Below are 288,358 nucleotides of genomic sequence, written 5' to 3'. Positions count from 1 at the left end.
GGCAATTAACACTCACATCAGTCACCACTTCACCACGTTGCCCCTGCTTCCACACTGGCAGGTCATGGCAACAGATGTTCACATCAGCCTTCAATCTACCTCCTCAAGACTGCTTCCATCCTTTCCCAGTTCCTGCCTGTAGACACTCACATCAACCACCACTTCACCTCCTCGCACCTGCTGTCACCCTGTTCCAGATCCTGGGAGTAGATGCTCACATTAGCCACCACTCCATCTCGTTGTGCCTGCTGCCACCCTTTCCCCGAGTGTTGGCAATATACGGACACATCTGCCACCACGCCACCTCCTCACACCTGCTTCCACGCAGGCTGAGGTCCTGGCAATGGACACTCACATCAGCCACCGCTTCACCTCCTCATGCCTGCTGCTACCCTGACCCCAAGTCCTGGCAATAGACGCTCATATCGACCACCGTGCCATCTCTACACAACTGCTACAACTCTGCCCCGGTACTCTCAAATCGGCCTCCACTCTAGCTCCTCGCACCTGCTGCTGCCCTGTTCCAGATCCTCTCAGTAGACGCTCACATCAGCCACCACTCCATCTTGTTGTGCCTGCTGCCAACCTGTCCCCAAGTACTGGCAATAGACGCTCACATCTGCCACCAAGCCACCTCCCCACACCTGCATCCACGCAGGACCAGATCCTGGCAATAGACAATCACATCCGCTACCGATCCAGCACCTCGCGCTTGTTGCTACCCTTGAACAGGTCCCAGAAATAGACGCTCACATTGTCCACTGCTCCACCTCCTAGTGCCTGATGACATCCTGGCCCTGGTCCTGGAAACTGACAGTCAGATCAGAAACTACTCCATCTCGTCGTGCCTACTGTAAATCTGGCCCCAAGTCATTGCAATAGATGCTCACATGAGCCACCGTGCCATCTCCACACAACTGCTGCCATCCTGCACAGGTCCTCACAATACATGCTCAAATTGGCAAGTGCTCCACCTGCTCGTGCCAGCTGCCACCCTGACCCAGGTCCAGGCAATAGATGCTCACATCGGCCACTGTGGCACCTCCTCACACCAGCTGCCATCATGGTCCAGAACCTCAATGTAGACGCTTATATCGGCAATCACGCAACCTCCTTGCGCCTGCTGCCACCCTGGCTGAGGTGCTGGCAATAGATGTTCCCATCAGCCATTGCTGTACCTCCTTGTGCCTTTTTCTACCCTGGCCCAGGTCAAGGCAATAGACACTCGTAGTGGCGACTCCTCTACCTCCCCACACCTGCTACCACCCTAGCCCAGGCAATTGATGCTCACAACTCCCACCACACAACATTCCCCACCGGCTGCCACCCTGGTCGAGTTGGTGGGAATAATAACTCACATCAGCCACCGTGCTACCTCCTTGCTATTGCTGTAACCCTGGCATATGTCCCAGCAATAAATGCTCAAATCTGCCACCATGCCACCTCCTCACACCTGCTTCCACGCAGGCCCAGGTCCTGGCAATAGACACTCACATCAGCCACCGCTAGACCTCCTCGCGCCTGCTGCTTCCAGAGCCCAGAGTCCTGGCAGTAGACGCTCCCATCGAACACTGTGCCACCTGCACACAACTGCTACCACCCTTCCCAGGTCCCCACAATAGATGCTCACATCGGCCATTGCTCCACTTGCTCGTGCAGGCTGCCACCCTAACTCAGGTCCTGGCAATAGGTGCACACATCGGCCACTGCGCACCGTGCCACCTCCACTCACCTGCTGCAGCTCTACCCAGGTCCTCGCAAATAGACGCTGACATTGGCGACTGCTCCGCCTCCTAGCGCCTGAATCCATCGTGGCTCTGGTACTGGCAACAGAGAGTGACATCAGTCACTGCTCCACCTCATCACGACTGTTTCCACTGTGGCCCTGAGTCCTGGCAATAGCTGCTCGCATCGGGCACCGCGCATCTCTCTTCCACGTAGGCCCAGGTCCTGGTAATAGACAGTCACATCGGCCACGCTGTGCCTCCTCGTTCCTTCTGCCTCCCTGGACCAGGTCCTGACAATAGACGCTCACATCGGCCACCAGGCCACCTACACTTGCCTCCTGCCACCCTGGCCAAGGACTTGGCGATAGACACATACATCAGCAACCACGCAACCTCCTCGCCCCTCCTGCTACTCTGTACCAGGTCCAGGCGATCATCGGCCACAGCGACACCTCCTCCCACCTGGCCCAGGTCCTGGCAATAAACATTCTCATGAACCACCGCTCCACCTCGTCGCCCTGCTGCGATACTGGCCCACCCTCACATCGGCCTCCACTCTACTTCCTCAAGCCTGCTGCTACCCTCGCCCAGATCCTGGCTGAAGATGCTCACATCAGCCACCGCTCCACCTCATTGTGCCTGCTGCCATCCTGTCTCCGAGTACTAGCAATAGACGCTCACATCGGCCACTGTGCCACCTCAGCACAACTGCTGCAATCCTGCCCAGGTCCACACAACAGATGCTCACATCGGCCACCAAGCTTGCTTTTGATCTGGCCCAGGTCCTGGAAATAGACACCCACATCAGCTACCGCTCTAGCAGCTGACGCTGGTTGCTACCCTTGACCAGGTCCTGGCAATAGACGCTCACATTGGTCACTGCTCCACCTCCTAACGCCTGATGCCGTCCTGTCCCAGGTCTTGGCAGTCGACAGTCAGATCAGAAACTGCTCCACCTCGTCGTGGCTGCTGCCAACATGGCCCTGAGCCCTGGCAATAGATGCTCACATCAGCCACCGTGCCATCTCCACACAACTGCTGCTATCCTTCACATGTCCTCACAATACATGCTCACATTGGCCACTGCTCCACCTGTTCGTGCTAGCTGCCACCCTAACCTAGGGCCAGACAATACATGCTCACATCGGCCACCGCGCCACTTCCTCACACCTGCTTCCATCCTGGGACAGAACCTCGATTGTTGTTGTTGTGGTCTTCAGTCCTGAGACTGGTTTGATGCAGCTCTCCATGCTACTCTATCCTGTGCAAGCTTCTTCATCTCCCAGTACCTACTGCAACCTACATCTTTCTGAATCTGCTTAGTGTATTCATCTCTTGGTCTCCCCCTACGATTTTTACCCTCCACGCTGCCCTCCAATACTAAATTGGTGATCCCTTGATGCCTCAGAACATGTCCTACCAACCGATCCCTTCTTCTGGTCAAGTTGTGCCACAAACTTCTCTTCTCCCCAATCCTATTCAATACTTCCTCGTTAGTTATGTGATCTACCCATCTAATCTTCAGCATTCTTCTGTAGCACCACATTTCGAAAGCTTCTATTCTCTTCTTGTCCAAACTATTTACCGTCCATGTTTCACTTCCATACATGGCTACACTCCATACAAATACTTTCAGAAATGACTTCCTGACACTTAAATCTATACTCGATGTTAACAAATTTCTCTTCTTCAGAAACACTTTCCTTGCCATTGCCAGTCTATATTTCATACCCTCTCTACTTCGACCATCATCAGTTACTTTGCTCCCCAAATAGAAAAACTCCTTTACTACTTTAAGTGTCTCATTTCCTAATCTAATTCCGTCAGCATCACCCAACTTAATTAGACTACATTCCATTATCCTCGTTTTGCTTTCATTGATGTTCATCTTATATCCTCCTTTCGAGAGGCTATCAATTCCGTTCAGCTACTCCTCCAGGTCCTTTGCTGTCTCTGACAGAATTACAATGTCAGCGGCGAACCTCAAAATTTTTATTTCTTCTCCATGGATTTTAATACCTACTCCGAATTTTTCTTTTGTTTCCTTTACTGCTTGCTCAACATACAGATTGAATAGCATCGGGGAGAGGCTACAACCCTGTCTCACTCCCTTCCCAACCACTGCTTCTCTTTCATGCCCCTCGACTCTTATAACTGCCATCTGGTTTCTATACAAATTGTAAATAGCCTTTCGCTCCCTGTATTTTACCCCTGCCACCTTCAGAATTTGAAAGAGAGTATTCCAGTCAACATTGTCAAAAGCTTTCTCTAAGTCTACAAATGCTAGGAACGTAGGTTTGCCTTCCTTAATCTTTCTTCTAAGATAAGTCGTAAGGTCAGTATTGCCTCACGTGTTCCAGTATTTCTATGGAATCCAAACTGATCTTCCCCGAGGTCGGCTTCTACTAGTTTTTCCATTCGTCTGTAAAGAATTCGTGTTAGTATTTTGCAGCTGTGGCTTATTAAACTGATTGTTCGGTAATTTTCACATCTGTCCACACCTGCTTTCTTTGGGATTGGAATTATTATATTCTTCTTGACGTGTGAGGGTATTTCACCTGTCTCATACATCTTGCTCACCAGATGGTAGAGTTTTGTCAGGACTGGCTCTCCCAAGGCCGTCAGTAGTTCCAATGGAATGTTGTCTACTCCGGGGGCCTTGTTTCGACTCAGGTCTTTCAGTGCTCTGTCAAACTCTTCACGCAGTATCATATCTCCCATTTCATCTTCATCTACATCCTCTTCCATTTCCATAATATTGTCCTCAAGTGCATCGCCCTTGTATAGACCCTCTATATATACTCCTTCCACCTTTCTGCTTTCCCTTCTTTGCTTAGAACTGGGTTTCCATCTGAGCTCTTGATGTTCATACAAGTGGTTCTCTTATCTCCAAAGGTCTCTTTAATTTTCCTGTAAGCAGTATCTATCTTACCCCTAGTGAGATAAGCCTCCACATCCTTACATTTGTCCTCTAGCCATGCCTGCTTAGCCATTTTGCACTTCCTGTCGATCTCGTTTTTGAGACGTTTGTATTCCTTTTTGCCTGCTTCACTTACTGCATTTTTATATTCTCTCCTTTCATCAATTAAATTCAATATTTCTTCTGTTACCCAAGGATTTCTACTAGCCCTCATCTTTTTACCTACTTGATCCTCTGCTGCCTTTACTACTTCATCCCTCAAATCTACCCATTCTTCTTCTACTGTATTTCTTTCCCCCATTCCTGTCAATTGTTCCCTTATGCTCTCCCTGAAACTCTCTACAACCTCTGGTTCTTTCAGTTTATCCAGGTCCCATCTCCTTACATTCCCACCTTTTTGCAGTTTCTTCAGTTTTAATCTACAGGTCATAACCAATAAATTGTGGTCAGAGTCCACATCTGCCCCTGGAAATGTCTTACAATTTAAAACCTGGTTCCTAAATCTCTGTCTTACCATTATATAATCTATGTGAAATCTGTCAGTATCTCCAGACTTCTTCCATGTATACAGCCTTCTTTTATGATTCTTAAACCAAGTGTTAGCTATGATTAAGTTGTGCTCTGTGCAAAATTCTACCAGGCGGCTTCCTCTTTCATTTCTTAGCCCCAATCCATATTCAACTACTACGTTTCCTTCTCTCCCTTTTCATACACTCGAATTCCAGTCACTCATGACTATTAAATTTTCGTCTCCCTTCACTATCTGAATAATTTCTTTTATTTCATCATACATTTCTTCAATTTCTTCGTCATCTGCAGAGCTAGTTGGCATATAAACTTGTACTACTGTAGTAGGTGTGGGCTTCGTATCTATCTTGGCCACAATAATGCGTTCACTATGCTGTTTGTAGTAGCTTACCCGCATTCCTATTTTCCTATTCATTATTAAACCTACTCCTGCAGTACCCCTATTTGACTTTGTGTTTATAACCCTGTAGTCGTCTGACCAGAAGTCTTGTTCCTCCTGCCACCGAACTTCACTAATTCGCACTATATCTAACTTTAACCTATCCATTTCCCTTTTTAAATTTTCTAACCTACCTAAGGGATCTGACATTCCACGCTCCGATCCGTAGAATGCCAGTTTTCTTTCTCCTGATAACGACACCCTCTTACGTAGTCCCCGCCCGGAGATCCGAATGGGGGACTATTTTACCTCCGGAATATTTTACCCAAGAGGACGCCATCATCATTTAATCATACAGTAAAGCTGCATGCCCTCGGGAAAAATTACGGCCGTAGTTTCCCCTTGCTTTCAGCCGTTCGCAGTACCAGCACAGCAAGGCCGTTTTGGTTATTGTTACAAGGCCAGATCAGTCAATCATCCAGACTGTTGCCCTTGCAACTACTGAAAAGGCTGCTGCCCCTCTTCAGGAACCACACGTTTGTCCGGCCTCTCAACAGATACCCCTCCATTATGGTTGTACCTACGGTACGGCTATCTGTATCGCTGAGGCACACAAGCCTCCCCACCAACGACAAGGTCCATGGTTCATGGATATAGATGGATATGCATATAGACGCTTATATCGGCAATCACGCAACGTCCTCGCGCTTGCTGCCACTCTGGCTGAGGTCCTTGCAATAGACGCTCACACATGCCACTGCTCCACTTGCTCGTGCCAGCTGCCACACAAAACCAGGTCCAGGCAACAGATGCTCACATCGGCCACCGCACGACTTCCTTGCTCGTGCTGGCACTCTGACCCAGATCCTGGCAATAGACACTCCCATCAGCAACTGCTACACCTCCCATGCCTACTGCTACCTTGGGCCAGATCCTGGCACTAGACGCTCACACCAGCCACCGCTCCATCTCATAGTGCTTGCTGCAATCCTGGTCACGAGTCCTGGCAATAGACGCTCGCATAGGCCACTGTGACAACTCCACACAACTTTGAACATGTCATTTGAAAAAATAATGAATTACTTTGCTGATAAACCTCTACGTTATTTGAGTTTCAAACAGCTAAGCAAAACTGAACATACTCAGTCATTACTCCCTTTATTTATTATGATGAACACTAAACTGACACACAATTTTTTTTAGCGCAACGCAATGTGACTTTCAAAAATACATACAAAAGAATGGCTCTGACTAACAATAACCTATACCTTTCATGAATCACTTACCTCACACAATACTTCGTTACTCGAACTACTGCAATACAGCGAGCGCCACAACTTCCAGCTAAATAAAAGATTCTAGTACTGAAGGAAGTAACTACTGATAGGCATAGACAGCAAATGATAGATTTTGATATAGAAGAATCAATGTATTTACCTTAATAATGTTCTAAAGTCATAATATATATATCAGTTCATGATATCCAGCATTACAAATCTCTTTGTGGCATTCACACGTCCAGGTGGTCCGCTTTTAAAATTCTGCCATCTCTCCCCCCACATCCACCACTGTGCAACGCTATGCACTGTTCATATTCCGTTGCCCAACAATACAATAGCAAATATTCTAACAATACAAACCAGCCGCAGGCTGCACACAGCTCAGTCAGTGATTTTCATTCAGAGCGCTACATGGCGTTACCAACATAAAAACCTAAACAGCCTACTTCCATACCCCCATGCTCCACACAAAAACTTTTATAACTTGTTTTGGGCAGTGGCCAATAATGATTTGATAAAATTTTTCATAATTACAATAACAAAGATATCAAATACACACACTTATTGATGCAATGTTGGTCAAAAGCAAAAATTGTTCCCATAAAGACAGTCCAGATCATTCATCACAATAGTAATTACAGTTTTTTTTCTCTCGAAGTCTGAGCAGTAAAAGAAAATGTACACAGAAGTAGTGGATTTCCATGCAGTCTTGAAGAAGTAGTGTTGTCCTTCCAACGGAAAGACAGTGCTGTCTCTTGACATGCAGACAAACGGTTCAAATGGCTCGAGGACTATGGGACTTAACATCTATGGTCATCAGTCCCCTAGAACTTAGAACTACTTAAACCTAACTAACCTAAGGACACCACACACATCCATGCCCGAGGCAGGATTCGAACCTGCGACCGTAGTGGTCACGCGGGTCCAGACTGAAGCGCCTAGAACCGCACAGCCAGACATGTAGAAAGGTAATGGGCCACAACAGAGCAAAGCCCCAACAGAGTCATTCGAATTTTGAAGAGTATTGTTATGTAGTCCATCACAGAGCAGACCCACTGTAGTCCGTGTAGCGAGTATGGTATTGGTGGGCCATTAAAGGTGCAGACCCACTGCAGTCCTTGTAGAGACGGCCAGCAGCCACCTGTTGCGGCTGTGCAGGAACATAATCACCATCGAAGAGTCTTGCGGACAATATAGCAAGTCCATAAACCACTACTTATGCGCTCACAAAGTTTTTGGAATTGTCCTTAGAATCAGCAATGCTGTTAAACAGTCCCTTGCTGAATTATTAACACATGTGCAATCAATAACACTACCAACTTCTCACATATTGTGCATATACTAACAGAAATGTGTGACTGAAATGAATGCTTACAAGTTACTTAATTTTCTGAACTGGTGTCAATTACAATTTTATGACATGAGAATACAATTACAAAGGTATAGAAAACATCATTTAAAACATAATAAAACATAACATTTGTAGTAATACAGGCTTTACAAAAGAATAGAAATAAACATACACATCAGTGTTACTGGAATTATGACATAAGTTTATACATTAAAGATATGAATAGCTTTTCAAAACAATGTCTATCCATCTTTACAAAGTAAATAACATGTTATTAATGCAAATTATATTTGAGGATAGCAGTATTCCTCATCATTGTGAATGTAGCTTAGTATTAGAAAAATTCTACAACATAAATCTTGTTAGCTAAACACATATAGACCTGTCCCCGAGTCCTGGCAATAGATTATCACATCGGCAACCGTGCCTCCTCTACACAACTGCTGCCGTCTTGCCCAAGTCCTCACAATAGACGCTCGCATCGGCCACCATTCAACCAGTCCGCCCCTGCTGCCACACTGGCCCAGATACTGGCAATAGACTTTCACATCAGCCACCACTCCATCTCTTTGTGCCTGTTCACATCAGAATCTCCTCGCACCTGCTGAAACCCTGGCCCAGATCCTGGCACGAGACGCTCACATCAGCCACCACTCCATCTCGTTGAGCCTGTTGCCATCCTGGCCCCAAGTCCTGGTAATAGGCGCTCACATCGGCCACCGTGCCACCACCACACACCTGCTACATCTGTACCCAGGTACTCGCAGTAGACGCTCACATTGGCCACGGCTCCACTGGCTCACGCCTGTCGCTACCCTGGACCAGGTCCTGGCAATAGACGCTCACATCAGCCACTGCTCCACCTCATTGTGCCTGATTCCAACCTGGCCCTGAGTCCTGACAATAGCCAGTCACATTGGCCACTAGGCCACCTCCTCTTGCCTGCTACCACCCTGGCAAAGGACCTGGCGATAGACACATACATCGGCAACCACTCAACATTCTCGCACCTACTGCAACCCTGTCCCAGATCCTGGCAATAAACACTTACATTAGCTAACACTCCACCTTCTTGCGCCTTCTGCGAAGCTGGCCCAAGTCCTGGCAATAGACGCTGACATTGGCCACTGCTCCACCTCCCCACACCTGCTATCACCCCAGCCCAGACTCTGGCAACTGACGCTCACATCTGACAGCACGCCACCTCCTGACACCTGCTTCCTCCCGTGCCCAGGCCCTGGCAATAAACACTAACATCGGCCACCATGCCACCTCCTCCTGCCACCCTGGCCATGGATCTGGCAATAGACACACACACACATCGAAGTCCACGCAACCTCCTCACGCCTGCTTCCACCCTGGCCCAGATCCTGGCAATATACACTCACATCGGCCACTGATGCACCGTGTCGCCCCTGGCAGGCTGGCAGCAGGCATGACGAGTTGGAGCAGAGGCAGATGCGAGTGTCTAGAGCGAGGATCTGGGCAAGGGTGGCGTGCACATGGGGGTGTTTTAGGCTAGACCGCAGTAGTGCGAGGTGTCCTGATCAGTCGATGTGCAGGCAGAGAAATCAGGACGCGCTCAGTGTAAAGACACTTCAGCTATCAAGATATTTGCAGTAAATTTTCAGTGTGTTTGGAATAAAGTTCCTGAATTTACTGCCCTCCAGGAAGCGTGTGGCGCGCAAATTATTCTCGGGACTGAGACCTGGCTGAGATAGGAAGTTCTGAAACATTTGGTGAGGTTTGGAACGTGTATCGGAAAGACAGATGAGACACCGTAGGAGGTGGTGTCTTCATTGCTGTTGACAAAAATATTGTGTCTACTGAGGTCGAAGTTGAGTGTGATTGTGAAGTTTTCTGGACATGTTTAACAGGGCTAGGGGCAATAAAGTTAATTGTGCGGTATTCTTACCGGCCACCTGGTTTCACCGTGATAGTTCTAGAATCATTCAAAGGGAGTCTACATTCTGTATCGTTGAAGTACCCGAATCATGCTATATTAGTCAGAGGCGACTTCAATCTACCTAGTATAGACTGGGATGTCTATGGATTCATTATAGCTGGTACAGACAAGCCGTCATGTGAATTACTTTTGAACAAATTATCCGAAAACTGTCTTGAGCAGCTAAATCGACAGCCAACGCGTAATAGAAATATTTTAGATCTGGTAGCCACGAACAGACCAGACCTCATCGACGGTGTCAGTGTTGAGACAGGTATTAGTGATCATGATGTTGTCATTACGACTATGGTTACGGAAGTTCAAAAGTTGGTCAAGAAGGCTAGGAGAGTATTCTTACTAGTAAGAGTAGATAAGCAGTTGTTAGCATCCCACATAGTAAATGAATCGACTTCATTTACTTCCGGTACGATGGATGTGGAAGAATTATGGGCAAATTTTAAACACATTGTAAATCACACATTGGACAAGTATGTGCCAAAAAAGTTGGTTACGGACGGAAAAGACCCACTGTGGTTTAGCAGCACAATTCGGAGAATGCTCAGGAAGCAAAGGCAGTTGCACTCGCGGTACAAGAAAGATCGGGAGAATGAGGACAGGCAAAAGTTAGTAAAGATTCGTGCTGCTGTAAAAAGAGCGATGCGCGAAGCATTCAACCATTACCACCGTCATACCTTAGCAAAAGATCTTGCTGAAAACCCAAGGAAATTCTGGTCTTACGTAAAATTGGTAAGCGGGTCGAAGGCTTCCATCCAGTCACTCACTGATCAGTCTGGCCTGGTAACGGAAGACAGCAAAACGAAAGCTGAAATTTTAAATTTAGCATATGAGAAATCTTTCACGCAGGAGGATCGTACAAACATATCGCCGTTTGAGTCTCGTACAGATTCCCGTATGGAGGACATAGTGATAGGCATCCCTGGGTTTGTGAAAGCAGCTGAATGGGTTGAAAATAAATAAATCGCCAGGTCCTGGTGGGATTCCAATTCGGTTTTACAGAGAGTACTCTACTGCATTGGCTCCTTACTTAGCTTGCATTTGTCGCGAATCTCTTGCCCAACGTAAATTCCGAGCGACTGGAAAAAAGCGCAGGTGATGCCTGTATATAAGAAGGGTAGAAGGACGGATCCTCAAAATTACAGACCAATATCCTTAACATCGGTTCGTTGCAGGATTCTCGAACATATTCTCAGTTCGAATATAATGAATTTCCTTGAGACAGAGAAGTTGCTGTCCATGCATCAGCACGGCTTTAGAAAGCATAGCTCCTGCGAAACGCAACTCGTCCATTTTTCACATGATATCTTGCAAACCATGGATGAAGGGTGTCAGACGGATGCCATATTCCTTGACTTCCAGAAAGCGTTTGACTCGGTTCCCCACTGCAGACTCCTAACTAAGGTACGAGCATATGGGATTGGTTCCCAAGTGTGTGAGTGGCTCGAAGACTTCTTAAGTAATAGAACCCAGTACGTTGTCCTCGATGTGAGTGTTCATCGGATGTGAGGGTATCGTCTGGAGTGCCCCAGGAAAGTGTGGTAGGTCCGCTGTTGTTTTCTATCTACATAAATCATCTTTTGGATAGAGTGGATAGCAATGTGCGGCTGTTTGCTGATGATGCTGTGGTGTACCGGAAGGTGTCGTCATTGAGTGACTGTAGGAGGATACAAGATGACTTGGACAGGCTTTGTGAAGAATGGCAGCTAACTAAATGTAGATAAATGTAAATTAATGCACATGAATAGGAAAAAGAATCCTGTAATGTTTGAATACTCCATTAGTAGTGTAGCACTAATGTGTAGTGTAGCAGTCACGTCGATTAAATATTTGGGCGTAACATTGCAGAGAGATATGAACTGGGACAAGCATGTAATGTCAGTTGTGTGGAAAGCGGATAGTCGTCTTCGGTACATTGGTAGAATTTTTGGAAGATGTGGTTCATCTGTAAAGGAGACCGCTTATAAAACATTAATACGACCTATTCTTGAGTACTGCTCGAGCGTTTGGGATCCCTATCAGGTCGGATTGAGGGAGGACATAGAAGCATTCAGAGGTGGGCTGCTAGATTTGTCACTGGTAGGTTTGATCATCAAGCGAGTGTTATGGAAATGCTTCTGGAACTCGGGTGGGAGTCTCTAGAGGAAAGGAGGCGTTCTTTTCGTGAATCACTAATGAGGAAAATTAGAGAACCAGCATTTGAGGATGGCTGCAGTACAGTTTTACAGCCACCAACTTACATTTCGCCGAAAGACCACAAAGATAAGATAAGAGAGATTATGGCTTGTTCTGTTTAGGAGTGGAACAGGGAGAGAAGATGCTAGTTGTGGTACGAGGTACCCTCCGCCACGCACCGTATGGTGAATTGCGGAGTATGTATTTAGATGTAGATGTATAGGTAGAGTGGAGGCCGATGTGAGCGACTATTGCCAGGTCCTCGGCCAGGGTGGCAGCAAGGATAAAGAGGTGGCTCGGTTGACGATGTTACCATTTATTGCCAGGACCTGGGTCTGGGTTGCAATAGGCGAAAGGAGGTTGCCTGGTTTCCGAGGTGTTTGTCTATCGCCCGGTCCTGGGCCAGGGTGGCCGCAGGTGGGAGGAGGTGGTGCGTTGGCTGATGAGAGTGTTTATCTCCTGGACCGGAAACAGGGTGGCAGGAGGCCCAGGACATGGCGATAGACGCTCACATCAGTCACCACTCCACCTAATTATGTCTGCTGCCACCCTGGCCCAGGTAATGGCAAGAGACACTCACATCAGACACAGTGCCACCTCCTCACATATGCTGTCGCCCTAGCCCAGGTCTTGGCAGTAGACACTTAACTCAGCCCCCGCTCCCCCTCCACTCACCTGCGATCGCCCTGACCCATGTCTTGGCAATAGGTGCACAAATTGGGCTCCACTGCAACTCTTCGTGCCTGCTTCCAAGGTGGCCCAGGTCCTGACAATAGATGCTCACATCAGCCACTGCTCCACCTCTTCGAGCCTGCTGCCACCTTGGCCCAGGTACTGGCAATAGACGATCAAATCAACCACTGTGCCACCTCGTCGTGCTTGCTGCCACCCTGACCCAGGTCCTGAATTGACGCTCTCATCTGCCACCACACCACCACCCCACACCCGCTTCCACCAAGGCCCAGATCCTGGAAATAAATACCAACATTGGCCACCGAGCCCCCTCTTCATGCTGGCTGTCACCCTGGCCCTCGGACCTGGCAATAGTCGCTCACAATGGAGACCACACAAACTACTCACACCTGCTCCGCCATGGCCAGGATCCTTCCAATAAACAATCACATTAGCCACCACTCCACCACGTCGCCACTGCTGCAATACTGGCCCAGGTCCGGACAATAGACGCTCACATCGGCCTCCACTCAACTTCCTCGAACCTGATGCCACCTTTGCCCAGATCCTGGCTGTAGATGCTCACATCACCTACCACTCCACCTCGTTGTGCCTGCTGCCAACCTGGCACCGAGTCCTGGCAATAGACGCTCACATTTGGCCACTGTGCCACCTCCACCCAACTGTTGACACCCTGCCCAGGTCCTCACAATAGATGCTCCCATTAGCCACTGCTTGAACTGTATGTGCCAGCTGCCACCCTAAACCAGGTCTTGGCAATAGATGCTCACATCGACCACCGCGCCACCTCTTTGGGCCTGCTGCCAACCAGTCCCAGGAGCTGGCGATAGATGCTTAAATCGGCAAACACGCAACCTCCTTGCGTCTGCTGCCGCCCTGTCCCAGGTCCTGGAAACAGACCCATCAGCTACCGCTCCACCTCCTTGCGCCTTGTGCTAAACTGGCCCAGGTACTGGCAATAGATGCTGACATTGGCCACCACTCCACCTCCCCTCACCTGCGGCCACACAGACCCAGACTCTGGCAATTGACGCTCACATGTGCCAACACAACACCTCCAGACACCTGCTTCCACCCATGCCCAGGTCCTGGCAATAAACACTAACATCGGAAACCGTGACACCTCCTGCTGCCTGCTGTCACCCTGGCCATGGACCTGGCGATAGACACACTGATCGGCTTGCATGCAAAGTCCTCAAGCCTGCTGCTACCCTGGGAAAGGTCTTGGCTATAGAAACTCGCATCAGCCACCACTACACCTGATCACGGCTGCTGCTAACCTGGCCCAGGTCCTGGCTATAGACACTCACATTGGCCACCACTCTACCTCCCCACACCTGCTGAAACCCTGGCCCAGGTACTGGTAATGGTCGCTCAAATCTCCCATCATGCAACCTCCCCACACCTGCTTCCACCCTGGCCTAGGTTCTGGCAACAAACACACACATCGGCCACCGACCCTCTGCGTCGCCCCTGCCAGCTTGGCAGCAGACATCATGAGGTGGAGCAGTGGCTGCTGTGAGTGCAGCTAGGATCTGGGCAAGGGTGGAAGCAGGCTAGAGGAGGTTGTGTGGATGCTGATGTGAGTGACTATCACAAAGTCCTCGGTGAGGTGGGGAGCAGGCATGAAGAGGTGTCTCAGTGGGCGATGTGAGTGTATACTGCTTGGAACTGGTACAGGGTGTCAGTAGGCCCAGGACATGGTGATGAACGCTCACATCAGTCACCTACCCACCTAATCATGACTATAGCCACCCTGGCCCACATCATGGCAAGAGACGTTCATATCGGACACAGCGCCACCTCCTTACACATGCTGTCGCCCTAGCACATGTCTTGGCAGTAGTCACTTAAATAAGCCACAAATCCACCTCCTTGCGCCTCCTGTCTCCCTGGCTTAGGTCCTGGCGATAGACACATCAGCCACTGCTCCACCTCCCCACACCATCTTCCACCCAGGCCCAGGCCCTGGCGATAAACAACGCACCGGCCACCACGCCACCTCCTACCACTTGCTGCCATCCTGGTCCAGAACCTCGCGATATACGCTCACATCACGCATTGCTCCACCTCCTCGTGCATTCTGATATTCTGGCCCAGGTCCTGGCAATAGACGCTGACATTGGCCACTGCTGTGCCTCCCCACACTTGCAGCCTTGCTGGCCAGGCCCTGGCAATTGACGCTTACATCTGCCACAACGCAACCTTCCCACACCTGCTTCCACCCAGGCCCAGGTCCAGGCAATAAACACTAAAATTGACCACTGCGCCATCTCCTCCTGCCTGCCAGCTACATGGCCAATGACTTGTTGATACACACACACATCGTCAACCACACAACCTCCCCGTGCGTGCTGCTACCCTGGCCCAGATCCTGGCTATAGACACTCACATCAGCCACCGCTACACCTCCTCATACCTGCTGCCACCTTAACCCAGGTTCTGGCAATTGATTCTCACAACGGCCAACGAGCCACCTCCTAACGCCTGCTGCCGCCCTTGCCCAGGTCCTGGCAATAGATACTAACATCAGCAACCGCTACACCTCCTTACACCTCCCAGATCCTGGCAGTAGACGCTCACAGCAGCAACCTTTCCATCTCTTTGTGCCTGCTGCCATCTTGGCGTCTAACGCTCACATCGGCCACTGTGTCACCTCCACACAACGTGAAATATACCCTTTGAAAAATTAATGAATTATTGTGCTGATAAACCTCTACGTCATTTTATTTTCAAACAGCTGCGCAAACCTGAACGTACTCATTCATTGCTCTCTTTACTTATTCTGATCAACACTAAACTGACACACAATATTTTTGCGCAGAGCAATCTGACTGTCAAAATTCCCTAAAAAAGAATGGCCCTGTCTAACAATAACCTATACCTTTCATGAATCATTTACCTCACAAAAATCTTCGTTACTCGAACTACTGCAATATGACGAGCGCAACTTCTGTCAGCTAAATAAAAGATTCTATCTACAGAAGGCACTAACTACTGATAGGCATTGTCAGCAAATGAAAGATGTTCATAGAGAACAATCAATGTATTTACCTTAATAATGTTCAAACGTCGAAATATATATATACATATATATATGTTCATGATATCCAGTATTACAAATTTGCACTTTCTGGTGGACACACTTCCAGATCGTCCACTCTTAAAATTCTGCCATCTCTCTCCCCACATCCACCACTGCTGGTGATTCACCTCCAACTGCGCAACGCTACACACTGTTCACATTCCACTTCCCAATACTACAATAGCAAATATTCCAACAATACAAGCCAGCCACAGGCTGCACACTGCACAATCAGCGATTTTCATACAGAGCGCTACGGGGTGTTATGAACATAAAAACCTAAACAGCCTACTTACATAGCCCCCATGCTCCCCACAAAAAATTTTACAAATTGTTTTGGGCAGTGGCCCACAATGATTTGATAAAATTTTTCATAATTACAATAACAAAAATATCAAATGCGCACACTTATTAATGCAATGTTGGTCAAAAGCTAAAATTGCTCTCATAAACACAGTCCTGATCATTCATCACAATAGTAATTACAGTTTTCTTTTTTTCTCTCAAAGTCTGAGCAGTAAAAGAAAATGCACACCTACGTAGTGGATTTCCATTCAGTCTTGAAGAAGTAGTATTGACCTTCCAACGGAAAGACAGTGCTGACTCTTGATATGCAGACAGGTAATGGGCCAGAACAGAGCGAACCCACAACAGTCATTCGAATTTTTGAAGTATATTGGTAGGTAGGTCATCAAAGAGCACACTCACTGTAGCCCTGGTAGAGAGTCTGATATTGGTGGGCCATCAAAGATGCAGACCCACTGCAGTCCTTGTAGAGACGGCCAGCAGCCATCTGTTGCGCCTGTGCGGGTGTACAATCACCATCGAAGAGTCTTGCGGACAATATAGCAAGTCCATAAACCACTACTTATGCACTCACAAAGTTTTTGGAATTGTCCTTAGAACCAGCAATGCTGTTAACCTGTCCCTTGCTGAATTATTAGCACACTTGCAAACAATAACAGTCCCAAGTTCTCACATATTGTGCATATACTATGACCAACAGAAACGTGTGCACTGAAATGAATGCTCACAAGTTACTTAATTTGCTGAGCTGGTGTCAATTACAATTTTATAACGTGAGAATACAATTACAAAGGTACAGAAAACGTCATGAAAACATAAAAATACAGATAACACTTGTAATAATACAGGCTTTACAAAAGAATAGAAATAAACATACTCATCAGTGTTACAGGAATTATGACATAAGTTTATACATAAAAGATCAGAATAGCTTTCGAATACAATGTCTATCCATCTTTACAAAGTAAATAACATGTTATTAATCCAAATTATATTTCAGGATAACAGTATTCCTCATCATTGTGAATGTAGCCTAGTATTAGAAAAATTCTACAATATAAATCTTGTTAGATAAACATATAAACACAGGAAAAACAGAAATACACAAGGGTACACAAACACATAGCGGAATAACACAAAAGGAAAGGACAGGGTGTGTTTTCAGTGTAACATTTGGTACTGCAGTCCTAACCAAAACTTCATTGCATAGATTTTTCCTCTTACTTCAACATTTGTTCACACACAAAAAATTCTATTAAGGCATGCTTTCTGCATTTATATGTTCACATATTTCTTAACTCATAATTTATTTTCCATTATCTTACCTCATTATTTATTTCCAAGAAAATCCTACCAAAGCCTGGGAATAGACAATCACATCAGCCATTGTCCACATCCTCACGCGATCTGCTGCTCTGGCCCAGGTCCTGGCAATAGCCACTCTCATTGGCCACGGCTCCACCTCCGCACACCTGCTGCTGCCCTGCCCCAGGTCCTCGCAATAGCCGCTCACTTCTCCTACCAAGCCACTTCCTCACACAGGGTGCCACCATGTCATGGCAACAGAAATTCACAACGGCCTCCGTGCCACCTCCTGGCTCCTGCTGCCACCCTGGCCTAGGTCCTGGGTATAAACACTCACATCAGCTACGCTACACCTCCTCGCTCCCACTGCCGCCCTGGACCAGATCTTGACATTAGACTTTTACATCGGCCACCAGGCCACATCCTCCTGTCTGCTGGCACCCTGGCCCAGATCATGGCAATAGATGCTCACATTAGCCACCGCTGCACCCCCACTCGCTTTCTGCTACCCTGGCCTGGGTCATGGCAATGGAACCTCAATTTGGCCAGCGCTTCACTTCACCACACCTGCTACCACCCAGGCCCAGACCTTGACAATTGATGCACACATCTGCCACCACACCACCTCCCCTCAGCTGCTTCCACCAACGCCCAGATACTGGCAATTAACGCTGACATCTGCCACCACATCACCTCGTCATGCCTGCTGCCACCATGGCCCAGGACTGGGCGATAGAAGCTCACATCATCACCACTCCACCTAATCATGACTGTTGCCACCCTGGCCCATGTAATAGCAAGAGACGCTCAAATTGGCCTCTACTGCAGCTCTTCATACCTGCTTCCACCCTGGCCCAGGTGCTCACAATAGATGTACACATCAGCCATCACACCACCTCCTCGAGCCTCCTGGTCCCCTGGCTAAAGTCCTGGCAATTGGCGATCATATCAACCACTGTGACAGCACCTCGAGTGTTCTGCCACCTTGGCCCAGGTCCTGACAATAACAGCTCATATCAACCACTGTGCTACCTTCCCACAATTGCTGTCTCCCCGGCCCAGGCCTAGGCAATAGACACTTACTTCAGCCACTGAGCCACCTCCTCACTCCTACAACCTCCGTGGCCCAGGTCATGGCAATAGACGCTCACATAAGCCTCCACTCTATCTCCTCGAGCCTGCTGCCATCCTGGCCCAGATCCTGGCAGTAGACTCTCACATCAGGAACTGCTCCACCTCATCGTGCCTGCTGCCAACCGGGCCACGAGTCCTGGCAATAGATGCTAATATCAGTCACTGTGCCACCTCCACACAACTGCTGCCACCCTGGCATGTCCTCACAATAGACACTCACATTGCTCACTGCTCCACCTGCTAGTGCCGGCTGCAACCCTAACCCCATTCTGGCTGTAGATTCTTACATAGGCCATTGCACCACCTCATCATACGTGCTGCTGCCCTGGCCCAGGACTTGGCAATAGATGCTCACATCAGCAACCACGCAACTGTTTCGCACCTGCTGCTACCTTGGCCCAGGGCCTGGCAATAGACACTCACAAAACCTACCGTTCCATCTACTTGCACCTTCTGCTACTCTGGATCAGGTCCTGGCAATGGACGGTATCTTTGGCTACCGCTCCAGCTCCCTACACTGGCTGACGTCCAGGCCCTAGTATTCGGAGTAGGCGGTAACATCACCTTCTGTGCCTCCTCCCTATACTGGCTGTCACCCTGGGCCAGGTCATGGCAATAGAAACTCACATCGACCTCCGTGCCACCTCCTTCCTCCTGCTGCCACCCTGGCCCAGGCCCTGGCACTCGACGTTCACATCTGCTGCAGCGCCATCTACACACATCTGCTTCCAAACAGATCCAGGTTCTGGCAATAAACACTAACATCGGTCACCGCGCCACCTGCTCATGCCTGCTTCCACCCTGGCCAAGGACCTAGCAAAACACACACACATCGGCAACCACACAACCTCCTCGCACCTGCTGCCACCCTGACCCAGGTCCTGGCTATAGACACTCACATCAGCCTCCGCTACACCTCCTCACACCTGCTGCTACCCTTGTCCAGGTCTTAGCAGTAAATGCTGACATTGGCAACAGCTCCAACTCACAACACCTGCTGCCACCGTGGCCCATGACCTGGCAATTTACGCTCACATCGGCCACCGTGCCATCTCCACACAACTGCTGCCACCCTGCCCAGGTCCTAGGCCAATGCACCAGTTCTTTGAGCTTGCTATCGCCCTGGCTCAGGTCCTGCCTATAGACACTCACATCAGCCTTCGCTACACCTTCTCGCACCTGCTGCTATTAGGGCCCTGAGTCCTAGTAGTAGACACTCACATCGGCCACTACTCAACCTGCTCGTGAAAACTGCCACCCTAACCCAGGTCCTGGCAATAAATTCTCACATCGGCCACCGTGCTACTTCCTGACATGTGCCGCACTTCTGGCCCAGGACTTGGCAACAGACGCTCACATTGGCAACCAAGCCATTCTGCCTGATGCCACCCTGGCCCAGGTCATGGCAAAAGATTTTCACATTGGCCACCACTCCACCTCGCCACACCTGCTGCCATCCTAGCTGAGGTCTGGCATTAAACACTCACATCGGCCCCCACTCCACCTCGTCCCCCCTGGATCCACACTAGCCCAGGTCCTGGCAATAGACGCTCATTTCGGCCTCCACTCTACCTCCTCGAGTCATCTGCCACCGTGGCCCAGATCTTGGCAGTAGACACTAACATTAGCTACTGCTACACCTCCTCACGCCTACTGCTACCCTGGCCCAGATCCTGGCACTAGACACTCACATCAGCTACTGCCCTGTCTCGTTGTGCCTGCTGCCATCCTGGCCCCGAGTCCTGGCGATAGACGCTCACATTGCCCTCCGTGCCACCCCCTTGCTGCTGCTCCCAACTTGGCCCAGGGCATCTCAATAGACACTCACATCAGCCACCGCTCCACCTCCTTGCACCTTCTGCTACCCAGGCCCTTGTCCTGCGAATAGACACTCACTCACATTGGCCACTGCTCCAACTTCTTCCTGGTCAAGGTCCTCGGAATAGGCGCTAACATGAGCCACCTCCCCATACCGGCTGCCGACTCGGCCCAGGTCGTGGCAATAGAAACTCATATTGGCCTCCACTCTACCTCCTCGCTCCTGCTGCCAACCTGACCCAGATCCTGGCAGTAGATACTCACATCAGCCACCGCTCCACCCCGTCGTGCCTGCTGCCAACCTGGCGCCGAGTCCTGGCAATAGACGCTCATTTGGCACCCTCGCTACCTCCACACAACTGCTGCCAACCTGCCGAGGTCCTCGCAGTAGACACTGACATTGGCCACTGCTCCACCTGCAAGTGAAAGCTGCCACCCTGGCCCAGGTCTCGACAATGGAAACTCACATCGGCCTCTGTGCCACCTCCTTGCTCCTGCTGCCATCCTGTCCAGGTATGGAGGACAAGTGGTTATTTTTGGAAATAAGATGTGAAATTGTGTTTTAGCGTGTTTCAGTGCGCGATGCGCCAGCGTCACGGCAAACGGCGGACAAAGGCCGGCCAGCGCGTCATGCAGGTGACACAGTTTTGCGACGAGCGTCGGTATGTGATTACGTGCGCGGCAGCCATCAGAACGTAGCATTAGCAGAATTACGCAGGCGCGGGCCGCATGTCATGCAGGTGCGTTAGAGAACTGATCGAGAACTTTCTAATAGACGTGCCACCGTGTAACCGATGGATTCAGCAGCGGCCTGCACTATTTAATGGCATCAGAGGTGGGCGTCGGCATTCGGTTCGACCGATTGGAGGTCCGGTCGGTGTCACGTCGTCGTCATCAGTGACCCTGCCTCGTAGGACCGCCCGGTGTTGGGCGTTGCCCGCTGCTGCACTGGCGTCTGCCACCCTGTCCAGGTATGGAGGACAAGTGGTTATTTTTGGAAATAAGATGTGAAATTGTGTTTTAGCGTGTTTCAGTGCGCGATGCGCCAGCGTCACGGCAAACGGCGGACAAAGGCCGGCCAGCGCGTCATGCAGGTGACACAGTTTTGCGACGAGCGTCGGTATGTGATTACGTGCGCGGCAGCCATCAGAACGTAGCATTAGCAGAATTACGCAGGCGCGGGCCGCATGTCATGCAGGTGCGTTAGAGAACTGATCGAGAACTTTCTAATAGACGTGCCACCGTGTAACCGATGGATTCAGCAGCGGCCTGCACTATTTAATGGCATCAGAGATGGGCGTCGGCATTCGGTTCGACCGATTGGAGGTCCGGTCGGTGTCACGTCGTCGTCATCAGTGACCCTGCCTCGTAGGACCGCCCGGTGTTGGGCGTTGCCCGCTGCTGCACTGGCGATTCTCGGCGTCGTCACGAGCCAGAGAGGAGGCGAGCTGGGCCGTGCCTCGCGTCGCTAACCTCCTTCCACCGGCGCAGCCGCTGACTGAGCTCGGCGTTGCGTTCCCTGGTCTGCGTGCATCAGCACGTCTCCACCACGACACGATCGATGGGGCTGAGCCACCGGAAAATGTGTTGGAAGAACCAACAATAAAGAGGAAGTTTGCTAAAAACAGCCACCTTCTTCTACCCAGCCACGCCTTACAACCTCGACCACGTCACCCGCTGCAGTCATCCTATTACACGTGGTTTCAGTCGGGAAACCTGTGCATCACATACTCCTGTTACAATTAGTGACAGTAGTGGTCTTCTCCCAGCATGTGGATGAAATTGTGGCTGGTAATCGACAAGGATATGTGGCACCTGAAAAGGGCAACAATGGATCAGCAACTCCTGCCACATGACAAGTAAGTGTCCATTGTTAGTTTGGTGGTTTGTCTGAACGTATAGCATAGTCCGTCTTCCGTTCCTGTTCTTCTTTCTCGACTTATGTAGTCTCGATTCGGTAGCTGGTAGTGGTAGCTGGTAGTAATGGAGCAGTCTGTGTCATCCGAGGTGGCTATTCAGCAGCTACTTGAGTGATTGTCGGAATTAGAGATAGAGCTTGCTCGGTCTAACGAAGCGAGCAAAGAACGGTTTCCTGTTAATGCAGTAATTCTTGACACTAACGCTGCGTCTTTAGTCACCCCTTATTCGGGAGAAGCTGGGGAGGATGTTATGATTTTTTTTGAGAACCTTAGCACGGCCGCTAAATTGGGAAATTGGGGTACAGAAACACTTTTGGATGTGGCTAAGTTGAAAGTAACTGGGGATGCCAGAGCGTACGTTACATGCCATGAAGAATTAAGGGATGCTCGGACATTTGAAGTGTTGCTGGAAAGATATCGGAGGAAAAATACGTCTAGATATTATCGTGAACAATTGAATAGAATGTATCAAATGAATGGGGAATCAATATAAGCTTTTGTAGATCGAATTCGAAAAATTAATGTTAATACCTATGAGCTAACGGATTCAGATAGGGTTAATGAAGCCATTCTGCAGGAAGCTGAGCAGAGGGCAGTAGACATTTTTTCGGGGAATACAACCCGAAACCTTCCGCAAGATTAGGATGGAATTCCCTAAGACTCTCAATGAGGCAGTCGGAATCGCTGTGGCGTTAGAGGAAGTTGAATCAGTAACAAAGAAGCGGGACAGGAAAGTAGTATTTAATGCAGAAATAAAAGGTTTCAGATGTGGTCGGATGGGACACATTTGACGCGATTGCAGCGCAGGAAATGCAGACGTTGGGGTCATATGGAGCGTAATTGCAATGGATCCTCACAGAAACATGATAAGAAACCGTAAGGTAGGCCTCACACCCCCCCACCCCCCAGTTAAAGGGGGCAGGGGGTGGTGTGTCCACTGTGCAACACCGCCGGTAAGGATTAATGCTAGTGCAGAATCAGTGGCAGACTCTCTTCTGACCGGCTTGGTGAGGGGCAGAACTTGCAAATTTTTATTGGATACCAGGTCTCAGGTATCCGTGGCGAGTAGAAATGTACTCGGCAAAGTAGAATTAAAACCACCTCGCTGGGCGTCAAGTGGCGTGGGTGGGGTAGAGGTGAAGGCACTCGAATCAGCGGTGTTGAACTTCCGAGTGGATATGAAGAACTTCCAGGTGGAGGTAGAAGTTCTTCCAGTTGTTGGCAGCAGCTTTGATGTCATACTCGGATTGGATTTCCTGGTTGCGCATTACGCAAAAGTTAATCTGGAACGACGTACAGTAGAACTGGACAGAATACAATTTCGCCTAGGTTCTGTGGCCGAAAAACCATTACCGTCGCAAGGAACCGGCCAGACGTCGCGTGGGCCACATAAACTGCGTACAAGGTCCCTTAGGGTTAACTCGTGGTATACTATACCGAAGGGTACAGGGAAAATAATCTGGGCAGATGTTGGAGCTAGCGTGCCGGTAAATTCGTTGTGTGTCGTTGAACCTTGGTCTGAGAATGAGCCGCTGGATAAAATGAAGTGTTTTACGGGCCGTAGCGTGTCCCACGTGCGAGAGATAGAAGGAAGGAAGATTGTGCCTGTCAGTATTGATAATTTTGGCCTTGAAGAGGTGCAGTTAGCACGGGGTACCGTAATAGCGACTCTGGAGATAATAGGGGAAGATGAAGTGGATAAGGATATCGCAGCAGATTACACAATGCCGGGAGAGTCTGTCAGCTGGTCCGCACTGAGGGGTAAAGTAGCACATTTAGAAGGGCAAGACAGAGAAGTCAAGGAGTACCTTTTGACGGAATATAAAGAGTTATTTAATTCTCATGGTCCACTGCCCGCCACACTCTTAGATCAGCATTACATCCCCACTGGGAATGAAGCTCCGGTGTATAAACGTCCGTATCGTGTTCCGAAAAGTTTACAGCCTGTCATGCAAGAATTCATTAATCAACAGCTTAGGGACTAGATAATAGAAACCAGTAGAAGTTCTTGGTCCGCTCCTGTCGTAATAGTGGGTAAAAAATCATCTGATGGGGCAAGGCATATCGTTTTTGTTGTGATTATCGTTTCCTGAATCAAAGAACTGAATCGGATGCATACCCAGTGCCTAATACCACTGAAACTCTGGATAATTTGGATCAGTGTCGGTACTTCACGACCTTGGATCTTCGAAGCGGGTACCACCAGTTGGAGGTCGCTCCGGAAGACCGAACGAAGACAGCTTTTTCAACACCTACAGGTCATTTTCAGTATCGGCGAATTCCTTTCGGACTCAAAAATGCTTCGGCAACCTTCCAACGGTTACTAGATTGCGTGTTACGTGGGCTGGAACCTAATCAGTGTATGGTATATTTGGACTACATAATTGTTTTCTCAAAGGACGTGGAAGAACACGTACGCCGTTTGCGCGAAGTTTTCGATCGTCTGAAAGCAGCGCGGTCAACTCTTCATATGGAAAAATGTCCTTTTTTGTTGCAAGAAGTCCGTTATTTAGGTCATATTATAGGACAAGAAGGTGTCCGTGCGGATCCAAAACTTGTAGAGGCGGTAATGAATTCTCCGACACATACAAAAGTAAAAGAGTTGCAGTCTTCTTTGGGCCTCGCCAATTTTTGCAGGAGGTATATTCCAAAATTTGCGGAAATTGCTTGGCTCCTCATGCAGTTGTTGCAGAAGGGAGCAAAATTTCACTGGTCAGCAGAACGCGAAGAGGGTTTTCAAAAGTTAAAAAATTTGTTAACATCTAATCCGGTTTTGGCTTTTACAGATTTTAGTAAACAGCTTATATTATCTTGTGAGTCTAGCAATTTTGCTTTGGGCATTGTATTATCTCAGGAAATAGATGGGCAGGAACACCCTTTAGCATATGCTTCCAGACAGCTAAACAAAGCAGAAAAAAATTACTCAACAACCGAGAAGGAGTCATTGGCATTAATTTTTGGAATAACCTATTTCTGGTGTTATTTGTATGGACGACGTTTCAAGGTGATTACTGACCATGTAGCACTTAAGTGGTTGTTAGAACTTAAAGACCCAACGACTAGATTAACTAAGTGGGTTTTGCGTCTTAGTGAGTTCGATTTTGAAGTGATTCATCGGCGGGTAAATCGCAGGGAAACGCGGACGGTATGAGTCGTAAAGCACGCGTCATGGAATGCACGGGAATAAATGAGAACGAATGGGTGGAGGCACAAACCGACGACACAGATTGTCAACGATTTACCTCGCAGCAACAGTTCGTCTTGGAAGACGGGATATTGTACCGTAAAACCTGGAACGGTCCACGCATAGCCGTACCAGAAAAACTGCGAAGCGAAATTTTAAGGCAAGCACATGATTCAATGTTTTCTGGTCATTCGGTCGAAGAGCAACGGAAAGGAGGGTAGCACAGAGTTATCGCTGGTCAAAGGGTAGGCAAGATGTCGATCAGTACGTAAATAATTGCATTCCGTGTGCTCAACGGGCGGAATTGAGTCATCAGAAAATTGTGTTGCAACGACTACCGGAAGCGGATAGATCTCTCCAATTACTGGGCGTAGACGTATTGGGACCGTTTGTGGAAACACCAGCGGATAATCGCTATTTTTTAATAATAATGGATCATTTTTCGCGCTGTGTGTCTATGACAGCTATTCCAGACCAGCGAGCCAAAACAGTGGCTCACGCCATGGATATTGAAATTCGGAACACCTGAAACTATAATTACAAATCAAGGGTCAAAGTTTATGTCCGATTTGATGAAACAGTTATGCAAGTTGTTGCATGTAAAGAAATTGAGAACGAGCGCGTTACACCCGCAGGCTAATGGTCGGACCGAGAGAGATCATTGTACAATAGCTAAGATGTTAAGTTATTATGTAAATTCGCAACACAACAATTGGGATACCCTAATGGCGTCTGTAACCGCGGCGTATAACACAAAAGTGCATGAAAGTACAGGACTGTCTCCGTATAAAGTACTGTTCGGTCGGAAGACGCCATCTCCGTTTGAATTGCTCAAGACCCCACCAGGAACCGATATTTCGGCTGTTAAAGATTTACCCACAAAGTTGAAAACAGTCTGGCAGCAGGTGAAAAAAATGAACACTGAAGTATTAGAGAGATAGGACAAAGTTCACAATAGAATGGCGGCTTTACCCAAATATTCATGTAGGATATTGGGTGATGATGTCTAATCCGTATGTATCAAAAGGCAAAACGAAAAAATTTGTATCCTGTTATCAAGGTCCTTTCCAGGTGATAGAGATGACATCACCGGTGAATGTAAAATTACAGCTTCCATCTCGCCCTACTGTTGTGCATGTGAGCCGAATTAGGTCTTTCAAGGCGAATTTGAGGAACTTCCTTCATTGTCTGCAGTAACTTCTAGTAGAGAGAAAGATGAATCAAGGAATCTAAGAAAAAGAATAAGAAAGGAGTAGATAAACAAGAGAACCAAGTTAATTGTGGAAGCGATCAGACGTGTTATTATGCTCTTAGGCCACGCGTAAAAAGGAAGAACTAATGTGAGTTGTTTTTCTTTTGTTTCTCAGGAGACGTGACGTTCTGGTAAGAACATCAGTTCCAGCGTCATGGGTTGCGCTGAAGAGGGAAGAGGGAAGGTGTGCACTATCTCTCAGGATAGTTATTCTGTTTTGCTGTTGCAACTTAGCTGAAGCCTTGAAGGTATGGCCTATATCAAGTGGTGTTTTGTTCTCGCGACAAGCGGACGTAATTATGTCCGGATATCAATGGACCTTAAGGGTGGACTGTAATATTTGGGCGGTTGAAGAAGAAATCGGTAAATTAGAGGATACATTTAATGAACTTCATTCCATGGTGGCTAATCAGTCGAGGTTTAATGACACATGGGGTGTTGGGTTGTTTGGGGAAGGAGACCAGACAGCGAGATCATCGGTCTCATTGGATTAGGCAAGGAAGGGGAAAGAAGTCGGCCGTGCCCTTTCAGAGGAACCATCCTGGCATTTGCCTGGAGTGATTTAGGGAAATCACGGAAAACCTAAATCAGGATGGCCGGACGCGGGTTTGAACCGTCGTCCTCCCGAATGCGAGTCCAGTGTCTAACCACTGCGCCACCTTGCTTGGTGACACATGGGGGAATCTCAGCTACTACGATCACTTTTGCATGCATACAAGCTCAGTTGTGGCAAACTGCACGGTTAATGCTAGATGTTCACACTAGCCAATTAGAGAGTTTGGAGAAAGATGTAGTTAATAATACGCGCCAATTGTGAGCTTTGGCCGCGACCTTGATGTCCCACATTAAGGTCACAGCCGACACAACCAATCACGACTTGGGTATAATCAAGTACTGGTTGGATAACATCGATTCACAGCTGATAATCGCTAAGCTGCTCCGTTTTCTTGCTGACAGTATTATGGAAGCACGCATAGAAGCCACGGAACTACAGGAGGCTTTGTTGCACGCAATGCGCGGGCGCCTAATCCCGGTAGTGTTACCTTCGGAACAACTTCGGGAAGGATTACGGAAAGTTCAATCGGAACTGCCCGCATCCCTGAAGCTACTGACGACATTAACAGACGAACACTGATATCTGTACCACAAAATGGCCACTGTTACCAGTACGCGGACGGGTACCCTGCTGAGAATTCATATCATAATACCACTAACATGTAAGGATTGTAAATTTGAATTTTACGCCTTGCATACGTATCCAGTGAAGTGGGAAAATTTGCAGAAATTCGTACAGTTAACTGTATGGGAAATACTGTTAGTGGCACGTAACAGACAAGCTCATGCGTTCCGCACTGCACAAGACTTGTTGCGTTGTCGAACAGCTACAGTTACCATCTGCCCTAGGAAATTGTTGCACACTGTTCCCAAATCTTGTGAGTATTCTCTATTTCGCTCTCAAGAACCAGCCGCGGAGTGCCTTAAAGAAATTATAGCAGGCACGGTGCAGTTCTTTCAGCAAGTGGATCCACATTGGGTATTTTCAGTAATGGAAAACACAGTCGTTATTTGCGTTTGTTACGAGGAGGGTAGGCAAGGGAGTGCACAAAGAATAGAATTGCAGGGGCTGGGACTGTTAATTAACGGCACACAGTGTGACATTTCAGGGTCAACGTTCCGTTTACCAGCCGTGATTACTGGAGCTACAATCACGATCATAACACGCACATTGACCAACCGTTGCAATTCGTCACGAAAGAAAATCTCACTCTTTTGAATAGCACATTAGACCCGACTTTTCTCGCTTCTTAGGACCGGATGCTGGCAGCTCAGGATCGACGTATAACTGTGGAACATCTATTTCGACGAGTACACGAGTACTGTAGCGAGCATGAGCAACGCTTACTAGTTACTGGATCATCAACCACTCCCACCCGTATTTTCATCTTTGTCGTAGGATTATTGTACTATCGGCTCAAGAGGAAGGCAGCCCAAATCCCGCCCCTTCCAACCTTTAACCTAAGGATCCAGACAAAATCAGTGAACAGTTGTGAGGCACTGCAGCGGAACACTGAGTAGTGTTTATGGACAAAGATTAGACTGAGGATAGAAATGAATGAACACAGTGTAAATAGTGCATCAATCGGATTTTGTGGTGTTTGTGAAGTGAACTGTAGTTGTTTTGACTTTTTGGTTGAATTCGGGGACGAATTCTTTTCGTACGAGGGACGAATTGTAGAGGACAATGCGTTATTTTTAGGAAATACGGTGCGAAATTGTGATTTAGTGTGTTTCACTGCGTGATGCGCCGGCCTCACGGCAAACGGCGGACGAAGGCCGGCCAGCGCGCTATGCAGGTGACACAGTTTTGCAACGAGCGTCGGTACGTGTGTCCGTGCGCGGCAGCAGTCAGAACGCAGCATTAGCAGATTACGCAGGCGCGGGCCGCGTGTGGGGCGGGTGCGTTAGCGAACTCGTCGAGTACGTTCTAATGGACACGGCGCCGTGTAACCGGCGGATTCGGCAGCGGCCTGCACTGTTTAAGGGCGTCAGAGGCGGGCGTCGGTATTCAGGCGACCGAGTAAGCATCCGGTCGCTGTCACGCCGTCGTCAGTGGCGCTGCCTCCGATGACCGGCAGGCGGTGGCCTCGTGCGCGGCTGCCGGCCGAGCCCGTCTCCACCACGACACCAGCGCTGGGGCTGAGCCACCGGAAAATGTACTGGGAGAACCGACAGTAAAGAGGAAGGTTGCTACGATAAGCCACCTTCTTCTGCCCAGCCACGCCTTACAACCCCGACCACGTCACCCGCTCCGGTCATCCTGTTACACAGCTACTGGCATTTACACTCACATCAGCCACCGCTCCATCTCGTTGTGAGTGCTGCCGTCTCGGTCCCGAGTCCTGGCAATAGACGCTCACATCGGCCGCTGTGCCACCTCCGTACAACGTGAAACACACCCTTTGAAAAATTAATGAATTACTGTGCTGATAAACCTCTATGTTTTTTTTTTTTTCAAACAGCTGAGCAACACTGAATGTACTCAGTTATTTCTCTCTTTACTTATTCTGCTCAACACTAAACTGACACACAATGTTTTTAGCGCAACACAATCTGACCTTCAAAAACCCCTACAAAAGAATGGTCCCGACTAACTATAACCTGTACCTTTCATGAATCACTTATCTCATAAAAATCTTCGTTACTCGAACCATTGCAATACAGCGAGCGCCACTACTACCACCTAAATAAAAGGTTCTCGCTACTGAAGGCACTAACTACTGATAGGCATTGTCAGCAAATGAAAGATGTTCATAGAGAACAATAAATGTATTTACCTTAATAATGCTCAATCGTCGAAATATATATATACATATATATATATATATATATGTTCGTATTATCCAGTATTACAAATTTACACTTTCTGGCGGACACACTTCCAGATCGTCCGCTCTTAAAATTCTGCCATCTCTCTCCCCACATCCAACACTGCTGCTCGTGGCTCACCTCCAACTGCGCAATGCTACACACTGTTCACATTCCGCTGCCCAACACTGCAATAGCAAATATTCCAACAATACAAACCAGCCACAGGCAGCACGCAGAACAATCAGTGATTTTCATACAGAGCGCTACGTGCCGTTACCAACATATAAACCTAAACAGCCTACTTCCATAGCCCCCATACTCCCCACAAAAAATTATACAAATTGCTTTGGGCAGTGGCCAAAAATAATTGATAAAATTTTTCATAACTACAATAACAAAGATATCAAATGCACACACTTATTGATGCAATCTTGGTCAAAAGCAAAAATTGTTCTGATAAAGACAGTCCAGATCATTAATCACAATAATAATTATAGTTTCCTTTTTTTCCTCAAAGTCTGAGCAGTAAAAGAAAATGCACATGGAAGTAGTGGATTTCCATGCAGTTTTGAAGAAGTAGTGTTGTCTTTCCAACAGAAAGACACTGCTGACTCTTGAAATGCAAGCCGGCCGGAGTGGCCGTGCGGTTCAAGGCGCTACAGTCTGGAACCGAGCGACCACTACAGTCGCAGGTTCGAATCCTGCGTCGGGCATGGATGTGTGTGATGTCCCTAGGTTAGTTAGATTTAAGTAGTTCTAAGTTCTAGGCGACTGATGACCTCAGAAGTTAAGTCGCATAGTGCTCAGAGCCATTTGAACCATTCTTGACTTGCAGACAGGTAATGGGCCACAACAGAGCAAACGCACAACAGATTCATTCGATATTTTGAAGAATATTGGTAGGGAGGTCATCACAGAGCAGACCCACTGTAGTGCTGGTAGAGAGTATGGTATTGGTGGACCATCAAAGGTGCAGACCCACTGCAGTCCTTGCAGAGACGGTCAGCATCCATCTGTTGCGGCTTTGCAGGTGCACACCATTGGAGAGTCTTGTCGACAATATAGCAAGTCCCTTGCTGAATTATTAACACACGTGGAATCACTAACAGTCCCAACTTCTCCCATATTGTATATATACTACGACCAACAGAAATGAGTGCACTGAAATGAATGCTTACAAGTTACTTAATTTGCTGAACTGGTGTCAATTACAATTTTATAACATGAGAATACAATAACAAAGGTGCAGAAAAGATCATTTAAAACAAATAATACAGTTAACATTTGTAGTAATACAGGCTTCACAAAAGATTAGAAATAAACATACACATCAGTGTTACAGGAATAATGACATAAGTAAATTCATAAAAGATCAGAATAGCTTTCGAAAGTAATGTCTAACGCTATTTACAAAGCAAGTAGCATATTATTAAAGCAAATTATATTTGAGAATAACAGTATTTCTCATCATAGTGAATGTAGGTTAGTATTAGAAAAATTCTACAAGATAAATCTTGTTAGCTAAACATATAAAGACAGGAAAACCACAAATACACAAGGGTACACAAACACATAGCGGAATAACACAAAAGGAAAGGACAGGATTTGATTTCAGTGTAACATTTGGTACTGCAGTCCTAACCAAAACTTCATTCCTATAGATCTTTCCTCTTACTTCAACATTTGTTCACACACAAAAAAATCCCATTAAAGCATGCTTTCTGTATTTATATGTTCACATATTTCTTACCTCATAATTTGTTTTCCATTATCTTACCTCATTATTTATTTCCAAGAAAATTCTACCTAAGCCTGGCAATAGACAATCACATCAGCCATTGTCCACATCCTCACGCGATCTGCCACTCTGGCCCACGTCCTGGCAATAGCCACTCTCATTGGCCACGGCTCCACCTCCACACACCTGCTGCTGCCCTGCCCCAGGTCCTCGCAATAGGCGCTCACTTCTTCTACCAAGCCACCTCCTCACACAGGGTGCCACCATGTCATGGCAACAGAAATTCACAACGGCCTCCGTGCCACCTCCTGGCTCCTGCTGCCACCCTGGCCCAGGTCCTGGGTATAAACACTCACATCAGCTACGCTACACCTCCTCGCTCCCACTGCAACCCTGGACCAGGTCTTGGCATTAGATTTTTACATCGGCCACCAGGCCACATCCTCCTGTCTGCTGTCACCCTGGCCCAGATCATGGCAATAGACACTCACATTAGCTACCCTACACCTCCGGGCTCCTGCTGCCACCCTGGACCATGTCCTGGCATTAGATGCTCACATAGGCCACCGCGCCAGCTCTTCCTGCCTACTGCCACCCTGGCCCAGGTCATGGCGTTAGATGCTCACTTCGGCAATAGCGCCACCTCCTAGCACCTGATGCCATCCTGGCCCAGGTCCTTTCAATAGACAGTCACATCAGCCACTGCTCCACCCCCTCTCAGCTTCTGCCACCCTGGCCCATCTCCTTGCAATAGACACTCAAATTGGCCTCCCCTCCAACTCTTTGTGCCTGCTTCCACCCTGGCCCAGGTCCTCACAATGTATGCACACATCAGACACCACTCCACCTCATCGAGCCTGCTGCCACCCTGGCTCAGGTCTTGGCAATAGACGATCATATCAACCACAGTGCCAACTCCTCGTGCATTCTGCCACCTTTGTTCAGGTCCTGTCAGTTATCGCTCACAACAGCCACTGAGCCACCTCCCCACAACCGCTGTCTCCTTGGGCCAGGCCCTGGCAATAGACGCTTACATCAGTCACCGAGACACCACCTCATGCCTGCAACCACCCTGGTACAGGTCCTGGCAATAGAGGCTCACATTCGCCTCCACTTCGCCTCCTTGTACCTGCTGCCACACTGGCCAAAATACTGAGATAGGCGCTAATCTTGGCCACCGCACCACCTCCTCCATCCTGCTGAAACCCTTGGCTAGGTAATGGCAATATTCACTCACATCAGCCATCACTCCAGCTCATCATGACTGCTGCCGCCCTGGCCCAGGTCACATCGGCTAACGCGCCACCTCCCCACACCGGCTGCCACCCAGGCCCAGGTCATGGCAATCGAAACTCACATCGGCCCCTGTGCCACCTCCATGCTCCTGCTGATACACAGGTCAAGGACCTGGAGATAGACACACACATTGGCAATCACGCACCCTCCTCACACCTGCTACCACACTGGCCCATTTTCTGGCAATAAATACTTACTATGACCACCGTGCCACCTCTTCACACCAGCTGCGACCCTGGCCCAGGACCTGGCGTTATACACTCACAACAGCAACCACGCAATCTCCTCCCGCCTACTGCCACCCCGGACCAGGTCCTGGCAATAAACACTCATTTCGGCCACCGCTCCTTCACGTCGCCCCTACTGCCACACTCTACCTCCACTCTACCTTCTCGAGCCTGCTGCCACCCTGGCCCAGACCCTGGCAGTAGACGCTCACATCAGGAACCGCTTCACCTCATTGTGCCTGCTGCCAACCTGGCCACAAGTCCAGGCAGTAGATGCTCACATCGGCCACCGCGCCACCTTTACACGCCTGCTGCGATCACCACTCCACCTCTTCATGCCTCCTGCTACCCTTGCCCCAAGTACCGGCAGTTGACACTCACATCGGCCATGATGCAACCTCCACACAACTGCTACAACACTGCCCAGATCCTCGCAATAGATGCTCGCATTGGCCACTGCTCCACATGCTCGTGCCGGCTGCTACCCTAAACCAGGTCCTGGCAATAGATGCTCAAATCAGCCACTGTGCAAGCCTCTCACGACTGCTGCCAACCAAGCCCAAGATAGGGAGATAGACTCTCACATCAGCAACCAAGCAACCTCCTTCCGCCTGCTACCACCCTGGCCCAGGACATGGCAAAAAACACTCACTTCGACTAAGGCTCTACCTCCTCGTGTCTGCTGCTACCACTGCCCAGCTCCAGGCAATAGACGCAGACAAAAGGCACGATGCCAACATTTGTCAAGGGCGAGTAACGCTTCAGACAGTCTGTGCTTGGAAACTTTCCTGGGAGTCCAGTAGAACATTCCGATGTAACACTGCAGGTGTAATGTAACCCTTGGACCTTGACATTGATGATGAAACACAGGAATTGCATCCATATTCAATACAAAAGGCACGATGCCAACTTCTGTCCAGGGGGAGGAACGCTTCAAATGGTCTGTGTTTTGAACCATTCTTTGGAGTCCAGCTGAAGTTTTAATGTAACCCTTGGACCTTCACATTGATGATGAAATACGGGAATAACATCGGGATTCAATACAAAAGGCACAATGCCAACTTGTGCCCAGGAGTGTAACGCTTCAAACAGTCTGTGCTTTGAATCATTCCTGGAGGCTTAGTAGCAGATTCCGATGCACCACTGCAGGTTTAATGTAAGCCGTGGACCTTCACATTGACGATGAAACACAGAAATTGAATCGGGATTGAATACAAATGGCACGATGCCAACTTCTGTCAACGGGGAGTAACGCTTCAAACGGTCTGTCTTTTGAACCTTTCTTGGCAGTCCAGCAGTAGTTTCCGATGCAACACTGCAAGTTCAATGTAATCCTTGGACGTTCACATTGATGATGTAACGCAGGAATTGCATTGGAATACAATAAAAAATCCAGGGGGAGTAACGCTTCAAACTGTCCGTGTTTTGAACCTTTCTTGGGAGTCCAGTTGTAGTTTCCGATTGCAACACTGCAGGTTTAATGTTACCGTTGGACCTTCACATTGCTGATAAAATACAATAATTGCATCAGGATTCAATAGAAAAGGCGCAATGCCGACTTCTGTAGAAGGGAAGTAACGCTTCAAACAGTCCTTGCTTCAACCTTTCCAGGTTTACTGCAAACCATGGTCCTTCACATTGACGATCAAACACGGAAATTGCATCGCGTTTAAATAATCATGCACAATGCAGACTTCTGTCGAGATGGAGAAAGGTTTCAACAGTCATTGTTGGAAACTTTCCTGAGAGTCCAGTATTAGATTGCGATGCACCACTGCTGGCCTAATGTAACCCTCGGAACTTCACATTGACGACGAAACACAGAAATTTTATCGGAATTAAATACAAAAGGCACCATTCCGACTTCTGTCCAGGGGGATTAATGCTGCAAACAGTCTGTGCTTTGAAACTTAACTGGGAGTCCAGTATATTTTTTCCAATGCACCACTCCACGTATACTGTATCCCATAGAACTTCACATTGACTATGAAACACAGAAATTACATCGGGATTGGATACAAAATGCACAATGGTGACTTCTGTCCTGGGTGAGTAGCGCTTCAAACACTCTGTGCTTTGAACTTTCCTGGGAGTCCAGTAGGAGATTGCGATGCACCACGGCAGGTTTACCGTAACCCTTGGACCTTCACATTGACGATGAAACACAGAAATTGCATCGGGATTAAATACAAAAGCCACAATGCCAACCTCTGTAAAGGGAGAGTAAAGTTTCAAGCAGATCTGTGCTTAAATCCATTCCTGGTAGCCCAGTGGTAGTTTCCGATGCACCACTGCAGGTTTAATGTATAACTTGGACATTCACATTGACGATGAAAGACAGAAAAACGCTGTAAACAGTCAGTGTTTCAACCTTTCTTGGGAGACCCGTAGTTCGTTCCGATGCAAAAAAATGGTTCAAATGGCTCTGAGCACTATGGGACTCAACTGCTGTGGTCATAAGTCCCCTAGAACTTAGAACTACTTAAACCTAACTAACCTAAGGACATCACACACACATCCATGCCCGAGGCAGGATTTGAACCTGCGACCGTAGCGGTCGTGCGGTTCCAGACTGTAGCGCCTTTAACCGCTCGGCCACACCGGCCGGCGTTCCGATGCACCACTGCAGGTTTACTGTGAACCTAGGACCTTCACATTGACGATGAAACATAGGAACTGCATCGGGTTTGAATACAAAAGGCGCAATTCCGACTTCTCTCCAGGTAGAGTATCGCCTCAAACGGTCTGAGCTTTGAACCTTTCCTGGCAGTACAGTAGTAGATTCCGATGAACCACTTCAAGGTTTGCTGTAACCCTTGGAACTTCACATTGACGATGAAACTCAGAAATGGCATAGGGATTGAATACAAAAGGCACAATGCCGACTTCTGTCCATGGGGAATAAAGTTTCAAACAGTGTGTGCTTTAAACCGTTCCTGGAAGTCCAGTAGTAGATTCCGATGAACCATTGCAGGTTTATTGTAAACCTTGGACTTTCACATTGAAACAGAAATCCCATCGGGAATGAATACAAAAGGCACAATGCCAACTGCTGTTCAGGAGGACAGTGTTGGAAACTTTCCTGAAAGACCAGTAGGAGATTGCGATGCACCACTGCAGGTTTCAGTAACCCTTGGACCTTCTCATTGACGATGAAACACAGAAACGTAATCGGCATTCAATACAAAAGGCACATGACCAACTTCTGTCCAGGGGGAAAAAGGTTTCAAGCAGGTCTGTGTTTCGAACCTTCCCTGGCAGTCCAATAGTTGATTCCAATGAACCACTGCCGTTTTACTATATCCCTTCGACCTTCACATTGACGATGAAACACAGAAATTGCATAGGGATTGAATACAAAAGGCACAATGATAACCTCTATTCACTGGGAGTAACGCCTCAAGCGGAATGTGTTTCAAACCTTCCTGGGAGACAAGAATGAGGTTCCGATGCACCACTTCAGGTTTACCGTAACCGTTGGACTTTCATGTAGACGATGACACACAGAAATTGCATCGAGATTGATTACAAGAGGTACAATTCCGACTTCTCTCCACTGTTACTAACGCTTCAGACAGTCTGTATTGGAACCTTTCCGGGTAGCCCAGTAGTAGATTCCCATGCACCACTGCAGGCTTACTGTAGCCCTCGGACCTTCACATTGACGATGAAACACAGAGATTGCATCGGGATTAAATACGAAAGGCACAATGCCGACTTGTGTCCAGCGGATGTAACGCTTCAAACAGTCTGTGTTTCAACCTTTGCTGGGAGTCCAGTAGCAGATTCCGGTACAACACGCCATATTATCTGTAATCTTTGGACCTTCTAATTGACGATGAAACACAGAAATTGCATCGGGATTGAATACAACAGGCACAATCCCGACTTTTGTCCAGGGGGAGTAACGCATCATACAATCTCTGTTGGAAACTTTCCTGGGAGTCCAGTAGAAAATTCCGATGCACCACTGCAGGTTTACTGTAACCATTGGACCTTCAAATTGACAATAAAACAAAGAAAATGCATCGGGATTGAATACAAAATGCACAGTGCCGACTTCTGTCCAGGGGGAGCAATTTTTAAACAGTCTGTGTTGGAACCTTTCCTGGGTCTCCAGTAGTAGATTCCAATGCACCACTGCTGGTTTACTGTAACCCTTGGACTTCCACATTGACGATGAAACAGAGAAATTGCATCGGGCATGAATACAAAAGGCACAATGCCGACTTCTGTCCATGGGGAGTAACGTATCAAACACCCACTGTTGGAACTTTCCTGGGAGACCAGTAGTAGGTTTCGATGCACCACTGCTGGTTTACTGTAAACCTTGGATCACCACATTGACGATGAAAGATATAAGTTGCTTCGGGTTTGAGTTCCAAAGGCACAATGCCGACTTCTGTCCAGGTGGAGTAACGCCTCAAACCGTCTGTGCTTTGAACCTTTCCTCAGAGTCCAGTAGTACGAGGTGCATTCAAGTTCTAAGGCCTCCGATTTTTTTCCTCCGGACTGGAAAGAGATAGAAACATGTGCATTGTTTTAAAATGAGGCCACGTTCATTGTCTATACGTCCCAGAGATGGCAGCACAGTATGGCAGATGGAATTTTACCGCCAGCGGCGAGAATGAGAACTGTTTTAAATACTTAAAATGGCGACGTTTTCCTTACTTGAACAGCGTGCAATCATTCGTTTTCTGAATTTGCGTGGTGTGAAACCAATTGAAATTCATCAACAGTTGAAGGAGACATGTGGTGATGGAGTTATGGATGTGTCGAAAGTGCGTTTGTGGGTGCGACAGTTTAATGAAGGCAGAACATCGTGTGACAACAAACCGAAACAACCTCGGGCTCGCACAAGCCGGTCTGACGACATGATCGAGAAAGTGGAGAGAATTGTTTTGGGGGATCGCCGAATGACTGTTGAACAGATCGCCTCCAGAGTTGGCATTTCTGTGGGTTCTGTGCACACAATCCTGCATGACGACCTGAAAATGCGAAAAGTGTCATCCAGGTGGGTGCCACGAATGCTGACGGACGACCACATGGCTGCCCGTGTGGCATGTTGCCAAGCAATGTTGACGCGCAACGACAGCATGAATGGGACTTTCGTTTCGTCGGTTGAGACAATGGATGAGACGTGGATGTCATTTTTCAACCCAGAAACAAAGCGCCAGTCAGCTCAATGGAAGCACACAGATTCACCACCACCAAAAAAATTTCGGGTAACCGCCAGTGCTGAAAAAATGATGGTGTCCATGTTTTGGTACAGCGAGGGCGTAATCCTTACCCATTGCGTTCCAAACGACATTACGGTAACAGGTGCATCCTACGAAAATGTTTTGAAGAACAAATTCCTTCCTGCACTGCAACAAAAACGTCCGGGAAGGGCTGCGCGTGTGGTGTTTCACCAAGACAACGCACCCGCACATCGAGCTAACGTTATGCAACAGTTTATACGTGATAACAACTTTGAAGTGATTCCTCATGCTCCCTACTCACCTGACCTGGCTCCTAGTGAATTTTGGCTTTTTCCAACAATGAAAGACACTCTCCGTGGCCGCACATTCACCAGCCGTGCTGCTATTGCCTCAGCGATTTTCCAGTGGTCAAAACAGACTCCTAAAGAAGCCTTCGCCGCTGCCATGGAATCATGGCGTCAGCGTTGTGAAAAATGTGTACGTCTGCAGGGCGATTACGTGGAGAAGTAACGCCAGTTTCATCGCTTTCGGGTGAGTAGTTAATTAGAAAAAAAATCGAAGGCCTTAGAACTTGAATGCACCTCGTACGTTCCGATGTAGCACTGCCGTTTTACTGTAACCCTTGGAATTTCACATTGACGATGACACACAGAAATTGCATCGGGATTAATTACAAGAGGCACAATTCCGACTTCTGTCCACAGGTACTAAACCTTCAAACAGTCTGTATTGAAACCTTTACTGTTAGTCCAGTAGTAGATTCCGATGCACCACTGCAGTCTTACTGTAACCGTCCGACCTTCACATTGACGATGAAACACCGGAATTCTATCGGGATTAAATGCAAAAGTCACAATGTCGACTTGCGTCCAGGGGAAGTAACGCTTCAAACAGTCTGTGTTTCAACCTTTCCTGGGAGTCCAGTAGAAGATTCCGATGCAACACGGCATATTATCTGTAACCCTTGAACATTCACATTGACGATGAAACACAGATATTGCATTGAGATTTAATACAAAGGCACATTGCCGACTTCTGTCCAGGGTAAGTAACACTTTATCAGTCTGTGCTTGGAACCTTTCCTGGGACTCCAGTAGTATATTCCAATGAACCACGGAAGGTTTTCTGTAACCCTTGGCCCTTCTCACTGACGATGAAACACAGAAATTGCATCGGGATTTAATACAAAGGGCACAATGCCGACTTCTGTCCAGGGGGAATAACGCTTCAAACATTGTGCGCTTTGAACCGTTCCTGGAAGTACAGTAGTAGATTCCGATGGAGCGCTGCAGGTTCACCGAACTACCCCGTGGACTTTCACGTTGACGATGGAACACAGAAATCGCATCCCGATTGAATACAAATGGCACAATGCCGACTTCTGTCCAGGGGGAGTAACGCTTCAAACAATCTGTGTTGGAAACTTTACTGGGAGATCGCTATTAGATTTCAATGCAGCACGAAAGGTTTACTGGAATCCTTGGACCTTCATACAGACATTGAAGCACAGAAATTGCATCGAGATTGAATACAAAACGTACAATTAAGACTTCTGTAAGAAGGGAGAAACGCCTAAAACTGTCTGTGCTTTCAACCTTTCTTGGGAGACCATTAGTAGGTTCCGATGCACCACTGCGTGTTTTCGTAACCCTTGGACTTTCACGTTGACGACGAAACACAGAAATACCATCAGGATTGAGTACAAATGGAGAATGCCGACTTCTGTCCAGGGGGAGTAACGCTTCACACAGTCTGTGTTTCAGCCTTTCCTGGGAGACCATTACTAGATTCCTATGAACCACTGCAGGTTTACTGTAACCCTTGGACCTTCACATTGACGATGAAACACAGAAATTGCATCGGAATTGAATAAAAAGGCACAATACCATCTTCTGTCCAGGGGGAGTAACGCTTCAACACTCTGTGCTTTGAACCCTTCCTGGGAATGCAGTGGTATAATCCGATGCACCACGGCAGGTTTACTGTAACTCTTTCTACTTCACATTGACGATGAAACACAGAATTTGCACCGTGACTGAATGTAAAATGCACAGTGGGACTTCTGTCCAGGGGGAGTAGCGCTTCAAGCAGTCAATGTTGGACCTTTCCTGTGAGTCCTGTAGTAGATTAGGATGCAACACTGCATGTTTACTGTAACCCCTGGACCTTCACATTGACGATGAAACACAGAAATTGCATCGTGATTGAATACAAAAGGCACAATGACGACTTTTGTCCCGGTGGAGAAACGCTTCAAACATTTTGGGCTTTGAAACTTTATGGGAGGCCAGTATTAAATTCCGAATCACCACTGGAGGTTTACTTGTACCCTTCGACCATCAAATTGCCGATGAAACACAGAAATTGAATCGGGATTGAATACAAAAGACCCAATGGGGCTTCTGTCCAGGTTTAGTAACGCATCATACAGTCTGTGATTTAAACCTTCTAATGGTCTGTGTTTTGAACCATTCATGGGAGTATTGTAATAGTTTTCGATGCACCACTGCATGTTTACTGTAGCCCCTTGACCTTCAGATTCACGATGAAACATAGAAATTGCATCGGGATTGAATACGAAAGGTCCAATGGGACTTCTGTCCGGGGGGGGGGGGGGGGGGGACAACGCCTCCAACAATTTGTGTTGGAAGCTTTCCAGGGAGACCAGTATTAGAAATCAACATCCACTGCAGGCTTATTGTATCCCTTGGACTTTCACATTGACGAAGAAACACAGAAATTGCATCGGGATTGAATGCAAAAGGCACAATGCCGACTTCTGTCCAGGTGGAGTAATGCTTTAAACAGTTTGGGCTTTGAAACTCTATGGGAGATTCCGATGCACCTCTGGAGGTTTACTGTAACCCTTGGGCCATCAAATTGACGATGAAATACAGAAATTGCATCGAGATTGAATACAAAAGGCACAGAGCCGACTTCTGTCCAGGGGGAATAGTGCTTTAAACAGTGTGTGTTGGAACATTTCCTGGGAGTCACGTAATAGATTCCGATGCACAACTGCAGGTTTACTGTAACCCTTGGACCTTCATATTGACGATGAAACACAGAAATTGTATCGGGATTAAATACAAAATGAACAATGCCGACTTCTGTCCTGGTTGAGTAACACTTCGTACTGTCAATGTTGGAAAGTTTCCTGGGAGTCAAGTAGTAGATTTCCATGCACCACATAAGGCTTACTGTAACCCTTGGACGTTCACATTGACGATGAAACAAAGAAATTGCATCGCGATTGAATACAAAATGCCCATTCGGACTTCCGTCCAGTGGGAGTAACGCTTCAAACAGTATGGGCTTGGAACCTTTCCTGGGAGATTAGTAGTAGAGTCCGGTGCACCACGGCAGGTTTACTGTAACCCATGGATCTTCACATTGACGATGAGACACAGAAATTGCATTTGTATCGAATACAAAATGCACAATGCCGACTTCTGTCCAGGGTGAGTAACGCTTCAGACAGTTTGAGATTTACTCTTTCTTGGGAGTTCTGTATTAGGAATTTACAACCACTGCCGGTTTACTGTAACCTTTGTACCTTCACATTGACGTTAAAACACAGAAATTGCATTGAGATGGAATACAAAATGCACTATGCCGACTTCTGTACAGGGGGAGTAACGCTTCAAACCGTCTGTGCTTGGAATCTTTCCTAGGTGTCCAGTAGTAGATACCAGTGCACCACTGTAGGTTTACTGTAACCCTAGGACTTTCACATTGGCGAAGAAATACAGAAATGGCTTTGGGATTGAATACAAAAGGCACAATGCCGTCTTCTGTCAAGGGCTAGTAACTCTTCAAACAGTCTGTGCTTCAAACTTTTCTGATAGTAAACTAGTAGATGCCGATGCACAACTGCTGGGTTACTGTAACCCTTGGACCTTCACAATGACGATGAAACACTGAAGTTGCATCAGGATTCAATACATAAGGCACAGTGCCGAATTCTACGCTCTGTGGTTGAAACCTTTCCTGGGAGTCCAGTAGTATATTCCGATGCACCGCTCCAGGTTCACTGTAACCCTTAGACCTTCACATTGACAATGAAACACAGAAATTGAATCGGGATTGAAACAAAAGGCCCAATGGGACGTATGTCCAAGGGGGTTACGCTTCAAACAGTATACGCTTGCAACCTTTCCTTGGAGATCAGTAGTTCCTTCCGATGCACCACGGCAGGTTGACTGTAACCCTTGAACTTTCACATTGACGAAGAAACACAGAAATTGCGTCGGTATTGAATAAAAAAGGCATAATGCCGACTTCTGTGCAGGGGGAGTAACGCTTCAGACAGTTTGTGATTTTACCCTTTCCTGGGAGTCCTGTAATAGGAATTTACAACCACTGCCGGTTTACTGTAACCTTTGAACCTTCACATTGACGATAAAACACAGAAATTACATCGGGACTGTATACAAAATGCACTATGCCGACTTCTGTCTGAAAGACTTCAAACGGTCTGTGCTTGAAACCTATCGTGGGAGTCAAGTAGTAGATTCCGATGCACCACTGCAGACTAACTGTAACCCCTCGACCTCCACATTGACGATGAAACACAGATATTGCATCGGGTTTGAATACACAGTCACAATGCTAACTTCTGTCCACATGGAGTAACGGTACATCAGTCTGTGCTTCGACCCCTTCTTGGGAGCCCAGTAGTATATTCCGTTTCATCACGGCAGATTAACAGTAACTCTTGGACCTTCACATTGACAATGTAAATAAGAAATTGCATCGGGATTGAATACAAGAGGTACAATGCTGACTTCTGTCCAGGATTAGTAACTCTTCAAACAGCCTGTGGTTCGAACCTTTCCTGATACGAAAGTAATACGTTCCGATACACCACTGCTGCGTTACTGTAACCCTTGACCTTCACATTGACGATGAAACACAGAAATTGCATCGGGATTCAATACATAAGTCACAATGCCCAATTCTGCCCAGGAAGAGTAACGTTTCAAACGCTCTGTGCTTAGAACCTTATCTAGGAGTCCAGTAGTAGATTCCGATGCACCACTCCAGGTTCACTGTAACCCTTGGTCCTTCACATTCACAATGAAACACAGAAATTGCATCGGGAGTGAGTACAAAAGGCACAATGCCGACTTCCGTCCAGGAAGAATAACGCTTCAAATGGTCGATGTTTGAACCTTTCCCGATAGTCCAGTAGTAGATTCCGATGCACCACTGCTGGTTAACTGTATACCTAGTACCTTCACATTGACGATGAAATACAAAAATTGCTTCGGGATTGAATACAAATGGAACTATGCCGACTTCTGTCAAGGGTGAGTAACGCCTCAAACAGTCTGTGCTTTGAACCTTTCCTGGGATTCCAGTAGTAGATTCCGATGCACCACGGCAGGTTTACTGTAACACTTGGACCTCCACATTGACGATGAAACACGGAAATTGCATCGGGATTGAATACAAAAGGCACAATGCCAATTTCTGTCCAGGGAGAGTAACGCTTGAAATTGTCTGTGTTTGAACCTTTACCGATGCTCCAGTGGTAGATTCCGATGCACCACTGCTGGTTAACTGTATCCCCAGGAGCTTCACATTGACGTTAAAATATAGAAATTGCATTGGGATTGAATACAAATGGGACTATGCTGACTTCTCTCCAGGGAGAGTAATGCTTCAAATGGTCTGTATTTGAACCTTTCCCGATAGTCTAGTAGTAGATTCCGATGCACCACTGCTGATTAACTGTATCCCTAGGACCCTCACATTGACGATGATATACAGATATTGAATCGGGATTGAATACAAATGGAACTATGCCGACTTCTGTCCAGGGTGTGTAACGCTTCAAACAGTCTGTGCTTCGAACCTTTCTGGGGAGTCAAGTAGTAGATTCCGAGGCACCACTGCATGTTTATTGCAACCCTTGACGCTTCACATTGACGACGAAACACAGAAATTGCATCGGGATTAAATACAAAAGGCACAATGCCGACACGATGCCCGTGCCGTACCACTGACACTTCCGAGGCCTGTTCGGACGGAGAATTATTTAGGTCCAGCGAAGGAAAGAAATACATTATAGCTGTTGTAGGAGCTACCGCTGGAATCGACGAGCAGCGTCTTTGACCCGTGGCTATGTAGAAGAATGAAATGTACGTTTAGCATTTTTGGCCAGGATACCAGTTCTGGGGAGTTCTGTGTCCTGCTGGAAGTCTATTTATTTGACATTATTTTGGCGACTTCCGCGTCGATAACGATAAAATGGCGTTGGAGACAACACACACACACACATACGGGGACGAGAGTGGAGAGAATCCCCGACCAGGGTAGGAATCGGACCCATGGCCCCTTGATCGAGAGGCAACAGCGCTGACCACAACATGACGAGCTGCAGGCAGTGGCCCGGTAAGCCCTGCGCACCAAGCTGGAGGAAGCAGTCAGGCGGACGACAATCGAGGAAGCCACACTGTGGCTCTGCCCCCCCTCCCTCATCACTCTCTCTTTCTCTCTCTCTCTCTCCTCTCTCTCTCTGTCTCTCTAGCGCTGGGTGGTGTACCACGGACATCACGCTGCCTTGAGCTACGGTGGTTGCTTTCGATAATGGTCCGTGCAGAAGCGACAGCTACGCCTAGAGGGAATAGTGGCTGGTTCAAGTAGACATAGCTGCTTGCAGAGGCCGAAGTGAGCTTCCTGGCAAGTGACTGGCTCTGTGGAATACAAATATTGGCACAGCCATTTATGAAGGGTTCCATTTTACTACGATGAGGTACAAGAGTGTGTTGAAACAGTGTTCAGACTGCATCATTTTGCAGATTTTTGGTTTGGTCACAAACTGGCTGGGCTGATAACAGGAAATTTAAAGGGGGGAGGAACTACATCTCATGGTGGAAACTCTTTTTTAGTGTAAGATCAGTGTCCAGTGGGAAACTCAGCCAGGCAAGAACTAAAGATGTTAAAAAAATTCAAGATACTCACAAAAGTAAGGTGCAAAATAATGTTAGTATATTTCATCAAAATATTGGGGGATTGAAGAATAAAATTGATGAGCTTCTGCTTTGTTTAGAAGATATAGAAACTGAGAATGTAATAGATGTACTATGCCTGTCTGAGCATCACATTGTCACTGATATGCAAAAGGTTAGCATCAATGGGTACAAATTAGCTGCACATGTAAGTAGAGATAATATGATGAGAGGAGGAGTTGCCATATATGTCAAAAACTTCCACAGTGTAAAAAATTTAGAAACTAAAAAATTTTGTGTAGAGCAACATATGGAAGCATGTGCCACTGAACTTAAACTAAATGATGGCACTTTCATAATTGTAACAGTGTATAGGTCCCCCTCAGGGAATTTCCAGCTATTTCTAGAAAACTTGGATGCTTTGTTGTGCTATCTGTCAGACAGGGGGAAGAAAATGATCATTTGTGGGGATTTCAATGTTGATTCCCTGAAAGAGTGTAATAGGAAGAATGACCTTGTAGTATTACTCAGTTCTTTCAATTTGAGCTCCATCATTGATTTTCCTACTCGTATAACAAAGAACAGCAGTACATTGATAGATAACTTTTTTATAGACCAAGATAAGTTTAAGGACATAAATGCTTATCCTGTTGAGAATGGTCTTTCAGATCATGGTGCACAGCTAGTTACAGTACATGACATAGCTCCATGCAGTATATCAAATCAGACTTTCAAAGCAGTGTGTTCAATTAACAACATAAATACTGCAAACTTTAGGGAAAGCCTACAGCAACTAGACTGGGAAGAAGTGTATAAGGAACCTGATACAAACTTGAAATATAATTTATTTCACGATACATTTTTAAGGGTATTTGGAAATTGTTTTCCCAAGAAAATACTTAAACATAATTCCAAGAAAACATATAAAAAACCATGGCTAACTAAAGGAATAAGAATATCTTGCAACCATAAAAGATAACTGTATCTAACAGCAAGAAGGAGTACTGACCCCAAAATTGTTCAATATTACAAAAACTATTGTGCGGTACTAAGAAAAGTTATTAAAAAGTCCAGAAGCATATGTATCATGTCTGAGATCAGTAACTCTGATAATAAAATTAAAGCAATTTGGAACATTATTGAAAGGGAAACAGGGCAACCAAGAGCACAGGAAGACTTTAGTGCCATAAAACTGAATGACAAGTGTACTAACAAACAATCAGAAATTGAAAATATTTTCAATAATCATTTTTTAAATGTTGTGGAGAAAATAGGGTCTAGATCTTCTCCAGAAGAGGCAAGGCTACTAATAGAAGAGGCCATACCTGTGCAGTTTGAAACAACTGTAATTCCACCAACCTCTCCCTCTGAAATCAGTAAAATAATAAACTCACTGAAAAGTAAAAGCTCTTACGGGATTGATGGCATTTCCAGCAAGGTACTTAAAGCTTGTTCCCCACAGATAAGTAGGATTCTCAGCCACGTATGTAATAGCTCTTTGGAGCAGGGTGTTTTCCACGATAGACTGAAATATGCCATTGTAAAACCATTGCATAAAAAGGGGGATACGTCAGATGTCAACAACTACCGCCCAGTCTCTCTTCTGATAGCTCTATCAAAAATTTTTGAGAAAGTAATGTATTCAAGAGTATCCTCCCATATTTGTAAAAATAAAGTACTAACAAAACGTCAGTTTGGTTTTCAGAAAGGCTTTTCAACAGAAAATGCTATATACACTTTCACTGATCAAATATTAAATGCTCTGAATAACCAGACATCACCCATTGGTATTTTTTGTGATCTCTCGAAGGCTTTTGATTGTGTAAATCATGGAATTCTTTTAGATAAGCTAAATCATTATGTAAATAAATTATACATTAATTACATTAATATACAGTCACGGTTCTAAAATATCTGTAATGGATAAGCATAATCTAAATCATTATGGTTTGAGGGGGGCAGTGCACAAATGGTTTAATTCATACTTAACTGGAAGAATGCAGAAAGTTGAAATAAGTGGTTCATGTAATGTTAAAAAATCAGCTGATTCCTCAAACTGGGGGGGTGGGGGGGTGGGGAGGGCTATCAAGTACGGGGTCCCACAGGGTTCGGTCTTAGGTCCTTTACTGTTCTTGATATACATTAATGACTTACCATTTCACATTGATGAAGATGCAAAGTTAGTTCTTTTTGCTGATGATACAAGTATAGTAATAACATCCAAAAACCAAGAACTAAGTGATGTAATTGTAAATGATGTTTTTCACAAAATTATTCAGTGGTTCTCAGCAAACGGACTCTCTTTAAATTTTGATAAAACGCAGTATATACAGTTCCGTACAATAAATGGCACAACTCCAGTAATAAATATAGACTTTGAACAGAAGTCTGTAGCTAAGGTAGAATTTTCAAAATTTTAGGTGTGTCCATTGATGAGAGGTTAAACTGGAAGCAACACATTTATGGTCTACTGAAATGTCTGAGTTCAGCTACGTATGCTGTTAGGGTTACTGCAAATTTTGGTGATAAGAATCTCAGTAAATTAGCTTACTATGCCTACTTTCATTCACTGCTTTCGTATGGCATCATATTCTGGGGTAATTCACCGTTGAGTAGAAAAGTATTCATTGCTCAAAAACGTGTAATCAGAATAATTGCTGGAACCCACCCACGGTCATCCTGCAGACATCTATTTAAGGATTTAGGGATCCTCACAGTATATATATATTCACTTGTGAAATTTGTTGTTAATAATCCATCCCAGTTCAAAAGTAATAGCAGTGTGCATAGCTATAACACCAGGAGAAAGGATGATCTTCACTATGCAGGGTTAAATCTGACTTTGGCACAGAAAGGGGTAAATTATGCTGCCACAAAAGTCTTTGGTCACCTACCAAACAGCATCAAAAGCCTGATAGATAGCCAACTAACATTTAAAAATAAATTAAAAGAACTTCTAGATGACAACTCCTTCTACTCATTGGCTGAATTTTTAGATATAAATTAAGGGGGGCAAAAAAAACTTAAACATTAGTGTCATGCAATATTTTGTGTAATGTAATATCTTGTACAGACATCTTTTATTAACCTGACACGTTCCACATCATTACGAAGTGTCGTATTCATGATCTATGGAACAAGTATTTAATCTAATCTAACCTAATCTAATCTGTTGAGTCTTTTAGCTGCAGTTCCGAGACGCACTCCTTGCTGAAGCTTACGGTAGTGGGTTGTGTCCTAGAACAGATTTTTACTTTCCATTTGTTTCGGTAATTTGATTTTCTGATTCTCTGGTTTGCTGAGACTAAGAGCTTCTGCCCGGTTCTGATTTCTGCTAGTGGCATTGAAATGTAATTAATTGGTTACTATATAAATATTTAATCCGCCGCATTGTTTTATTAAAAATGACCAAATAAAACTGTTACGTGAAAGCAGATAATGCATCGTTGGTGCTGCATTTATTTCAGTTAAGATTTTATCATTTTGTTCGTGTTGTTTTAAGAAAATAAGTTTTCTTTATGTCAGGATATTGAACTCCAAAATGTGTAAATATCTTGACGTCAAGTATGTCTCTGAAGAGTACGTTATTGAGATTCAGTTTTTATGTAGACTGGAAATGCCGTAAGTTTTGAGTAAGGTAAAATGCAATTGCTAGGTTGTGTGCTTAGTAGTCTGGTTTTTAATTTTTCTGTACTGAACATCGTAAAAGTGCTCTTGGAGGAAGGTGTAATATTTCAGATCTGTTTTCTATTTTAAATAAATTTTAAAAAGTGTATCTTGTCAGGCTGACTCCTATACATTTCAGTTCTTATTCGCATACTCACTACTGTCCCAGAAACTTTGGAGTATTAATTTGGTAGCATTTGTTCAAGATGTAAGTGTAACACCGAGTTTTCATCAATGTTGATGGGTCACCATAAACTATGTCATACCATACCATCTGCGAGCCAATAATCAATCTGGATCCATCTTAAAGATTTTCCTGTAATAATACGAAATTCCTAATATTACCCATTAATTGTAATGGATATTAAAGTGTACTCTTCATCTGGAACACAAAACAAATTTATTACTTGTCGCTACCTCTTTTGGCTTCTTGCCATAACCTGATGCTCGAATATGGAAAAGACGAAATAATCCGAGACCGCCTGATCGGCACAGAAGTTGTTTGACAAATGGCAGCTACTCACTCGTTCTCAGACGTATAAAGAAGTCAAATGAGTGACCATGCACAATCTCAATAAAAAAACTGACAATACAGCCGAAGAATTCACATGAAATAAACTGTCCGGTTTTATTAGCTAGAGACAGAATTATAGGCTGCGTTTAGTCACACTATTGATAGCATCAGGAGATGACATTAACCAAATAATGTAACCAAGAGTAGCAAATTTATTTTGCGGACCATGGGGAATATAAAATTCGAAGAAAGTAATTTCGGAATGTAATTTACCCGACGATTACAGTAAGAAGCAGCGGCAAACAATTACCTATCAAAAAGTCGTTACGCTATTTGAGAGGTAAAAACTATGGATTATTCTTGACGTTTTTCTTGGTAAACGTAGATTTGCCGATGGCGATTGACAATCATCATTAGACGAGATCCTTATGGCTCGCTTACTGCTTACTGGTAAGATAATGATTGCATATATTATGAACTCGGCATTGAGGTCTCTAGCATATACAGAAAATTGTGTCATTGCGTATAAATAGGAACGCCTGTACGCGATTTTCTGACAAGGGAAGTAGTGCAAGACTGGTAGTGGAAGCATTAGTACTGCTGCATCGGTGTAAGAACGTCAAGAACTTATTTATTTGTGGGGACACCACACAGTTTCTGTTTACTTCATATTAATTTTGTTTAAAGCCAGTTTGGTATTCCATTTTCTGTAATACATATTCAAAAGAAAGTTCTGTCATATTAACTACAGAAGCAATATTCGTGGTGGCTCAAAGGCATACATTTAAAACGAAATAGAGCACTGATGTTCGACTAGGGAAATGACCACTGTGAGAAAACCCCGAAAAATCTGAGCTAACATTACCAACATTATTCTTCCCACATGCTATTCACGAATGCAGCAAAGAAGGGGATTCGGATAGTGGTACCAGATGTCCTTCTCTCCACACACTGTAAATTGGCTTGCCTACTATAGATGTAGATGTAGATGTAGATATATGTAGAGGCTATCGAGCTCATAAATTTGGTCCAGTAAAACGCAATCCCACTGCTCGAATCTTATGGAGTTTCTAATCACTTCAGTGTGATTTTACAATGCAAATGGTTAAATGCTAGCGAAAGAATAACACCTGTAACACGCGTTAGCTTAAAACGTCGCGGTTTACGAAAACAAATACTGTATATTGTTGCACCGAGAAATGAAGATATCGCAGATAAAAGATGGAAGAGAGTAGAGGATCTCAGAAGTAATAAAACAGGTGAAGAAGGGGGTAAGTACGGATTGGCTAAATCCCTTTTACGTCGATTTACGTTAAGGATGTCAGACACGTATTGTATATAAGTATGGAAGGTAGGAGACGAGGTACTGGCGGAATTAAAGCTGTGAGGAGGGGGCGTGAGTTGTGCCTGGGTAGCTCAGTTGGTAGAGCACTTGCCCGCGAAAGGCAAAGGTCCCGAGTTCGAGTCTCGGCCTGGCACACAGTTTTAATCTGCCAGGAAGTTTCATACGAGCGCACACTCCACTGTAGAGTGAAAATTTCATTCTACAGTACACTCTTAATTCGAAAAAACGTGTCATATGCAGCCGATGTCAAATGAATTCACCACAGCGAGGTCTAGACAACCTAATTTACACACGTACACTGAGTTATTTAGTTAGGAAATGTTAAGTGAAGTAATAAATTTCAATACTTGTCGCCTAGTAATCTGAATGGTAGCACTGAGACACAGTCTGTTAAAACTTTTGGAGAAAAAATAAAGTTTCTGATGTTGCTGTCCAGTATATTTTACTGATGCGAAGTTACTTTTAGTGTAGGAGTACAATACTTAGCATTATGTAATTCCCGTTCAGGGTAGAGGACATTTTAACTGAAATTCGCCGCCTGGTATATCGCAGTGCCTGGCACGCGCGCAAGTGTGAAGAAACACTGCATCGTTCTTGTTAACAACACAGGCAGTACAATATCATTCTTATTAGTGTCTGATGACCAGCGCAGGACACATTTGGAGACCCTGTCAATCAATCGTAGTTGCAGTTTACACTCACGCGCAACTTAATTTCACATCTATCCAGTAGCGTGGTGTTCTAATTTGAGATTAATGATTTAGCTAACTGTCTTTCTTAAGGTGCAGTTCAACATTAGTCCGCTAGATGGGAACAAAGCAAGTCCTCCAAATCAGAGAATTTGCCTAAACATTGTAAGGTGGCATGGTCTCCTGACCATTTCTTACATATTCCGTCCTCACAATCGTATTCTACACATCAAGACACTTCATTCTAACCGAAAGTCGATAAGGTAGACTCAGTTTTGTATTGATTCATGTAAGCGATATGCAAATCTGTTAAGTAAATCGCAAGTGCGCACCAAGGATGAAAAAGTCGAGGCTGGCGTACACAACATGACAGCCACAGGAATTTTCGTTCTAAAGAGGCAACCAGCATGTTGGGAGGCCTGTCCCTTCAGAGGCGTGAGTCAGCACACCTACTTTGGCCTGAATGGACGCCCAGAGAGAGGACAGCTTTTGCCAGAGCGAAGGGATAGCGACCCCCATGTTCGATTTAAAAGCAAATTCCGCTACATTGTGTGGAAGCACCCAGAAGATGCATTTTTTGACGGACCCACTGTGTAGTTGCAGAGTTCTCACAGGAGGACAGTATACGCCTAATGGAGATGCTACATATTTCCGCATTGGTCGGCTTAGACGAAACGTCACTCTCCCGTTTTAAAGAGCAACGCTGATTGGCGGAATATTTCTGATGCAAAGAGCCAGAGGAGTAAGGGAAGACAGCGAATGATATACCTTTATAATTTTTCCAGAAAAAGGAGCTGTTCCGTGGTCGCTCTTGGAGCAGGAACACATAACGAGAGTGAGTGCACTCGTGCGTGTACGCAAAGAGTGAGGAACAAAGTCTCTCCTCAGTACTTCACTGGGAGAGCCCCTCTGTCATTAACGAATCGGAGTTATACTCCATATTGAGTCACTCACGATTAAGTGTTGTGCACTGTGTTGGTCACCACACTTACTGTGCTGTGTGAACACGGACAGAGTACTAGTTAAATGCCTGCGAGCGAATATTGAGTGGCATCGTGGTGGACTGGTTATCTGACCAGTGTACCTCACCAATAGTTAGACTAGGGACTTCATCAAGGTGAAGGGAGAGTTTGATTGGCGAAGGTTAATCCAGATAGAAAGAGGTAGTTGAGTTATTTGTCAGCAGCGAGTGACGCAGGCAGCAGTCATTAAAGCTCACGATATTATGCACTACAGTGTATGCGAGCCCCGTCTGTCCTCCATAACAGAACACTCCATTACATTCCTCACGCGACAGCCTTGACTGTACCTAGAAAAGTTATTCAAGTTGTGTAGGCGCAGCTCTCAGCCATTCTGCCGAATAAATAACATTCTTAAAGAAAAGGGAGAAAAGAACATTTCCATACTTTGTAAAATAATAGCATTCCTATCCATAAGAGGCAATCTATTTATTAATTTATAAGGAAAAGTATCACTTGATTTCACAGAATTTTTTTGCAATAAGTAATATTTTTCGTTCGTTTAATGTTTTTCTTACACTAACTACCAATAATCCATTACCCAAGTATTCCATTAGTTACATAAGAATATAGAATATTTTTGTGTCTTTTCCTTACAGCAGACGACTTCAGAAGATATTTGTTGCTGCATGTTTTTCAAAGAGTTCTTGTTGATACATTAAGAGCGTCTGTCTGACTTCTGTAGTAGTGTGAGGTGGAAATTGTTTCTTGCAGGAGCCAAAGGGTACTTGTCGGATCAATCCATTTCGCAACTTGAGAAAATAAAACTCACACACTCACAACATTGCCCACTGACAAGCAGAATGTGCCGTCAGAAGCAGTCTGACCACTGAACCAGAGTCTCAGGTATATACAACAACTCAACAGAGCGCTGGATTTTTTCGAAAGTCTATACTGAGGGATAATTAAATGCTGTCATTGAAGCCATGTGTGCGGCTGTGGAGTACCTCATATCAGCCACTCCAGTGGCATGATGTAATCCTAATAGGTCTCTGTGTGGCTCTCTGGTGATAGGATACACCCGCCCCTCACCCCTCTCCCATCCTCTCAGAAGTCTGTGATGCCAATAGCATACAAACCACTGCACGCCAAATCTTAATGGTCGGCGTTTTATCTCGATGAGGCGGTAGAACCGATTGTATATGGGTAGCTGGTTTTAGGTAACAGTGAGGCGAGTGCGGTAAGGATTTCAATAATTTATTGGGTACTGTCAAGGCTGTAGCCTGAGCTAGTAGCATGTAGGATATAGTGTGTCTCACAGAGGGTGGTTCAACCTTCTTTACTCCAGCGATCAAACTGCCACGCTATATCATATAATATTCTAGATAACTCCGCTGAACTTTTCTTTTTTCTTCAAAGGCTTAGATCCGAATTTTACTTTTAGTATTTCCGTATATGAGCGTATGCGTGTGCACGCGTGCATGCCAAAGTCTTGCACAGACGCCCGGCCGACGGCTGCTGCCGCACTGGACTGTTAAGCCTACTTTACACGCATTCGGGAGGATGACGGTTCAATCCCGCGTCCGGCCATCCTGATTTAGGTTTTCCGTGATTTCCCTAAATCCCTCCAGGCAAATGCCGGGATGGTTCCTGTCAAAGGGCACGGCCGACTTCGTTCCCCGTCCTTCCCTAATCCGATGAGACCGATGACCTCGCTGTCTGGTCTCCTTCCCCAAAGCAACCCAACCCAACCCTACTTTACACGACGACACTAGGTTGCATGCAACTGCGCCGCCGGCCACTGCGCATGCGCGCCGCGCGTTTGCGCAACTCGACGGTGATACTAAACACTTTCGGCGTGTTCCATCTTTGGCGACACTAGTTGCATGAGTTTTGAAATTATGTGTGTTCGTAGAGTGTAGATAAATTGAAATATGAAGTGGGGAGCGGAGAATAATATTCGCTTTTTAGATATCAATGCTTCTATGCTTTGCAAAGATGTTTGTGGGATTTCAGTGATGCTGATTACAAAAAAAAGCAACATATTGTTGCCGCTGAGACCGTCATGTGCGATCATGACATAGATGGTTTGACAATATCTGAGCTGCAGGGCAAAATTTGTTGAGTTAGAAGCACATATACAACGGAATTAAGAAAAATACAAATAAGTGTAATTCTAGCTGTGATAATGCTCTCATCTACAAGACTAAAATCCCATCGTTCGAGTTGGCCAACTCTTTGTTAAGGAATATTGTTGACAGGAGGGAAGGCTATACAAATTCAAGAAGCTGCATTCTTCATTAGATATTCATCTATTTAAAACGTCGCTGCAGTGCCCCCCATTCACATATGTTAGAATTTTGAAATATTGCCACTGTACAGATCTATCTTCAAGGGAGTAGTTTGCAAACCATTCTCTTCTTAATGCGGCCTGCTTCGAATAATTACTGCTTCTAATGTTAATAATTATTACTGTTAATAATTATTGGTGTTAATGAAAAATGGTCATCACCAACTAAAACCGCATCTTATAGCATGTCGAGTGTTCTCTATTGTAATGCATGCAATTTCAGTTCTGGCGACTGTGTTTCATGCATTGCGATATCTTTATTCCTTATCGCGTAGTTAACTCTATTCAGAAGGAACGGTAACAGTTCTGGTGACATTCTAAGACAATTAAAAGAACTTCTTGGATCTATCGTTATAAATTATTTCAGCAAGGATGCTGAGCTGCCGATCTGACGTCTTTTCTTCATTCAGTCACGAATAGAAACACGTTTCTTAACGTTTTATTATGCAGCAATTCCACGCTACAAGATTCATCTCTATCACAACTCGTGCGACTTGCAGCTGCCAAAACTTTCATTTCAAACACGACTCAGGATCCCAAAAAACGACGAAACTGAAGTGTATACACGTTTCGCCATGTCTACAGTCAAATATGAAACCATTTGCGTGCAACTCATTCCACGCAGTGAGTGGCGCAACCCAATCACGTCGTGTCGTCGTGTAAACTAGGCTTAAGAGTCAGGGAGGAGCGAGCCCACGACGTCATCACACAGGCTGAGCAGAGGCCGCTGTGCGCTGCGGCCTCAGGAGGGTCGCGCAGGCGGCGGCCCGTGGCACACACACGGCAGCAGGCAGCACACGTGGAGCACAGCGCCTGCACGACGCCGGAGGCAAGGTGTTTCTCGTGTCGGGCGTCCAAAAGCTGGACACAATCGAGTCTTACGTATTCTGCTCTCAGCCGTGGCGCCAGAGATAAGTCCCGGTTGTGACGACATCGCGGCCATGCGACGTATCCAACTCTAGCGTTCCCTTTGACGAAATGGCAGGGAGCGCTCTCCTTTCAAAACAGCTGAGCAGTTCTGAGAGAAGGAACATTTTATTGTGCGATATTTCAAAGTTTCTTCTCGTGTTATTCACTGTTGGTGGGTGAGAAGCGTAAAATTTTGTACATCCCTGTTTGAGTTGCCATTTGCGAAATGTTATCTATACGACTTATGTGAGATGTATATGTCAGGACTGAGGAATATTCGTTATTTATGCCCTAAGAGGCTAACCTAGAAATGTTGTAACCAGATTCCCTCGAGTTTTGCGCCGTCTTCCTTTTTCAATGTTTTTCAGCACCGTTTGCTACATCTCTTTGCCAGTTAAACGAGCCGGTAACAAGTCGAACCGCCCTTGGATGTCCTCCTCTTAGTCCAACATGATCAGGGTCGACACAAAGAATCCGTATTACCGCCATCATCATCATCATCATCATTACCATCATCATCTTCCTTCCAAGTATTAGGGATCTTGTCCTGTCAGTCTCGTACAGGTGTTCTGCTGCCATGTTTTCATTGGTCGACCTAGAGGTCTTACACAATTGGACCGGCACTGTAGGATGGATTTTCGGACCCTCTTTCAGCTCATTCTTTGTATATGATTTCTCCAGTTGCTTTGTTAGTTCTTGGTACATGGTTTACATTTTAAGTTCCTTCAACAATCTTCGTTCCTTTCATGATCCTATTTGATTTAAACAATTATTCTTCTCAAGAACTTCATTTCGCATCTTCCGTCTTTATTGCTGAGGCTTCAGTACCACAGCACAGCACAGGATTTCCTTAAGTCTCATAAAGGCGTATTCTGGTATCCTTCTGGAGTAGGGAATGTTTAGTTAGATTATTAATTGCTCTCGTTGTTATTGTATACCTAGCGGCTTTTCTAGATAGGTCTGTTTCTTCCAGATAGATTAGTTTATAGCCTAAAGATGTGAATATGTTCATTCATTCTAGAGTCTTGTTCATCAAACAGAAATTATTTTATACCAGTGCCAGGCATTTTTTCGCAGAAGGCCACAGTTTTTTTTTCTCGATGTTTATTTCCTTGCTGTATTTGTCAGACATAATCTGTAAACTGTGTACATAACGCTGCAGGACATCCTCTGAAGACGCTACAAGAGCTGAATCACCTGAAAAACGTAAAACACGTAGCTCTGTGTTCCTGTTGGTGTGAATGGAGCCGTATATCATTTGTGTCCACTCTTGGCTGATTTTATTCGCATACTATTGATAATATACAAGATGGTGAAAGAACGCATCCCTGTCGTACTCCAGAACTGATTCCGCCCCACTCACATGATTTGCCCTCTTTCTCGATGTACCAATTTAAATGAGAATGGCTATTACAAAAGCATCGATCATATAAATATTTCTACAAAACCCCTTCCGCAAGCAAGATGTAGTTTTTCACAGTGCTTCAATAAATGTTAGCCTTTTATCCACCGAATCTATGTGGTCGTTCCACATCATATCTATGTACTTAATTTCTCCCCAATGATTCTATGACACCACTGCCTATAGTTATGCACAACTTTGAGCCTCTCTACATTTATAGCTGCCCACCAATCGTTGGCTGCACAACTTTGAGCCTGTCTACAGTAACAGCTGCCCGCCAATCATTGCACCAAGCGAATGTTTTGGCTATCACTGGGTATTAATGAAGTTCTTAATAGACAGAATTTTTCTAATAGATAACTGTATTTCTAATGAAAATACCAAAATTGTCGCTGGTGTAGTACACAGAAAGGCATTAAGCAAGAACAAGAAATGGAAGTCAGGTTTGATTCCAAAGGGAAACAGTTGTGCCCAGCAACTGTAGTCATCTCAATTAGTAAAGGGTACAGCAATCAGTAGTAATGATGTTTATTTCATATCTGGATTTTGCTACTGTGATGCTATCTTCATTACAGACAATATAAGTTAAAACAGTGAAAATACTTGTATATTCACTGTAGCCATCACTGCCAAATGTGCAGTGGAGGAATGTTGGACATGGAGTGAAACTGTCAAGATGTACCATAATAAAACAAGGCCGTGTCCTTCAAGTGTTTTATTATTCGCAGCTACAGTGCTGTGTTCCTCTCTGTCTATGCCACAGGGTCGCGGGATGCTGAGGACACCACTTTGCTGTTTACAAACCAACTTGGCGCGAAAAGGCTATCTCAGCGACCCGTGCAACAAACTGTGGCATGCCAGCCTTGTACAGCCGTGGTGTTTTGACGACATCAGGATGCGCCGGAAGCCGACTCAGCGGCCTCCGTCCCTGTTGTCTTAGAGTCACTCGATGGGAGCTGCAGGGCGGCCCGCAGTGTGCTTCATTGCCATCGTGGTTAAGATTGAGATGACAACAAGCGCCTGCGATCCGACAGCCAAATCTGTGGCCCTCACCTCGGGATGGCTCCGGCATGTGTTGGGAGCCAACAACACTGCCCGTGATAGCTTTCTTACCTCTCTACCGAATCCTCTCCACCACTCTCCTGTTCGTCGTTCTACTCCCACTGTGACCATTTAACAGGTGATAATGTGCTTCTTTTAAAACCTCATCTCTCAGCTTCACTGGCACTACTACCCTTTGGCCTGACTTCGTTTCCCTCCAGACAAGACCATCGTACATATTAAATTGTGACTGTGTCCGATACAATTTACAATCGTTGTCAGCGTCCTGCAATTCTTGCCATACTGTTAGGTCATAACCTATGACTTCAACTTTTGCCACCTTTCTACTCAGTGCATCCGCATTGCCATGTTTCTTCCCAGCTTTGTGCACCACCTCTTACTCGAATTCACTGAGCCTCACAGCTCTTCTAGCGAGTCTAGTGGACAGATCCATCAACTCCAACAACCACTTCAATGCAGAATGATCTGTCACTACCTGAAATCCTCTCCAGTTTAAATAACATTTAAAATACGTGATTCCATAGATTACGCTAAGCATCTCCCTCTCAGTTGTTGAGTAATTCCTCTCTGCTGCATTCAACTGCCTAGACGCATAGGCTACAGGATGTTCTTTCCCATCAGTTTCCTGACTAAGAACACACCCTAATGCTTGATTCCATTCATTGCATGCTAGTATAAACTCCTTTTCAAAATCTGGAAACACAAGAACCATACTTGATGTTAACACTTCTTTCAGTTTGTCAAACACTTTCTGACTCTCTTCTGTCCACTCAAATTTCACACCCTCCCATAACAATAACGTCAACGGCTGTACTAAATCTGCAAAACCCTCCACGAACTTTCGATAGAAATTGCAAATTCCGACGAATGATTGCACTTTCTTGACTGTTTTCGGTTCCTGAAAATCCCTTACACACTGTACCAACCATGGATATGTTTGCACTCCGTTCTTACTGATGATATGACCCAAATATTTTACTTCTTCTAATGCAAAATGACACTTATCCAGACTCAACTTCAAACGAGCTGCTCTTAACCTCATACAGACTTCCCTTAACTGCTGTCTATGTTGCTCCATACTACTTGAAAACACTGTAATGTCATCCAAATAGACAAGACACTGTGGTGGTTGCAAACCCCTCAAGACACCGTCTAGCAACCTCTGAAACATTGCCAGAGCGTTTCTCAAACCGAATGGCATTCTGATGTACTGGGAATGGCCTCCCGGAGTAGAGAAAGCAGTCTTTGGACCACCCTCCGGAACCACCTCTAGCTGGTGATAACCACTCGTCAAATACATCGTAGAAAAGTACTGGCACTGTCCTAAGTGATCCAAAGTCTCCAATATGTTTGGAATGGGGTATGCGTCCGTTATTGTCTTATTTTTGAGGTATCAGTAGTCCCAACAGAACCTGTATTTCTCAGTTCCATCCATAGATTTTTAGGCCCAACGACAATGCCCGCTCCACAACTACTATTAATATGCTCTGTAATATCGTCTGCAAGCTGCTGATCAATTGAATCCTCCACAATCGGCTGCAAATACCTCGGTGTTCTGCATGGTTTACGGTAAATAGGTGCTTCATTCCCTGTTGGTATCCTATGTTGAACTAATGGAGTTGCTGGTAACGACCCTTGTAGAAAAAACAAATCCTTAAATTCCCACAATAGTTCTTCCATATGCTCAATTTCTCCTCCTTTCAAATACTTAATTTTGTCACTCAAAGCAGTTCTATCGGCAGTTAGTGGTTGATCGCTTCGCCTACCTCTTGAACACCACTCTTCGTCATCTGGCACATCCAAATTTGCTACTAAAACTCCTTTCCTCAAATTCGCGTCTACAGCGCTAAAATTATCCATGTTCACAGGAACTACTCGCTCGTTGTTCCCCTCCTGTACTCATAAAACATTGCTTTTCACAAAACAACCCAATGGACCCAAACCTTCATTATCCTCCAATTGTTCAATAACACATACTGTACCCACAGGTAGATTTGACTACACACTTACCCAAAGCGACTTCCCAGTGCCACCAGACACACACTCAGGCGAATTAAGCCTTAATGCTAATGTACGTGGTTCAATTTGTTTGTTCGTTATGTTGAACGCCCCTCCCGACAGCTCTGCGTTGACAACAGTTTCCTCAAGCTGAAATAACATTCCACCAAGTTCCACAGTTTGTTGTCTAAGGTCAATTCTGGTATGATGTTGATGTAAGAAATGTACTCCTAGGATCATGTCGCAGTCCTCGCTTACCCATGGTACTGCCTCCATGCATGCATTACATCGGACTTTCTCTATTCGAAAGTCAACTGTCACCGACCCCAAAGGCGTGACCTCCTTATCCCCTAATCCACGCATCCTATAGCGTTATGGGTCTAGTTTCCTTCGTCCCATTATATTCCTAGTAGACACTGACACTTGCGCCCCTGTGTCCAACAAAATCTTAAACTTTTTAGTTCCTACGGATCCTACCACTGAACATTTCACCTTTGCATAAGTATTTGTAGCATTGAAATTAAACGGGAGCTCTCTTAGGTAGGTGTTGGGCCCCTCTGCCGTTTATCGCTTGTCCACCTCTCCTATCTCCACTTCTCCATCCTCCCCATTGCCAATTCCCACCCCTTCCTTTATTCCTTGGTGACTGGGTAAATTGCCTCTGCACATGTCCCATACAACTACACTTAAAACATTTCACACCCACTGTAAACACTGTTTGCCTCTCACATACCTCTGTTGACATGTCTGTTTCCTCACACTGAATTGCCAGCTGAATGGCTGAATACAAAACTTTTCATGCACTTTCCGTGACATATGCGCCGGTAACCCTCTCAAAAATACATCAAGTGCCCTTTGTTTGGCTTCCTGCAACAGAACACTATTTGCTTCATTGCTCTGACCCAACTCGTAAGTATACTCATTATTTTCCCTTAACCTGTCCGAAAATTTCTCTGTCTCCCCCTGTCTCTTTGACGTTGTACTTAACCTCTATATAAATTACTGATCGCTATTCTGTTTTTTGTCCCTTTGTAAAAGCATTCCCTTTAACTGCTTAAACTGCCCTGCCTTCCTTAAGGTCTCAGAGCACCTTACATATGTTTTTGCTTCACCCATTAATCTAATCTCGGTTATATGTAACAACTACTCATCAGACCAACCATAAATCACTGCTGAAGTCTCCAAGTGTATATATATAAGATGGTAGGTTAGCAAATTTACACCTGTATTATATATTTTATTTAATATTGTACCACCCAACATTTCCTCACATTCAGCGCTTTTGTTAGTGAAATTAATTTCGTATATATATTTTAGAATGTACAATGACAGGGAACACATTGGCTAACATCATATTATAAGAGACAATAAAAAAATAAGTGCTTGCTTAAAAACCATGAATTGCAGGTCAAAATTGTGCCAGTACAATACATATAAGGGTCATACAACAGTGCAAAAGAATTTAAGTACTTTCAGGTGTGAGCATTTGCTTTTGCTTTTGCTTTTCAACCAAGTTGGAAGACAGATGTTGCAAAACCCAATGCTTGCTGATTTGGTCTCTGCTGTGATAGACACTTGTACAAAAAATGATGGTGAAGATGACAGCACCTGAAATTCTTTAAACACAAGTACTCAGTATTTAGGTGAATAGCTTAGGAAGAAATAGACTTCAGTGTGAGGAAAAGCAAAAGCTGAAAACTGTAGCCTCAATGTTGGGGCATATTTATGTAACACTACCAGAAAAAGAGTAATGGGAAGAACTTAGAGAAAGTGGCGCAACACGCTAGCTGACAGGTAAGTTTCAGAATTCAGACAGTATGTAAGACAAATAAAAAATTTGGCTGAAATTCTGCAGAGGAGCCAAGTCATTGTATTGTTGACAGTGTGATGCAAATTTTCTGTGTGTGTTACACACACGATTTTAAATTTTGCTGCAAAGTTTTAATTGTGGGACAAGAACTTAGCTATGCATCAAGGACATTGGTTATGGCCATAAAAAAACACCATGGAGTATTTGTTTCATGTCATCCTGTTCCGCTAGCATGTTTCTTACATTCAAGTGCCAATTATTAATGTTTAGATTAGATTCAGGCTTCGTTAGAAATGAGATGATTCTCATGTGATGATGAGATGATTCTCATATGTGTAGAACAAGTCAAAACATATAACATAAAAAGCAAAACATCTGAATATAATACTTACTACCCTGATCATTTGTCAGGAAATCTGAAATTAGGAAGATAATAAACTCTCTCAAGAATAAAAGCTCACATGGGATTGATGGCATTTCCAGCAAGATAATAAAAGCTTGTTCCCAAGAAATAAGTGGGATTCTTGGCCACATATGTAATAGCTCTCTGAGGCAGGGTATTTTCCCAGATAGACTGAAGTATGCCATTGTTATACCACTGCATAAAAAAGGGGATACGTCTGACGTCAACAACTACTGCCCAATCTCTCTTCTGACTGCCTTATCAAAAATTCTTGAAATAGTAATGTATTGTAGAGTAGCTTCACACCTTTGTAAAAATAAAGTTTTAACAAAATGTCAGTTTGGTTTCCAGAAGTGTTTTTCAATGGAAAATGCTATATATACTTTCACTAATGAAATGTTAAATGTTCTGAGTAACTGGAAGTCACCCATTCGGATTTTTTGTGATCTATCAAATGCTTTTGATTGTGTAAATCATGGAATACTTCTAGATAAGCTCAAGTACTGTGGTATGAATGGGACAGTGCTCAAATGGTTTAAATCATACCTAACTGGGAGAGTGCAGAAAGTTGAAATAAACAGTTGACATAATATGCAAAAAACTGGTGATTTCTCAAACTGGGGAACAATCATGAATGGGATGCCGCAAGGTTCAGTCTTGGGTCCTCTGCTGTTCTTTATATATATTAATGACTTGCCATTCTATATTCACGAAGATGCAAAGCTGGTACTTTTTGCTGATGATACAAGTATAGCTATCACAAGCGACAGACAAGAATTAACTGGTGAAATTATAAACGATGTTTTTCAGAAAATCATTAAGTGGTTCTCTGCAAATGTGCTCTCATTAAACTTTGACAAAACACAGTATATACAGTTCCACACAGTAAATGGAATGACCCCATTAATAAATATAGACTTCGATCAGAAATTGGTAGCTAAGGTAGAATATTCAAAATATCTAGGTGTATGCATTGATGAGTGGTTGAACTGGAAAAAACACACTGAGGATCTGCTGAAACGTTTGAGTTCGGCTACTTATGCTCTTAGGGTCATTGCAAATTTTGGCGATATACATCTGAGTAAATTAGCTTACCACGCCTACTTTCATTCTCTGCTTTCATATGGCATCATATTCTTGGGTAACTCATCATTGAGTAAAAGTGTGTTCATTGCACAAAAGCGTGTAATCAGAATAATTGCTGGAGCTCAACCAAGATCATCCTGCAGACACTTATTTAAAGAGCTAGAAATCTTCACTTATGAAATTTGTTATTAACAATCCGAACGAATTCAAAAGTAATAGCAGTGTACATGGCTACAACACTAGGAGAAAGTATGATCTTCACTACTCAAGCTTAAATCTAACTTTGGCTCAGAAGGGGGTAAATTATGCTGTCACAAAAGTCTTTGGTCACTTACCTAATAGCATCAGAAGTCTGACAGATAGCCATATAGCACTTAAAAGGAAATTAAAAGAATTTCTTAATGGCAACTGCTTCTACTCATTAGATGAATTTTTGGATATAGTAAGTGGGTAATTCCCCAACCTAAAAAAAAAAAAAAAAAAAATTAGTGGGCTGTAATATTTTGTCTAATGTAATATCTTGTATAGACACCTTTTATTAACCTGACACATTCCACATCATTACAAAGTGTCATATTCATGATCTATGGAACAAGTACTAATCTAATCTAATCTAATCTGTTGTCAAAATATTTGAATACATTAAACTAAACTCGAACTGCTAGTATTTACCGAATTAATACATTGTCAGAATGAAAAATAGGTATGCACTTTATCCTAACAAAATACCTCATCTTGACTGTTGTGACCAAGTGCTAACAAACCTGTTTTTGGCATTGTGCAGGCTTTAATACTGCATGCAAGTAATTGTTCTTGGTAAATAAACAAATGTCTGTGCAATGTGATGTGTAGATGTTCATGTACTACTGCAGTTGTATCAGTTGACTTGTCCTGTATTACTTGTACACTGGTTGTACAATATGCAATCAACAGGACCAAATATATAAAATAAAAATTACAGCCATTAAGATACTATAAGATGGGTTGGAATGACACTGACAAAATTATATATAAATGTTTAACAACAGACAGCTCTAAGACGAAGAAAATCAACAGATCAATTTACTAACGCATTTGCAACGACCTTACAACAGCTTCTATGACAGCAATTTGCAGTAAGTAAGTAAGGATCCATGTAAAATCACTGTAGCCATATGTTTATATTAACTGTGTATAATGACACAGATTATAAGCAAATAAGTTTAAAGCGAAATAAATATTCTGTTCTATCTTAGAGCTTGTATGACTGGTTCAACTGAACTTTTAATGAAGTTGTAACACAATCAGAAAGAGAATAAGACTTAATGAACTTTTATCTGTTAGAGAATCTAGATGTTAAACACTTAGACTGAATTGCTCATTTAAAAGCGTAGACTGATTAGTGCCAAAAAGTTGAGCGGCTTTTAAGTGTAGCTGGCATCTTAGTACGAAATGTGAAACGTATGAGGCCAGCTGGTGCCAGTTTTCAGCACATATGGAATTCTCGTAGTAATGTTCGGCAAAGACGCATAAAAATAAACTTTCATATCGTAGTCTTTGCTTTTTGTGTGTGTGTGTGCGTGTGTGTTGTACTGTATGTGGAGGTGCGTACTGTTTGTGTTGTGGAAAGGTGATGAGTAAATGAGCCGAGTAAAATGTATTGGAGTGTTTCTTTTACGTTCAGCTAGCATCGAAAATAGTACAGTACGATTTGCAAGGTACGTTGAGGAGCAGAATATAATGGCAGTTACAAATTACTTGAAATTATTGGTAATTACAACCATTACATTTTTCTTGCTGCGCTGTCATCGAGTCCATGCCATTCTTGGATATTAGGTGGCATAGAGCTTAACAGTCTTCGTTTTTCGGCCGCAAAGTCACAATTAGCAAAGTTATCAAATACACACATGATATAATAATAAAACTTGCTGTGCTTCGTTTTGGCTATGCGCTCGGTACCTGGATGTGATTTGCTTACGTCTTTGCTGTGTTTGCTGGCAAATTACAGATCGCCGTTGAGCTATATTATTTGGATTTGACTTTTACCGGCGGTAAACGAAAGAACGACCACGTGTGCCCTGTACGTGGGCTAGGTGCTTTAATTTCATAATATTATTCCCTCTGCGAAATTGTGTCGAGAAATGAAAAAGAATCGAGTAGTATTCATAATCATCCCTAGAAATTGTTGGAAATGCGCGAAAGAGGGTTCGTTCCATGTGAAGCGACCTAAATTTAAACAAGGTCCTCACTCGAACCTTTCCAATATGATGAAATGGTTACTGTATGGATTTTACAGTAAGCCACAGCAAATTGCATATTGATAATTTGTATGGTGCAGCCAGTAGCCATGCATCTGTATAGGCTAGTTTTTGTTGTTGTGACGGATATGAATGACTTTCTGATCGCGATTTTTGGTCATGTCCAGCCAGCTAGCATGTTACAAAGCTTTACGTGTTATCCATGATTAAAGTCAATTCAAAATACTTATTCTTCTATTTTGTCTGGTTTTCAAAAGACTATGTCTTACAGAACTCATCTCAGATATGACTTTTCTTTCTTCTTCTTCTTCTTCTTCTTCTTCTGCTTTTACGGCCTCATTGGACCACTTCAGTCAATCATTTCTGGTCCTCTTCTTTGGTATTTTCCCCTTCCGAGTGGCCCAGTATCTCTTCATTCGTTCCGATGCTTTTCGTTGTTCCTCATCTGTAAATACCCTTTTCATTGTATGTCGTTTGTCAATTTTTGGTTTAAATCTTATTTCTGTGTCCCTCAACTTCTTTAAATTTGGCGTTTTGTTCTGCAAATCATCCAGAGTTATTTCCAGTTCTTCCATATCCGCTCTTATTTCCTTAAGCCATCCTCCTTGTTGTTTCAAATTCCAGAGTTTCTCAATAATTTTCCTTGATAATCTGGTTTCTGGTGTCCTCAGAATGTGACCACAAAAAGAGATCCTTTTCTTTCGTATAGTATCGGTGATGGGCTCCAGTTCTCTGTATACCACTTCATTTGGAACTATCCGCCATTGCCCAGCTTTTTGATATTTCTTATTTATGCATGTTCTAGCAATTCTTCTCTCTACTTTTAAAATTTTGTCAATTCTGTTTTTCTGGGTGACTTTAAAAAGAGTTTCACTTCCGTATGTAACCTCTGGTTGAACCACCGTCTTGTAATGTTTTAATTTTGTTTTAATTGATAGACATTTTTTATTGTACATAGACCATGTTAGTTTTTGAGCTTTTATCATTTTATTAGTTCTTGCTCGCCATGCAGATTTCTCGTCCAATTTATGTGTTATAATTTCACCCAGGTATTTAAATTGTTTCACTATTTTAATTTCCCTATTGTTCACTGTGATGTGATCTATTACAAGTGGATCCGTTACCATTATTTCAGTCTTTTCAAATGATATCTGGAGTCCTAATTTTTGTGCTATATTTTGTAGGCTTGTTATTTGTTTCGTGGCTTCCTGAATATTATTAGCTAGTAATGCTAGGTCATCAGCAAATCCCAAGCAATTTAGGTTTATTTTATCTTTCTTAGTTCCAATTTTAATATTCATAAGATTTTCCTTGTACCATTCTCTCATTACATATTCAAGAGCACAATTGAATAGCAATGGTGATAAACAATCTCCCTGTCTCAACCCTGTTTTAATCGTAAATGGTTCAGATATTTCTCCTCTAAATTTTACTTTGGATTTGGTGTTTGTTAAGGTTAACTGTATCATTTTTATTAATTTAGGATGAAGTCCAAAATTCCTTAATATTTTCATCATTGAAGATCTATGGATGCAATCATATGCCTTTTTGAAATCTACAAAGGTTATGACTAGTTGTTTTTGCCTTCTTTTGTAGATATCCATAACTAACTTCAAGGTGATTATCTGTTCTGGGCAGCTTCTCCAGGATCTAAATCCTCCTTGATATTCTCCCAGTTCCAGTTCTAGTTGATCTTTACAGCGGTTGTATAGTATTCTTGCCATGATCTTATACGTGCAGTCCAAAAGGGAAATTCCTCTATAGTTGTCTGGATTTGATTTTTCTCCTTTCTTATGTAATGGATGTATTATAGCAGTAGTCCAATTTTCTGGTAATTTCTCTTCATTCCAGATTTTTACTATGCATTGGTGTAATGCTATCTTTACTGGTTCTGCTGCATATTTCCAAAGTTCAGCAAACGTTTGATCTTCTCCACTTGCTTTGTAGTTTTTGAGTTCTTTCAAAGCTCTGTAGACCTCATTAATTGTAGGTGGACTTATATTTTCTGCTGGTGTTTTAATTGGGGTTTCTGTGTTTATCTGAAGAAGTTCTGGGGGATCTTCACAATTTAGTAACTTGTTAAATGTTTCTGCTAGAATTTCTGTATTTTTACTATTGTTATGGGCTAGGTTATTATCTTTATCTTTTAACATTAATGTTGGAGGATCATATCTTTGTAATTGTCTGCCAAATATTTTGTAATAGTCTCTTGAGTTTGTTTTTTCACTATTTGTTTCTATCATTAGAATTATATCTGTTTGGTACTGACGTTTAACTCTCCTTATTATTTTTTGTGTTGTCTTCCTTTGTTTTGTGAGTTCCAAATATGATTTTTCTGTTTTTTCATTTTGATGCCTTAACCAGGCTTGGTGTCGATCCAACACTGCTTCATCACATTCATCGTTCCACCACTGGTGTTTTTTCCGTGGATTTATAGGGGCAACTTGTTCAGCTATTTGTTTCAATTTGGGAATTATTTCTTCCAGATCATCTGTTATTTTTATATCCCTGGTTTGTGCTTCATAATCCTCATTTTGTATCAGTTTATGAGGGTCATAGGTTCTCTTCTTCTTCTGGTGGGATTTTTTCTATGCTGATGGGGTTAATTTAATTTTAATTTTTATCATGTAATGATCTGATCCGGTATCTGTCCCTCTCAGTACTTTCACATTGTAAATTTCCTTGTGGTAATTCTTGTCCATGCAGACATGGTCCAGTTGCCATTCTCCTTTTTTCCAGTCTGGATGTTTCCAAGTTTTTAGTTTACTTGGTCTTCTCTTAAAATACGTCGACTTTGAGATCATGTCATGGTTTCTGCAAAATTCCACTAGTCTTATGCCATTTTTGTTTGTTCTTCTTTGTGCTGTCCATTTCCCTATTATGTCTCTATATCTCTTTTCCCTTCCTAACTGGGCATTGAAGTCTCCAATTAAAATTTTGATGTGATTTTTATTAATGTTATTCGTCGTTTGATCTAAGAGCTCCCAAAATTTTTCTACCTCTTCTTTGTGTTCTTTTTTATTATTTTTATCATTTGTCGGGGCATGGGCATTTATTATTGTGTACATTTTATTTGCAGCTTTTAGAGTTAATGTTGAGATCCTGGGAGATTGTGCTTTAAATTCTATTATGGACTCTATTATTTTCAGACTCACCACGAATCCTGTTCCAAATTGTGGACACTGTTTCATGACTCTTTTCCCTGGTATTCCCTTATAAATCCTATATCCTTGTGATTCTATCGGCTCCTGATCAGTATTTCTCATTTCTTGAAGTCCGGTTATGAGAATCCCCTTGCGATTCATTTCATCCGTCAGAATTTTGAGTTTGCCTGGTTGTATGAGGGAATTTATATTGTGTGTCGCAATGTAGTTTATTTGTCCTGTCTTGAGTTTTGATCGTCTGTCCGTTTTGGGTATTTTCAGATGCTCCGACTCATCCAAGTTATCTTTCAGGTGACTGCCCACCGTATCCGAGTGCAGTCTTCCTTGGTTATTGCCAAGCGGTGGATTATTCCTTGAAAGATTTCCTTCCATGTTTGACTTTCAAAGGTAGTCAACCTTTTCTTTATACCGTGAAAAGAGATCATTTTGCTTATCAGAAAAAGGGCAAGTGTTATTCTTTCTTGAGACAGACCAGTTCAAAAAATAAAATGTTATAAAATATGCTTTGGTTGATATGAACAAAGAGAGTGAGAATTTTTGAGTACGTGCATTTGAAAATGATGTAAAATATGTGATGTTATTAGTTCTGTTTTCCTTGAAATGAAAATTAATACGCCAACTTTTAATTTTTAGAAATATTTATCTGTTCATTTGGATTGTTTCTTGCTATTCTGGAATTCATCTAACACGATGGATGTTCAGATTAACATTTCAACACACTGTATCAAGACTGAGCTAATGAATTTTTATGTTAAGAAAAACTGAGACTAATAAAAGAGTAACACATTTTATATCATATTGCATATTCAAAATGGCCACGTATCCTTGGTTCGTAATAATGGTGAAGACATTTTTTGTAACTTAATTATTATTTTTTAACTGATTTATCTCAAAATGAAATAAACTTTTCTTGATCAAACAAACTGTCTTTTTAATAGAACAAAGAAAAACGAAATCTGAAATGGCTTCATTGAGATACATCCTTTTAAAAAAACCAGAGAAAATAAATTAAATATTTTGAATCAACTTAAAGTTCATAACTCAGTAATTATTTGAAACATCAAGATGCCACTTGCAGAGTCTTATGACAAGCTGGCTGATTGAAAATGAGGGGAAAAAATCAGCACCAGAAAGTCATTCTATCGTAAACTGAGTGAGGTGGTAAGTGTACTGGACTCATGTTCAGGAGGATAATAGTTCAAACCTACCATCTTGGTTTAGGTTTCCATAATTTCTCCAAATCACTTCAGGCAAATGCCGACTTCCTTGCCCAGGCAAATGCCGGGATGGTTCCTTAGAAAGGGCTCAGCTGACTTCCTTGATCATCCTTCTCTAATTCTATTGGACTGATGGCCACGCTGTTTGGTTCCCTCCCCTAAATCAGTATCTAAAATGTAAGAGGAATCACCAAGTTTCAGCATGGGAGTCAGATCAACAGGAACATTAAAGTACACTTCCTGATTTATTCATATGTCTCAATATGCAAAAGCCAGCCTTTACAAAGCATAGCAAGTGGCCACACCACGCCATTTATACAGCTGCAATTTGGTGTTTCTGCATGTAAAATCCAACCACTAAAAATTTCATCAACATTGTGAAGAGTCAAGTGGGGACCTTGTTTAAATTGGGACCACTTGACATGGAATGAGCCACGGGGATTGCTGGATGAAGTCAGTTTGCTGTTTTGATAATGAAAAGTGATGAGTTTGAACTCATGTCGTAGCTGAGGAACTAAATTGTACAGGAAAGTCAGAAAATTAGGATGGTTGTCGAAGAATTGATTGTTGTGATTGACAATATTTTATGTAAATTACTTTGATGACCTGGTGTGCATGAGGAATAATGTGGGTATTACTGTTGTCAACAGTAAGTATTGTGAGTGAGGGGAACTTGGTTTCCAAACAAGACACATAGTGTATACCGTCAACATTTGAACTAATGTGCAGATATTTTCAGTGTGTTATGGACACAAAGGTAAATGAGAGTAAGAAATGAAGCAAAGTGTAATTACTCTATAATTCCTTGTTCCTTTGCAGGTCTCCTCCCCCTATCTCTCCTCCCCAAATCTTTAACAGTCTGTTCTGACAAGTGTATGGGGGTCGACAGAAGCGTCCGATCCCACGCGTCTGCTTTGACTCGTGGCGTAAGGGTGTTGTCATGTGTGACGTCATGACGGCGCCGAGTTTGGTTTGAGTGTGGCTGTCTCCATTTCTGTTTTATCTTATTTTATTTACTTTTCTGATATGTTCGTATCTCGTGAGATTTTTTTTTTTTAATTTAAAAACACTTATTACTTATTTTAATTATCTGTTTCCTTGAATTTCTGTTTTAGTTTATTATATTTATCTTTCTGATCTGTTCGTTCTATCCCGTGAGATTTTTTTTTTTTTTAAAGACAAAAAACACTAATCAGCTACTGAAGCATCTTTATCTTCTATGGGTTGCAGGGGTTATGACCCCTGGGGAGGTAGGTGGGTATTCATGCATGGCTGTCTTCACTTACACGTTGTAGCTACGCAAGGCATCTAAATTTGTTTATATTTAGTTTGCCTCCCCACCCAAAACACCCCATTTCCCGCGCTTGTCCCGTTAGTGTCATTAGGCTTCTTGTGGAAAGTGTGTGTGTTTGGCCGGCCGCGGTGGCCGTGTGGTTCTAGGCGCTCCAGTCCGGAGCCGCGCTGCTGCTACGGTCGCAGGTTCGAATCCTGCCTCGGGCATGGGTGTGTGTGATGTCCTTAGGTTAGTTAGGTTTAAGTAGTTCTAAGTTCTAGGGGACTGATGACCACAGCAGTTGAGTCCCATAGTGCTCAGAGCCATTTGAACCATTTTTTTGTGTGTTTGTATTTGTTTCCGCCATATTTGTGACATCATGGGTCAAAGCAGACGGGTGGGATCGGACACTTCCGTATTTCTGTGTATGGTATACCTAACAGCGTATGGTGAACCTATTTCAAAGACAGAGTAGCTTTGCCCTTCCAAGCTGTTTGCTGTCTATGATAAAATAAGAATGTAATTGGCAAACCTCTAAATTTCATGCCATCCGTCAATGGAGTTGACACACGTGAGATAAAAGTACACGATCTTATTAAAGTTTGTTCCATAGTTTGAGCTAGTGGAAATGTAATGAATGTTCTCAGAAATTTTAGTTCATTAGAAGTGGTGTAAAATGCCACTTAATGAACATCTGGCAATATGAGAGAGAAATTGCTACTCACCATACAGCAGGGATGGTGAGTTGCAGATGAAAATACTGCCAGACAAGTAAGGTTTTGGCCGAAAAAGGCTTACATCTGAATCTCTCTCTCTCTCACTCTCACTCTCTCTCTCTCTCTCTCTCTCTCTCTCTCTCTCTCTCACACACACACACACACACACACACACACACACACACACACACACACACACACACACACACACCACTCACATACACATGACCACAGTCTCGGGCTGCTGAGGACAAGTTGTGTGTGTGTGTGTGTGTGTGTGTGTGTGTGTGTGTGTGTGTGTGTGTGTAGTTCGGATAAAGGCCTTTATTCCATATTTTCTCTAACTCGTAGCTTTCTGCCTGATAGACAGGAGTGTATGAGGCACATGAAATACAGCTTCTCTTTCCATAACATTTTATTTGTTTAAAAAATTTAATTTTAATTGTGATGTAGATATTACAGTACCAAAATGGGCAACATAAAAAGACGTGTGGAGGACATAATAAAATCAACAGAAGACAAGAGGCTATACAGAGGTCTTGTCTTGCAGAATGAAATGAAAGTGTTGTTAATAAGTGATCCGACAACTGATAAGTCTGCTGCTGCTCTCGATGTCAATGTAGGTACGGTAATTTTTTAAACCACTATATAAAAAATATTTTTTTTAAAATTTGGCAGTAAATGTATTGTTTTTGTAAATTATTGGATATTTAAATGGAACATAGACAACATGCAGCTGTAACAAAATGTCTTTTATTTCCCTCTAGGTCACATGAGTGATCCAGACCATCTCCCTGGTCTTGCCCACTTCTGTGAGCATATGCTCTTCCTTGGAACAGAAAAATATCCATCAGAAAATGAGTACAGCAAATATCTTTCTGAACATGGGGGAGGATCAAATGCATGCACATTTTCTGACCATACGACTTACTACTTTGACGTGGTACCAGAATTTTTGCCTGGCGCTCTGGACAGGTATGGCTTTCCTTTATTTCCAATACTTCACTATTTGTTACTGTTTCTTAGTTTTGTGGATGGTGGACTGGTAGGAAATTTAGGCAACAGTATCATAGAGTATGTATTTACATACTGTCATCTCTGGGCACTGAGACCGAACTCAGGGCTTAGTGCCCTGATATGTTGTTATTTCATCTTGGATTTTCCAATGTTGGTTGCTTAAAAACGTTGTACAGTGAGCCTCATCCAGTGTGTACCAATTTCTTTCTATTGCTGGCACCTGTAAGTCATTTACATTTATTTGGGATTGTATAATATGAGTTTTTGTAAGATAAAGAGTTACAGTAAAACACCTTTTTAGCGACTCACTGGGTACCCAGATATTTTTTCCTTAAGTAGATGTTTTCATTAAATGGGGTTTTTGCCTAGGTACATGGAAGGAGTGACTGAATCGTAATTCAAGCATGTTGGGGTGATGAAAGAGCTATTTAATTATGAACTTACCAATCATCTACAATAAATTTAAAGACAGCCTACATGTATATCACACTTTTTGCAGAACGCATTTCTTACTTCTTAAAAACAATCAAGAATTGTTCGTTTCATCCTTCCAGCATACAGTAATGATAGAAGTAGTTGCTCCAGTTGGTTGATGTTTGTTATAATTGACTTGTCTACATTAAATGATGAAAAGTAGTTCCTGGTATTATCCAGCCCTTGTACAGCAGCTGCATCAGCCTACTCCTCCTCCTCCTCCTCCTCCTCCTCCTTCTGTCCTCCTTCGTGGTTGTTGCCACCACCACTTCCTTCCTCAAAGTGTTCTTTCACTAGAATTTCACATATCTCACTCGCGTTCATATTGAGTGTAGAAGTCAAAACATCATTGCTAGAAACAGAGTCCATGTATATCACATCTTCCGGAACATCTGTGATTCTACTAAGTTCTTCTCATGGAACAATGTCACCTTCATTGGCAGCCGATGTACCACAACCAGCCTTTTCAAAAGAATTTAACACAGTCTGATGCATTACACAGTTCCATGCAGCAACAAACATGTGTGGCCTGAAAAATGTTAAGCCTCATCACATCCTTCCTCTTGAGGAATGTAATTGTAGATGACTGCTACCATGCATTTTGCTTTAACAGAGAGTATTATACCCAGGTCTAAAGGCTGATATGTGCAGTTTGGTGGAAGAAACACAACATTAATATTTCTCAGAAATAATGCTTCCTTTGGATGTACAGGGCACCTGTCGATCATAAGTAATATTTTTCTAGCTGCTGCACCCATATTGACATCTAAATGCCTGAGAAATCTTGTAAAGATTTCCGATGTCATCCAGGCATTGGTGTTGTGCTCGTAAGAATATGGTGGTGTCTGTTTTTAAAATGCCTGGGAGTTTTAAATTTCCCTATTATCAGTGGTGGTAACTTCTCACACCCTTCACTATGCACACACAATAGCGCAGTCATTCTTTCTTTACTTATCTCCATGTCATTTTTCTCCATTAACAGAATAAGTTTTCACAGGAAGTAAATTGTAACAAATGTCTGTTTCACGTGCATAACCCTCTATTAATTTCAGAAATGTAGTGTTCTTCCAGTTGTTTACTGTTCTATCATCACAGACTCACTCTTTTCACTTACACTGTGGAACAAAAGATTGTGTTGTTTCTTAAAATGATCTAACCACCCGTTTGATGCACTGAAATTTTTGACACTGATCTTCATGACCTTTTCTTGAGCTTTCTCTTGTAGAATCGTTCTGCTTAAAGACATGCTGCCACTTGTTATCCCTTGAAACAATTTTAAAAGAATAGTTTGCACATCACTGAACACTGAAATGTGAATGTTCTTTCTTTTGCAGTCAGAGGAACCACTAGCTTCGGCATTTAACAATGTTTCATTGTCTTTGAGAATGACGCACATTGAAAACAATGCCAGTTTGAGGCTTTTCACCGTGTCCAGGACTTCTGTGTTAAGATTATCTTTGACATCGTGAATGATCGTCAGTGTCTGCTCAGCCGTAAACTTCCTAAGTGTGCATATCATAACTTCACAAAAGTATAAAACTTATAAATTCAACTATAACAAAGACAATGCTTCAAAGCTCACACTTTGATTATGACATCAGATCATGTGACCAGAGCCGCACGATAGGCAGGGCAGAAATTGCTCTCTGATTCGTTTGACACTTTTTTCAGTATTGCTACAATTGAATTTTATCTAGAAACATGTCAACTGAAAGAATCGATTACCATATAGTGTCGTTACATGACATGAAGTGCAACAAGTGTGAAACTGAAATAAATCAGAAACTTACTTGGATATGTTAGGAATTGTGTAAAAACTGGACTTTAATTTGCAGAATGTGTCTGGTTTATTCCTTAAAAACAGACAATTTCTTGAAGTATTTTTTGTTGAAAGCAGAGAAGGATTACATTGTTCTTATGGGATTTTCACCAGGATCGAGGGAAATGTTTGTCAAAAGTGGCATTTCTTCAAAAATGGCTTCTTTATTTTGTGGTTTCACTGCATAAGCGTATTCCATTATTCTCCTGGCTTTGTATGGTATGGATGTTTCGGAGACCATTAGCAATATATATGTATCATCAGCAAACGTAACAGTGTTCTGAAGAGCCCTCCAGTGTAGTGGATGAATCACTTAAGTAGATGAAGAGCAGGTGCATACCAAGCACCAAACCACAGTTAATGTTTCTTGACTCTAAACTTAGTCACATTTTTGTAACATCATTTGTTAATGTGGCTCTTTGTATTCTACTGTTAATATGTGACTTACAAAGTAACAATCAAAGTCATTGGCAATATCAGAAATAGGCAAACATGCTAATTTTTATTGTTTAGTTCTATTAAGTTCATGAGATCGCATATTGCGTCCTAGTAGACAAGCCTTCACAGAATCCAAACTAAGCTCAGTGGTTATTCTCAGAAAGATAGTTCAGTATACTGTTCTAAGTTACCCCCTCAAAAGTTTTGAGACAGTAGGAAGGAGGGAGACGGGACTATAATTAGAGGTTAGTTGCTTATCCCCTCTTTATAAATGGGTTTTAGTATTGCATATCTCAGTCATAAGTGTTGCACTTTGACACATTAGTTGTAAAGGTAACTCATGGCTGCGACAACCAATTCAGCACAAGTTTTTAGTACTTTGGCTGAGGTATCATCATAGGATAAAGAGTTACTACTTTTTAGTGATTTAACACATTGACATCTATGTGATTACTGTGCTAGTCACCATAAAGTGCCTGACAGAGGGTTCAGTGAACCACCTCCAAGCTGTCTCTCTACCGTTCCCATCTCAAACAGCGTGGGAAAAATGAGCACTTAAATTTTTCTGTGCGAGCCCTGATTTCTCTTATTTTATCATGATGATCATTTCTTCCTATGTAGGTGGGCGCCAACAGAATGTTTTTGCAATCCGAGGAGAAAACTGGTGATTGAATGTTCATGAGGAGATCCTGTTGCAACAAAAATGATTACCACTCCAATTCACATATCACCTCTGTGGCACTCTCTCTCCTATTTCGCGAAAATACAAAACTAACTGCCCATCTTTGAACTTCTTCAATGTCATTTGTCAGTCCCACCTGATGCGAATTCCACACCATGTTGCAGTACTCCAAAATAGGGCAGACAAACATGGTGTAAGCACTCTCTCTATTAGACCTGTTGCACCTTTTAAGTGTTCTGCCAGTGAACTGCAGACTTTGGTTTGCTCTACCCACAACACTATCTATGTGATTGTTCCAGTTTAGGTTATTTTTAATTGTAATCCCTAAGAATTTAGTTGAATTTACAGCATTCAGGCTTGTATGACTTATCGCATAATTGAAATTTAGCAGATTTCTTTTGGTACTCGTGTGAATAACTGCACACTTCCCTTTATTCAGGGTCAATTGCCACTTTTTGCACCATACAGATATCATATTGAAATCATTTTGCAATTTTTTTGGTCATCTGATGGTGTTACAAGATGGTAAATAACAGCATCATCTGCAAACAATCTAAGAGGGCCTATGACACTTCCTTGGGGAATGCTGGATATTGATTCCGTTTTACTAGATGGCTTTCTGTCTATTACTGTGAACTGTAATCTTTCTGACAGGAAATCACGGATCCAGTTGCACAATTGAGGCGATATTCCCCAGGCATGCAGTTCGATTAGAAGACACTTGTGAGAAATGGTGTTGAAAGCTTTCTGGAAATCTACAACTATGGAATCAATTTGACATCCCATGTTGATAGCACTCATTACTTCATGAGTATAAAGACCTAGCCTAATTGTGTTTCACAAGAACAATATTTTCTGAATCTATGGTGACTGTGTGTCAATAAATTGTTTTCTTTGAGGTAATTCATAATGTATGAACGCAGTATGTTCCAAAACCCTACATCAAATCGGCATTAGTGATATGGGCCTGTAATTCAGTGGATTACTCCTATTTCCATTTTGGGGTATTGGTGTGACTTGAGCAATTTATCTGTCTTTAGGTGTGGATCTGTCTGTGAGCAAGCGGTTGTGTATAATTGCTAAATATAGAGCTATGGTATCAGCATACTCTGAGAGGAACCTGACTGGTATACAAGCTGTACCAGAGGCCGTGGCTTCATTAATTGAGTTAAGCTGCTTTGCTACGCTGAGGATATCTACCTCTATGTTTCTCATCTTGGCAATTGTTCTTGATTGGAATTCAGGAATATTTACTTTGTCTTCTTTGGTGAAGGAGTTTCTGAAAACCGTGTTTAATAACTCTGCATTTGTGGCACTGTCATCAGTGTCTTCACCATTGTTATTACGCGGTGAATGTATTGATTGTGTCTTACCACTGGTGTGCTTTATGTATGGCCAGAATCTCTATGGATTTTCTGCCAGGTTCCGAGCCAGGGTTTCATTGTGGAAATTATTAAAAGCATCTTGCATTGATGTACACACTGTCTTTTGAACTTCTGCAAAACTTTGCCAATCTTGGGGATTTTGCATTCTTTTAAATTTTGCATGCTTGTTTCTTTGCTTGTACAACAGCGATCTGACCCATTTTGTGTGCCATTGGGGATCAGTAGCATCAGTTACTAATTTATGTGGTATGTATTGTAGCATTGCATAGCTAATCGTCCTTGTAGCCCTCGAAATCCTTAAGAAATAATCTTGTAGGGATGTTCATTAAAGTCGGCTATACCTTGTCACGTGAGAGTAGGAGAGTCAAAACTGGTAGTAACCCATGATGTCATCTCAAGTCGAGATTTTTTTGTTAGAAGGATCGTACCTTCCGAGTTGCTCGAGTGCGCAGACAAGTTGTAGTTGAGTGTAGGTCCTCTGTAATTTTTATGAATGGATAGAACTGGTAATTCACAACCCGGAGTTGGTTTACAAAATATTCTAGGGAACCACGCCAGACTTTGTTACAAACAAACTGCGCGCAGACTTTGAAATATCGGCATGAAATTTGAGATACGTGGTGGACTAAGTGACACTGATCATGATTTATTGATATTAACTTAATAATAATTATCAAAAAATTATCGGAAGGGATAGTAAGTGTTCTTGATGCTTAAAGCAAGTGTGAGTTGATTTACTGTTTGAATGAAACGGATATTAACCACGAAATAGTCAGCTAGTTGATTCGTTGCTTAGCAACCCATAAACAGATTGTGACAGAATTACAGGAATGATCATTTCAGTCATTAGTGACCACTACACGCGCACACACACACACACACACACACACACACACACACACACACACACACCAGAAAACTAACTACTCTCGTTGTGAATGACATTTGGAACGGATGAGTTTTGTTTCAGCTCCTTGGGATCAATAAACTTCATCCGAAGTTGAAACCTTACAAACTGTGTCATGTTCCTTCAGTTTGGTAGAACGATAGACATTATAGTCAACACTTTTTTTTTTTTTCAAAAAGAGACTTACCTTTTTCTTTTAGAGGAATGTTTCTGCTTCAGTCATCAATCTTCTCAAAATGGAGATAAGGGTGACACTCACACATAGCGTTATATCATCGTGATCAACCACACACGTGTCCCCTTTCTCCCCCTCTTTTTGTGTTGAAAACCCTGAGATATAGCTGCAGTATGAAGAAGGAAGAAGAGAAGAGAGAGAAGAAAAGGAAGAGAGGGCCAAAAAGGGCAGGTCACAGTATCTCGCAATTGCCATCGATACTATTTCTTTGAAATCATTCCACATCTTTGCTACGCTTACGTGATCAGAATGGAAGTAGTGGGGACTGTCTCTTAAAAAGGAGTTAAGAGCATTTTTATCAGCTTTTTTGTGATCTCTGTAAAAGAAGAGTTTTCAAATCTGGTGTCTGGTAGTCCACCATTTTTTGTCTCCATGTTTTAATCTACTGTACGGAAGAAATTAATTTAGTAGCCCATGATGTGAAATTCATGTTATCTGAACTCATTATGATTGTCATCTGAGAGTTTCATAAGAGTCGCCTTCCTGAGTTTGTTTCATACATTATAGTGCTCCAAATTGTTCTTGCCTTGTTCGTGAAATTTTGAATTTTTTGTGTATACTACAGTGCTGTTTGTCGAGCATTTTTTACTTTGAATAGAACTAATCATCTGTATTGAACACCCTCTTTCTAGCAGCAACATTATTTGATCACTGATGGTAGCCACCCTTTTTCTTGCTTTCCACTGTAATTTTCGGTGTAAATGGAAACTTGATTCAATATTTTATGAGAATATTTTAGGAAAAAATTAAATTTCTCATCTGGTGTGTGCCCTTGGCAAACATTGTTCGTCTAGTAAATTCTCTTTGAATTGTGCCTGAGTCAGCAGTTGTAATTCAGCAGAAATGTAATTTCACCTCATTAGCTAGAGCTTGTTAGAAATATTTCGCTGCCATTTGACCATCAATGTCAGATAAGTCCTTTATCATGAGAAAACATCTATTTTATTTAAGTCAGAATGATGGAAAAGATAAATTGTTACTCGCAATGTAGTGGAAATGTTGTCGCAGATGGGCACAACAAAAAGACTACTAATCAAGTAAGCTTTTGGCCAAAAGGCCTTCTTCTGAACACAAACACACATCCCCCTGTGGGTCCGGGGGTTATAATAGGCCCGAGGTATTCCAGCATGTTGTAAGAGGCGACTAAAAGAAGTCTCACACGTTTCGGCCTTTATGTGACGGTCCCCTGTAGGGTTTGACCTCCATTTTCCAAAATTTTCCTGAAGAACGAGACAAATGGGGAAGGGCTCCTTACATGATGCATCATGTCCATCATGCACTGCCTATCCGCTGCAGATCTTCCTGCATTTCGCTGCAATTTTCTAATGCTGCAACTTCTCTGTACACTACAGCATCATCCGTGAAAAGCCGCATGGAACTTCCGACACTATTTACTAGGTCACTTATATATACTGTGAAAAGCAATGGTCCCATAACACTCCCCTGTGGCACGCCAGAGGTTACTTTAACATCTGTAGACGTCTCTCCATTGAGAACAACATGCTGTGTTCTGTTTGCTAAAAACTCTTCAAATCCAGCCACACACCTGGTCTCATATTCCGTAGGCTCTTACTTTATCAGGTGACAGTGCGGAACTGTATCGAACGCCTTCCGGTAGTCAAGGAAAATGGCATCTACCTGGGAGCGTGTATCTAATATTTTCTGGGTCTCATGAACAAATAAAGCGAGTTGGGTCTCACACGATCGCTGTTTCTGGAATCCATGCTGATTCCTACAGAGTAGATTCCTACAGAGTAGATTCCTACAGAGTAGATTCCAGAAACAACATGATACACGAGCAAAAAACATGTTCTAAAATTCTACGTCAGAGATATAGGTCTATAGTTTTGCGCATCTGCTCGACGACCCTTCTTGAAGACTGGGACTACCTGTGCTCTTTTCCAATCATTTGGAACCTTCCGTTCCTCTAGAAACTTGCGGTACACGGCTGTTAGAAGGGGGGCAAGTTCTTTCGCATACTCTGTGTAGAATCGAATCGGTATCCTGTCAGGTCCAGTGGACTTTACTCTGTTGAGTGATTTCAGTTGCTTTTCTATTCCTTGGACACTTATTTCGATGTCAGCCGTGTCACGGGCATTACTCGCTTGGGACAAGCTGGGGGATGTTTCTCTAACCATCACGCCTCATAAGAGCTTAAATATGGTCCAGGGTATCATATTTCGCAGGAACCTTCTTTGGCAGTCTGACGATGAGCTGTGCACCAATTTAGAGCGGCTAGATGTTCATACCGTTCAGCAGGTCCACCGGGGTCCGGGAGATAATCAGGTTACCACCGGTGCCTTCATCTTGGCCTTCAAGGGTGATACATTAGCGCTGATAACCTCGCTGTTGTGCGCCCTAAAACAACAATCATCAGTGATACATTACCCGAGAAGGTCAAGGTGATGGTCTGCCGCTGGGATGTAAAGCCCTATATCCCTCCCCCAATGTGGTGCTTTAAATGCTGGAAGTTCAGCCATATGTCTTCCAGTGTCACATGTCGAGATTGCGGATGCCCGTCACATCCCAATACTCCATGTGCCCCACCTCCCATCTGTGTTAACTGCGGAGAGCACCATTCGCCTTGTTCACCTGACTGCAGCATTCTCCAAAACGAAAGGAAAATGTTGGAGTACAAGACGCTACACTGACTGACTTACACTGAGGCTAAGAGGAAATTTGAATGCCTACATCCTGTATGTATGATATCGTCTTACACTGCCGCTACAACAGTTCTAGACCCAATCACCTCTCAGAGCCAGAAGACTACACCTACACCTGCCCCCTTGATGGTGGGAGGAGAGGGGGGGGGGAACTCCCCTCTCTGTTGCTCCTGCACCACCACCTACTTCGGGAGCAACACTCCCCCCTCCCTCCCTCCGCCAACCATCGCGGATATCAGTCCGCATTTCTGCGCCGGAGAAGCGTAAGTCTTCTTCGGCTCCTCTCGCTAGGAAGGGGTCCGTTGGGTCATTCCCTTCCAAGGTTTCTGCTAGTGGGAAAGATGACACCTGCCAGTGGCTGAAGAGCCCAAAAGCAGCTGGTCGTAGGGCTTCACACTTATCCTCAGTCCTGGAGACTGAATCAGTGAAGTCCTCCCAGCCAGGGAAACCTAAGGAGCAGCAAGAGAAATCCAAAAAGAAGATCCCCCAAGACCAAGGGAATTGCGTCTGGCGTCTGCTGAGGACCTAGATCTTGCTGGACCTTCAGACACAATGGATATAGACTTTTCAGGCAATAAGTCAGTGGCAGCAGGTGATCCTGAGGCATAAACTGCTTTCCTCCAGTGGAATTATGGCAGTTTTTTTCCACTGCCTGGCTGAGCTACGGCAACTGTTAAGATTTACACCTGCTTTCTGCGTTGCCCTCCAGGCAACCTGCTTCCCAGCAATGCGGACTCCTGCCCTCCGCAGCTACACTCCTGGAAATTGAAATAAGAACACCGTGAATTCATTGTCCCAGGAAGGGGAAACTTTATTGACACATTCCTGGGGTCAGATACATCACATGATCACACTGACAGAACCACAGGCACATAGACACAGGCAACAGAGCATGCACAATGTCGGCACTAGTACAGTGTATATCCACCTTTCGCAGCAATGCAGGCTGCTATTCTCCCATGGAGACGATCGTAGAGATGCTGGATGTAGTCCTGTGGAACGGCTTGCCATGCCATTTCCACCTGGCACCTCAGTTGGACCAGTGTTCGTGCTGGACGTGCAGACCGCGTGAGACGACGCTTCATCCAGTCCCAAACATGCTCAATGGGGGACAGATCCGGAGATCTTGCTGGCCCGGGTAGTTGACTTAACACCTTCTAGAGCACGTTGGGTGGCACGGGATACATGCGGACGTGCATTGTCCTGTTGGAACAGCAAGTTCCCTTGCCGGTCTAGGAATGGTAGAACGATGGGTTCGATGACGGTTTGGATGTACCGTGCACTATTCAGTGTCCCCTCGACGATCACCAGTGGTGTACGGCCAGTGTAGGAGATCGCTCCCCACACCATGATGTCGGGTGTTGGCCCTGTGTGCCTCGGTCGTATGCAGTCCTGATTGTGGCGCTCACCTGCACGGCGCCAAACACGCATACGACCATCATTGGCACCAAGGCAGAAGCGACTCTCATCGCTGAAGACGACACGTCTCCATTCGTCCCTCCATTCACGCCTGTCGCGACACCACTGGAGGCGGGCTGCACGATGTTGGGGCGTGAGCGGAAGACGGCCTAACGGTGTGCGGGACCGTAGCCCAGCTTCATGGAGACGGTTGCGAATGGTCCTCGCCGATACCCCAGGAGCAACAGTGTCCCTAATTTGCTGGGAAGTGGCGGTGCGGTCCCCTACGGCACTGCGTAGGATCCTACGGTCTTGGCGTGCATCCGTGCGTCGCTGCGGTCCGGTCCCAGGTCGACGGGCACGTGCACCTTCCGCCGACCACTGGCGACAACATCGATGTACTGTGGAGACCTCACGCCCCACGTGTTGAGCAATTCGGCGGTACGTCCACCCGGCCTCCCACATGCCCACTATACGCCCTCGCTCAAAGTCCGTCAACTGCACATACGGTTCACGTCCACGCTGTCGCGGCATGCTACCAGTGTTAAAGACTGCGATGGAGCTCCGTATGCCACGGCAAACTGGCTGACACTGACGGCGGCGGTGCACAAATGCTGCGCAGCTAGCGCCATTCGACGGCCAACACCGCGGTTCCTGGTGTGTCCGCTGTGCCGTGCGTGTGATCATTGCTTGTACAGCCCTCTCGCAGTGTCCGGAACAAGTATGGTGGGTCTGACACACCGGTGTCAATGTGTTCTTTTTTCCATTTCCAGGAGTGTATAAGGGATATTACAGGAACTGTAGCGGCTGTATTCGAGTGTCAGGGAGAGTTTGCGTTTATGTCCTAAACTCAGTCTGTAGTGAAACTGTGCCCTTTCAAACCCCTCTTGAAGCTGTGTTGTCAGAACAAGGACAACGCAGGAAATAACTGTCTGCAATGTGTATCTTCCTCCAGATGGTGCAGTACTCCAGAATGTATTAGCTGCACTGATTGATCAACTCCCTAAATCTTTCCTACTTCAGGAGATTTTAACGCCTATAACTCCTTGTGGGGTGGCAACTGGCTTACTGGCCGAGGCAGAGATATCGAAACTTCACTGTCTCAGTTCGACCTCTGCCTCTTAAATACTGGGGCTGCCACTTTAAACAAGGTGGACTGGGAAACATTCACCTCTGCTTTCACTGTTGAATCTCCGCCACATGGAATATCGATGTGATGGTTGTGCAGGTGACTACAACAATCATTTCTGGGGCAGAAAATGTGATCCCTTGCTCTTTAGGGTGCTGCTGCCCCCCCCCCCCCTCCCCCCTTGAAAGACAGTCCCTTGGTGGTCACCGGAAGTCACTGTATCAATTAAGGGGTGTCAGTGAGCTCTACAGCAGCATAAGCAGCGCCTTTTCCTGGAGCACCTCATAGCCTTTAAATGGCTATGTGCCAGTGTTCGCCAACTTATCAAACGACAAAAGCAAGAGTGCTGGGAGAGATACGTCTTGACCATTGGGTGCCATATGTCACCTTCTCAAGTCTGGACAAGGATCAAATGTGTTTTCGGGTACCAGACTCCAGCAGGTATTCTCGATGTGAACACAAATCGTGTGTTATCCACCGACGCAATTTCAATTGCCGAGCACTTTGCTGAGCACTGTGCTCGAGTCTCTGTGTCTGAGAATTACCCCCATGGCTTTCGCACTGTCAGACGGCGGCTGGAAGTTCCAAGTCCTCTCATTCACTACACGCCACACTGCACCATATAATGCCCCAGCTACAGAGCTCCTCAGTGCCCTTGCACATTGCCCCGACACTACTCCTGGGCCCAATTGGATCCACAGTCAGATGATTAAACATCTCTTATCTGACTATAAGTGACATCTCCTCGTCATCTTCAGTGGGATCTGGTGTGGTGGTGTTTTTCGATCACAATGGTGACTGCATTCCGTCGGCCCATCAGCCTCACCAACGTTCATGTAAGCTGCTGGAATGTGTAGTGTGTTGGTGGTTGGATTGGGTCCTGTAGTCACACGGCCTACTGGCTGCATGTCAGGGCAGCTTCCACCAGGGCTGCTCTACCACTAATAATCTTGTGTTCCTAGAGTCTGCCATCCGAACAGCCTTCTCCAGACACCAACACCTGATTGCCATCTTTTTTTATGTACAAAAAGCGTATGACACCACCTGGTGACATCATATCCTTGCCACATTATACGACTGAAGTCTGAGGCCCGCTCCCGATTTTTATCCAAAATTTCCTGTCGCTTCATACTTTCCGTGTCGAAGTTGGTGCCTCCCATAGTTCCCCCATATCCATGAGAATGGGGTCCTGCAGGTCTCTGTATTGAGTGTATATCTGTTTTTAGTGGCCATTAATGGTCTAGCAGCAGGTGTAGGGCCGTCCGTTTCACCTTCTCTGTATGCAGATGACTTCTGCATTTCATACTGCTACACCTGTACTCCTGTTGCTGGGCGCCACCTACAGGAAGCCATCCACAAGGCGCATTCGTGGGCTCTAGCCCACGATTTCCAGTTTTCAGCTGTAAAGTTGTGTGTTATGCACTTCTGTCGGCATCGTACGGTTCATCCAGAACCAGAACCTTACCTTGATAAAGATCCACTCACTGTAAGGAAGACACATCGATTCTTAGGACTGGTTGTGGGTGCCCGATTGACTTGGCTTCCTCACATTCGTTAGCTGAAGCAGAAGTGCTGGCGGCATCTCAATACCCTCTGCTGCCTGAGCAACACCAACTGGGGTGCAGATCACTCTACGCTGCTGCAGCTCTACTGAGTACTTGTTCAATCCCGCCTCGGCTACGGGAGTCTGGTTTATGGTTTGGCGGCACCCTGTTCGTGCCCTGGGGAGGCGTGTTTCTTCTGCGTACTGACTCCTCGAGCTGCCTACAAGCTATCGACCAGTGTTACCCTCGTCATCCTTTGGCAGCGACCGTCCAGGAGTCTATCTGTGCCCTGGAATGGTCCAGTCGTTCAGTGGTGTTTGTCTGGACCCCAGGTAATATCTGAATCCCTGGCAACGAACTTGCTGACAGGCTAGCCAAACAGGCTACGTGGAAACCGCTTATAGAGATTGGCGTCTCTGCAACTGACCTGCATTCAGTACTACACTGCAAGGTTTTGTGGCTTTGGGAGATGGAATGGCATAATCTCAGTAGCATAACAAACTGTGTGCCATTAAGCAGACTATGAATGAGTGGCAGTCCTCCATGCGGGCCTCTCGCAGGGACTCTGTGGTTCTCTGTCGGCTCCGCATTGGCCACGCTTGTGTGACACACGGCCGCCTCCTGCGCTGTAATAATCCACCTCAGTGTCAGTGCGGCGCCCGGCTGAGAGTGGCCCATATCTTGGTGAGCTGTCCTTCTTTGGCTGCCCTGCGATGGAGTCTTCAGTTACCAGATTCGTTACCATTAATTTTAGCTAACAATGCCTCATTGGCTAATTTAGTTTTATGTTTTATAAGTGACGGTGGGTTTTATCATTCTCTATAAGTTTTTGCACTTGTCCCTCTTCCCTTTCTGTTCTCTGCTCTAATGCTTTTAGGTTGGATGTTTTAATGTATCGCACAGTGGCTGGCTTTTCCTTTTTATTCTTGTGGTCAGCCAACCGTGGTCAAATGCTCTCTTGTTTTTATCCCTTCTACCTGTTTCTTGCTTCTCTTTGTGGTTTTCATTTCCTGTTTTGTCCATAGTAGTGTTGGTTGTCCTTCTGTCATTCTTCTGGTTCTTCCATTCTCCTGTTATTGTGCTGTACATCTCCCTTGTGTAATTATTTTACCAGGATCAAGGGACCAATGACCATCTCACAGTTTGGTCCCTTCTCCCCTCCTTTAAACCAACACACACACACACACACACACACACACACACACACACACACTCTCTCTCTCTCTCTCTCTCTCTCTCTCTCTCTCTCTCTCTACTAAGGTCGCGTGGTGTGTGTGTGTGTGTGTCCATTTTTTCCCTACCTCAGAAGAAATTTGTTCTGCTGAAAGCTTACTTGTTTACGTGTCTTTTTGTTGTGGCCGTCTGCAACTAACATTTCACCTATATGGTGAGTGGCAGTCTATCCATTTCACATCATTGTCATTATTCCATTCTGGATTTGTATTGGATAATTAAACAGATTTAGAAATAAATTATCACTCACTATTGTACTATTTCCTTCTATCTTGTCGGGGATGTTACTGTGGGGGTTAAACCAAAGATTATAGATATCATTAAATGTAGGTGCCTCCCACCAGAAAGAAATCTGGATTGAAATCTACACATACAATCATATTTCATTTATTTAAACTGAGTCTTGCTACTACTGTCTTTAATTGCTTAATGGAGCTGAAAACATTTCCTTTTTGGGGGGGGGGGGGGGGGGGGCTAGGCGAGCCTATAGACTGTTGAAACTGCTCTGCTCTCTCGTGTGTTTCCAATATTCAGTGAAGACTATTGCCTGGATATTTCAGCACTCCCCCCCCCCCTCCCCCCCCCCACTCTTCTCCTTTTATCCTTATGGTAATGTGGTTCTTGGGTCTACTCAAGTGCATCTATCCAGTTTCTGTGGCTTTCAGATGATAATCCATTATCTGTAGCATGTATGTAGGAATCCCTTTGCGTTTTTGTGTGCCCTATGTTCATGAGAAAGCTAATTTTCTGTTGAATGAGCTCTTGTATCTTGTTGCAAAAGTCCAAATCTTTGTTATACTTTGTACTGTCAAAATTGCCTTTTTTTTTATTTTTCATTTATTTTTGGGACTATACACTGATCACCCAGAACATTATGACCACTGACCTACTGTCGATATAAACCTGTACAGGCGAAAGCAGTGACACCTGGGGAGGAATAACTGCTAGTCAGACATACTAATGGTCTATGTATTATCGGCTGTCCGTTTGTAGAATGGGGTAGGTTTGCAACCTATCTGAGTTTGACTGAGGGCAGATTGTGACTGCCCAGAGGCTTGACACGAGCATTTTGTAAACAGTATGACTTGTTGGGTGTTTAAGAGTGTTATGGTCAGTGTCTTTGACACTTGGCGAAACCGAGGTGAAACCGTGTCCAGATGTCGTGGGGTTTGATGGCCACTCCTCATTACAGATATAAGACGTCGTAGGCTGGGTGGTCTGGTAAAACAGGACGGGCAGCAAACTGTGGCAGTACTAACATCAGACTTTAAAGGTGGGCAGAGTACAAGTTTGCCTGAACACACAGTGCACTGAACACTCCTAACGATCGGCCTGCACAGCCCCTAACGATGGGCCTGCACAGCTGACGATCCGTGCGTGTCCCAATGTTAACATCGTGACATTCGCAACTGCGATTGATATGGGCACGTGACTATTGGCACTGGACATCGGTACAGTGTGAAATATGGTATCCCGGTGTGAAATATGGTATCGCGGCTGAGACACAGTTGAAATATGTATCCCGGCTACGACACAAGTTGAAAATATGCTCACTATTTTTTATTTACTTAAATTTGCCATATGTCGTGACAGTACCTTTTCCGTTAGACGTTTATAAAGCGATATTAGTCTTGGCTTCAGTTGTCTAAGTATGATTCCACAATGCATCTTTGTCGGTTGCAGAATTGACGTGGTTCAACGTGTTTCCCTCATTTTGGTGTTTCAAATACCAATTCTTCAAATGTAGTTTTTTCTTATAGTTAATACAAAAAAATAGTAACATAATTCAAAATCATTTATGACGGCGACCTTCACATTGTTCTACCGTCAACACACACCAAGAGTTAACTGCTGACTGACTACAGTCAAAGACGACTCCAGTGTCAAAGATGTTTTACACAACACACAAGCTTCCACTTGTAATCAGTCTCTTTGCTATTCTTCGATACATTTACTAATAGTAATCAATATGCTTTCACTCTCAAAAACATAAGTAAATTAACATATAATAAGGCAAATTATAATAAATTCTGACAAAAAATATAAGAAAACATTTACAATTTGGTATCGACAAATACAGTAAAAAAAATAACATATCTCCCAGATCCATTACAAGTGGCAGAGTGTTGCACGGTCTGACGAATCTTGATACCTTCTTCCTCATGCCAATGGGAGTACATGAGTCCGTCATCTTCCAGGGGAACAGCTCCTTGACACCCTTAGTGTGCGACAGAGACAAGTTGGCGGCAGCTCCATTATGTTCTGGGGAACATTCACATGGGCATCCATAGCTCCAGTGGAGCTTGTATAAGGCACCATGATGGCCAAAGAGTATTGTACGCTGGTTGCAGACTACATACATCCCTTTATGATGATTGTGTTTCTCGATGGCAGTGGCATGTTTCAACAGATAAAGCACCATGTCACAAGGCCAGGAGTGTGATGGTGTGGTTCAAGGAACACAGTGGCGAGTTCCAATTGATGTGCTGGCGCCCCCAACTTGCCAGATCTGAACCCGATCAAACACCTCTGGGCTGCGATTGAATATTATGTCAGAGCTCATCGCCCCCTCTCTGAAATTTATGGGAATTAGATGACTTGTTTGTGCAGATGTGGTGCCAACTCCATCCAGCAACCTATCAAGGCCTCATTTCTTCCATGCCACGATGCGTTGCTGCTGTTGTCTGTGCCAAAGGTGAACATATTGGCTAACAGATAGGTGATTGTTCTGGTTGATCAGTGTAGTTATTCACCAGCTCAGTCTTTCAAAAACATTGACCCCAAAAAGTACTGTTACAAATACAGGAAATCTGAGGGATTGGGCAGTGATCTGTTTACATTGAATGCTTCAGGAAATCAGTTGTGCTAGTAACTTTTTACTGGAAACATTCAAATGTAAACCACGGCATGTGTACTGTGAATGTGTTACGGATGACAGATCCATCATAACTGCTTGTAATCGCCTCAGTCTGCTGAGCATCTCATGAAACTCTGTAATAACATGTTCAGTGAGACGCTCCACCTAGAACTTGTCATATAGCTTAAAGAGTGATGCAGTATTCACTTTTGAGTGAGGAGCATTCCCAGCATTGTGCCTGATGTCATCTTCAGTTGTGTGGATGAGGTTATGGTTCAAACTCCTTCCAATAAGCATTACATGATCTTCTTTACCAAAATTGTAGGTGACGTCACCGAGTACTTTGCCTGGCTTAAAAACACTAATTGTATGAGAATCCTACCCAGAGAGTTCTGTACTAGTTCAAGCATTCCTCTCCCATGAGTATTCTCCCAAGCAGAAGGGCATGTCAGAATGATCCTGTAATCCCTGAATTGTCTGCACACTCCTGTCCACAGTCTTGTAGGTGTTGGAGAGGCAATTAAATTTAGATGGCCTAAACATGAACAGCATTAATCATTATAGTGGTTAATACAGTATATGTATTAATTTCCTGCGATATCTTGCTTAAGGTATACCTTGAGTCATTCCACATCTTTGATGTGCTATAGAGGTTGAATGAATGAATGGACTGAAGGTAACAATCGTGTAGCATCTAATTGGAACAGTGTTGCACAAATACTGAATAGCTCGCTTGGTAAAATTTCATCGGATGCTGAATGAGTGCCTTTTAACATTACTCATTTTGGTGTAACTTATCAGAAATTAGATACAGTGAGTTGGACAGATGAGCTGAAGTAATATGCTAGATACGTAACTGTCAGGGGCAAATTATTTTTGTCATATCTCCAATTACTTGTTGCATCTCTTACCTGATCTGTGAGATTTGAACATAGCCCAGTCTATTACCCCTATTCCTAACTTAACTGCAGCTGTAAGCTGCATTAGTTCTGCTTGTGTTACTGCTAGATCAACTGGGCATTGTAAGACCAGATGCTATTCCTTTGCAGGGGAGTTGCTTCTCAGCATCCAACATAAAAAGAACAAGAATGTTAGCCGTCTTCACACTGTCAATCATTTCTTGCAATTTTGTGGCGGTTTCATACTTCTTCTTTATGACAATGTTTTTTCAGTCCAGACAGATTAAGCAGTGATAGTTGTTCAACTAAAGATTGCAAGTTATTGTGAAAAAGATGGGTTTACAGTGGTGCAAGTTGTTGTGAAAAAGATGGGGTTTACAGTGGTGTACTTCAATGCTGTATCTGCTTGGTACATTTTCACCATGTCGGATCTGTCAATTATCTGTTATAAATCTTGTTGAAGAACGGTCACCTTAAGAAATTATTCTGGTGGTTTAAATACCCTGTCCTACCACCATGTATGAACTTCCTTTTTTTTTTCTTGATCTCGACCCTTCCTTTGTGGTGCTGAAATGTTATATCACAACTTTCAACTTCGAGCTATTAAATAAACTCTGAACTCTCATTTGCATTTCTCTGTTTTTAAAGTCTTCAAGTATTACAATGACAGATCCCAATGATTGTAACTCTAAATAGTTTAAACATTAACACATTCCGATACATAATGTCTGACCCTTAGGCTGTACATCAGTTGTATTTTAACTTAAAACTGATTCAATTGTTTTGCGTCCCTGTCAACATTGGCAGTGGCCTTCTTACTCTGAGACATGCATCGCACGACTGGTCACCACTGGTTGTCTTGTTAGGGTGCACGCACCCCCCATATATACACAGACCGGGCACACAGTGTGTGCTTCTTTCTTATATACTGCTTAACAAATATCCATTATCACAATCATTTTTAGCTTGTATGAATACCAAAAGTGGATCAGGGTAAAATGGTAAAATGCCCTATTACACTATGAGGTAATTGACTTTTTGTAGTTTTACTTGCTCAAAAGTGACTTACGTATAATGCTTCACTTAAGAAAAATGTCTATTGTGTATAAATGTTAAATTAGCTAAAAGGAGTATTACCTATCTAACAATTTTTTGCAGACATGATGTGAGTAAAACATAGCAATACAATTATTTTTATCCACTAAATTGATGAAAAAACATATAACTGCTCTGTAGGAATACAGCTTTGGTTTACAATTTTTTTGCCCTTGATGCTGGTATCAGTATTAGACATAGAGCTACTGTTAACAGACATGTGCCAACACTTCTACAGGTGCAGATGACAACTAAACCTGTAGTTTGCTACGACTTCTACAGTGCCTTTTTTATCGCCAAAATATTGCAAATCTTTTCAGCATCAGTAATGTAAGTGCTGCTGCTGATGTAAAACTAGCTTTTTTTATTCTCAGCGTATTTGCAACATATATGGTATGGAATTTTGAAAGAAAATCTGTGCTATGTGAATTGATGCTAAGCAGGAATTTCTATTTACTGAAATTTGGATTCAAGATTACTGATTAGAAGATAATCTGTTGTTAAAATATCATTAATAATAAATTTAATGAAGAAGTAGTTTATCTTGGAATAAAACATGGATAAGGGGTCAGTAAGACAATGTAACAGTTTGTAGTGTTGCATTCTGGTGCACTGTATAGACCTGCTGCAGTGCAGTAGCTATAAGTGGGCAAAAACAATGGAAATGGCTGCCAACACTCGTGGCAAGCATCATAATATTGGTTCAGATCAGGAAAGAGACGCAACAAGTAATTATAAGTGCAACAAAAAGTGTCTGCCTCGGACAGTTATGCATGTAACATATTACTTCAGCTCAACTGTCCAATGATTCTGAGTGGCCACTAATTAGGTATATTTTTGAATTGCACTTACGCATAGCTATATTTGTGCCCATTCTCTTTAACCATAATCAAAGCTCTTATCAGGCTCTCATGGAATTAAGCTAATGTGAGAAGACCCCTTCTTATCACTAAAAATTGCCTTGTCATCATTAGAAGCACACCGATTTTCTTGCTTTTGCTGTACCCAAGATATCCCAAAGATAATAATATCACATTGCTGCCAACATGTTATTTCCAATTTTGGCTCTTATAAAATGTACTGTTGATAACAGACTTTCCATGTATCTTAATAAAATACTGTATCTATCTTGAGGTTTATTTACTTCCTATCTTTGATAAAAATTGCATTAATTGCTGTAATATTATTCCACTGGCCATGTAAATTTATGTAAAATTAATTAACCAGACATATATTCAGGCCTTTTCTCCAGTAAAAATTTAAACTATCAAGCACTTCTTGTACTTTATATATGGTATTCATAATAAGATAAATAATTTATTTTGGGGCACCAATTGCGCTTTCCATGCTCTTGAAACTTTTATTCTATAAACTAGAAAAGTAGTTCCTCTCACATAAACAGTCAACTTCATTCCATAAAAGGAGTCCATTTCACCAAATAAAATTCTTCCCACACAAAGTGTACATGATAAAAAATCTTGTGAATCTGGTTTATCATACTGTTCTTTACAAGTACGAACACACACACACACACACACACACACACACACACACACACACACTCCATTTTTCATTAATACAATTCAGTAAAAATATCAGCAATGCACACAAATCCAGTGATATTCCCTCCCACCCACAAAGCAAGTGTATGATGCTGGTCTCCTTTAACTAACTCACTAACATGCAATATAGAAAATAAACACAATGTTATTTAAATTACCAGTCATACTGTAATACATTAATGGCATTACATAAAAATAGCACAAATCCACCTAATGTCACTCAGTTCTCCCGGACATAGCATACAGAAAAGTTTGTCATACTACATAGTCACTTATTTTCTATATCTTCCTATCATTGTCTGATATTGTTTTAATGTGCGCACGTGTGTGTGTGTGTGTGTGCGTGTGTGTGTGTGTGCGTGTGTGTGTGTGTGTGTGTGTGTGTGTGTGTGTGCGCGCGCGTGCGCGCAACATGACAAGTGTTCACACATTTCAAGCAAATGTGTTTTGATCAAGATATATTGCAGCAAGCTCATACAACATACCTCTTGCCTTTGAGGAAGCAGTGTGGAAAGCTCAGTTGCCTCGAGGTCCCACAACCCTTCAAGGATATACACACAAAAATGAACACAAGGACCAATCTCTTCCATTTGCTGACAAAACTTACAACTTTGGATTACCTTTCATACCAGTCTTTCCATGTTTTTGAAGTAGTAATACTTATTCGTATACAAGATAAAATTTTGTATTCCGGTGTTACCATATCGTTAGTGTATATATGTTGTTAAGTATTCCATATGTAAGTTGGGGCATAAAATCTCCACCTTTATTGTTGTTAACGTTCAACCAGTAAAGTAAACTCCCATACCACAGTTTTTACTACTTGGAGCTGCCCCCCGTAACTTAGAATGCTGTGCTTAACCTTGTATCTTTTCCTTGATTTTTCATAATAACCTGTAACATTAGTTTTACTTGGTTAGACTGGGAGCTGTTTGAGATACATTTTGTTTGTTGGTTAACTATTGCTTGGCGGAAGCAGGATGGGTAATATTAGTTTAATTAGTTCAAGAATTTCCGATAAAATCTTTCTAGCATGGGGATGATTTGTTTTCTGTCCTGAGATGAGACTATTTTTCAGTGACTTGATGTTTTTTCAGGATCAGGCCAAGAACAGTTACATTCACAACAGTTACATGTCCTAAGAAATTACTGTGCATTTTGCCAAAGGTTTATTATTTAATTTTTACTATGAACTACCGTAATAAAACATCCATCAGTATAGTTACATATTCTACCCATGTTTTTATTACTTAGAGCAAATAGTTGACATACGGGGTGTAACAGGTATAAATGCAGATATTTCAATTGGTGACTGAGGACAATGTACTGAACGGGAGTATGTCAATATTTGGATAATTTTCAGGCTAACAAAGTGGCAAAAGTATGCCACTAATGCTGTTTTCCCCCAGGCAGCAGGCCAGCTGTTGGAGTATGGATGCAGAATGGTTAGTGTGTACTGACTAGTGTAGCCCACTTGGTGGTGTCCCCCAGGGGGCTCACCACTCTTTGGTGTCTTTGTGCTTGACTAACGCAGGGTCCCAACCTGTGCAACATCTTTTTCATTTTGTGCAGCATGTCTTTCCTCTTGAGATTCTTTTCCCACTCCCTTGGTGGACATGTCTGGGATGTTTTTTGGAATGTGCTTTGCATTTTCAGTGGCTTGACATGAGAACAGTCTCTCCACTGTTTTCTGTTCCTTCTTCCTTTTTTTCCCACTTCTGTCTTCTCTCCGCTTTGGTGTTTGAGATTCCTCTTGTTCTTCTTCCTCCTTGTGTGCTTGTGAAGGCCGGCCCACATGTCTGTTGCATAACAGGTGACGTGTAATTCCCAGCCCCAGGTTGACAGGTAAGGTTCGCACATACCCACTGGTACTGGCCAGGCCCAGGGAGGGGTGACTGCCCGAGCTGTTACCTTCCCAAATTGCTAATTGGTCCCTTTGTCAGGTGTTTGGGAGGCATGCTCTGAGGTGTGAACAATCACCTAAGGCAGGTCCATCCCCCTTGGAGGGGGGAGGGGGGGCTAGTTGGAAGGGGCCTGCTATGGGAGATGCTGGCAATCATATGAGATTTTCTCGCAATGAGCCAATCATCATCTACACAGTCTGTGTTTACTAAATGTAAATGGAATGAGGCTAATGATTCAAAGACGCTCCCAGCTGCACCACAATTCTTCATGCTTTCACATACTGAAGAGGGTCAGACTTTTGCTATGATAAATCCACTTATTATTTAGAAAGGTGTTGATGCAGTTGCCCACCCTGTGAAATCCTGCTCTCATTTACCAATAGCTCATTGCTTTTGGAGACTTCTTAACGATTCTCAAGCACAACTGCTTGCAGCTTCACTCCTCCACGGCTGTCCAATTTGTGCCGAGGCCCATCAAATGCTGAATTCTTCTTGTGATATTATTTACACTAAGCTGCTCGATGGCCTGATTGAGGCAGAAATCCAAACGTGCCTCTCTGATCAGGGCGTCATTGCAGTCTGTCAGGTGATGAAAATGTTAGACGCATCCTTAGTGCCCACATGCACCATTTTTCTCACCTTTGATAGAGTACTGCTTCCATCAAAGATTAAAGCAGGTATGAAGTTATTACAGTGCAACCATACATTCTGAATCCGATGTGCTGCTATCAGTGTCATTGTTAAAACCACACTCCAATGTCCTATCGATGCCTAGCCAGATGTGTAACTTGTGGTAGGGATGGTCGTGAGGGGGATTGTCCGCCTTCTTCTCCCTGGTGCATCAATTGCAGTGGCGGCCATGCAGCCTCCTCTTGAGATTGTCTCAGTGAGCGGACCATCCAGGAATCCGGCTTAAGGGAAAAGTACAGTTACCTTGCCGTTCGCAAGTTGTTGGCTAGTTGTAAACCCTGCGTTTTGCCATCCTACACTTACAGTACTGTTCTTGCTACATCTCGCTCCACGAAGGACACGGCCACTCAGACATGCGACCTCAAATTCAGCACCACAGTTGGAAGAACTCCCAGTGTCATGGTAGTTTCTCTGTGTCCTCCTTCTCCTCCTCCTCCAGCTGTGCAAGAAGCCACGAAACTTTAGCCTCATGGGGCGAAGTCAGCTGCTAAACAACCGGCAGGCCAGAAAGAACAGAAGGAATACTCCTATGAAAACTTTTTATGTCCCTCCAGCAGACAAACATCTGAATCATCATCTGCCATCTGCAAAGACTCGAAGAAATCAAATGGAGCCGAACGGTCTTCTCCTTTGCCAACTCAGAGATCCTCTTTAACAGTACTGCCACATGATACCCTCACCCAGCTGACCTCTGTGTCGCCGGTGCGCACTGCCAACTGTTTTTACTGCCCTGGACTCCGTGGACCGACGGGGGGAGAATGCTGATGCCTCTGTAGATCTCGTGAAAGAGGATCCTCCAGCCTCTGCACCCTGCAGCCGTGAGTCTTCAAAGGCTGGCACTCAGCAGCTGCCAAGGTGTTTCCTTCATTTTTTTCCCCTCCCCTGCTAGTCAAATGGAGTGTTCACGACCTTAGGTCCAATAAAGAGGAATGACGTCTGCTCTCTGAATCGGACAGTGTCCATTTGTTCTGTGCCTCCAGGAAACAAAATAGCATCTTCCGAACCACTTTGACCTCTCTCATTTCTTTCTGGTCTGCTTTGACTTTCCCCCCGAAGACGGCATTGCATCTCGTAGGGTAGTCGTGCTCCTCATCGGGGATGAGATTCGTAGTCAGACCATCTCAGTGACTACCCGACTTCAAGCTGTTGCAGTCCGCATTTTCCTTCCTCTCTTCATCTTTTCACTCTGTACCATTTGCGTCCCTCCATCATTCGGTGTCACCAGGGCAGACTTCCTCAAGCTTACTGGGCAACTCTATCACCCCTTTCTGCTGCTCTGTGCCTTTAATGTGCACCATCCCCCTTGGGGTTCTCCCCGTACCTGTCCAAGAGGTGCCCTCTTAGCTGACGTTTTCAATCATCTTAGCCTCATTTTTCGTAACACGGGAGCACCCATGTTCCTTTCAGACTCCACGCACATCTATTCCCATTTGGACCTCTCCTTCTGCACTGCCCAGCTTGCCTGTCATCTGAAGTGGTTCGTTCTCTCTGGCACATACTGGAGTGACCATTTCCTATCTGCTATACCTTTGGTAACTCCTATCCCACCTATGTGCACACCCAAATGACAGCTTTCTACGGCCCGACTGCAGACTTTACTCCTCCTTGGTGGCCTTCTACGATACGTTTCCTCAGTTGGATGACCAGGTATTTTACCTTACAACCCTTATCCTTACCACCTCACAATGTTCCATTCATCGCAATTCATCTTGACTGCGCCGTGTCCCAGATCCTTGGTGGATTGAGGTGTGCCATGACACAATTTGTGTGCAGAGACGTGCTCTCCACATTTTTAACTATCATTCTGCGGTGGCAGACAGCATTCCATTATAAACAGTTGTGAGTGCAGTGTCTTCACATTCTTCAGGATAGCAAAAAAGCTAAATGGATTTCATTTACTAGTTCTTTCAACAGTTCCACCCCCTCTTCCATCATGTGGGCCAACCTCAGACGGCTCTCTGCGACCAAGGTCCATTCCCCAAATGTCGACCTGGCCGTAGCTGATGATGTCACAGTGTCTCCAACACCTGGGGCTGCTATTTTGCAGAGATTTCGGGCTCCACCCCCTATTACCCTGCTTTCCTCCATTGGTAACGACAGAAGGAGGCTCGGGCGATACCCATCTCTTCTCAGAATTGTGTGTGCTACAATGCCACTTTTACTATGAGGGAATTAAATCATGCTCTCACATAGTCCCGATCCTCCATCCCAGGACCAGATGGTGTTCACATTCAGATGTTGCAGAACCTTTCTCATTTGGGCCAACACTTTCTCCTTCATACAATCAATCACATCTGGACAGAGGGCACATTGCCCATACACTGTCATGAAGCCTCTGTAATACCCATACCTGTGAAGGACAAACACCGTCCTTCTCGCTACTGCCCCATTTGGTTTGGTGGTTCAAGCCATGCAATTTACTAACCACTGCACAGTGTGGATTTCAAGTGCGCTATTCTGCATTTGACCATCTTGTCACTTTTTCAACCCATGTCATGAATGTTTTTCTGTGGAAATCCCAGACAGTGGATGTGTGTATCGATTTTGAGAAAGCCTACGACACCTGCTGGAGGACTGGTATTCCCTGTGTGCCTCAGGGTTCTGTCCTATGCGTTGTCCTCTTTGCTATCTCCGTTAATCGCATTATGCCCTGTCTCCTGCCGGGCATCTCTGGCTTCCTTTTCGTTGAGGATTTCGCCATCTATCTCACTTCGCAGACGTGTCTCCCAGAAAGGCATATTCACTGTTGTCTCGTTCGTCTTGACTCATTGAGCATCTACAATGGCTTTGCTTTTTGCACTGAGAAAAGTGTGTGTATTAATCTCAGTTAATCTCAGTCAGTGCAGTTGGTTTCTTCCACTTGGCAGTTCCTCCTGCTTTAGGTGTCCCCTCCCCCTCCCCCCCTCTCCAGAGTCGGCATACTGTGTTGCTACACTGGCTGAAAAATATGAGTTGTGGATTCTGATACTGGCTACTTTAAATGATGTAGCTGATAGAGGCACAGTTACATTTTACAGTACTTTAATTTTCAATTTGCACAACCCTCTAATAATACACAGTTACATGTGTATGGCCGGTGCACTATTATTTAAACTTTCCATAAGCCTCATTAATAGTCTGCAGGTGAAACTCCACATACTGCTACAATAGTTTACTGTTAAACATCTACAAACAGTAAAAACATAACCACCAAGTTCACAGTTCTTGAAGAATAATCAAGTAAATTTCGAACAGGCACTGTCACTGTTTTTCCACACGGCCTAATTGTACAACACTTATTCCACAGTTAATTGAAGCATTGTTGTTCTAAATCGCACAGGTTGCTTGTTTGAGACTTGCCTGTGGACTGCCTTGTCTCGTGATCAAAATTCGGCCCTTATATATAATCATCACAATAATAGGTACTGAAACTGCACATTCTTTTAAGTTAAATTTACAGAAATTACAATTAAAACTTAACTCACTCAATTAACTGAATACATGAAAAAATTGCATCTTTTTAACAGTGTCTTCTACTACGAGGTTTAGGTTGAATAATTTGTTTAAATCATGAAATTAAGATATATAGTTACGCAAACAACACTTTGGATATAACTGTTAATTACCTTGATATTAATTCAGAGCTGGTTTTGCTAACACCTTTTTGAATAGAGCTAAATAGATACTCTTCCCCCCATGAACCATGGACCTTGCCGTTGGTGCCTCAACGATACAAATAGCCGTACCGTAGGTGCAACCACAACGGAGGGGTATCTGTTGAGAGGCCAGACAAACGTGTGGTTCCTGAAGAGGGGCAGCAGCCTTTTCAGTAGTTGCAGGGGCAACAGTCTGGATGATTGACTGATCTGGCCTTGTAACACTAACCAAAATGGCCTTGCTGTTCTGGTACTGCGAATGGCTGAAAGCAAGGGGAAACTACAGCCGTAATTTTTCCCGAGGGCATGCAGCTTTACTGTGTGATTAAATGATGATGGCATCCTCTTGGGTAAAATATTCCGGAGATAAAATAGTCCCCCATTCGGATCTCTGGGTGGGGACTACTCAAGAGGACGTCGTTATCAGGAGAAAGAATACTGGCATTCTACGGATCGGAGCGTGGAATGTCAGATCCCTTAATCGGGCAGGTAGGTTAGAAAATTTAAAAAGGGAATTGGATAGGTTAAAGTTAGATATAGTGGGAATTAGTGAAGTTCGGTGGCAGGAGGAACAAGACTTTTGGTCAGGTGAATACAGGGTTATAAATACAAAATCAAATAGGGGTAATGCAGGAGTAGGTTTAATAATGAATAAAAAAATAGGAGTACAGGTAAGCTACTACAAACAGCGTAATGAACGCATTATTGTGGCTAAGATAGACACGAAGCCCACATCTACTACAGTAGTACAAGTTTATATGCCGACTAGCTCTGCAGATGACGAAGAAATTGATGAAATGTATGAGGAGATAAAAGAAATTATTCAGGTAGTGAAGGGAGACGAAAATTTAATAATGGTGGGTGACTGGAATTCGAGAGTAGGAAAAGGGAGAGAAGGAAACATAGTAGGTGAATATGAATTGGGGCTAAGAAATGCAAGAGGAAGCTGCCTGGTAGAATTTTGCGCAGAGCATAAGTTAATCATAGCTAACACTTGGTTCAAGAATCATAAAAGAAGGTTGTATACATGGAAGAACCCTGGAGATACTAAAAGGTATCAGATAGATTATATAATGGTAAGACAGAGATTTAGGAACCAGGTTTTAAATTGTAAGACATTTCCAGGGGCAGATGTGGGCTCTGACCACAATCTATTGGTTATGAACTGTAGATTAAAACTGAAGAAACTGCAAAAAGGTGGGAATTTCAGGAGATGGGACCTGGACAACTGACTAAAACAGAGGTTGTACAGAGTTTCAGGGAGAGCATAAGGGAACAATTGACAGGAATGGGTGAAAGAAATACAGTAGAAGAAGAATGGGTAGCTTTGAGGGATGAAGTAGTGAAGGCAGCAGAGGATCAAGTAGGTAAAAAGACGAGGGCTAGTAGAAATCCTTGGGTAACAGAAGAAATATTGAATTTATTTGATGAAAGGAGAAAATATAAAAATGCAGTAAATGAAGCAGGTAAAAAGGAATACAAATGTCTCAAAAATGAGATCGATAGGAAGTGCAAAATGGCTAAGCAGGGATGGCTAGAGGACAAATGTAAGGATGTAGAGGCTTATCTCACTAGGGGTAAGATAGATACTGCCTACTGGAAAATTAAAGAGACCTTTGGCGCAAGGAGAACCACTTGCATGAATATCAATACATCAGATGGAAGCCCTGTTCTAAGCAAAGTAGGGAAAGCAGAAAGGTGGAAGGAGTATATAGAGGGTCTATACAAGGGTGATGTACTCGAGGACAATATTATGGAAATGGAAGAGGATGTAGATGAAGATGAAATGGGAGATATGATACTGCGTGAAGAGTTTGACAGAGCACTGAAAGACCTGAGTCGAAACAAGGCCACTGGCATAGACAACATTCCATTAGAACTACTGACAGCCTTGGGAGAGCCAGTCCTAACAAAACTCTACCATCTGGTGAGCAAGATGTATCAGACAGGCGAAATACCCTCAGACTTAAAGAAGAATATAATAATTCCAATCACAAAGAAAGCAGGTGTTGACAGATGTGAAAATTACTGAACTATCAGTTTAATGAGTCATGTGTGCTAAATACTAACGTGAATTCTTTACAGACGAATGGAAAAATTACTAGAAGCAGACCTCAGGGAAGATCAGTTTGGATTCCGTAGAAATGTTGGAACACGTGAGGCAATACTGACTCTACGACTTATCTTAGAAGAAAGATTAAGGAAAGGCAAACCTACATTTCTAGCATTTGTAGACTTACAGAAAGCTTTTAACAATGTTGACTGGAATACTCTCTTTCAAATTCTGAAGGTGGCAGGGGTAAAATACAGGGAGCAAAAGGCTATTTACAATTTGTACAGAAAGCAGATGGCAATTATAAGAGTCAAGGGACATGAAAGGGAAGCAGTGGTTGGGAAGGGAGTGAGACAGGGTTGTAGCCTCTCCCCAATGTTTTTCAATCTGTATATTCAGCAAGCAGTGAAGGAAACAAAAGAAAAATTCAGAGTAGGTATTAAAATCCATGGAGAAGAAATAAAAATTTTGAGGTTCGCCGCTGACATTGTAATTCTGTCAGAGACAGCTAAGGTCTTGGAAGAGCAGCTGAACGGAATGGACAGTGTCTTGAAAGGAGGGTATTAGATGAACATCAACAAAAGCAAAACGAGGGTAATGGAATGTAGTCGAATTAAGTCGGGTGATGCTGAGGGAATTAGATTAGGAAATGAGACACTTAAAATAGTAAAGGAGTTTTGCTATTTGGGGAGCAAAGTAACTGATGATGGTCGAAGTAGAGAGGATATAAAATGTAGGCTGGCAATGGCAAGGAAAGTGTTCTGAAGAAGAAAAATTTGTTAACATCAAGTATAGATTTAAATGTCAGGAAGTCATTTCTGAAAGTATTTGTATGGAGTGTAGCCATGTATGGAAGTGAAACGTGAACGATAAATAGTTTAGACAAGAAGAGAATAGAAGCTTTCGAAATGTGGTGCTACAGAGGAATGCTGAAGATTAGATGGGTAGATCACATAACTAATGAGGAGGTATTGAATAGATTTGGGGAGAAGAGAAGTTTGTGGCACAACTTGGCCAGACGAAGGGATCGGTTGGTAGGACATGTTCTGAGGCATCAAGGGATCACCAATTTAGTATTGGAGGGCAGTGTGGAGGGTAAAAATCGTAGAGGGAGACCAAGAGATGAATACACTAAGCAGATTCAGAAGGATGTAGGCTGCAGTAGGTACTGGGAGATGAAGAAGATTGCACAGGATAGAGTAGCATGGAGAGCTGCATCAAACCAGTCTCAGGACTGAAGACCACAACAACAACAAAAAATAGATACTTTAAGAGTACTCGTACTTTGTCTTCCAAGTGTTTACAATTATTACATAATTATTTTTTAGATCTCAACAGTAGAATTTAAGTTATGAAACAATTACTGATTTCTCCCTATAATGAAAGATACTAACTAGGAACAGTCAGAATAAATTAGAAAATCCATTAAATACGTAAAACTGAGCACAAAATTAGATCTGGTGTTATATTCTGTAAAACTGAGCCCTTTCTCTGTTATGAAAATGCATATTATATACATGTGTGCTAATGGTAAATAGTTAAAAGTAACAAAATGAATTTAAGGAGGCAGATGGCAAAACAAGAGGGGAATTAGAATTATCACAGCTTGCTTCGTCACATCATCCCCTCTTTGGATTGACCAGATAGATATTGCTAATAGATAAATGGGCAATTCAATGACCACAAGTGACACCTGAAATTTGGTTTAAAATCTACACAAAAAAATAACATTGCCTAAGAAACCTTGTCAAACTCTTCAGTACATATATTTTTCAAACTTATACTTATGTGAACTAGCCAAACGAAAATCCCTATACAAAATAATTACATTCAGGTCACAAAATATCTGCAAGTTATACTTTTACCACAAATTATGGATCTACATCATAAATGATGTCCTTTTTGGGTTAAACAAGGATTACATTTTAAATCACATACCACTTTGTACAAGTCTGTCTTGCTTGACAAAAAAATTAATCCTCATGGGTAGCAAAAACTTTAAGTTATACTGCACATTGCAGGTCATGTTTAGACAAAAAATATTTCACTAGCTCAATATTTAGTACTTTTCACAATCACTTTCACTTCTTCAATGAGCTTTAACACACTTTCTCACCAAGCTGTCCACGCCTTCAACAGGTCCAAGTGGCAGTTAGTTAGGAAATTCACTGTGATCAGTTCACTTGGAGGTGGTTGTCCTCTGCCACAGTACATTCAAAAATCAAACAAAATACCCCACTTTAGTAAACTTATTGTTACTTCTAACTTAAGTCTAAGGAAAAAATGTTTGACACTAATGGCAAATGATAGTCATTACATCATAAATGAATACATTACATAGTTCTCCTAACATTACAATAATTATCACTAAAATTGGCTATAGTACGAAAGGTGTGGACTAGATAGAAATTTAAAATCAAGTACACATTACACTACAAAATGTTACTCTTGGTCATAACTGTCTGAAACTGGTTAAACTTGAACGACTTTTGTTTCTTTTCCTTTTGCAAAACAGCAAAAACTCAAGATGTGCATTACCTCTAGTAAATACTCAAGATGTGCAGTAGCATAGATTTACTGATCATTAAATTATAAAAAAGTAGTCACCATTACATAACTTAATTACTATTCAACTCAAAATTAAGGGGATGGAAGTTGTACCAAATTATCTCCCTATTTCTCCACTCTGAGTACTACTCTCATTCAAGCAGAAAATTAAATCCTCCCAAAGTCCCAAAATGTTACCAAATAGTTGACTTGTCAGAAACATTTACACCAATCTAGCACCACAGTTACCAACCAGTTAATCTGCAAACTTATTGTTCTTTGTTCCAATGTTACCAGTATAATTCCTCAGAACACTAATATAAGTATTTCAGATAACATAGAGATCCATTGATGCAGCATTATATTAATTTTGAATATTGCTCTTCCGTTAATCTCTCATTCCCAGCTGCAGTGTCATGAATTGCACAATATAAACAGTACCCAATGTTACCTAGTTCAAAAATAGATCCTCATTACAGTTACACCACATTAGTTTGTACACATTTATCTTTTTCATTACTCATGTCTGTCAACTCCATTATTTTACTTACATTTCTTACCTTGTTAGCCAGTAGAGTGCATTCTCAAAAAAATATCCCTACTGCAGAGACAGCCTCTCAAACCATTAAGACCCTAACATTATTCCTTGTTTTATTATTTCATTATTCTTTCAATTATCTAATAAATAAATACCTGCTCTGCTTAACTAATGCAAAATTGACTCTACTGAAAAATGCTCCACTGTAACAGATCCTTATGCTAAGGCAAATTTAACTTTCTTTACTGATCAGACCAACTATTATTTCACTGTATGCCATCAATTTGCTCAATACTCTAGCCCGAAGAGTGATATACATACGAACGTTGCTAATACATTCCACACACATTACTCCAGGCAACTATGTTTAAAGTTGTAATTCTTTAATGTTTAAAAGGCCGTACCATGACACTTCTATGGATAGATAGTTGTCTCCATATACTTATTGCACAGAATACACGCACTTCTATTATATCACAATTAATATTAAGATTTAGTATTCAAGATAGTTTATATTGCATATTACATCTGTTGCTGCACCAAATCACGGTAGTTCACACATGAGCTGATTACTTCAGATGTTAATTACCCCCCACATATGCTGACACCTATAATTTTCAGTTTGCCTTACCCCTCTGATTTACAGAAATTCTTTAAACATGCTACCACTTTATTTTCTTCCATCCTCTTGTGATTCCATTATTTATAACTAACACAACATAATATAAATTCTTAAACCAGGGTACCAATTTACTATCTTTCATCCTCTTATTGATCGCATTACTTACAACTAACAACAACATAATATATACATACAACATTGGAGAAACGTTTTCTAAAATATTTCTATACTAAAGGCTACTGCACAAAATTACACAAAAGTTGAAGAGAGAGTTTCTGATCTACTTATAATCTACAGATAGGATAGGAGAAGAGTTTGGCTGTCCCAGGAAAAATGAAAAATGAGACAGACCGCTGGGGTAAGCATTATCGCCACATAATGAATTTAACACAGAATGTTGAACCCCCTACTTGCTAATAGCACAAGAAATTAGTCTCAAATATAACATCGATGCTGAGATTTTGGATCACTAACAAATTGTATTTCAACAGCTGTCCTGCCAATTCTACATTTAATAGTATCTCTTGTTTCACATTCTTTAATAGCTTATCAATAGCACCAACAATTTTTATTCCAGAAACATGCATCACTACTATACACTCTGTGTTCTTAATAGATTTAAAAACTGTATGTGAAATACCGTTTAAACCCCTACCACTGTCCAGTAAACACTTAACATGTATTTTTATTGCAGGGTGCCACACTTCCTTTTTACTTACTGTGTAGTCTTCTTCATACAACAAATCCTCATTAATCTTTTCTCTGGAAAAACTATCATCCTGCTTGCCAAAATGATTATCAGACACAGTCAAATGACAGATAGCACGGTCCTCTTCCTCAGTATCTCTCTCAAACCCTAACTCTTCATTAGGCCTAACGTATCCTCCTTTATTCTTTCTTTACTTAAAGTATTGCCATCATTATCACTACTGGATTCGTCATTGCTATCATCATTACAACTACAGTCAGCCTCAGGCTCACTTTCACTTACGCTATGCTCTAGATTTGGCACCTCTTCCACTTTTTTATCTATTTCAGTCAATTTTGAATCTACATTTTCATTTAATTTTTCCAGTGTCACCTCTGTCACTACTGCACACTTACTTTCTAACTCCATTTCTGAATCATTTTTAATGTGATGTATTTGGTTCTCAAGCTCAACCCTGTTTTCAGCACAAAATTTCCTGGCAGCTTTGACTGCACTTTTATACGAGGGTAATCCCAAAAGTAAGGTCTCCTTTTTTTGTATAAGTACATAGACCTGTTTATTTCTACAGTGGTTTACATCAGTTTACAGCTTGAACATTAAGCTATTTTTCGACACAATCACCATAATTGATGCATATTTGTAGACACTGTGGCAGTTTTTATATGCTCGTGTCAGACCAGCTCGCCGCCATGCTGTTCAGAAAGTTATGAAACTCTTCTTTTACCTCATTGTCGGAGCTGAATCGCTTTCCGTCCAAATGTTCTTTTAACCTAGGGAACAGGTGATATTCACTGGGTGCCAAGTCAGGACTATATGGTGGGTGGGTCATTATGTTCCACTGAAACTGTTACAGGAGAGCAACGGTTTGCCGAGCGATGTGTGGGCGAGCGTTGTCATGGAGAATGTGTCTGCCCTTGCTCAGCATTCCTCTTCTCCGTTTCTGAATTACCCATTTGAGTTTTTTTTAGAGTCTCACAGTACCTGTCAGCATTAATTGTGGTCTCAGCGATTCAGGTTCGACGACGAGGTGAAAGTAGTAGTTCGTAATTTTCTGAACAGCGTGGCAGTGAGCTGGTATGACATGGGCACACAAAAACTGCCACAGCGTCTACAAAAATGCATCTACAGAAATGATGATTATATCAAAAAATAGCTAAATGTTCAAGCTGTAAACTGACGTAAACCGTTGTAGAAATAAACAGGTCTGTGTACTTATAAGAAAATAGGAGACCTTATTTTTGGGATTAACCTCATACTATTTTTCAGAAGCCTCCACCTTCCTACTATTGTCATCACAAAGTTTCTCTCTGTCTTCAACACATTTACTACTCGATGCTAATTTCTCATTTGTATTAGGTACTAATTTCTTTTTACTATTTTCCACGTTCCTAATGATTTCACTCCAACTATCTTCAAACCTATTCATGTCTTCTTTCAAACTGTTAATGGCTTCTTCCGTACTCATTTTGCTCCACGTACTCATATTTTTCCCTAATATTGCTCCAAAATTTTCATTTGCACTATTGTTCTGCGACTCAGTCCCCATTAAGTCTTTCTGTTTATTTAACAACTTAACCTCTACATTTTCACCCTCAGTCACTCTGTCTTGTTTGTTGAGGTCACTCATTATGTATCACTTAATACAAAACAGCTTTTGCAATGAATTACCTTGTTTTTAATTACTTGTTTGCTGCTGCTCTGATGCTGTCGTGGTTGTCCTCTGGGTTCATCACCTGCTATGCTTTGTAATTCTCTCGACAAGGCGTCTTGTTTACCTCAGGTCAGCTGTGTCTGTGTCCACCTGCATGCCGATTGGCTGCTCCTATTCTCAGTGGCTGCTTCCTTAGAACCCGTTTGCTGATTGGCTGCTGCACCTTCTTCATTATGAAACCCTAGCGCTGATTTGCGATTGCACTCCTGCACTGTAAACCACTCTTGATTTCACTTTTCAAAGTTTATGTTCGTGAGTTCTAGTTTATTGTGACCACACACTATAATCGTCACCCCCAAGGGCACCATATGTGGCAGTTCCTCCTGCTTTATTACTTTTTTTGTCCTCGGTGTCGACGTAATGTGTTGCTACACTGGCTGAAAAATATGAGTTGTGGATTCCGACACTGACTATTTTAAATCATGTAGCCGATAGATGCACAGTTACATTTTACAATACTTTAATTTTCACTTTGCACAACCACCTAATAATACACAGTTACATGTGTATAGCCAGTGCACTATTGTTTAAAGTTTCCATAAGCCTCATTAATAGTTTGCAGGCAAAACTCCACACACTGCTACAATAGTTTACTGTTGAACATCTACAAACAGTAAAAACATAACCACAAATTTCACAGTTCTTGAAGAATAATCAGGTACCTATGGAACAGGCATTGTCACTGTTTTCCACACGGCCTAACTGTATAACACTTATTCCACAGTTAATTTGAAGCATTGTTACAGCACAGGTTACTTGTGTAAGACTTACTTGTCTGAGACTCAGCTGTGGACTGACTGTCTCGTGACCAAAAATCGGCCCTTATATATCATCACAATAATAGGTACTGAAACTACGCATTGTTTAAAGTTAAATTTACAGAAATTACAATTAAAACTTAACTCACTCCATTAATTGAATACATTTAAAAAATTGCATCTTTTTAACAGTTTCTTCTACTACGAGGTTTAGGCGAATTATTTGTTTAAATCTTTTTGAATAGAGCTAATAGATACTTTAAGGTTACTAGTACTTTGTCTTCCAAATGTTTACAATTATTACAGAATTTATACTTGTGTATATGTCAACAGTAGAATTTAAGTTATGAAACAATTACTGATTTCTCCCTATAATGAAAGATACTAACTAGGAATAGTCGGAATAAATTAGAAAATCAATTACATACATAAAACTGAGCACAAAATTAAATCTGGTGTTATATTCTTTAAAACTGAGCCCTTTCTCTTTTATGAAAATGCACATTATATTCATGTATGCTAATGATAAATAGTTAAAAGTAACAAAACGAATTTAAGGAGGCAGTTGGCAAAACAAGAGGGGAATTAAAATTATCCCAGCTTGCTTCATCACACACTGTCTTTATGTATTGAGCCTGTTGTTCTACTGTATGTTGAAACTACAAAATTCCTGGGGCTCATGGAAACTCTCTTGGCCCTCCCACGTATCATATCTGGCCGCCATCTGTACACTGTTCCACAGTGTCCTATGTTTTCTCAGTGATACTTCTTGACAAGTGGACTGAACCACCCTCCTCTGTTTGTACTGGTTCCTTGTCAATTTGAGACTAAGACTATGGATGTGTCGTCAGTCTGACAGGAGGCTGCTGATACTGTTACCACGGATCCTTTCACCTCAGCCCACTAGTTCTTCCATCCCCTCAAATTATCTCTGTGCTACCGCCTGTCAACAGGTGGTGTCACTTTGGCATCAGTACTGGTGTCCCCTTCATGGGAACAAGCTTCAGGGAATTGGAACATCTCCCAGTGGCTCAGCCGACCTCCTTTCGGCCCTGTTGCCACGAGGACATCATTTTAGCTAGTTTGCCTACTGAGCACTGTCTTTTTAGCCATTACCATTTGTTAAGTGGTGGTGATCCCCCACCACTTGGTGCTCATTGTCCTCAACCTTTGACAGTACACCATTTCCTGCCGGAATGCCCTTTCTTAACTACTTACATTCTCATTTATCTTTGCCATCTGAGTTATCGGCTGTTTTAGTGAATGACACATGGTCTGTCGAACATGTTTTACTTTTTGTCTGTCCTAGCAGTATAGTAAAGGACATTTAATCTTCAGTTCAGGACCTCCGTTGTCTCTGCTGTGTATTTTATGGACATTTCTCCAGATCCCTATTTGTAGTGGTCTTTCCTTCTGTCGATTGGGTTTAACATGTAGTCGCTTTTAACTCTTTTTTTTGTCTTCCTGTTCTACGGTTCTGATTTGGGACTGTATGCCCCCAGTTGTTTTTGTGCCAGAAAAAGAAATAACTTTGTGGTGCAGTTGTGTATGTCCAGAAAACATCAGGTAGTAAATTATGTGACTTGTTTGCGGGAAGTCTGTTAGATGCACAGAAAAACAGCCATCACACTGATGTTTGTTCATATTAAGGTCACACATATGAAAATAATTACACATATACCCTGTTTAAAATGACCATCTGTAGCAGTGCATCTCCAGACACTTCATCCTAGGCTCTCATGAACATTGGTGCAGATACATTCAGTCTGAAAGGGAACAGTGGAAACTGATATGACCTTGCTTCAGATATGAAGGCTATGTATTGATGAAAATTTGGTTGTAGTGGTACCTGCAAGTACCCAGCTGTTAGATCCCTTCTAGTAATATGTTTACCTTTTTCCAGCCTGGCCTCGACTCTACTTGGAGGGGATTTCTCTCTCCCATTTCTGTATCCTGGTCCACAGTTTATGCATCAAGTGCCAATCTCACCCTGCTATTAGTGAGCTGCTATAAGCATTATTATAGCATTTGTTTATCCCTCGATATATCATTTTCTGTATCTCTGCACCTGCTGTTTCTTTCCATTTGATAGGGAGAGAGTAGACTTAAAAAACAGTGTCCCCCCCAGTAGTGACAGGAGCATCATTGTAATGAGAACAAGCTGTGTAGGAACGACTCTGGAGTAAATGGTTAACTGTCATCTGCCCTGGTTGTTAAAGACCAGGTAACTCCTTAGCCACTCTCAGTGTGTCGTTCCTATACATTTCCTTTGATATGCGTAAGGCACATGACACTACTTGGAGAGAGAGTAATCTCTTGCAACTGCATCAGTGGGACTTTCTTGGCCACCTCCCCCTCTTCTTCCAGGCTTTCCAAGTTGGTGACACACTGTCAGAGTGTTTTGAGCAGGAGAATGAAGTCCCTCAGGGCTCTGTTTTGTGTTACTCTCTTTTCCATAGCCATAAACAGTATCACATCTACAGTAAGGAGTCCTGTGCAGTGCTCCTTATTTGTGGATGATTTTGCTGTTTCCTGTTCCTCCACCAGTGTTGCAACAGCGAGCCATCAGTTGCAAATTACATTGCAGAGTTTAGAGAAGTGGACTGTAACACCGGGTTTTCAGTTTTATGCAGATAAGTATGTGTCTGTTCATTTTAATTGTTCTTATCGTATTTTAATTTACCTGTCTTGCATATGAGGGATACCATCCTACATTGTGGAGACTTGGTGAGGTTTCTGGCCCTTATGTTTGACTCCAAATGGTCATGGTTGCCATACCTGTGAGACCTGAAAGCCAGAACTTTGAAGGCAGTGACTATCTTAAAGTGCCTTAGCCACAGGTCTTGGGGAGTGGCACATCTGTTCAAGTTTTGTGGGGCTTTCGTGCCTGGACTCTGGGTGCACATTGTATGGATCAGTGAAGCCTTCTTATGTGAAGATCATTGATACTGTCCACCATGAGGGGATTTGGTTGGCCATGGGTGCTTATAGAACCAGTACCACACCCAGTCTCTGTGCTGAGGCCGGGGAACTGCTACTCACCATATGGTGGCAGCTCCTTGTGTGTCAGGCATGGACGTTTGTCACAGCTCCAACTTCACCCGCATACCATATTGTTGCTTGTCAGCCTCTAGAATGCCTTTTCTCCAGCCGTCCACGAGCCACGGTGCTCTTTGGGATCGGTGTGCAGTGTGTGCTGGAGTCACTCACTGTGGAGCAAGTACAACCCCAAATCCATCTGCAGCCCTGGTTATGCAGAGGCACAGTGTTATTGTATATTTATTGCAGTAAAGGAAATATTGCACTCCCCCTCCTGTTTTTAATGCAATATTTTCTGACATTTTATATAAGCTCAACAACTATATAGCTGTCTTTACGGATGGGTCTAAGCAGTGGTGATTTGGTTAGCTGCTCTGTCATTTTTCTGGATTGTGTTCTTAAGGTCCGACTGCCTCCAGAATTTACTGTATTTGTTGCAGAACTGTATGTGATCTTGCAGGCAATGGAGCAGATGAGGCATTCTTTCAGTGTTAAATTTCTTGTGTTCTGATTCTCTGAGTGCCCTTCACTCTCTCCAACTTTTATACCCAGCAGATAAAGTAATCCAGAACATTCAGGATGCCCTCCTCCAACTACGGCAAGTGGGGAAGGAAGTGCCTTTCTGCTGGATACCAGGACACATTGGTATTGCGTGGAATGAAAGGTCAGATCTAGTAGCCAAGGAGGCATTTTGTGATCCTCATTTCTTTCAGTATGCCATTCCCCTTAATGCTATCACATCACTGTTGTAGTACAGAGCCATTCATCGATGTGAAGCCAAGTGGCTGGAAGTGACCAACAATAATCTGCATGTAGAAAAGCCCCCATCTTGGCTGTGGCTTACCTCCTTCCAGCCATGTCGATCAGTCAAGGTCTTTTTTACTCATATTTGCATTGGCCACAGCCCTAAGACACACAGCTTCTTATTCCTGTGAGATGACTGTCCAACGTGTGGTGCTTTTGGTGTACAGACCATTGTGTGCTACATTTTATTGGACTCTTGTTTTATTTTCCAACCAGCAGACTGTGGCAGATTTGCCAATGGATCTGCCCTCTATTTTACATAACGTTCAAATGAAAGGTGGGTAAAGTTTTAAAGTTTTGTGAATTATTGAACATTTTTCCCAAGATTTTAGGGGCATGGGTTTAATGTGTTAACAGTGAGTCTAGCTCACTCATGTTTTTTGTAAGCTGTCGTCAGTTAGCAACCTGTGCCTCTCTTTTAGCGTCTTTCTCATTTTACTTGTGTTTTCATCTCCTGTGCAACACATTTTAGTATTTCTTCATTGTCTTAGCGTGTATGTTAACATTTCATTATTTTATCCACCTTTTCACACACACACACACACACACACACACACACACACACACACACACACACACACACACACATTTTTTTTTATTTTGAACTTGTACGTACTTCGAAATTATCTCTCGTTTCTTGGAGAAGACTATTTGAAAATTCATATGACAAGCTGTAAATCTCTTCATCTCAAATAATGTCACTCACTCTTAACTTTGCACACAGTCTTCATTGATATTTGACCAACTGCAGGGAACCTCACAGCATATTGGGTAGCAAACTCTTCCATTAAAAATACAGCTGTAAGGGAGACCATTGGGAGGATTTCTGGAAGAGGAGGAAAGTGCTCACTGGCTGCTGTCATGAGGAGTTGAAGTCTCCAGACCAATTCATGTGTGTGTGTGTGTGTCCAGATTTGATGGTCTATTTTACCACAGTTATGGCCATTGCTACTCAGAATTCTTCTTTCTGGTACTACAGTGTGGCTGCTGAGAGGAGCAGTTGGAACATCAGCTCCACCACTAATGAAAAGTACAAATGTCCTTCTTCATGTGGGAGCTGATTTCTACATTATCTGCTGCTCGTGATGTGTCACCTGATGACAGTGGGGCCAATTAAATTGTATTATGGCACCTCAGAGGGTGGAGCAGAGAAATTCTCTTCACCTTGTTTTTAACATGATTTGGGCATCACTCCAATTTCCCATATTATGGTGAGAGGCAATTCTAACCCTTTTCGATCCACTGTTCAATCACATCCGACATTACAGTTTCCTGTTATGGCTCCAATGTTGGATGATGTGCAACAAGTTTGCGTTATTGTAATTCCCATCTGCTCCACTGGTGGAACTTGCTAGGCATTTATCGGCACCTAGTACAAACAGGGTTGCCACGGGTTCTGGAAATCAGGGAATTTCAAACATGTCAGGCAGATATCAGGGAAATTTGGAAAAAAAAACACTGGAAAAATCTCATTTTTGTCTCAGTAGGTGAAATGGTTTGTTTACTGAGATGTCATGCATTGTCGCTGGCTTGCAACTGAGTAAGTGCACTTCTGTACTTTCTCATTCTTACTGCTTGTCCCCTTCTTACCACTCCCCCCAGCTTGCAGCCAATGCTGCCACCACTTCTTGCTGCTAGCCTACCAGCTGCCAGCTGTCGATGAGAGGCAGTGAGGTGTGGTTTGTTTGGATCTGATTCTCAGAAACTGTAGATGTAGCCGCCGTAGATGGCGATGATGTGTGCACGAGTTGTGTCTGAGTGATTGTCTGAATGTTTGTGAGCTCTCATTTTCTGACAAAAGGTGTGGCTGAAAATTTAGTTGTGGGAGTGTAATTGTCTTTTAAATATGTGCCTGTTTGTGGCTCAGCAATCATGTTAATGGGGAGTTGCTACCCAACCTCATTATTATTGATTCTCAGAGTATTTGAATAAGTTATCTGTTGCACGAATTGATCACCACGGGCTCATTTCATCAACATGGTGCCTGTGGCTCGTGAATAGCTGGCCATACGAGTGGATTTCTACAACAGGCCAAAACCACAGGCTGTTTTTGTGGGTATCTGTCAAGGATTGTGCCTGCCGATTTGAAGTCATTCCTGTCCCACTAACGTGCAGGCCCTGCCTGTCGGATCTGCTGTCACTGATCTGTCTGCACACCAGATCTGTTTGTGGTGTAATACAGCAGATTTTCATGGTTTAATCCATGGACCCAGGACTACGGTGTCCCTCAGAAGGCCAGAGGCCATTGGCGATGGATTTCAGGAATTGCGACTGTCTCACTGCAAGTATGTTGTACAGTGTGGCGTTTTGTAGGCATTTTATTTGTTCTAGTACATTTTGCCGTATGTTAGAAAGTGTGGATGATAAAAAGAAGAAAATTTTGTCAGTCTCTGGCATTTTGTACACTATGTACACATATATTTCTCGAAGGAAGAATCACATTTTTTTTGTCATCAGTCTACTGACTGGTTTGATGCGGCCCCATCAGTCTACTGACTGGTTTGATGCGGCCCGCCACAAATTCCTTTCCTGTGCTAACCTCTTCATCTCAGAGTAGCACTTGCAACCTACATCCTCAATTATTTGCTTGACGTATTCCAATCTCTGTCTTCCTCTACAGTTTTGGCCCTCTATAACTCCCTCTAGTACCATGGAAGTCATTCCCTCATGTCTTAGCAGATGTCCTATCATCCTGTCCCTTCTCCTTATCAGTGTTTTCCACATATTCCTTTCCTCTCCGATTCTGCGTAGAACCTCCTCATTCCTTACCTTATCAGTCCACCTAATTTTCAACATTCGTCTATAGCACCACATCTCAAATGCTTCGATTCTCTTCTGTTCCGGTTTTCCCACAGTCCATGTTTCACTACCATACAATGCTGTACTCCAGACGTAAATCCTCAGAAATTTCTTCCTCAAATTAAGGCCGATATTTGATATTAGTAGACTTCTCTTGGCCAAAAATGCCTTTTTTGCCAGAGCGAGTCTGCTTTTGATGTCCTCCTTGCTCCGTCCGTCATTGGTTATTTTACTGCCTAGGTAGCAGAATTCCTTAACTTCATTGACTTTGTGACCATCAATCCTGATGTTAAGTTTCTCGCTGTTCTCATTTCTACTACTTCGCATTACCTTTATCTTTCTCCTATTTACTCTCAAACCATACTGCGTACTCATTAGACTGTTCATTCTGTTCAGCAGATCATTTAATTCTTCTTCACTTTCACTCAGGATAGCAATGTCATCAGCGAATCGTATCATTGATATCCTTTCACCTTGTATTTTAATTCCACTCCTGAACCTTTCTTTTATTTCCATCATTGCTTCCTCGATGTACAGATTGAAGAGTAGGGGCGAAAGGCTACAGCCTTGTCTTACACCCTTCTTAATACGAGCACCTCGTTCTTGATCGTCCACTCTTATTATTCCCTCTTGGTTGTTGTACATATTGTATATGACCCGTCTCTCCCTATAGCTTACCCCTACTTTTTTCAGAATCTCGAACAGCTTGCACCATTTTATATTGTCGAACGCTTTTTCCAGGTCGACAAATCCTATGAAAGTGTCTTGATTTTTCTTTAGCCTTGCTTCCATTATTAGCCGTAATGTCAGAATTGCCTCTCTCGTCCCTTTACTTTTCCTAAAGCCAAACTGATCGTCACCTAGCGCATTCTCTATTTTCTTTTCCATTCTTCTGTATATTATTCTTGTAAGCAGCTTCGATGCATGAATCACATAGTACTTATGCATGAATCACATAGTACTTATGCATGAATCACATAGTACTTATAAAATAATAGATATAACACAGTGGGTAATAACTGACTAACAAACATAGTAGAACCAACATTTTATTGGCGGTCGTTCTTTCCCACCTTATACATTTGTTTCAAGAGCCCTACTTTTTTCCGGGGTTATTTCTGAAATCGATAAAAGTATTTTAAATCATCTTGTGACTACAAGGAGAAGTTTATTGTTGTCACCAAATGTGTTTAGTTTTACTGAAATAAAATTTCAGTGGTGTTAATGAAACACATATACCATTTGGCTTGTTTTCTCCATTTAAAAACAGTTCATTACAAAAGATATTGATGTTAGTACTAGAGATTTTTGCTCACATCAAGAACTGCCATCTGCTTGCAATTTTTTTTTTAAATATATTACCTCATTTGCATTGTTGTTTCGTGTACTGTAGCTGTAAAGACAGATTGTCAACTAACGTCTTAACTTGCCCTTGAGATCTCAAATTTTTTCAGGGAAAAATGCTAAAACTTGCCTGGAAATCAGGGAAATATCAGTGTATTTCACTTGGGGAAACTTGTGGCAACCATGTCTAAGATCTGACAACGCAAAGCATGTTGCATTTGCACATCTCTAGTAGGATTGTGACCGGTAGAGAATGTTTAAGTAACGATGATATTGCCAGGTGACTTCTTGAAAACACTGAAGACAAAGGAGCATTTAGTGATGAAAGTGATCGGAAAGAAACTATTGTCATACTCAGTGATATAAGTACTAGTGAACAAAATTTACTGATGGAGTGGAAAGTGGTGAAGGAACACAATAAAGGGTAGCAATACCTGGAAAGTTTCTGGTACGCAACGAGGTGTCACCATTCCTCGTGGTGTTTGACCAAAATCTGTACTTGAATATTTCCAACTCTTCTTCACTGACAATTTTAGTAGTGAAATTGTGAATGGTGCAAATATGTATGCTAAAGAAAAGATACAGAAATTATTCTGCTTACAAAACATTCAATATGCACTTATGGAGGGTTGTTTCACTAGATGAATTGAAGGCTTTTCTCGGTGTAACATTGAATATGGACTTGAATTTGCAGGCAGAATTAGTTGACTATTTTACAGAAGACTGTCTAGAATGAAATCCATTTTCAAGAATGTTTTTATTTCTCATCTCTGGCTATTTTTTTTTTTTTTTTTTTCAAATATTTTGGGTGCTGCCTTTAGCATGACCTGCCATAGTTCAGGACTGTTACTGTATGAGAGGGAGCAAGGTGAAGAATGTCAGTGAGTATATTGACAATGAATTTTATGTACAAAAGAGAAAGTGGCTATTGATGAGAGCACAGTAGGATTCAGAGGAAGAATTAGAGAGTTACAATCCAAAGAAATCTACAGAGTGGAATTTAAGAGTTTTCTGTTTGTGTGACTCAGAAAATGATTACTTTTTTCTTCTCACATTCCATATTATGGAAAGACAACTGCAGAAAGTATAATTCATCTCGATTTCCTTTTTGCAACCCCAACAGTGGTTCATTTGGCACAGCAATTGCTAGCTTGTGCAGGTAGTTCAAGCTATCACACCTTTACTGATAGATTCTACACAAGCTATCAACTTTTTCAGGAATCGAACAAAAGGAAATTTCATCTAAAATGTACCGTTATGCCTTGTAGGAATGATTTCCCATGCCATACGAGAAATTGAAACTTGGTGAATATGAGTTATGTGCCTAGCAAAGTGAGATGAAAATTATGTGTCTTTCGTTCCATGACAAGAGGTTAATGACAATGTTGAACACATTCTTTGGTACTCGGACCCAACTGATCACTGGTTGTAGGAATAAAGAGCCTGTGCAGATCGTCACACTCACTATTACTTTGAAGTGAATGGGAGACGTGGACAGGACTGGTTAGCGCTGCAGTTGCTGTGGTTTTACAAGGCATTCATACTAGCGGTGGAAAAAATTATTCTTGTGGCTGATTTAAGTTGCTGTGTGAGCAATTACATTCTTTACCCAATATACAAAAACAAATATGGAGAACAAGTGACACACTCATCTTTCCTACAGGAGAAATCTAATCAAACAGTTAGTGGGCCAGGTGAGAAATACAAATTCAGAGAAGAAAGGAACACCATCATCATCTGACACGAAATGCAAAATGAATTTTTAAAAAAATCGATTGAGGATTGCACGGTTTTGCAGCAAGCTCAAGGATGAAGAAAGGAAACCATTTTCTACTGCGAAAAATGCAAGAGGAAGTCTGGACTTCATGAGAGAGAATGTTTTAAGAAGTACCACACAGAAAAAGAAAAATTAAAAAATCCATAAACAAAAATATCATGTAGTTCCAAAAACAAGTGTAAAAGAAAATAAACCTCATGTGGCATTTTATTTTTTATTTTATTTTTTAAAAACAGTAGAAAAATAACCAGTAATCCCTTACATCCTTATCAGTGTAAAATAAATGATAATTGGGTGGAATACAGTGTGTAGAAAAATTGGATTGGAAAGGGTTACAGGGTTGTCACAAGTTTTGGAAATCAGGGAATTTCAAACATATCAGGGAAATCAGGAAAATTTGGAAAAAGAACAGTGGAAAAACTCTCATTTTTGTCTCAGTGGATGAAATGGTTTGCTTACTAAGATGGCATGCATTGTCACTGGCTGGGCGCAGCTGAGAATGTGTGCTGCTTCCCCACTCCCTCATTCTTAATGCTTCTCCTCTTCCTAACACTCCCCTCAGCTTGCAGTCAGTACTGCCACCATTTCTTGCTGCTAGCCTAGCAGCTGCAACAAGAGGCAGGGAGGCATGAGGAGTGGTTTGTTTGGATTTGATTCTCAGATAGTATTGACACAGTGGCTGGAGTTAGTGGTCATGTGTGCATGAGTTGTGTCTAAGTGATTGTGTGAATGTGTGTGCTCTCTCGTTTTCTGACAAAGGCTCTGGCCAAAAATTTAGGCGAGAGTGTGACTGCCTTTTTATGTGCCTGTCTGCACACAAAGGATGGGGCCCCTCCATGCCTACACCAACGTGGTGACCAAACCAAAAGTTCTACTGTCACTTTCGTAAACATATTAGTTTTTGAATCAGGCGTCACAGGATGCGGGCTGTGATGTTGTCCATGCGTCTGGGTAAGATTACTCGTTAACATGGTCCATCAGGAGATAGAAGTGGACGAAAACGATTGAAGGGTAGTGGTTGTAAGGGCAGAGGAAAAAAAGTGTCAAGGCAAGAGCCAAGGGAAAAAAACCTCTGCGACAGTAGGGCGGGTAGTAAGGGCAGTAGCGGCTTGCTATCTGCGACAGTGCATGCAAGGTGTGGTTGTGTTAGTTCGAGGTATCGTGCATCGTTACCTTTGTCGTTGTTGGAGATTGTTGTGGCGCTTTCTGCAGTTGCTGCGTCCCTGCAACAGGTCAAGGTCATTGTAGATTAGTGGGTGTTTGGTCATAGATTGGCTCATAGACGGTGTAGGGTGTGTGTGTGGCTGGTTTGCATGCTGTGTACAGTACGGTTTCCCTGCGGTTGCCTGTTTTTCGGCTGGTCGCACATCTGGGTTTCCAGTAATAACTGTGTTGCCGGGGCTCGCCAGTACTGTCGTGTTAGTGTTCTATGGACCATAGATGTTTAGTTCTGTCTGCGTCTCAGCAATCATATTTATGGTGAGTTGCTACCTATCCTCATCAATCTTTATTCTCAGAGTATTTGCACAAGTTATCTGTTGCATGGATTGATCACCGTCTCATTTCATCAACATGGCATCTGTGACACATGTGAATAGCTGGCCACGAGTGGATTTCCGTGACGGGCCAAACCCGCAGGCCATTTCTGTGGGTATCTATGCCAATCTGAAGCCCATCATTTCCCACTAATGCAGGCGCTGCCTGTCAGATCTAGTCTCACCGCTCTGCGCACAGGCCAGGTCTGTTTGTGAGTGGCATAATGTGGCAGATTTTCATGGTTCATCAGTGGACCCAGGAGCGAAGTGCTCCTCAGCATGTCAAGAGACCATGGGTGACAGATTTCAGGAATCCCAACTGTGTCATTGCAAGTACATTGTACAGTGCTATGTGTCATAGATGTTTCATTTATAGAAGTAAATTTTGGCACTTTGAAAGTAGTTTATATAATAGAAAGTATGGACAATAAGAATAGGGAAATTGTGGCAGTCGCCGGCGGCTCATACGCTACGTACTCATGTATTTCTCGAAAGAAAAATTATGCAATACCTGTAAAACGATAGACATAACACAGTGGGTAACAATCAACAATAACAAACATAGTAGAACCAAAATTTTATTGGTGATCACCTATAGTGTTGGTTTACACTATTCTTCCCTGCCTTGCAAATTTCTTTCAAGAGGTCTACTTTTCTTGGAGGTTATTTCTGAAGTCAGTGAAAGTATTTTAAATCTGTCTTGCAACTCCAGTGAAATACATATTTTTAACACCAGATGTGTTTCATTTTATTGAAATAAAATAACAACAGTGGTCTTAATGAAAAACACATACCATTTGGATTGCTTTCTCCATCTAAAAACAGTTCATTACGAAAGTTGTTGATGTTAATACTTAAGATTTTTGCTCGCACAGGGGATAAATGCAGAAGTCCTTGCAATTTTTTGTCATCTTATGTCTTTACTTACCCATGACATATCAAAATTTGGCTGCAGAAAGTGCTAAAACTTGTCTGGAAATCTGGGAAATATCTGTGAATTTCACTTGGGGAAACTTATGGCAACCCTGGGTTAATACTACTTCTAAAACCTGGGAATTGATGCAGATGCCAAGTGGTGATCATGATGGTGCCCTCACTACCTACACAGGAAAGATCTCGTAGCGAAATGTCGGCCGCCACTTTGGCTGGATCATAGAATACGGGCAGCTTCTTAGTTGCTTTCAGTGTAATTATACTTTTTTTTTTTTTTTTACCCCCACAGAACTCCATGTGATCCTAAAGGTACTGAAGCAGATGAGGCACTTCAAGACAAACAGTTTCTTATCTGTTCTGATTCTCTTGGTGCCCTGCTGTTGGTGCATCATATGTACCAAGCAGGAAGAATTGTCCAGTTAATCCACGACTGACTGTACGTCCTACAGTGATGGGGGGTCACAGGTGCTATTCTACTGAATACCAAGACATGTGGGAATTTGGGTAAATGAACAAGCAGACAGAGCCTTATAGGAGGCCTGCAGGAAACGTGATGTTACACAGTGTGCTATTCTCACAGAGGCTTTTTTGCCGATGAATTGGAGATGCGTGCGGTTGTGGGAGAAGGAGTGCCTCGCAATGACTGACAGTAAGATGCAGTTGTTGAAGCCTAGGATCCGGCATGCCGTCCTCGTGCTGGTCAATCTGGTGGAATGGAATGGCCCTGACACATCTCCCAAATTGGGCCCTGTCCAGTGATACATGGCATTTTACTCTAGCAAGAGTGATGCCTGTGGTGTGCAAGCCACTGTATGCCACATATTAACAGTGCTCATTTTATATTTTGATAAGCGGGCAGAAGCAAATTTAGGTGGGGATCTGCCCTTCATTTTGGCTGATGATGAGTGTAGTAAAGCTTTTAAAATTTTGTGAAGTGTCTGTATTTTGGCATAAGGTTCTAGACTGGAGATTTTAGTGTGAAGCAAAGTGCTGAATTTTGTGCCAAGTTGCTATTTGTTTCCACCCATAAATTCTTTCACCTGTTTTTCATTGACTGTCTGTTCATACATTTCCTATTTTTCATTGACTGTCAGTTAATACATTTCCTGTTTTTGTGCCAGCCAGATGTACGTGATATCGATGTAGCTTTATCACTTTTATAACGCTATTGCAGTGTTGGGCAGTTACCATATGCTAGTGTGCTACAGCATACTGTCAATATTGCACTAAAATTATGCCACTTCTCTTCCAATTCGAGTCGGAAATTGCGTTAAAATTACACCATTTATTTTCAAATGTGTGCTAATGTGCAAATAAAATGGACAAAAGCATGTTTTTAGTGCTCTCTAAGATCGACTTGGAGAAGGGATGAAGCTGCCTGTTTTCGAGTGTGTATGCACTGACTTGATGTCATCCCTTCCAGCACTACGAGAGCTATGTTGCTCACAGCACTAGGTCAATATTCTTCTTTAAAATTCCATTTAACATATGTTTCAAGTCTGCAGTATGAAATATTCTTACGTAGCAGTTCACACAATGGTGCCACGGCCGAATGGTCGTGTGCAATAGCTGGCAATTCAACAGCTCGGGTTCGTTTCCCACTGTTAATGAATTTTTTAAAAATGTATTCCTCCCTCTTAATATTGAAAAATTAATTATAAAATTTAAATATATATAAACAGTTCAGTATATATACATAAAATTAATATACTCAGTATAGTTACAGTTACACCCTCTTAAGTCAGAAGGCCATAGGCCACCACATAGTAGCACATTGATAAAATTTTGCACAATGTGCCATTGCCTGTTGGCTAGGAACTTGTATTTGGCTACTTCTCATCCTAGTTAATGGTTCTCCTAGTATGACCAGGTCAGACATTACTTCACTCTTTACCAGTAGTACTTTGCTCGATTCTGTTAGCAGTTCTTCTGTCCTGTACACTCGATTCGATAATTCCCTGTCCCTGTGTACTTCCATTTTTATGTTCAATTTATTCTTGGGGTGTTTAGTTGCACTTCAATGAATAATTCTGTATTACTTTTGGATACATTTGTAAATTTACTAAATTATATTTGTAGGAAGTAACGAGTCTGACTTTGATGTAAACTATTTATTACTTCTTCATTTACAATCTCTAATAATAAATGACCCAAAAGGAACAAAACAGTATTCCAATATAACTTGTCTTCTCCATGTCCATAGCTTCTCTACAAAGATTCAAACACTATTCTGGAATATTTGACTTCTCTAACGTGGCTCTAGCCTTGCTGGCAGAAAAACTTTTAAAACCCTCATCCATATCCCACAACTGGCCACCCTGACAATCATCCAATGTGGCTGATGACTAAGACTTAGTCAGGATTGCTTAAATTTGCTGCATGTTGTCACAGTCCTGATACTTTTATTGTCACCTTCTTGGCAAACACAGTATGTATCATTAGTTATAACTTCCGAAATCAGTGGGGATCAGGGTACCATCTTTGTTCTTGAAAGCTTTCTTCTGACATTGCTTGAAGCTAGCACAGTTTTCTGTGTTATGTGCTATTTATTTACCCATTTAAAAGACTGGATGTGAATTGTCATGGTCTGGAGATTTTTTAATAACACAAATTCAAAGCTTTCTTTGCTTGCATCTGTGTGTAATTCAGTCTCGCATATTTTGCTGTGATTTTTAAAACAGAATCGAAGGAAGCAATCTCCGTGAGCATCTTGAATGCTACTCTTTGAAGAAAAGCAGACTTATATCCTGATTATTCACCAATAAATGACACAGAAGTTTGTAATTTGGTGAGTAATTTGAGCTAAACATCCTAAAGTTTCCTGTTATTCCTTGGAGACCTTGCATTGCTGAAACAGATATCCGTACCGGGAAGTTTCAAACAGCATTTGTCTTCCCAGAAGGAGAGGTTATATTTGTCCACGTTGTGTTTCATATCCACTAAACTCAACTGTTCACTCCAAAAACTCATATTTTCCAAAATTAATTGCCAAGTCACATTCTGCTGCACTTTTTACCTCTAAACCGAGCTGCTATTACAGGGCGTGAAAAGTTGATCTACATTTTGTATAGAAATCATACTGCAGTTTAACAGTCAAAGAACATGAAAGGGAAGCAATAGTTGAGAAGGGAGTGAGACATCATTGTAGAACTTCCCTATGTTGTTTAATCTCTGTGTTGCGCAAGTAGTAAAATAAACAAAGGTGAAATTTGGAAATGGAATTAAAGTTCAGGAGGGAGAAATACAAACTTTAGTTTTGCTGATGACTTTGTAACTCTGCCCAAGATCACAAGGAATTTGAAAGGGTAACTGAACGGTATGGACAGTGTCCTTAAAAAGGATTATAAGAATATGGTAGAATTAAATAAGACATTGCTGGGGGAATTAAATGAGAAAATTATATACTAAAAGTAGTCGGTGAGTCTTGCTATTTGGATAGCAAAATAATTGACGATTGCCAAAATCATGAGGATGTAAAATGCAGACTCGCTATTTCTGAAAAAGAGGAATTTAAGATCAAATATAACCTTAAGTGTTAGAAAGTCTTTTCTGAAGATATTTGTCTGGAGTGTAGACTTGTATGGAAGTGAAACGTGGATGAAAAACAGTTGAGAGAAGAAGAGACTAGGTTTTGAAATGTGGTGCTATAGAAAAATGCTGAAGATTAGTTGAATAACAGATTTGGGGGGGGGGGGGAGGAACTGAGGAAAAATGAAGTTTATGACACAGCTGGCCCAAAAGGAGAGGTTGGTAGATGGTACACATCTTGAGGTGCCAAGAAATAGTCAGTTTGGTAATAGACGTGGGGAGTGAAAATTACAGAGGGAGAAGCAGATTCAAATGCATGTAGTTATGCGGGGGTTGGAGAGACCTGCACTGGATAGATTGTCATGGAGGGCTATCACACCAGTCTTCGGTCTGAATAGCACAACAGCAGTAGAAGAAGACGAAAACTGATAATGAATTCTTGAGAGACACTATTTGTTACTGTTCAGCACTTCAAAGGGTAATTTACCATGTTTGAGGAGATAATTACTCATTGCCCTACATAGGTATGATGTAATCCACTATACTTGTGCTTTCACTGAATACATATTGGAGAACAAGAGTCTTTCTGAGTAGTACTTTGTGGCTGACAATGGGTGGATCAATTAGAATTTCTCACATGCTGAATTACACACCACAGACTATGCTGCTAAATTGCAAAGAACAATGTGCAATGCACAGTTTTGGTGTGATCACATTAACTTAAACATTGAGCTGTGTGATACAGTGATCATTTCTCTGGTGAAGAGAGTCTTTCTGACTGGCCAGTAAAGTTGCAAAGATTTAGTTTTGCAAAGGGCCCAAGGAAAGGAAAAGTACAGTAGGAGAAGTAGACTGAAGGGGCATTACAATCTCTTTGATATGCAGGTAGCATGGGTGCTGGAAATGGATTTTGTGTGAAGTAGGAAGAGTAAGTATCATTTTGGAACTAGATTTAAGAAAATGATTCGTGCACCAGTACATCTAGTTGACATATTCAGCACTAAGGCCTCAGAAGGTCATCAAGTCATAAAAGTTATCAATAAATTGGTATATTACTGCAGAAAGCAATTACTGTCTTTCTCTGTTTTGCATTACATCTACTATACAGGGTGTTACAAAAAGGTACGGCCAAACTTTCAGGAAACATTCCTCACACACAAATAAAGAAAAGATGTTATGTGGACATGTGTCCGGAAATGCTTAATTTCCATGTTAGAGCTCATTGTAGTTTCTTCAGTATGTACTGTACTTCCTCGATTCACCGCCATGATTTCATACGGGATACTCTACCTGTACTACTAGAGCAAGTGCTTTTACAAGTACGACACAACATGTGGTTCATGCACGATGGAGCTTCTGCACATTTCAGTCGAAGTGTTCGTACGCTTCTCAACAACAGATTCGGTGACCGATGGATTGGTAGAGGCGGACCAATTCCATGGCCTCCACACTCTCCTGACCTCAACCCTCTTGACTTTCATTTATGGGGGCATTTGAAAGCTCTTGTCTACGCAACCCTGGTACGAAATGTGGAGACTCTTCGTGCTCGTGTTGTGGACGGCTGTGATACAATACGCCATTCTCCAGGGCTGCATCAGCGCATCAGGGATTCCATGCAGTGGAGGGTTGATGCATGTATCCTCGCTAACAGAGGACACTTTGAACGTTGCCTGTAACAAAGTGTTTGAAGTCACGCTGGTACTTTCTGTTGCTGTGTGTTTCCATTCCATGATTAATGTGATTTGAAGAGAAGTAATAAAATGAGCTCTAACATGGAAAGTAAGCATTTCCAGACACATGTCCACATAACATATTTTCTTTCTGTGTGTGTGTGTGTGAGGAATGTTTCCTGAAAGTTTGGCCGTACCTTTATGTAACACCCTGTATACAACAACGTGTGATAAGAACTCAACTAATTGACCATGTTGACTTCATAGTTAACCATTTTATATTATTAAGTTGACACTTGTCATTAGTATGGTGATTCATTTGAGAAATAACAATTAGGTCATCATAACTGTACGTTTCTCAGGCTCAGCTACTGCTTCCCGTAGCTCAGTAACAGTTCAGCCTGTCTTGTGAAGAGCTTTAACCTATGAAATTGGTAGGGGCCATAGAAAGCTTTGTTAATTACACTTCAAACATAAAGGTATGGTTAGAAAATGTGGTTTGTGGAAACATGAAAGAAATTTAGTTGGTGGTGTGAAGGGAGAGACAACACAGATTGACTGTTAGGGAAATTAGTGGTTTGCAATTACTTGCAACAGAAGACAAAAACAGTACTTTGTGATAATGAAGAGCATACATATGAATTTAGATAGTATGACTCTAGTGGCAAGGTTAAGAGAATATGAAAAATATTATATTTGAACTGTTAATTGCATTTTTTGTAGAATAGCAAAGTATGTTATAAGTCTTACTTTCCAAATCTTTCTTGTTATTATTAACTTTACAGCAGCATTAAGTATTTTGTTTTTGCCTAAGATTGTGAATGCCCTATTTATTGGTTCACTAATTTGTGGCTATTTTATACAATAATTGTCTACAGGTTTTCCCAGTTCTTTCTTTCGCCATTATTCACGGAAAGTGCCACAGAGCGTGAAGTGAATGCTGTTAACTCTGAACATGAAAAGAACATATCAAATGATTCTTGGAGACTTGATCAATTAGACAAATCAACAGCAAAGCAGGAACATCCATATTCAAAATTTGGGACAGGTACTTCCTGATGCTTTATATGCATAAAATAAAAATTCATCAGTCACGGTGATATGTAGAACAAAATAGTACACTTATTGTTTATTTTTGTATTCTCTCTTTGTACAGGAAATAAGTACACTCTTGACACACTGCCAAAAGAAAAAGGAATCAATGTTCGTGAAGAACTGTTAAAATTTCATGAAACATGGTATTCATCGAATATAATGAGCCTGTCTGTCCTTGGAAAGGGTGAGTAGCAACTTAAGCAGTCAAAACAGTTTATGGATATACAGAGTCGCAGTGGTTTTAGAGGAAGGAAAGGACAGCTAAGGTTAAAACATTATATTGAATTTTTATGTATTTCAAAGCTTTCTGTCAAACTTGGAGACACTTACACAGAATTTGATATTCAATTCTCTGTTCCAAGTCATTGTCGTTAAAATTCAACACTTTTTGCCATCTGTTAACATAATGGTATTGCTGGATATACTTTTCTTCGTGGAAATGCTATGTAAAAAACATCACAGTATTTCATTGTTTGTAAGAATTTGTCATCTGCTGGAGTAGAAAAAAAAATCATCTCTTTTTATCTCCATGGTATTGCTTCATACGTAAAACAAGCTCATTGCTGACAGGATTTTAAGCCTTAATCTTCATTTACTTTTTGTAAGTCTCTTATTTCCTCTACTAAACATTTTTCATGTTTAATTCTGTTATGATGTTTCTCGTAAAACTTTGATCATATACTGTTCTATGCAATATCATTTATATTTGATATGAGAGTAATTTAACCCAAAACAAATGAAGTGTGTCTTCACAGTGAGAGTAGCATTGTGTTGTCTTCAACTTTGGAGAACAACAAGTACAAGCAATTGAAAACTGGAAGAACAAATATGGAAATGCAGAAAATTTTTACATCAGACATAGGAAGTAAGAAGAGCTCAGGATGCGGCTGAAGAGGAAAGAGAAACAAAACATTTGCCACCAGGCTAGCTGCCAGTGAACACCACAATACTCTCCCTTCCTTCCACTCTGGTTTGTTTGAGTTTCAGCATTATGTGAGCTACGGCCATTTTCTCTGTACTTTGAACCATCTTCTCAGGGATATTCGCCAGAGAAACCCATGACTGTTATGATAAAAAGTGCGTTATGTAAGAAGATGAATCTGTTAAATATCTTGTGAACAACTTTACAAATTACATAATTGCATTATATAGAAATGATATCCAAATAATGAATCGTACTTCTCTTGCATTGAAAGGAAAGGGGTATTACAGGGGTCACTAGCAAGTCTATTTATTACTGTAACCATATGTCCCTTGGATTTAGACACTAAATTTAGCCTCAGTATTAAAGTTTTCCACTACACAGCTGACATTTGTGTGTATGCATATTTCCCATATTTTGGGGGAACCTAATTATGGTTAAAAGATGTATTTGAAACATTTTCCATATCGGGGTTTGAAAATGAGCTTATTCTTTCACTGCGAAAGTTTGTTGTTGTTGTTGTTGTTGTTGTTGTGGTCTTCAGTCCTGAGACTGGTTTGATGCAGCCCTCCATGCTACTCTACCCTGTGCAAGCTTCTTTATCTCCCAGTACCTACTGCAACCTACATCCCTTTGAATCTGCCTAGTGTATTCATCTCTTGGTCGCCCTCTACGATTTTTACCCTCCACGCTGCCCTTCAATACTAAATTGGTGATCCCTTGGTCCCTCAGAACATGTCCTATCAACCGATCCCTTCTTCTAGTCAAGTTGTGCCACAAACTCCTCCCCAATTCTGTTCAATACCTCCTCATTAGTTATGTGATCTACCCATCTAATCTTCAGCATTCTTCTGTAACAACACATTTCGAAAACTTCTATTCTCTTCTTGTCCAAACTATTTATCGTCCATGTTTCACTTCCATACATGGCTACACTCCATACAAATACTTTCAGAAACGACTCCCTGACACTTAAATCTATATTTGATGTTAACAAATTTCTCTTCTTCAGAAACACTTTCCTTGCCATTGCCAGTCTATATTTCATACCCTCTCTACTTCGACCATCATCAGTTACTTTGCTCCCCAAATAGAAAAACTCCTTTACTACTTTAAGTGTCTCATTTCCTAATCTAATTCCGTCAGCATCACCCAACTTAATTAGACTACATTCCATTATCCTCGTTTTGCTTTCATTGATGTTCATCTTATATCCTCCTTTCGAGAGGCTATCAATTCCGTTCAGCTACTCCTCCAGGTCCTTTGCTGTCTCTGACAGAATTACAATGTCAGCGGCGAACCTCAAAATTTTTATTTCTTCTCCATGGATTTTAATACCTACTCCGAATTTTTCTTTTGTTTCCTTCACTGCTTCATCAATATACAGATTGAATAACATCGGGGAGAGGCTACAACCCTGTCTCACTCCCTTCCCAACCACTGCTTCCCTTTCATGTCCCTCGACTCTTATAATTGCCATATGGTTTCTGTACAAATTGTAAATAGCCTTTTGCTCCCTTTATTTTACCCCTGCCACCTTCAGAATTTGAAAGAGAGTATTCCAGTCAACATTGTCAAGCGCTTTCTCTAAGTCTACAAATGCTAGAAATGTAGGTTTGCCTTTCCTTAATCTATTTTCTTAGGAAAGTCGTAGGATCAGTATTGCCTCACGTGTTCCAACATTTCTACGGAATCCAAACTGATCTTCCCTGAGGTCGGCTTCTACTAGCTTTTCCATTCGTCTGTAGAGAATTCGCATTAGTATTTTGCAGCCGTGACTTATTAAACTGATAGTTTGGTAATTTTCACATCTGTCAACACCTGCTTTCTTTGTGATTGGAATTATTATATTCTTCTTGAAGTCTGAAGGTATTTCGCCTGTCTGATACATCTTGCTCACCAGATGGTAGAGTTTTGTCAGGACTGGCTCTCCCAAGGCTGTCAGTAGTTCTAATGGAATGTTGTCTACTCCTGGGGCCTTGTTTCAACTTAGATCTTTCAGTGCTCTGTCAAACTCTTCACGCAGTATCGTATCTCCCATTTCATCTTCATCTACATCCTCTTCCATTTCCATAATATTGTCCTCGAGTACATCGCCCTTGTATAGACCCTCTATATACTCCTTCCACCTTTCTGCTTTCCCTTCTTTGCTTAGAACTGGGTTTCCATCGGAGCTCTTGATATTCATGCAAGTGGTTCTCCTTGCGCCAAAGGTCTCTTTAATTTTCCTGTAGGCAGTATCTATCTTACCCCCTAGTGAGATAAGCCTCTACATCCTTACATTTGTCCTCTAGCCATCCCTGCTTAGCCACTTTGCATTTCCTGTCGATCTCATTTTTGAGACGTTTGTATTCCTTTTTGCCTGCTTCATTTACTGCATTTTTATATTTTCTCCTTTCAACAATTAAATTCAAAATTTCTTCTGTTACCCGAGGATTTCTACTAGCCCTCGTCTTTTTACCTACTTGATCCTCTGATGCCTTCACTATTTTATCCCTCAAAGCTATCCATTCTTCTTCTACTGTATTTCTTTCGCCCATTCCTGTCAATTGTTCCCTTATGCTCTCCCTGAAACTCTGTACAACCTCTGGTTTAGTCAGTTTATCCAGGTCCCATCTCCTTAAATTCCCACCTTTTTGCAGTTTCTTCAGTTTTAATCTATAGTTCATAACCAATAGATTGTGGTCAGAGTCCACATCTGCCCCTGGAATGTCTTACAATGTAAAACCCGGCTCCTAAATCTCTGTCTTACCATTATATAATCTGTCTGAAACCCGTCAGTATCTCCAGGCTTCTTCCATGTATACAACCTTCTTTTATGATTCTTGAACCAAGTGTTAGCTGTGATTAAGTTGTGCTTTGTGCAAAATTCTACCAGGTGGCTTCCTCTTTCATTTCTTACCCCCAATCCATATTCACCTACTACGTTTCCTTCTCTCCCTTTTCCTACTGCCATTCCATTCACCCATGACTATTAAATTTTCGTCTCCCCTCACTATCTGAATAATTTCTTTTATCTCATCATACATATCATCAATCTCGTCGTCATATGCGGAGCTAGTCGGCATATAAACTTGTACTATTGTGGTAGGCGTGGGCTTCGTATCGATCTTGGCCACAATAATGCGTTCACTATGCTATTTGTAGTAGCTTACCCACATTCCTATTTTTTCAATTCCTTATTAAACCTACTCCTGCATTACCTCTATTTTATTTTGTATCTTCACCTGACCAAAAGTCTTGTTCCTCCTGCCACCGAACTTCACTAATTCCCACTATATCTAACTTAAACCTATCCAATTCCCTTTTAAAATTTTCTAACCTACCTGCCCGATTAAGGAATCTGACATTCCACTCTCTGACCTCCCCCCCCACCCCTCCACCCCCACCCACCCTTCCTGATAACAACGTCCTCCTGAGTAGTCCCCACCTGGTGATCCGAATGGGGAACTATTTTACCTCCGGAATATTTTACCCAAGAGGACACCATCATCATTTAGCCATACAGTAAAGCTGCATGCCCTTATGACACTATGATTTTTTTAATGTGCTTTTTCTGTATGAAGGATTGCATCAGTGTATCTCCCAATAACATTAATGATAATGAAGAAAGCAAAAAAAATCATTTAAGGAGGCAAATAACAAAACAAAATGGGAATGGTCCCAGCTTGCTTTGCTAAAAAAGGAGAGAGAACTGATTAGGATTATATATGAGTGAGAAAAACGCAACTTATTAAGAATGTTGAAAAAACAAAATGTACTGTAATGGAGTGATGCTACACTGTGTAGGTGCAGTAAAACTCAAACATTCACATCACCATTAAATGTTGAGAAGAAACTTCTGGCCCAGTATTCTTCGTCGTCATTTAATGTTTTGACTGGAGGAACAGCATGTGTAACTGAGATTTGCAGATAGCTATATAACAATGAAGTCAGTCAGTGCATACAGTGTTAAATATAGTACAACAGTATTGCAGACAGGGTTTTTGTGGATTGAGTGGTATAGCACAGTTCACTTGTTTTGCCGTCCCAGCAATAGAGTTGTGAATCAATGGTACTACAACTTTACATGTTTAATCATTCATACACGTCATAAAGGAAGCAGTAATTTCAGCATCATAAATTTACATGTATTTCAGAGTTTTAAGGGGACGGTGTATGTCCTATGCTGCCAATGTTAAATTATCAAATTTTGTGACCCACTATCTGGGAAACTTTTTAAGACACCAACTTACAATTTTCCATAATTATTGAATGCACCTTTCTAAATACAATGAAGTAGAATTATTACTAAAATTGTATTGTGGGGCATGTTATCATTTTTTTTTCAGACACAATTTTTTGACAGAATTTTGTAAATAAACGAACATAAAAACAAAACAACTCAGAATATTTTAATTATTCTATTTCCATATGTGTTGAATCTCACACGTGACATGCTGTGAATATTTCATGTCTCTACCATCAGCACTTTTTTATAAAATGGGTCATTTATTGCAAAAAAATGTTGTAGAGAGATTGAGGTTTGAAACTTTTTTTATTACAAATTCTTATACAGACTTACATTTATGCATCTTTTATGCACTAGCATTGCTCTGGCCCATAGTCTGTGTCTTCTTCAGTGTCACAACAGCTCAGTGCTTGCCGCCTCCTTTTCTTTCTTGCTTCGTTTGTCATTTGCTGAGCAGCTAACTCTGCTTCATGTACACGAAGCTCATCCGGTTCCCGCAGTCCTTTACGCGTGTTCTGTCCAAATCTTACCCCAACTTCTCCAGAACCTTAAGTCTTTCATAGTTCCCACCATTAAAAGTTATTGCAGCATCAGACACTGCTAACTTTAGAGTCATAAGACCAACAAATACATTTTTAGGCACACAGCACCACACAACATTATTGAAGGACTCATACATATTCCTGGTTGTCCCATGTAAACTCCTGTTTAGTAGCTCAGGATTTGCCAAATCTCTGTAAATAGGTTTGATTGCCATAATATCATTACTTTCACCACTATCACCCATTATAAAGTTACTTTAGTTTTCGATGCACTAGGGGGTGTGGTCACTTCAGAAACATTATTGAGGTTTCCTTCACTGCTAGCACACGTGTTTTCAAGTACTTCAGAAGAAAATGTAGGTCTCACATATCTGTTATGCCCAGATTTGTGTTTCTTGAAGTTACTTTTACACTTGGTCATTTTATTTACATATAAAAAGCAATAGAAGTTAGCTCACTGCAAAAATAGTCAATAATCACACTAATTTCAATGAAAACTAGTATCAGAAACAAAGGACTTATTTGTTTATTTGTAATGCCAACATCTGAGCTGTAGCAGTAGGCACAAAACAAAGCAATTCACTGCCATCTAGACTGTGTAGTTCCCAAGATATGACTGCTCAACTGTGGCACTATATGCGTAGCCGCGAAATTTGACAGTCACACGTCAACATTCAAAATATTATTTGAAGGTCTCACAATTGTCTGATTTTAATGTGTTATATACCAAAATGTTCAGGAAGGTCCAAAGTACATTATGGAGTAAAAAACAGAAAATGTCAAATTTCAACAAATTTTACGTACAGTGTCCCCTAAGTCTCAAAATTGATGCTGCACCCCTTCACTCATACTTCCACAGTGTGCCCTCAGCACTCTGCTTGTTGACTCTTTCTCCACTTCTTTCTTTTCTAGAGCTTTCCAGATGTTTCTTCTACAGACAGTATCAAATGTCTTTTCGGTATGGAGAAAGGCCATCACAGGATCTTCCCCAAATTCATAGTGGTACTCCTGAATCTGCCTCATTGCAAATATGAGGTCAACAGATGTTCTCCCATACCTGAAGCCATGTTGTTTCTGTCTCAATGCTTCTGTTTCAACACTTACTTTGTCCTTACGTGGTGCCTTTCCTCCTTTCGTCTTGTCCAGTGCCATTTTCATTTCTGTCCATGTCAGGCCCTTCCCACCCTCCCGCCTGCCCCTGGATTTTACTTATACCTTCTATAGTCTATTATCCTCATCTCAGAGTCCTTTTGGATTTAGCGAATACTCAGTGGTCCTTCCACTCTAACTACAGTGTCTCTTTGTCATTAACCTTATTCCAATTTCTATCTTGTTGCATCCTCTCTCACACATCTCCTCTTACTTTTGACCATTCTATGTAGTACTTCTTAAGAACCTAACAGTGTTCAGAAAGCATAGGCTAAACACAGTTGGTGGTGACATGTTTGTTGCCATTAGTAGTAGTTTATCTTGTAGCGAAATTGAAATAGATGGTTCTTGTGAGTTACTATGGTCAGAGGTCATTCTTGGCAACTGGGATAAAATAATAATTGGAGATATACATAAAGCAACATTTGAAATTGTGCCAGGCACATTCACTGAAAATTATTTCAAGCAGTCAGTTTATGAGCCCTCACAAATGGTAAATCGTCATGAAAACACACTTGACCTCTTAGTAACAAATAATCCTGAGATAATAATGAGCATCAAAATGCTTACAGGATTTAGGGAACACAGGGTTATCATTGCAAGATTGAATATTGTTAACTCCCAAATTCTCCAGAAATAAACAAAAAATATACCTGTTCAAAAAACCAGATAAAAATTCACTTTATACCTTCCTGAGACATACTCCCCACTCCTTCCAGATTAACAATGTAAGTGTAGACCAGATGTGGCTAGAATTAAAAGAAATAGTGTCAGTAGCAATTGAGGGATTCATACCACATGAATTATGAAACAACAGAGCTGATCCCCCATGGTACACAAAACGGGTCAGAACAATGTTGCAGAAAGAACGAAATAAGCATGCCAAATTTAAATGAACGCAAAAGATTGGTGGTCTTTTACAGAAGTTGGAAATTTAGAACAGCTTCCACAACAAAACTTTGCCTCAAAACCTGGCAGAAAATCCAAAGAGATTCTGGTCAAATATAAAGTATGCTAGCGGTAAGACACAATCAGTGCCTTCTCTGTGCTGTAGCAGTCGAAATACTGTTGACAGCAGTGCTGCCAAAGCAGAGTTACTAAACACAGCCTACCAAAATTCCTTCACCAAAGAAAACAAAGTAAATATTCCTGGAATCTGAATCAAGAGCAGCTGCCAACATGAATAACTTTGAAGTATATATCCTCAGAATTGAGAAGCAACTTAAATCACTTAATAAAAGCAAGTCATCTGGTCTAGACTGTAATCCAATTAGGTTCTTTCAGAGTATGCTGATGCAGTAGCTCCATACTTAACAATCGTTCACAACCACTCGCTTGACAAAAAATCTGTACCTGATGATTGGAAAGTTGCACAGGTCACGCCAATATTCAATAAAGGTAGTATAAGTAATCCACTAAATAACAGGCTCATATCATTAATCTTGATACAGAGCAGGGTTTTATAACATATAATGAGTTTGAACATCATGAATTACCTCAAAGAGAATGGTCTATTGATATGCAATCAACACGGATTTAGAAAACATCTTCCTTGAGAAACACAACTAACCCTTTACTCACACAAAGTGTTGAGTACAATTGATTTCAAATTATTCCATATTTCTAGATTTCCAGAAGACTTTTGACATTGTACCACACAAGCGGCTTACTTTTGACATTGTACCACACAAGCGGCTTGTAATGAAATTGCATGCTTATGGAATATCGTTTCATTTATCTGACTGGATTCGTAATTTCCTGTTGGAGCACTCACAGTTTGTAGTAATTGTCGGAAAGGTATTGAATAAAATAGAAGTGATTTCTGGCATTTTCCAATGTAGTGTTACAAGCCCTTGCTGTTCCTTATCTATACAGAGTGGTCCATTGATCGTGACCGGGCCAAATATGTCACGAAATAAGCGTCAAACGAAAAAACTACAAAGAAGGAAACTTGTCTAGCTTGAAAGGGGAAACCAGATGGCGCTATGATTGGCCCGCTAGATGGCGCTGCCATAGATCAAACAGATATCAACTGCGTTTTTTTAAATAGGAAGCCCCACTTTTTATTACATATTCGTTTAGTATGTAAAGAAATATGAATGTTTTAGTTGGAACACTTTTTTCACTTTGTGATAGGTGGCACTGTAATAGTCACAAACATATGGCTCACAATTTTAGACAAACAGTTGGTAACAGGTAGGTTTTTTAAATTAAAATACAGAATGTAGGTATGTTTGAACATTTTATTTTGGTTGTTCCAATGTGGTACATGTACCTTTGTGAACTTATCAGTTCTGAGAATGCATGCTGTTACAGCATGATTACCTGTAAATACCACATTGATGCAATAAATGCCCTAATGATGTCTGTCAACCTCAATGCATTTGGCAATACGTGTAATGACATTCCTTTCAACAGCGAGTAATGTTCACACATGCATGTTGTCAGGCGTTGTCGGTGGATCACGATAGCAAATATCCTTCAACTTTCCCCACAGAAAGAAATCCGGGGACGTCAGATCCGGTGAACGTGCGGGCCATGATATGGTGCTTCGAAGACCAATCCACCTGTCTTGAAATATGGCATTCAGTACCGCTTCAATGACACGCAAGCTATGTGCAGGACATCCATCATGTTGAAAGTACATCGTCATTCTGTCATGGAGTGAAACATCGTGTAGTAAGATCAGTAGATCATTACATTGGAAATCAGCATACATTGCACCATTTAGATTGCCATCGGTAAAATGGGGGCCAATTATCCATCCTCCCATAATGCCGCACCATCCATTAACCCGCCAAGATTCCTGATGTTCCATTTGTCGCAGCCATCATGGATTTTCCGTTGCCCAATAGTGCATATTATGCCGGTTTACATTACCACTGTTGGTGAATGACGCTTCGTCGCTAAATAGAACGTGTGCAAAAAATCTGTCATCGTCCCGTAATTTCTCTTGTGCCCAGTGGCAGAACTGTACAAGATGTTCAAAGTTGTCGCCATGCAATTCGTGGTGCATAGAAATGTGGTATGGGTGCAATCGATGTTGATGTAGCATTCTCAACACCGTCATTTTTGAGATTCTCGATTCTCGCGCAATTTGTCTGCTACTGATGTGCGGATTAGCTGTGACAGCAGCTAAAACACCTACTTGGGCATCATCATTTGTTGCAGGTCTTGGTTGACGTTTCACATGTGGCTGAACGCTTCCTGTTTCCTTAAATAACGTAACTATCCGGGGAACAGTTCAGACACTTGGATGATGTCATCCAGGATACCAAGCAGCATACATAGCACATGCCCGTTGGGCATTTTGAGCACAATATCCATACATCAATACAATATCGACCTTTTCCGCAATTGGTAAATGGTCCATTTTAACACTGGTAATATATCATGAAGCAAATACCGCCCTCACTGGTGGAATGTTACATGATACCACGTACTTATACATTTGTGACTATTACATTGACATCTATCACAAAGCGAAAAAAGTGGTCCAACTAAACCATTCAAATTTCTTTACGTACTACACGAATATGTAATAAAAATGGGGGTTCCCATTTTTAAAAAACGCAGTTGATATCTGTTTGACCTATGGCAGCGCCATCTAGCGGGCCAACCATAGTGCCATCTGGTTTCCCCCTTCGAGCTAGATGAGTTTTGTTCTTTGTAGTTTTTTCATTTGATGCTTGTTTCGTGAGATATTTGGCCAGGTCACTATCAATGGACCACCCTGTATAAATGATTTAGGAGACAATCTGAGCAGCCACCTTAGGTTGTTTACAAATGATGCTGTTGTTCATCATCTAGTGAAGTCATGGTAAGGTAAAAAAATGTAAAAACTATGTAGAAAAGATATCAGGATGGTGCAAAAATTGGCAATTGAATCTGAATAATGAAAAGTGTGAGGTCATCCAAGAAAGTGCTAAAAGAAATCCATTGAAATTCAGTTCACAGTAAATCAGTGAAATCTGAATGCTGTAAGTTCACTGAATATCTAGGAATCAAAATTACGAACAACTTAAATTGGATAGAACACATAGAAAATGTTGCCAGGAAAGCAAACCGCGAACCAAAGACTGCAGAAGATGCAACAGATCTACTAAAGAGACTGTGTACACTATGCTTGTTCATCCTCTTTTGGATTACTGCTACATGGTCTGGGATCCTTACCAGATAGGATTAACGGAGTACATCGAGAAAGTTCAAAGAAGAGCAGCATGTTTGGTATTATTGCGAAATAGGGAAGAGAGTGCCACATGATATGCAATGGAATCTTCTCACAAAATTTCAATCACCGACTTTCTTTTCCAAATGTGAAAATATTTTGTTGATGCCGACCTACGTAGGGAGAAACAATCATCATGATAAAATAAGGGAAATCGGAGCACGCATAGAAACATATAGGTGTTTGATTTTTCTGCGTGCTGTTCAAGATTGGAATAATAGAGAACTATGGTGAAGGTGGTTCTGTGAACTCTCTGCCAGGTACTTAAGTGTGATTTGCAGAGTATTCATGTAGATGTAGTTTCTTACTTCCTCTGCTGTTTTCCTCCATTGTATTTGTCCATTCTTCAATCCACTTTCTTCTCTCCTCAGCCACTGTCTTATTTGCCTCTTTCTTCATTATATTATACTCCTCTCTTGCTAATTTGCTCCTGTCTTGGAACCACAGTCTAAAGGCCTTGTTCTTCCTTCCCACTACCTTGACTCTTTCGTTCCACCATGGTGTCTCTTTCCAATGTTGTCTTCCACATGTCTTTTTGCATATAGCTGTTGCAGCTTTTACCATAGCAATTTTAAATTGTCCCCATTCCTGTCCTGTTATTGGTTCATCCTTTGCTAGCCTTTCACTTATAATCTCTTGGATATTCTTCCTTGACTTCGTTTTCTTTCAGTTTCCATACTCCTAATTCACACCAGGACCATTTCCATACTTTTACATTTTTTTTTATATTCTGACCTTCATAATCCTGTCTCTTACCCTTTGTACATCTTCTTTTAGACGATTCCTTACAATAACTTCTACTCCCTTTTGTCTTCATTCCTCATTTCCACTCCATAAAAATTATCTACAAAATTTTATTGACTTTTGGAAAACGAGAGTGGGTAAGAATCACAGTAACCAGAAAACACAAACGGTAGTCATAGATACAAAATCCAAATGATAACAAAATTATAATAGCAATTAAATCCAACTAACATCATTGACTAGCAAAGATGACACTATAAACATAAAGAATCACCGAGAATAAACTGTCAGTCCAGCTGTTGAAAGCATTTCATGAAAATATTCTGTACAAATGAAACATGTGTTATTGTAATGATCTAGCAACAGATGAACAGTAGACAGTTGACTCACTGATGCAATGTAGGCATCTACTCCAACTAAATGTAAATATGTGTGCAAACTGACCTCTATTTACAACTTTCATAAACATAAGTGGACTAACCAAAGATAGTATCTGCAGATTTACTTGAGAATGGCACTATACCTGAAACAAACTTGTAGTAAAGAAGAAGCATTACTAATTAGATTATTTGCAGCTTACCTGGAATTATTCATTACAAAATATAGTGTTATGACCTATTCTACGTTGCCGGCCTGGCCAAAAAGAAGAGTATGTTGTTTCGGCTGTGCAGATGACACAATATTTTTTTTTTATGTTCAGATAAGAACTGCAGCTTCCAACATTTTGAATGGTAACTTCAAATTTATTAATAAGTTAGCAGCGATCTAGCCGTGGTCTAGAAATCGTATACATGCCAGTCCTTGCCTAGAGCCATACGGGTGCTGTGGTGGCTCATGATAGTGTGATGGTAAGGTATTGGTATTATGTTTTCACAGTTCCTTTGTAATGGTGTCAGATACAAAATTCCTTTTGAATGGTGTCAAATACTCTTATCAGCAAGCAAGTAACTGTGATCCCTGATTGGGAAGTAGCTACTTTAAAACTAATGATAAATGTCTACCACAAGCAGCTCATTTTTTTGTACTCATCTGAGACCAATGTGTCCTGTGTGTTGTATAAGGACATTGTATTCTGTACTGTGAGACCGACACGCTGCTGTGTTCGAGTATATTTTTATTACAATAGGCCTATATCGGCGAGATTTCCATCGTCAGGTTACATCAGTTGTTACAATATTGCTATCTTTGTTCTGTAGTAGGTGTTAAACAGTAGCTGGAGCACTTATTTCTGAAGTTTACCAAGTACTGTCATTATGAAATAAACTTTCACACCACCTGATGTAACCTGACATCTACATCTACATCTACATTTATACTCCGCAAGCCACCCAACGGTGTGTGGCGGAGGGCACTTTACGTGCCACTGTCATTATCTCCCTTTCCTGTTCCAGTCGCGTATGGTTCGCGGGAAGAACGACTGTCTGAAAGCCTCTGTGCGCGCTCTAATCTCTCTAATTTTACATTCGTGATCTCCTCTGGAGGTATAAGTAGGGGGAAGCAATATATTCGATACCTCATCCAGAAACGCACCCTCTCGAAACCTGGCGAGCAAGCTACACCGCGATGCAGAGCGCCTCTCTTGCAGAGTCTGCCACTTGAGTTTGTTAAACATCTCCGTAACGCTATCATGGTTACCAAATAACCCTGTGACGAAACGCGCCGCTCTTCTTTGGATCTTCTCTATCTCCTCCGTCAACCCGATCTGGTACGGATCCCACACTGATGAGCAATACTCAAGTATAGGTCGAACGAGTGTTTTGTAAGCCACCTCCTTTGTTGATGGACTACATTTTCTAAGGACTCTCCCAATGAATCTCAACCTGGTACCCGCCTTACCAACAATTAATTTTATATGATCATTCCACTTCAAATCGTTCCGCACGCATACTCCCAGATATTTTACAGAAGTAACTGCTACCAGTGTTTGTTCCGCTATCATATAATCATACAATAAAGGATCCTTCTTTCTATGTATTCGCAATACATTACATTTGTCTATGTTAAGGGTCAGTTGCCACTCCCTGCACCAAGTGCCTATCCGCTGCAGATCTTCCTGCATTTCGCTACAATTTTCTAATGCTGCAACTTCTCTGTATACTACAGAGAGACGATGTCAGTCTCACTGAAATAGGCCTAGTGTAATAAAAATATACTCAAACACGGCAACGTCTTGGTCTCATAGCGTAATTATACAAGCAGCTGATGTTCACATGTGCTGAAACTTGTCTTTCTAAATGCCAAGTATAGAAAAATTCCAGTTTTGTGTGCAAGATTAAACAGGCAAATCTGTGTTTTTTAGAAGTACACAAATACATATGTAACTCATTTTCGTAGTTGCTGAGTATAGTGAAAATGGTCCTCAGCTACATTTGGATTACTTTTCACCAGGCTCAGAACAAAAGTGAAGAGTATGTTACATTTTCTTACTTAAGTAGAATTTGCAACAACTGGTCACTATTATGTGGAGGGGAAAAAAGTGTAGAACAGTGATCAAAGACACAAATTGCTTTCTTGATGCAATATGTACCTATTTTTCCTATACAGGAATTTTACAATTTATTTCTCCCCCTCCCTTTTTTTAGTAAAACAGTTTGTTGCATTAATTCAAGATTCATGTACATTAATTAAAGATTTATTTTTGTCTGAATAAATGTGGTTATGTTGGTATCAGATTTGGATGGAATATTACAGCCATCTGTGGCTTACACATAGAATTTAATGACTTTGAGCATAAGTTTTCATGTTGTCATCTCTCTTTTCCATCTTGAGGGTGCCCATATCTCCCATATAAGAGTCCAGAAGGAACAAAAACACGACTTCAGTATGATATTAGGATACATAATACAGTTCAGTTAATAAAAGAGAAAAATAAAGGACTTAGTAGTGGTTAAGATGCTCAGTTGTTCAGCTGCCGCCCTCTTCCAGCCTTTCGATGGGTTTGATGCTGTGTCCCAGTCACCTCTTTCTTTTTGGTACTAATCCCTTCGCCTGTACACAACGACTGCACCAGTCGTCTCATGTGGTCAGTTTTGCACGTACTGGCCTTGGTCTGCTCCTGTTGTTTTTTTCCTTCGCTACGTCCCCCAATGCTACATTACCTGTTCCCGGATGTCGTACTGCAGTAGATCTCCTTCCCGATAATGCGCCCATACCTCACTTACTCTTGTTGGTATTGCTTCATTTTGTGTCTTACCAGACCATTTAACTTTTAAGATTCTTTGTGGCCACCATGTTGAAAAAGTTTCCAGTTTTTTGTTAGCTGGAATTTTGAAGGTTTGAAGCTCACTCCCAAACAATGCTGTGTTCCAGACAGACTCCCTCCGCAATTAGTTCCTTAGTATCATATCAGTGTATCCGATGCTAGTAGGGCTCTTTCATTGAAGAAGGCTTTTGACAGCCCTGCCATCCTACTTCAGATATCTCCCTCACTTCCTTCATCCTGTATAATATTTCTTTCTAGATAGAAGAGTTCTCTCACTCATTCCAGTACTGTATCGTTATGGATTTTGATGTTGGGGAAGTTATTGTTCATCTCTCTCCTACTCCTTATCACCTATGCACTTTCATTTGTTTATCCTTAAGTAGCAATGTGTATGTGCTAAGTGTGTTGCCCATTCCATCCAACAGGTTACACAGAAGTCTTCCTACTTTCCAGCTAGAAGGAAAGGGCTGTGTTGTGTCATCCGTAAATCTTAGTGTCAGTATCTCTTCTCCATCCAAAGTTCACTTCCACTTCCTTTACCACTTCTGATGTACGAGTTGAGCAGTAATGACCCTAAATGGCAACCCTGCTGTACACATATCTTAACAGAGCTTGTTTTCCCTGATCTTCATCTCTTGTTGCTCCCGCTTGGATTTTGCAGCTCATTTACCTGCCTGCGTACTTTCACCCCAATCTTCTAGAAATTGTGAACATGTTGATTGACCTGACATTGGCAAAAGCTCGCTGTAGGTCTACAAATGCCAGTAAGGTATCCTGATATTTGTTAACAATGTTATATTTGGTTTTCTGGCACCTTTTCCCAGCCTATAACCAAATTGATTTTTTCCCAGAATATTTAAAATTTTTTTTTTCTGTTTTATATATTATTGTGATCGGTAGCTCACAAGCATGACTTGTCAGACTACTTACCCAGTAATTTTACCATTATCAGCATGTAACTTCTTTCATAAAGTGATGGTAATGCTTTTCGAGAAATCTGACGGTGGGTCATCCACTTCATGCATTTTGATACTCATTCAAAATACATCCTGTCGCCTGCACTTTGTACAGATTATAGAAACTCCTAAGGTATGTCACCGATATCAGGTGACTAGTTTAAGCTTAGATTGTGTAGTGTTCAGTCAAACTCTGAATGTATTTCTCCATCACCTACACTACTGGCCATTAAAACTGCAACACCAAGAAGAAATGCAGATGACAAACGAGTATTCATTGGACAAATATATTGTACTAGAACTGACATGTGATTACATTTTCACGCAATTTGGGTGCATAGATCCTGAGAAGTCAGTACCCAGAACAATCACCTCTGGCCGTAATAACGGCCTTGATACGCCTGGGCATTGAGACAAACAGAGCTTGGATGGAGTGTACAGGTACAGCTGCCCATGCAGCTTCAACACGATACCACAGTTCATCAAGAGTAGTGACTGGCGTATTGTGACGAGTAAGTTGCTCAACCACCATTGACCAGACGTTTTCAGTTGGTGGGGGATCTGGAGAATGTACTGGGCAGGGCAGCAGTCGAACATTTTCTGTATCCAGAAAGGCCCGTACGGGACCTGCAACATGCGGTCATGTGTTATCCTCCTGAAATAAAGGGTTTCGCAGGGGTCGAATGAAGGGTAGAGCCACGGGTCGTAACACATCTGAAATGCAACGTCCACTGTTCAAAGTGCCGTCCATGCAAACAAGAGGTGACAGAGATGTGTAACCAATGGCACCCCATACCATCACGCCGGGTGATACGCCAGTATGGCAATGACGAATACACGCTTCCAATGTGCGTTCACCGCGATGTCGCCAAACACAGATGCGACCATCATGATGCTGTAAACAGAACCTGGATTCATCCGAAAAAATGACGTTTTGACATTCGTGCACCCAGGTTCGTCGTCGAGTACACCATCACAGGCGCTCCTGTCTGTGATGCAGCATCAAGGGTAACCACCGCCATGGACCTCCGAGCTGATAGTCCATGCTGCTGGAAATGTCATCAAACTTTTTGTGCAGGTGGTTGTCGTCTTGCAAAGTCCCCATCTGTTGACTCAGGGATCGAGACATAGCTGCACGATCCGTTACAGCCATGCGGATAAGGTGCCTGTCATCTCGACTGCTAGTGATACGAGACCATTGGGATCCAGCACAGCACTCCATATTACCCTCCTGAACCCACCAATTCCATATTCTGCTAACAGTCATTGGATCTCTACCAATGCGAGCAGCAATGTCACGATACGATAAACCGTAATAAAAGTCGGAAATGTGACGGTACGCATTTCTCCTCCTTACACAAAGCATCACAACAACGTTTCATGAGGCAACGCCAGTCAACTGCTGTTTCTGTATGAGAAATCGGTTGGAAACTTTCCTCTTGTCAGCACGTAGTAGATGTCGCCACCGGTGCCAATCTTGTGTGAATGCTCTGAAAAGCTAATCATTTGCATATCACAGCATCGTCTTCCTGTCGGTTAAATTTAGCGTCTGTAGCACGTCATCTTCGTGGTGTAGAAATTTTAATGGCCAGTAATTTCTCCCATATCAACTTCCTCCTCCTCCTCCATTACGCTTAGGGGAATGTGTGTGTGTGTGTGTGTGTGTGTGTGTGTGTGTGTGTGTGTTTTAGCAGTGATGTTATGGAATATTATTGATGTAACTGTCCTTTTTATGTTCCTGACCATGACCTGTTAAAAGGCTATTCCTGGGCTTGTTTTATAACTGTGAGTGTGCTGCAGTTAAGGGACTCCGTACCACAATTCCAACTTCTTTTCAGTAACTTAAGAAGTCCATATGTATAAGTAAACCACATATTCTTCTTACAATACCAGAGAAGGAAAGTTGCTACTCACCATATAGCGGAGATGCTGAGTTGCAATTGGCACAACAAAAAGATTCACACAATTAAAGCTTTCAGCCATTAAGGCCTATGTCAGCAGTAGACACACACACAGATGTTCATGCGCGCGCGCGCGCACACACACACACACACACACACACACACACACACACACACACACGTAAACACAACTACAACTTGCGTACGTCTGAAACCACACTGCGAACAGCAGCACCAGTGCGTGATGGGAGTGGTGACTGGGCGAGGGTGAGGAGGAGGCTGGGGTGGGGGGGGGGGGGGGTAGTATGGTGGGAGTGGCAGACAGTGAAGTGTTGCAGTTTAGGTGGTGGGCAGGAGACATGGTGCAGAGGGGGGAGGGGGTAAGTAGCGGAAAGGAGAGAAATAAAAAGAAATGAATACTGGGTGTGGCGGTGAAATGAAAGCTGTGTAGTGTTGGAATGGGAACAGGGAGGGAGCTGGATGGGTGAGGACAGTGATGAAAAAAGTTTGGCTGTGGGTTCTCTACACAAAAAAACATTTCATTCATTTGTTGCTCAGCATAACTTTCATTGTCAAAATTACCTATATACTATCTTATGAATTCTGTGCCTCTTCATAGTAGGTTGGCGATGCCCAGAACTTCTGTTTTCACACCTGAGCAGGTATTTCCTTTCTTAAAGTAGCTGCTTTTGTCATCCCATTTTGAAGTCACACGATCTCGCTCAGCATGGCTTGTCACATACAAATGAAATAGCAATCCTGCACAATATTTCCGTTTTTACCTATTACAGTTTATTTTGTAGTTTTCATTTGCATGTGGTTCATGGTGTGGGTTCCTGTAGTCATGTCCTAGTTCATGAACCACGGGCAACGTATGAGTGGCCAAGTAAGTGGTCCCGACAGTCAGGATACCAGTTACTTTGGAATAAGGCTGGTCATCTCGGACATATTCTGAGTCGTGGTCACCTTTGTGCTCATATGGCAAAGACTACCAAATCCACCGGTTAGTCCCTCAACCGTTAGGGGTAAAACCCAATGGGACTCGGGGCAAGTAAGGCTAGCAACCTGCTTCCCTGGTACTTTAAATATGATGCTGGTAACAATCAGAGCAAAATGCCTCGGACCTTTGGAGGTGACGGAGCCCCACCTCTAACTGACAAACCAGGGACTCCTAAGAAACGACTTGGCAAACAAATGGTAATGAGATGGGGAGCTATTAATGTCAATGGGGCCTACTCTGGGAAGAAGGTAGAGCTGGCAGAGGCTGCAAGTAAGATTGGGCTGAACGTTTTAGCTGTTAGTGACATTTGGGTAAGGGGTGAGAAAGAACAGGAAGTGGGAGAATACAAGGTCTACCTGTCAGAAGTCAAAGCAGGAATAGCACAATGGGGTGTAGGGCTTTACATCAGGAAAGAAATGGAACCCGGCGTAGTTGCAATAAGGTATGTAAACGAACGACTGATGTGGATAGATTTGACAGTGTCTGGCAAGAAAATTAGGATTGTGTCAGTATATTCGCATTGTGAAGGGACAGCTCAAAATAAGATGGATAGTTTTTATGACGCACTCAGTGATGTAGTTATTAGAGTAAAGGACAAGGACAGTGTTCTGCTCATGGGTGATTTTAACGCCAGTATTGGAAATCGAACAGAAGGGTATGAAAAGGTTATGGGTAAATTTGGAGAGGATATGGAGGCCAACAGGAACGGGAAACAACTCTTGGATTTCTGTGCCAATATGGGCTTAGTAATCACAAACTCCTTTTTTAAGCATAAGAACATTCACGGGTATACTTGGGAAGGCAGGGGAACCAGATCTGTCATTGACTATATAATAACAGATCAGGAATTCAGGAAGGCCGTGAGGGACGCACGTGTATTCAGGGGATTCTTTGATGGCACTGATCATTATTTAATCTGCAGTGAAATTGGGATTGTGAGGACGAAAGTGCAGGAGGTCAGGTCCATATGTAGGAGGATAAGAGTGGAGAAACTTCAGGATAAGGAAATCAGGCACAAGTACATAACAGCGATCTCAGAAAGGTACCAGTTAGTTGAATGCAGTCAATTACAGTCATTGGAAAAAGAATGGACAAGGTACAGGGACACAGTACTAGAAGTGGCTAAAGAATGTCTTGGAACAGTAGTGTGTAAAAGTAGGATGAAGCAAACAGCTTGGTGGAATGACACAGTCAAGGCAGCCTGTAAAAGGAAAAAGAAGGCGTATCAAAAATGGCTACATACTAGAACTCAGGTAGACAGAGAAAGTTATGTTGAAGAAAGAAACAAAGCCAAACAAATAATTGCAGCATCCAAGAAGCAATCTTGGGAAGACTTTGGAAACAGGTTGGAGACTATGGATCAAGCTGCTGGAAAACCATTCTGGAGTGTAATTAGCAGTCTTCGAAAGGGAGGTAAGAAGGAAATGACAAGTATTTTGGACAGGTCAGGAAAACTGCTGGTGAATCGTGTGGATGCCTTGGGCAGATGGAGGGAATATTTTGAAGAGTTGCTCAATGTAGGTGAAAATACGATCGGTAATGTTTCAGATTTCGAGGTAGAATGGGACAGGAATGATGATGGAAATAGGATCACATTTGAGGAAGTGGAAAAAATGGTCAGTAGATTGCAGTGCAATAAAGAAGCTGGGGTGGATGAAATTAAGTCGGAACACATCAAATACAGTTGTCTTAAATGGCTACACAGGATAATTGAAATGGGCTGAGAGTCGGGACAGGTTCCATCAGATTGGACAAAAGCAGTAATCACACTAATCTTTAAACATGGAAACAGAAAAGATTGTAACAACACAGAGGTATCTCTCTAATCAGCGTTGTGGGTAAAATCTTCTCAGGTATTGTTGAAAGGAAAGTGCGAGTATTAGTTGAGGACCAATTGGATGAAAATCAGTGTGGGTTTAGGCCTCTTAGAGGTTGTCAGGACCAGATCTTTAGCTTACGGCAAATAATGGAGAAGTGTTATGAGTGGAACAGGGAATTGTATCTATGCTTTGTAGATCTAGAAAAGGCATATGACTGGGTTCCTAGGAGGAAGTTATTGGCTGTTCTACGAGATTATGGAATAGGAGGCAAACTTTTGCAAGCAATTAAAGGTCTTTACATGGATGGTCAGGCAGCAGTTAGAGTTGACGGAAAATTGAGTTCATGGTTCAGAGTAGTTTCAGGGGTAAGACAAGGCTGCAACCTGTCTCCACTGTTGTTCATATTATTTATGGATCATATGTTGACAACAATAGACTGGCTGGGTGAGGTTAAGATATGTAAACACAAAATAAGGAGTCTTGCATATGCGGATGACTTAGTTGTGATGGCAGATTTGATTGAAAGTTTGCAAAGTAATATTTCAGAGCTAGATCAGAAATGTAAGGACTATGGTATGAAGATTGGCATCTCCAAAACGAAAGTAATGCCAGTGGAAAATAAATATAAACGGATTGAGTGCCAAATAGGAGGAACAAAGTTGGAACAGGTGGACGGTTTCAAGTACTTAGGATGCATATTCTCACAGGATGGCAACATAGTGAAAGAACTGGAAGCGAGGTGTAGCAAAGCTAATGCAGTGAGCGCTCAGCTACGATCTACTGTCTTCTGCAAGAAGGAAGTCAGTACCAAGACTAAGTTATCTGTGCACCGTTCAATCTTTCGACCAACTTTGTTGTATGGGAGCGAAAGCTGGGTGGATTCAGGTTACCTTATCAACGGTTGAGGTTACAGATATGAAAGTAGCTAGGATGATTGCAGGTACTAGTAGATGGGAACAATGGCAGGAGGGTGTCCACAATGAGGAAATCAAAGAAAAACTGGGAATGAACTCTATAGATGTAGTAGCCAGGGCGAACAGGCTTAGATGGTGGGGTCATGTTACACGCATGGGAGAAGCAAGGTTACCCAAGAGACTCATGGGTTCAGCAGTAGAGGGTAGGAGGAGTCGGGGCAGACCTAGGAGAAGGTACCTGGATTTGGTTGAGAATGATTTTGAAGTAATAGGTTTAACATCAGAAGAGGCACCAATGTTAGCACTGAATAGGGGATCATGGAGGAACTGTATAAGGGGGGCTATGATGATCATCATCATCATCATCATCATTTAATTTGCATGTATCATTTGTTGGTAAGATGAGGTAGACATACACACACACACACACACACACACACACACACCACTCCTCTGGAATCCCTGTATCACCACTGCCAGTTCCTCACCAACACACTGACCTTTGATTTATTTTTGGCTTTAGTCTGCACTTTCATCATCATTTATAGTGGTTTTCCATCTGCAGATTACAGAAACTTTCCATAGTTTTTTTTTTAATTTGTGTGTATCAATTGTTGACTTTTCCTACACTCATATATATCTCAATAACTTCACACGTTTCTGTTGTGACTCGCCGATCATGCAAAGTGCTGCCCCGCAATTACGCGCGTCCTCTACATGCGGCGCTGTCTACCAGCCATGCAGCAGCCGCGCCACCTAAGTGGCCAGCCAGCCAGCGGCCACTAGCACTCTAAGCGCCAAGCCCGTAAAATTTACGGGCCTGGGATCGCGCGAAAATCACCAAGCCCGTAAAATTTACGGGCCGCTACATTTAATTTCATTCAAAACACTGCAACGTTATTTCTACGGGTTTGGCCAGCGCTATACGTTTTTCAGATGTTTATTAACAAAATGCGTCCATAGATGTCACGGCAGCGCTGTAATTCATGTTAAAACTTATCTTTGCGTTCTCAGTCTGTATATCATTCAGTTGTTTGTCATCATGTTTCGGCGCGGTTTATCAGACGCAGAAATTGCGGATTTGATCAATCATAGCGACACTCTGGATAATGTAGAGAGTGATTCAGACGATTCTGAATGCAATGGTGTGTTTGAAGGTACGTATTTCCGAATTTTCCACGTAATTGTGCAGTACGCACATATCTGTTGAACATGTGTAAACGATGTATGTAGTTACACATAATGTGATATTCTTTTTAGAAGACGAGATTGATGACAGTTTGTCTTCAGATGAAGACGAGAATGATGTTGAAGGTGTTGCTTCAAATCCAGCAGCTGTGCCGTATCCGAAAGACAGTGAGTGGACTGCAGTTGACACCTACCGACCTCTGCCTGTCAACACGACACCCAGGCAGATACTAGTGGATATTGATGAGTCGAGTTCTGTACTGGATTGCAGTAAAGTGTTCCTTACTGACAGTGACGTAAATGAACTCAAGAGACAGACAAATTTGTATGCATCACAGACAATACAGAAGAAAAGAAGAGGAAATAATCTGAAGCCCCATTCAGTTTTGAGTTCGTGGAAGCCAGTGACTATAAGTGAGATGAGGCGTTTCTTGGGTATTATTTTCCACATGTGTGTTTCGAAAAAGCCCAAAATTGCGGACCATTGGAGCACTAATCCTGTTCTTAGTTGTAACTTTTGTCCCCATGTCATGAGCCGTTTGCGTTTCACTCAGATACTGTCATGCTTGCATCTTGTTGACAATTCAAATCAGAAAAAACCAGGCGAAGATGGATTTCATCCACTTTACAAAGTTTTGCCATATTATAATAATTTGAAGGAGCGATGTATCCAGGCATATCGTCCCTCAGAAAAAGTGACAATTGATGAAGGAATTTGCCCATTTCGAGGTCGTGTGAGTTTCCGTGTTTACATGCAAAATAAGCCTCATAAGTATGGACTGAAAGTATATGCTGTTGCTGAAGCCAGTAGTGGCTATGTTGTAAATTTTGAAGTTTATGCTGGTAAGCATATTGTTGACAATTCTTCGTCTGCGGTTATTTTGCGATTGTTGTCTGACAGCAGCTTGCTGAACAAAGGCCACACTGTGTATTTAGATCGATTTTATTCCAGTCCAGAGCTATTTCAGCAACTGGCAGAGAAAGGCACTGGAGCTGTTGGTACTGTGAACAAATCCAGGAAAGGATTGCCTAAAGATTTAGTATCTGCTAAGCTGAAAAAGGGCGAAATGTCTTTTCGGCGTAAAGATAATGTATTGGCAATGAAGTGGAAAGATAAGAGAGATGTGTATACATTGTCTACAAGGCATCAAGCAACATTTGGTACGCATACTAAGAGAAATGGGTCTGTAGTATTGAAACCACTTCAGGTACTTGATTACAACCTCAATAAAATTGGAGTGGATATTGGAGACCAACGCCTGCAGTACAATCCGTTCCAGCACAGAACTGTGAAATGGTGGCGAAAATTATATTTCCATTTGCTGCTTATGGGAGTATCAAATGCATTTTGGCTGTACAATGCAGTGCACAGGAAGAAAATTACAATAACAGACTTTATAACAGTGCTTGCAGTTCAGCTTGTTGAAGACGACACACTTGAATTCATTCCAAGAAATGAAGGAACTGTAGGTCGGCTAACAAAGAGACATTTTTTGCAGCACATACCTGCAACTACTAAGAAGTATGCTGCTCGTGTGTGTCACGTGTGCAGTTCCAGGAGCAAGAAACAGAGTGGCAAGGCTTCTCGCAAAGAGACACGATACGAATGTGAACAGTGTGGCGTTGCACTCTGCCTGGAACCTTGCTTTAAAATTTTCCACACTAAAAAACAATATGATTCTGTGTGAAATTTATATGTAATACTGTATACTATCAGAAACATGTAATGTAGTGCCACAATTTTGGTTAAAAATAAATCACAATTGTATTCCCTTATTCGTATGACTTTTTCTAAATTCTTAAAACATCTAAGTGATTTCTATAACTGTACCTTAAAGCTGTGCATTGTAAAGTAGTTTCTTTCACTCAGAATTAAAGTAGAAATGTGCAGCTTCAAGATGGTACCAAATTTGCCACAATCCAAACAGTAGATTTGATGCAGTAATTTTTTTAATATTGGTAAAATTGCCCGGTTTCTAGGGACGGGTGCATAAAATAGGCCTGGTACAGAGAGTGCTAGACTTGGACTCGGTGCTCATTCGAATGTTACCGTGTTCACGTCTTGCTTTGTCAACGTGCTCAGTGTTGTGTCGTTTCGAAATATATGTGTTCAACTTGACGTTATAACAATTGGTGACGAGGTGGTGGATTTTTCCTTTTCATCATTGACACACAGGTTTCCATGGCTACTGTCGAGCAACTATTGCAAGGTCTCATTGAACAGCAAACGCTTCTAAAATAGGCGATTCGCGATTTCGTCGCGGCATCAAATGCGGGGCGTTTCTCGTCGTTGTCTATACCTCCTTTTCCTCCTTATGACGAGACGGCGGAAGACTGGTCTGATTATGAAAAACGTCTTCGACAGCACTTCTTGGCATTTCATGTCACGGACGAACAAACATGTAAGTCTCTGTTCCTTTCCTGGGTTTCACCTCAAATGTATCGGTTGTTGTCGCAATTGGCTCCTTTGAAAGATCCTGCGTGTTTGTCCTTTGCTGAAATGTGCTCACTTCTGTCTGTCTATTTTCAAAAGCAAATGAATGTGGTAGCCTCTCGTATTGCATTTTATCGTTGTCAAAAACAACCACATCAATCCTATCGCGCTTGGGCTGCTGAACTTCATGGCCTCAGTCGAAAGTGTCAATTTGTTACTGACATTCACAAAGAATCCTATGCCGATTCCATGGTACGGGATGCTATTATCCGGTCGGCACCCGACAAAGAAGTTCGGCAACGTGCCCTTCAGTTGGCAAATCTGACTCTAGATGAAGTCCTATCCATCGCGCAGTCTTTTGAAATTTCTCGCGCTGCTGGGGCGCAAATAGAGGTGTGGGGTGACGTCGGGGAAATACAACCTCTGTGCACTGTTGGCGACGCGTGCGGTGCGGCCCCGCCGGCTGACGTGACCGCAGTACGCTCCCACGTGCAGCCTCGGCCTAACCGTAAACAACCCTGTAAGAAAATGCAGCAAAACCCCCGGCAACTTCCTTCATGTCCGCGGTGTTTTACGAAACATTCACACGAGGATTGTCCCCAACGTTGGGCTGTGTGTCACAATTGCAAAAAGCAGGGTCATGTGTCTTCCGTTTGCAAATCCGACCGCATACACAATGTTCAGGAACATGACGCTGATTCTGGTTCTGTGTTGTCTGTCAATTGTACTTCTTCCCTTTCAGGGAAGTTATTCCTCACTGCCCAAATACTTGGTCGAGATGTTCGCATGCAGATGGATACTGGTTCTGCTGCCACTATCATTAATTCTCAGACGTATCTTCGGTTGGGTTCTCCACTCCTATCACCTGTCACTCGGCAATTACGGACGTACAATAAGCAGAAGATTTCTCTCTGGGGACAATTTAATGCCGAGGTATCTTAAAAATCCATCGTTCGCACTGTTCCCATATTTGTGGTCGACCAGAGTAATGCAGAAAATCTTTTTGGTTTCGATGCCTTTCGCATTTTTGGGTTCTCCATAGATGACTCTGTCAATATCGTCTCTGTTGCTATTCCTTATGCTCAGTTGGATTCCTTGTCGACGACATTTATGTCCCTTTTTTCTCCTGGGTTAGGCCGTGCAAACGACTTTGAAGCTCATATCACACTCAAACCCACTGCTCGGCCGAAGTTTTTTCGGGTTCGGCCCATTCCTGTGGCCCTTCGTGATCGGGTAAAACGGGAGCTGGATCGTCTCACTACTGCAGGGGTCTTGCTTCCTGTCACTTCCAGTGAGTGGTTCTCTCCTGTCGTCGTCGTTGCTAAGCCCAATGGTGATATTCGTCTCTGTGGCGATTTTAAAGCCACTGTAAATGCTCAATGCCTCATCGACACTTACCCTATGCCCCGACCTGACAAGTTGTTCACTAAATTTGTGGGAGGCCAGTATTTTTCTAAAATTGGCCTGTCAGAAGCTTATCATCAACTTCCTCTCGACGCTGCTTCCTGGCAGTTTCTGGTCCTTAACAAGCCTTTTGGCCTCTATCAAAACCAACGATTGCCATTCGGAGTTGCTAGTGACCTTGCTCTCTTTCAGAGATTCTTGGAACAATTATTGCTCCCTGTCCCTGGGTGTATAAATTACATGGACGACATTGTTGTCACTGGCTCCACCACTGAAGAACATCTTCAGAAACTCCGCACACTTTTTCATGTCTTACAGACTGCCGGTCTTAAGTGTAATCTTCAGAAATCACTATTTTTTACGGCATCTATCACGTACTTGGGGTTTAAACTCTCTCGGGATGGTATTCGTCCGCTTCAGCAAACTGTTGCTGCGATCGATGCCCTTCCTCGCCCTACATCTGTTAAGGAACTGCAGCCTTCTCGAGGAAAATAGCATACTATCACAAGTTTTTACTGTCTGCTGCATCAGTGGCTCAGCCATTGCATCGCCTGTTGCATAAAAACGTGCGTTTTCACTGGTCCGCATCATGCGATGCGGCTTTTCAGAAATTGAAGACTATGCTGAAACAGGCCCCGTGCCTGGCTACTTATCGACCTGGCCAGCATCTTGTTCTTGCCACGGACGCCTCTCAATAGGAGGTCGGTGCAGTCCTTGCGCACCGTTTTTCTGACGGTTCTGAAAAACCCATTGCTTATGCCTCCAAAACACTCAAGGATGCCCAACAAAAGTATTCTCAAATTGAAAAAGAAGCTTTGGCCATTATTTATGCTCTTCATAAGTTTGGTGTTTTTCTCTATGGATCCAAATTTCGTCTTCTTATGTATCACAAACCACTTGTTTCCTTGTTTCATCCATCATCGTCACTTCCCGACAAGGCTGCACACCGCCTCCAGCGTTGGGCTCTTTACTTGTCTCGTTTCAATTATGAGATTCATTTCCGGCTGACAGCCCAACACGCGAATGCTGATGCACTGTCTCGCCTTCCCATGGGTCCCGGTCTGGCATTCGATAGGGACGAACTTTCGTATTTCCTCCTGGATGTTGCCGAGCAGCGGGTTGTGGACGGATTCCCCATCACCGGGGACCGACTGGCGGCTGCTACGGGTTCTGATCCTACCCTCTCCCGGGTTTTATGCTGTATTCAGAAGGGTTGGCCAGATCATCCGTCCGCTAAGACTTCTGACCCATTGCGGAACTACTACACTTTGTGCTACCGCCTCACGGCTAGGGATGGTGTTATCCTCCTTTCCACCGACAATGTTTCGCCACGTGTGCTGGTACCTGCGTCTTTGCGTGTTTCGGTCTTGCGCCTCCTTCACCAAGGGCACTGGGGTGTCTCTTGCCCAAAATCTCTGGCGCACCGTCATGTGTACTGGTCTGGCATCGACTCTGAAATAGCACACATAGTTGCTGCCTGCGGCCCTTGTGCGTCAGAGGCCGCCTCCCCGAAGTCATCTTTGTCACCATGGCCTTCTCCTGAGACCCCCTGGGAGCGCATTCATGCTGACTTGGCGGGACCTTTTTTAGGTACTTATTGGCTCCTCGTAATTGACACCTACTCTAACTTTCCTTTTATTGTCCGTTGCACGTCGCCTACCACCGCGCCAACCACAAGTGCTCTCGCTCGCATTTTTTCTTTGGAAGGCCTTCCCTTTACTCTTGTTACTGATAATGGTCCGCAATTTGCCTCTTCCGAATTTGCGGATTTTTGTGCTCGTCACGGCGTTATGCATGTCACGGCCCCTCCATTCCATCCACAATCAAACGGTGAGGCTGAACAACTGGTCCGCACATTTAAGGCTCAGATGCGGAAACTCCTGACTTCTTCTGCTGCTGCTGATGATGCACTTCACCAGTTTCTGGCTTCTTACCATTTCACCCCCATGGGCGACCACAGCCCCGCATGCTACTTCATCTTCTGCGGCCTTCCACCTCACGGCCGCGGGTGCCTTCGCTTGGCCGGTTCACCGCCGATGACCTTGTCTGGGTACGGGGATATGGCAGGCAGCCAAAATGGAGTCCGGGCCGCATCTTAAGACACCGTGGCCAACGCCTGTATGAAATCCAGACGGACACGGGTGTTGCAGTGTGTCGTTCGGATCAGCTTCGGCCTCGCATGCTGGCAACGCCTGTTCCGAATGCCGCTACACCACCTTCGGCTCTACCTGACACTCGGGATCTTGGCATCTCTCATTACTCACAACGCAGCCCTCGCACATCATCTTGATGCCAGTACGAGAACGGACGCCACCAGGAGACGTGGCCATGCAGGAACCGGATGACCATCATCTGTCGGAGCCAATCTACTCGCCACCTTCTCCTACGGACGCCGACACATCGCCCACGTCTCCTGTTATATCAACTGGACTTGCCGCAATGGGCAGATTTGTGCACGGGACCCTAGCAGATTCGACCCCTACGTCTCCTGCCATCTCAACCCGTTATCATCGAGGACACTTCAGTCCGTACAGGAAGCCGCCTCCTCCAGTCTTTACGGCCAGTCAAACAACGCCTATGGATTTTAGCAATCTACAGGCCACTTCCATCAAGACCAGTGTAAAAATTTCAAAGGGGGGAAAAGTGTTGTGACTCGCCAATCATTCAAAGTGCCGCCTCGCAATTACGCGCGTACTCTACAGGGCTATTACAAATGATTGAAGTTATTTCATAAATTCACCGTAGCTCCATTCGTTGACATATGGACACGCCACACTACAGATACGTAGAAAAACTCATAAAGTTTTGTTCGGCTGAAGCCGCACTTCAGGTTTCTGCCGTCAGAGCGCTCGAGAGCGCAGTGAGACAAAATGGCGACAGGAACCGAGAAAGCGTATGTCATGCTTGAAATGCACTCACATCAGTCAGTCATAACAGTGCAACGACACTTCAGGACGAAGTTCAACAAAGATCCACCAACTGCTAACTCCATTCGGCGATGGTATGCGCAGTTTAAAGCTTCTGGATGCCTCTGTAAGGGAAATCAACTGGTTGGCCTGCAGTGAGCGAAGAAACAGTTGAACGCGTGCGGGCAAGTTTCGCGCGAAGCCCGCGGAAAATTGGCTCATGCCACACCTGGAACCGACAGCGCCGACTTTATCTTTCAACAGGATGGTGCTCCACCGCACTTCCATCATGATGTTCGGCATTTCTTAAACAGGAGATTGGAAAACCGATGGATCGGTCATGGTGGAGATCATGATCAGCAATTCATGTCATGGCCTCCACGCTCTCCCGACTTAACCCCATGCGATTTCTTTCTGTGGGGTTATGTGAAAGATTCAGTGTTTAAACCTCCTCTACCAAGAAACGTGCCAGAACTGCGAGCTCGCATCAACGATGCTTTCGAACTCATTGATGGGGACATGCTGCGCCGAGTGTGGGAGGAACTTGATTATCGGCTTGATGTCTGCCGAATCACTAAAGGGGCACATATCGAACATTTGTGAATGCCTAAAAAAACTTTTTGAGTTTTTGTATGTGTGTGCAAAGCATTGTGGAAATATCTCAAATAATAAAGTTATTGTAGAGCTGTGAAATCGCTTCAGTCATTTGTAATAACCCTGTACATGCGGCGCTGTCTACCAGTCATGCAGCAGCCGCGCCACCTAAGCGGCCAGCCAGCCAGCTAGCGGCCGCTAGACTTGGACTCAGTGGCTCATTCGAATGTTACCGTGTTCACGTCTTGCTTTGTCAACTTGCTCAGTGACATATATGTGTTGTGTTCATTTCGAAATGTGTGTGTTCAACTTGACAGTTTCCCTCTTCCATTTTGTCTTTAGCCTGTTCGCACTTTAAGCTAATCTCATTGATAAACAGTCTAAACCGCACTGCCCCCCCCCCCCCCCCCCCCCCCCCCCAATAAGCTCAAATATTTCTTCAGTTGAGTTGTCCATGACTTTTCCTTGTGCCTTCATAAATCTGTGATTACTTGTCTGGTCTTCATCATGTTCCACTTTAACAACTCTTGATGTTTTTACTGAGGCCATTGGTCATTTCCACTTCATCTCATTGTGTTTTAAACTTTCATTATTCCATTTTATCATATACTTCTTTTCTTTCTCTTCTGGATTTTCATTGTATTATTCGTCACTACACAAGGCTATGGTTGTAATCTTTATCCACACCTGCATACAGTTTTGCAGATCAGTATTTGATTTCTAAAGCTTTATTTAAACACAATATAGTCTGATCAGTATCACCCTTTGTCTCTGAGCCTTTTCCAAATATACTTTCTTTTCTCGTAATTTGTGGAACTGCAATCAGTTGAAACTCGTGCAGAGCTCTCAAAGCCCCTCCCCCCTCTCATTCTTTTGCCAAGTATATTTTCTCCACTATTCCCAGCACTATGTTAACATTCAGATCTCCTAGTACTATCAAATTCCCAGCTTCCTACTGTTATTATTCATTTTAATCGTTATCCGTCCATAACATTTCTTTTCATAGCATACTGAATATGACACTTTTTCTTGTAATGCTCCTGTAAGGAAAAAGGGCCCCTGCATGTAGGTTTTGTATAAGTAAGTATGTTAAATGCTTGAGTGAGGTTGGTACACAGATTTAAACTTGCACTAAAAGTTCAGTTGATTATATGACATTGTGGTGTTACTAATTGCATTTAAGGTTTGCAGTCACAAACTTTTTATTTTTCCATTGCTGTCGAATCTGTTTTGGAACTACAACTTTATTAATAATCTCTAATGTAGAAGTTACAATCACAGACAATCCACAACATAATCTCTATCAATAACACTTGTGTTTAGCCTCTGTAGTAGTATTTTAAACTTTTTTGTCAATTTCACATTGCTTTTAAAGTAACCCCCTATGTTTGTGTATGAAGGTTCAATCGATACTGAATCTGGTACTCTTTATGGAAGTACTCCAAGAATTAATATCTATGTAATGTGGTAATGTACTGTATTATGCACCTCCAATATTTTGCATAGTGTATAATGGTGTTTGAGTTACAAGTGCATTTGTTTAATTGTTGTTGAGAAGCTCTCCACTAAATCATTAGGCTTAAATTAGGTATGTTTTGCCCATGTCATCACTTTATATTACAATCTTATGAAGTACACATTTTTCTGTTTGATTGTTGAAATTTTCTTATGTTTTGGTATATAGAGAATTTGGACGAACTGGAAAAAATGACGTGTGAGCTGTTTTCAAATGTTAAGAATAAGAGTGTTGTTGCACCCCAGTGGCCTGAACATCCTTTTGGAAATAAACAAGTGCAGATGAGAGGTTACATAGTTCCTGTTAAAGATATTAGAAATCTGAACATTACTTTCCCAGTGCCAGACCTGCATCAATATTACAGATCTGGGGTAAGCCTTCATTTCAGCTGCATGTACTTGTATATTTTAAGCTTCTATTAAAACAAGGAATTAACTGACATATTATCTTGCAGCCAGGACATTATTTGAGTCACCTGATAGGACACGAAGGACCTGGTAGCCTTCTCTCCCATTTGAAAGCCAAAGGTTGGTGCAATAGTCTGATAGGTGGCTATCGGACTGGTTCCCGTGGGTTTGGCTTCTTTGTAATTAATGTAGATCTGACAGAAGAAGGCATTGAATATGTGGATAACATTGTTGAACTAGTCTTCCAGGTTTGTTTAAATATCATTTTGTTATTTCAAATATTAAATGTGTTTTGTTGATAATTTTGTACTGCTTACTAGGGTGTTGGTATCAAGTTTAGATTGCACGAGTAACAACCTTTATGTTCTTGTCATATAGAAAACTGTTTATGACACATCAATTTGGTAAGAAGCTGTTGGCATTCCATTCATTAGTCATAATATACAACATTGAAGTACACTTCATTCTTTATGAACGTAATAGTACTGTATTTGTATATTTAGGATAAATCAAATAATGGCAGTTAATCAGTATCAGCCACTATATCATTAAATAAATAAATATGTAGTGATTGTAAACTCTGTGTTGCAAATTATTGCTCTAATTACCATCTGTGCCAAATTTATACACACTCCTGCTCACAATAATTGGTTTTTATGATGAGTTTTGGCTGATAATTACCCATTTCAGATCCAGTCCATACTATTTATGCTAGTGATGCACTAATTGTCATTGTCATGCTCTCAAATAGCATTCACAGGGTTTAAAAGGAACTTTTAACTGAATGCCATATTCATCTTAACACTGAGATAATGCAGTGTGTCTAACGAAGGAATCCTGAAGTAAACACATACACACACACACACACACACACACACACACACACACACACACACACACACACACACACTATCCTATTTTTTGCAACCAACGGTTGCCTCGTCAGGAAAGAGGGAAGGAGAGGGGAAGACAAAAGGATATGGGTTTTAAGGGAGAGGGTAAGGAGTCATTCCATTCCCGGGAGCGGAAAGACTTACCTTAGGGGGAAAAAAGGACAGGTATACACTCGCGCACACACACACATATCCATCCGCACATGCACAGACACAAACAGACATTTGTAAAGGCCCTTACCCTCTCCCTTAAAACCCACATCCTTTTGTCTTTCCCTCTCCTTCCCTCTTTCCTGACGAGGCAACCGTTGGTTGCGAAAGCTAGAATTTTGTGTGTATGTTTGTGTTTGTTTGTGTGTCTATCGACCTGCCAGCGCTTTTGTTTGGTAAGTCTCATCATCTTTCTTTTTAAATATATTTTTCCCACGTGGAATGTTTCCCTCTCTCTCTCTCTCTCTCTCTCTCTCTCTCTATATATATATATATATATATATATATATATATATATAAAAACAAAGATGATGTGACTTGCCAAACGAAAGTGATGGCACGTCGATAGACACACAAACATACACACAAATTCTAGCTTTCGCAACCAACGGTTGCCTCGTCAGGAAAGAGGGAAGGAGAGGAAAAGACAAAAGGATTTGGGTTTTAAGGGAGAGGGTAAGGAGTCATTCCAATCCCGGGAGCGGAAAGACTTACCTTAGGGGGAAAAAAGGACGGGAATACACTCGCGCGCGCACACACACACACACACACACACACACACACACACACACACACACATATCCATCCACACATATACAGACACAAGCAGACATATACAGAGGCAAAGAGTTTGGGCATCTCTGCCTCCCATCTCCGGAGTTCTGACAGGTTGGTGTTAGTGGGAAGTATCCAGATAACCCGGACGGTGTAACACTTTGCCAAGATGTGCTGGCCGTGCACCAAGGCATGTTTAGCCACAGGGTGATCCTCATTACCAACAAACACTGTCTGCCTGTGTCCATTCATGCGAATGGACAGTTTGTTGCTGGTAATTCCCACATAGAAAGCTTCACAGTGTAGGCAGGTCAGTTGGTAAATCACGTGGAATGCTTTCACACGTGGCTCTGCCTTTGATCGTGTACACCTTCCGGGTTACAGGACTGGAGTAGGTGGTGGTGGGAGGGTGCATGGGACAGGTTTTACACCGGGGGTGGTTACAAGGGTAGGAGCCAGAGGGTAGGGAAGGTGGTTTGGGGATTTCATAGGGATGAACTAAGAGGTTACGAAGGTTAGGTGGACGGCGGAAAGACACTCTTGGTGGAGTGGGGAGGATTTCATTAAGGATGGATCTCATTTCAGGGCAGGATTTGAGGAAGTCGTATCCCTGCTGGAGAGCCACATTCAGAGTCTGATCCAGTCCCGGAAAGTATCCTGTCACAAGTGGGGCACTTTTGGGGTTCTTCTGTGGGAGGTTCTGGGTTTGAAGGGATGAGGAAGTGGCTCTGGTTATTTGCTTCTGTACCAGGTCGGGAGGGTAGTTGCGGGATGCGAAAGCTGTTTTCAGGTTCCAGAATGAGATTTTCACTCTGCAGCGGAGTGTGCGCTGATATGAAACTTCCTGGCAGATTAAAACTGTGTGCCCGACCGAGACTCGAACTCGGGACCTTTGCCTTTCACGGGCAAGGGCTCATCTGAGCTACTGATCCCCCTGCGGGTCCGGGGATTAGAATAGGCCCGAGGTATTCCTGCCTGTCGTAAGAGGCGACTAAAAGGAGTCCATCCCCCTCATGGGGGTAGTTAGCGCCTGCGTCCGGAGACGGACGGTTCCACGACCTATAATTGTGGTCTTTCTGGTTTTTCACTTCTCGTTTCTTCCTTCCTTTTGTTGGTTCCTTTCCTTGCTCTTCTCCACCTCACTGTCTTCCTTACTCTTTCCCTTGCCTTCTCCTTGCCTTCTCATTGCCCTTTTCTCCTTGCCTTCTCATTGCCCTTTTCTCCTTGCGTTCTCATTGCCCTTTTCTCCTTGCGTTCTCATTGCCCTTTTCTCCTTGCCTTCTCATTGCCTTTTTCTCCTTGCCTTCTCATTGCCTTCTTCTACTTGCCTTCTCATTGCCTTCTTCTCATTGCCTTCTTCTCCTTGCCTTCTCATTGCCTTCTTCTCATTGCCTTCTCATTGCCTTCTTCTCCTTGCCTTCTCATTGCCTTCTTCTCCTTGCCTTCTCATTGCCTTCTTCTCCTTGCCTTCTCATTGCCTTCTTCTCCTTGCCTTCTCTGGTCTCCGCCTCGGCGTTTGAGACAGTTTATCCTCTTTCTCCCTCTCTCTCTTCTTTTTCCTCTTCTTCCTTCCTCCCTGTGCGTGCCTGAAGGCCGACCCACGCGTTCGCACGCGTAGCCAGTGACGGGGTACCGCGTAAGTCCCCGCCCTGGGTAGACATGTAAGGCACGCGCGTACCCCCTGGTAAAGGCCAGGCCCGGGGAGGGGTGATTGCCTGAGCTGATACCTTCTGACCATGCCGATTGGTCCCTCCGTCTGTTTCTCGGGAGGTGTGACCTGAGGTGTAAACATTCACCTAAGGCGGGAGTGCCCTCTGAGATGGTCCCCACAAGGAAGGAGCACGCCATCGGAGACGCTGGCAATCATGGGGGATTCCTCCGCAATGGATTCCACTCCATCTCTCTCGACTTCTGCCCAAAAATGGAAACGTGACAAGCCAACAGTGACAAAAGTACTACCGCCTGCCCCACAGTTCCTCGTCGTTTCTCGATCTGAGGACGGAAAGGATTTTTCCTCTGTGAACCCTTTCGTTATCCAGAAGGGCGTAGATGCCATAGCCGGATCTGTCAAATCTTGTACCAGGTTGCGTAACGGTACCTTATTACTAGAAACTGAGAGTGCCTTTCAGGCACAAAAACTGCTTCGGGCCACACTCCTGTACACGTTCCCTGTCCGGGTGGAGGCCCACCGAACTTTGAATTCGTCTCGTGGTGTAGTCTATACTAGCTCCCTCGACGGATTGACTGACGAGGAGATTCAATCTTTCCTCGCTGAGCAGGGCGTGACGGCTGTCCATAGGGTCATGAAAAAGGTCAACAATGACCTTGTACCGACCCGGACACTTTTCTTGACCTTCGATAGTGTTAAGCTGCCATCGCGCATCAAGGCGGGCTACGAGGTTATTTCTGTTCGCCCCTATGTCCCGACACCTACGCGCTGCTACCAGTGTCGGCGTTTCAATCACACTCGACAGTCTTGTTCCAATGCGGCTAAATGTGTCACTTGTGGCAGGGATGCCCATGAGGGTGACTGTCCACCTCCGTCTCCTCGTTGTGTGAACTGTCAGGGTGACCATGCCGCATCCTCCCGCGACTGTCCTGTCTATAAGGAAGAACACTGTATCCAAGAAATTCGAGTCAAAGAGAAAGTGTCCACCTCGGCTGCTCGCAAGCTATTGGCTAGTAGGAAGCCCGCGCTGCTCCCAGCGGGGAAATACAGTACTGTCCTCGCCTCTCCTCGGACTACCAGGGAGGTAGCAACCCAGACATGCGATCTGACCTTCAGCACCACGGTCGTCCGTTCGGCCAGTGCTAAGATCGCGCGGTCGATGTCTCCTCTTCCTCCCATCACCCCACAGACACCAGCCCCTTCATCAGCTTCTGCTAAGACAAAGACACCGAAGTCAGATGCACGGGCCTTCAAGAAGGAACCATCCCGTGCAGACTTCCTACGTACCTCGACCTCCCAGCCTTCGACCGGTACTTCCACCAAACGTCCTTCCAAAAAGGCTCATAGGAAGCACAGTTCTCCTTCTCCGCCACGGCGCATTTCTTCTCCTGCGCCACCCAGCGGTTGCCGCCCCAGGCCGTCATCCGTTTCGCCTGGCCGCACCGCTGGTAGCCGAACATCTGGCCGTTCACCGGCGGAGGAAGCTCCCCCTCCCGGCCATCCTCCCGAGATGGCCGATGAACCTATAGACCCAATGGACGATGACTGTCCGCCTACTGATAGCGGCGGCAGTGCTCGCTCGAAGCCAGGCCCTCAGCGGCCTTCGAGGTGACCCCTTCTTTCATCTTCCTTTTCTTACGATGGCACTTATTCACTGGAATATTCGCAGCATTCGCTCCAACCGAGAGGACTTGAAGTTGCTGCTCGGCTTGCACAGTCCGCTCGTCGTAGCCCTCCAGGAAACGAAGCTACGCCCATGCGATCAAATTGCCTTGGCACACTACACCTCTGTGCGTTTTGACCTACCCCCTGTGGTAGATATCCCAGCTCATGGAGGGGTTATGTTGCTGGTCCGGGATGATGTTTACTACGCTCCCATCACGTTGCACACCGGCCTGCAGGCAGTTGCCATCCGCATTACTCTCCCCACTTTTACGTTTTCCTTTTGTACCGTTTACACTCCATCGTCATCTGCCGTTACCAGGGCAGACATGATGCAACTTATTGCTCAGCTACCTGCACCATTTTTGTTAACTGAAGACTTCAATGCCCACCATCCCCTTTGGGGCTCTCCAGCATCCTGCCCGAGGGGCTCCCTGTTAGCAGACCTTTTCAACCAGCTCAATCTTGTCTGCCTCAATACTGGCGCCCCTACTTTTCTTTCGGACACATCTCACACCTATTCCCATTTAGACCTCTCTATATGTACTCCCCAACTTGCACGCCGGTTTGAGTGGTGTGCACTTTCTGATACATATTCGAGCGACCACTTCCCGTGTGTTATCCATCTCCTGCAGCATACCCCCTCTCCATGCTCCTCTAGTTGGACCATCTCCAAGGCAGACTGGGGGCTCTTCTCTTCCAGAGCGATCTTTCAGGATCAAACCTTCACAAGCTGCGATCGTCAGGTCGCACACCTCACGGAAGTCATTCTCGCTGCTGCTGAATATTCCATCCCTCACCCTACTTCTTCTCCACGTCGCGTACCGGTCCCCTGGTGGTCCGCAGCATGTAGAGACGCTTTACGTGCTCGTCGACGTGCTTTACGCACATTTAAACGCCACCCTACAGTGGCGAATTGTATCAATTATAAACGATTACGTGCTCAGTGTCGTCGTATTATCAAAGAAAGCAAGAAAGCCAGCTGGGCTGCTTTCACAAGCACCTTCAACAGTTTTACTCCTTCTTCTGTTGTCTGGGGTAGCCTGCGCCGGCTATCTGGCACTAAGGTCCACTCACCAGTTTCTGGCTTGAAGGTCGCGAATGACGTCCTTGTGGCCCCTGAGGCTGTCTCCAATGCCATCGGCCGCTTTTTCGCAGAGGTTTCGAGCTCCGTTCATTACCACCCTGCCTTCCTCTCCCGCAAACAGGCAGAGGAGGCTAGGCCACCTACCTTCCGCTCCTCGAATTGTGAAAGTTATAATGCCCCATTCACCATGCGGGAACTCGAAAACGCACTTGGCCGATCACGGTCCTCCGCTCCAGGGCCTGATTCTATTCATATTCAGATGCTGAAGAACCTTTCTCCTGCGGGTAAAGGTTTTCTTCTTCGTACATACAATCGCATCTGGATTGAGAAACATGTTCCCGCATGCTGGCGCGAGTCTATTGTTGTCCCGATTCCTAAGCCGGGGAAGGACAAGCACTTGCCTTCCAGTTATCGACCTATCTCGCTTACCAGCTGTGTCTGTAAAGTGATGGAGCGAATGGTTAACTCTCGATTGGTTTGGCTCCTCGAGTCTTGACGCCTACTTACCAATGTACAATGTGGATTTCGTAGGCGCCGCTCTGCTGTTGACCATCTGGTTACCTTGTCGACCTTCATTATGAATAACTTCTTGCGGAAGCGCCCGACCGCGGCTGTGTTCTTTGATTTGGAGAAGGCTTACGACACCTGTTGGAGGGCGGGCATTCTCCGCACCATGCATACATGGGGCCTTCGCGGTCGCCTCCCTCTTTTTATTCGTTCCTTTTTAATGGATCGACAGTTCAGGGTACGTGTGGGTTCTGTCCTGTCCGACACCTTTCGCCAGGAGAATTGGGTGCCACAGGGCTCAGTTTTGAGCGTCGCTCTCTTCGCCATCGCGATCAATCCAATAATGGATTGCCTCCCAGCTGATGTATCAGGCTCCCTTTTCGTGGACGATTTTACCATCTATTGCAGCGCGCAGTGTACACGTGTCCTGGAGCACTGTCTTCAGCGTTCTCTTGACCGTCTTTACTCCTGGAGTGTCGCCAATGGCTTCTGTTTTTCTGCCGAGAAGACGGTCTGTATTAACTTCTGGCGCTACAAAGAGTTTCTCCCACCGTCCTTACGACTCGGTCCCGTTGCTCTCCCAATCGTGGAGACAAGCAAATTTTTAGGCCTTACATTTGACAGGAAACTTAGCTGGTCTCCACATGTGTCATATTTGGCCGCCCGTTGTACCCGTTCTTTAAATGTCCTCCGTGTTCTCAGTGGTATGTCGTGGGGAGCGGATCGAACCGTCCTACTTCGTCTATATCGGTCGATCGTCCGCTCCAAGCTGGATTATGGGAGCTTCGTATACTCCTCTGCACGGCCATCCATCTTACGCCGCCTCAACTCCATACAACTTCGGGGTTTACGACTTGCGATCGGAGCATTTTATACTAGTCCCGTAGAGAGTCTTCATGCTGACGCTGGCGAATTGCCACTCACCTACCGGCACGATATACTGCTTTGTCGGTATGCCTGTCGGCTACTGTCAATGCCCGACCATCCGTCTTATCGTTCCTTTTTTGACGACTCTCTTGACCGTCAATACGGGTTGTATGTCTCTGCCCTGCTACCCCCTGGAGTTCGCTTTCGTCGCCTCGTTCAACACCTTAATTTTTCACTCCCTGCAACCTTTCGAGTGGACGAGAGCCACACGCCACCTTGGCTCCAGGCTCAGGTCCGCGTTCACCTTGACCTCAGCTCGCTCCCAAAAGAGGTTACCCCCGGTTCGGTTTACCACTCCCGTTTTTTGGAACTTCGTTCGAAGTTCATCAACATGACTTTCATTTATACAGATGGCTCTAAGACCAATGACGGGGTCGGGTGTTCCTTTATTGTTGGGGCACAAAGTTTCAAATACCGGCTCCATGGCCATTGTTCGGTCTTCACAGCTAAGCTCTTTGCCCTCTACCAGGCTGTTCTTTACATCTGCCGCCACCGACATTCTGCTTATGTCATCTGCTCCGATTCCCTGAGCGCCATCCAGAGCCTCAGTGATCCGTACCCGGTTCACCCTTTCGTACACCGGATCCAACGCTCTCTTCAGCAGCTGGTGGACGTCGGTTCTCCGGTTAGCTTTATGTGGGTTCCTGGCCATGTCAGTATCCCTGGGAACGAAGCTGCAGATGCCGCGGCCAAGGCTGCGGTCCTCCAGCCTCGGACAGCTTCTTGTTGTGTCCCTTCGTCCGATTTTAGCAGGGTCATTTGTCGGCGCATTTTATCGCTGTGGCATGCCGATTGGGCTGCACTTACAGACAACAAGCTTCGGGCCTTAAAACCTCTTCCCGTGGCTTGGACGTCCTCCTCACGCCCTTCTCGGCGGGAGGAGGTAGTTTTGGCCCGGTTAAGAATTGGACACTGCTGGTTCAGCCATCGCCATCTGCTGACAAGTGCGCCGGCGCCGTTCTGCCCATGTGGGCACTTGCTGACGGTTCGACACATTTTAATGTCCTGTCCCAATTTTAACACACTGCGCCTAGATCTTAACCTGCCAAGTACTTTAGATGCCATTTTAGCGGATGACCCATGAGCAGCAGCTCGTGTTCTTCGTTTTATCAATTTGACAAACCTTTCTAAGGACATTTGATGATGCTGTTTTTTAATCCTATGCCTGTCACTCTGTCTTTTATCGTGTTTTCCCTTTTAGTTGTTGTTGTCAAGTTGTGCCTCGCGGTGCATTCTTAGAGTAGTCAGGGCGCTAATGACCATTGAAGTTGTGCGCCCTATAACCACAAAAAAAAAGAAAAAAATGAGCTACCGAAGCACGACTCACGCCCGGTACTCACAGCTTTACCTCTGCCAGTACCTCGTCTCCTACCTTCCAAACTTTACAGAAGCTCTCCTGCGAACCTTGCAGAACTAGCACTCCTGAAAGGAAGGATATTGCAGAGACATGGCTTAGCCACAGCCTGGGGGATGTTTCCAGAATGAGATTTTCACTCTGCAGCGGAGTGTGCGCTGATATGAAACTTCCTGGCAGATTAAAACTGTATGCCCGACCGAGACTCGAACTCGGGACCTTTGCCTTTCGCGGGCAAGTGCTCACCATCTGAGCTACCGAAGCACGACTCACGCCCGGTACTCACAGCTTGACCTGTGCCAGTACCTCGTCTCCTACCTTCCACACTTCACAGAAGCTCTCCTGCGAACCTTGCAGAACTAGCACTCCTGAAAGAAAGGATATTGCGGAGACATGGCTTAGCCACATTAATTAATAATAATTTTACAGTTACCTCTTCATATCTAAAAATTAAACTATTGAATAGACGGAGTTGTCATTCAGAAATTCTTTGAATTTGCTTTTAAATGTTGGTTGGCTATCTGTCAGACCTTTAATACTATTTGGCAAATGACCAAAGATTTTTGTTGCGGCACAATTCACCTCTTTCTTGCCCCAAAATATGATGTCGTATGAAAGCAGTGAATGAAAACAGGCATAGTAGGCTAATTTACTGATATGTTTATCACCAAAATGTGTAGTAACCCTAATAGCATAAGTAGCTGAACCTAACTGTTTCAGCAGATCGTCAGTGTGTTTCTTCCAGTTCAACTTCTCATTAATGCACACAAGTTAAATATCTCAAAAACTAAAATCAATATATAATGTACAGAGCTATCTGTTAGCAGCTTTTTGAACTATTTTAAAACTTCTATATAAAATTGTTGTAGCTCTCACTATAAACATACCTTTTGTTGCACTCATCTATCAATCTTAGTTTTCAAGATATTTAATTTTAATTTGCCGGACACACTATACGTGTACGGGAATAATTCGCTACTTGCCAAATAGACATACGGAGCAGGCATGTGACACTATAATTAGTTGCTAGGTTTTCAGGGTGGTGTCCTGTCCATCGATTCCTGCCTTTAGTCATATTGTGCCATATTTTTTTTTTTTTTTTTTTTCCTCCACTTCGATTCAGTGCTTCCTCGTCAGTTATTCGGTCTACCCGTCTGTTCTTCAGCTTTGTTCTGTAGCACCAAATTTCAATGACTTCTCTTCTAAACTGTTTCAGCATCCATCTTTCACTTCCACATAATGGTACACTCCGGACAGATATCTCCGTGAAAGTTTCTCTCCTGCTGTTAATAATGACCCTACGAGGTCCTGGCCTGGCTGGGGTAAGTCTGTGCACCAGTGGGGCTCGAGCGGCAGTCGTCAGCCTGTGCCCCGATGTCGCTGCCGGAGTCGAGAGGCCCCGTTTCATTTCATTTCATTTCATCTGGCTTGGCGTGAATGGGTTTTCCCACAGACTGTTTGTGGATTGAGCACATTAAAGGTTGTGTGCTAGACTTTACACTTCCTTCGTGTCAGTATTTTGACCCACGATTTAGGGAAAAAGGCACCTGCATTTTTTGGAATTGGAATTTTTACATTCTTCTTCATATCGGGCGGTATTTTGCCTGTCTCGTACAAATTGCACACTAGAGAGGTCTAGTTTTGTCGTGACCATTCTCCGAAGAATCTCAATAACTCTGAGGGAATGTCTTCTACTCCAGTGGCCTTGTTTCAACTCGGGTCTTCCAGTGCTCTAACGAGTTGTTCTTGCAGTATCGATTATTCCGATGGAGTGGTCCAGTCCAACTTGTCAAAACCTAACCTGAAATTTTTCGTACAACTACAGGATATATATGCCCTGGGACAACAGGGAAATCCAGGAAAAACCTGGGAATTTTTTCATCTGGGAGAAACTATAGAAAAACATGGGAATATTCATTGTTTCAGTTAAATTTTTGTAGTTTTCACTGGTAAGAACTGATACTCTAACAAAGAATTTTACTTTATCCCACTATCGCAGAATAATGCTACGGCAATAAAAATGAACGAGAAAGTAAAACCGACGTAAAACTTCAGTTGCAAAGAAAATGTGCCATTTACACCCACAAAACACAGTGTACACAAACGAGCCTGCTGACAGCAAAATGTGTCAGAGACTATGCAGTAGTTTGTAACAACAAACTGCTTTCGAGGCACCTTCCTCGTGGGCCTTGTTTCGAAGAGCGTGACATCACAACTGTTTACATTTCTGACAGGTTGCGGGAAAATATTGCAAATCGTGCTTTGAGAAGCGTCGCTTTCGAAGTAAATTTCCTTTTACGAAAGATGAATTATGTTACATTTGAGAATGTGTAATGAATTTCTTAAATCGCAGAGCATTAGACTCTTGTGCAAAACTTGACACTGAGACCAGCTACTTAGAAAAATTTTAGATGCAAAAGTCCAGCCATTTATGCCATTAAAATTTTACTGACACTTTTATGTTTGAAATATCTTAAAGGGTAACACTCACTAAAAAGTGTTAGTTTTTTTATATTTATTTTAGTTCTTTCGTGGATTACAAATTACACAATAATCGTGGTGAAAAGTATAATTATCCTTCAAAAAAAGTGTGAAGTGAACTCTTGAGCAGTTTCTGTGGGAATGTAAGTGCTTTACGGAACTTGTACTCAGCCAGGTAACCTCTGAAATGTTCGGTGCACAGCAGTGAACTTTATAAACGTGCTCATCAAAAATATTCAACTGCTGCAATTTAAGCTGTGCCCTTATGATCCTGCCTAACCACACCTTCGGAAAAGAACAGCAAAAACTTTTTGATGCCCCATATTGTACGTGAAAGATTAGCTTTGCTTGTAGCCATATTCTATGTAAACTTATTTAAACCATTAACTTTTGTTGACTGTGTGTTTGCGCTGCTTAACAGAGGTTGCTATTGACTGACATCATCACATCTCCTATGCTCTGAAAATCTGCTGTCATTGGCTGGCAAAATCATATGGCATGAGCTATAATTGGTTGACAAAAGTGTGTTGCAATCTTGACTTCATTGCTCCGAGCAGTGGCAGGCTTTGAGACAAACTGAAGCACACACTCGGCTACTTAATGGTCTTACCGAGGGAGAAATCCGTACTTACCTCCTTGATCAATGAATCACTGCTGTCCATCAGGTAATGAAAGAGGTTGATGCAAACCTAGTGCCTACATGCACTCTCTTTCTCACGTTTGATCGAGTTGTCCTTCCATCGTGGATCAAGGCAGGCTATGAAGTTGTCATGGTCTGACCGTATATTCCAAACCCGATGCATTGCTATGTGTGTAAACTTTACAACCACTCTTGCGTGTCCTGTCATAACATTGCCAAATATATTATTTGTGGTAGGGATTCTCATGAGAGTGATTACTTACCACCTCCTTTCTGCTGTATCAATTGTAATGACTACTACACCGGCCCATCCCATGAGTGTCCCTTGTATCTCAATGAGCAGGCCATCCAGGAGATCTGACTGACTGAAGGGAAAAGTACCCTACCCTGTCACTCACAAGTTGTTGGCTAGTCGAAAGCCCTGCATTTTACCATCTAGCACTTATTCTTGACATTCTTACTATGCCTCGCTCCTCAAAGGGCATGGCCATACAGACTTGCAACCTCCAGTTCGTTACTGCAGTTGTGATATTGCCCAATGTCACAGTAGCATCTTTGTCTCCTTCTCCTACAGCTGCGCAACAAGACACTCAGTTTTCGCCCTTGGCAGCGAAATCACCTGCTATGCAATCGAGAGGCTGAAAGGGGCCAAAGGAATACTCCTGCAAAGACTTTATACGTCCGTCCAGTCAAGAAATTTCTGAATCGTTGTCTGCAAACTGTAAAGGCTCTAAGAAATCAAGTAAAGATAAATGGTCATCTCCTTCCTAGACTCGGAGATCCTCTTCAATGGTGTTGCCACACGATACCCTTATTCACCAACCTCTATTTCGCTGGTGCACACCACCTACCATTTTTCCACCGTGGCATCCACAGGCAGACCCAGGGAGAACGCCGATGCCTCTGTAAATTGCATGGAACTGGGTCCTTACCTCTGCTCCTTGTAGCAGTGAGTCTTCGAAGGCTGGCACTCGGCAGCTGCCTAGGTGACTACCCTTCATTTGTTCCCCCCCCCCCCCCACCCATTTCATATTATGATTCTTGTCCAATGGAACATGCACATTATTAGATCCAACAAGGAAGTATGGCTGCTCTTGAAACCACAGCATCCAGCCTTCAAGGAACAAAATTGCACTCTCACAGCCGCTTTGACCTCTCGCATTTCCTTCCAGTCTACTTTGACCTTCCTCCTGAAGACAGTATTCCATCTAATGGGGGAGTCATGCTGCTCATCCAGGATGGTGTTCATAGTCAAACCATGTCACTGAACACCTGGCTGCAAGCTATTGGAGTCAGTGTTTTCCTTCCCTATTTCACCTCTTTTTTTTAAAAAAAAAAAACTCTGCATCCCTCCATCATTCGCTGTCACTAGGGCAGACTTCCACCAGTTTATTGGTCAGCTCCCTGACCCCTTTTTGCTGCTTGGCAACTTTAATTCCCACCATCCCGTTTGGGGCTCTTTGAGAACCTGTTCGAGAGATGCCCTCTTGCCTGATCTCAATCAACTCAATGTCACGTGTCTTAACAATGGAGCACTCACATTCCTTTCAGACTCCATGCATACCTGTTCCCATTTGGATCTCTCGTTCTGCACTGACCAGCTTGCTTGTCATCTCTAGTGGTCTGTTCTTTCTGACACTAAACTATGTCTAGCTTATGCTGTCACTCTACGTAATGAGTGTCATTATTCAGCAGGTTACAAGAATTACTCCCATCGTATTTTTATTTGACATACATATACCCAGCAAAATTAAAATAATTTTTATATGCGGTGAGCAATTGCATCCAACCACTTTCACGGTGTCAAAAGTCAACTGTTCTAGATTAGTTCAGCTGAGGTGATGTTAACTATTATTCCCAAACTCGGTTAGACTGTAGCGATTGGCAGTGACATTAAGATCAACAACATCACATAACACCCACGGTTCACCGTTCTACATCAGACACTGTCGCAAACAGTTTCTCATGTGCAAAACTCTTTCAAATAATTACAAACTTCTCTACTCACTCTATGAAATTAGGAGATAAATGTTGAAGTTTTTCTTTCTTTAGTCAGTCTCGGCTCACTTATTTTACTATTTATTGGTAAAATCAGTTCTCAATACACTTTCTGAATATATATGTGATTGAGTGACAAGAAAACCATATCCCCTTGAGAAAAAAAAAGAAGAAGAAAAAAAATACGTGTCAAAGCCACTTTAAATACTTCAGTTGAATGGTAATTCAAGGCTCAATCATTTCAGACATTGACAATACGTGGTCCCACTACTTCAAACAAATTCCAAAACTCACTCATCACTCTTCAGCGGTCTTAAAATGGTTACTCAGTGCCTCATAATGAGTCCAACTTTTCGAACTTTCAGTTCCTTTTCCTTATATGTTAGGGTAGATCACAAACTTCACATTTACTTCCTAAGCACACTACTCCAGCCTCACTCTATTGCCTTCAGTTTCACAACCTTCGCGTGCAACTTCGCGATAGTGTCTTTGTGTACACTGATTGCTGTCGGACTGACCATGGTGTCAAGTGTGCCTTTGTCAGTGGCGCTGACTTTTTCTGTTTTGGCTTCTGGAACACTGCTCAGTATTTACAGCAGAGCTCTTCCACCTGTATCAGGTCACACAATACATCCAGCGACACAAGCTTTTCAATTGTCATCTGCTCACTCTGTGCTCTTCAAAGTCTCTGTGTGCTGTACACTGTCCATCCCTTACTGCAACAGGTCCAGGAAAGCTGTCACTTACTCACTCTTGATGGAGCCACTATCATGTTCATTGGGTTCCTGGTCACGTCGATCTGACAGGGAATGAGGCCACTGACACTGCTGCCAAGGCTGTAGTCCTCGTACCTCAGCCTGCTAGTTCTTACATTCCCTCTGACCATCTGTGTGTTAACGTCTGTCAGCAGGCTGTGTCACTTTGGCATCACCACTGGTTCTCCCTTCACAGGAACAAGCTCTGTGTTACTAAGCCTCTCCCAGTGGCTTGGATGACCTCCTCCTCGGCTCTCTCGCTGCGAGGAAATCATTTTAACTAGGTTGCATATTGAGCATATCTTTTTAGCCATCGCCATTTGTTAAGTGGTGCTGCCCCACCACTTTGTATACATCATGCTCAACTTTTGATGGTCCACCATTTCCTGATGGAACACCTTTTTTTTAACTGCTTACATTCTTGTTTGTGTTTGCTGTCTGAGTTATCTGCCATTTTAGTGAATGATGGTGGATTGTCGGCTGCTTTTTACTATTTATCATCATAGCAGTGTGGCGAAGGCCAGTTAATTTTTAGTTCTGGACCTCCGTTTCTCTGTCGTGTATTTTATAGACCTTTTTCCACATCCATGTTTTTAGCTGTCTTCTCGTCGGTCGATTGGGATTGACATGTAGTCATTTTTAACTGCTCTTTGTCTTGGTGTGCTACGGTTTTGACATGGGCGTGTATGCCCCTAGCTATTTTGGAGTCCTCAAACAAAATAAGGAACGAACTTCATGTAACATGCTGTGTGCAGTAGCAAAACAAGACACAATTCTCAATGTATGAATTATTAGTGAGTGCCAAACAAAATCTAAATTACATTGAGGCTCCACTTGGAAGACACAGTAATCCTCCAACCCACAACCACCAAATAAGCATTAACTCTGTCACTTCAGAGTTGGTCAGCAGATTCGTTAGCACCCATTCACAGAACTGTAAGACCCCTAAAGTCCATATAAACTTCCTTCTACTGGAATTATCTAGCTTCACAAATACACAGCTTACTGCACCAGCTGCTCACTCAAATAGGTGACCTTCCTAAACTATGTAACTGTATTCACAGCTTAATTAATCAAATTCTAACGTGCAGAAGCTCACAGTTAGGAACTCTACCAAATTTCATAAATTGTACAAATTTTGGAACAAGCTAACCGCAGCCTCTCTCAGTTGTTTGTCTTATCGATCCCAGCAAACTGTTATCAATATTATCTCCTGTCTGATGATCTGCTGCATCCTATGGTGAAACAGGAACATAACTAACTGTCTGATGATGTCAAAATCTCCAGGAACCATATCACAGACAAAATGCACAATTTTTTTGTCTTCGTGATAATGTTCACCTTGTAGAAAATAGTTCTCATGGTGTTGTATAACAACCAGATATCTCTGGACGCCGCTGTCCAATGTCTGTTTTGCTGAACAGTTGATGGGTTTTGCAACTATTTACTATTTGTCAGTCTGGATAGCTACACACACACACACACACACACACACACACACAGGATATGTGTTCAGCAAAACAGACATTGGACAGCGGCGTCCAGAGATATCTGGTTGTTATACAACACCATGAGAACTATTTTCTACAAGGTGAACATTATCACGAAGACAAAAAAATTGTGCATTTTGTCTGTGATATGGTTCCTGGAGATTTTGACATCATCAGACAGTTAGTTATGTTCCTGTTTCACCATAGGACGCAGCAGATCATCAGACAGGAGATAATATTGATAACAGTTTGCTGGGATTGTGTGTGTGTGTGTGTGTGTGTGTGTGTGTGTGTGTGTGTGTGTGTGTGCGCGCGAGTGCACACCCGTCCCTCCCACCCCCGAGGCAAGTCCCCCCCGCTCCCGGGACCGGAACGACGCCCCACCCTCTCCCCCAAAATCCACATCCCTCCCCCGACCAAGCAACCGTGGGGCGCGAAAGCCCGAAACCCGTGTGCGTGTTTGTGCTTGTTACCACCTCCACCAATGGCCCCGCTTGGCACGTTACAGAATCTATATAAAAAATAGAGGGAAACATTCCACGTGGGAAAAATATATCTAAAAACAAAGATTCTGCAACTTACCAAACGAAAGCGTTGGCACGCCAACAAAAACAACAACAAACACAAACACACACACAAATTTCAAGCTTTCGCAACCCACGGCCACCCCAACAGGAAAGAGGGAAGGAGAGGGAAAGACGAAAGGATGCAGGCCCCAAGGGAGAGGGCAAGGAGCCACCCCAATCCCGGGGAGGAGAGGCCCACCCTGGGGAAAAAAAGAGACAGGCACACACTCGTGCACACACACACACACATATCCATCCGCACATAACAGACACAAGCAGACATATGTAAAGGCAAAGAGTTTGGGTAGAGATGTCAATCGAGGCGGAAGTACAGAGGCAAAGATGTTATTGAATGACAGGTGAGGTATGAGCGGCGGCAACTTGAAATTAGCGGAGTTTGAGGCCTGGTGGGTAACGGGAAGAGAGGATATATTGAAGGGCAAGTTCCCATCTCCGGAGTTCTGATAGGTTGGTGTCAGTGGGAAGTGCTGGCCGTGCACCAAGACATGTTTAGCCACAGGGTGATCCTCATTACCAACAAACACTGTCTGCCTGTGTCTGTTCATGCAAATGGACAGTTTGTTGGTGGTCATTCCCACATAGAAGGCTTCACAGTGTACGCATGTCAGTTGGTAAATCACATGGGTGCTTTCACACGTGGCTCTGCCTTTGATGGTGTACACCTTCCAAGTTACAGGACTGGAGTAGGTGGTGGTGGGAGGGTGCATGGGACAGGTTTTACACCGGGGGTGGTTACAAGGGTAGGAGCCAGAGGGTAGGGAAGGTGGTTTGGGGATTTCATAGGGACGAACCAAGAGATTACGAAGGTTAGGTGGACAGCAGAAAGACACTCTTGGTAGAGTGGGGAGGATTTCATGAAGAATGGCTCTCATTTCAGGACAGGATTTGAGGAAGTCGTATCCCTGCTGGAGAGCCACATTCAGATTCTGATCCATTCCCGGAAAGTATCCTGTCACAAGTGGGACACTTTTGAGGTTCTGTGGGAGGTGCTGGGTTTGAAGGGATGAGGAAGTGGCTCTAGCTATTTGCTTCTGTACCAGGTCAGGAGGGCAGTTGCGGGATGCAAAAGCTGTGTAATGGTTCAGGGATTCAGGACTGGAGCAGATTTGTTTGCCACGAAGACCTAAGCTATAGGGAAGCGACCGTTTGATATGGAATGGGTGGCAGCTGTCATAATGGAGGTACTGTTGCTTGTTGGTGGGTTTGATGTGGATGGATGTGTGAAGCTGACTATTGGACAGATGGAGGTCAACGTCGAGTAAAGTGGTATGGGATTTGGAGTAGGACCAGGTGAATCTGATGGGACCAAAGGAGTTGAGGTTGGAGAGGAAATTACGAAGTTGTTCTTCACTGTGAGTCCAGCTCCACTGTCTCAGCAGCATTACAACTTGTGCTCGGTCGGCCACTACGGGGTCTATCATCTAAACAATCCGTGGCTTCGAACTTCAAAATCATTCTCGCCACAGCTGCATTTGTCAACGGACCTTTACTCATTCGAATCCCCTTCCTATGGCGATAGGATCGTAACACTGAACTAGCACATTCCCCATTCTGATAAGACAGCTTCACTAAAAGTGCCTTTTCAGGTAACGTCAAGCTACTGTGACTGCTGGTGCATCTGATTCTCTCTCTCATTACAGCTCCTTTCATACACGATTGTCATGCGCAGTCTTGACGTTTTACTGTCCAGTGCCATCTGTCGGACCCCCCCCCCCCCCCCCCCCCCCCCTCCGCCTCAATAAAACCCCATGTCATTCCAAGCATGTGTGTCAATTTTTACCTCTCTATCTACATTATTCCGTAGTTTATTAAGTTTTCAAATTTATACTGACTTTTTAATCAACCGGTATAACAGACATTTCGATCTTCAGGAGTAGTAGGTGATTTCGATTGCATACCGCTTTCTTCATATTGGCTGAAAACATTAATTGGGTACCACATTACTATGAAACAGTGGAACTTTCACAAAAACAAATGCTAGTCGCTAGCAAATATGAACAAAACACAAAGGAAGATACTTGAGTTTTATCTCCATTGTTAACACTTTGCGATTCTGCAAAGGCAACTGCTAATTATCACAAATATTAAATGAGTTGCAAATTCAAGCATATAGTAACTATGAGCAGTTGTCGGAGAAACTATCAATAGAAACTGAAATTCGCTTAACAAATTATAGTCGCATTGTGCTCTGTTATCTATATACCGATTTTCCATCAATGAAGCCTATGCATATGCTGTGTTGCACATGCTGCTTCATCTGCCACAGCTATGGCAACTGACTGGCAAGCTATGAATTTGACAATTTTCAGCATTTAAAATCAAAAAATACTTGCGGTAAGTCTTAGCAATTAAAATTTTTAAAATTTTGACATTGTGTTTCTTTCACTACATTCTTCCCGTACAAAAAATTTCAGGTTAGATTTTGACATGTTGGATTTGCAGCTACCTTGTTGCTTCTCCATTTTCTACCTCTTCTTCTTTCTAAGAAATATTGAAGTTCATTTCCTTTGCGTGGCCTATATATATATATATATATATATACCTAAAAACAAAGATGTTGTGACTTACCAAATGAAAGTGCTGGCAGGTCGACAGACACACAAACGAACACAAACATACACACAAAATTCAAGCTTTCGCAACAAACTGTTGCCTCATCAGGAAAGAGGGAAGGAGAAGGAAAGACGAAAGGATGTGGGTTTTAAGGGAGAGGGTAAGGAGTCATTCCAGTCCCGGGAGCGGAAAGACTTACCTTATGGGGAAAAAAGGACGGGTATACACTCGCACACACACACATATCCATCCACACATATACAGACACAAGCCTTGTGTAGGAGTAGGAGAGAAAAGGATGGAATGTATACACTAGCTGATGACACAGTGGTGCTGGCTAAGTGGAAGAATTAAATAGCAAACTCGAAGAATCTGAAATGAAATAAAGTAAAAAATAAAGACCAAAAGCTTGAGACTCCATTGCTGTGCTGATTCCAGCAAGGCATTTGAAGGAAAATAGAGAGAGAGAGAGAGAGAGAGAGAGAGAGAGAGAGAGAGAGAGAGAGAGAGAATGAATGCTGATGCTAGTTAACAGATAGTGTAAGGGAGTAAAGCAATAAATGTGTGGAACGAAAAAGAAAAACACAAGGCGGGGAGAGGGGTCCATGAACTGTGCCTGGACCCGTTGCAAAGCAGAATGAGACAAGGGCAAATTGAAGTTGTGATGAACCAAGAGTAATGTGGCTGATGAAAATTGTTTAGGCTGTGAGCAAAGTAATGGAGTCTTGTGGAAACAATGTTTCACTGATTTCCTAGGTGTCACTTTAAGACTTCACCTAGAAATAAGGAAACTTGTTGAAATGTTCCTCGGGACACCGTCGCGACTTAGTTGATAAACCAAAATGATTTCACAATTGAAATTTGCCAAGAAAGCCTGTGTTCTCATGTAGCATCAGGGCTAATATAAATATTGTCTATAGTTACACTGAATTAAATACACATGTAACTTTTTTAAAGGCAAATAGAATGAATTTCGAAATTTAATTGGTTTTCAGTTACTGCAGATTCTGGCCCACAGATGGCATAAGCGTCCACTTTCTCTACCATTGCGCCTTGAATATGCCTGGCATTCACTAGACGGCTCTTGAAACCAAATTTTGTAAACTAGTTTCCCAATAGCTCTTCTGGTTGCTCACGTAAACACTCCAGTATCGCTCTAGAAATGTGGCCCTAGCGACCAGATTTCCACTTTCACAGTACATTTTTGTTCCCATGTAAATGCACAGCTGCTTTTGAAACATGCTTGCATTTTCAAGTTACATCTTGTTTTTAAAAATTTTACATCTTGTTTTTAAAAATTTACAAATTTTTGGCTAATCTGGATGATGTTATTTATTTTCCGTAGAAAGAGGAGTAGAAATATTAGACTGAGCATGCTCACGTGTACCTCTAATATTCAATGCAAGGGAAATAATCGTTGTGCTGACTATACTAGAATAATTTTTAGACACCATTTTTGGAATCAACTGGTGATTGAGAACTAATATTCCATCTGTGTTGGCAAACCGTTTCAGGCCTTAACATGTAAACATGAACAGTTTTCATCTTTTGGAAGTTATGTCGTTTGTAAACCTAGTGATTTTGGCCAATGCAATGAATTTGTGAGTGAGCAGAACGTGATTCAAACTCCAGTTTGGTTTTCCAGATTTATATGTGGTTTTGGTAGTTCAGACGAATGCTCGGATGTTTCTTTCAGACAATGGAACGATCAGTTGTATAGTCCATTTTCATCCAACTGAGCTGCTGCTTAGTCCATAACAGCCTTATTGCCAACCAAATGTTGGCGTTACTTTAACATTCCCGCATACCTTTCGACACGCACGTGGAATAGTTGTATGAGTGGTGAGCGGTGCTCAATAAGTAATTTCAGCCCCCTACCTTCTGCCCCCCCCCCCCCCCCCCCACCTCCAATGCCATCTTTAGAAAATGACAGATTTGCTGTGTGACATTGTATATATTCATACTCCAGTCCCTGTAGTTTCATGAAGTTTCAAGAGGTGGTGGTGTTCAATACAGTGTCTGTAATGAGCATGCATTCCAAGTAGAGAGCTATCATTGAGTTTTATTTGCTGGAAAACCAGAGCATCACAGGTATTCATAGACATTTGTCTAATGTCTGTGGAGATCTGGCAGTGAACAAAAGAACAGGGAGTCATTGGGCGAGGCACCTGTCATCATCGTAGTGAGTTCGTGTAAACCTGTCAGACCTCCATGCACCGGCTGGCAGCACACAGCCACTCTCATTTGAGGTGATTGACGTACACAAACAAACACCTCGCTGTGCAACTGGATGTCTCTGTTGGTAGTGCTAACATACTTATCCACTAGTTGAGGTACTGAAGGTGTGTACACCGTGGGTTCTTCGTCTCCTAACGGGAGATCATAAAGAGCTAGAAGGACAATCTGTGTGGTGTCACTTGCATGTTATAAGTCTGATTGTGGCAATTTTTTATTGAAATAAAACAGAAACTCGTAGAGAGGTGCCATACCACCTCCTCCGAAGGAGAAGTTCAAAGCCGCACCCTCAGGCAGTAAAGTCATGGTGACAGTCTTCTGCAACTCTCAAGGGGTTATTCTGTTTGATGGCCTCCCATATGGTGCAAGGATCAACTCTGAAGTGTATTGTGCTACCTTCAGGAAATTGCAGAAACTATTGCAGCATGTTTGTCACCAAAAATGCCGACGAACTTCCCCCTTTCCACGGCAATGCAATGCCACACACAAGTCTGCACATCTGAAAGGAACTCACAAAACTTCATTGGACTGTTCTTCATCATCCACCCTACAGCCCAGATCTTGCATCTTCCAACATCCATCTGTTTGACCCAATGAAGGATGCACTTTGCGGGAAGCAGTATGTGGATGATCGAGAAGTTACTGATGCAGCAAGATGTTGACTCTGACATTGTCCAGTAGAGTGGTACCATGTGGCATTCGGTCCTCTCACTAAGGCTGTCGCATTGAACAGAGATTATGATGAAAAATAGATTTTTTTAAGAAAAAAGTGGGGAATAATATGGTGTATTGGAATCCTGAATAACACGTACGTGCTTTCAGCAAAAAGCGTTGCATTACTTATGGAATGCACCTCGTATTTTCAAATTCTGTTTGTAAGTGAACCCAACTACATTTAATTTTACTGATGTTAATACAAAACTGATCACATATTTTGTGTTATTACTATAAATTTCAATGACATGCTGAACTTTATTGTTTTAAGTTTTGTAATGAGATTAATATTAATCTTAATTTTTCAAATAGTACATAAATATGTTGAAGAAGGAAGGACCAAAGCAGTGGATTTTTGAAGAATACAGAGATATTATGACAATGCATTTTCGTTTTAAAGATAAGGAAATGCCCCAGAACCATGCATCAACAACAGCTCAGAACCTTAATGTAAGTGATCTATTGTACAACGAGTTAAAATGTAATGATAACTAGAAGTTATAGCAAAATCTAACATGAATAAATGACTGCCCCAAGGAATATCCTTTGGAAGAAGTACTCTCTGGACATTATCTGATAACTGAGTGGAAACCTGAGCTTATAAAAATGGTAATGGATTATTTGACACCACAAAACATAAGGTAAATGTGTGTGTGTGTGTGTGTGTGTGTGTGTGTGTGTGTGTGTGTGTGTGTGTGTGTGTAGTCATAAAAAGTTGATTGTTTTAACATGTTCTGTTTTGATAGGATTGCAGTTGTTGGAAGAAAATTCGAAGAACTGGTAGATCAGACAGAAAAATGGTATGGGACAAAATACAAATTGGAAGAAATTCCTCAGGAAACATTAAAGGTACATAGGTTTGCATTCACACCACGTGAAAATTTTGAATGGTTAAAATGTGATATTCTTTGTAATAATTTTGATTTTTCATCCACAGAGATGGGAAGAAACAAATTTATGTGAAGATCTAAAACTTCCCCCCAAAAACGAATTTATTCCAACTGATTTTGATCTGTTACCTCGTGAAGATAATGTAAGTCATTTTTAAGCATAATACTTGGAACAACAGTCTGAATACTAAAGTCAGAATTCAGCTGTTCAATAAAGACTTTGTTTTGCAGGCACCTGAACATCCTACAATTATCCAGAACACTCCACTGACTAGAGTTTGGTTCAAACAAGATGATGAATTTCTGCTGCCTAAAGCAAACTTGAGTTTTGAATTTGTGAGGTTAGATTCCTGTTATTAGTGTTTAGGTTCATATTGTTGAATCAACACAAAATGACAAACTTTAATGCAGCACATGTTTGATACATTCTAGTAACTACATCTTTGGTTTGTTATAATCTAGAAGTGTGGAATCATAACTCAGTTGCTTCTGTATGAAATTACCTTTGCCAAGTGTTTGTATATCTCTCACTAAATGTTGCTTTTGTTCAAACTAAGAATAAAGTAGGAAGGGAAACTAGAATTTAGCATACAATTGAGGATGAGGAGATCATTTATGGATGGAGCACAGGTTAAAACAATTTAGGGAATACATGGGCAATCGAAATCTGGATAGCTGTTTGGGGAGTTGCACCGTGTTCTTTCTGAATGTGACTGAAAAAGCATGTCAGTGGTGTCATTAGAGCTCAGATAGTCCAAGGATAGAAAAGACTGGCTGTGTCACTACCAAAGAAACCATTGTGACAGTTGCCACATTATGTTTTAAGGAAACACCAGGATACTAAAAGTTGAATAGCGGAATATGTACATAAACCACTATCCTTGTAAATGTCAGTCCAGTTCCTGCACCACTGCACAACGTTACTCAGATTTTCAGATTAAACGTAAATTCCCAAGTAACTGGACGAATGAATTGATTTTTATGTGGGAATGAAATGGCATACCCTGTCAATGAAGACATGTATAGTAAAGCTCTGCAGTGTTTACACAAACTAGAGAGTAAGGGTGGGGGGACATAATGGCCACTATATCTTTTACTGTAATTTTTCGCTTCAGTTATTCATGTTTTGATGGCTCATACATCTAAGATCTGTTAATATTATCTTCTTAATTTTCATGTAGAATTAAGACCTAATAGTAATGAGACATTCATTTAGCATATTCTAGCAGCCTGCCAGGGAGGTTAGTGAAAACTGATGCATAAACAAAACCTCAGCTGTGTACAATATAAGTGTAGGATTATGTTCGAAATGAGTGCAGTGATGGATATAATAGTGTGAAATATTGAGAAATGTTTGATTTGTTGTAAATGAACAAGTATAGTCCACTAATGAGACAGTGGGGGCCCACTATGTCGAAGAGCACACAGTTAAACTTGCCATAAAATGTTCAGTGAAGCAGTGAGAAGTGGGAAATAGATCACTCCTTTATATTAGCTCAATAAAGGGTGAATTGAGTCCTGACATTTTATCAACAGTGTAGTCAGTTTTGTTTGTGAATGTGTCCTAAATAAAGCCAGTTAACATCACTGTCTCTTAATTATGTAAGGAGACAAAACTTCCTGCTTGTGATGTGTCGTTTCTTCAACTATCTGTGGAAAACACTATTTCAATTCTGCTTTTACTTTCCCTGCCAACCTCCATAGTTAAGAGGTCAACTTGTCTGACTGCTATGTGGAGGGTCCAGGTTCAATTCCTGACTCTACCAGAAATTTTTCCTTAATTAGAGGACTGAAATGGGGCTACTTGAGTGATAAATAGTGACTATACGGCCAGGGAAACTGATATACAGGAGAGAGATGTTGCACTATACTGCAGCAAAATGACACCATTGGCAAAAGTTGACATGGCAGCTCAGTGGCCCAATATGCTAACCTCATATTTTATTTTTCATGGTGCCTCAGCTTTAACTTTTACCCGTTTTCGTACATTAGTTTACCACGCTATTTGTTGTTCTATTCGTTTTGTGTTTTGTCAGTTTGTCTGTTTTTTCTGAAGAAATTTGTTTACGAGGGTCACTCCAAAAGAAATGCACACTATTTTTTTTTAATCCATCTTTTATTCTATGTGTTTGGAAGTTGTACAGTGTGTAGATACATCCTTTCGGAACAATATTTTCATTTCGCTACATAATTTCCATTCCTCTCAACTGCCTTACGCCATTTTGGAACCAGCACCTGTATACCCGCACGGTAAAATTCTGGACCAACCTGTTGGAGCCTCTGTTTGGCAGCATGCACAAGGGAGTCAACATCTACAAACCTTGTTCCACAAAAATAGTCTTTCAGTTCCCCAAAGAGATAACCATATGGAGCCAGGTCAGGACTGTAAGGCCGGTGTTTCAGTGTTGTCCATCCAAGTTTTGTGATTGCTTCCATGGTTTTTTGACTGAGATGTGGCTGTGGATTTTTGTGCAACAGCAAAACATCCTGCTTTTGCCGATGTGGTCGAACACGACTGAGTCGAGCTTGAAGTTTCTTCAGTGTCATCGCATATGCATCAGAATTTATTGTGGTTCCACTTGGCATTATGTCCAAAAGCAAGAGTCCTTCAGAATCAAAAAACACCATAGCCATAACTTTTCCAGCAGAAGGTATGGTTTAGTTTTTTTTTTTTTTTTTTTTTTTTTTCCCCCTTCTTCTTGGGTGAATTTGCATAATACCACTCCATTGATTGCCTCTTCGTCTCTGGTGAAAAATGATGGAGCCATGTTTCATCACATGTCACAATTCTTCTAAGAAATTCATCTTCATCATTCTCGTAGTGTTCCAAAAGTTCGCTGCATACTGTTTTTCTTGTTCCTTTGTGAGCCACTGTCAACATCCTGGGAACCCACCTGGCACAAACCTTTTTTAGCGCCAACACTTTCAGCATTCTGCAAACACTTCCTTCCCCTATCCCAACGTAGCGTGACAATTCGTTCACTGTGATGTGTCTGTCAGCAGTCACCAATCCGTTAACTCAATATTGCGTGCCCGCTTTCATCACGTAACCTGCTTGCCCACCGACTAACTGTACTGCGATCGACAGCAACATCTCCGTACACCTTTTTCAACCTCTTGTGGATGCTTCCCACTGTCTCGTTTTCACAGCACAGGAATTCTATGACAGCACATTGCTTCTAAGGAACGTCAAGTGTAGCAGCCGTCTTGAAGACGTGCTGTGACTGCGCCACTCACGGGAACAGGTTGAACTAAGTTTGAAAACAAGTGGGAAGGATGTATCTACACACTGTAAAACTTTCACACATGCAGAATGGAAACTGCATTTTTACAAAAATAGTGTGCATTTTCTTTTGGAGTGACCCTCGTATATTAGATGTTACAGGAAGTAGTTCCTAAAAAGAATTTGAATCAGCTGTATTGAAACTCTTTAAAATATTATTGTAATTCTTGTTATTAACGCTTTGGCTGCTTTAAGTGGACCTATACAGCGCTAAACATAAAACGAGCTTCTGTAAATATCTAAAAAAGAAGTGGTGGAGGGATGAACAGAAATAAGAATAGTTGATGTATCTAGGCTTCTTGCTGTCAAAGATTCCCTCATCTGGAATTACAGAGGAACATAAAGAAGTAAAACAAAATGAAATGTGGAGAAGTTGATACAAAAAGAGCTTCATGCCCCTCAGATTTGTGGGTTGCCATCATAGGTGTTTGCTGGGGGTAGGGGGCAGCAGCAGGAGGTGGTGATTGCCCTCCTCCTCTCTCCCTGGAACCTACAGTAAAAATTTTTCATTCATAACAGAATTCTCATACATCATGAAGCACCACCATTTCTCAGGGGTATAATAAAGTTTTTTGTGTCACCTATGAAATTTAAATGTTGTGTGGCATGACACCTCTCGAAACTGACTAACTCATTTATATGAAAAAAAAATGGCAGTTTTAGAGCGTAAAGTTTTTCCACATCAGTGGCTATGGAAATTGCAATGTGAACAGTATTAATTTTGATATGAAATTCTTGTGATTGTTGCCAAATAAACCATTTATACAAAGGGAAAACTGTCCTCAATCTGAAGATTGGTTTAAACACTGCAGTGCTTTACTAGGTCCTGTCCTATTTGAGATGGTATGCCTTCATCTTCCTTTGACCTGTGCTCTAACTTATCCAGCAAGTTACAGGAGAGACCTGCGTTTTACTGTGGACCATGAAGTATGGTGCATCTTGTCATTCTTCACATATAAAAACCACTATTGGGGATGGAAGAAGGAATAAATGACAGAAAACCTCCTAGAACCTTCTGGTGATTGAACCTCGGACCTTTGTTCTTTCATTGATTGTTGTCAAATAAACTACTTTAAATGAGAGAGGCTGAACCTGGATCTAATTTTAGTGTATTGTCATCAATAATTATTGAAATAAGCTATTCATGTTAAATGTATCATGCTATTGCAGCCCTCTGGCCTATTTAGACCCTGTAAGTTGCAACATGACATATATGTTTGTGTTGCTGTTTAAAGACGCTCTGAATGAATATGCCTATGCTGCTGAACTTGCCGGTCTGCGATGGGAGTTATCAAACACTAAATATGGAATGATAGTGAGTATATGGCTATAATCTGAACATTATGATAACAGTTTAGAGAGAGTCTACATACATTTTCAATTAAATGACTGTTTCAGTAAACTGGGAGTGATATGTAGAATCTGAAATTATTGTTGTGTGTATTGCATTATTTTTACAACTTATAGTCTTTATATGTAACACTTTTTTTCCTTACAGCTTGGTATTGGCGGATACAATAACAAGCAGCATGTTCTGTTGGATAAAATAGTGGAGAAGCTAACCAATTTCAAAATAGACCCAAAAAGATTTGATATTTTAAAGGAGCATGTAGGTTTGTTTTCACTTTACCTAAATATAACTTATATTAGCTGTATAAAATTTTGAATGTCTTCATTACGTGAAAACAAAATTACATGCATGATGTGTCTTTATTATTTTATTATATGAAAACAAAATCACATGTATGATGTGCCCCCTCCTACACACACACACACACACACACACACACACACACACACACAAAGAGAGAGAGAGAGAGAGAGAGAGAGAGAGAGAGAGAGAGAGAGAGAGAGAGAGATCTGAAAAATTAAACTTTTGACTTCTCTGTCATTTTTGTCATCTTCAAGATCTTCAAGGAATGTATTAAACTTGAAACATCTCAGTATACCTTCGTTAATGGAATGTGAGCCCCATATGAATGCTATAGAAGATGAGAGATATTTTATGTTGTGCAGTTTTGACTCTGTGCAACTGGAATTATAAGGAGAAAAAAAATGTATAATCATAGCTGTTAATCAGGCACACCTTTTTGTTAATTCTTTAAGAGTTCTTTCAGTTGTGCATCAAAATTTCTTTGTAAGCACTAACTTTATGCAAACAAAATTCAGAGAACAGAGGTTTTGTAGTCCAGATTTGTGATTCTGGCTTCATCAGCAAATATAAACCATTTGAAATGAGATCCATAGTATATGAATAGGTCTTATACCTGTTGTGTGTGGCATGGGTAAGGTGCACAGCATATTTGTGTAAGTTTGTATTTGGAGGGAACAGGAGCCATATAGGTCTGACCATACTGATGTTGGATTTTTGGGAATTTCATTTATTGCGTCATACATACACCACTAAGGTATATTTGCAGGTCCCAACACCAGCCCCTTGTCTAACCAAACTCAGTGCTATTTCTCTAAGGGTTTTGCTGTTAAGGTGATATTACAACCAAAGAAACTTAGCTAACATCTTCAAATTTTGTAGTCCTTTCGTTGTCAGTTGCTATAATGTTTGTTGATAAATATTCCTTAGGGCTGTCTAATCACTATTCAACAAAACACAGTGTTTGCACTACCTGCATTTCATCTTTATTATTCTTGAGGCATTGTCAGTGGCATGGAATATGTACATGTTCTTGTTTATACTAGCTAGTTTACGTTTAGGCCATTGTGTGTTGAGGTTATAAACAGTTCTGGAACTTTTTGCTTTTCTGTGATGATGTAATAATTCTAGGTGTAGGTTCAGGGATGCTGATCTACAAGTGTTCTTTTTCCTTTCTATAGCTGTTCTTCATATGCTTACTGCCATTTAAAAGTTCATTTTCACAGGACTAGGAATTGAACACTGGTTTCGATCTTGTGTTTGGACAGTGTTGCTGACTGTTCAGTGCTTTTTCACACACACACACACACACACACACACACACACACACGTCCACCGGACCTCGATAGCTGAGTGGTCAGCACACAGAATGTTATGCAAAGGGGCCCAGGTTTGATTCCCAGCTAGGTCAGAGATTTTCTGCACTCAGGGACTGGGTGTTGTGTTGTCATCATCATCTCATCCCCATCCCCATCGACACGCAAGTTGCTGAAGTGGCATCAGCTAGATAGACTTTCACCAGGTGACCAGTCTACCTGTCTACCCAGTGGGAGGCCCTAGCCACAAGACATGTCATTTCATTTCACATGCGCGTGCCGCTGCCCCCCCCCTCCCCTCCCCCCCCTTTCACACACACACACACGCGCGCACACACACACACACACACACACACACACACACACACACACACACACACACACACGCACGCACGCATACACTCACACTCACACATTGCTGGCATCCCAGAAAACAGTTTTCCTGCATTTTAGATGTTTTGGATGTATTTCTATCAAATATGTGTATTTTGTAACACATCCTACATGTCCAGAATGCAGGAAAGCTCTGAAGCCTCAAACCCACTGCATATCCTCCAAACTCCCCCTGCGGGTCCGGGGATTAGAATAGGCCCGAGGTATTCCTGCCTGTCGTAAGAGGCGACTAAAAGGAGTCCATCCCCCTCACGGGGGTAGTTAGCGCCTGCGTCCGGAGACGGACGGTTCCACGACCTATAATTGTGGTCTTTTTGGTTTTTCACTTCTCGTTTCTTCCTTCCTTTGGTTGGTTCCTTTCTTTGCTCTTCTCCACCTCACTGTCTTCCTTACTCTTTCCCTTGACTTCTCCTTGCCTTCTCCTTGCCTTCTCATTGCCTTCTTCTCCTTGCCTTCTCATTGCCTTCTTCTCCTTGCCTTCTTCTCATTGCCTTCTTCTCATTGCCTTCTTCTCATTGCCTTCTTCTCATTGCCTTCTTCTCATTGCCTTCTTCTCATTGCCTTCTTCTCATTGCCTTCTTCTCATTGCCTTCTTCTCATTGCCTTCTTCTCATTGCCTTCTTCTCATTGCCTTCTTCTCCTTGCCTTCTCTGGTCTCCGCCTCGGCGTTTGAGACAGTTTATCCTCTTTCTCCCTCTCTCTCTTCTTTTTCCTCTTCTTCCTTCCTCCCTGTGCGTGCCTGAAGGCCGACCCACGCGTTCGCACGCGTAGCCAGTGACGGGGTACCGCGTAAGTCCCCGCCCTGGGTAGACATGTAAGGCACGCGCGTACCCCCTGGTAAAGGCCAGGCCCGGGGAGGGGTGATTGCCTGAGCTGATACCTTCTGACCATGCCGATTGGTCCCTCCGTCTGTTTCTCGGGAGGTGTGACCTGAGGTGTAAACATTCACCTAAGGCGGGAGTGCCCTCTGAGAGGGTCCCCACAAGCAAGGAGCACGCCATCGGAGACGCTGGCAATCATGGGGGATTCCTCCGCAATGGATTCCACTCCATCTCTCTCGACTTCTGCCCAAAAATGGAAACGTGACAAGCCAACAGTGACAAAAGTACTACCGCCTGCCCCACAGTTCCTCGTCGTTTCTCGATCTGAGGACGGAAAGGATTTTTCCTCTGTGAACCCTTTCGTTATCCAGAAGGGCGTAGATGCCATAGCCGGATCTGTCAAATCTTGTACCAGGTTGCGTAACTAGAAACTGAGAGTGCCTTTCAGGCACAAAAACTGCTTCGGGCCACACTCCTGTACACGTTCCCTGTCCGGGTGGAGGCCCACCGAACTTTGAATTCGTCTCGTGGTGTAGTCTATACTAGCTCCCTCGACGGATTGACTGACGAGGAGATTCAATCTTTCCTCGCTGAGCAGGGCGTGACGGCTGTCCATAGGGTCATGAAAAAGGTCAACAATGACCTTGTACCGACCCGGACACTTTTCTTGACCTTCGATAGTGTTAAGCTGCCATCGCGCATCAAGGCGGGCTACGAGGTTATTTCTGTTCGCCCCTATGTCCCGACACCTACGCGCTGTTTCAATCACACTCGACAGTCTTGTTCCAATGCGGCTAAATGTGTCACTTGTGGCAGGGATGCCCATGAGGGTGACTGTCCACCTCCGTCTCCTCGTTGTGTGAACTGTCAGGGTGACCATGCCGCATCCTCCCGCGACTGTCCTGTCTATAAGGAAGAACGCTGTATCCAAGAAATTCGGGTCAAAGAAAAAGTGTCCACCTCGGCTACTCGCAAGCTATTGGCTAGTAGGAAGCCCGCGCTGCTCCCAGTGGGGAAATACAGTACTGTCCTCGCCTCTCCTCGGACTACCCGGGAGATAGCAACCCAGACATGCGATCTGACCTTCAGCACCACGGTCGTCTGTTCGGCCAGTGCTAAGATCGCGCGGTCGACGTCTCCTCTTCCTCCCATCACCCCACAGACACCAGCCCTTTCATCAGCTTCTGCTAAGATGAAGACCCCGAAGTCAGATGCACGGGCCTTCAAGAAGGAACCATCCCGTGCAGACTTCTACGTACCTCGACCTCCCAGCCTTCGACCGGTACTTCCACCAAACGTCCTTCCAAGAAGGCTCATAGGAAGCACAGTTCTCCTTCTCCGCCACGGCGCATTTCTTCTCGTGCGCCACCCAGCGGTTGCCGCCCCAGGCCGTCATCCGTTTCGCCTGGCCGCACCGCTGGTAGCCGAACATCTGGCCGTTCACCGGCGGAGGAAGCTCCCCCTCCCGGCCATCCTCCCAAGATGGCCGATGAACCTATAGACCCAATGGACGATGACTGTCCGCCTACTGATAGCGGCAGCAGTGCTCGCTCGAAGCCAGGCCCTCAGCGGCCTTCGAGGTGACCCCTTCTTTCATCTTCCTTTTCTTACGATGGCACTTATTCACTGGAATATTCGCAGCATTCGCTCCAACCGAGAGGACTTGAGGTTGCTGCTCCGCTTGCACCGTCCGCTCGTCGTAGCCCTCCAGGAAACGAAGCTACGCCCATGCGATCAAATTGCCTTGGCACACTACACCTCTGTGCGTTTTGACCTACCCCCTGCGGTAGATATCCCAGCTCATGGAGGGGTTATGTTGCTGGTCCGGGATGATATTTACTACGATCCCATCACGTTGCACACCGGCCTACAGGCAGTTGCCATCCGCATTACTCTCCCCACTTTTAGATTTTCCATTTGTACCGTTTACACTCCATTGTCATCTGCCGTTACCAGGGCAGACATGATGCAACTTATTGCTCAGCTACCTGCACCATTTTTGTTAACTGGAGACTTCAATGCCCACCATCCCCTTTGGGGCTCTCCAGCATCCTGCCCGAGGGGCTCCTTGTTAGCAGACCTTTTCAACCAGCTCAATCTTGTCTGCCTCAATACTGGCGCCCCTACTTTTCTTTTGGACACATCTCGCACCTATTCCCATTTAGACCTCTCTATATGTACTCCCCAACTTGCACGCCGGTTTGAGTGGTATACACTTTCTGATACATATTCGAGCGACCACTTCCCGTGTGTTATCCATCTCCTGCAGCATACCCCCTCTCCGTGCTCCTCTAGTTGGACCATCTCCAAGGCAGACTGGGGGCTCTTCTCTTCCAGGGCGACCTTTCAGGATCAAACCTTCACAAGCTGCGATCGTCAGGTCGCACACCTCACGGAAGTCATTCTCGCTGCTGCTGAATATTCCATCCCTCACCCTACTTCTTCTCCACGTCGCGTACTGGTCCCCTGGTGGTCCGCAGCATGTAGAGACGCTTTACGTGCTCGTCGACGTGCTTTACGCACCTTTAAACGCCACCCTACAGTGGCGAATTGTATCAATTATAAACGATTACGTGCTCAGTGTCGTCATAGTATTAAAGAAAGCAAGAAAGCCAGCTGGGCTGCTTTCACAAGCACCTTCAACAGTTTTACTCCTTCTTCTGTTGTCTGGGGTAGCCTGCGCCGGCTATCTGGCACTAAGGTCCACTCACCAGTTTCTGGCTTGACGGTCGCGAATGACGTCCTTGTGGCCCCTGAGGATGTCTCCAATGCCTTCGGCCGCTTTTTCGCAGAGGTTTCGAGCTCCGCTCATTACCACCCTGCCTTCCTCCCCCGCAAACAGGCAGAGGAAGCTAGGCCACCTAACTTCCGCTCCTCGAATCGTGAAAGTTATAATGCCTCATTCACCATGCGGGAACTCGAAAACGCACTTGGCCGATCACGGTCCTCCGCTCCAGGGCCTGATTCTATTCATATTCAGATGCTGAAGAACCTTTCTCCTGCGGGTAAAGGTTTTCTTCTTCGTACATACAATCGCATCTGGATTGAGGGACATGTTCCCGCATGCTGGCGCGAGTCTATTGTTGTCCCGATTCCTAAGCCGGGGAAGGACAAGCACTTGCCTTCCAGTTATCGACCTATCTCGCTTACCAGCTGTGTCTGTAAAGTGATGGAGCGAATGGTTAACTCTCGATTGGTTTGGCTGCTAGAGTCTCGACGCCTACTTACCAATGTACAATGTGGATTTCGTAGGCGCCGCTCTGCTGTTGACCATCTGGTTACCTCGTCGACCTTCATTATGAATAACTTCTTGCGGAAGCGCCCGACCGCGGCTGTGTTCTTTGATTTGGAAAAGGCTTACGACACCTGTTGGAGGGCGGGCATTCTCCGCAACATGTATACATGGGGCCTTCGCGGTCGCCTCCCTCTTTTTATTCGTTCCTTTTTAATGGATCGACAGTTCAGGGTACGTGTGGGTTCTGTCCTGTCCGACACCTTTCGCCAGGAGAATGGGGTGCCACAGGGCTCAGTTTTGAGCGTCGCTCTCTTCGCCATCGCGATCAATCCAATAATGGATTGCCTCCCAGCTGATGTATCACGCTCCCTTTTCGTGGACGATTTTACCATCTATTGCAGCGCGCAGTGTACACGTGTCCTGGAGCGCTGTCTTCAGCGTTTTCTTGACCGTCTTTACTCCTGGAGTGTCGCCAATGGCTTCTGTTTTTCTGCCGAGAAGACGGTCTGTATTAACTTCTGGCGCTACAAAGAGTTTCTCCCACCGTCCTAACGACTCGGTCCCGTTGCTCTCCCAATCGTGGAGACAACCAAATTTTTAGGCCTTACATTTGACAGGAAATTAGCTGGTCTCCACATGTGTCATATTTGGCCGCCCGTTGTACACGTTCTTTAAATGTCCTCCGTGTTCTCAGCGGTATGTCGTGGGGAGCGGATCGAACCGTCCTACTTCGTCTATATCGGTCGATCGTCCGCTCCAAGCTGGATTATGGGAGCTTCGTATACTCCTCTGCACGGCCATCCATCTTACGCCGCCTCAACTCCATACAACATCGGGGTTTACGACTTGCGATCGGAGCATTTTATACTAGTCCCGTAGAGAGTCTTCATGCTTACGCTGGCGAATTGCCACTCACCTACCGGCGCGATATACTGCTTTGTCGGTATGCCTGTCGGCTACTGTCAATGCCCGAGCAACACGCCACCTTGGCTCCAGGCTCAGGTCCGCGTTCACCTTGACCTCAGCTCGCTCCCAAAAGAGGTTACCCCCGGTTCGGTCTACCACTCCCGTTTTGTGGAACTTCGTTCGAAGTTCATCAATATGACTTTCATTTATACAGATGGCTCTAAGACCAATGACGGGGTCGGGTGTTCTTTTATTGTCGGGGCACAAAGTTTCAAATACCGGCTCCATGGCCATTGTTCGGTCTTCACAGCTGAGCTCTTTGCCCTCTACCAGGCTGTTCTTTACATCTGCCGCCACCGACATTCTGCTTATGTCATCTGCTCCGATTCCCTGAGCGCCATCCAGAGCCTCAGTGCACCGGATCCAACGCTCTCTTCGGCAGCTGGTGGACGTCGGTTCTCCGGTTAGCTTTATGTGGGTCCCTGGCCATGTCGGTATCCCTGGGAACGAAGCTGCAGATGCCGCGGCCAAGGCTGCGGTCCTCCAGCCTCGGACAGCTTCTTGTTGTGTCCCTTCGTCAGATTTTAGCAGGGTTATTTGTCGGCGCATTTTATCACTGTGGCATGCCGATTGGGCTGCCCTTACAGCCAACAAGCTTCGGGCCTTGAAACCTCTTCCCGTGGCTTGGACGTCCTCCTCACACCCTTCTCGGCGGGAGGAGGTAGTTTTGGCCCGGTTAAAAATTGGACACTGCCGGTTCCGCCATCGCCATCTGCTGACGGCTGCGCCGGCGCCGTTCTGCCCATGTGGGCAATTGCTGACAGTCCGCCACATTTTAATGTCGTGTCCGGATTTTAATGCACTGCGTCTCGATCTTAACCTGGCATGTACTTTAGATGCCGTTTTAGCGGATGACCCACGAGCAGCTGCTCGTGTTCTTCGTTTTATCAATTTGACAAACCTCACTAAGGACATTTGATGATGCTGTTTTTTAATCCTATGCCTGTCAGTCTGTCTTTTATCGTGTTTTCCCTTTTAGTTGTTGTTTTAAACTTGTGCCTCGCGGTGCATTCTTAACGTAGTCAGGGCGCTAATGACCATTGAAGTTGTGCGCCCTAAAAACCACAAAAAAAAATAAAAATAAAAAAAATCCTCCAAACTAACTTCAGCCTGCCAACAATCAAGAGGGAAAAATTTTAGGGATCATGAATACAGAAAATTGAATGTCAATGTTGTGATGCAGATTCGATAGACATAAGATGCAGAAATTTTAAAAGATGTTGCAAAGAACACATTAGGTGTTGGAAGTATGAATGCTTTGGCATTTCATATTTGCAGAACACACACAACACGAGAGCCACCATCCTACAAACGTGGATAAAGATATGAAAATAATTTAAATAAACAACAACAACAACCAACAACAACAACAACAAACATCTTACACAAATGCAGGAAAACTACCGTATCCATAAAGTCACTGCTGACTATTAACATGTGATAAATGATCAGACTTATATCGGTATAGATACTCTACTAAACTTAATAAAAGAAATGATAAGATAGAAAATCAGTTTGTACATGCAGCTATATTAAAACAAATTCATATCAGCACCCACGAAATCTGTAAATAGAACTTTAAATCATTACTAAATCGCAGAAAAGCAAAAAGTGCCAGAACTATTTATAACCTCAGCCTACAACATCGTAAATGTAAACGAAATAATATAAACAAAAATATGCACATATTCCAAGCCACTGAAGATATCTTGCAAACAATAAAGGCGAAGCGTATGTGTGCGCAAAATTCGTGTTGTATTCAGTTGTGATTAGACAGGGTGAAGTAATAATTATCAGCATGCCATAAAACTAAATTAAAATTCTCCTTGGCAAATAAACACAGCGCGACCTTTGAGAGGTGATGTTTGATATTCTTAGTCGCTTTATAATTTGAATAACAATAATTCTGAGAAATCTTTCAGCACGTGATCAAGTTATCAAAATCATTGTTATGATGTACCTCTTGTGTTCCAACCCATTCAACACATATGTTTCATGACTATCACAACTCTCCTTTGGAACATGATGTAGGCTGTGGCATAATAAACTGTGGAGATTGACATTGTCTTGTAATTTTTTCTGCAGCAATTAATTCATATAAATGACAACTTGTTTCATTATTGCTTTTTCAAATACATGTAATAATTTATTTAAAGGAAAATATAATTTGCACCTTTTTCAGTATATTCGTGGATTGAAGAATTTTGAAGCTGAGCAACCATACCAGCATGCTGTGTACTATTCTGCAGTCCTTCTTGCAGAGCAAGCGTGGACTAAAGAGGAACTTCTAGCTGCTACTCATGGTGCGCATCATCCCCTGCATAATGAATATCATTTAATGTTTTCAGTGCCAAGCCTAGTTCTTTGTACTTGACTATAACAATTGTGTGATTTTTGCAGTAATCAGACAAACTGCTAATGTCTCATTGTTAGTAGAGATGACAAACTATCCACCATTTTAACACTGCTTTTTATACTTATACACTTCAGTAAAAGAAATAGGTTTAGGTAGGTAGTGAAAGAATTAGGTTTTTTTAAGAGTAGCACATAATTCACGACTGTTTTGAAAATTTAGAAGAAATGTTTTGGAAAAAGACACAGCAAAATATTTTAAAATTTGTTTTGGTATTCTTCACTCTTACAATGTGATTCATGAAAGTTCTCGCATGTAAGTGTATGTATCATGTTTTCTTGGTGCGATTGATGAACAGTGTACTCTTCGGGTGTTCAGTCGAGCTGTTTCTATTTTTGTGTCCCATATATCAGTTACCTACCCATTCATCTTATTTGAGTGCTGTGAGTTGTGTTACGTGTACGTGCTACTTGGACTCTAATCCAGTTGGAGTACAGACAGCAGCTACACGTAGCACAGCTCGTAACACTCAAAAATGACGACTGGATCAGATGTTGAAATATGAATCATAAAAAGGGAAACAGCTCAATTAAACACCTGGAAGTACAACATTAATCCTAAGAATATCTTTCCTATACAGTAGATTTTAGAAAAGGTGGCATAAATGAAACTTAGAACTGTCAACAAGATATTAACTTGCAAACCAGAACTACAAAAATTACACTTGGACAGAAGGCAATTAAAGTTACCATCCAGCCATTGAGATTTAGATTTACTTTGATTCCCTGTATTGCATAAGGTGAATGCTGGAATGGTTCCCTTAAAAAGATACAGCCGATTTCCTTTCTCAACTTGAGCTTTGTGCTTTCTCTTATGGCCTCATCGTCAGCAGTATATTGAACTCCGTTCTTCCTTGAAAAGAGGTGTGCATTACACACAGATGTTAACATTATATGGATCACTCCAACTTCTGGTAACTGCAGAAGATTTCTTGGACTAATAAAATCACCTGCAAAAAGTAGTATGCCTAAAGATGCAGAACCAGCGTTATATTCCTGGTCGGATCGTATGGATGAAACAAGTCTCTGTCTGCTGTCTGAATACATTAGAAGGAAACAGGAAATCTTCAGCTAATGCTAGATCAGAAAAGTGGATATCAACTCTCACACATTCTACCCAGAGAACACTGTGTCTCATTTGCAAACTCTCTTTCACAAACATGTCTACTGTAGCTCATAATCTAGTGTCTATATCGCAGGCTCCGGAGGATGTATGTTCTTGCTTTCCTCTCATCTTTGAACTGACTTTCTCATCCATTTATTGGGAGACCTACAGCTCTGCAATTTTCGAAATGCAAATCAGTAGGTCCGCAGCTCGTGGTCGTGTGGTAGCGTTCTCGCTTCCCGCGCCCGGGTTCCCGGGTTCGATTCCCGGCGGGGTCAGGGATTTTCTCTGCCTCGTGATGACTGGGTGTTGTGTGATGTCCTTAGGTTAGTTAGGTATAAGTAGTTCTAAGTTCTAGGGGACTTATGACCTAAGATGTTGAGTCCCATAGTGCTCAGAGCCAGCAAATCAGTACCAGAGGTGAAAGAGAAGGTAAGTGATGGAAAAAAAATCCCACAACTGACTGGAAATTGAACCTCATGACTTTGGATTTCTAGTGTGACACTCAGTTAGCTACTGAACCAAACCAGCAAGTGAAGGTGGAACCAAGGCAGAGGAATCGAAGCACCAAAGCAAATGATAAGTATATGTGTACATTTATCTGCACAGTTCTGGCCTTATGACAAGGACAGTTGCCCTGATGGAAGATGCCATCATTGTTGGGGAAGTTCTCAAATGTGAAGGGATACAGATGGTCTGCTAAATGCCATGGTGCCTTCGATTACTACCACATATTCTGAGAAGCCCAGGTAAATGCCTCCATAGCGTAATGCTGCACCCACCGACCTGTGTTGTTGGTGCAGTGTATGTTTCGAACAGCTGTTTGCCTTGATGATGGCATATCTGGACACACCCATCAACCTATTATAAATAGAAATGAGATTCATCCATCCAGGTGACTAGTTTCCATTGATCCACAGTCCATTCCCCATGATACCAAGTCTGCTGCAGTCACAATTTACAATGTCATTGGGTTGGCATGGGAACACACGGGGGCTGTCTGTGGCGATCTCTGTGTTTGCCAGTGTGTACTGAATGGTGTGATTCAAAGTACTTGTGACTGGACCAACATTGCAGTATGTCAGTTTCTGATTTACAGCCGGGGGGGGGGGGGGGGGGGGGGGGGTAAATCTCTGATTCCGTATTCTATGATGTGACACTGATGTCCACACCTTGTCGCATACTCGTCCTTCACTTTCCATAAGTGCTTCATCACAATGGCATGTGAACAGCTGACCAGCTTTGCAGTACCCAAAATGATTGTTCCCAGGTGCTGGGTCATAGCAACCAGCCCTTTTATGTCAGTGTATTTCCTCATTTGCAGGTCATATCATCACCAGAGTGATTTCCCAATTGTCTCTGCTCCTTACTACGTCGCATACCCTTAGTGCTATCAAGTGGCATTCAGTCTCGTAGTGGGCAGTGGTTATAATGTTACAGCTCATCTGTGTACATTGCATAGAATAGACTAGTGCGGAGACTGAAACAAACAATAACACAACACAAAAACAACAACAACAACTACTACTACTACTACTACTACTACTACCACTATTACTACTACAGGGTGCGGCAGTCAAGCCAGCATTTATTATTAGTGCGTGGAAGGTTGGAAGTAGTGGGGGGTTGAGTAACCAAGGTCACCACTGTGTTCCCCAACACAAAGCACTTCAGTAGCGACTGATGACCTCAGATGTTAAGTCCCATAGTGCTCAGAGCCATTTTAACCATTTCAGTAGCCATGGAGCAGTGGACTAAACAACGATGGTAGTATGCAATGAAAGCGTTCTACCAAAGAGATAGCTACGTAGCTGCTCAGCATTGTTCGCGGGTGCTTTTTCAAATTAATCCAGTTAATTCAATAAAAACTTGGGTAGAAAACTTTGCAGATGTCTGTGAAACAACAAAGAAAAGAGATGGCAGAGCGAAGACAGTGCGTACTCCCGAGAATATGGAAGCTGTAAGAATTGCTGTGGGAAGAAGCTCCCATAGATCAGTGCATAGACAGTGTGTTGTGCTTGGAATTTCTGACAGGACTGTCCAAAGGATTTTGAGGTTAGACTTACATCACCACCCATACAAAATCCAAGTGGTTAATGCTTTGAATAACAACAACTTCATGGTCTGACAGCATTTCTGTGAAAGTCTTTTGTAAATGATTTAAGAAAACAAGGAGCTTGTTTGCAACCTCTGGATGAGTGATCAGGCAAATTTTCATTTCAGTGGATATGTGAGCAATCAGGACTTTAGATATTGGAGTCATCAGAACCCTCACCAACTCTTTGAAAAACTTCTCCACTCAAACAAGGTAACAGTTTGGTGTGCAATGTTCTCATAAGGAATAATAGGCCCTTATTTTTTTGAGGGCGAAAGAGGGCAATCTGTTACTGTGAATGCCGAGCGCTATTCAACAATGTTAAGGACATTCTTCATACCTCAGCTTCATCAATATGCAGTGAATGATGAAACATTATTTCAACAAGATGGAGCAACAAGTCACAAAGCCCGTGTGAGCATTAATGTTCTCACTGAAGTTTTTCCTAACTGGGTGATTTCCAAGAATGGAGCAATTGTTTGGCCACCCGTTCACCCGGCCTTACAGCTTGTGATTTTTTCTTACTTTAAGAGCAAAGTGTGCGAAGAAAGTTCTCATAATGTTGGTGATCTCGAAGCAAGAATTTGGCTGGAAATTGAGGGATTTCCTCAGGGTGTGCTCCATCATGTAATGGGCAGCTTCATTAATCTCCTGTGAGAATTCCGTGATCGAGAAGTACGTCGTCTTCCTGATGTTATTTTCAAACAATGAAAAAAAAAGTGTGTTAATGTTTCTTATATGCTTTTTAACGTAAAATAAGATTGTATGAATAAAATTTTGATATCTCCATCTATGTTCATTTTACACTCATTTAAAAAATGCAGGTTTGACTGCCGAACCCTGTACATATTCCCCAGATGAATGTTGATCGTATGTATGTATGTATGTATGTATGTATGTATGTATGTATGTGTGAATAGCAGCCACACTTCAGTGGGTGATGACCAACTATGCGACACAGTAAGAATCCTATGTAGTATGTATTCTCAACTGCTGTGGCATGGTTATTCACACTCTGCAATATTCAGCCTCATGAAACCTGATGACAAAGCAATCCTCCCAGCTGATAGTCTAAGATACTAAAGAACTGCTGTCTTCCATTCCATCACAAAATGGAACAGTTAGCTGCAGTGAGACTGAAATCTCCAAAGACTGACGGGAAGATGACCAAAGAACACTCTCACACTCCCTCTCTCCACACACACACACACACACACACACACACACACACACACACACACACACACACACTGGGAAAAAGTAGTGAATCACATAGTAGGAGAAGAAAAAATGAAACTGGTCTGTTGAGAGGGTATGTGACGCTATTCAGTAATTACAAAATAGAATCAAATTAACAAAGGACTTGTCAGTAGTAAGAGCCCATTTATTAGCAAGCCATTTGCACTCCTTCTGGGATGGACACACGCATAGATATGGATGGAAAGGGTGTCTAAAGCTGTCATAGCCTCTCCTAAGACAAGCTGGCCCACATCTGTTGTAACTAATCCTTGGTATCTCGGATACAGGCACTGAGAAGGAGTCAGCACCAGAGATTGTCGCATACGTGTTCTGTGGGTTACAGATCTGTGATCTTGCTGGCCGTGGGCTTACCTAGACATCCTACAACTAGTTCATAGAGAGATACTGTGTGAGGACGATTATTGTCCTTTCAAAAAATGCAGTCTGGCAAGGCAATTTTTTGTCCTCTGGCCCCAGATGAGCTGGTTGGGCCTGACCGAATGGCTCAGTGCTCTCTGCCATCGGCACAGTTGAATGAGGTACAGAGGGCCATGTGGTTGGAACTCTGCTCTCCTTGTCGTCCACAGGTTTCTCGACCTTGGAACCATTACAGCTCAATCGAATAGCTCCTTGGGTGGCCTTGAGAAGCTGAGTACACCACAGTTCTAGTCGTCCCACCGAGGAAAAAAATCCCTGCCCATACCGGCGATCAAACCCTCGGCAGTCAGCTCCGCTGCCCACTCAGCTGCAAATTTGTTCTCTATTGAAAAATGGCACCACAGTACTGTGACAAGAGAGGGTAACACCAGGATGCAGGATGCCCATGGCGCACTGTTGTGCCGTCAGCTTTCTCTCTGTCCCTACCAGCACTGACGTGAATTCGTACCTGATGGCTCCAAACACAAGGGTGCCAGGAGTAACACAGCTGTGCTTCTCCATAACATTACAAGAATAGGACCTGGAATGTTACTGCTGGTGTTCGCTACTGGGGATTATTTAACCGGGGTACTAGTTCCATGAATGTGAACTGTCAAGAGTATGTCCATAGTTACCGTTACCTTTAAATCTTTTCTTTTTGCACTCGTGCCACTCCTAGAAGTTGTGGTCCTGCTGTGCTGTGGCACTCATAGCCATAACAAACTTCTTCACTGTCTGCAGGAAAGTGCTGTGGTAATGGAAGTGTGTGTTTACTGTCCACCAGGCGTGAAATTGCAAAACTACTTCTTTTCAAAGTCCTTCTGTATTTAACACTGCCCATAATGTATTTGACATACCAGTTAAACATTCACATTTCAGTCCTTATTAACCAAACTCGTTGACAGATAGATCATTTGTATCCCAAAGTTGAGAAGTAAGTAATTCCATACAGTCTTTGTCTCATCTTTCAGAACAACAGCCATTGTTGTCCTGAGGTCTTCTTCTTTGGTGCTCATGAAACTCTGGAGTTGCAATGTCAAAGTGTAAACAGCTCCTTCGACACTAGTACAACACCCGTCCTCCATCAGACCTTGTGGCTGCACTGCACTTACATTTGTGTTTCGCATCTGAACATAAATAAAAAGTTTGTGCACAGTATTTAGTCGTTCCTGTACCATAAATTAAGGTTTCTACATGACCGTCTTTCATCCGCACAATAGAAAGGATGTGGGACATGTTGCTGTCTTGAGGAGCAACATGTACCACTGCAGATCCCCTGACTAAGATGAAAGATGTCATGTAAAATAATTTAAATGACTAATCACTCTACTGTATAGCTTTGACTTCTGTGGATTACTATTAGTTCCATGCCGAGAGCCTCTTTAAGACTGTGTGTTATTCCCATACTTTTCACAACAAACTACACATATTTAGATATTTTCATTTAACTATTTTTCCATTTGTAATTACTTGGTTGATCGGATTTAAGTGGTAATCTCTATGTATCAGTATATGGTAATTATATATCTAAAAACAAAGATGATGTAACTTACCAAATGAAAGCGTTGGTATGATGATAGACACACAAACACACACACAAAATTCAAGCTTTCACAACCCACGCTTGCTTCATCAGGAAAGAGGGATGGAGAGGGAAAGACGAAAGGATGTGGGTTTTAAGGGAGAGGGTGAGGAGTCATTCCAATCCCGGGAGCGGAAAGACTTACCTTAGATATGTCTGCTTGTGTCTGTATATGTGCGGATGTGTGTGTGTGTGTGTGTGTGTGTGTGTGTGTGTGTGTGTGTGTGTACGCGATCGCGCGTGTGTGTGTGTGTGTGTGTGTGTGTGTGCGCGTGCGCGTGCGTGCGTGCGCGCGTGTGGGTGCGCGCGCGCGCGCCCTTGTGTGGGTGCGCGCGCGCGCGCGCGTGTGTGTGTGTGTGTGTGTGTGTGTGCGCGCGCGCGCGCGCGCATATTTTTCCTCCTAAGGTCAGTCTTTCCGCTCCCGGGATTGGAATGACTCCTTACCCTCTCCCTTAAAATCCTTTCGTCTTTCCCTCTCCTTCCCTCTTTCCTGATGAAGCAACCGTGGGTTGCGAAAGCTTGAATGTTGTGTGTGTGTTTGTGTTTGTTAGTGTGTCTATCAACATACTAACGCTTTTGTTTGGTAAGTTACATCATCTTTGTTTTTAGATACATTTTTCCCACGTGGAATGTTTCCCTCTATTATATTCATAGTATATGGTAATTAGTATTTCATAATTTATAATAATTCCTTACAAATTATGCCCTCCTTGGTATATCTTTGTTCTTTCTCCATATGCCACATTCTGTATGTCAGTGAACACTGTTTTAAACAGAATATTGCCAAAGATTAATGAACAACTTCAGAAGGAAATTCTTCAGGTAGCCTATCATTTTGCTTCAAAAGATTTTCCTACTCGTAAAAACCAATGTGAACCATTATCCATGGCTGTGTAGGTTCTTTTTTTATTACATATGTATTGATTGTGGGTAATCCCCTGTAACTGATTCACTACATGGTTCCCTCACTTTGTTTGATACATGATGTTCCAACCGTTTAAGTACCATAGGGAGTTGCATATTTGCATTACAGTTCACTCTACTTCTCCTATCTTCAGATCTCAGATTTGCCTTCATAAAACATTCACTGAAAAATGGGGATTTGAAAGAATCAGCATTGAAACTTTTAACTGTGTTGGAGAACACTTCTTCAAATTTCCGTACTTTCACTTTACGGTTCATAATCGATTTACTCCCTTCTAATCCTCTGAACAGGTACTGGAAACATACTTTATCATACCTGTGATGCATGTGTCCCTTCAATATTTATTCCATGGAAAACTGGTTCAGGTCATTCCTTATTTGGATTCACATGACCATGAATTAGACTATGTCTTTATGTTGAATCTGCCTATCCTTTATATCATAGCTCCCCATAGGAGTGGATGCACTTAATCTGTAAAATGTATAATAGCATGCACAGTTTCCGACCTTTCCTCTTTGCTATTAACAGTGTTGGAGTTTCTCCTTAGAACAGTGACCTTACTTTTTTTTCATCACTAAATCATGATTACTGCAATATTCCTACATTGCACATAATAGTGGCACATTTTTCTTATTAGTCAAGCAACAAGAGTTTCCATGTACCTCTGTCTGTGTGCCTTATCTCCTGAATTGTGCGTTGGGACATCATAATATCCTTTGTCGGAGTCATAAGTACTACTCTTCCTCCCCCCTCCCATCCCCCCCCCCCCCCAACTCCCAATAATCAATAATGTGACATTCTAACATGTGCCGTTAAGTACAATTGAATTAATTCTAACTGTCATCTGTGCCAGCTTTCCATGTCTGTACATTATGTGTGCGATATCACACATTTCTGACTTTTTCCTGTGAGTACAGGTTGTAATTACCTTTAAGTGGTACGGATAAAGGAAGGATTACAGCGATAGTAAGATATGCATATGGAAAGAGGAACGATAGTGCTGGTATTCCTATTGGAGATGAAAGAAAGGGAAAGAAAAAGAAGTGGTGTGTTAAGATTGAAGAAAGAAAGACAACAGCCTCCAAAAACTGATTCCTTCCCACCCCCTACCCAGAGGTACCCTGCCGAGGAGTACTTCACCATGACACTGATTGGCATCCCCCACAGAACAGTCCTGTCACCATTTTGTTCGTTCAGGCACTGGAAACTGTTCTTAACACACCCCTATTGATAGTCTGTAGAGATATGGTTGCCTGACATCATTTATCAGTCATTTGTACTTGGCATCTCATACTATCACATGACGCATATGTGTGTATTTACATGATTACACAATATATTCAATGTATGTAATTTGTATTTTTGTACCTAATGATGTTTTATAGGCTTTATAATGTTGCTCCGTGAAGCAATTGTTATCTGTTAACTAGTGCTTCGCTTGATAATGATAGTAACTGTCATAGGGAATTCATTTCCTGTGCAAAGAATCAGGTTCTCCTGAGGTTATGAATTTCATTAATGTATCGCTATCTTTTTCTTGATCTCTTCTTGGATTCACCAAAACACTGTTTAGGGTGTGGCATTCCCAATGTCTTAAAAGGTCCACTATATCTAGGATAAAGCTTACTCATTTGTTTCTTTTAGTTCGAGCTGTGACAGAGTTATTTGACTACAACTAACTCATTTATCTGGAATGAGGACATTTGTGCTCCTTCACTGCATTTTCTTTTAATTCTGCCTGCCTACGTAAAACATCATGTACTATCTTGTGTAGTTCTTTTTAGTCCATCTTTGTTGAAGTATGCCATTTAAATAGTTCTAATAGTGGCCCACCGATAAAATTCTTATTCATTACTTCTACAGAGGATGGTCCTGTTGTCACATGGTGTAGCTCATTCAAGATTACTTCTATGTATACCATTTTGTATACATTACTTCTACGTATAAGATTACTTCTACATAGCTCTTAACCAGTGCTTCTTCTAGTGCTTGTATGAACACAGAGACCAATATGTTTAAACTGAAGGTAATACTTCAAATTGATAAGATTTATCAACAAATAGAAAACCAGTATATTTTCTTAAGTTGTTATAGAGTTGTACCTGCCAATACCGTATTTACTCGAATCTAAGCCGCACTCGAATCTAAGCCGCACCTGAAAAATGAGACTCGAAATAAAGGAAAAAAAAAATTCCCGAATCTAAGCCGCACCGGAAATTTGAGACTCGAAATTCAAGGGGAGAGTAAAGTTTTAGGCCGCACCTCCCAATCGAAACAAAGTTGGTCCATTGTAATATGAGACACAATTTAGGTCGAATGAATGACGATACAGCTACAGTAGTTTGGTTCGAGTCGTAAGTTTAGCAGTTAAGCTTTACCAGGTAGCCATTGCTATGCGTCAGGCGCTCCGTCCGTATTTATATGGGTACCCTTCCTTTTTCACGTGCTTTGTCTGGTTTGAATCGATCGCTTATTTTGCTTTGATCTGATAAGTGCTGTTTTCTTTGTTATAGGTGTTTGTGTCACTCTAAGCTGAAAATGCATTACTGTACTGTGTCACGCATTGTTTGTCGCATTCTGATAGTGCGTGTTTACGGCCTGTCGCCGCTCGCGGCATCGCTTGCTTTTGTGTGCGCTACCGCCGCTTACAATTTAAAAAAAAGAGAGAGTAATTGTCTCATTAGCGAAACAATGGCAAGAGACTGCTATTTGTTGTTACTTACACTGCTGCTTTCTTTGATAATGATCAACAAGAACCAAATAATAGACTGCGTATGATAGAACATGTTCTGAACGAGAGTTAGGCGAAAATGTTTCTCCGTTTGAAAATCTTTGCGGCCGCTTCTTTAGTACATCAAATTCTGCACAGAAATTAGAGTCATCTTAGAATTAAAAATCTAGTCAGTTGCCGTGCTTCATTTCCGACTGTATCACTATTAGGCATAAGAATAATACGAATATAAACATGACACGATACGTATATTCTTCCGCGTTTGCTGTTGTCTCACTCTAGTTTCGTAGTTTATTAGGCAGGCAGGATTTAAATGAGATAGCAGCAAACGCGAAAGAATACATGACAAAATGTTGATATTCGTATTATTCCTATGGTGAAGAGAATACAGCATGTGATTCACTTTTCATCAGGTTCCTATTAGCAACCATCTCTTCTCACAGGTAGGAAAAAATTCAGAAAGTAGAGTTGGCCATATTGACAAACATACCAAACAGTCTTGCATGTCGGATTTTCGCATTACATTGAAATTCTGCTACATTCGAAGATGAACAATACGGAATTTGTATTTACTTCGTTGGATAATGTATGAAAATGCAGTGGTCGAAACTCGGGGCGGAGAAAAAAAAGCTCGTCTTCCACCTTTCTTTTCTTTTCTTTTTTTTTTTTAATTTATTTACTGACGCGGAGGTTTTGGCGCCAGTATTTATCTTTGTGCCTACAAAGCATGCGTGTGTACCTTTACATATATTCGACGGCAGAAGTTAGTTGTGGCGGCACCTACCAACATTTTTCAGAACTTCCACTTGTTTTGCACTCGATTCTAAGCCGCAGGCGGCTTTTTGGATTACAAAAACCAGAAAAAAAGTGCGGCTTAGATTCGAGTAAATACGGTACCCATCATCAGATCCAACCAACTGAAGTACATTCCTTACTCAGACTTAGCCAACAAATTATGCAATACATATTGGTCTGTCCCTTTGTTTCTGTATGTTTGTTCAATGTGTGAGCATCTAAAATGAATTGCACACCTCCTGTGGCTTTTTCACTGCTAATAAAGGGCTTTGACTCCTTTCTATTACCTTATTTTCTACAGTCTTATTTATGTTTTTGTTCACAACCATTTGACTGCTGGGGACGATTTAACTCGTCATGCCCCGCTGTTCCCCTGGCACGCCTGACGTGTATAAGCGCAGCCCTTTGGTCTTCCCTACAGTGCTAAGGATGTGTTGATGAGTACTGCACCACCGGCCTTTCCACCACTAGGGACGAGTTTAGGCGTGCTGAATCACAGCTACCTAAGCGCTACAGACGTGTAAACACGCACAGCTCTCTTTCCGCCCTCCTCTTCCAGTATCTGTTCAGTGGTCTGGCTATATAGTTCAAGAGCTCATTATGTTTGTTGCTGCGTTCCCTCTTTGCAGAATTCGACTCAGATTCCTGTGTTTTCGTCAGTTTTCTTGTTTTCCTACATGAGAAATGTCATGTTGCCATGGTTACACAGATAAAGAAATTCTCGATATGCTCACTAATAGCGATAGTGAGTGTGAATTACCTGACATTGCTGCAATGATCAGTCTTCAACAGCACCTTGAAGCTGTAGTCCTCAGCCTTTTACATCAGAGGGGAGAGCAAGAATTACAGTCAGCAGTTCCTTTGAATCTGAGGAATCAGAAAGTGACAGTGAAACGGTTCAGAAAAGAGCACGCTTAAGTGACACATTTTACTGGAAAGAAACTGATTTCCAGCTGTTAGCCATTACTTCGTTGACTCGAGTTCACGACATAAATGTCAATTAGATATTGATCCAAGCATTCTTTCATTTTTTGTGATATTTCTGTCTCAAGAACTGTTGCAATTTATTGCAGACAAAACAAATTGTTTTTGCGTTACACCAGAGAAAATACTACAGAATCTGTGAATTCTCGACTGTCAAAGTGGAAAGACACTGAATTTGAGTAAATGTATTGTTTTGTTGCTATTTGCCTTCTAATGGTGCAAGTTAAGAAGTTAAAATTAAGTGATTATTGGTCCAGAGATACTCTTTTGAACACACCAGTTTCCAGTGAAATTATGTCCAGAGACTGTTTTTGTCTACTTCTGAGTGACAAAGTTCAAAAACGTTCCATAATTCATTTTGCCCACATCACAAGCTTTGTAGAGATGAAAGCCTCTTGCTGTTCGAAGGATGATTATCTTTTAAGCAGTTTATTCCAGTTAAAAGAAGTAGATTCGGAATAAAGACATTTGTACTGGGTCACTGTCAGAGTGGGTATATTTTGTATTTTATTGTATATACAGGCACAACAACAGAAATTGGGTTACACAATTTAGGAAAAAGTGGCAACGTAGTGACAACCCTTATGGGACCATATTTGGAACAGGGTTATATTCTATATGTCGATTACTGGTACTCCGGCCAGGCTCTCTTCCTCTAGCTTCCCAACCACGGAACAGCTGCGTGTGGCACTGTTCATAAGAATATGCAAAACATGCCAAAACTGCAGAAGAAATTAAAACAAGAAGAAACTGAGTTTAAGCCCACTGACAAGGTCTTTGCTATCAAGTGGTGTGAACATGGTGGAAACAGAGAAGACTGACAGAAATACTGGGGAAAAAATGAAGCTACCAAAATGTATTGTAGCTTACAATTTGAGTATGGGTGCAGCTGACCGTTATGACAGGTTACTGAGCTCAGTGGGATCGGTGCGTAAGACTGAGAAATGGTTCAAGAAATATTTTTTTTTTCACATTCTGGATTTGTACACTCTAATGCCCATGCTTTCCACCGGTCGGTAACAGGGCAAAAAATGGCACTCGCAGAGTTTCACCTTTCTCTCGTAAGGGAGATTGTAGAAAAATATGCTACAGAACACAAAAAAGCTGATAGGGGAAGGCGTTACGAGGACGAGAATCCTCTGCAATTCACAGGGAGACATTTTCCTTCTGTTATCATGAGTGAAGATTCGCAGAAAAGTATGCTAATGTGCAGATGCGTGGTTTGCACGAAACAGAAAGTGCGCCGATACCAATGCAAAACTTGCAACGTTCCATTATGTGTTGTACCCTGCTTTGAGACTTATCATACAAAGAAGCATTATTAATCATTGGGAACTAAATCTGAGAAAATTTATTGACACTTTTGAATGAATTACTTTAAAAAAAGGCAAAATGTAAAAAAATATAAATCTGTTTTTAACTTGCCAGTGCTGGTCCAAAGAACAGGTCGAAAAGGATGGGAAATAGATGCAACAGGTGTAAAATTATTCAAACGAAGCCTGACTTCTTCATATGTAGCAGTTTACTGGCAAATGAACAGACGTGGTGATTGAGATGGCGCAATATCTGTACTGTAGCAGATGTAATTATGCCGACTGCATTGCGCCAGTATAACAAAACCCATATATTAATCTGTGTACCATATATTCAAGTTATTAATCTGTAACATGGACAGTTATACTCTCTTATCCTTAGTAGTACAAATATAGATCACATTCGGTCTACTTGCACAAAACCTGTTTTCCATAACTGATTTAAATGCCTTTGATCAACGAGAAACAACATGACAAAATTAAAACACTATTCTCAGTGCGATCTTTCTTGCTAGTTTACCTCTGTTGTTAGCCAGTATTGGAAATTAAACTCATTGTTCTGTGGAGGGTTGAGGGCTTAAAATTTGTTGTTCAAATGAGACTGGCATTGAAGCATTAATAGAAAATGGTATTAATGAAAGAAGTGTAGAATATACCCTGCTTTCATCTTTTCATAAAAATCAACATCTTTTTGCCTAATTTGTAGATTATTGGAAAATAGTAGGGGAATAAAAATTTTTATTCCTTACCGTTGTGCTGTCAACCTATTGCACTCTAAACTTCATTTTCATCATGCATTCACTCTACTAGATATGCGAATCCGAAAGTTACATTGTTTTCAGGCCCGATTTTCACACCCAACTTTCGTTGGTATGTTTTACAGAGCATAATTTTTTAGCAAAATCTAAACGAAAAAATGCATTTTTGATGTTCTTACAAAATCTTCAATTTGGCACTTAATTCATTCAGTAATGAAAAGTGCTATGGCAATGAAACTTCATGCCAAGTTTCACGTTCATCGTAGCATCAGTTCAGGAGATGAAAGAAGCCAAACTTCGAATGTTTTTCAGGCGCCTTTTATTTTTCCTTCCGATTTATGTACAATTTTCTGCCTCAACATGGCTCGTAAAATTCTTTTCATTATTATTCTTAAGAGAATACATAAAGTTGTACAAGATGGCCAAATTTTATTTCTTTACAAAAACTATTGACCGAGATATTACAGCTCAAAGTCGCCCAAAATTCTTGCTGTCTCCGTGCGAGTCACAATCTGCTGAGAAATATTCAGCACGGGGCAGATCGTGCAGTGGGGCCGCTCTGGTCCCAGCGGCGGTGGCGGTTACAACAGACAGGCTCGCAGCACAGGTAGCCAGATTATGCCACAGGCCTCGGCGCCTCAGCGCGCCAAGCAGATGGCGCGCCTCCAGCAGTCAAAGGGTTAAACTTGGTAGAACTAGTATAGCTTACAAAGGAATGGTTCACAATCTTTTATCTTAACCGTCGAAAGGAAGCACCTATTTATAAAATACACCAAACGCAAGGCACTGTTGCCTTGTTGTTTCACAATTGCGAGACCATAACCTATTCCTTCATTATTGCATCAACTAATATGGTGTACATTGTGTTGTCATATGTCCCAGTGGACAGCAGTAATGTAAAATAAACTGCGAGCTAGGCGAGAAAAAATTTACGATCTGTACAAAAAAAGACACTCATTGAGACAGTTGTCAACGAGATAATGAGTAATTGAATAAGTGGTTGGCTGGGATCTAATGCAACTGTACTGCTTAATGCTTTGAGTGCATCATTACTATGGGGTAACACCTGTCATTGGTAACAGAGTGGCATAATGAAAGTTTATTTCATTATTGTATAATTAAACAGTGCTTTAACTCATATTATGTAAGTTTATTTTATCATTGTTTATTAACCTAAGAGTAAACTATGAATTTCCTCTTACATGGTTCCCTTGGTACCATTGACAGCTATTGTTTACATGTGTACAAAGCACACCACACACCAGCTCGTATTATGAAAAATCAGCGCACCCTCTCAGGGTTAAAGTTACAAATGTAGTCTCTGATCAACCCTGGCTTCCCAGAAAACATGATCCTATACTTAAATAAAGTATCGTGTAAATCATTTTATTACTCATTCATTAACAGGTGTAATTTGTGAGCTTTTTAACCTTATTTGTTTGATTGACACATTAATTTCTTCTGTACGTTTTTCGTTACATACTGTTTGAGCTGTAGTATTTAATGACAAGATGGTATTATTTCCTACCATATTCACCTTAAACGCTGCAACATAATTCTGACAATCGTGATTCCAGTATAATAATTTATTGTCGAAGTCCATTTTTACTTTATGCTTTACTAACCAATTGATATTTACCAATGTCTGTAAGGTAACATTAGATATGACTAACAAAGTGTGCATGAATTTATAATGATTTATGTGTATAGGTAATTGTCTCACTATTATAGGATAAGTATCCATTAGTGTATTGTGTTTAGGGCAAGCTGGACTGTTTGTTACTCCATTGTCGTAGGTGTTTGTGTTACTCGGTACAAATACCTGTGAATTATTAGTTCCTCTAGTATTTAATTTAGTAACATTGGGCCTCCTATCTTTGCACCAGAAATTACTTCCTTTTTATCTTTGATGTATAGCAATCACCCTCATTGTTTGCTAAAGCGTAACTCCATTGCTCCAAATTTCTCCCTAACTGTAATCTCTCTTTTTTTTTGTTTAATGTATTTAACCATTCAGTGAACATTAATAAATTATCCACATTATACAATATCTCCTTTCATGTGTAGTAAGGTAATCGCCTCACAAGAACCTGTACTAAATGATTTTCATCTTGTGGGTTGTCTAAATATTTTGATCTAAATTTTTGTAGAAAATCCTCTTAAGAAATACGTCTGATGTACATCACCTTCAGGTTCAAATTTAGAGAATTGTTTTGACCAGTTTAATCCATTTTCTAATTGTAATTCCTCTAATACCTCTCTAGGTAACTCAGTGTTAGATGCAAATTTTTTATTCCTAAGTTCCTACTTGGCGTTATTTAACTCTTATCACAATCTTTGGAATTCATTCTCATGATCAACAGTACCATCTAAAGAATTAGAAATACCACTCGTAGTGTCTACTTTTCCATGTACTTCCTGTTCCACTAATAACTGTAAATGCTTCTCCGTACTGGTTAAAGTATTTGGATCACTAGGTATTTCAATAAGCTTTCTATTTGATTGCAATTCTTCGACCTTATTTTGTGTATCTGAGAAGAGAGTTGTTACTGTTTCGAAATTATTTGTACCTTCTAATTGTTTGCTCTTATCATAGCTACTATTAAACTTTTCCTCTGCATCCTCCATAACCAAATCACAGTGGTTCTTTATTTCTGTGTCTTTCTCCTTAGGTAAGTTTACTAAGGTTTTCTCAATTTGAGAAATTCTACCCATTGAGTTTTAAGTGCTGTTATATCATTAGACATGTCTCCTGGCCTATCTAGTTGTTTCAACGTATGTGCTTGAAATCTACTGTCCTTTTTGAGTGTTTTCTTATCATTTGACATTGTTGTTACAATGTGAGATAGTTCGTTTAATTGAAAAACCATTTCATCTTATCTGGAATCTCATCAAACATTTTTGTATCCATACTCCTAGTGATAGGCATATACTATGGTGTGAATATTGCCCACTAAATAACACAATTTTTTAATTTTTGTATTCACCAACTAGGATCACGAAACAATTTTAGTTCCTCTTCTTCCCTTGTTGTTTTCTGTTTTTCCAGTACTCCATCAGCTTCTCCCCATATGATCTTTCCCTTTCTTCTGTCCATGCTATTTCCAATTTCTAATTTCTTCTCCATTGAAAGCTTTCTAAATTTTGTATTTTATTCTGGAAAAGATGTGTTTGTTATATCCAATCCTTTGATTTTGTTTCTTTCTAGATCTTTCCTTATTTCTGTAGTCCATGCTATTGTCATTTTCACCTTCCACAAATACAGGAATATTTGTTTTGTGAGTCTGTTCTCATCCATTGGGTAGAGGTGTCTAAAAAAATTAATCTTCTTTTTGCCATTACTTCCGATATTTTCTCTATATTTTTGTAGGCCACCTCATTACTTCTCATTTTCCAGTTGCCTGTAGTTTGTATCAAGTAACACTAATTATTGTGAATAATTGTATTTTTTCCCTTGAAACCAGTGTGTAGTACTACTGATAAAATTATTTAGTTGGATCTACTCTCCGGACTGTGGCAGACCACACTCTTAAAAGACAGTTGTAATTGGCAAGCTTCTGGAGCCATTGGATCCCCTTTCAGACAGAAGGGTTGAAGGGGAAGAAAGAGGGGTGAGGGAAAAGGACTGAAGAGGTCTTGGAAAAGGGGTAGATTTCGGGAAAGTTACCCAGAACCTCGGGTCAGGGGAGACTTACCATACGGAATGAGAAGGAAAGATTGATTGTTGGGGACTGCATCAGACAAAATTTGAAAACCTGAGAGCTTAAAGGTGGAAGACAGGGTAATATGCAGACAGAGATTGCTGCTTAAACATCATGCATGAGTTAATAAGAGTGAAAAGCTAAGTGCATTGTATGTAACAGATGTGGGAGGGGAGCAATGAAACAGATGGGAAAGACAATGAAAGGCGTAGAAAACTAAAATGGAGTGAAGCAAAAAGTAGTTACAATGAAGAAATGCTGAAACGGAAGAAATTAACATAAATTAAGGCAGTGTGAGTGGTAAGAACCAAGGACATGTTGTAGTGCTAGGAGGAGTTCTGAGGAGTTCTCAGAAACTGATGTCTGTGGGAAGAATCCCGATGTCACGTGTGGTAAAACAGGTGCCGAGGTCACGAATGTCATGTTGTAGAGCATGCTCTCAGAAAATGATATTTCGAGTTGCCAGTGTACACCCTCTGCCTATGCCAGTCATCCTAATTGATAATTTGGTGGTAGTCATTCCGATTTAGAAGGCCGAACAGTGTTTACATAACAGCTGGTATATGACGTGTCGTTTTGCATGTGGCTCTTCCTTTGATAGTATATATTTTGCCAGTTACAGGGCTGTTATAAATGGTCGTAGAAGGGTGCATAGGGAAAGTCTTGCAGCAGGGACAGTCGCAGGAGTAGGAGCCTAGGGTAGGGAGATGGGTGCAGAAAGAGCATGCAGTCTGACAAGAAAATAGCGAAGATTGGGAGGACCACAGAAAGCTATTCTAGGTGTGGTGGGTAAAATTTTAGACAGAATGGATCTCATTTCAGGGCACAATTTTAGAAAGTCGTGGCCCTTCCGAAATAGCTGATTAACACACTCCAGACCAGGATAATACTGAGTCACCAATGGTGTGCTCCGGAGTTGTTTTTTGGGGCGATCAGCAGTACCAGGATTGGATGTGATGAAGCAGGAAATCTGCTTTCTGACTAGGTTGGTGGGGTAATTATGTGCAGTGAAGGCTGAGGTGAGAATGGTAGTGTATTTCTGTAAAGAGCCTGCCTCCAAACAGTCCCCAACAATCAGTCATTCCTTCTCGTCCCGTTCGGTAAGTTTCCCCTGACCCGCGGCTCTAGGTGACTTTCCTGAAATCTACCCCTTTCCCTACACCTCTCCAGTCCTTTTCCTTCACTCCTCTTAATTCCCCTTCAACCCTTTTGCCAGAGGAAGGAGCCACTGGCTCTGAAAGCTTGCCAATTACAGCCGTCTTGTGTGTTTGCTCTGCCGCTTCCTGGTGAGTAGATTTATCTATCCAATTCTCCCCAATTCTATTCAAAACCTCCTCATTAGTTGTGTGATCTACCCATCTAATCTTCAGCGTTCTTCTGTAGCACCACATTTCGAAAGCTTCTATTCTTGTCTTGTCCAAACTATTTATCATCCATGTTACACTTCCATACATGGCTATACTCCATACAAATACTTTCAGAAACGACTTCCTGACACTTAAATCTATACTTGATATTAACAAATTTCTCTTCTTCAGAAAAGCTTTCCTTGCCATTGCCAGTCTATGTTTTATATCCTCTCTACTTCGACCATCATCAGTTATTTTGCTCTCCAAATAGCAAAACTCATTTACTACTACATTAAGCATCTCACTTCTTAATCTAATACCCGCATCATCACCTGATTTAATTCGACTACGTTCCATTATCCTCATTTTGGTTTTGTTGATGTTCATCTTATATCCTCCTTTCAAGACACTGTCCATTCCGTTCAGTTGCTCTTCCAGGTCCTTTGCTGTCTCTGACAGAATTATGTCATTGACATCCTCAAAGTTTTTATTTCTTCGATATGGTTTTTAATCCCAAATCCAAATTTTTCTTTTGTTTCCTTTACTGATTGCTTAATATACAGATTGAATAACATCGGGGATAGGCTACAACCCTGTCTCACTCCCTTCCCAACCACTACTTCCCTTTTCATGTCCCTCGACTCTTATAACTGCCATCTGGTTTCTGTACAAATTGTAAAGCCTTTCACTCCCTGTATTTTACCCCTGCCACCTTCAGAATTTGAAAGAGTGTATTCCAGTCAGCATTGTCAAAAGCTTTCTCTAAGTCTACAAATGCTAGAAACGTAGGTTTGCCTTTCCTTAATCTATTTTCTAAGATAAGTCGTAAGGTCAGTATTGCCTCACACATTCCAACATTTCTACGACATCCAAACTGATCTTCCCTGAGGTCAGCTTCTACCAGTTTTTCCATTCATCTGTAAAGAATTAGTGTCAGTATTTTGCAGCCGTGGCTTATTAAACTAACATTTCAGTAATTTTCATATCTTTCAACACCTGCTTTCTTTGGGATTGAAATTATTATATTCTTCTCGAAGTCTGAGGGTATTTTGCCTGTCTCATACATCTTGCTCACCAGATGGTAGAGTTTTGTCAGGGCTGGCTCTCCCAAGGCTGTCAGTAGTTCTAATGGAATGTTGTCTAATTCCGGGTCCTTGTTTCAGCTTAGGTCTTTCAGTGCTCTGTCAAACTCTTCACATAGTATATCATCTCCCATTTCATCTTCATCTTCGTCTACATCCTCTTCCATTTCATAATATTGACCTCAAGAACATCGTCCTTGTATAGACCCCCTATATACTCCTTCCACCTTTCTGCTGTCCCTTCTTTGCTTAAAACTGAGTTTCCAACTGAGGTCTTGATATTCATACAAGTGGTTCTCTTTTCTCCAAAGGCTGTAGTAGAGGGTGAAGTAATTACACAAGTGATCTGAGGCACAGCCTGGGGGTTTGTCCAGCCACTTGTGCTGCACAAAAGATATGACCTGACTAAGTACAGTAACAAGGTGATGCTGATGCTGCCGTGGTGCTAGTTATGGGAAAACCATTGACCATATTCCAGTTGCCAGTATCTAAATAGAAACAAAACAACTCATCCTGATCAAACACCAGGTCTGGCCCTATTGGAAGGCGAGATAAGGCATCGGTGTTAGCATGCTGTCCATTTGGCCAGTAGTGGATCTGATAATGATAACAGGAGAGGAAGAAAGCGCACTGCTGTAAACAATGTACAGCTGTGTCCAGCGTGTAAGCTGTGGAGTTAAAAAGAGTAACCAGTGGCTCGTGATCCGTGATTAAATAGAACTTAGAACTGTACAAGAAGATGCAAAAGTTCTTGAGAGTGAACACAATCACCAAAGCCTCCTTTTCAGTCTGACAAATTGAGCTTGGAAAAGTCATGCCCACCTGATAATTTTATGAACAACTCATCATGGTGGGGCAAAGACTATGTATCTATCATGGACTGTGTATTAATTGTGACACTGAAGTTATTGCAGAGACAAGCTTACCCATCGGCTTCTTAAAGATGACGAGTGGTGTAGCCCATTCACTGGTAGAAATCAGCTGAATGACATCGAGCGATGTCAAATAGTCTGATTCGGCCTTGACAGAGTCGCCCAATGTAACAGGCACCTGCCGCACCTGAAAAAAATGAGGGTGGGTGAGCGCTTTCATGGTAATGTGGGCCTGAAACCAGTAGCACAACCAAGGCCTGGGGAAAACAGTGAGAAAAACTCAGAACAGAAGGAATCTAGTTGCTGATATGGAACTTGATCTGATACTAAATTTACCTCATTGACCATGGAGAAACCAAAAGTGTTACATGCATCTAACCCGAGCAGCTCTGCAGTATGGGAATGATCCACAACAAGGAAGGTGAGGGGGCGAGCAACAGGAGCGGAAAACTTGACCTAGGATCAGAAGCAGATGTTTATCGTAGCTAACCAACTTCCGTAAAACCTGTGTAAGGGAGGGGAGCCCAAGTCCAAGTATGTGTATGCATTTACTAAAGTCATTGCAGCTCTTGTGCCCACTTGCAGTTTTAGCACTTTATTAAACACCCGCAAGTCAATAAACAATTTGTTCAGGAAGACAGTTATTGTTGAGATACAGTCTATGTCCATTGATACTGTATGTCCGCCACTTTTTGAGTGGAATTACACACCAATGCTATGAGGCCTTTCTTTTGACACTTGTTTCAAACAGCCCAATACTCAGGGCATGCAGCACACTCATGTTGGGCAAACAGTATGGGCAAGACAGAAGGGAGGAATGTGGCCCTGTTTTGATGCGGCCTCTTCTGCTGTGGCCGTAACCGACACTGCCTCATGCGATGTTGAGTCGGAGGTTGTACTGCTGCAACAGCTTCCCTGTTGTCCTGAACATGGAATTGACTGAGCAACTTCAGACTCTTCTCCTCTGTCAGCAATCTGATCGTCCGTGGCCTGTGACACTTCAAAGGGTTTTGCTATACTGAGCACATCCATAAGCGTTGAATTCTCACAGTGAAGAGCTTTATCACAGACTTCCCTATATGGGGCCAGATGAATAGCAACGTCACGCACCATGTGGTCAGTGTAGGATTCATGATGAGTACTAGTTACAGATTTAGGACAAAGGCTCATCTCGTGTAATTCTGCATCCCAGGCTTTGTAAGATTGGTTCAGGTGTTTCTGACAATAGGTAAAATTCCACACGTGTTGCGGTGACATGCTTCCTGTGACAATAATAGGTTGAGAGAAGTCTGCACATGTAATCAAATGATAAGCTTGCCAGTTCTTGCTAAGGCACAAGTTGGCACATCAACTGATATGTGTCCAGCGAAAGCCAGGAAAGAAAGAAAAAAAGAAAGAAGCCCTACATGGGTTTGCATCAACCACACAAAAAACCTGGAAATGTTGGCGTAACTGTGTCTTGTAGGAATCTCAATCTTCAGCAGATTCATCATGTGCCAGAAAGGGCAACGGTTGTCCTGACCGAAGAGTAACCTGCCACGAACACACAGGTCCCAGTTGATTGTGAGCATTGGTGAGAACCTGTTGTTCTGTGATAGATTGCTGCTGGGCAGTGATGTGTTGGAGTATTCCTTCCATTGAGATGTTTGTCAGCTGACGGAACAACACACACAGAAATTGTAACCCTCACTCATCGCCAAGTTTGTTATAGCAAGAACAAACACAATTTATGGAATATAGTACTTTATAGAGGCAACATAAGATACACTGAAGTACAGGTTGTGTATAGCACTGAACACATTGACTGGACAACCGTAATAAAGGTGGCAGAATAGACTGAGTAATCGTTCGTGATCACTTGAGTAATACTGATTCTTTGGCTGCTCACCATAACGCGCCATGGTGCCGATCCTGGTGCATCTATAAGCAGGCATGTGAACTGTATGGATGCCCAATCTCTGAAATAAAGCACATCATGAGTGAAGGTACATCACTTCTTTTCATAATATGGTCATTATTCCATCTTGGATTTTCCATTGTATCATTTTGCCCAACAGCTGATCTTCTATCCCGTAATCCTGTGCTCTTTTCCATTGTTAGTGTTTTGTAATGCATTTCTTTACTTAGTGTCCGTCCTCTTCTTTTTCTTCTTTCGTGAGGTTTGCATGTCACCTTCCAAATTGCATCACACGCTCTGACTTATGAGCCAAATTGTATCAACCTTCTTGACCATCCATTACTCACCGGTGTGACAGCACTGATCGTTGGTGTAGCCTCTCTTGGTCCCACATTGATCCCGCCCATATCATTAATTACAGACCTTCAAGTTGATCAATCTTCCTGAGTCACTCCCATGTATTTTCACATGTTATTTTCCTCCACCATGGATCCATCTGCAACTCTCCACAGTTTCTGTTCCTTTACCGTGCGGTGACTTGCTCGTCCCTGTTGAGACCACGTCCTAAGTGCCCATGACCTTGACACTGTTGAACACTATCTTCCCCAGTGCCCAATGGATTCCAAACCTACAACCTACTTCCTGGTCACCATGACCAACTATATACCCAGCAACAATTACTTCATCTTTGAACTCATCATCTACAAATAAATCTGTGCAAGGGGAATGGGCACTCACATGGCACAATCCTGTACCAACCTATTCAAGGGTCTATCTGGAATAATCCTTTCTAACCACCCAGAATCCCAAATCCCTCATATGGTTCAGATTCAGTGATGAAATCATCTTGATCTGGATCGAGGGTGAGGGCACTTTGTCCACATTCCTCCAGAACCTGAACACCTTCTCCCCCATTCACTTCACCTGGTCCTCCTCAACCGATCAAGCTACCTTTGTCGATCTTGATTTCCACCCCAAAGATGACTGCATCAGTACCTCTAGCCATACAAGACCTATGAACTACCAGTAATACCTCCACTCTGACAGCTGGCACCCTTTCTGTACCAAGAAATTCCTTTCTTACAGTCTGGTCACCTATGGCCATTGCATCAGTAGTGATGAGCAGTCCCTCTCAAAATATGCCAAGGGTCTTACTGAGGCTTTCACAGATTAAAATTACCTTACCAACCTTGTAGAGAAACAAATCCCCCATGCCTGATCTCTCCAGCCACCCACCACCTCCCAAAGTCCCACTGTCTGGTCACAGAGGAGCAGTCCCCTCATGACATAGTACCATTCAGGACAGGAGCAACTGAATCACTTTCTCTGCCAAGGTTTCAACTAGCTCCTATTGTGCCCTGACATGAGGAATGTCTGACCCATTATCTTTCCCACCTCCTCCCACAGTGGTATACTGCCGCATACTCAACCTACACAATATCCTCGCCCCTCCCACACACCACCCCTGCTACCATGCCTTGCCTCATGGCTCCTTGTAACAGACTGAGATGCGAGACATGCCCAATACATCCTCCCATGACCACCTACTCCAATCTGGTCACAAGCATCACCTATCCCATCAAAGGCAGGGCTATCTGTGAAAGCAGTCATACCATCGAGCTAAGCTACAATCGCTGTGCTGCGTTCTACGTGGGCATGTCAACCAACAAGCCAGCAAGCTGTCTGCATGTGTAGCCACTGGCAGACAGTGGCCAAGAAATAGCTGGACCACCTAGCTGCTGAATACACTGTCCCATACAGTGTTCTTCACACCAGTGAGTGTTTCATAGCTTGTGCCATCTGAATTGTGCCTACCAACACCAGCTTTTGTTAATTGTGCAGGTAGGAAGTGTGTCTGCAATATGTCCTACGTTCCTGTAACCCCCCCTGGCCGCAACCTTTATTAGTCACTGTTAGTCACCTGCCTACATCCCCTCCCCTGTTCCTGCACCAGTACTACACAGCCTTCTATTCCACGAAACACACCGAGAGTCTTTTTACTTCTCTCGTTTTTGCCACATCCCTCCCCCGCCCCGCCACTCCACCCTCTGTCTAACCTGACAACTACACCTAGCTGCCCTACTGTCTCTCCATCTCATCCGTGTATGTCCTCCACACCTACCCTACTATCCCTCCCTCTCCCCATCCCAATCTCTTCCTTACCTCCACCACCCAGATTGCTTCTCCCATCATACACTGCAGCTGACAGTTCCGTCACGTGTGTGTAAGTTGTGTCTGCAGGTGTGTGTGTGTGTGTGTGTGTGTGTGTGTGTGTGTTTTTTGTCAATCTTACTGGTTTAGCAGTCTTTTTGTTGAAACTTCCTGGCAGATTAAAACTGTGTGCCGGACTGAGACTCGAACTCGGGACCTTTACCTTTTGCGGGCAAGTGGTCTGCCAACTAGCTCCTATTGTGCCCTGACCCAAGCACGACTCGCGCCCCATTCTCACAGCCTTTTTCTGCCAGTACCTCGTCTCCTACCTTCCAAACTTAACAGAAGCTCTCCTGCGAACCTTGCAGAACTAGCGCTCCTGAAAGAAGGATATTACAGAGACATGGCTTAGCCACAGCCTGGGGGATGTTTCCAGAATGAGATTTTCACTCTGCAGCAGAGTGTGCGCTGATGTGAAACTTCCTGGCAGATTAAAATTCTGTGCCGGACCGAGACTTGAACTCGAGACCTTTGCCTTGGAAGGTAGGAGACGAGGTACTGGCAGATGCAAAGCTGTGAGGACGGGGCGTGAGTCGTGCTTGGGTAGCTCAGTTGGTAGAGCACTTGCCCGCGAAAGACAAAGGTCCCGAGTTCGTGTCTACGTCTCCACCATGTGGAGAGTAGCAGTTTGTCCTTTTCATAGTTAGTTTCATATTCCATGTATTATTTTACGTGTATAAATGATAACAAAAACTTCCCAGAAATTTATGATCCTACATTACATGATTAATAAAAATACTTTTAACTGTTGTAATCTTCATTTCTCAGATTTGTAGGTGTTCTGTAACAAGTCACTTTACAAAAGTATTATGTTACACTAAATATGTATACAAGGTGTATAAAAAATTATTGAACCTTGGGTTGGCTAGAATACATTCATTGATTTGGAGGTGTAGACTCATAATCCCCTTCGAACTAGTCTCCTTGCTGGTGCACACGCTTGTGCCAGACCTCCACCATTGTTGCAAACTCTTCTGCAATGCATCTTTTGGACTGGTGGTCAGTCGGGCGGTCACACTTCTTTATATCTCTTGACTCAAATCATGTTGTTCCCTCCAAGGACATTTTCAGCTTGGAAAATAGCCTGCCATCTAGAATCTCTTTAAACTTCTTCTCTGAAGAGTGATGCTAGATACAAGAATATTTAAAATTCTTCCTCTACTTGTGAAATAAGTAGATAGTCAAAGGTTACTTTTCATCAACTAACGATATATTAAAATGTCATACTGAACAACACATATCGCCTTACGTCAGAAACAAATCTAATTACATCCACAAAAGAGTTGGCTTAACAACCATAACTCTATACCACAGGATTCATGAAATACGTCTTGCCTCTAGCAAGGCTGGAATAAGAGTTTTTAAGCATTCATTTTTCACTAACAATAGCCACTGACACTGTTATCACAGAGTTACGTGGTCCTCTTGTATGCACTCACTAAACATCCATGAACTGCCCGAAAGGTGCTTGTCGGTGCCGTTCGACCACCGTGTCTACAGTCTTTGTGCAGTAGGTAGGATTCCACTCTCTCTCACTCATATCTAAAATATCGTGTGTTCGAGACAGTAGAAGGCTGAGTGATTCTAGAATTTATGCAGAAATTCTCGAAACACTACAAGGGGAGAGCTAACTAACCACAAGAATGTTGTGTTTGACAAGGAATGTCTGAATCAGATGCTCAGCATGGAGCTGCCAAGTTTCTGTTACCCACAGATCTGGTCATTCGCACCATACAGCTTCACAAAGGCAACGTAGGCTTTCGTGGAGCTATTCCTTTGTGACAGTTTGGCTTTGTGATGTATACTCATGATTCACCACGCAATGAGAGTTGAAGAAAGCGATCAGACATGTTGACATGCCATGTGTTTTTGACCTGGGAGATGACAGAAATTTCCTCTGTGACGACTGCATCTTGGTTTCTGTGTTGTACCCATAAATCCATGTCTCATCATCTGTGATCACAGTGCTCAGAAAGTTGGGGTCTCTGTTCATATGTACTGTGTGACTTCCAGGCAGCATTGGCAATTTCAGCATGAATTTCACAGTCACACATTCACAGATTGTCGGTCAAAATTGAATGTACCAATCCAGTGCTTACCCTTATCTCATTTGCAAGTTCTCATAATGTAATACAATGTCCTTCCATGACCAAAGCCTGCACTGGCTCATTAATGTTGTCATTTTGGTTTCTCAGGGTCTGTTTGAATGTGGTTTGCAGCCATTTGAAGTGCCATCATCTCTGAAGCAATTTTATCACCCCTTTATCCATGAGTGGCTCATGGCATTCTTCCCAAAGCCTGTTGACTTTTCTGAATGGTTTACACTTGAGTATTGCAAAGATTTTGGCAAAATTTGATGCAGTATTGCTGCTCAATTTTTTCTGTCATTTTACAACTTGTGGAATCCATTGTGTGCTCACTACATCTCCTCACTTCATTCTCACTGCCAGCTACTGGCACTTCCTGCAGGCAAGAAAAGAATTCATAACTCTGTGTGTGAATGCTTCCCACCACATCTTCTACAACAAAGAAATTCTCTCGCACTTCATTGGTTTATGTGATAAAAAAAAGGCGGCTTTATACTGCTTCATTGGTTTATGAGGCTAAGGAGGAGGTTCGATAATTTTTTAATTTATCTTTTTTTTGTGTGTGTGTGTGTGTGTGTGTGTGTAAATGAAGCATATAGACAAGAATTATGTCCATCACGTCACCATGGCCTTCTGTTGTGAGCCTTGTGCAAAACTAGGTAGCTTCTACATTCCTCCCTCAAATACAGACTTAACAGGATGTGCCATGGTGTTGGAAGAAACGTTCCCATTACTTATCAGTGAGGCTATTGCTGGATATAGTCTCTTACCTGCAGTTTTGCTGCTGAAGCATAGACTTTCCACACACTGCAAAGGACTGCTTGCAACAAGCATGCATTGGTTTGATGGAACAGCTCACCTGAGGCACTTCTGTGGCTGCATGTGTGAGAGACATGGCAAGTGTGAAGCCCTCCATCGTTGCTGTACTTAATGCTCTGCAATGGAAACACATTTGTGTACACAACCTTTATTGGATTGGTTGTTATTGCGGCATCATATATGAAATAAGTAATCTGAGTTAATAATAAGCTAACGAGTTCGCCAATGCTTCACAATTGCTAAATGTGTGTGGGAACTATATATACACTATGTGATCAAAAGTATCTGGACACCTGGCTGAAAATGGCTTAAAAGTTTGTGGCGCCCTACATCTGCAATGCTGGAAATCAGTATGGCATTGGCCAACCTTTAGCCTTGATGACAGTTTCCACTCTCGCAAGCATATGTTCAATCAGGTGCTGGAAGGTTTCATGGGAAATGGCAGCCCATTCTTCACGGAGTGCTGCACTGAGGAGAGGTATCACTGTCAGTTGGTGAGGCGTGGCACAAAGTCAGTGTTCCAAACCATCCCAAAGGTGTTCCATAGGATTAAGGTCAGGACTCTGTCCAGACCAGTCCATTACAGGGGTGTTGCTGTCGTGTAACCACTCCACCACAGGCGATGCATTGCGAATAGGAGCTCGATCATGTTGAAAGATGCAATACCGTCGCCATCCCCGAATTGCTCTTCAACAGTGGGCAGTAAGAAGGTGCTTAAAACATCAGTGTAGGCCTGTGCTGTGATAGTGCCATGCAAAACAGCAAGGAATGCACGCCCCCCTATGAAAAACACGACCACACCATAACACCGCCGCCTCCGAATTTTAGTGTTGGTGCTACACATGCTAGCAGATGATGTTCACTGCACATTCCCCATACCCACACCCTGCCATTGGACTACCGCATTGTGTACCGTGATTTCACTCCACACGTTTTACCACTGTTCAATCATCCAATGCTTACGCTCCTTGCACCAAGCTAGGCATCATTTGGCATTTACCGGTGTGATGTGTGGCTTATGAGCAGCCGCTTGACCATGAAATCCAGGTTTTCTCACCTCCTGCCTAACTGTCATAGTACTTGCAGTGGATCCTGATGCAGTTTGGAATTCCTGTGTGATGATCTGGATAGATGTCTGCGTATTACGCGCTACAACCCTCTTCAACTGTCGGGGGTCTGTCAGTCAACACACGAGGTCAGCTTGTACGCTTTTGTGCCGTACCTGTCCCTTCACATTTCCACTTCACTATCACATCGGAAACAGTGGGCCTTGGGATGTATAAGAGTGTGGAAATGTCGCCTACAGACGTATGACACAAGTGACACCTAATTGCCTGACCATGTTCGAAGTCCATGAGTTCCACGGAGTGCTCCATTCTGGTCTCTCATGCTGTCTAATGACTACTGAGGTTGCTGATATGGAGTACCTGGCAGTAGTTGGCAGAATGTGAATGTATTTTTTGGAGGGTGTTTGGATACTTTAGCTCACATAGTGTATGTCCTAATCTCCTTCTCCCCCATCGCTCTGTCTTTGTCCATCTTCCCCCTTTTGCTACCTGTCTTGCAACACCCCACCCCCCCCCCCCACCCCCCCGACTGTCCGTCTCATCTTCCCCCTCTCTCTGACTTTGAGCCTTGTTTATTATTATTGCTAACAGAACCTTGGTTGGGAAATGAAGTCACTTAAAAAGAATACGTTAATCGGATGGGATCATTAACATAAGGGGTACAGGAATGCCTCTCCAGCAGCTGGACTTGTGAGGATAGTAGATTCAATGACTGTATTTCTCATAGTTCTAATCTGTGAATGAGTACGATTGCAAAGTTTTAGATGATTCAGTAGTATTCTAATCATAAGTCAATAAGCCATAGTTACAACATTCTTCTTTCATCATAAAACTGACTGTGACGTAGAAAACAAAACAGCACACTTTTATGTATATTTTGTATAAAATTGTTTTTAAGGAGGAAGAAAATATGTGGAAGAAACAGTTCGTCTAATGGTGTGAATGCTCTGATATCTTACGTTAAAATCGACTCTGAAAAAAGCAAATGACGCAGCACATTTTCACAGCACAGTATTTTCTTTCTCACAGTCTGGTTGAACAGAAAGTCTGTACATTGTTGTTCAAAAAAACATAAATCTTATGTCTGTATGAACGTTTGTTAGAGTATCGTGTAAACATTTGAGTTAAATTGGTCAAGAACTTTCTGAGATTTTTGGTAACTATGTTAAAGTACAACTTATCATGTAATAGGAATATAATAGAGGGAAACATTCCACGTGGGAAAAATATATCTAAAAACAAATATGATGAGACTTACCAAACAAAAGCGCTGGCAGGTCGATAGACACACAAACATACACACAAAATTCAAGCTTTCGCAACAAACGGTTGCTTCGTCAGGAAAGAGGGAAGGAGAGGGAAAGACAAAAGGATGTGGGTTTTAAGGGAGAGGGTAAGGGCCTTTACAAATGTCTGTTTGTGTCTGTGCATGTGCGGATGGATATGTGTGTGTGTGCGCGAGTGTATACCTGTCCTTTTTTCCCCCTAAGGTAAGTCTTTCCACTCCCGGGATTGGAATGACTCCTTACCCTCTCCCTTAAAACCCACATCCTTTCGTCTTTCCCTCTCCTTCCCTCTTTCCTGACGAAGCAACCGTTTGTTGCGAAAGCTTGAATTTTTGTGTATGTTTGTGTTTGTCTGTGTGTGTATCGACCTGCCAGCACTTTTGTTTGGTACATCTTTGTTTTTAGATATATTTATCATGTAATAGTATAGATAATTCATTGCGATGTCATCACTGAAGTAAATAATCACAATCAGTCACAAATGATTCATTGCTCGAGGACACAAATTGAAAGTTAGCACTTCTAGTGTATCAGTGATCCACACCTCCCAGCTTTTTTGAAACACCTGTGGAAAATAGTCTGATTTCAGCTAGTGTCACTGGCTTAATTAGGAAGTTGGTGCTAAATGAAGTACCAGCATATATTCCTTTTTTCTTTCATTTCCAGTGCTTGTGGATTAGTTTCAGCTATCAGTTCCTTAATGGGTCCTCAGTCTTCCATGGTGGCATGATTGGATAAAATCTTATTGGTTTTCAAGCCATGTCAATTCCAATAAAGTTCTCAAGCCTTGTGAACTGGCAGAAGAAGCCAAGCATGCGACTTTCCTGCCATACAGTTGGGAAACAAGTAGCAATTTCAGACGTGTATTGCAGAGACATGGATTGAAACTAGTGTTACAGCCCTCATCCAAGATAAGAGATTTGTTCTACACTGTTAAAGACAATGTAGCTCTTCGTGTGCTTGGAGTGTATGGTATCCGTTGCGAGTGCAGCAGCATCTATATAGGCCAGACAATTTGCACACTTGTGGAGCATTTTACCGAGCACAAGAGATATTAAGCAACAGGAGCTCGGGGGCTTGCTGCTCTTCGGTGGGTTCGTGCTTGGCTACCATGGAGACAAAGGATTTGCAGCATCTTTTTTCTTCCATGCTGCATCCCTGTCCTCTTGCTGTTATTTTTCCCCTCCGGTGGGGAACATGCCTGGGTTGTTGTTGGAAATGTATTCTGCAGTTTTGGTAGTCAATATCAGAATACTCTCCACTGTTTTTTGTTCCTATTTTCTTTCTTCATCCACCTTCTCCTGTTGTTCCTCCACTTCGGCACTTGAGGTTCCTCTTTTTCTTCTTCCTCCCTGTGCACTCCTGAAGGCCGGCCCACACGTCTGATGTGTAACAGGTGACCGGGTAACGCATAATTCTCAGCCGCTGCTCAATGGGTATGGTTCACACCATCAGAGACGCTGGCAATCGTGGGGGATTTTCTCGCAATGAGCCAGTCATCTTCGCAGTCAGTGGCCATGAATCGTAATCGGAATAGGGCCGATGATTCAAAGACCTTCCCAGCTGCACCACAGTTCCTCATAGTTTCACATACTGAAGATGGTCAGTCCTTTGCTACAGCAAATCCATTTGTTATTCAGAAAGGTGTTGATACAGTTGCTGGCCCTGTGAAATCCTGCTCTCATTTACGCAATGGCAGTTTGGGTTTGGAGACTAATTCCAATTCTCAAGCACAACTGCTTGCAGCAATCCAGACATACCTCTGATCTCTGTGTCGTAGCGGTCCATCGGATGATGATAAAAAGTAGACGCCCCCTTAGTTCTCACATGCAATCTCTTTCTCACTTTTGATAGAGTTCTTCCGTCAAACATCAAAGCAGGTTATGAAGTTATCACAGTCAGACAGTATATTCCGAAACTGATGCGCTGCTATCAATGTCACCGTTACAACCACACTCGAGAATCCTGTCGACACCGAATCATATGTGTAACCTATGGTAATGGTGCTCACAAGGGCGATTGTTCACCTCCTCCTCCCTGCTGCATCAACTGCTGTGGCAACCGTGTCGACTCCTCCCATGATTGTTCCATGTATCTTGATGAGCAGATACATAGAATAAAGTTGTTGGCTCGTCAGAAACCCTGCGTTCTACCATCTGTTCTGCTACATCTCGCTCCACAAAGGATGTGGCTATGCAGACATGTGACCTCAAGTTTAGCAGCACGGTTGTGAAATCATCCAGCATCATGGTAGCGTCCCCTTCTCCCGCTCCAGCTGTGCAACATGCCGCCAAACTTTCTCCTCAGAGGGTGACATCACCAGTTGCACAACCGGCAGGCTGGGAAGGACAGAAAGAATGATCCTGTGAAGACTTCCTATGTCCCTCGAGCCAACAAATGTCTGAGTCTTCCTCTGCCAACCGGTATGGCTCCAAGAAGTCGAACAAAGGCAAATGGTCTTCTCCTTCACTGACTTGGAGATCCCCTCCGGCGGTGTTGCCACATGACACCCTTGCCCAACCGACCTCCAGGATGCCGGTGCAATTCATAGACTCTGCAGCCCGACAGAAGGAGAATGCTGACACAGCTGCAGACCTGCAGGATCCTCCTGCCTCTGTGCTTTGTAGCAGTGAGTCTTCAAAGGCTGGCACTCAGCAGCTGCTGAGGTGACACCCCTCCATATTTTTCATTATCATGACTCTCCTCCAATGGAACACTTGCAGTCTTTAATCCAACAGAGGATTTAGAGCTATTCTTAGAAACACAGCATCCACTTGTTCCCTGCCTTAAGGAATCAAAATTGCAGCCTCACTACTACTTTGAGCTCTTGCATTCCATTTTGACCTTCTTATCGTAGGACGGCATTCCATCTCATGTGGGAGTCATGCTGATTGTACGGGATGACATTCATGGTCAACCCAACTCCCTGACTAACCGACTCCGAGCTGTTGCAGTTTGCATGTTCCTTCCTCACTTGACCTTTTCCCTTAGTACCGTTTACGTCGCTCCGTCATACGATGTCACGAGGGCAGACTTCCTTCAGCTTACTGAGCAGCTGCCTCACCCATTTCTGCTGCTCGGTGACGTTAATGTGCACCATCCCCTTTGGGGCTCACCCAGAACCTGTCAGAGATGCCCTCTTGGCTGACCTCAGTCACCTTAACCTCATCTGCCTTAACACGGAAGCACCCACGTTTCTTTCAGACTCTACTTACACCTATTCCCATTGAGACCTATCCTTCTGTGCTGTCCAGCTTGCCCACCATCTCACTGACACATACTTGAGTGACCATTTCCCATGTGCTATCCATTTGCTGACACCTACCCCACCTATGTGCACACCCAAATGGCACCTTATTAAGGTTGACTGAAGGCTTTACTCCTCCCTGGCAACCTTTGACGAACATTTCCCCAGTTGTGATGACCAGGTAGAATATTTTAGAAATGTTATCCTTACCGCTGCAGAATGTTCCATTCCTCACACTTCCTCTTTACCAGTGAGTGTCCAGTCCCTTAGTGGACTGAAGCATGCTGTGATGCAGTTCACACATGGAGACATGCTCACCACATTTTTAACCATCATTCTGTGATGGCAAACAGCCTTCATTACAAACAGTTGTGTGCACAGTGTCATCGCATTGTTCTGGATAACAAAAAAGCTAGCTGGATTTCATTCACTAGTTCTTTTTAACAGTTCCACTCCCTCCTCCATTGTGTGGGTCAACCTCCGATGACTCTCTGGGACCAAGATCCAGGCCACAATTTCCGGTCTAACAGTAGCAGATGATGTCATTGTGGACCCTGCTGCTATCTCCAACATCTTGGGCTGCATTTTGCAGAGATTTCGAGCTCCTTCCATTATCACCCTGACATCTTCCATCAGAAATGAGCAGAGTGGGCTCAGGTTATACCATTCTCTTCTCAGAATTGTGAGTGCTGCAATGCTGCCTTTATTATGAGGGAGCTGGACCATGCTATCATTTCCTCCAATCCTCTACCTCAGGGCCAGATGAGTTCACATTAAGATGTTGCAGTACCTTTCTCTTTTGGACAATCACTTTCTGCTTCATACGTTCAACCACATCTGGGCAGAGGGCACGTTTCCCAGATGCTAGCGTGAAGCCACTGTCATACCCATACCTAAGCCTGGTAAGGACAAACACCTTCCTTCTAACTACTGTCCCATTTCTCTCACCAGATGTGTTTGCAAGGTAATGGAATGTACGATTCATGCCCTGCTGGTACGGTGGTTCAGGTCTCGCAATTTACTAACCACTGCACAGTGTGGATTTCCAGTGCGCCGTTCTGTAGTTGACCATCTCGGCACTTTGTCCACCCATATCATGAATTGTTTTTGGTGGAAATCCCAGGCAGTGGCCTTGTTTTTCGATTTGGAGAAAGCCTACAACACCTGCTGGAGGACTGGTATCGTCTGTACTCTCTAAATGTGGGGCTTCTGTGGCTGCCTGCCCCATTTCCTTCAGGAACTAAAATAAAAAACATGTTTTCAAGGTACTGTGGGTTCTGCCTTGTAAGACAACTTTACCCAGAAAAATAGTATGCCTCAGGGTTCTGTTATGAGTGTCATCCTCTTTGCTATCACCATTAAGTCTGTAATGACCTGTCTCCTGCCAGGCATCTCCGGCTCCCTTTTCATTGATGATTTTGCCATCTGGCAGCACAATTTCTTTCTTCCACTGGCTTTACATCTAGGGCTCGTTGCTCTTCCATCGTTGAACCTCCAAAATTCCTGGGGCTCAAGCTGGATAGCAAACTTTCTCAGTCCACCCCTGTGTCTTACCCAGCAGTCCGCTATAAGCAGTCCATCAATCTCCTACTTGTCGTCAGTGGCGCACTTCCTGAGGAGCAGGTCAAATGACCCTCCTCCGTTTGTACTGGTCTCTTGTTCAAAACTAGACTATGGGTGCTTCATTTATGCATCTGCACATTCGTCTCTCTTACACCGTCACAATATCATCCACCATCACGGCAGCCATTTGGGCAATGGTGCCTTTTACACTAATCCGGTTGAGTGTCTGTATGCAGAAGCTCCCAAACTACCGCTCTCCTACCACTGTGACTTTCTCCTCAGCAGGTATGCGTGCTATTTGTCTGCTGTTCACGGCCACCCATCCTGTGCCACCTCCTCCTTTGATCACCAGTATGAGGTGCATCTCTCTTCTCTGTCAGCTCTTGGAGTTTGCTTTCGGCTCTTGCTCTGGAAGCTTAACTTCACGCTACCTGCAACTTTCTCGATGGGTGTAAACCTTTCACCACCTTGCTTTCCTGCAGCAACCCGTGTTCATCTTTGCCTTCAATTGCTGCTTATGACACTACTCCAACATCGCTCTATCACCTTCAGTTTCATCACCTTTGCATGGAACTTTGCGATAGTTCCTGTGTGTACACTGACGGCTCAGACTGAGTGTGGTTTCAGGTGTGCTTTTGTCATTGGCACTGATGTTTTTCAGTATTGGCTTCCACAACACTGCTCAGTATTTACAACAGAACTCTTCACCCAATACATCCGCCAACACAGGCTTTTCTGTTGCATCATCTGCTCAGACACTCTCAGTGCCCTCCAAAGCCTCTGCGTGCTGTACAATCCCATCCCATAGTGCAACGAGTCCAGAAAGACTTTAACTTGCCCACTCTTGATGGAGCCACTGTGATGGTCAGGTGGGTTCCTGGTCACATTGGTCTGACATGAAACGAGGCCACTGACACTGCTGCCAAGGCTTCAGTGTCTCCATACCTCAGCCCACTAGTTCTCACATCCCCTCCGACGATATCTGTGTTGCCGTCTATCAGTAGGTGGTGTCACTTTGGCATCACCACTGGTGTACCCTTCGTGGGAATAAGCTCTGGGTTATTATGCCATTCCCAGCAGGTTGAATGACCTCCTCTCAGCTCTCTCACTGTGAGATCATTTTAACTAGTTTGCGTATTGGGCACTGTCTTTTTAGCCATTTCCATTTGTTAGGTGGTGCTCCCTCACCATTTTGTGCAAATTGCGCTCAACTTTTGATGGTCCGCTTTTTCCTGATGGAATGTCCTTTTTTTTTAACCATTTACATTCTTGTTTATGTTTGCCGTCGGAGTTATCAGCTATTTTAGTGGATGACACACAGGCTGTCGATCGCATTGTACTTTTTATCTGATATAGCGGTATGGTGAAGGCCATTTAATATTTAGTTCTGGACCTCTATTTGCCTATGGCATATTTTATAGACCCTTCTCCACATCCCTGTTTTTAACTGCCTTCTCTGCTGTAGATTGGGGTTGAGGTGTAGTTATTTTTAACTCCTCTTTGTCTTAATGTTCTACACATTTGACATGGGCACATATCACCGTAGTTGTTTTTGAGCCAAAAACAAAACAAAATAAAACAAAGGGAGCTTGACAAGTTGGCCATGGGTGAGCATTTGTCTCAAAAATGGACACACAATATAGTTTGAGAACACGAGAGTCTTGGTGCGCACATCAACATATTGAGATTCCATTATAAAAGAGGTCGCTGAGATTAGAATGAACTGCAACAATTTCAACAGAGACCAGTGCTACACACTGAATAGGGTGTGGGGGCAGGCTTTGAATGTCGAAAGAAAGAAACGACACATGCTTGATGCTTGTAGGGAGGCGGGAGCAGCAGTTTCAAATATGTCGCTGGCCCCCTTGCACCATCTGACATCACTCGGTCGTGCAGTGAGCTGGAGCTGCTCAACTTTCTTTCCGCACACATGTTATTTCGGCCCTCTCTGATTGATGCCAATGACCATAATCGTAGGGATGTAAATGGGATATAGTGCCAGCTGCAGCAGTCAGTACTTTTACACCTGATGATGATGGCAGGGCTAGCATCAAAACCTCGACATGACTTGAAAACTGAGATGATTTTATCCAGTTCTTTAATGGCTTACTACTTTCCTTACTTTCCTCCACCAGCCCATACAGTAACCTTATTCTGCATCGTAGAATAGGTACAGCCAGCTAAAGATCAGGTGTAATTCAAACTCTTAATTTTGGCAAAAAAATTTCATAGTGACATTCATCAATTCTTCCTTCTTATCTGATAAACTGCTATCATTTGCAGTCTCTGATATGATAACCCTTATGTGTGTGTGCATGGGGAATGGGGGGAGAGAGTTAGAGTGAGAGAGAGAGAGAGAGAGAGAGAGAGAGAGAGAGAGAGAGAGTGTGAGTGTGCACTCTTTGTTCAAACCTGAAGGCCCAAGGGATGTCGACCAGCTGCCTTGTCATCATCCTACGTCAATCGGCATTATATTGATATGGTATGGTGGGGTATTTGGAGAGCACACTGCTCTCCTGGCCATTTGACTAACTTTCCAGACTACAGAACTGCTACTTCTCATTCAAGTCATGGCATCAAGGGACTGAGTGCACGCCACTCTAGTCCTCTCACCAAAGGAAGAATCTGGCAGTACAGGGACTCGAATCTGGCTCGTCCACAAGGCAGCCATCTACATTGATTACGCAGCTGCTGAGACGGATTAGTCCTTATAAAATTTAATGCAAATAATCTAGTGTCTTTTGCATGAGTGGTAACAGAATGGCAAGCATTACCATGAGACATGTACCTTCTAACACACTCTACAAAGTCATTTTCGTCAACACCTTAATCATCTAAAATCTGATTAAAATTGAGTGAGTGAATGATTTCTGTATCAGATAAAACTTGACAGATAATTTCTACCACAGTGACCATCATACTAAAGTTAAAAATGGAATGCACATTTTGAGTAATGATGGTACAAAGGATTTTTCCGCACTGTGTGTCACATCTTGTAAATATGGAAATATGGGAGCAGAAAGCTATAATTGTTGTCCAAATAATCAAAAACACAAAAGCAGCTACCTCATGCCCCGTATCCTGTGTGCCCACTCCCAAACCTTGTTTTGTGTTTAGGAGATCTTTACATTGTTCTGCGAAAATGTGTATTTTCTTTTTGTAACTCTTTTGTATTTAATTCCTGTCACAAATTTTTGTTTTTGTTTTTTTTGCAGAACTGACTCTTAAGAATGTCGAGGCATTTATTCCACAAATACTATCCAAGATGCATATCGAATGTCTAATACATGGAAATGCTGATCGACAGGTATGATGAAAACATCCTTTGACCAAATACGAGTATACACATATCTTTCTGTACAGATGTAGTTAAATTGTATGTGAAAATGTGCTTTTAACACTTAAGATAAAAAGAATACAGCAAATGTGACAATTTTTGCTTTTAGATTGCAGTGCCATAAATTAAATAATGGGCACACATGTCACGTGTTTGAGAATTTTCTGGACTTAGTGTAGGAAACACTTGTAAGCAACAAACTGAAAATAAGAGGCCACGTTTTGAATTTTCTGTGACAGAAAAATAATACATGTATGGGAGACAGACAAGACAAACAATTTTAAAATTGAAATGTGAGTTTACTAACAGAAAATCAGTTTTGTTGGGTGAAGTGAAATTTCTATAGAACTGAAAGAATATTTTCCAAGGAATCTGAGCAATTCATCATCAGTTATGCGAGTCTTGTGAGGAAATATTTTGAAATATAGCTTCAAATATCTTTTTTTTTTTTTTAAAAAAAAATTGCCCTCTCACAATCATCACACATTCAGATGTTAGCATTAACATTTTGCATGTTAAAACACACATATATTACATATTCAGTTTTTTTAATTGCTATCTAATACAACATTATAATTGTTATCCGTATCTTAACTGCCAAAGTCTTGGATTTTGACAGTCTTCTGGCTTCAATTTCCTCTGATGTTGCTCTTTTGACTCTCTCTTTCTATGTTGTTTTCAGGCAACCCATTATTCTTCTATTAGTTGGCATAGATTCAATCGCCATCTCAAGCCATCTGCTCTCACTGCACAGCATATGTGCCCACACTGTTTAGTTTTACTTCAGTTGTATCCACTGCTTTGGTGCCCAAGTCTATTCTCTTATGTAGGTATTCATTTTTAATTTTATGTTATAGTGTCAGCTTACAGAAACACCTTGAAAACCCCACCTCCATTGACAATGAATTCCTCTTAATTCTTTCAGTTACTTCCCATGTTTCTGCTGCATATGTTGCTATACTTCATAGCACTTTATCATCAAATTTGTGCCACAAGCCTATTGCTGGCAGTACTGTTACTTTTTCTGAGCATGCCCTACAGCGTGTCTCATGTTAAGACATGCCGGAATGGATTAATGACTAAAAACATATTTTCTCATAAGGTGATTATTCAACTAAAGCAATTTTTGTTAATCATACAATATCATAACTGTAGAGGAGTTGTGATTAGTACTATGTGTGAAATTTGGGATGATTTGCAGAGGGCATCACCATCCACAGTTGCTTATCTGAAGAATTGAATCAGCTTCATTTGCATGAAACATTTAAAATTGTACTGTTTTTGAATGAGAGTAGATGCACAATAAAAGTAAAGACTGTGGTGCAAGCCAGTGACTGGGCTATTTGCCTGACTGTAGGCAAAGTACAGCCTTTCTTCACTGCATCACTAGGAGGGGGAGGCTGGCAGGCCCATTGCCCTGGCTGCCTTTTGCCCCAGGGAACGGTACCCAGTACTCGTTTGATAACAGACTGAGTGGACCTAGGCTGTCTCGGGGGGAGGGGGGGGGGGGGGGGGAGTGGAATGAGCAAAAATGTCCATTTTATGTAGGATTGAACACAAGACATTCAGGACAGAAGACTAGTGTTCTCTCCATTAGACTACCATTTCCCCCTGTAACGGAACATATTAAAGGCTTTACTTTACCGAAGTATGCAATACCCTCCAAATTCAACCAGTTTAATGAGTATTTATGATTATGGAAAAGTTATTGTGTATGTTAACAATGATTGCATAACATGTCTCCATAAACAGTCAACCCATTAAATTATACTGAATAACTGACCCACCCAAAAGTTAATATCACTTGATCACTGATACAGCAAATGTCATCATGTAAAAACACTAAGTCCATCTTCAATAATTAATATGAAGTACGAAAAATAGTGGCCAACTTAGGTATTTTGGATCTCCTTAAATAAAAATCACCCAGTGAAACCTATTTGTTCACTAGGAGCGTTTTTACTCAGTATTCTGTAATCAATCCTATTTTAGACGAAAACCAATGTAATTCTTAATAATTCATGTTATTTACTTATTTATGCAAATTAGAGAAGTCAATTGACAAACTCCAAAAAAAAAACGGCCTTTTTGTAACAAAGAATTATTCTGTCAAGTCAACAAATCTGTCTGTCAGTTTAATAACATGTTAAATTATGTCACTCGATGCAAATTAATAACTTTTCTGCACAAATTATGATAACAGATGTACATGTGACTTATAAACTATATCTCTTTTTAGTAGTTCTTTGACAATGTTATAAATACAAGCAGCAAGAAGGGTCGGGAGGCAGTCGGAATGTCACTTTGGTAAAGTGTGTTTGTGTGTTATTGTTTGAGGTGGATAAACAATGCAAAGAACATGTAAAGGAAGTACTACTTTGTGTTGTGTCATGGTCTTTGGTGGACAGTGGAATTAAGATGGCCACCAGAGTAATAAATATTTGAAGTTTACATATTTGTTGGTTTCGCTCATTCTTTATCATCAAAAGCATATAAAAAACACGGGACCTCATGTTTTTAACCCTAGACAACCAGATTTAGAGCCAGCATCAGCATCGAGACACGGCAGCGATCCAGCAAGTAGCAGCGATTACCACAACACAATGCAGTTTAATGGCGCCAACCTAACATCAAGTGCTAACAAGCTCCGTAAATGGGAGTGAAATAGTGCGATTATAGCAATTAGTAATATCTACGACTATGCGACCATTACAAAAGTGGGGGCTCGTCCGGGATCTTTAAGTGCATCGATGATAATAGTGCAGCAATAAATTTCTTAAGTGCTTAGCACTCCAAAAAAGTTTATTTGTGCAGTGTGGCAACAGTGAAAATATGTCAAAGTGAACAACAAAAAAACGTGTGTATGTGCGACTACGAAAAACTATCATCACACCGCTCACATGATTAGCGTCTGGATTATGTCAATGGAATTCGTCAATCAAGACTTCAGCTTCGATAAAACTGAATAAAAGTGAAGAAAGCCAACAAGAACACCGATCACGACATCATAGCATAGCTACATAAAGCAAGGTATTTTGTTGTTGTCATTAAAAAAAAAAAGTATTAATAGTTAACATGTCTCTACCTGAGAGGGATGATATCGTAGGAAATGTAAAAATTGAACCAGAGGATGGTGAACAATTAAACTTAACAGAGTGGCTAGCAGAGTTTGCAACTCAAATAAGCTCGCAACTTAAACAATCGAGTGAACAAGTAAGTTTGAAACTTAATGAAAACACAGATAGACTGGATAAGTTAAGTTTGAATTTTGATCTATTAAGTACTCATCTCAATGAGAAGTGTGAGGAAATTAAAACTACCCTCAGTAAGAACACTAGAGAGCAGTTGATACACTTCAGAAAAGAATTTCAAGTTAAAGTTGAAAGTTTAAATGAAAACATACAAGCGAACACAGACAGCATTGCTGTCATCTACAACAGAGTAGATACTGAAGCTAAAAGATTAGATCAGAGAATAGACAAAACACCAGAAAACCTTAAACAAGAATACAACCTGTATAGCACTAATGTAGATACAAAAGTAGAAAATATACACACTAAATATACACAATTGGAGGATGCATTGATGTCCAAACAAACGATTTACAATCAAAATACAATGTATGGGTACATCCAAGTTAAATGCTTTCCTGGTGAAAATCTGCACCCTATTGACTTTATTCACCAATGTAAGGATATGTTTGTTGTAGGAATGTCAGATAAAAATTAAGTTAGTAAAACGGTTTCTAGCAGGGGAGGCCCTATCCTGGGCAAATGAGAATAATTATTCTTGGATTACTTTTGAAGAGTTTGAAGCTAAATTTATTTGTAAATTTTGGTCACAATCCATACAAGCCAGATTAAAGTCAGAATTTCTAAATGGACCAGTGTATAGAGGGAAAGTAGGGGGAATGCAAAAATTTTGCAGAGATCAATTGAAAAAACTTGCTCACTTGAATAACTCTTTTGATATTATGACACAAATTGATGTTTTAAAAAGAAGGTTACGAGAGAGACTGCAGTGGGAATTGGTCCATGGACCAGACGATTCAATGGAAGAGTTCCTGAAATTTGTAGATAGATTAGATAGGGCCTTGGAAAGAGAAAATAACCAAAGTTTTGGCTCTGGCAACAACCAGTATGGGGGGTGGAACAGGAATGTAAATAGAGATTATTATGGGAGGAGAGACTTTGAAAATTCTGGAAATAATGCTCCAAATAGGGGATATAGGAGATATGAAAATGATTTCAGAAACAATACACAGGAGGGAGGATGGAGGAGAGATAACATGAATGATAGAAATAGGTATTGGGGAAGAGAACAAGATAGAAGGGGGTTTGTTGAAACTAGTGAACAAAACGACAACTACAAACGGACAGACCGAGAGAACCAGCCGGGAAACGGTGGACAGTCCCACTAGATGTCCGTACCGTAGTTTTGGGGCTAGACAATATTATGACAGGACAACACATAACCAAAACTGGAAAAGGAGAGGATACAATGTAAAGAGTAAGTACCATGAAAAGACTGATGTTGTTAGAATGAATAAATTAGAATTTAATAAAAGGTTTTGGGATACTATGAGTAAAAGTGATACAGTTAATAAAAACAGTGTTCAAGCACAGGTAGTTAGTGAAAGTGCAGAAGTTGAAGGTGTTGCACAGTTCCATAGTTGGGCTGAAAAAGATACTGGTGTTAATAACAAGTCAGACACACCACAAATAGAATCAATTTTGGGGGGTTTATTTGATAAGAAGGGGGATGACGAAGTGTTTAATGGAGCCAAAGACTCAATTGCTGAGATTCAGATACATAGGGGGGAAACTGAAGATGGGGTTGTTGTGGAGGAGGAGAAAGAAGTAATAGTTGTTGTTGTTGTGGTCTTCAGTCCTTAGACTGGTTTGATGCAGCTCTCCATGCTACTCTATCCTGTGCAAGCTTCTTCATCTCCCAGTACCTACTGTAACCTACATCCTTCTGAATCTGCTTAGTGTATTCATCTCTTGGTCTCCCCCTACGATTTTTACCCTCCACGCTGCCCTCCAATACTAAATTGGTGATCCCTTGATGCCTCAGAACATGTCCTACCAACCGATCCCTTCTTCTGGTCAAGTTGTGCCACAAACTTCTCTTCTCCCCAATCCTATTCAATACTTCCTCATTAGTTACGTGATCTACCCATCTAATCTTCAGCATTCTTCTGTAGCACCACATTTCAAAAGCTTCTATTCTCTTCTTGTCCAAACTATTTACCGTCCATGTTTCACTTCCATACATGGCTACACTCCATACAAATACTTTCAGAAACAACTTCCTGACACTTAAATCTATACTCGATGTTAACAAATTTCTCTTCTTCAGAAACGCTTTCCTTGCCATTGCTAGTCTACATTTAATATCCTCTCTACTTCGACCATCATCAGTTATTTTGCTCCCCAAATAGCAAAACTCCTTTACTACTTTAAGTGTCTCATTTTCTAATCTAATTCCCTCAGCATCACCCGACTTAATTCGACTACATTCCATTATCCTCGTTTTGCTTTTGTTGATGTTCATCTTATATCCTCCCTTCAAGACACCATCCATTCCATTCAACTGCTCTTCCAAGTCCTTTGCTGTCTCTGACAGAATTACAATGTCATCGGCGAACCTCAAAATTTTTATTTCTTCTCCATGGATTTTAATACCTACTCCAAATTTTTCTTTTGTTTCCTTTACTGCTTGCTCGATATACAGATTGAATAACATCGGGGAGAGGCTGCAACCCTGTCTTACTCCCTTCCCAACCGCTGCTTCCCTTTCATGTCCCTCGGCTCTTATAACTGCCATCTGGTTTCTGTACAAATTGTATATAGCCTTTCGCTCCCTGTATTTTACCCCTGCCACCTTTAGAATTTGAAATAGAGTATTCCAGTCAACATTGTCAAAAGCTTTCTCTAAGTCTACAAATGCTAGAAACGTAGGTTTGCCTTTCCTTAATCTTTCTTCTAAGATTAGTCGTAAGGTCAGTATTGCCTCACGTGTTCCAGTATTTCTACGGAATCCAAACTGATCTTCCCCGAGGTCGGCTTCTACTAGTTTTTCCATTCGTCTGTAAAGAATTCATGTTAGTACTTTGCAGCTGTGGCTTATTAAGCTGATTGTCCGGTAATTTTCACATCTGTCAACACCTGCTTTCTTTGGGATTGGAATTATTATATTCTTCTTGAAGTCTGAGGGTATTTCGCCTGTTGCATACATCTTGCTCACCAGATGGTAGAGTTTTGTCAGGACTGGCTCTCCCAAGGCCGTCAGTAGTTCCAATGGAATGTTGTCTATTCCGGGGGCCTTGTTTCGACTCAGGTCTTTCAGTGCTCTGTCAAACTCTTCACGCAGTATCGTATCTCCCATTTCATCTTCATCTACATACTCTTCCCTTTCCATAATATTGTCCTCAAGTGCATCGCCCTTGTATAGACCCTCTATATACTCCTTCCACCTTTCTGTTTTCCCTTCTTTGCTTAGAACTGGGTTTCCATCTGAGCTCTTGATGTTCATACAAGTGGTTCTCTTATCTCCAAAGGTCTCTTTAATTTTCCTGTAGGCAGTATCTATCTTACCCCTAGTGAGATAAGCCTCTACATCCTAACATTTGTCCTCTAGCCATCCCTGCTTAGCCATTTTGCACTTCCTGTCGATCTCATTTTTGAGACGTTTGTATTCTTTTTTGCCTGCTTCATTTACTGCATTTTTATATTTTCTCCTTTCATCAATTAAATTCAATATTTCTTCTGTTACCCAAGGATTTCTACTAGCCCTCGTCTTTTTACCTACTTGATCCTTTGCTGCCTTCACTACTTCATCCCTCAAAGCTACCCATTCTTCTTCTACTGTATTTCTTTCCCCCATTCCTGTCAATTGTTCCCTTATGCTCTCCCTGAAACTCTGTACAACCTCTGGTTCTTTCAGTTTATCCAGGTCCCATCTCCTTAAATTCCCACCTTTTTGCAGTTTCTTCAGTTTTAATCTACAGGTCATAACCAATAGATTGTGGTCAGAGTCCACATCTGCCCCTGGAAATGTCTTACAATTTAAAACCTGGTTCCTAAATCTCTGTCTTACCATTATATAATCTATCTGATACCTTTTAGTATCTCCAGGCTTCTTCCATGTATACAACCTTCTATCATGATTCTTAAACCAAGTGTTAGCTATGATTAAGTTGTGCTCTGTGCAAAATTCTACCAGGCGGCTTCCTCTTTCATTTCTTAGCCCCAATCCATATTCACCTACTACGTTTCCTTCTCTCCCTTTTCCTACACTCGAATTCCAGTCACCCATGACTATTAAATTTTCGTCTCCCTTCACTATCTGAATAATTGCTTTTATTTCATCATACATTTCTTCAATTTCTTCATCTGCAGAGCTAGTTGGCATATAAACTTGTACTACTGTAGTAGGTGTGGGCTTTGTATCTATCTTGGCCACAATAATGCGTTCACTATGCTGTTTGTAGTAGCTTACCCGCATTCCTATTTTCCTATTCATTATTAAACCTACTCCTGCATTACCCCTATTTGACTTTGTGTTTATAACCCTGTAGTCACCTGACCAGAAGTCTTGTTCCTCCTGCCACCGAACTTCACTAATTCCCACTATATCTAACTTTAACCTATCCATTTCCCTTTTTAAATTTTCTAACCTACCTGCCCGATTAAGGGATCTGACATTCCACGCTCCGATCCGTAGAACGCCAGTTTTCTTTCTCCTGATAACGACATCCTCTTGAGTAGTCCCCGCCCGGAGATCCGAATGGGGGACTATTTTACCTCCGGAATATTTTACCCAAGAGGACGCCATCATCATTTAATCATACAGTAAAGCTGCATGCCCTCGGGAAAAATTACGGCCGTAGTTTCCCCTTGCTTTCAGCCGTTTGCAGTACCAGTACAGCAAGGCCGTTTTGGTTATTGTTACAAGGCCAGATCAGTCAATCATCCAGACTGTTGCCCTTGCAACTACTGAAAAGGCTGCTGCCCCTCTTCAGGAACCACACGTTTGTCTGGCCTCTCAACAGATACCCCTCCGTTGTGGTTGTACCTACGGTACGGCTGTCTGTATCGCTGAGGCACGCAAGCCTCCCCACCAACGGCAAGGTCCATGGTTCATTGGGAGGAGAAGTAATAGAGGGACATTTAAATAATGATCCTAAATCAAGTGATGTTATTGATGAGAGTGTGGAGGAAGAAATAAAAGTATTTGTAGAATTGAAAAGTGATTATGTGGGAAAGGTAAGTGATGTGACAAACATGGGTAATAATGAGGTTAATTTAAGTGAAATGCAGACTAGGGAATGTGTATCTGAGGACAAGCTATTGCCGATTGGGAACTATGAAACACTAATCTATGAGAATGGTAATAATATTATTAATAATAATAATAATATTAAAGAAAATATAAAGGGATGGAATGTAAATGTGTGTTTTCAAGAAAAAGGGGAAAAGTTTTTAGAAGTTTTGTGGAACAACTATGGAAACTGTATAAACAAAGATGCCTTTTGGAAAGAATTAGCAAAGGTAAGTGCAACCTTGTATCCTACATGGTGGACAAGAATCCGTAGTGGACTTTAAAAAAAAGGGGGTGAAAACAGTTGTTTGTTAAGTGACAACACAGTGTTAAAAGGAACAGATGAAAACAAAGGTTTATGTTTAAATGTCAATGCTTTGCAAACAGAGAGGGATGTGTCTAAGTGTAGGAAAGAGACATTAGACTTAGGAACTAAATAAATTGAAAATGATCTATTGTTTGAAAATACTGAAATAGACAAAGATGTTGAGCTAGGTTGTCCATATGTTAAAGTAAACATTGACAAGTGGGAAGGAAGAGTGTTAGTAGACACAGGAAGCCCTGTTTCTGCCATCACTTCTAGACTTAGAGATAATCTCAGAAATTCTCAACATTTTTCCTGAAATGCCAGCTGTTGGATTAAAAGGGAAAGGAAAAGCTACACAGTTCAAACCAGGGGACCTTGTACACGTCAAGAGAAATCAAAATTATTGTCAGCCAAACTTACAAAGTTTTTTGATATTTACATTGGTCCATTTGAAATAAAACAAAGCCCACATCCTAATGCATATAGACTTATCTTTCCCAGATCAAGAAGGTTATTTGGAATAAGAAACATCACTGAATTGAAACCATATAAACATGATTAAGCACATTTCCCTGTTTGAATACAGTTACTTACCCCTTTTCCGTAAAGCATGTTATCAGCAAAGATTTTTACTGGGTGTGTCAAGTAGCAACTACCACTCAGCCTACAGACCCTGGAAAAGTTCCAGATCTCTGAGAGAATGTTTTTATATTTTTATTGTCACTATTGAATATTAAATTTTGAGACATCTTTACTTGCAATGGGCAAGTTTAACCATGCACCCAAAGAGGTGACAAACATTTATTACTTTCTGTTTGTATTGTTTAATATGGGACATACTTGCACCAAATATAAAAGACAATGTAAAAAAATTGTTGTGCAAGACCCATCATTTTGTTACTATTCTTTTCTTAGGCATAAGATTTGTGTGCAATTTTCTACAGCTAATCAGATGTTCACAAAGTTTGATGTTTGTGTTATGTTGTGACCAATTTAAGTGTGCAATTTTGGTATTCATATGTTCTTGTACTATCTTGACTATGTGTCTCAATGGGAGACAATATTTAAAAAACTCTTCTTTTTTTAAAATGCATACTATATTCATACATGTGACTTCTCTAGTGTTTGTGTTTATATATCATGTCCATACTTATAATTATGTTCTTTGTTTTCATTTCCTTTATGTGGCTCAAAAAGAGCAGACAGTTGCAATATTTTCCTATGGACATCTGACCTATCCATCTAAGTAATATATTTATGTTCCTTCTATTATCTTGATTAATCTGTGACTCAATGAGAACTGACTTTGAAATAATTTACATATATTTTTTATATATCTTAAAATCGCATGTGATATATTTGTGTCTGTTTTTGATCATTTTCCATGTGGCTCACTGGGAGCAAAGATTAACATTTTTTTTTACTTTCATATATTACTAAATATTTTTATTATGCTGTCATACTGAGAGCCATAACACAAAGTGCATTTGATACAACACAACTAAAATATTTGCAGGAAAAAGTCATGTGAAAACTGTGTAACGGTCATTGTATACATACACGTTATGCATAGTAAAAAAAAAAAAAAAAAAAAAAAATATTAAAGTAGTACTTTCCCAAATTTTAACCATTTGACACATTTGTCCTAGTCGGCTAATATCATTAACATTCTGTAAATGATATTACCCGAGGGGGGTATTGTAACGGAACATATTAAAGGCTTTACTTTACCGAAGTATGCGATACCCTCCAAATTCAACCAGTTTAACGAGTATTTATGATTATAGAAAAGTTATTGTGTCTGTTAACAATGATTGCATAACATGTCTCCATAAACAGTCAACCCATGAAATTATACTGAATAACTGACCCACCCAAAAGTTAATATCACTTGATCACTGATACAGCAAATGTCATCATGTAAAAACACTAAGTCCATCTTAAATAATTAATATGAAGTACGAAAAATAGTGGCCAACTTAGGTATTTTGGATCTCCTTAAATAAAAATCATCCAGTGAAACCTATTTGTTCACTAGGAGCGTTTTTACTCAGTATTCTGTAATCAATCCTATTTTAGACGAAAACCAATGTAATTCTTAATAATTCATGTTATTTACTTATTTATGCAAATTAGAGAAGTCAATTGACAAACTCCAAAAAAAAAAAAAAAAAACGGTCTTTTTGTAACAAAGAATTATTCTGTCAAGTCAACAAATCTGTCTGTCATTTTAATAACATGTTAAATTATGTCACTCGATGCAAATTAATAACTTTCCTGCACAAATTATGATAACAGATGTACATGTGACTTATAAACTATATCTCTTTTTAGTAGTTCTTTGACAATGTTATAAATACAAGCAGCAAGAATGGTCGGGATGCAGTCGGAATGTCACTTCGGTAAAGTGTGTTTGTGTGTTATTGTTTGAGGTGGATAAACAATGCAAAGAACATGTAAAGGAAGTACTACTTTGTGTTGTGTCATGGTCTTTGGTGGACAGTGGAATTAAGATGGCCACCAGAGTAATAAATATTTGAAGTTTACATATTTGTTGGTTTCGCTCATTCTTTATCATCAAAAGCACATAAAAAACATGGGACCTCATGTTTTTAACCCTAGACAACCAGATTTAGAGCCAGCATCAGCATCGAGACACGGCAGCGATCCAGCAAGTAGCAGCGATTACCACAACACAATGCAGTTTAATGGCGCCAACCTAACATCAAGTGCTAACAAGCTCCGTAAATGGGAGTGAAATAGTGCGATTATAGCAATTAGCCATATCTACGACTAGGCGACCATTACACCCCTAAGTGCACAATATGAAGTTCAAAACTGTATCCCATATCTGTTGGTGGTAGCATTATGTGAAGGAATAATTCTCTCTTGTGCCATCCATCAAGTCGTGCAAAATGTAGCTTGTTCTGTTTACTACTTGTTGCACCCTTATAAAAGCAACAAAGAAAATGCCTTTAGCTATTAGTTACAAATTAAATACACTGACAGGAAAAATTAAAACAGCAAAAAATAATGGAGAGTAATGAAATTTTGGGTATACATTTGTGTAAGTAACATACTTAAGTGATCAACATTGCAAGATCACACATAAATGCGGGCACGAGATAAGCTGTTACAAATGTGAAATGAAATGCTGGTATATTAATAACCAGTGTAAACGCCACAACGTTGAATGCAGGCATCCAAACGTGTTTCAGTTTGTGCGTTGGAGTTCCATGCCTGTTACACTTGTTGGACATCAGGCGTAGACAACATGTCAGCATTCTGTAGAGCATATTGAACTACAACAGCAGTATGTGAGTGAGCATTATCTTATAGGAAAATACCCCCTGGAATGTTGTTCATGAATGTCAGCAAAACCAGTCGTTTCACCAGATCAACGTACAAATTTGCAGTCAGTGTATTTGGGACAACCGAAAGAGTGCTCCTGCTGTCATACGAAATCGCACCGCAGACCATAACTCAAAGTGTAGGACCAATGTGTCTAGCACGCAGACATGTTGGTCGCAGACCCTCAGCGGGCCTCCTCCTAAACAACACATGGCTACGCTGGCACCAAGGCAGAATGAGCTTTCATCAGAAAAAAACTTCCACCCTGGCCTCCAGTAAGTTCTCACTCGACATCGCAGCTATTTCGGAGCTATCCTTGAAGTAACTGATATGTAACAGTTTGTTGTGTCACTTTGGTGCCAGCTGCTGCAGATGCAGTATGAAATGCCAGAGCCACATGCTGAACGGGATGGTCTTATCTCTCGGTAATGCCATGTGGCCAACTGGAATCCACTCCTCTTGTGACTGTACATTGTAGTGAACACCATTGTCAGCAATTGTTTATAGTGGCTACATTCCTGCCAAGTCTTTCTGTAATATTACGGAAGGAACATCCAGCTTCTCGTAGCCTTATTACACGACCTCATTCAAACTCAGTGAAGTGGTGTTGCCTTAAAGGCATTCTTGACTAATGTCAACTCACCACGTCCAATCTCAAAGGTAACTAATGTTCATGACTGTTGCAGTTTGCATTTAAAGCAAATCTGGTTTCCATCCTCATAGTGGAACCCACAGCTCATGATCTATTGGCTAGCGTTGCTGCCTCTGGATCACGGGGGCCCGGGTTCAATTCCCGGCCGTGTTGGGGATTTTTTCCTACCCAGAGACTGGGTGTTTGTGTTGTCCTAATCATCATCGTCATCATCATCATCATCATCATCATCATTATTCATGACAGTGGCTAGATTGGATTGTGTCAAGATTGGACTGTGTAAAAATTGGGACTTTGTACTGGCACCGATGACTGCGCAGTTAAGCGCCCCACAAACCAGTCATCATCATCATCATCATCATCATCATCATCATCATCATCATCCTCTTCTTAGTGGTGCTATTAACACCACTCTTATGTGACTGGCATGAAATTTCAGTAGACATCATCTTTCAGATGTAAAAACATGCCTACCAACTTTTGTTTATGGCTCACAACTCTTTCTTAGTGTTGAGATTTCTTTTCCATCAGTGCATTTGACACGTTGGACAGACAGAGACAGAATTTTGTAGTTCTGAAGCTGTTTCTGTGTGGTTAATTTGAAAGATACTTTGTGCTACCACAAACAATGAGAACGATTTTAAATTTTCTGTGGCTGTTCTAAATCTGATGAATATTATTAAAATATGAACTAAAACAGAAAACCACAAGTGTGGTCTCCAGTAAACCAAACACAAAACAAGGAACTGTAGAACCAGATTAAAGTTAAGTAAGCATTCAACAACGGGGTGATATTTTTTGTGAGTAGTAATTTTACTGTCACCTTGCAAGTCATCTATGAAATCAGGAGATACCCTGTGTTTTTGGGATATGCCAAACACTAGTCAGATAAATAATTGAAGCTCTCAAGCTGTGTTGCATATGCAAAATTAACTGTTTTTCATCATAAATTTAGTAGCAGCTATGAAATGTACGTTATGTTGGTTAAATATGGTATTTTAATCATGTTGCTGGTTATATAGTCAACAAATTAGTAATCTGAGTGTTGTGCTTAGAATCAATTCTCTTCCACTTTTATCTTTGTTACAGTGCAGTATTCTAGTTTATTAAGTGTAATTTCTGAAGTTACTTTAATGAAATGTCAGATACTTAGCAAGTAATACATATGATTTATCCTAGATAACTGTGATTCTTGTTGCACACAGAGGGCATTGGAGCTGGTACACCTCGTAGAGGACCGTCTGATGTCGTCGGTGTCCTTATGACCATTACTGCCCCGCCAGCTTCTGCGCCACAGAGAACTCCAGCTGGTGGATGGTACTGCTCTTTTGCATACTTTTCGTAGTGTCGATATGAAAATTAACTTGAGAAAACTGTAACATTGCTGGGAGACAGATTGCCTGGCCAGTACTAACCTTATAAGTAACTGCAGTCAGACACATATAAAAGTAGAAAAAACTCTCTTAGCTTCTAGAACTTTTGGTCTTTTCCTCTTGTCTTTCCCACTTTCATCATAGTTCTTAATAATTGATTACTGCATTTTATGTACATGGGCTATTGCCTTTGTCACACTTATAGCATGGATGGTTTGAACATGGGCACAGGTGTTTGAAACTAGTCACCATCAAGAAATGAAACATAGATACTTCTTAGTGCAACTTATGATGAAACTACAACCATTTATTTCAATCTGCATCTATGTGTATCCTCGGCCTCTTTCCGTGTGGGTCCTACTCATCCTGGGATTTGGGTGAGCTGCCTGTCTTTTTTAACCATCCCCAACCAATCTCTCTCTTCCATGAGGAAAGAACTACTTAGTCCAAGAGATTGGTAATGTGTAACTTTTACTTAAATGAGCATATTGCCAGTACTACACATTTCATCTGTCACTAGCAATTGTGTATCATAATTTTGTGCTTTCTCAATTGAATTTTCATTTAACACAGTCGCCATTGTAATTCACACTAAATCAGATAGCTTGGAAGGAAACAGCATTCTCAAAATAAATTTAAATTCTCTGAAAAGGAACAGATTAAAGTAACTTTACCACTAAGAAATTCAATAAAAATCATCATTTTAATGAAAAAAATTTGCTCTTTTCACTGCAATTTAACTCTTTTAGGACAGTGTTAATTTAGTTCAGTAAAATACATTTTCTTCATGCTTCTTGTTCTGCAAGCAGTAGTATAATTCCTTTTTAAAAAGTCTCTGAGATCCTTGACAGTTAATTGCTTCAGTCTGGTATTTCTTAGCTTAATGCTCACATTTCTCGTTGATGATTACACAGTGGAGTTTGATTGCCTCAGATATAGGTCACAAGAACAGAGAATTTGTAAGTCATCCTTAAAGTTACTTTTACAAGTTAAAATTAAGTGTGTCACTTTTTTTTTCTTCTTATGTTCATTTTTATTTGCATTCTAGGTTGTAATTTTGTTTTCGAAGTAAACAATGCCCTGCATCGTAGCTCCTGCATTGAAGTTTATTATCAGTGTAATCTTCAGTCAACAGAAACAAATATGTTACTGGAGCTATTAGTCAAAATTATTAATGAACCCTGTTTCAATATTTTAAGGACAAAGGTAATATTGTTTTTTCTTCCTTAATTGTAATTTTTTTTACAAACTATGTTAAGTTAATCATAGAATCACATGCAAAATTATTATTTCCTTTAGGAGCAGTTAGGATACATTGTATCTAGTGGCATTCGAAGATCTAATGGAGTTCAAGGTCTTCGAGTGATAGTACAGTCTGACAGACATCCAGAGTATGTGGATCAAAGAGTGGAAACATTCATAACATCTATGGAGGTATGTCAGAAGCTATTTACATAGATTTAGAGAATTTACAGTAACAGGAGCTTTTATCTTCCGTGCAACTGTGGTCTTTCCACAATCTTTGTGAATTGTTAATGCCACTTCCTTTTCTTCCTCTGATGTGTTCCCCCCGGAGGGGCTCACAACTCTTTTATGAGGACACACTTAATGAGCAAAAGTTATGAGCAAATTTGGGACTTCTTATCCCAAGTTGCTTACACCTCGTAAGTGCCTCAGCATGATGCATGGGACAACTTATCACGATAAACTTACACAATAATTACATGGAGAACTACAGCCTAACTTCTTCTGCCTTCTCTTTTGCTGATGAAGGCTAAGGCCGAAAGCTTTATGTAAGTGTCTTTTATTTGTGCCTGTCTGCAACTTAATGTGTCTTCTGTGCGATAAGTAGCAATCTGGCTTTTCCTACACTGTTGACACATCACCATCATCATCATCATCTGTGGAAAATCACCCATTTGCTTTAGCTGGTGGGAAGATCATTTTAGGGATACCTACTTGCCATGTTTTCAAAAAAGAGTTCAAAATATAAGAACATAATGCTTATGTCCTTTACAAGTGATGACAAATTTCACGTAAGTTGTGACCAGGCACCATACACAGCAAAAAAAGTGTGTTCACTCTCCCTCTTCAACTCTAGACCAAAATAGCCTCCCAAGATCACACCACCAGGGTAAAGATGGTCTTTTCCTCTATTGTCCCTTCTACATCTACCTTAAGGACCTTGACCACCCCTTCTTGAGCAGAGTAGTGTGTGTCCTCCTTGACGGATGCATCCTGTAGGAAGACTACATCCTATACCCAGACACACCCCACAAACCACCACTGTCCCCCATCCCAAAAACAGCCAGTGGTCAAATAAGGTGCGGGAAATGGGCTGTAGAATGAGCTGTTCATCTTCAGTTCCAAAAATCTGCCCAGATGTTTCCTGGCATTGAACTACAGTTCCAAAAGGAAAAGAAGAGAAAGGAAGAAACTGAAGGGAAACATGGGCCTGGTAACCCCAACAGCTCAGATCCCCTAATGCCACCTACAGAAAACACGCATATTGACAACAATCCCCCACAATAGGTGTTACCAGCTCTCATTGAATTGCAACATATATTTTTACCACTTCGACTACCCCTAAAAAATGAACGATTATTCAATGAAACTCTAATAGCAACTTTTGCCACCATGCTGAACTTAAAACACCTACTACCACTCCACCCAGCGGTTAGTATATTTCTATAGGATACCTGGTTCCCAAAACTACTCACTTATTCTCAAACATTACAAAGCATATTACAAAAATCAAGCTGACCCTGGGAGGGTATTGGATATGATTCGACATTGGTCCATGAGACCAATACTTCGATGTAATCTGTACCTGTGAACACATATTGATCTCACACTCTGTAACATTTATCTTCCTTCAGCTGACCACTGATTTGGTCTAGCAACTACCTCCTCCTCTACTCATTGTAGGGGATTTTAATGCTCACAATCCTTCATGGGGCTACTCCAACAACTCTTGGCAGGGTATTTCACAGTTGTAATTTTTGTGTTTCAAGATCCAGAACTCCCACATATTTAGCCCAGTATATGATACATTCGCAGCTGCTGATCTATTAGTCTGTATCCCAGGTTTCACCTGCTCATTTACTAGAAGGCACATGGTGGGACAGCGTCTATTTTCTGATTGTTCTTTCTTTAGCACTCTGATACTCATCAAAACACCCTTCATATTTGAACTTAAAGTATGCCAAGGAGAAAGTGAATTATCCTACAGTATACCACAGTTGCTTAATTACAGGTGCTAGAAGCAGCGATATTTCTTTCTCAGCACTCCACTGCTGAAAACCTGTACACTATTGGAATCATCAAATAACTGCAGCCACCAAAAATTGCAGAAAGGCACTCCAGCAACATAAACAATGTCCATCAAGAGATACATTTATGATGTTCAAAAGGCTCTGAGCCTTATCCTGTTGATTAAAAAACACAAGAAGTAGTGTTGGAAAATATTTGTAACGACTATTGGGACCTATACTTGTCCCTCTCAAGGAAGGGGCAAACCACACTGCATTTATGAGTACCAGTTATCTTCTAATATCTGTAGCATCAACCAGGATGGCGACATTCAGTTGACATCTAAATCAATCCTGAACAACTAGCAGTGCACTTTGCCCCAAGCTTCAGCACCTGAAAGTTGCTCTCCCACCTTCCACCTCCATGAAAGATATGTGGAGAACATTTACCTATTATTTGAGTCTAGATCCAGAGAAGCATCGAATGACCTGTTACAATGAATGAACACACTCCTCAGTGTGCTGATACCGGTGCCGTGTCATAAAACAGCTACAGGTCCGGATCACACACAGGACCATGTGGCACAAGGGTGGGCACCCCTCTCCACCCTGCTCCTTTTCCCAGTAGACTAAAAGTATAGTTATCTCAGTTTTGAAATTGGTAAAGAAGCCTCACAAGTTGGACAGTTATCACCCTATTCATCTTACAATGTTATGCAAGTAGTTCATATGAATGGTGAACAGATAATTTATTTCTGCTCTTGAGACTAAGGGAATTCTCTAAAAGGTTCAGTGTGAATTTGGGGAGGGCTGGTTTACTGAGGACCACCTAATTAATTTATCATCCGCTGCTAGAATGGCCTTCATCTTGGTTCCTTTTTTATGACCTGCGAAAAGCCCATGCCTGGGTGGCAGCATCGTATTCTCACTACTTTACATGTGTGGTGGCACCATAGAGCTGCCCATCTAGCTTTTATCCACAATTCTTTGTTTTTTTGGCCCTTCTGCGTTCAAGGAAACACAGTCTTATAAAAAAAAAAAAAGGGAAACCACAATCTCACAAGGCAATAAAGCCCTTTCTCTCATGACAATTAATAGACTTACAGAAGCTGTGAGACACACACTATATGTAGGCTTCTGCATCTATTACAGTTCTTAAAAAAGATGTGTAGTGGAAAGCACCAGCTATGGGGCCATAAAGAAAACTGAACCTTGAGATTTCACTTATGGCGTCCAGATCACCACTTGCAAAATACACGTAATACACTTTTAATGAGGCAGAATTGTCCACTGATATCAAGACCTTTATTTACACAGTGAGTTACGTAAGGTGGTAGAAACATAACCACTTTCTAGGACTAGTTTTTGATGCTAACAAGGGGAGGACACAGGCCGGGTCCCACCAGTTTGGCTCAAACTCTAAGTAGAAGCAGGTAGATGACACTTTCAAGTTCATAGAATATCTCACCTGAGGGGTCATAGGAAACCAAAATCACTCCTAAAGGAGTTTTTGAATAGTTTCTGAGGAATTTTTTAGCAACAGTGGCGAAGTTGAAGTAGTGTAGCTTAGTAGTCAAGCGCACCAGCTGGCAATTCACAGGCTTGGATTTGATTCTCGGTACTACTCCCTGCCCACCCAAGCCTTGCAATGTTACACTATTAATTATAAAATTATTTGAATATTTTTAAAAAGTTCAGGGTGCACTGAGGTGTATCACGGGATAGATCTCAACATCATGTTGGGCCTTCTTTTGCCCAGTGTAGTGCAGCAACTCGATGTGGCGTGGACCTAACAAGTTGTTGGAAGTCTCCTGCAGAAATATTGAGCTATGATGCTGTCCTTAATTGTGAAAGTGTTGTCAGGCAGGATTTTGTGCATGAAATGACCTCTCGATTATGTCCCATTTATGTTGGACGGGAGCGATGTTGAGTGATCTGGGTGTCCGAAGACAAACCCATTCTCTTAAATTGTCCAGAATGTTCTTCAAACCAGTCACAAACAGTTATGATCTGGTGACATGGTTAACTGCCATCCATAAAAATTCCATTGTCGTTTGTAACAATGTTATAAAAAGGAAAGTTGCTACTCACCATATAGCAGAGATGCTGGATTGCAGATAGGCACAACAAGAAGACTGTCACAAATAAGCTTTCAGCTAGCAAGGTCTCCATCAAAATTAGATCACACACACACACACACACACACACACACACACACACACACACACACACACACGACTGTGATTTCTGGCAACTGAAACCACAATTGCGTGAGACTGCAGTCATATGTGTGTGAGTCGTGTCTGCGTGAGTGTGTATGTGTGTCTGTTGTGTATTTTTGACGAAAGTCTTGCCGACTGAAAGCTTATTTGCGACAGTCCTTTTGTTGTGTCTATCTGCAAGTCAGCATCTCTGCTATATGGTGAGTAGCAACTTTCCTTTTCATAATATTGTTACATTCCGTATTGGATTTTTCATTGTTGTTTGGGAATATGAAGCCCATGAATGGCTGCAAGCCCATGAATGGCTGCAAATAGTCTCCAAGTAGTCAAACATAACCAATCACCGTCAGTGATTGGTTCAGTTGTTGCACAGGACCCAGTCAATTCCATCGACACGCATCCATCGCCAGCTTGTGCCTTGTTGACAACTTGAATGTGTGGCTTTATGGGGTCTGTGCCACACTTGAACCATACCATTCGCTCTTACTAACTGAGGTCAGGACTCGGCTGACCAGGCCACAATTTTCAGTCATCTAGTTCCAATCGTCACAAGCCCAGGAGAGGTGCTGCAGGTGATGTCGTGCTGGTAGCAGAGGCATTAGTATCAGTTACCTGCTGCTATAGCTCACGAATGCGAAATTTCACTGCACTTTCCAAATGGATATGTTCGTTGTACATCCCACATCGGTTTCCGCAAGTTTTTTACTGTGTTGCATGCCTCTTAGTGCTGATAGCTCTACATTAATGCCACTGCTGTCAGTCATTAAGTAAAGGCCATCGGCCACTGCATTTTCTGTGATGAGAGGTGATACTTGGTATTTGATATTGTCGGGACACTCTTGACATTGTGGGTCTTGGAATATTAAATTCCCTAATGATTTCCAAAATGGATGATCTCGTGCATCTAGCTCAACTACCATTCCACATTCAATGTCTGTTCAGTCCCCGACCACAATTGTGTCTGAAATCTCTTTATACGAATCACCTGAATACAAATGACAGTTCTGCCAATGCACCACCCTTTTATACCTGGTGCTTATGTGCGTATCATTGTCCTGTGACTTTGTCACATCAGTGTATATGCATAAAATTAGTATATTCGGTTATTATTGGTTTTCGTCTGGAGCTTACACAAACTTAATTAAAGAGAATTACACAAGATGTGTTTTGCTTTTATTTATAAAGCATCTTCTATGGCTATTCTGCAAATTGGATACGCACCTTTGTAGATTTTTGGTTGTTTTAGATTAAAAACAGTGTTTTGCCTATAAAGCTTGAGTAAAGTTACTTATGGTATTCTTTACATATTATCCAAATTACTGCTTCTTCCCTCCTTGTTAGCAGTGGTTGATGTTGAAAGACTTAGTGTGTGTGTGTGGGGGGGGGGGGGGGGGTGAATGTGAATGATGTGTTTGTGTGAGTTAGTGTAAATTAGTGAAAATGTGTTGTGTATGTTTGGCGGAGATGTGAGGGATTTTTTTTTTTTTTTTTTTTTTGGGGGGGGGGGGGGGGAGATTGCATGGGGTTATTTCATTCCAGTATACCAGTAACTGAAACAATAAATGTTATAGAACAAAATCATAAGATACACAGTACACTTCCACGTGAATATGTTGAAGAAAGTGAGGCTGCTGTTGCTAGTAACAGAACAGAAGTATTTCATTCAACAATGAATTCTGTTTACAAAGTGAAGGATTAACAGTGGGATACCCAGTGTCTGGAACCATAGCAAGCATATTTATGAACCACACAGAAAAGATTATATTTAACAAAATAGTACGAAATAGATACAACATCCTATACTGTATTAAATGTATGGATGACATCTTGTGCATGATAGATGACCCAAGCAATAAAATTGACCAGTTACACACAGATATAAAATCTGGTCAAGATAGGATACATTTTGCAATAGAGAAAGAGAAAAATAGGCAGTTAAATTTTTGGACATCATCATAAAGATTCAAAAAACCAAGACATTTGACATATGCTGAAGACTGACAACAGTAGACACAGTTATACATGAGACATCACAATACCCCATTTCTCAAAAATGGGCAGCACTTAGATACATGCTAGACAGACTAAACATAGTACCATTAGATACAGACAATTAGCAAAAAGAAATGAATACCATAATACAAATAGCCACATACAGTAGATAAAAAAAAACTTTACAACAAATCTGAACAATAAAATCAAGAAACAGAAAAGGACAAACACCCAAGGACAGAATCCCAGACAAAGGAACACACAAAATACGATAACAGGGACAACAAAAATCGAGAAAGAAACAGAAAACAAAAGATGATGCAAATGACATACAACCACCACTACACACACAGAATATCCACTATTTTCAAAAAACAAGGCATAAAAATAGCCCATCAAACCAACAATTCAGTTCAAAAATACTTTCCTAAAAAATAGGAAAAACTGATATATATTAGAAATCAGGAATACACCACCTGAAATGCAGTACATGTGATGTAAGATAATGTACATAGGTCAGACCAAGAGGACATTTGACACGAGGTACAAAGAATATGTAAGAGCATGGAAGTACGGGACAAATCATTAAACATTTGCAGAACGTACACCCACACCTACATAAAATTACCACCAGAGACACAGACATGGAATTCATAAGGACAAACAGCAATAAAAAAGACAGGAAAACTACCACATTCAAAAAAAACATAACAGAAAAGAAACATCTTACAAATGATCGGACCAACCTGGTAAAACCCACTCTCTTTAAACTGACAGACCACTTGATATGACATTAAATATACACACATAACCACAAGCTCCATTTACTACTACCATCTCCTCTCAGGTTCTGCCCTCTAGTCACCATCTAGACCCGTCCAACATATTCAAGACATTTTCATTAATTTACACTAAGTCACACACATGAATCTCTCACATTCATCCTCTACCCTCCCCCACACTCTAATCTCTCCCTTCCTCTCACACACACACACACACACACACACACACACACACACACAGAGAGAGAGAGAGAGAGAGAGAGAGAGAGAGAGAGAGACGAAAAATGAATAAAAATGTATTTTCACAGGTGGGCAACACTCACAACTTGTACAAAAACAAATGAACAGACATAAACACTGTAATACTTCAGAGTGAGAAACACACACAACTTCATTTCAGTTTACAAAGGTGAAGTGTAAATAACCCAAATGCAGTGCAAGAAATACTGCAGAATGGCAAAAACTACCAAATACATATGTGAAATGAAGTTTTTCGACATCAACCACTACTAACAAGGAGGGAAAGGCAGTGCTTTGGAGAATATGTGAAGACACACAGTAATTTGCATTCCAAATTTATTAACAAAACACTGTTTTTAATCTAAAACAACTAAAAATGTGTAAATATATGTAACCAATTTGTAGAATAACCATGGAAGATACTTCATAAATAAAAGCACAACTCATGTGGTGTAATTCCCTTTAATTAAACTGCAGTAAGCTCAAGACGGAAAATCAATAATACTGATTTTAACAGCTGCAGCGGAAGATGGTCATGCAAACAAACATACTACTATATTCAGTTTAGTTACAATTAAGTTAATTAATATATTTAAACAGGTAATTTATATTGTTGGATGAATTTTGAATGACAATAAAATTTCCAAAAATGTTAGCAATTACTTACCTGCTTTTTATTTTTAATTCCATTACTTAAGAGGATAATCGTCAAAGAAACATTAAAATTGTTCACACCGCACACATTTTGTGAAAGCATTTTTTGAGCAAGAACATATTTCTGAAATATGTTTCAATGAAAAACACACTTTTTTCAAGTTTTTAAATGAAGATCTTTCCTGTGTCACTTTTGATGTGTACCAAGCATATCGAATCATTAGGGTGAAAACAGGAACTCTCAGTAGATGCCGTGTGATCAAATGTATTTTAATTGCATTTTCTCTTAAGTCTTGCTGCTGTTGTAGCAATTCAGGAGCACTTTGCAGTCTTTCTAATTAGTTTTTTTGACTTGACAATAGAAATATGCCTCGCAGGGTTGAGCAAGAGGAATACATTGGGGTGGAATGATCTTCACAGTATACGTTACTACACCTCCCTCATTTATGAATGTCTCATCATACACTTCAAATATGCTTGGCATCCCCACAAATCCATCATAGGAAGGAGTTTGTTGTTAGCAAAATATGTTTTTAGTGTTATTTCCAAGAATTGTGCACAGAGCTTGTTTATTTGTTTTCCTGACTTGGAGTAAGTGATAACAACATGCTTATATTCCTTTTTTCATTTCTTAGCAGCACCAGCAACTTGAGGACCAAATTAATTGGCAGGTCCATGCATATGTAAAAATACAAGGGGTAACGGTTTACCTGAAGTAATTAATCTGTACTGCGCTATATGAGAGTGGTGGTCTTGAAGAGAGAGAGTCTTTTCTCCAAAATGGTCTTTGCACCCTTTTAATCCAGTCTCCTGTTATGCCTTGATTCATACTGGCATCCAGTCTGGTCTTTGTTAATTTTGTAATTGAGGCTGAAGTTTGGCGTTTTATGTCTTGTCTGTATACAGAACTTCTCTACTCTTCCACATTTCTTAGAGTTAGGCCTACAACATTAGTTTTACTGACAAATTTTGTGATTTTTCACTGTATTATTAAACGTTTACACTTGAAACTTTTTGCCCAGGTATCACTAGCAATAAAGTGATTTCTTTCTGACAAATATGGAAATGCAACTGCCATTGCCCATTGTTGTAATGTTGTCAACGTGACCTGTTCATACCTGCCTTAGGCATCCTGAATTCTTTCCCATGTTTCGAAGTTGATAAATGCAATTTTGTCATTTCTATTGCCATCTTGTTCTGTTTCTTTCCTTCAAATTTTTCACTTTCTTTCTATTTATTATTTCTTTCCAATATTGAGAACTGTCATTTTAAAGATGGGGACTTCCATTTTGGATGAGCATCAGCAAAATCGATGACTTTCTTCTTAACATTCAAAGACGCCAAAGTACAAGAGGAATATTTGTTAGGATTGTAATCATTGGCATTAACATCTGTACCTGAAGAAGGAACCTGTTACAAATAAAATAGGACTGCCTATATTAAAAATGTGAAAGTGTATGTGTGAGTGGAGTGGGGGGGGGGGGGGGGGGATTGACACATTTCGTCAATTCTTCATAAAGATTTTGTTTGTCGGCTTTGGTGTATACTATCAGATCTTAAGAATTTTCTATGAATTCATTTTTCATAATTTCAGTAAGCTGCTCTGCAATTCTTAACCAACAGCTATTGCTAAAGAAACCGCAGACACAGGTAATGCCTTTTGCTTTATTAATTGAAAATCATAATAAAGAGGACTGGTGTTTTATTGTTTTTTCAAATCTTTGTCAAAATATTTTGTCTCAGTGTTTTCAGTAGTCACTTTGCCGGCAGAAAATTCTTGTTGGGTTTCCATTTTCCAATAAAATAACAAGTTTTTATTGAAAATCACTGCAGATATGTTGCGAAGATGCTGTTCACAACTGTACAGATTGCTACAAAATGCCAGAAAATAGTTGAGACGATAAAATGCAAGAAATAATTTAATTGGATGGATAAAAAAATCTGTCACCAAGCGGCGGCAAAACACATGCCAGAAAAACGATTGTAATTAAGCAAGATTCAGGGTTGAAGGGGAAGGGGAGGGAAGAGGGTTTAAGGAAAAGGACTGTAGAGGTATAGGAAAAGAGGTAGATTTTGGGAAGGTCACCCAGAACAGTGTGTCAGGGGAGACTTACCATACAGGATGAGAAGGAAAGATTGATTTCATCTGACAAAATTTGAATACCTGAGAGCTTAAAGGTGGAAGACAGGGTAATATGCAGACAGAGATCACTGCTTAAACATCATGCATGAGTTAGTAAGAGTGAAAAGCTAAGTGTATTGTACATAACAGAGGTGGGTGGGGGTGGAGGATGAAAAAGTGGGTAAGACAATGAAAGATGTAGAAAACTAAATTGGACTGAAAAAAATAGTAGTTACTGTGAAGACATACTGAGAAGGAAGAAATTAATGTCAGGTGGATGGTGAGAACCAAGGACATGTTGTAGCGTTAGTTCCCACCTGCGGAATTCTGAGAAAGTGGTGTCCAGGTTAAGACTCCAGATTGCACAGTGTGGTGAAAGGGGTGCCGAGTTCAGGATTGTCATGTTGTAGAGCATGCTCTGCGACAGTGTATTGCGTGTTGCCACTATACATCCTCTACCTATGGCCATTCATCCTAATTGATAAGACTTTGTAACTTTGTACGTGGGGGATGTTGGTATAGAGGGAGATGGCATCAGTGGTGACAAGAAAGGTGTGTGATGGGAGTGGGATGGGCAGAGATTTCAGATGATCTAGAAAATGGTTGGTATTTTTGATTTAGTAGGGGAGTCTGTGTACTACGAGCTGCAGGTGCTGATCAACTAAGGCAGATATACATTTGGTGGGTGCTTTGAAGCCAACAACTATAGGAGAGCCAGGATGATTGTGTTTGTGGATCTCAGGAAGAAGGTAAAAGGTTGGGGGTGTGTGGTTTGGGTGGGATGAGAAGTTCTGTGGATTGAGGATTGAGGTGAGAGTCCTTGTGAGGGACCTGAGGTTTTAAGGAGGGGCTGCATGGCACTTTGAATCACTGGGATGGGATCTTGATGGCAGACACTGTATGTAGAGGTGTTGGACAGCTGGTGTAGGCCTTCACTAACATACTCCTTTCAGTCAAGTACTACAGTGGTAGATCCTTTGTCTGCTGGGATGATAATGATGGAGTCATCAGCTTTTAACAAACATAGAGCCTGGAGTTCTGCAGAGGAAAGGTTAAGGTTGTGTTGTAGGGACCAGAGAAAGGGCTGTGAAGCAACACTGTATGTGAGAAATTCTTGGAAGGCTTGTAAGGGATAATTTTTAGGTAGTGGTGGTTGATCAAGTTGAAATCGTAGTCTGAACTGTTCAAGGCAGTGTTCAGTGTCAGGTTCGCTATTGGAAAGGTTTTGGGATTGGGTTGCAAAGTGATATTTCCGATTGATACTATGTATGAAGGAAATAGGTCCTTCACCAAAGCATCATGATCAGATGCAGGTTTAGGGCTGAAAGTGAGTTCCTTAGATAATACAGGTAATTCAGGAGGGAAGAATGCTTTAGATGAGAGGTTAAAGACACTGTGCTGTTGTTACTGGTTCTTGTGATTATGGGTTATTCTTGTTCTGGAAGACAGTGGTGAAGGCTGTGGGATATTAAGGGGGCTGGCGAAGCTCTATTTGTAGGAGAAGAGTGGTGGTTGATGTTCTGGCTGTTTAGGGAGCTGCAGAGGGACAGTCACTTTATGCCCTTGAACAATGTGGACGGTCAGCAAGCTTTGTCTAAACCCTGGGCCATGTCAGGATCCCAGGAAATGAACTTGCTTATAGCCTGGTCAAACTGGCTATCAGTAAACCAACTCTTGAGATTGGTATTACAGAAACAGATCTCTGATCAGTATTACACCATCAAGTTTTAGTGCCTGGAATACGAAATGTCTCACTCTGACTTCACCAAACTTACTACGGGTGATTAAGAGGACTACGAATATGTGGAGGTCCTCCATGCAGTCCTCTCACAGGGACTCTAGTGTACTTTCAGGCTCCGAATTGGCCACACTTGGCTGTCTCATGAATGGTCATCTCCTCCGTAGCAAGGACTTGCCCTACTCTCGTCGTGACTCATTTGGCTGTGGTCCTCACTTTGCTCGGCTGTCCAAACCTAGCCACCCTGTGGCAGACTCCTAATCTCTCTGACTCACTTTGTGTAGGCTCTCTAAATGACCTACACATATATAAACATTTGCGCTGTCTCCGTGTGGCAAAGATGACATATAGAGGTATGATCATCCCACTAAAAGGAATTAACATTTATCTAGTGTCCCAGAACTGCCACAACATTCTTAACATGCATGTATCTATGCCCTCGTGTGTTTCTGGCTAGACAGTTTATGGCTCAGCTAAACAATAACTGCAGTTCTGGACAATCCACACCATCTCTCTCCCCAACCGCTACAGCTGCTCTTGGTGTCAGGAGACGATGCCCCAGCGTCTGACGTAGTTTTGTGTTTTATCCATGAAGCGGGCTTTTACTGTTCTCTCTAAGAGAGGGCCACTTAACCTTATTGACCCATTGAGGGTTTAGCAGAACACACTGTTGCCGCCTCTGCCCAGACTAAGCTGTGGCTGTGTGGGCTTGATTGTCCATCATGATACTCACCCTACTTCCTCTTTTACTTTTCTCTCCCCTCTCGTGTGGTCTGTTAGACTTATTCATCTTTTGCCCTATCCATCGTGCTAGTCTTTCTAAGGCAATTCCGGAGTGGCCTGTAATTCCATGAATTTTACCGGGTTGAATTCACTTTCATGTTACAAATTTGGTCTGTACTGTTCATTTTAAAAAGTCCTGACTCCTGTCAGTCACCCTGTAGTTGGTCCTCATGACCAGAAAGGAAATTGTAGGATGGAATCCATTGGGTGTTGAGAAAGGTAGTGTACAGTAGTGACAAGGCAATGAGCATTAGGGATGTTAGTGCAAAGGGACGTGGCATTGAACAGTTATGAGCAGGGAACCAGGCAGTAAAGGTGTAGAGGTAACAATTACTGTCTTTTGTATAAGAGGGTAGGTTATGGATAATGGGTTGAAAGTATTTGTTAATAAGGGCAGAGATTCTCTCTGTGGGGCATAGTTTGCAGCCACAATAGGTCGTCCTTTGTTGTTGAGATTTTATATTTCAGGAAGCACGTAGAAGGTAAGGAGTGTGGGTCGTAGTGGGATTTAGGAGTGAGGCAGTCTCCTGGGATATGTCTAGGATGGACCTAGGAATTTTAGGAGAGACTGAAGATCACGCGTGCTTTCTGGACTTGGATCACAGTGGCAGGGTTTGGTGGTGGGTGTGTATGACAGCTAATGAAGCTCCTCAGCCAGGTAATCTCTGCACTTCATAACAACAGAGGTGGAGCCTTTGTCTGGGTCAGTTTTTGGGTGGTGGATTGCAGTTACCTTTCCTCACCATTATTCCCCAAATCCCTCAACATAGAAACTTAACTGCACCTCTTGCTCTTCAGCGTCCACGATATCGCCAGGTTGGTACGTCAAAGTGTAAAAGGCTTCTTCCCCACAAGTAAAACATTTGCCCTCCATCACATCATTTGGGTGTACTATGCTTACATTTGCATTTGGTATCTGTACACGAATAAAAAAAGTCGGCTCCACTACCACCATAAATTAAGGTTTCTATTTGACCAGCTGTCATTGGCACAGTAGGAAGAAACTGAGATATATTGTTACCTCATATAGCAACACGTATCACCACACACTCCCACAGGCAGCACTACAGCATCCTCCCCCTCCCCCACCCCTACACTGCAGTCTTTGTGCCTTCCCCTCACCTCTCCTTTACCCCCACTACCCACCCCACTTGAGATCGCTATTCACTGTAGACAGGCCTCAGTGCCCAGAGATGACAGGGACCCTGTGCCTGTGCCTGTATGCTGCTCAGTCCTTCTTGTATGTAGTGAGTAGCAATGTATTCTAATGCTTACACAAGTATAGACTAATTATATGTACCAAGGAAACATTCACAGAAAATAATGAACATTGCCATAAATTCTTAATTGTGTACTGGGATTATCCCCAAGATGGAGACAAAAATGAGTTCTAAGCAATGGAACTGAAGTTTGCCAGAATCATGTACTGGGAGATCAACAAGAGTATTATCTTGTACTGTTATCCTTCCTTTTCATCATTTAGAAAGCTTCAGTTGTTTGAAATTTTTTGATTTATGTGAAATAGTGCTGTCTCGTGCTTCCCAGTTGCACCACCTTGAAACAGTTTCCCTTTCCTGTAGCACTTCGTGACGCCATGTAGCCAGCAGCAACTTAACCTCGTTCAACTAATTAACGTGGAATACTGTAGATCAATAGAGGAATAGAGTTTTTGTCGCTTGATATTTATCTTGTCAACATAAATGCATTGAGTGTGACTTGTATTTATCATCAGTAATTTATTATTTTTTCTGTTATACAGGCCTACATTGAACAAATGTCAGAGGAAGAGTTTGAAAGACACAAGGAAGCTTTAGCAGCTCAACGTTTAGAAAAACCAAAACGGTTATCTGCGCGTTCATCACGATTTTGGGCTGAAATAACTTCCCAACAGTATAATTTTGATCGTGTAAATATAGAAGTTGCATACCTTCGTACCTTGACAAAAAGTGATATTTTGAATTTCTATAAGGTGGGTTTTTGACCACAGTTATAAAAAAAATATTCGATTTATGTTCACTTGTAACTGTAGCAACTTATCTGATTTATGTGGAATATACAGGAACTAATACATCACAGTTCTCCAAAGCGACACAAACTAGCTGTGTATGTTGTATCAACTGCTGAAGGGGGTGCAGGAAATATGCCGAGGCCATCTGCTCCAGATGCAGTCATTGATGGCATGTTGCCACCACCATCATTTTACAAGAAGGTCAGTATATCATTTCTCGAAACTGTTTGTGCTCACACATGTGTAACCCATACTGTCTAAACTGATTCTCCTCCAATGCTAGTACCATTCTTGAAAAGAAATATACTCTAATTGGTGATTGTGTAACAATTAACATAATCCAGATTACACATTGCAGCTGTACTTTACATACATGCTGGCTCACACATTGTAGTTAACTTTATTTCACATTGTTCTGCTAAATTAATTTTACTACTTTTTAATCATCATTAGTGGCTCTTGTGGTTATAAAACAAAAGCTGTTATCATATTGGTTGACACTTATTATAGTATAGTAGCAGCATCTTGAACAGTTTCCAACTTTGGACCAGGTCTGATGGAACCACAAACCTATTCATCATATCCCATCTTTCTTTTTTTTTTTTTTTCTTCTTTGCCCACAACATTTGTCGTTTGAAACCTTATATTAACTGTCTTCTTCGGTGTCCTTCTTCTTCTTCTTCTTCTTCGTCTTCTTCTTCTGTTCTTGTTGTATGTCCATATCATAAAGATCTTGAATTTTTTGTTTTGTCTTTGAGAGACTCTGGTTGTAACAGATCTCTCATTCTCATGTTTCCTAAAGCATCTATGCAAGCCAATGCAATTCTTGTCCTCGATACTCATTTCACAGGCTTATATTCTGCTTTTTCATTTCCTTAATTGTTCAACTGTTGCAGAAAAGTTTAAATGTGCACATGATAAGTCTTATATATTCTTCTTTTCCACCTTTGGGGCACTTATTTCTTCCAAATTAGTCTTCTTATGCATTAAAAAGCTGCCCCACTTTTATACATTTTTAGCATATCTTTTTTAATTTCTTTTGTGTTTGTCAATCCAAGCACAGCCAAATGCATTACAAGGAGGAGTTGTATGTTATGAAATGAGATACTCAGTGAAGAACCAGGATATTGTAACATCAGTAGAAGACAAGAACAGATTTGATACTAAAGTTTTGTGAGCAACATTCTGTAAAAAGTGGAGTGCCCCAAGTGCTTAGGCATACTAGGTTATAGTACATGGAACTACAGCCTTGGGACACCTTTGGGACAAGCATCTGCGAAGCAGTTACTGACAAGATAAGGGCAATGCAGTAGAATAGATGTTTACTATCTAAGCTTGCATATTAGACTTATGTGCTTTTTTAAAGTTTCTTTCATGGCAGTTGTTTCCAACATTTCTTGACTCGTTAACCCCTTCTACAGTGATCTGAATTGTGTGAACCACTGCCTTTTAAATATACATACAGTAGATACACATAAAATTTAATTCCAAGTGAAAGATTTAATAACCTTAAATTAACACTTAAAAGACTAAAACCTGAAGTTACTGAAAAGCTGGTGAACAATAATATCAGGAAACAAATAAATGTGCCCAGTAGACATCTTGGTTGTGGTATGGAGACTGTACAATAGTCTGCAGGCATTTTGACTAGTTTGGGACATGTCAAACACTTCAGCAGTTGATATCAAACAATTTTGTTTGTCCACTAAGAGTAAGCTTTTTTCAAACATCTCTTCACCAAAGTGGTTTAACTGAAATAGAGAACTGATTTAGGTAACAGAACATTAGATTGTGTCCAGGTCAAAAGTGTATGAGAAATTTTCTGTGTGAGGTAGGAGGAGGGGGTAGTAGTGTGTTGTGTGCATGGTATTGTGAAAGTCTGTTACTCTTGTTTGTCACTTTCATGACATGGTGACAAGCCTGATGTGGAAGAAATTAAATCACCTACAGATAGCTGTAAAGAGGTATACTGTTGTGATTAAATGGCATATGGTCAGTCTGTGTTGAGTAGGGACTACAGAAGTGTTGATACTGCTAACACATTGTTGAGCATTTCTTTCCCTGGCAGAAATTAAGTTAAAAAATAATTGTTGCTTGGCATAATGAATCGGAAACACCTGGATAGTCTCCTCTCATTCCAGCATAGTCTGCCCATCTTTGCTGTGTCATTCTTGTCTCATATTTTTGTGTGTAAATGCCACTTCAAGTCACAACATTTTTTTTTATTTAAGGACTTGTTATTGAGTTCTTCAACAGAATAGCCATTTAATGTAGCACTGTGTGCTAGCAATTGCTCCTCAATAATTCTCCCTGTGGGTGTCATAATTGCAGTGCAGTGCAGTGATATCTGATCCATCCTCAGCCGGGTGAACAACTTATTGCTATTTTGGTTTCTTTCTGTCATAAGTGTTCTGCAAATGTAGTGGTTCATGCATCAACACATTTTGCTTTTATGGGCAAAACATCAGCAATGTTTATTTGTGATCATTATGGGTACAAATACTTCTGTGCTTTTGAATATTTTAGAGTAATTGACAGTTTTGCTTCAGGAAGATATATAAAAGACTTTACTGTCAGTATATTGTGTGCCATTATACATTCCTTGTTTCATTTCCTTATGCCTTTTCAGTACACTTCTTCAGCCATGTGCTTTGATTCTTTGCTCAGTTCACTTCATTAAATTGAAGCTTTATATTGTTTGTAGCTTACAGAATTTCTTTGTGGGTGTCTGCTATCTATTCTATGATGCTGACTTACCATTTATGTTCTCCATTTTGGGGTAGTACCAGTGTGAGAGTTCTTAAGAAAAACCTTTTTTTTTTATTTTTAAGTCTATAATGACCAAACGATATGTTGGTTACTTGCAATGTTTACAGGATAGATGATCAGAAAAAGCGAATCACGTCTGGTATATTAGCTTTCCTGTTTGCTGTATGCTTAAGACAAAAAAATAAAAATTTTGACATGTATTGGAGAGGAGGACCACCCAAATAATACCCCCTGCTTATAATACATGGTGTCTTGGTTGCTGCTGGTGCATCTGAATATTATTTGTAACAGTACTCTATCCCGTAACTTGAGTTACAGAAATGGGAATAAACCTCATTGGTTTAGACTTTGGGTATTTCAACCCTTGGTCAACTTAGCAGCTCTGTGAAGCACTCCTCATGTGCAAGCTTACTAAAGAAAAACATTGGCTGTGGAAATGTATTTTTCCTACTGCTAGTATAATTGACGCCTGGCAGCATTGCAAATAAATTGACGACCCTTTTTATCATCAGATTACTTCCTGGAGTGACACAGAATTATCCTCTTAAATTCGCTTGATATTTTCATCTCACTTTCATTGAAAATTCTGAGTGATGCTTGAGGTGTGCTATTGAGTTAGGAATTTTATATTTTTGAGTCCAGGGAGAATCTATAGCTAATCTTGTCTTTTACGACACGCATTGTCTGCCTTAATAGGACAGAGGCCATGAGACAGACATGTAAATGCCACAGTCTTTCACTAGCTCTGTGGGAATGGAATCATGCTGTAAAGTGAAGACTGCTAATGGAGAAAAACTTATGATATTGCAGAAGTTCAAGCATGAAGTATGATAAAACCTGCATTTTTTCTACTTCTTGTGACATAATTTTTAGTTTTTGTAGATACATAGTTTTATTGATGAAATTGTGGCAGTAATAATTTGCTAGCGGAGTGCTTTTTGTCTCTCTTCACATAGAAATATTTCCATACTACCATAGTATGTCACAGGACTGCACATACACACAGACCATTTTGAAGTCAAAAGCACATAATATCTTAACTAATTTATCATGATTTAGGCTGTCTCTTGGTTTGGATGCTTTATGTTTTCATTAAAATAGACTTCCCTCATAAGACTAACATGGCAAGTTTTAATTCATTTGTATTAGTAAAGGGCATTTTATAGCAGTTGTTACTTTATTGAACACAACAGGCAGTATTAAGGTAGGAATTAATCAACAACAATATATTTTCTTTTGACAGTGCTCAGCTATTTCATAGTCCGTGAGTATAGAAATCTACTGGTTCAGAGTTAAATATATTGAAAAACAGCATTTTCATCTGGAAGGGAATAGTTCAATGGTTGTAAAGAAATTTTTTATGGTTGTATGATAAGGAGTGAGAAGATATTGGAGGGAGTAAGATCAGAAGAATTAAGCGTGGTGAAGGAGGACTTTCCGAACGAGCTCCTGAATAGCTTCTTTTATAATGGTGCAACGCTTGATGCAATATTCTTATTTGTTTTTCTTACATTGCAACCGAGATGTTACAGATATTACAACAAATATCAGTTACAATGCACACACCCCTAGGGAGCATTTAAGTGGTACATGACACCCTCTTTGTGCCACTAAATGCAAAATACTGGAGGCATGCTGCTCTTTGCTGGAGGAGTTGTTTGATGACATGGCTCAGCCATTAAATACTTACTTTAAATGTGAAATCTGTCTTCTGGTACAATTTCCTCAATAAAATGTTACCCAATATACGGCACAAATGTTTAAAACTGCCTCTGCAGCCTTTATCCTTCTATTACATCACAGTGAACAAAATGTTATAGAGGTTTGAAAATGCTTAGACAATCGTCCTTGTGACATTTAAATACACAACATTCATTACGTCACCACAAGAATAATACTAGACTTTCATATAGAAAACAACAATCACTAAAATACACTTATAGCAACAAGACAAACAAAACTACACAAATTTATGCATAACATTTTTTTCAGCAAAATTTTGCCTGCAATGCAAAATTATGCACTATAAAATTCTTAACATGATATGTTGCATGAGCAGTGGCCACACTGCTGTTGTTCAGCCTGTTTACCGAAGTTATTTCTTGTAGAAAACGAAAATAACAAGTATTTTTATGCTTGCCAATGTGGGTGCAGAAATGTGGCCTGTAGATAATGGACACAAGATGTGATGTTTTACAGTCACCTGGGTGGACTGGCTGGCACCAGGTGGCCAGTGGTCAGTGTCCATTACCTACTGCAATGAGAGACCCTCGAGCAGAAAATGTTCTAATCTTGACAGACAATCACGAGGTCTTTTGTGGATTTGTTTTAGGAAGTTTTGCTACCACAGCGGGTTGAAAAGATAAGTAAGTTATCTCTGGGATTCTATTAGGCTGATAATTTTAGCAGACAAACAACATTTGGTATAAAACGCAAAAATAAGTGTGAGCTCCAACTGTTGATGTTGGATTTACAAAGTATGATGTTACCACTACATCAAAGGCAGAGACTGCACCGTGACAGCTCGATGGATGATGACACTTCTTCCAGAAGCTTCTGCATCGTACAGTTTTGCTAACTGATGTAGATAGCTAGACTTTGGATTCTGAGAGGTGGTCAGTTTTGTTGCGACTGAAAGAGAACAACTCTGACTTTGTGATTGAGGCAGCCATCAGGTGGCCAGTTTTCATATCAAAGATTGTACAGGTAGCACAGTGTTACAGAATATTCTGTTGCACCAGTTTAATAATTAATCTTGTTACATTAAAAACAAGTCTGTGAATAGTCTCATTAATTAAAAAGAAGTTATCAGTTTTTTTAGTAGAAGCTGCTTTTAGTATGTGCATAGCATAGAATTTACAGTCGCACCTTGCTTTGCAGTGGTACATTGCCAAAGATTACACTCTACACTTTGTCATCTGTCAGTGTCTCACTGCCCATGACTATTCAGTCCTGTTCGCTGAGGGAGAGGAGAAGAGATAGGGTGGGAGATTTGGGAGCCATAAAAAATACAAATAGAAATTAGGTAACCCATTTGTGAGACTGAAAATGTCACACAATGTTTCTGTGTTAGTACAGTCCACCTGCTTAGCTGGATGGTAATGTGCTTGCCTCCCATGCCAGCGGGCCTGGGTTCGATTCCCGGCCGGGTTGGAGATTTTCTCCACTCGTGGACTGGGTGTTGTGTTGTCCTCATCATCATTTCATTCTCATCACCGGCGCACAAGTCGTCCAATGTGGCCTCCCAGCCAATTATGCCATATGCTCATTTCCATTTTCTGTGTTAGTATATGTGGAATAGTTCACGAATAAGGTGTCTCGTTACATTTCATTTTGAAACAGACTTTTGTGATGCCACTAAGTGTAATGTCTATGAGGGCATGCTGAAAAGTAGTGCCTCCAAATTTTTAATGTGAAAACACTTGAAACTTTTAAAATAAAAGAAATGCTATTAACATTCTACATCTTTGTTTGTCACGTCTACATATTTGGAGCCTTCTGCCACAAGAGAGCTCTGAATTGTAGCATGTAACTTTGCGGTGTGTGACGTAACTGTGTCAGTTCGCAAGAAATCTTGTGCTGTAATAGTGTTTCGAATTCGAAGAGTTCATCGACACAGAGCACCCTCTCCTTTGTGAGAAAGCGGTACGAGTTGAGGTGAGGTTGCAGCTGTACTGACAGTCGAATATTCTACAGTGACAATATCAACAAACTGATCTCTTCTCAGCAGAAATGCTTTTGTTGCCGAGTTGACTGTGCTGAAAAAGAAGTATGTAAACACAAAGAATAAAGATGTAGAAAGTTAATAATGTTTGTTTTACTGAAAAAAAATTTGAAAGTTTTCACGTAGGAAAAATTCAGAGGCCACCTTCTCAGCGTGTCCTCGTACTCTAGCATCTCAACTAATAATAAAAGTTTACCTTTACTTTGAAAATACATCATAAGGAAAATTTATTTTAAAAAACTGTAAAATTGCACTTAATTTCAGGAGGTGAAATTCCAAGTACTCGTGGATGACACACAAAAACAGTCCATGCTGTTATAACTCTTTAGTTTATTTCAGGTAGTAGAAAGGGATAGGTTGCAGGAAGTCAGAAAAGGGTGCAGGTCACTCAGAGACCCTGATGTGAAAACAGGAAGGGGAGGTGACAGAGAGAGCAGGGTACCAGAGTGGCGAATATGGGGGGGGGGGAGTGGAGACTGCAACTAGTAGGGGGAAAGTTCTTAGAATTTTGCCTCCTGAAGGTGAGGTGTGGCCAGCCATTGCCTCTCCTTGTAGTTTTAAAATCTATGTGATACACATTTTGTCTTAATTTGTAATGATTTTTATGTTCTCATCTGTTTGTTTCCAGCCAACGAGAATACAGGATATCACAGAGTTCAAGAGCAGTCAGGGGTTATTCCCTCTTGTGAAGCCGTACATCAATATACCATCAAAATCAAAGTCAAAACTGTAGTGAATTCTTTACAACCATCCGTTTTTAGGGCTCAACAGATGAGTCCAAAACCTTTACACATGTTGGATACAGACAGCAGACGAGATATCTTTGCTACTGTTTTTTCTCTGTGGTACGAGTATGTATGTTATGTAGTTTTCGTATGGGTGCTGCATTTTCCGGGACAAGTATCATACAGTGTGATAGTTTAGCTCCTCACCTGCACTGTATCTGCAATTAAGTTCCTGTTCATAGGAATTTAAAATAGTGTTAAAGGCCATATTTCAGATAAATACTTCAGTATTGTAAGTACGTGACTGCACTTACTTTAGAAGTAAACATTGGTACTGTAGAATTTGTGATAGTCCATTACTTTCCGGTACTGACCAAAAGACATTTCTCAAAAATAGTTCATACGTTTCATACCCTGAAATGACTATTAACTGATAAAGAAAACTGCTGCACTGTAGTTATTACAATCTACTATTGTTATAAGTTATTGAATTACAGTTCCACAGTAGTTCAGTATTTAAATTGTGCTCCAGAACAGTGGTTCTCATCCAATAACAAACACTGTTGCAGCAACCAATTATGAGCTCACGTATGGTAATAATTAATTCACAACAACATAGAGAATTTATTTTTTATAATAGTACTTATGCAGATCAAGAGGTACTGAAATAATGTTTCATAAGAGAGTAAATGAAACCAGGATTAATTATTACTTAAGAAATATAGATAAATCACTGCATTAATTTATTAAACTGTACATCATGAAAAAGTGATATTTTATTATTGTTCAAAGGTTTTATGTCAAATTCTGTTGTTGTTTAAATATGGGCTAATTATTGTGGCTAATTGGGATTAAGTGGTAATAAAATTCTGTCTGAATCAGTTGCCATTTCTTTGCTTAGTCATTAATCAGGAGAATATCACTAAACATACATAACTGTACTACATTAATTGTCATCAAGTATAACTCACCATTAGTTTGAAATAGTTCAAAGTTGGCTTGATAATAAAAATCATATGATAAAACATAAATATAAGAAAGTGTAATTTCAGAAATAAAACAAGTGACTTCCACCACTAAAGAAATACTGTAACTAGCACTGTGAGGAAAGCATGCTAATGAACCAGTGACCCATTCATACTTAAAAGTGAATATGGCATAGGTCATGTACGACCTTATTCCTAGACTATCATAACAGCACCATCTCATTAGAAAAAAATTTTGGCATAATGAACTTCCCCTGATTTTTACATGTAATATTTCTGAAACTGCTTGAAGGAGATAAGTTAATTAGTGCCCTGATTGCACTTAGTTCAGATACCAGTTCCTGTTAAATTTTGAGATATTGTAGGAGTATTTTATTAAATATTAAACATAGTTTCAGAAATCCTCGGCATGCGTCAACAAACACTAAATAAATACTGGAAAATACCCACTTTACCCACACAATTGTTTTCTTAATTAGGATACTAATCTAAAACTACAGTAAGCTGTATATTCTAATCAATATATCTGGAAACTGAACATGTATAGTTTGATTTGTTCACACAGTAATTAGAGGTGTCTGTCTGACACTTGAAGCTTCATGTGCGGAGTGTTACATTGCATGCTTTCGTGGTCAAGAAACATCACTTAGTTTTCCTGCTAGACATTTATTTTTTGTGTGCACAGAATATGTGTGACCTGTGTTTTGAAACAGGTATGTTTAATCATTTGTTGAAGGAGCCAGTTGTTAGTGCCCCCTGGCAAGAGAAATATTGCAGAATGGTATGCTGATAGCAGCTGCTGACGTTTCGGCCAGTAAAAAAAAAAAATAATTTAATCTTCAAATGATTGAGAGAGACCATATTTTAATTGTGACAACACAGCTAACTTCAATAGCTATAATTCTATACTTATTGCAGGTAAAAACCTGTCTGTAGAATTTTTACTCATATATTTCCTTTCTTTCTCTTTTAAACATCTAAGCTTCCTCTTGAAGCAGCTTATATCCCATCAGTCCAAAACATTCCAAGACTGGATTAATAATAAAAATTGAGAAAAGTTAGGATGGTTGTTTTAATTCTTCTCTTTGGGATATTGTTCAACTTGCGTGTTACATTGATTTGAATGTTGATTATATTGTCCAAGTGTTTGACCCTTCATGTAAATTTCTGCACTTTGATGTTTTGTGTTGGTAACACCTAATCTTGTCACCCATGATGATTTTTTCCAGAAAAGAATTGTCTGCATATTTTCGAGAGGGGAGGCATGCAGTACAAACTCTGCACACACTTTTCTCTTCTCAAAACATTCGGGAGAATGTCTTGAATTCGTGATTTACTGTTATTGCTTCATTGCGATTTTTTACATGACTTTGTTGGCACACTGCAGCTGCACTCTGCTGCTTAACAATGCCTGCTCACAACTGACTGTTTAATGCACATCTGTCATTTACCTTTGTTTGTTCAAGCTGCCACTGTAGTTAGTGCCCTGACATCACTTATATGCGAGGAATGAAGTCAGTCTTGGAATTTTTTGGTCAGATGGTGTATAACAAAAACAATGCAATGTCAGGAATGCTCAGCAAGCAAGACAGTAATAAAATATTACATTTATGGAGCAAAGACTGCACCATGTACAGTTACATTGCCATGAGTAAACTTATAAGACAGAAAATACTTACTTTCAGATTCAAACTTATCTGTTGTAGGTGCTGTAGAATACTGTAATTGTATATTAAATGAAATACAGATACAGTGGCAATTCCTTTTCATATGGGGATCGACAAATGGTAGTGCCAGATTATTGAGTTCGTTTGAAATTTAGTTTAAACATGCATAGGCTATACTTTATTAAATCCATAGACATATTCATTTTCACAGGAAACTTAGTTATGGGTGTGGACATACACAGTAGTATCACAGACTATGAAGCATGTCCTGAATGTTTAGTTGTTGCATAACATCGGTACTGCATGTATCTAGGTGTTGCATATCATCTCCATGAAGTGGCAGTAACACCATGAGAAATCTTGAAGTTTTCTGTGTCCTCTTCTTCATCACTTTCGTAATTACTTTCCTGCATGCTTTTGATTTTTTCTTCATGTGTTAATGTTTAGCCTGTCTCACAGTTTTCTTCTTCAGCCACTTACCAGCATCATCTTCAAAAATTTCTCGTTCTCCTGGAAGCTTTCAGAACATGTCAATGTACAATGTGCCAGCAAGTTGATGGTTCCAAATTAACTGGCTCATCACCGTACTCAAAACGGACTCCAACACTGTGTCAAAGGATGGCCAGCTCTTCATTGAGTATCCCATACTTTTGATGTTTGGAAAGCAAAATCACAAAATTTCACTGCTTTCCACACCTTCGAATAGGCTCAGTGAAGTCATTTTCACATTTGTTCAGCAAGGAGACAAGAAGTGCATGTTGATTATAATGTTTAACCGATTCCAAGAATCGGTGCAAGAAAAAGTGCTTGTGTAACCATTGGACATTGAATCACATCAGAGGGACCACTGGGAGCACAGTCATTTGTAAGGATAGCTTCCAGTAGAAGGCTTTCCTTCTTCAGCTCTTTCTCACATCTGGTAGAAATGTTTCGTGGATCTGCTGAGAAAATATTTCTCTGTCCATCCATGCTCGCTTCTGAGCACAGCTTTGTCTCCGTAGCGTATTTCTGTAACTTTGTTGAAAAGAATGTGGATGTTGGGGGTTTCCCAATTACCACGAGTGGTAGTTTAACTCCCATTTGTGTCACAAAATACATTTAAAATTACATGCTGATTCTGTTGGTTGTACCAGCTAACTTCCTTCTCATTTTAGGCAGCTAATGTTTTTCAAGGAAGCATCTTGTAGAAGAGGGCTGTTTCATCAGCATTGTACGAGACATCAGTAGTTAAATATTTTTCCTCTGTTTTCTTCCCTGTCTTGTTTACTGCATTTTTTCATTAGTTGAGCAATTTTCCATGGCAACAGTCAGCTGCCACAGTCATGTCATTTTCTCCAGTTTAGTTGCCAACCCTCACTTACTACGGACAATTTACCGCCACTGAGTTGTTTATTAAATATATATGATTTTTCATTTATTATTAGGCCACTGACTGGAATTCTCTCACTGCTGTCTTGTACGAATCATCTTTAAACAGCTACTCGTATGTCCATTTCTTCATTCTCACTCTTTCGCATAATCTTCAATTTCCCCAACTCGTTCACTATTGAGGTCGCATACTGTCAAGTAACATCTCCTTTCAAATAACTGAGGGAAAGTCGTTCGCAACTGCCTATATTTTGAGAGGAGCACACCCTGCCAGTTTGTATGCTTGATTTGTACTCAAGCAACTGGTAGCTGGATGGGGATCCAGTTATTGAGAGGCAGATCACTGAGGGCTGGATTAGTGAGAGTTAAGTGTATATACAATTGCAATCAGTCACATGCAGATGGCTCGTTGCTGGCATCTTAATTATACTTCATTACTTACACTCTATTGAAAACATAACAATTGGAAAGCGGTTCAGTCAGCAAGAATTTTACAGATATCTTCTGAACCACTAATTCCATTATAATTTCAAGAGAAAAAATCATTCATATGCCAACTTTTTTTCTCAACTGTAGATCGGTCTGATGGAGTGCCTTCCGTGCCCTGCAATACAGATAGTGGTGCAGTAGGTACCTCCATGTTGGAAGGATGACTGCGGAGAGGTCAGAATAACGTGCAGTTCCTGGAAAAGGGCAGCAGCCTTTTCAGTGATTGTATGGAGCAACAGACTGGATGATTGACGCATTTGGCCTTGTAACATTAGTCAATGTGATACAGCTATTTTGGTATTGAAGGTGGCTGAAAGCAAAGGGAAACCTCAGCTGTTATAGAGTGAGTGTGTGTATGACTGGAGAAATTCTTATTACTAAAGGAGACAAAAATTTAATCGTATGGACGGACTGCAGTTAAATAGTAAAAAATGGAAGATTGGTAGAAAAAGAATGTGGAAAAAGGAATGAAAGGAGAAGTCATCTGGTAGAACTGTGCACAGAGCACAATCTGAGCATAGCTAATACTCAGTTTAAAAACTATCTATCTGTAATTTTTTGTACACTTGGATTGGATACACACATATATGCAAACAACACTCACGTGTGGGCACGACTGGCGGTACAGTGAAAACGACCGACCAGTGAGATTTTATACAAGAACTATATGGGTTAAACTTTTTACACATTGATTAGCAGAAACTTAACATTCTCGATAGTTTAGTGTGCGTCAGAGATCCATAGTACGAGTATTGTATACATTAGCAAGGCCTACTTTGAACTTGTCCTGCAACATCAGATATTTGGGCAATGCATTTGTTTACATGAAGGTACAACTTATTGTTCAGTGAGGAGAGTATAGCTGGCTATTGACACAATGAATCTAATTGATGAAAGTTGAAAACATAAAAATGTGAGATTGACAGTGTGTGCAAAATTCCAAAGTAGGAATGGCTGGACGAGAAATGCAAGGCTGTAGAAATGTGCTGACTATGGAAAAGATAGTCACCTGTAAGAAAATTAGAGATCTTTAGAGAAAAGAGGAGCATCTGTGTGAATATTAAGAGCTCATATGGCATGCCAGAACTAAGACAGAGAGAGAAGAGGAAGTAGAAGTAGATGAATGTGAGAAGGGAAACAAGACACGGCAAGATGAATTTGATAGGGCTCTGAGAGACCAAAGCTGAAACAAGTCCCTTGTAGACTACTTTCCCTCAGAAGTACTGAGATCCTTGGGAGAGTCATCCATGACAGAACTGTTCCACTTTGTATATTAGACAACCGAAATATCCTCAGACTTCAATAAAAGCATAGTAATTGCTGTTCCAAAGAATGAAGATGTGCTGACAGCTGACAGCTTACCCACATTCCTACTTTTTTATTCATTATTAAACCTAATCCTGCATTATCCCTATTTGATCTTGTATTTATAACCGTGAATTCATCTGACCAGGAGTCCTGTTTATACTGCCACTGAACTTCACTAATTCCCACTATATCTAACTTCAGCCCATCCATTTCCCCTTTTTTAAAAAAAATTTCGAACCTACCTGCCCAATTAAGGGCTCAAATATTCCACGCTCCCATACACAGAATGCCAGTTTTGTTTTTCCTGATAACGACATTCTCCTGAGTAGTCCCCACCTGGACATCGGAATGGGGACTATTTTATGTCCAGGATATTTTACCAAAGAGGGTGCCATGATCATTTAATATACAGTAGAGCTGCGTGCCTTCAGGAAAAGTTACGACTTTAGTTTCCCCCTTGCTTTCAGCCATTCACAGTACCAGCACAGCAAGGTTGTTTTCGTCGATGTTACAAGGCCAGATCAGTCAGTCACCCAGACTGTTGTTACTGTAACTATTAAAAGGCTGCTGCTCCTATTCCTTAACAGATACCCCTCTGAAGTGGTCACACCTACGGTCCGGTTATTTGTATCGCTGAAGCATCCCAGCCACCCAACCAATCGCAAGGTCCGTGGTTAGTGGGGGGAGGGGGAGGAGCTGTGCATATGATAGTGAAATATGATCAAAGATTTGAGCAACACAGATATAGTGAACACGGGCATTTGTGACCAGTTCCAGGCATCGTGAGATTTCCTAAGGAAGGCCTTGCAGAATAGTATTGCTGTATATTGAAAGTATAATGTTTGTAAAAGTTTCTTTTCCAGCTCAAGAGGGAATGGCTTTTTATATTTTTGTAGGGCATGGAGAGATGCTGATGCCTTCTTGCGCACTGCAGTTACATGCTGAGTCCTATTCAGATTATCATCTATGATTACTCCTAGACTCTTTGCTGGAGGAGGGAAGTTGATATTTGTTCCATTTAATGTTAAAGACTCTATGGATTCACGTTATTTTGGGCTAGTGAGCCTAGAATGAACAACTAGTACCACTTCAGTTTTTGATGGGTATTGAGATTCTCTATAGATTATTGGCTTTATACTTGGATAAAGTTGTCAGTGTAATTGAAATTGAGGTATTTGCAGTAGGACAAAACTAATGACACATCATTTACGTACAATGAAAAGAGTATGACCTAACAGCTAATGAGGGGGGGGGTTGCTGATACTACCTACCTACCTTGTGACTTTATGGTGCTGGAGATGATGCATTTCTGATGAGATGTCAGGTATGAGCAAAACCATCGTACTGTTCTTTGAGAGAAATTTAGGCTGCTACACTACACCTGGCTGAAAATGACTTAAAAGTTTGTTGCGCCCTCCATTGGTAACGCTGGAATTCAGTATGGCGTTGGCCCACTCTTAGTCATCATGACAGCTTCCACTCACGCAGGCATATGTTCAGTCAGCGGCATTCTTGGGGAATGAAAGCCCATTCTTCACGGAGTGCTGCACTGAGGAGAGGTATCAATGTTGGTCGGTGAGGCCTGGTACAAAGTCGGCATTCCAAAGCATCCGAAAGGTGTATAGGATTGAGATCAGGACTCTGTACAGGCCAGTCCATTACAGGGATGTTATTGTCGTGTAACCACTCTGCCACAGGGTGTGCTTTATGAACAGGTTCTTGATCGTGTTGAAAGATGCAATCACCATCCCCGAATTGCTCTTAAACAGTGTGAAGCTTATTTTTTGTGACTGATCCCCAGAAATACAGTGGTTCACAAATACCGTGCACAACTCAACACCCTTTCTCTTCAGAATGGTGCAATTTTATTGTACTCTCCTAATGAACAAACACAAATCTCGATTCCCTATTTCTGCAACAATAAGTGTGGGGACTCATTAGAACTAAGAAGGTATCGTGCCAGCGTTGTACATTGCTCGGGCTCGATAAACAGAATGAAGGTATGACCGCCCGCTGCCGCCCATGTGCGGATAACCAGGCAGTACTGCACCGAGAATTTGTCACTTAGCCGCAACCTGATGGTCCTTCGCAACGTATTTGTACTGATTTTGCCGGTCCATTCTGGAACACGAGATGGCTCCTAACGGTTAATGCATACAGCAAGTACCATTTTGTCATTCCAGTGCATTTGACTACTAGTACTAGCATAATCAAAGCAGTCACTTCTGTATTTTCCTTAGAGTGTTTGCAACAAGTAATTGTATCGGGCAGTAGTCCGCAATTTTCTTTGTCGAAGTTTCACCACAAACCTATCGCACTATGTGTGCTCACAATGTTTTGCCACAGAACTCTTACTCAGTGACCGCCACTACACTTTGGCGCACCTCCTGCACCTCTCTCACCCTCACCACTCTGTGTCTCACAGTAACTTCACAACGAAATTCCACACGTGTCTACAACAAGACTCGTAACTGGGAATCCGGCTTCGTCATTCAGACCTCGGGCCCACATAGTACCGTGCGCACCCGTTGGCACTCCAAAATCGACTTCATTTCCGAGACTATAGTGATCCTGTCACATGTTTTCATTTCTCAGAGATGCTGCATGCAACCCAGCCAGCATCCCGTGCTGATGCCCCAGCTCTTAGGTCTTCGGACGACTTTGTCACAGAGATGGCCCCTGACTGTTTATGCAGCTACTTCACCCACCGCCATTCGTAGTGACGCCAGTCACAGAATTGGAGCCCACATCAGCCATTCGGCCTTCTGCATCCTCAGCAGTGTCCACCTGTGCTGCTGGACAGGTGTCCTACCTCCACTTTTTTGGCAATGTTCCCAGTGGTCTGCAAAATGAATGTCAGGATGTGGGTTCAGAATGAGATTTTCACTCTGCAGTGGAGTGTGCGCTGATCTGAAACTTCCTGCCAGATTAAAACTGTGTGCCCGACCGAGACTCGAACTCGGGACCTTTGCCTTTCGCGGGCAAGTGCTCTACCACTGAGCTACTGAAGCACGACTCACGCCCAGTCCTCGCAGCTTTACTTCTGCCAGTATCTCGTCTCCTACCTTCCAAACTTTACAGAAGCTCTCCTGTGAACCTAGCAGAACTAGCACTCCTGAAAGAAACGATACTGTGGAGACATGGATTAGGCACAGCCTGGGGGATGTTTCCAGAATGAGATTTTCACTCTGCAGCGGAGTGTCCGCTGATATGAAACTTCCTGGCAGATTAAAACTGTGTGCCCGACCGAGACTCGAACTCGGGACCTTTGTCTTTCACGGGCAAGTGCTGTACCACTTGCTTGCCCACGAAAGGCAAAGGTCCCGAGTTCGAGTCGCGGTCGGGCACACAGTTTTAATCTGTCAGGAAGTTTCAGGATGTGGGTTGTTTGGCGCCATCCTATCAGCCACACCGTGGCACAAATCTCCCACGCTTCATCGCCCGCGCCATCACTACATGACAAATGTGTGGGGAGAGAAAGGCCATATCAATGGCATCTGTATTGACCATACCCAGCATCCCACACCACTTGCAACCATGGGGAGAGACTGCACATCAATTCTCCTGCAAGCGCAGCGCTGGGTCAGCTTGATCTTTGATCGCGCTGTATCTCCGACGAGAAGTGCCATACATACACACCACTAGATAACTCTAATAAATTAACATGACTTCACTGTTTGACCAGCACTCAGTGACCTCACTGAATTTTCTGGCTCTTATCAATCCTACTGCAAATGACTGCAGTGACGAAATTACCTTGACATAGCACAATGCTGCAGAGCATTGTTAGATACCTGTGACTTCTCTCATTGTAGCAGCATTGAAGACTATTTATTTATATCAAGAACATTACTGTGTATATAATTCAGCACCACAGAAGGACCTACAGCACGTCAAGGTTATGTATACCATAATTAGTAAATGTACATACTGCAAATAAACTTATTAATGTCATATCTTTTAGTAGATACCTAATTGTCTTTATCGGCCACCTAGTTTCCAGTTGGCTGTCGTTGACTTGAGCCTCATTCATTGTCTTAGATGTGAATGCTACAGATCGTTCAGCATAGCCAACCTTGTGGGATAAAACTGCCACTATTCCATGTGATGAAGCATCAACTACAAGCACTGCTGGTTTTTACGTAACAGAATGCGTAAGATATGGGCGACTAAGCAATTAATGCTTCAGTTTCAGAAAAGATTTTTCTCATTCCCCAGCACATTTAAAAGGAACATTTTTACCCCATAGGATATGCAAAGGAGCGGCTATTTGTGCTGCATTCGGAATTAGTTTGATGTAGTATGTGATTTTGCCAAGAGCAGTTTGCAGTTGTCATACATTTGTAGGAGAAAGTAATCTCCGTATGGCCTGTAAGTGCTTATCGAGGGCCAAGCACCACGAGTGGCAATGACATGTCCCAAATCTTCGATTTCTGTATTAAAAAATAAAAAATTCCTTAAATTACACTTGAGAAATGCATCAGTTAAAACACGAAAATGAGGCTCCAAATTTTCCCCGGCATTTTTCCAGAGACAATGATATCATATAAGCAATTTGAATAGGACAGAACATTCGATGTCACTTCCTCAAGAACGTGTTGAAATAACGCAGGAGCAGGGACAATTTCGAAGGGACGGCGCTGCTATTGATACTAACCGACGTTGTGAGTTAAGCATTATAATTTTTGTTTTCTTATCCAGGTTCAGTTGAAGGAAAGGATTGGCTAAATCAGTTTTGGAAAAGAATTGTCCACTTGTGAGGTGACCCATAAGCTCTCAGATATGTGCAATCTGGAAGAAATTAATCATTGTTTGAGCCTTAACTACAGCTTTAAAGTCAACATAAAGGCTGATCGCTTTTCTTGTGATCCAAGGGGAGATGCCCATTGACTTGCAGAAACGTGTTTCAAAATCCGAATTTGTTCCAATCGCTTGAGTTCGGAAACGATTTGTCATGAATGACGTGATGACTGGATGAACGTGGTATAATTTAGGTTTTACGTTGTCTGTGGCAATTTTTTGCATCTCTCAGTGTGCCGCCAAACAAATGTCCATATTTTTCACACAGCTGGCAAATACTAGCATGGGAAAATTGTGTGTCATTAGCACGCACATTGCCCTGAATCTCGAAAGCATCCGTTTCAAAAAAATATTGGAACTAGAACATGACAACTACTGTGAATGGTACTGATGTTGTTGTATTTTGCTTGATGTGTTTGTAGTTGTAGGCCGTGAGATGCTGGTGTGATTTTTAAAAGTGAGGGTGTGCCAATTACTACATAAGTGTTTTGATTGGGCAGTTCTCTGAAGTGCCAATATCTAACTGAAATGCTACAGATTTATTGAAACTCTGCAAAGAGGTGAACATTTGCAGTTTTTCCACTCAGTGTGCCTATCCGTTATAACTTTGGTAAGACTGTCTTTGGCCGAGTTGTGGTTGACGAAGTGTTTAGCTGTATGTCTGTTACAGATCTGGTAGAATGAGACAAGTTTTGTACTGTGCATTTCAGCGTGCGATTTCGTTGCTTTCGTTCATGGTTTCTTTGTGGATTTCCAGGAGGAATGGGTATGGACTCAGAATGAGATATCATATTTATTTCCATTTTCTCAGGTCGAGATTTGTGTGAAACAAACAGGATGTATACGACCCGGGAAATCCGGGAAAAACCCGGGAATTGTTTACAATTCCGGGAATTTTTAATTGTTTTACTTTCAGTTAAATTTTTGTGATTTTGAGTGGTAAGAACCAATACTCTAACAAAGGATATTACTGTACCCCGCTACTGTAGAATAACACTGCAGCAACGAAACCTGAACGAGAGAAAAAAACGTAAAAAAGACGTAAGTTGCAAAGGAAATGCGCTGTATACAACAACAAAACACAGTGCTCATACAAGCGTCTGCCAGCAGCAAAATGTGTCAAAGGCTTTTGGAAGACTATGCAATGCTTCATAACAACAAATTGCCTCTGATGAGCGTGACGTGACAACTGTTTAAATGAGATTCCTTTGAGCAGTTGCGGGCGGGCTCTTGTGCATGCGTAGTTGAGTCGCGCATTAGTAGTACTTTCTCCCGCTTCTGGTCACAGAAGTGTGGCTGGGCGCCACTACCTAATATTTCCCCGGTTCGGAAATATACAGATAGTAAATCGCAAGACTCAAGTTTTACACGGAATTTGCAGTCTCCCCCCCACAACGGCCACAGGCCGGACACGTGATCCCACCTCCACACGGACAGGGGGCGGGGCGTGACTGCCAGCGACTACAAACAGTTGTTTGCCTTCATCGTGATTTTACCTGGGCTTTAATAACTGAAATTAAAATTGTCAAAGTCTACAATTTTTGAACATGTTGCTTACAAGGCATTTTCAATGTCTTTAGATAAATATAAGTGCGTACTAGAAACATACCTTCTGAGCAATGTTATTCAAAAGAACAAGTTTCCAAAACTAATAACACACACATATTTTGGATATGCAACAGATACATAAGGTAATTCATAATAATGGGCCAGCTGCTTTGGCCAAGCGGTTCTAGGCGCTTCAGTCCGGAACCGAGCGACTGCTACAGTCGCTGGTTCGAATCCTGCCTCGGGCATGGATGTGTGTGATGTCCTTAGGTTAGTTAGGTTTAAGTAGTTCTAGGGGACCGATGACAACAGATGTTAAATCCCATAGTGCTCAGAGCCATTTGAACCATAATAATGGCAACAGAGTTTGTCATGGCAGCAAATATATGTGGTTATTGTACAAAGCTTTAAAACCATTGAGCAGTTTGCTGAGGACGAATGTATGGAAAATATTGACAGTTCAATAGTTATTGTATCCTATTTGAGCAGCAAATGGACAAAATGTTGGAAACTCTTCTTCAGCCGACTGTAAAACTCTGAAAAGTCATATCCCATGTATTGCCAAACTATGCATTAAATGTTATATCAGCCTAAGACACGGATATATTATGAACATAATGCTTGAAGTATGCGGAATAAAATCTCACAAGAACATCAGCAGACAGCAACTTTAATAAAGGAACGAAACGAACAATGAAATGTTTGCATCTGCTAAACGTTTATGTACAAAGAAATAGCGAACTCGTTACAGCACGTTGAAGTGGAAATTTCACGAACTTAAGCCTTTTTAATTGCCATACACGAAATTAAAGCCGACTCCTTCGGCAATTTTGTCACAGACATTTTATTTTGTGCAATAAAAACATCACAGTAGAAACTAATGTTCGCTACACACTAAAGTTAATAAGAAAAATATTTATTTTGAGAAACAAAACGGAAAAAGAGTGCAAACTTTTGTTAAGTCAATCTTCTAGGCTCTTTTTGGGCTGTACGTTTTTAAACAAGTCGTAGTAAAAACCTGAAAAGAATCTGTGCAATCTGGCTGTAGTGCACTTTGCTGGTTTCGCTTACAGACAGAAAGCAGCCGAGAGTGTGTTTGTTTTGTGGCGGGAAAGGCAACATAGTACACTCAAGTAAAACCAGGAGCGCTGGCAGTCACGCCTCGCCTCCTGTCCGTGTGGAGGTGGAATCACGTGACCGGCCTGTGGCCGTTGTGGAGGGGAGACTGCAAATTCCGTGTCAATGTGAAACGTGAGTCTTGCATAGTAAATCCGGGCCTGATGCGCAGAGCAGTCTGAGTTGTGGTGGGGAGATAGGTCGTCTCCACGTGACCTGTGTACGGATTTTTGTGACCGGGAGATATCAAACGAATTAAAATACATTCGCATAATTACGGAAGGCTAAAATATGTTATTAGTTTCAGATTTTATTTCCACCTTCCTGATGACAGTCAAGCATTAATAGCCTTGCAGAACAATGAAGTTATCTTTGTCGGTTTGCTAAAGAGATTTGGCTTTTATTAATCTTTTCTGCTGAGGCTGTCAGTTTATTTGAAACGAACTGTTTAATTTCACACTGTTGGCTGGTTTCAACTGTTTGCTGATTTCAAGTGCACGTATGACATTATGCCATAATTAAGAACCAAACATGAGATAATATAATACTGGTACACCACAACAATTTACATCCGAATCTGGATATACGAATGTGCACTTTAAGCCGAATTATGCATTTTACAATATTCCGATGCTCTTCAAGTATCCTCTGATGTCTTGTCTCTTTTATGACATAATGTAAGATCTTTTAATATTTTACACGTACGAATATATGGCCTTCCTACGTCATCGCGCAGTGACGCCTGTTATCTGATGCTCTCTTGCAACTGCTGAAACTAACCTATTTCTAACGGGGTAGGGGGAAAATATTGCGAATGGTAGTTTGAAAAGCGTTACATACATTAAAAGCAAATTTCCTTTTATGTAAGATGAACTATGTGCGAGATTGTACTATGAATTTCTTAAATAACAAAGCGTTTGACTCTCTTTTTAAAAATCAACTCTTTGAGGGTGGCCATTTAGAAGAATTTCGATCCCAGAAGATCAGACATTTACGTCGTTATTAAAAATTTTACTGGCACATTTGTGTGACGTGTCTTAAAGTGTACCACGCGCGGAGAAGATCAACATTATATGTGGAAGCTTAGCTTATCTTCCAGCTTATTAATCTTCGAGACCAATATTATATGTGAATGCTATGTATATTAATTTAAACCCTTACCTTTTCTTATTTGTGTTTTCGCGCTACTGAAGAGTGATCTTGCTATTGGCTGACTACATCACGTGTCCTATGCTGTCATCAGCTGGCGAGATCACATGACATGAGTTATGAGTGGCTTACAAAAGTGCATCGCAATCTCGATTTCAATGCTTCGGAAAGTAACATGCGGTATTTGGTGGGATTCGAATTTATACCTTCATAATACGAAAATATGCAGCGTACATATTGCTGCACATCAAAGGTGTTCCAAACGTGTTCCCCCCACCCTCCCCCGAGTTTCGTTTTCTAAAGTGGCAGGAAATTCTACGTCTGTATATAAAACCATAAACATTCAAAGGGTTGATCAGTTTTATAGTGCCAAGGAATAGTATACGGTGACTTAACACGGAAAAAGTGTATTTTCGCCTGGGAGAAAGTGTATTTTTAACCGGGAAAAATCCGGGATTTTTTTTTCCTTGTCCACGTAGACACCCTGAACAAACAGAATTTGCATGGTGTTTCTTCTGCATGCACATTTGCTGTGTATGTCCTGATTTAAGGCGGCGGCGACATTCCACATGGTAGAGAAGCAGTTTTTGCGGTCATGTGTAATGTAACTTTCTCATAAGACTTTGTCATGTTGGAACTAGGAAAGGGCCTGAGCACAATGCGCTGTGTTTTAGCTGCTGCCTGTACTGACGGTCATTGCGGGCCATGCAGAACTGGGGCCGCTGCGAGTTATCCAATGTCACTGTTGTAACAACAAGCACATTTAAGTCGAGATCAGTAAAGTCTTGCACTTCCCAGGCTTTGATTATTTTAAGCACGTCATTGAGACCAGGGTTGCAATACCTCAGAATTTCAGCATGTATTCTGTTGTCAGCAAGGTTATGAATAACGATATCGCGAAGCATTTCATGTTGAAATGACACTTAACACTAGCACGTAAATAAATTGTTATCATGTGGTTAAGTGTAATACGGCTGCCCACCCTGACGGAACTACATTTCCTCCCCTGTCCCCTTGTGTCAATTGTTCAGGTCCACATCCAACTTGAAACAGTAAGTGTATGGTATGCATGGAAGGAAACAAAATTCAGGAGTTAAAGGTGACTAAATGTATATCATATGCTGAAACGAACATGAACAAATCCCTTCAAACCCAACCACTTTCGACTTCCTTTTCTGTAGTACTCGCAGAGAAACCTGTGTTTCCGTCCAGACATTTTGATACCAAGAAATGCTTTTGCAAATGCATCTCTAGCAGTGATCTAACTGTTGCTGTCTCCACGCAAACTCCTACGGTGACCACTGCATCCGCTCCCATTGTTGCTGTCTCCACCACATGCTCCAACGGTGAACACTGTTTCCGCTCCTGATGCTGCTCTCTTCAACCAAACTCCAACAGTGACCACTGCTGCTGCTGCCTTGCCAGGGCAAGTGCTGCACCCTGGGGTGGCACAGCTTACTGTAGTGTCGTCGAA

The 288,358-nt window shown here is 42.2% G+C and overlaps 1 protein-coding gene and 1 non-coding gene across 2 annotated transcripts; both read left to right on the top strand.

Annotated features, from left to right (window-relative positions):
* The first annotated feature begins 51,388 nt into the window (after positions 1-51,388).
* Positions 51,389-51,463, top strand: Trnas-cga (transfer RNA serine (anticodon CGA)). The gene has a single exon. It is a non-coding gene; the product is annotated as a tRNA-Ser (tRNA).
* Positions 51,464-65,535: 14,072 nt separating this feature from the next.
* LOC126091888 (insulin-degrading enzyme) lies at positions 65,536-273,797 on the top strand. Its single transcript, XM_049907183.1, is given in 22 exon segments — positions 65,536-65,693; positions 73,057-73,226; positions 73,371-73,578; positions 127,415-127,584; positions 127,693-127,815; positions 159,451-159,653; positions 159,737-159,937; positions 182,319-182,456; positions 182,544-182,647; positions 182,753-182,855; positions 182,944-183,039; positions 183,128-183,237; positions 187,350-187,494; positions 187,678-187,788; positions 196,744-196,864; positions 235,314-235,405; positions 249,276-249,387; positions 250,492-250,649; positions 250,743-250,877; positions 264,987-265,196; positions 265,287-265,436; positions 272,357-273,797. Coding segments are annotated over 22 exon segments (3,042 nt in total). The 5' UTR covers positions 65,536-65,616; the 3' UTR covers positions 272,462-273,797.
* Positions 273,798-288,358: the final 14,561 nt, after the last annotated feature.

The sequence above is a fragment of the Schistocerca cancellata genome, chromosome 7 (assembly GCF_023864275.1).
Source record: "Schistocerca cancellata isolate TAMUIC-IGC-003103 chromosome 7, iqSchCanc2.1, whole genome shotgun sequence".
NCBI classification, from domain to species: domain Eukaryota; kingdom Metazoa; phylum Arthropoda; class Insecta; order Orthoptera; family Acrididae; genus Schistocerca; species Schistocerca cancellata.
The sequence above is the reverse complement of the archived record's forward strand: the minus strand, read 5'-3'. Positions and strand labels throughout refer to the sequence as shown.